The 288,358-nt window shown below is 40.9% G+C and overlaps 1 protein-coding gene across 2 annotated transcripts; it reads left to right on the top strand.

The window, feature by feature from the left end:
- Nucleotides 1-50,010: 50,010 nt before the first annotated feature.
- Nucleotides 50,011-266,944, top strand: EFNA5 (ephrin A5). Of its 2 annotated transcripts, XM_033164279.1 has the most exons (5): nucleotides 50,012-50,458; nucleotides 226,328-226,620; nucleotides 257,660-257,725; nucleotides 258,132-258,212; nucleotides 265,532-266,944. In XM_033164279.1, exons 1-5 carry the CDS (start codon nucleotides 50,334-50,336, stop codon nucleotides 265,651-265,653), a joined length of 687 nt encoding a protein of 228 aa, XP_033020170.1. In that variant the 5' UTR covers nucleotides 50,012-50,333; the 3' UTR covers nucleotides 265,654-266,944. The 2 variants fall into 2 exon arrangements, with proteins under 2 accessions (XP_033020171.1, XP_033020170.1); XM_033164280.1 differs by lacking the exon at nucleotides 258,132-258,212 and having other exon boundaries at nucleotides 50,011-50,458.
- Nucleotides 266,945-288,358: the final 21,414 nt, after the last annotated feature.

Genomic DNA, 288,358 nt, shown 5'->3' with positions numbered 1-288,358 from the left:
GCTAAAAGCCTATCTTGTCTAGCATCCTGTTTTCACAGTGGCCAACCTGATGCCTATGAGAAGCCCACAAGCAGAATCTGAGTCCAACAGCATTCTCCCTACTTGCAGTTTCTAGGAACAACAACTTTTATTATTTATACACAGCCCATCTGACTGGGTTGCCCAAGCCACTCTGGATGGCTCCCAACAAAATATTAAAAACACAGTAAAACATCAACCTTTAAAAGCTTCCCTGAACAAGGTTGCCTTCAGATGTCTTCTAAAAGTAAAATAGTTGTTTATCTGTTTGATATCTGATGGGAGGGCATTCCACAGGAAACACGCCAATACTGAGAATGTCCTCTGCCTGGTTCCCTGTAGCTTCACATCTACCTTGCAGTGAGGGAACCACCAGAAGGCCCTCAGAGATGGACCTCAGTGTCCAGCCTGTATGATGGATACCACAAACGGCTATTCAGAGGCTTACTGCTTCCAACAATATAGGTAGAAGATAGCCAGAGAAGGTCTCTGCATGGAGTTTTCTTCTGTCTCGAGTTCCTCAGTAATTTGTCTGGCATTGGGTTCTATGCACACTTCTTGACTGGATAGGATGCCTTTTGCTGATTTGCCTCAGGCAGTAAATACATTGAGCAGGTCCTGAGGGCCACTGTGATACCAGGTGGTCAGAAAACAGACAAGCTAGATTAACAGAGAATCAAATTGTGAGGCATTTGCTACATTTATCTCATCTACTAGTAGTAGTTCATGAAACAACTGTTAGTAGATCATTGCACTTGGCTTGAGGGGAAGAGTCAAGATTTCTAGGCCTTACAGAGCAGGCATAATTCAGAGTAATTTATACATTTCTATACTGAATTTCCATTTTTTATAAAATAGAGCTACATATACGAGCTCACCATTGGATGTAGGTTATTAATACATGCAAAGTATCTTGAGATACTCGCATGGAAGGTGCGATATAAGTGTAAATTAGTACCCTACGTGTGAAAATTTAAGAAGACAACCAACAGTACTCATAATTATGCATTCACAGGATAAATATCTTACAAAATGGAAGCAGACCTTTTTGTGCTGGAACTCGGTTAAATCCCCTTGCTGCTATGTTTTCTAATAATAGTCCCATATCACTCAGCGGGTGGGATATCAAATGGTGTAACAATGAACTGAGAAGCTTTCCAATAAAGCAAATATTTATATGGAGGGAAAGTGCTTCTTTTTGTTAATATGAAAAAGTATCCCCCAGTGTTTCACAATTCTCTGCTGAGTGAACTTCTCTTTCTGTCAGAAGTATTCGCATTTTTAAGTGCTTTACTGAATTGCAAGTTTCTTGTTCATTTATTAGTCCTTGACAAAGCATCAGGCGATTTGGAGTTTTATTTGGAAAGGAACTGTGGGAGGGGAAGATTAAATGGAAGGCTGGCTGTATTTAGCTTCAACGGCCTGGGAAGATTTTATGCCTTTCTTGATTTTGGTGGTGGTGAGATTAGTGCATTCCACTGCCCGGGCATCAGATTTAGAGCTAATGAAAATAAAGGTCATTGAATTTGACTTCATTTCTCTCTCACTTAAATAGCTGGCCTGCATGTTTGCTGCTTTTTGCTGCAATCCCAGCTTACTTGTCTCTTCTGTATCTAATGTAATCAGCTTTGATTTGTGCTTGGTTATCAGCCCTGGTGTGCTTCCTCAGACAACATTTTCTGCTTTAGACTCCATTCTATCACCTCCACGTGTGCATTATGGGGTGGTGGATAGGTTATACAGCACATCTTTTGTTACCTGTGAACACATGATTAAATCAATTGTATGAAGGATTGATTTCTTTTGGGGGGCTTTCCAGGCTTTCCTGTGTTTCCTTCGTTCTGAATCGATCATCTGTGATCTCTTGGCATAACCGCTGGGTCCTAGTGCGTGATTTTCTGATATCCGGCCCCTGATTCTACTGTACTAACAGCTGCCTACATCTCAGCCCTGGCAACTGTAAATTGAAACTTTGTGCCAAACTTTCGCCACACCTTCCTTACAACTTTTGTGGGCCACAAGAAGCCCACTAAAATGCTAAGAAACCAAGCTTATTATCTGCCAATTATCACTTTGGTATTATACCATGGTGTCACATAATAGCGCATAGATCTAACCTACATTTCTAAGAAGGAAATGTTTCCTACAGCAGAATATATTGCAATATCAACGGAAATGAAACTCAGCTCAGTTAACTGATACCCAATGAAACAAACCCCTAGGCTGATCAAAATGGATCACTCACTAATTATTCTCAATCTAGTGTTGTTGTTTTTCAGACACCAGTTCCCCACCATAACTTTAAAACACATGGCTTTCTGCAAAATATTCTGGGGACTGTAGTTTGCAAAACAAACAAAAACAGAAACAAAACACACACCCCAGGTCTACAATTCCCAGAATTCTTTGGGGGAAGCCATCTGCTTTAAATGTATGGTGTTGTTATGACCAGAATGAAGAGGAAGGCCTCTCACATCTAGGGTCTTACCTAGGGTATTTATGGCTGACTGGAGGCAGAGGTCTGTACTGAAAAATATGTAATTCTTAATGGTTTGGTTTACAGAAAGGCCCCATAGGAATGATACAGATTTTTCGATACTTGAAACTGCTACACAAAGGATTGTGTGGCATATTCTGCACAGGTTCACATGAGATCCTGGCAGACCTGTGAAGTCTCACTGTCACCCTGCGTGAACCAAGAGGGTGCTCCAGAAAACGCTAAATACATTCCTCTGGCCTCACATTGCAGAAGAATGTCAGCAGAGGTGGATGCAAACCATCTTTTGGATATGTTTGTTTGCCATTTCTTGATCTCCTCAATGAGGAACCTTGGTTATATTGTTTGGAGGGGGAGAGCTGATGTGGGGTTGCCATATTTCAAAAAGTAAAAACCAAGACACCCCGAAAGTTGTTGAGCCCCCCCCAAAAAACACATTTTTTTAATGACTTGCCACTTTATGAAAATTCCCCCAGGACATCAATTCCTCCTTTGAAATCCCAGGAAAATCTGGACATATGGTAGCCCTTAAGCTGATATAAAACATGAAAAATAAACCCTGATATAGATGTCATTGGAATTTACCTACAGATTGTCCATAAATCAAATTCTCTACTAGGGAAATCTGCTCATTTAGTATTTTTCTGCGGAGAATGCAAGCCGGTTAACACTGCCTAACATTCATTTCCATTGACTGGCAGCATACTCTATGGAATCTCCATGCTCTTCCAGCCCTTAATCTATCTGTTTAGATCTCCAAACAAATGGTTTGGGATTTTTGTTTTTTTGTCTTTTTGATAATAAAATCCCCAGACAACATGGACTAACAAATCTTAGTAACTACTATTCTGAGCTTGATTTAAGTTAGGGACTTAGACACAAAGAACCCCCTTAATTACCAATTCTCATTCCTCCCAACATACAAAAACTTGTTTTACTTTCATGCACATTTCAATGCCTATTATCTTTCCTTGAAAGTAGATGTGACAGTTGCATCTGAATTGTTTAATGGCATTGCGAAAGGGAGGTGGGGGGGGGAGGCACACACCATTTGGGGATAAATTAGCAGAAAAATTGCATCGATGTTATGGGGAGTAAATAATGCCACTATTCCACGCAATACTGTTTAGGTCTCTGTTGGACCATCATGTTCAGTTCGGTTGACACAAATTAAGAAGCCTTGGAGAGGATTTGGGGGAAATGATGAAGCACTTAGAATGCGAGATACAGTAGAAGAGAACTGGGAGAGTTTATCATAGAGGAGAAAAGTTAAGGGAAATGTCACTGCTTGTGTTCTTAGAACCCCTCAGCATCCTCCTGGTCTAGTGTTAAGCCTGCCAATCTGTACTTGAGCCTTCCATAGCAAGACAAAACATGATTTATTTTAAGGGTGTTAGCCTTTGAAAGCATTCCAATTTACAAGATTAAAACAGATCAAATACATTAAAAAATACTCCATTAAAAACAATAAAAAAACTAGGAGAAACATAAAACAAAAAACCTAGTCAAGGTAAAGCAGATGAGATAGAATGAAAAGGTAGGTGCCAGGAAGCTATTGTGGGAAGCGCATCCTACAATTGGGATGTAACCACTGAGAAGGCTGTTGCTGCAGCAACCAACCTGCTGTACTTTGGGTTCACTTGGAGAACCCAGAAATGGAAGATGCCCACTATGCTTATCTTGAAAAGCACCCTTATCACAATAATCCAGTGATTGGCTATATGCCCCTTTGCTCAGGTGTGTGAACCAGCTGCTGACTGACGCTTTTGCACTTGCTTTACTCATTTGTAACAGCTATTGGATGCCTGTCGACTCAGTGGCGTAGTGTGAGGAGGGAGCACAGGGGAAGTTGCCCCAGTTGCAAAATTGTTAGGGGAGCAAAATTTCAACACATGGTGCTGCCTCAATACAGCTGTGCGCTTCCGTCACTGAGCTCCATTAAAACGGCTTCTCCATGCAATCCAGGAAGTTACCTCTCCAGACAATGGAACAGCTCTTCCTTTCTTATCTCTGTGGCTGCGATCTCCTTGGTGACGTGGACACCATTAGGCAGTTGAATGTGCATGTATACTCTGTCTGTTTCCCTTCCTCTCTCCCACCCCTCTGCGCAGCTCTGGGCATTGGCAACCCATGCTATGCCACTGTGTCCACTGAAACATTTTCTTTGTTATAATGGCCTAGCTCACACATATTAAAGCATAGTTAAAATAAACAATGGTTTAACATGAACGAGCAGAGTGTAGGTATGAAATGCAAAAAATAAATAAAAGAAAAACATGGCTGCCACCAGGAAGCAAGCTATGGATTGGCTTGTTGTGTTGTCCCATATCAGGTTGATGGTTTGGTTCCCCAAACAAGCCATGAGTGGTAACCCAAGAACAAACCTTGACTTCTGCTAAAGTTGAAGTCTGGAAAAAACTTCCGCTCCCTTAGGAGCAGCAGCATTTTCACCCTAGTACCTCACAGGGCTGGGGCCAATGCAGATCATTCCTCCCACTGTTTTTCAACATCGCAATGTATCACAATATTGTAATGTTTGGCTGGTGGTACATTGCGATGTTGAAAAGCTGCTATCTCCCAGCCCTAGCCATGACCTCATAGCTTTCTTGGCAACTGGATCCCCATGCTGAAAAGATTAACAGCTGAAGGGCTATATCCACTTCTTTGTCTACAAATTGGTTGAAAGCATGTTGTCCTTTCTCACACATGCACACACAAAGGAGACAGTGGTAGACACTTTGTGTTCATTCCTTGTTGACTGCTGCATCAAGTAATGACTTGGATGTGTGAGTGAGCCTTCAAAAATTAATCGCCACCGAAAGAACTTACAGTAAAAGCAGCTGCAGAAGTTCTGGTAAAAGTGAAGAAAAAGCTTGACTCATCCTGCTCTGTTTAGTCTCAAATCCCATTTGCTAGCTCCACAGTACCACACATCTAAACATATAAACCCATGGGATGCCATTTAAGGAGAAGTGCATATCCCACCACCACCCCACAATGTTTAAAACTGTATGTTGTTATTCCTCAAGAACACCTACATTTCTGGCTTCTCCACTAGTTCCATACACAATTACTGCAAACAGTGGATTCCAAAAAAAAAACACAAATCCCATTGCCTGCTTTAAAAAAACAACAACCAAGAAAAAAAAAGGCGGGAATGATGGTTAGATATGGAATTACATTGCCAAGGCAGTTATGAGGTATAAACAAGTAAGCATAGCAAATGTTCTTCATAATATTCTGTTTTGTTTCTTCTCTCTATGCAGCAGGAATGCTGAATATTTTCAAGTGCAAGCCAGTGAACTTAGCTGAGAATCGTACCTTCCCCCCTGAAATAAAAAAAGCCCATACCCCACCAATTTCATCTTAGTAGAGAAGCACAAGAGTCGCCACCACAATCTGACTACTAACAGAAAGCTGAAGCAGCGTGGTTTAGGGGTTACAGTCTTGGACTAGGACCTGGGAGACCAGGGTTCACATCCCTGCCCAGCCATGAAACCCACTGGGTCTACTTGGGCTAGTCACAGTCTCTCTCAGTGGAAACTACCTCACAAGGCTGTTGTGAAGATAAAATGGGGAGGAACAGAAGCAGAGCTCTCTGGGGGGAAAGTGGGTTGTGAAAGTGTTAGCAATAGATAACAGCCCAAGGCTAGTGCAGCCACTTAGGCCTTCCAATCTTTAAACATTATATAACAAAGAATTTGGAGAATGGCTGCTTGTTCTTAAATGCCATTGAAGAAAAGGGAACAGAGCCTGCTTTGACTCCATTTGGTGGTTTTATGCATGGTCTGAATGATGCTTTCATAGTTCTGCCCAGTCTGGTTAGCCACAAGAAGTTATCTAGGATTAACAAAGGTATCTCGCTCCCAGGAGCCATTGTTTTTTTCTGTGGCAGGCGGTGATGCTCATAGCTCTCCTGTTGGCTCATATGGAGGGATTTCCTCCACACCCCCACCCCCAAATATCAGTCATTCATTAAGCACCCTGCGATTCCTCTTTGCCATTTCCCATTTGTGCCGATTAATGAGGCTCTACAGCTGTTTGACTTTGATATGCAATTCCGAACAAGCAACACCAAAGCAGCCAGAGAAGGGCAGATATTCTGTGCAATCAGATCTGAAATCCACTGGATTCAGCTAAATCTAATGGGATAACAGCAAAGGGCAAAGCAGCTTGAACTATTTAGACCTCAAAGTTTCCCCCCACCCTCGTTTAATTTCACATTCTAAGCATCTTTGGCCTAATAACTGATTTACTGCGCTTATCATTAAGGTTTCATTTAATCTCTCTCTCTCTCTCACTCACTCACACACACACACACCATTAGCACAGGGGTGTGTGTGTTAAGAGTCTCTCCAGTTGTTGGCTTTGGGATTGTGCCTGTGCTTTCAATGAATAATAAGACCTGATAAATTACAGTAAACTCCACCCTGCCCCACGCTTCCATTCCACAGTGCACCAATGGACTGTTATAACAGGTGTCCCCCACATTCTTATTTTTGCATCCTGACTCCTTGGGTTTTGTACCTGAAATCTGATGCAGTATGAGCATATCTGCTTCTCATTCTGGCCAAGCTGGGTCACGTTCAAAACATGAAATGGTGAATGCTACTTCCATTTTATCAGTATGCTAATGACATTCAATTCTGCCACGTGGTCCCAGGGAAGCAGTAGCGGTGACAAAACAGTGCCTTTGCTTCAGTTCAGGGTTGCATGCAGGTGATCAAATGGAACCTTAATCCAGAGATACTGTGGTTAGGAATTCTAGTGTTCTGAGAGTGGTTATACAGCTTGTTATAGATGGGATTGCAGATGTCATAAAGGAGCAGGTATGTAGTCCGTGGGTGCTCATTGATCAAGTGCTTTTCTTGGATCCTCAAGCAGCAGTTGTGTGAAGTGACTTTTACCAGCTGTGGTTGGTTTGCCAGAGGAGATATTTTCTGGAGAAAACAGGCCAGGCATCAGTTATCCCCTCCCAGTTGCAATGACAGGACACTTCAACTAGTCCAAAAGGTAGCACTCATAATGTCGTCCGGGATCTGAAGATCGGAGCACATCTCTACTTTTTCTCCCATTTTCACGGGATGTAAAATAGTGAAAAGGGGAGCAGGGGGCTAGTTTCTCACAAAAATAAAATAAAAATAGTACCTGCACATTTTGTGTCATATCTCAGGTTCTACAAATGCTAGAAATGTACACATTTTTTTTGTAAATGCAAGCTGAGGAACTTTCATCTGAGGGAGGGAAGAACTGCCCCTTCCCGCCACTTTCACGCACAATCTACTCTCATAAGAGCCTGTTCACAATTTAATCACTGGCTTTAGGGGCCCTTTTCTCTGCCCCATCTTTTGGTGAAATCAAATGCACATGTTACCAAGACTGTGCTAGGCTCCTTCTTTTCAGGCATCTCCAAAATCTCTTACAATTTAGCTCACTTTTCATGTGTGACTCTCAAATCTGCTAATCTGCTGCATTCTGCTGTTTTATTATCTGCTTATACTGCAGCATTTTAAATTTTGCTTTTATGGTATTGTTTAATTTTTAATGCATTTTTAAAAGCAGCTTTTAACAGGTTTTTTTAAATATGACACTTGTGAAAGGAGCTCAAACTGGGAGAAAGATTTGCATTTTCTTCCCGGATACATATATGAGTGTGATATCCAAACAAAGAACATGATATAATAAATAAATAAATGTTTTCATGCACTCAGGAATGCAAGAAGCCAGTATAGGGGGTGGGGGAAATATGGCTATTTTAACTTAATCTGTGGTTGACAGTGGTGCTCACCACAGGATACCGAAGTGTAATCCACACATATTACATTTACCAATAATGAACTGGAAAAGGGAGAAGAATGGCAATACTTGCAACGGACGCAAAATGATTTTGGTCAGGTGAAAAAGAGAATATTGCAAGAAGGAACCAAGTAATGCTAGAAATGCTACTCCTGTAAATGAACTGTCATCACTCAAGAAGGAAGAATCGTGCAAACGAAAACCCAACTTTCTTTTCTCATATTCCCTCAGCTCTCTCAATTTTCCTGCCAGTCTACATTTTGCTTGTTCTCATACGCCTCATTAATAATGTTGTACCCTTTGGCTTCATGATTTTCCAGACACCCTTTGTCCCATTTTATAATGGGTGTTCACATCTTACATTCGACAGGTGTACAGTCTGTGCACACAAAAGCTGAGCTGTGCAAATAAACAAGTGTATATTCTTCCACACAAACACTTGCCCGTGCGCAGAGACGGCTTATACCTGTGTTCAATGCCATGTGTGAATAAGCCTAGGGATATTCCTACATGCAATGCTTTTAAAACCTCTCCCTCACTCTCCCTCACACAAAAACACACACACACTTCTATTTATATGCGCCCCACAATATCCTAAAAGTGATTCTCATAGCTTAGGGGTGGCCAGCTCCCAAGAGACTGCAATCTACTCACAGTAAAAGACTGGCAGTGCTCTAACCCCCCCCTTTGGGGGTTCGGGTCAAAGCTGTTGATTTTTTGGGGAAGGAAAGCCCTGCTTTCTGGGGTTCAGGTCAAAGTTGTTGAGCTTCTTTTAGGGGGGAGGAAAGCCCCATTTTTAAGGGGAGCCAAACTTGTTGAACTTCTTTGGGGGGATCCAGTGATCTACCAGTGAACTACCACAAACGTCCAGTGATCTGTGATCTACTGGTAGATCACAATCTACCTGTTGGATGTGCCTGTCATAGCTTATTTCTGCCCATTCCACACCCTTCCCCATAACACATACATATAACACATAACACATACATATGTGGCACTTTCAGAGTCTTTGAACCTTTGGTGCAAATATTTTTTCACCCAGGGTGAAAAACAGATGACTACATGTTTTAAACTGACCCAGTGTTATAGCCTACGCAGGTTTTACATTTGCATTGCGGACATTAGAAAATGAAAAACAGAATTCAGACTCGCCTGCTAAAAACACCCTAGGCCATCTTTCTCATAGCGCCTATGAGGACATACCAGCGGCGTGTGTCTGTGTGAATCAGCTGTTGACAATGAACAGCTGCTACCTGATGGGAAATGTTGGCTTCCGTAGGCAGAAGGAAGCAGTAGATCTTCCTCTAGCCAGCACCTGTTGCCTCCCCAAACCTTATGAAGCATTAGCATGGGGTATTCCCACAAGGTTGGCAGTGCTTTTTCTCCTGGGCATTGCATGACTTGTCCGATGGCCTCAAGTCATTCCTTCAATATCTATCAAGGAGTTGCTCTGAGTACTGTAAAAGGCCAACTGTCTAGTGATAAAAGTCACAAGTTGTGAAAATACCAGGTCAACGGGCCATTCTTTGAGCTTTTTCACATAGCATATTCTTATAAACTATCGTGGCTGATAGAGCTTTTTTTAAGTAATGGAAAACTCTCTGTCGACAATGTGGCGATACTATCCTGTATTGTGGCGGTGCCTCCTTAGCTGGGGTAGCTCTGGAAGAGCTGAGCTCCAAGAAATGACATTTATCAAGAAGCTTAGTGCAGCCAAGTGATAAATGGGGCAAGCCAGGAACAGATCAAAGAGACCCTCTTAGTCTCCCATTCAAAGAATCAGGCAGGGAATGGCATGCTAAGTAAGTGCATGGCAAGTCGGGTGTGAAAAATGATCTCTCCTACAAGAATTCCATTGGTGACAGATAATCAGAAATTTAAATGGCATTCCCACCTTCAGAAAGTGCCTTAAATAACGGGGGCTGCATGAAACCGCTTGTATTTAAAGGAGAGGCTGAATAATTTATTGCCGAGCAGAATGCACAGCACTAGGCAGATAAATGAGGAAATCCCAGCGCAGTCTATCTTGCGCAGTTGCCACACTAATTACAGATCAATTACTTACCAGTTGTTTGCAACCTTATCAAAGAATAGTAAATTTACTGAGAGGAAAATGTGATAAGATGACTTTTCATTATTACAGTAGATTTGTTGAAACAGCTCTGACACCGAGATTAATAAGAGCTTTCCCAGAGGTAATGCGATCAGTATGCACAGAGCGAGAATGTTAAAAGCTGAAAACTTGAACCTAGGCACTATCATAAAAGTCCTTGCGTGCATTAATCATTTTCACGGGAGTGTCCTTAACACAGAAGGGTGGGGCGTGTGCGCAGTCTGATAAACTGCAATCTTACTACAGGGATTATATATGTATCCCCTTCTGTTTCTTCGAAGAAGAACAGTGGAAGAGGATCTTTTCTTTTCTTTTCTTTTAAGTGTTCGCAGTCAGCTGCCTTGTATCGAGTCAGATCATGGGCCAATCTAGCTCAGTATTGTTTACACTGACTGACAGAGGCCCCTCCAGGGTTTCAGACTGAAGTCTTGCTCAGCTGTACATAGAGATGCTCTGGATTGAACCTGGAGCCAGGGTCCTTCCCTCCACCCCGCCCCATTATGGGCATTAAGGGCAGGTGGAAGCTCCCCACATTTTGTGTTGGGAAGTTTGCTCTAAAACAAGGGGGGAACAGTTTTGGAGAGCAGGATAAAGATATCGCACAGTGTATATTTGTGTGAATGTGTACCAGTGCGCACGAACAGTACTCTTCCTGCATTTGGACGGCGCCATGTTCATAGAATCGTAGAGCGCGTGCGGGGGGGGGAACCATGAGGCTCAACTGGTCCAACACCCTACAATGTAGTAATCTTTTGCCCAATGTGGGCCTCAAACCCACGACCCCGAGATTAAGAGTCTCATGTTCTGCCAACATGGATTATGAAATGCTAGGCGCCAACAATCAGATAGCGCCATCAGCTTCACAGTTTTACCCTAGTTGTGAGTTTCTAAGGAATATCTGTCAAGTTAAGCTTAGAAAATGAAAACTGGATTGCATTGGCTATTGGTCCAATCCAGCAGGACGCTGCCTATGTTAACTAGTCCCCCAAACAGTTACCGGTACATGACTATACTGTACAGGGGATCTGTGCAATTTGTAAGATTGTCAGTCGGCCAGGAAAAAAACAAAAACAAACGACCAGCCTGTCTCGCTTGCTCCTGACAGCTTTTAACAAGTGATTTCCGATCTGCAGGAATCAGCAGGTAGTATGGAGCTAAGCATTATTGTTTTCTACGTCTTCAGATCAGGCTGCTATCGAAGGCAAAGAAGCAGAGACTCGTGAAAAAATTGGCACCCCTAACGATTTTTTCACAGGTGCCGTGCGATTTGCAAGGACTGGTTGTGCTAAATGTCAACCAAGAAGCATACAAAGGCCAGCACAGGATTGTCATAACAGAACAAATGGTGCTTTTTGTAGAACTCTGAAAGTGAAAAGCAGCGTTTTTGAGACAGGCATGTCTTGGCAAGGATACCTTGAAACAGAAAGTGATTGATAGCAACTGGAACATCCTTTCCTGGCTGTATATATAATATATTCATAGTCCAACTCAACCCAAGTGCTTAATTGGGTGAGTTGCCATTTGAGTGAGCACCAAGATCACTGTTCTTTTTCATCCCAAATTGAATCTTTTCCAAAGAGAATATAGAATGACTCTCCCTATAAAAAGGGAGGGGAGGGAATATAGTATGAATAGGAGAAGCCAATACACATTCTCTGAGTGTACTTGAAGAAATAATGTACGGCAAAACTAAGATGTTCATGCGATGGTATTAGGAAAATACAAACTGTGCGCCCACAATAGTCTCACGTGCCGAGGCATTTTGCCACAATAACTGCATTTTAGCTGCTGCCATGATTATCTGATGGAAGGAACATGTTTGCTCCCCTTTCCCCACTCTGGGTAACTTCCAACAAATTAAAACACCAAACACACTAAAACATCAAACATCAAAAAGTTCCTTAAACAGGGATGCCTTCAGATGTCTTCTAAAAGTCAGATCATTGTTTATTTCCTTGAGATCAGACGGGAGGGCATTCCACAGGGCAGGCATGACTACCAAAAAGGTCCTCTGCCTGGTTCCCTGTAACTTCACAATGAAGGAGCTGCTTTGCAGCTGGACCCAAGTGTCTGGGCTGAACAATGGGGGTGGAGATGCTCCTTCAGGATTGAGGCATCTGTGACCCTCCAGGTGACTCCTAATCCCATCGCCCCCGTCCAACAGGACCGATGGTAAGGGATGTTTGGAACTGTAGTTCAGCAACATCTGGATGGCCTCAGCTAACTCTGAGGTAGGAGAACTCATGGTGCAAAGGACTATACTAACCCTTTTCAGAGGTTACTTTCCACACATGGCCATAATATTGGGGGCGGGGGGCGGGCAGTGAGCAGGGACCCAAATCCCCATCCCTGATGGATCCACCCAGACCTTTACACATTTATGCTATGTTTGCTGGATTGTTGATTTCCCCCTTTTTGAAATTGCCAATATTTTGTAACCATTGGGGTTTTTTTGGAATGTGATGTTGAAATTTTGATGATAAGTTGATGTTTATTGCAAGCCGCTTTGGGCACAATCAACTGTGGAAAAGAAGCATGCTAACAAATTATACTACGCCGGACCAAAATGCGTCCACTTGAATGGGTGTAGGTTTCTCCGTGTCACCAGGGATCCTGCATGATTTGGGCTCCTGGTTACATGGAGAAGGCTACACCTGTTCACCTGAACACACATAGCTTCTGTCTTTAGACCTTCTTCCTGAAACACAAACGTCTGGGGGGGTAGAGTGGCAATGGTATTTGGGTGAGTGGAAATGGGGCTGGGTCCAGTGATCGCCCCCCTCATGTTCTTTGGAAGAGGAGCTAGTGGGTCTCGTGATTAAACACATCTCCTCAAAAGAAGTGTAAGTAGGACTATTGCTTGATTAAAGAAACATTCATTGATTAATCCTAAGAGTTTGATTAAATTTGGGGAGGAAAAATAGTTCCCAAGCACAAACAGTAATTAGTTTCTCTCTCTCTCTCTCTCTCTCTCTCTCTCTCTCTCTCACACACACACACACACACACACACACACACACACTGCTGTCCAATTAACTGGGCACCTTTCTAGTCAATTTTTTTTTTTTAAGGAATTATAATTAAACTGGAAATGGGAGTTAGCTTCATTTAAATACAGAATCTGCAGGTTAATGCAGTATTTGATCTCTTCCTTGTCCTCAAACTCCCAATGCCAAATCCTCATTGATTACACTGGGAGATATTTAATCTTGAAATAGGTAAGCAATCCTTAATATTATTTGGTACATATTGGTTTATATATGAATGGCAATTGGCATGATGGCTTCAAATAACCCATTTAATTGTGGCCCTCTCAGATTCCTTCACTGCATGACACAGTGCAGTTGGTCCATAGTTAAAGCTTAAAGAAGGCATTTTAAAAACTTTTTTTTAAAAGCAATATAGGGTTTCGGTTATTGAATGTTACATGATATGGGGGGGGGGAACCACCCTGGTCTCTGCAGAAATTGTTTGTTTTGTTATATTCAATATTTGGCAAACTATGTTGGTAAACTGATGGTTTAAATTGGTTCTCTGGTGTTGAGGGAAACTTTCCTTCATCTTCTATTGTTGCTTTTCTTTTCCCTTTTTTTAATCTGGCTAGATCGCAACCTTTAACCCCTGACACTGAATGTTTCAAGCATGGTACATCGGATCAGAGCTGTTCTCCTTGCCCTTTGCCCTCCAATATGTCCAAAAGGCAAACTTCTCACAGAATCCGAGATAATCACTTCTGAATGCTTTGCACCCCTGGGGTTTCAAGCAGCCAATTTAAAAAACATGGTTCCAACAATCCCTTTTCTGAAGACTTTAGTACTGGCTGCTGCCTAGAGATATTATTATTATTATTATTATTATTATTATTATTATTATTCCTCTATTCCTAATCGTAGATCTTAAAGGAGTTTCTAATCTGCTTCTTTAACTTTCCTTATGTCACTGTGCAGCTAGGAATCTTTAGTTCCGCAGCAGCAGCAGCAGCAGACTTCCTTCTGTAAGAAAATTCAAGTTAAAAGGTGCATAGAAACTTTGACATTATATTCACCTGATGCCATTGTAGAAGATGGCCTTTTTATTTTTGCTTTCCAGTGTCACATTGTCTCTAGTCATTACGGGAGTCTGAAAATTGACTTTGAGTTTCAACTTTTGTTGTTTAGCTCTCCCATTTTCTCCTCTCATTTATGCTTGGAAGGAGACATTAGCTATGAATTCTCTCTCTCTCTCTCTCTCTGTGTGTGTGTGTGTTGTGTGTGTGTTCTGGCAAGACTCTTTCTGTACCTGATAATGCAGATATGGTGCAGGTTAAACATTATCTCTATCCAAGGGAAAGTCAGCCTTCCCCAACCTTGTGCCCCCCAGATGTTGTTGAACTCCAATTTCCATCAGCCCCAGCCAGCATGTGGTGAACTGAGATCTTGCTGTCTTAAAATGATTCAGGTAATGAATGCACATTGTTTCCTGTGTGGTTGTGTTGTTGTTGTTTAGTCGTTTAGTTGTGTCCGACTCTTCGTGACCACATGGACCAGAGCACGCCAGGCACGCCTGTCTTCCACTGCCTCCCGCAGTTTGGTCAGACTCATGTTGGTAGCTTCGAGAACACTGTCCAACCATCTTGTCCTCTGTTGTCCCCTTCTCCTTGTGCCCTCCATCTTTCCCAACATCAAGGTCTTTTCCAGGGAGTCTTCTCTTCTCATGAGGTGGCCAAAGTATTGGAGCCTCAGCTTCAGGATCTGTCCTTCCAGTGAGCACTCAGGGCTGATTTCCTTAAGAATGGATAGGTTTGATCTTCTTGCAGTCCATGGGACTCTCAAGAGTCTCCTCCAGCACCATAATTCAAAAGCATCAATTCTTCGGCGATCAGCCTTCTTTATGGTCCAGCTGTCACTTCCATACATCACTACTGGGAAAACCATAGCTTTAACTATACACCTCTCTGCCATTGTGACTTCCATGACAATCTACTAGCTTGGGAGGTTCCTAGACTGATAGGTAATAGCTAGCTTGTGCTCACTTTAGGAATTTGTCCTTTATTTTCTCCTCACCCACACTATTTGCATGCAAATCCTTATGGCTTGTGCTTTAATTTGACACCTCCTTCATATTTCCATAGCTGTGGTCAGTGCCCTCAAATTTCATCAGCAGAGAAGGCCATGACCTCACAGTGAAAATATAGAAAAGGAAAAATGAACAGGGCTGTTGTTGTCATCCGTCCGTCTCCGTCCCACCGTATTGCTCTGCTTTCCTTTGGACTACATTAGCAAGGCTGAGGAGGGTGAGTCTTGTCATCTGGATAGCCCAGGACCTCCATACACCCTGTCCAGGCTTGCGTCCCAGGGAGGTCACGCCATTACCCTGTTTCTCCTAAAATAAGACATAGCCATAAAATAAGCCATAGCAGGATTTCTATGCATTTGCGAAATATAAGCTGTTCCCCAAAAATAAGCCATACCCCGAAAATAAGCCATAGTGACGTGGTACCTCCCATTAAAACAGCCTGGAGAGGTGTGGCTATGCAGCGTACCGATGCGACACGGTTAAAATAAGACACCCCTGAAAATAAGCCATAATGTGTTTTGTTGAGCGAAAAAAAATATAAGACGGTGTCTTATTTTAGGAGAAACACGGTATCTCTTGAGACAGATGGGTGCCAATGGAGCCTGTCCTTCATCTGATCAACATGATCTGCACAAAATGCAATAATACATCAAAATATAACAATTGGATGAAGGAATAAATACAAATTGTATCTTTGTACAATAGGCTAGAAGTCTTTCTACACACACACACACACACACACACACACACCTGCTTAGGTTCTATCTAGGCAAGCAGGAAGCATTATGAGAGTTGAAGGACACATTCCATTTGGGCAAAAACACCTGGGATCTGAAGCAGGACCAGTGAAGGGTGGGACCTGGGAAGAGAACCAAGGACCAGGAGGGTCCTTGGATTGGCTTTGATCCCTGGACTTGAGGTCCCGCCTCTCTGCTGTAGAGCAAATGTTTCAAGAGCAAATAGGAAAGCAAAGCATACAGTCACTTGTGCAAGAAAGCTGATCCAGCGTGCATTTTCTTTACTTGCACAATTTATCTGCGTGCCTAATTGCCTCCTTCCGATGAGGGCTGCAATTACAAGAAGTGTTTACGACCTCTTTGCAGAGTTGCCCATGACACTGCTATTTGAACAAAATTGCCCAAAGAGGTTTTTAAAATTGGCCATATATTATTCCCCAGATAGGCTTTACAAGCTCTGCATTGTCTGAGCTGGTGCTTTGATTTATTTCCGTTCCACTTTTAACCTGCTTTATCTCTGAAGCCTCGTGGCAGGCGACAGCATTTTAAAACTATTTAGGACAAAATATAGATGGCACTAAAACAAAGCCCTGCACCAATCCAGTCATAGGAAGAGCAATCCCATATTTATATTATGCTGGTGTGGGGATAACATGGTTGCTACACAGGCAGAGCTGCTGCCATATTCAGTGCATGCGAAGCTGGGGAGGTCGGGGGGGGGGGAACACACAAGTAGGGCTGTGTGCATGCCATACATTTAAAGCAACTGTAGTTTGCTTGAAACTGCATCCATTCAAGGGGGTGGGGAGGCACTCCTATAGAGAAAGGTTGCAGAATTCAGGACTTTTTAGAGAAAAGCGGTGGCATGATAGAAGCTTGTGAAATTATACACAGCACAGGGAAAATGGGTAGAGAAAAGTTTTTCTCCCTCTCTCATTACTCTAGAATTTGTGGGCATCCAACGAAGCTGAGGTGTTGCAAGATTCCAGACAGTCAAAAGACAACGCATAGTTAAATTTTGGATCTTGTTCCCACAGGAGGCAGTGATGGCCAAAAATTTTAATTACAGGTGGGTAGCCGTGTTGGACCCCTTCATGGATCACTGCCTTGTCGTGGCGAAGGGGCTTGAATTACTCAGGGAAGCTATGAGCTATGCCGTGCAGGGCCACCCAAGATGGACAGGTCATAGTGGAGAGTTTGGACCAAACGTGATCCACCTGGAGGAGGAACTGGCAACCCACTCCAGTATCCCTGCCAAGAAAACTCCATGGACAAAGACAACAGGCATATAAAAGTTATGACGCTGGAAGATGAGCCCCTCAGGTCGGAAGGCGTCCAACATGCTACTGGGGAAGAGTGGAGGACAAGTACAAGTAGATCCAGAGCTGATGAAGCGGCTGGGCCAAAGCCGAAAGGACGCTTGGTTGCGGATATGCCTGGAAGCGAAAGGAAAGTCCAATGCTGTAAAGAAAAGTATTGCATAGGAACCTGGAATGTAAGAACCATGAACCTTGGTAAGCTGGATGTGGTCAAAAATGAGATGGCAAGAATAAACATTGACATCCTAGGCATCAGTGAACTAAAATGGACAGGAATGGGCGAATTCAGTTCAGATGACTATCATATCTACTACTGCGGGCAGGAATCCCGTAAAAGAAATGGAGTGGCTCTCATAGTCAACAAAAGAGTGGCGAAAGCTGTACTGGGATGCAATTTCAAAAATGATAGATTGATCTCGATACGAATCCAAGGCAGTCCTTTTAACATCACAGTAATCCAAGTTTATGCACCAACTTCCAGTGCTGAAGAAACTGAAATTGACCAATTCTATGAAGACTTACAACACCTTATAGAAATGACACCAAAGAAGGATGTTCTTCTCATTATAGGGGATTGGAATGCTAAAGTAGGGAGTCAAGAGATAAAAGGAACAACTGGCAAGTTTGGCCTTGGAGTTCAAAATGAAGCAGGGCAAAGGCTAATAGAGTTCTGTCAAGAGAACAAGCTGGTCATCACAAACACTCTTTTCCAACAACACAAGAGACGACTCTACACATGGACATCACCAGATGGGCAACATCGAAATCAGATTGATTATATTCTCTGCAGCCAAAGATGGAGAAGCTCTATACACTCAGCAAAAACAAGACCTGGAGCTGACTGTGGCTCTGATCATCAGCTTCTTATAGCAAAATTCCAGCTTAAACTGAAGAAAGTAGGAAAAACCACTGGGCCAGTAAGATACAATCTAAATCAAATTCCTTATGAATACACAGTTGAAGTGAAAAACAGGTTTAAGGACTTAGATTTGGTGGATAGAGTGCCTGAAGAACTGTGGATGGAGGCTCGTAACATTATACAGGAGGCAGCAACGAAAACCATCCCAATGAAAAAGAAATGCAAGAAAGCAAAGTGGCTGTCCAATGAGGCCTTAAAAATAGCGGGGGAGAGAAGGCAAGCAAAATGCGAGGGAGATAGTGAAAGATACAGGAAATTGAATGCAGATTTCCAAAGAATAGCAAGGAGAGACAAGAGGGCCTTTCTAAACGAACAATGCAAAGAAATGGAGGAAAATAACAGAATGGGAAAAACCAGAGATCTGTTCAAGAAAATTGGAGATATGAAAGGAACATTTCGTACAAAGATTACCACAATTAAGGACAAAAGTGGAAAGGACCTAACAGAAGCAGAAGACATCAAGAAGAGGTGGCAAGAATACACAGAGGAACTATACCAGAAAGATATAGAGGTCTCATACACCCCAGGTAGTGTGGTTGCTGACCTTGAGCCAGACATCCTGGAGAGTGAAGTCAAATGGGCCTTAGAAAGCCTTGCTAACAACAAGGCCAGTGGAAGTGATGATATTCCAGCTGAACTATTTAAAATCCTAAAAGATGATGCTGTTAAGGTGCTACACTCAATATGCCAACAAGTTTGGAAAACTCAGCAGTGGCCAGAGGATTGGAGAAGATCAGTTTACATCCCAATCCCAAAGAAGGGCAGTGCCAAAGAATGCTCTAACTACCGCACAATTGCACTCATTTCACACGCTAGCAAGGTTATGCTTAAAATTCTACAAGGCAGGCTTAAGCAGTACGTGGACCGAGAACTCCCAGAAGTGCAAGCTGGATTTCGAAGGGGCAGAGGAACCAGAGACCAAATTGCAAACATGCGCTGGATTATGGAGAAAGCTAGAGAGTTCCAGAAAAACATCTACTTCTGCTTCATTGACTACACAAAAGCATTTGACTGTGTCGACCACAGCAAACTATGGCAAGTTCTTAAAGAAATGGGAGTGCCTGATCACCTCATCCATCTCCTGAGAAATCTGTATGTGGGACAAGAAGCTACAGTTAGAACTCGATGTGGAATAACTGATTGGTTCAAAATTGGGAAAGGAGTACGACAAGGCTGTATATTGTCCCCCTGCTTATTTAACTTATATGCAGAATTCATCATGCGAAAGGCTGGGCTGGATGAATCCCAAACCGGAATTAAGATTGCCGGAAAAAATATCAACAACCTCAGATATGCTGATGATACAACCTTGATGGCAGAAAGTGAGGAGGAATTGAAGAACCTTTTAATGAGGGTGAAAGAGGAAAGCGCAAAATATGGTCTGAAGCTCAACATCAAAAAAACTAAGATCATGGCCACTGGTCCCATCACCTCCTGGCAAATAGAAGGGGAAGAAATGGAGGCAGTGAGAGATTTCACTTTCTTGGGTTCCATGATCACTGCAGATGGTGACAGCAGTCACGAAATTAGAAGACGCCTGCTTCTTGGGAGAAAAGCAATGACAAACCTAGACAGCATCTTAAAAAGCAAAGACATCACCTTGCCGACAAAGGTCCGTATAGTTAAAGCTATGGTTTTTCCAGTAGTAATGTACGGAAGTGAGAGCTGGACCATCAAGAAGGCTGATCGCCGAAGAATTGATGCTTTTGAATTATGGTGCTGGAGGAGACTCTTGAGAGTCCCATGGACTGCAAGAAGATCAAACCTATCCATTCTCAAGGAAATCGGCCCTGAGTGCTCACTAGAAGGACAGATCCTGAAGTTGAGGCTCCAGTACTTTGGCCACCTCATGAGAAGAGAAGACTCCTTAGAAAAGACCCTGATGTTGGGAAAGATTGAGGGCACAAGGAGAAGGGGACGACAGAGGATGAGATGGTTGGACAGTATTCTCGATGCTACTAACATGAGTTTGGCCAAACTGCGGGAGGCAGTGAAGGATAGGCGTGCCTGGCGTGCTCTGGTCCATGGGGTCACGAAGAGTCGGACACGACTGAACGACTGAACAACAACAAAGCCGTGTTGGTCTGCCATAGTCAAAACAAAATCAAAAATTCTTTCCAGTAGCACCTTAGAGACCAACTGAGTTTGTTCCTGGTATGAGCTTTCGTGTGCATGCACACTTCTTCAGATACACAGAAGAAGTGTGCATGCACACGAAAGCTCATACCAGGAACAAACTCAGTTGGTCTCTAAGGTGCTACTGCAAAAATTTTAAGAGAGGGTTAGAGAAAGTCATGGAGGAGAGGGCTATTGATCGCTACTAGCCACAATGGCTGTGCTCTGGCTCCACAGTTGGAGGCAGCGATGCTTCTGAATGCCAGTTGATGGAAAGCACAGGAGGGGTGAGGGATCTTGTGCTTGAAGCCTGCTTGCTGGTTTCAGCCACTGTGAGAACAGAATTCTGGACTTGATGGGCTGTTGGTCTGATCCAGCAGGCTCTTCTTCTGTTCTCTTGGTCTGGAAGGATGTGGGGTGGATTCTGCATTTGTGGAAGAGCCCTGGCTCTTGCCTCAGCTTCTCACCTTCATGGATGAATAAAAGTATATGGGATGCAAGTGGCGCTGTGGTCTAACCCACTGAGCCTCTTGGGCTTGCTGAGAGCCAGTGTGGTGTAGTGGTTAAGAGCAGTGGATTTGTAATCTGGTGAACCGGTTTCATTTCTCCGCTCCTCCGCATGCACCTTGGGCTAGTCACACTTCTTTGAAGTCTCTCAGCCTCACTCACCTCACAGTGTTTGTTGTGGGGGAAGAAGGGAAAGGAGATTGTTAGCTGCTTTGAGACTCCTTAATGGTAAAGGTAAAGGGGCCCCTGACCATTAGGTCCAGTCGTGGACAACTCTGGGGTTGCGGTGCTCATCTCGTGTTACTGGCCAAGGGAGCCGGCGTACAGCTTCTGGGTCATGTGGCCAGCATGACTAAGCCGCTTCTGGCAAACCAGAGCAGTGCACAGAAATGCTGTTTACCTTCCCACCAGAGCAGTACCTATTTATCTACTTGCACTTTCGAACTGCTAGGTGGGCAAGAGCTGGGACGGAGCAACAGGAGCTCACCCCGTTGCAGGGATTTGAACCGCCAACCTTCTGATCAGCAAGCCCTAGACTCTGTGGTTTAACGCACCTCCTTAGGGTAGTGATAAAGCAGGATATCAAATCCAAATTCTTCTTCTTCTTCTTCTTCTTCTTCTTCTTCTTCTTCTTCTTCTTCTTCTTCTTCTTCTTCTTGTCAGCAGTTCGAATCCCCACGATGGGGTGAGCCCCCAATGCTCTGTCCCAGCTCCTGCCAACCTAGCAGTTCAAAAGCATGCCAGTGCAAGTAGATAAATAGGTACCGCTGTGGTAGGAAGGTGAACAGTGTTTCTGTGCGCTCTGGTTTCTGTCACGGTGTTCCATTTCGCCAGAAGTGGTTTGGTCATGCTGGTCACATGACCCGGAAAGCTGTCTGTGGACAAATGCCAGCTCCCTCAGCCTGAAAGCAAGATGAGTGCTGCAACCCCATAGTCACCTTTGACTAGACTTAACCGTCCAGGGGTCTTTACCTTTTTTATATACTGCCCCCTTTCCCCTTGTGAGTTGTTGGGGAACATTGGTCACTTTCAAATGACCTGTTTATTGAGCATTTATCCTGATTTGTTTCAGGGGGTAGATAATGGCTATTTAAGTGAGTGTTTATTCCAATTTGTTTGTGGGCAGCTTATATAACATCATATAATTATTCCATGTAGTATGCATAAGATTGCCACCTAAGGCTTTAAGCCTAGGCACACTTATCTTAGAGGAAGCACCATTTAAAACAGTAGTACTTGCTTCCAAGTAGAGATGCCTAAGTTTGTGCTGTCCGTGTTGCAAAGTATTGGGTGAATTAAAATGAAAAGGGAAAGCAGTGTAAGGTCGTTATATTAAGCTATAGTGAAACCACATTTAGAATCCTGTGAGATGCTTTGTTCCCCACTAAGAAAGATACAGGAAAAGGACAGCTAAAATGATCAGGGCATCTTCCCTAGAAAGAAAAGCTCAAGAGATGAGAAATTTCTCGCTCCCTTCTTTCAAAATACTGGAACTTGAGGTCATCCAATTAAATTGATTGGCAGAAGGTTCAGGATGACAAAAGGAAATAGTTCTCTATATGATACATAATTAACTTCTGGAATTCCCTTCCCCCCAAAAAATTTAATGATATGATGTATCTACGGGGATAGATTGCTTGTAAAAAGAATTACAGTGTCATCATACACATTCCTATTCATCAGTAAGACCCACTGTTTTCAATGGGGCTTACTCTGAGGTAATCGGGTATAGAATTGTAGCTTAGATTTACAGTATAGATTTGTCTATATGATCTCTCTATCCCGAGTCAAAAGCAGACTACCTGATCAATCAGCAGGGGAACACTGTTGTTGTGCGCACCCCAGAAGCATCTGTCTGGCCAAAGAAGAGCTAGAGAAGGTGTCAAGTTAGATCTTTGGTCTGGACCAGTTGGGCAATTATACAGTAGTACCTTGGAAGTCAAACAGAATCTGTTCCGGAAAACCGTTCAACTTCCAAAACCTTCGGAAACCAAGGCGAGGCTTCCAATCAGAAGTTGGGTCAGGCATTCAGAAGCCAAAATATTCAACTCACAAAGCTTTAGGGATCCAAGGTACGACTGTAGTAATCTTTAACAACAACAACAACACGTATGTAATTCTGTTATTGTGCTATTATTGCTGAATGTCATAAAAACATACTAAGAGTGACTCAGGGTTAGACCAAAGGCCTATCCCGCCCAGCAGCCTTTATCCAATAGTAGTCAATGGTCATTTCTCCCACTGTTGTTTCACAGCAACTGCTAATTCAGAGGAATGTTGCCTCTCAATCCATAGGTAGCAGAACATGACTTACAACCATTAATAGACTCATCCTCCATTAGTTTCACAGCCATTTAAGCTAACAGCCATTACAGCTTCTGGCAGAAAATTCCTTAACTACGAGCTGTGTGGTGATGGACTTACTTTTGTCTGTGTTGAATCTCCTGCCAGTCAGCTTCACTCGATGCCCTTTGCTTCCAATGTTATGAGGGAGAAAAATGCTACTCTCTATCCATGGCCTTCACGCTATATATAATTTTTTAAAAAATAAGCTTCTGTGTTCCACCTTACTTATTCCGTCCCCCCTAAACTCAGAAGCTCTAAATGTTGTGGCTCTCCTCTACCCCCCACTTGGCCTTTCAATGGCACATTGGATGCCCTATACCTTCAGCTTCATTGCAATGCAGAGATGCCACCCCGATGAATATCCACGTTCAGATGGCATATATGATTCCAAATCCAGCAAAGGAATCCATGTGCAGAAGCTTCCTCTGCACACATCTCCCTTGCTGGGTGAGCAAGCAAATGTCAAGGCAAACGTTATATAATGAAATTGACATTTGCTTGCAAAACCTAAGTGCGGCAGCCATGTAAAAGTGAGACCCTAAACACAGCACTTCTACAGCCCTAAACCCCTTGTGCCAGAATGATGGGAAACAGACTGAGAGGATAGTGAGATAATATGATACTTCTTTCCTCTTCCAAAGACAAGCAAATGATCTCACACCTGCAGTTTAAATAACCAAATAAATGTCATATCAGCTCTGCAATCTCCAGCTAACGAATCTCTGAGCCAAATAAGTGAAGGGTGCATTGTGTCTGCTTTAAATCTGAGTGTGTTTTTGGCTTTCTGCCTGCTGTGACAGTGAAGAAACTTATTGGAGTAAAGTCTGTGCCCCAAATCCTGAAGCATTACTGACGTAGTCGGCTTAGATAGGACATTACTCTGATTCAGTGTAAATGTAATTCCCAGCCTCAATAAGTGTACAAATAATGAAGACTGTTCAGGCACCTTATACAGTTCTCCTATGGCAAGAGAGCCCACTTGATAACTCTTTTGTTTAGGCGAGCCTACCCAGACCTGTGATTTTATTATGTACATTTGTTAATAATATTTTTGATTTATCTGTATTTTGATAGTTGTATTATGTCTGCTGTTTCTGATGCCTATCACTATTCTTAATGAATGTTTTATACTATTTTATGTAAACCACTTAGTGATTTTTAAAATAAAGTAAACACACACATACACAATTACATTGCTTTATACAGTAGCAATTCTACACTCTAAGTAGCAGTTGAAGAGAATAATTGTAACAGTCTGAACACTTTTAGTGAAGTGCCCAGTGGGAACCAGTTGAGGCTCTTACACAATCTACAAAATGTTACCAAGCTGCAAAAATGTTGGGTGGTTTTTGATGAGTGGGAGACAATGTTTTACTTACATGACATCAACCAGTCCCCCATTTGTGACTCTCTAGCAATCATGCATTTGTGATTTGGCTGCAGATCAGTCCTCCCACTATTTTTTAAAGCCCTGATCAAGGTGGAGAACCTTTTCTTCCCCAAGGGCTGCATGTTCTCATAGACGGCCTTCTGGAGGCCCCATGCCAGAGGTGGCCAAAAAGCACATGAGGCCAGAGGCAAGCGTGGGCAATTGTGACTCTTACCTTGGTACAAGGAGACTACATTCCATGCATGTCAAAGCCAGAAGTTTCTACAAGTTTCTACTCCTACACACCTCTCCATCTTTCATCCTGGCAAGCAAGAAGTGTTATCATAGTTCAAGGACATATTCAGAAGCAGTTGAGGAGGGGGTGGAGTGGGGTCACTGAGGTGGAGTGGCCGGGGGAGAGTCCAGGGGGTTAGGCAGAGCAATCTAGAGTGCTGCGTTCACCCCATAGGCCTGAAGTGTCCTACCCCTGGTTTAGATTATGACAGTAAGGCCAGCTCTGGTCTAAGTGGCGTTTGACTTGCCCCTGAACTTGTTTTCAGCATAATATGATCTAAATTGTTTCCAGCATCAAACATTTTTTTTTAAAAAAAAATTGGCTTAGCAGAGACAAAATGTTACACTGCAGAATCAACCAGACATTCCGTACTGACATTTACTGAAAGTAATTTTCCTCCGCAGACTGTTACAGAGATGCAAGTCAGGTACAGTCTGGAAAATGTGGGCATTTTAAAATGAACGAGGAATATGTAATTGTGGGAGAAAGTATTGTAGTAAGCTTTATGTGAGGAAAGGTGGTGGTGGGGGGGGGTTGGAAACCAAACATCTTGAAGGATATGTTTATCAGGGGCTGAAGTGGGCCAATCTCTTTTGTCCTGCAAAGTTTTGTGTGGCATTGAGTCACCTGACAGGTGATGCCAACAAACTGCCATTTGCCCTTTTGGACAATTTGCACTGTGCCAATCAAGCCTTGTTGTGTCTCTTTCATTTGTGTGCAGAAGAATAAAATGGCAGGGTGCCATCACCTGCAATGTTTAGCTTCGGGATTTAAGTGAGAGGTATTGTGCCTTTTCCCACCATTGTTACAATGCATATTCTGCACAAACAAACCCTCCTATATTAGGAAGGAGGATATGCATGGTAAGATGTTGTCAGATGAAGCCAGTTATAGTGAGGTTATTTTCCATTAAAATGGGTGGTTGATGGATTGCTCCCATCCCATTTACTCCTGAATCACCTAAACTGGGTTATAATTATTATATCCCAAAGCAGAATTTCAGTCTCACTAGCTTCCTGTGAGGTAGGTTCAACCGTAAGATCATGTGAACGTCATGGTTGAGTGGAGATTGAAGGTAGCTTCTTGCTCAACACTTTAGCCACTGTCTGGTATTGAATTTGGTAAATTCAGGATTGATAGGGTTGCTATATTTCAAAACGTAAAAACCAGGACACCCTGAAAGTTGTTGAGCTTTTTAAAGGGAACACCCAAAATATTAACTTGCCTAAGATCTGGCATAAAGCACCACCTTTCAGAAATCCCCCCCCCATGCCAATTTCACCTTTGGAATCCTGGTAATGTCCAGGAAGATCTGGATGTATGGCAGCCCCAGGAGTGGAGAGTTGCCATTTCCTTCTGGGCCAGGCAGCAAATTTGCTGTACCTTGACTGGAAGGCTTGTGAGACTTTTCTGTACTGCCAGATCCCCGTTTTGTACCAGAGTCCCACAACCCTTTAAAAGGATTATGATAGGCTGCCCCTAGACAAGATGAACCAGCTGCCACACCCTAATCTGCCCAGGTCTAGGAAAATACTAAAAGTGAGAGCAGGTTTGGATTTATGTTTCCAAAGCCTAATGGGCACAGACCTTAACAAAACTGTATGAAACATTTGTATAGCAGGAAGAATAGCATTAGTGGGCAAGATTCTAGTGAAAAATGCCAGAAAAATGACTTTTAAGACCAATGAAGCTGAATGTCAAAACTCGAAGAATTTTATTAAGGAAAAGGGAAGGCAACAATTGCACATGGAGCCTTGCAAACAAAATCAATAAAATCAATCTAACGAAGTACAGTATGGGGTTATCTGATCATGTCACATGTGTCTTAGATTGTTTGCTACTGACTGAGTGAGAGAGAACTGATAGCTAACGGTGCAAAAAGGCTCTTTAAGAAGAGCAATTATCATCCCAAATCCACTGCAGGTGTGAGTTAGGATCCAGTCAGAGATATACCTAGGCATTGGTTAGCTGGGCCCCCACCAAGGGTGCAAGCCCAGGGAGTGCAAAAATTGCACCTCTCCACTGTGATCAGGAGCCTGCTAGCCTGTCTGCATCTTCCCCAGGCTGCTGCTCTGCTGCTCTGGGTGGCTGGGTGAGGTGGGCAGGCTCCTCTGGGCGCCACAGTGCAGAAATCCAGCCAATGGCATGGGCCATTGCAACAGCTCTGTGGAGCCCCCTCCCCAGTTGGCCAGCGGCACTATTAGAAGTATGTGGGACACCCAGCGGGGCTCAAAGGGAAGAAAGGTGGGGAGAGCAGGCCAGAGTCGTAGGAGGAGGGGAAAGGGAGGGAGGGAGGGAAGAGGCAGTGGGGGGAGAGAGGCAGGAAGGCAGGCACACAGATGGACTAATGGAGGAGGAGAAGTTGGGGAGGCAAAGCAGTACACAGCTGAGCCAGAGGTGGCAGGTTCCATGCGACATGGGGAGGGGGGGGCTTGTTGCATGGACATGATATCACGTGCAACACATGTGTGTGAAATCACGCGCACAGGGAGGAGGCCGTGAGGCCCATCGCCACCACAGGTAGGCCAGCCGAGCCCCTCCGCTGCTCAGTTAGGCTCTCTGCTGCTGCTGCCCCTCAAGAGTGTGGGAGGGGGCTCAGCCCCATCCCTGCATATTTTGGGGGGACTGAGCTGTCTTATGGAGCTGACCCCAATGGCCACAGAGGAAGTCATTGGTGGAGTGTGAAAAGTGAAAAAAGCAAGCTTTTTGGGTTTCTGGTCCATGGTTTCTCCCAGCTTCAGAGGCACCAATAAATCTCTTTGCCAAGGGTGCAAGTGAGCCTAGGTATCCCTCTTCCATGTTCTGCCAGAGTGGGGTGGCAAGATCTCCAGTGCTGCAGAGGTCCCTGCTGTACCCGAAAAGTTGGTGGAGTGTGTGCTACAGCCAGCAGGAATAAGCCTCAATAAGCCCCCTGATGTTTTGGTGGCGGGGTGCAGGAAGACCAGACCTGGTGATTAACCTGCTGGATCCAGTGCTGATCTGTTTACTAGAGAAGGGCCTGACCCAGGCCGCTGGCAGTACCAGCCTGCAAACTGGCACAGCAAAATAAGTTGTACAACTGCCTTCTCCCTCTCTTTTGCTTTGGGTGACAGCAGCATACTGGATGCCAAGGCTGCAGATGCAGCAGCAGAGAATCTAGCTTATGCTCTGTGCACACTGATCTTTTCCTGCAGAACCCCTCTCTTGGCAAACTTGAAGGTTCAGAATCATCACTTGTGAGAGGTGAAGCTGGAATGTTTCACTTGGTCTAGGTCCTTGACTTCTCTTGCTAGCAAGTTGTGAATGTGAGCATGGAGGGAACAAGGAGTTTAGAGGAGCATTAGGAGCTGGTGAACACACTGCATTCTCGTTTGCAAAAGAGAGGCTGCAATCTTATTAGTACTTACCTAGGAGTAAGCCCTACTGCATATAGTGGGGCTTACTTCTGAGGAAACATGCACAGGATTCTTGCAGAGTAAGGGGAATGTTATGTGAATACCTTCCTTTTATTGCAATTTGTGTGTGCATGATAAGAGTCCCTTCATATGCATGTTGGGAATTATTATACTTTCTAAAAGCTTGCAAGAACTTGGTGTAGTCGTTATATATATTTCTCTCTCTCTCTCTCTCTCTCTCTCTCTCTCTCTCTCTCTCTCTCTCTCTCTTTTAAAAAATGCATCTCTTGGTCCAATTTAAATGGCAAGAGATCCATCTGAAATCGCACACATACACATGAAACTTACCTCTCTTGGTGCTGACTCCCAAATTGGTATCATCTTGTTAGGAACATCTTTTATTTTTAATAGAAAATTTCTGACAGAGACAAAAGGCCAAGAGAGGCAAAGAGAGAGTTAGTGCTTTGCAAAGTGTGTCTCAAGTGAAAACACCAACGGGAAAAAAAATATCCCAACCATCACAAAACACCTCAATTCCTGCAGATGAATCAAGCATTGTTGAAGCGGATAGTAATTTATCCAGCTGTGCATCTACATCTGTTAGTTTAATAGGTGACACAAGGCTGGATTTTGAATTACTTTAAACCTATAACTTGGCTTACACAATAGGCTTCAGGAAGAGGAGAAAGAAGCTTCAATGCTAAGAAACCCTAGCTCAAAGTATCAGTTCCAGCAGCTCCTGCAGCCGACACTAAAGCTTTCTGTCTCCCGGTATAGCTTTTGCTTCTTTTGGTCTATTTCCACCACAATTCCCTTTGGCCTCCCATCAACCCCCACAAACACGCAGGTGCATGCATAATATATGAACAAAGGCACTCTATTGTTCCTGGGATGTATTTCCGACCGAAGTGGCTTACAAAAGATGTATGTCACAGGCGGCCATTTTTTTTTCTTAATCACACCTGAAACTTCAGCACATCATATTTGGTGTCGCAGCTTCTCTTGTTTCAAAGGGGCAGAGGTTAACTAGTTTCTTTTAAGAGCTTGTACACTGAATTGTAGGGATGCGAGTGGCACTGTAGTCTAAACCACAGAGACTAGGGCTTGCCGATCGGAAGGTTGGCGGTTCAAATCCCCGCGACTGGGTGAGCTCCCATTGTTTGGTCCCAGCTCCTGCCAACCTAGCAGTTTGAAAGCACGTCCAAGTGCAAGTAGATAAATAGGTACTGCTCCGATGGGAAGGTAAACAGCATTTCCCTGTGCTGCTCTGGTTTCGCCAGAAGCGGCATAGTCATGCTGGCCACATGACTCGGAAAAACTGTCTGCAGACAAATGTTGACTCAATCGGCCAGTAAAGTGAGATGAGTGCAGCAACCCCAGAGTCATTTGTGACTGGACTTAACTGTCAGGGGTCCTTTACCTTTACCTTTTACACTGAATTGTAGATGGCTATTAGGAAACCAGTCCTTTTGGATTATCCCAGATTTTTACAATATTTGAGATATATATATTTCTCTCTTTGAATTATGGTGCTGGAGGAGACTCTTGTGAGTCCCATGGACTGCAAAAAGATCAAATCCTTAAAGAAATCAGCCCTGGGTGCTCACTGGAAGGACAGATCCTGAAGCTGAGGCTCCAGTACTTTGGCCACCTCATGAGAAGAGAAGACTCCCTGGAAAAGACCCTGATGTTGAGAAAGATGGAGGGCACAAGGAGAAGGGGACGACAGAGGATGAGATGGTTGGACAGTGTTCTCGAAGCGACTAGCATGAGTTTGGCCAAACTATGGGAGGCAGTGAAAGATAGGTGTGCTCTGGTCCTTGGGGTCACGAAGAGTCGGATACAACTGAACGACTGAACAACAACATATTTCTCTCTCCCTACTCTTATTTCTGTTTTGCTTGTAAGCCATTTGGGAGCCTTTTTCCGCTTAACCTTTCAATTCATTATATATTATTCACACTTACATTCCACCTTTCCTCCAAGGAGCTCAAGGTGGGGTACATAGTTTTCCTCCTCCCCATTTTATCCTCACTACAACCCTAGGAGGTGGGTTAGTTTGAGAGACTGGCCCCAAATATCACTCAGTGAGCTTCACAGTCAAGTGGCGATTTGAACCCCAGCCTCCCAAGTCCTAGTTCAACACTCTAACTGCTATGCAGCATTGGCTGAATAATATGTTAAGCTGTAAAAAAGAAGAAGTATCTAAGCAGAATGTATCATGTCTTGAACCCAGTGACTTTGCACTAAGAAAGCTGCACTGCAACCCCATGCCTGTTTTCTCAGAAGTAAATCTGCATAGAGAAATCCAGCCTAAATGTTTCACAAAGACAGTAAGAAATAACTATAGATTAGTTTGTTTAATGGTATGCGGTGTCACAAAATATGGGTAATACATTCAATTATGCTTTGCTTAAAAGTTGACCAGTGGGTCGGATAGTTTCCTCTTTTATTCCCTCCAGTACTTGCCTTCCTGAAACGTCTCCCTAGGGATTTTAAACACTGATGTAGCCCTCTCGCTGGAGGTTTCCTCACATCCCAACCCACAATTTCTTTGCGTTAGAATTTATTTCTGTCCACCTCTGCCATATATCCCTTTCAGTTCCAGCTCAGCTTTCATTTCTGACCTCAATACATGCCTTGGCTTCTTCTTTCTACCCTGACAATATGTTCATCCTTCTTGGTGATTTTCTCTGACCCCAGGGCTGACTCCCCGCCTCAGAGCCATGGGTTCCTTCTTGATCTTAGCTTCTTTGAGAACTGCTCCGCCTCTGACTTCTCTGCTGTGGAATTTCCCCTGTGAAATACCACTGCGTCTCTTCCAGCGCTGCGCCAGTACCCATCCAACCTTGCTCTGCCTCTCGCTTCTTCTGTGACCTTTAAATTGATGTTGTGGCTTTTTCACCAGTGTGTTCCCAAACTCTTCTCATCTGTTGCCTCTGCCCCACTCTATGGCTGCTCCAGTTTCCACCTTCCCTGCTGTCAACTGTTGGCACTTTTCCTTGTTCATCACAAGCCCCAGCTCAGTACTTCCATTTGATATTCCTGTGTATGTTGTTGAGCATCTGAACAGCTCAAGAGAATATTGAAAACGTCAGGAGAGGATACATTTTAAAATTCCTGATCCTTTTCCTCTGTCATTTCCATAAACTAGGAAACTTTGCCACGCATTTTTATCTTCACATTCACCCTTTGTTACAGTGATTTATTCCTTTCTGCACTGCCCCAATTTAGACTGTAAACTGATTTGGGCAGGGACCTGTGCTTTGCTTAATATATTATGTTAAACATACTGACATGGCAATTAACAAAATAATCCATAATTATTAAGAACCTCAATGCTTGGGCTTGATTTTTTTTTTACCCTCTGACAACATTTTCACCCTCAACTTGAAAGTCATTCAGTGTACATCTTTGAAATCCATGCCACAAACTTCACCCTTTCGAACAGATTATGTATAAAATTATCCAGATGTTCAGTTTTCCAATAAAATAAAAATACAGAACTTGTCTTATGAACAATGCAGACTTATCATAAAAAGGATCAATTATAGTGATTCCCTCCATATATTTACCATTGCAAACTTTACCTCCTCTCTGCCCCAGGAAAAAGTAAACTTTTGAAGGGTTGGATTGATTTTGTATAAAGCAAGAACTGATAAAAGCTTTGGTGCAGAATAAAGTATATTTGGTTTGTTTAGAGCTAGAAATTAATTTTCCTCCTTAATCTCCCAGCCTACTCCAATGTCACTAACTCAAGGTTATCTTCACAAATGAGGCAACAGTACACAGAAGTGTGTATGTTTTGGTAAAATGGGGACAAAGTACTGTGAATTATTTTCAGAATAAGAATTTGCTGTGTTTAAATGTGTAAACATGCAGTCATTTTTACACCATTCCTTCTCTAGCGAAAAACAATATAAAATCATCATGCTATTGATATTGTTTTGGAAGCATAAAGCAGCTATTTGAATTGGATTGAATTTAAGCACCAGAAACCAATGCAAACGTGATCATTACTTTAATTGTGTAAGAATACAGTGTAGAAGGAGAGTGGGGGGGGGGAGCCAACAGAGATAATTATCAGACTGACTTTGAGACTACCAACTGCACACAGAATTCCCACATTTTGAGCCCTACAATTACTATATAGCTGTGAAATAAGTACACATTGTTCTGTGTATTTCTGATGGCCTGTCAAGGGCAAGGTCACATTGCCTTGTGGGAATAACCTTAAATGATGAGTTTGTAAACATCCTTATCCATTAGACAAGATCATGCAGAAGATGGTGGTTGTGGCAAATGAATGCTGAGCATTTATCTGATGCTTCACTTCCTTGGAAATTATGACCACCTGGCCACCATGATGCATACCTTCAAACATTACAGTAACATGTTCCACATGAGACTGCCTTTGAAGATCATTTGCAAAATACAGTTAGCTTTAAAATGTTGCTACAACGAGTCATCAGGATCATGGTACACTGGTCCCGGCATAACCCCACGGGCAACCAAATTGGTTTCCAAGTGCAAACCAAAGACCTGGACCTAAGGTATCTAAGAGAACATCTTTCTGAACTCCACTGTGCACTGTGATCTTTAAGGGAAGCACTGCTCAGAATTTCCTCTTTCACCGAGGTCAGGCTTACAACTGCAAGGTTAAGGAGTAGGCCCTTTCAACAGAATTCAGGAATTCTCTCTCCAGGGAAGTTCAGAGTCCACTTCTATTTTCACCATCTGATAACAAGGTAGCATGCTGTTTTTATGTACGTGGGCAATATTTTGTTTGCTGTAATGTGTTTGGTTTCTGCTATGTCAATACACACGGTTGTGTGTATTGACATAGTTGTGGTGTTCAGATTTATTGCAACATTGTGAGTAATTGTATTATGGCTTTAATAATAATAATAATAATAATAATAATAATAATAATAATAATAATAATTTATTACTTATACCCCACCCATCTGGCTGGGCCTCCCCAGCCACTGGGCGGCTTCCAACAGGATATTAAAAACACAATAAAACATCAAACATTAAAAACTTCCCTAACCAGGGCTGCCTTCAGATGTCTTCTAAAAGTCAGATAGTTGTTTATTTCCTTGACATCTGATGGGAGGGCGTTCCACAGGGTGGGTGCCACAACCAAGAAGGCCCTCTGCCTGGTTCCCTGTCCAGCTTTAGGAAGGAGGCAGTAGGGCTCCAGAATCCTGTCAGAGGCCCGGCACCTCCTTCCCAAAGCCCGAGAAGCTTCTGTCTGTCTTAGGGAGACATTAAGCTCTCACACACAATGTCCAGACATTACAACATCATGAGCATGACATCACACACACCCTCAATCGTGCTTGCAAGCTGGCACCTCTGGCCGTAACTGTTTGCCTATGGAAAATTTCACCACACGCCACTGCCCAAAACACATTTAGGGAGCACGTGGAGAGGGAGAGTTATTTTTGCTGTGCAACCAGAAGCCCTTGCACTAATGGATTTACTTTGTTGGACATCCACCTAAATTTCTAATAACGCCAACAGTTATGGAAGTTATGCTGATTTTCCAGCTGGATTGTGGTTCTTCTTCTTCTTCTCCTCCTCCTCCTCTCCTCCTCCTCCTCCTCCTCCTCCTCCTCCTCCTCCTCCTCTTCTTGAATTTAGTAATGGGAGATTTCACATGTCTTCTGAAGTGGTGCAGCTCAGAGTTGGCCATAAAACTGTTTTATGCTTTCATCTATGTGTTTGAATGTGCATACACACTATTTTCCTGCTTATAGTTTCCTTATTTCTGTGTAGTATTTAAACCCATGAGCAGACCAGTGTCATTTTTACTGTTTGCATCAGGTATGCCAATGTCAAAGTCCAGCACTGATGCTAGTTGGCTCAAATATTGACAATGTCTTATCCTCCCACCCCAGAACATCTATCCTTGATATATACCTTGTTCTAAGAGTCTTGCGGCACCTTAAAGACAAACAAATATATCATGGCACAAGCTTTTGTAGACTCTTCCTTGTTTATGCTGCAGTTGACTATCATGGCTCCTCTTTTAGAAAACACGGTGAAAAGAAGCCCAGAAAAGCACGAGGCAAGATGATAATCATCATTGATTATGACAATGACTTGCAGCATGGCAGCTCATTAGATGTGTGTGTAGGCTTAGTTCCTTATTCATCGCTTATTTATGAGGCGTTAAAAGTTTCCAAAGGTGTTCACATCACTTTAGTATTCAACAATCAATGCACATCTCTTATGTGTTAATTTTTTTTAGCCTGAGTTAAATTATACTTCTGAAGAAATTTCCCATTTGGAATGGAATGTTCCTCCCAAGTTCTCATGAACTATTTAACAATTCCTTGAAAGAAAGAAAAGAAAAGAAAAAAAAACCTTGCATGCTGTGAATTCTCATCAATTTTTAATATTAGCATTGCCTGGAGTGTGAGATTGACTTCCCCACCCCCCTTGTGCAAAGAGGAAAAGCATTGTGTACATTGTACCACTCCTTAGCTGGGGTAACCTCTGACGTGCATTGGCTTTACTTCCTTTGTAGCTGTTTACTTTATTTTATAGGCTTCAGTTATTAATGATCTGTCTCAGAGCTAAGCTCCGGGTTTAATCTCCATTCACCTTTGTCTGGGTCTCTGTCAGCATTCATGGTTGAATGTGTGTTTTTAAGATTAATCATAAAACAAATTGCCATGTCGGACTCTTCCAGTCCTTTCATTGCCAGTCTCTGGAAGTGATAATATTCTACCATGTTAATTGCTGTTTCTCCACTTGCCGAAAGAGTTCCAAACTCATGGGTCAGAAGAGGTATCAGTGGATGAGACAGGAGGACCACCAGAGCTTTGCTTGACTGCCTCCTCGCTGGTGAGGCTTGCTTGCACGTTGGACACCCCAGTGTGGTGTAGTGGTTAAGAGCGGTAGACTCGTAATCTGGGGAACCGGGTTCGTGTCTCCGCTCCTCCACATGCAGCTGCTGGGTGACCTTGGGCTAGTCACACTTCTTTGAAGTCTCTCAGCCCCACTCACCTCACAGAGTGTTTGTTGTGGGGAAGGAAGGGAAAGGAGAATGTTAGCCGCTTTGAGACTCCTTCAGGTAGTGAAAAGCGGGATATCAAATCCAAACTCTTCTTCTTCATCATCATCATCATCAACTTCTCTAGTTTAGTTTCCAAGTGGCTGGGATTACATACAAGCCTGCACACCCCAAATGCTCTATAGGTTTTGTGCAGGCTTGTATCACATTCATTTGAAGACTGCACTATAATCCCACCCCCAATTAAAAAAAAAATTTAATTTTCCAAATAATTACAAATCAGACCAAATTAAATAAATTTAATACAATTTCTTAAAATCAGGTTTCCCGCTCCTGTTCCAAGCATATGATCATCATCATTTCCTAAATATGCTGTTGATTTAGCCTTGGTCTCATGCCTTGATTTTCACCCCATTAACAAAATACCTCATCCTATTACCTAATCGTTTTGTTGGTCATGTGTTGGGCTAATAAGGAAGTCTGTAGTAATAGAAGAAGGGGTGCCCAACCTATGGTCCTCCAGGTGTTGGATTATAACTCCCATCATCCCTGACCATTGGCCAATAGCCATGCTGGCTGGAGCTGATGTGAGCTATGGTCCAACAATATCTGGAAGGCAACAGGGTATGTTCTCCATCATAAAAAGGACAGGTTTAGCAGAGATAGTCAAGAAGTTCCTTTGGTGGCAACACTGAGAACCACAGGAAAGGAGCAACAAATAGGGAACTATGTTAGCTGGCTTGCCCCCTTCTCTTCCCTTTCACAGGTATAGTTCATGCCATCACAGACTGTCATGATAAATCTACCCAGAGCAGTTTCCAGCTCAATGAGGAGATGCGGAAAGGACTATACTAATTTTATGATTGCCTGAAGAGTGAGGTGACCATCACCACATCTTACCAGCTTTCCATTTCTCCACTAAGTTTTCACTTTTACAGCAGGGGTGGGAACAACTGGCCCTCCAGATGTTGCCAGACTCCTAGCATCCTTGACCATTAGCCATGTTGGCTGGGGCTGATGGGACACATAGTCCAACAATATCTGGTAGACCACATATTCCTCACCCCAGTTTTACCACTTGGTGGTCTAGAGATATTTATTCAGTTTGAGACCAGGTGAAGACTGAGACCACTGCCTCCATTAATACATCTGAATTGCCTGATTAAAATGTGGATGACACTCAGCTCTACATTTAATTAACTAAGCAATAAGGAGCAGCTGTCTGAGTTCTAAACAAGTGTCCAGAGGCTGTGATTTAGGTGGACAAGGTTAAAGAAGCTGAAGTTTAATTCAGAAAAGATGGAAGTAATGCTGATGGTTAATGCTTGTGCTCTGGAGGAAGATAAACTAGTTGTGATGGATGAGATTATTTCTACATTTCAGCAGGTGTTCCTAGAATTATCTTTCACCTAGAAAAATACTGTATTTAGATGAAAGGACCAGATATGAACTCTTATTCTCTCACTAGGTTTCTTGTTGGTGAAGCCAAGAAATTTGACAGACAAGTACAAACGTTTAAATTATTTTTACACGGTCATATTCCTATACAGTGCAACAGTCTGTGGGCCATTAACTTCTGCCTGTTTTAACTTCTGTTAGATATACTGTCCTTTTGCACAGAGAGAGGATCCTAGTGTAAGGCAGACCAGAACAGGATTTCTAGCATTACTTCTGTGATCCTGCAGAACCAGATATGGAGCACAGGTGTTCAAATCTGCATAGAATTCAGCACCAGGAATCTGCCGGGTTAATTCATATTGGATTATGGATGTGTCAGTTCCTATGGCTGTCTAGCAATTACTTCTGAGTGGAAGCATATATTCAGTAATGAAGACAAGCAGTATTATTGGGTACATTGTACTAGTGAAAGAGATACACATAACAGATAGGGGGGATTAATGTTACTCGCAGATAAATACTGATAATAAGATTCAAAGTTATGTAATCAAAAGACATACTGATGTGGTGAATGCAGTCACTTTGTTGTAATGCTGAAATTAACATGAATCTGTCCTGACCCAAACATTTGATTTAATCAGTTTTCACCCTTAAACAGGAGGGTAGAGAGATATAAATCTGAAAGCAGGCTCCTAAGACTGTGTGTGGAAATAGGACACTACTTTGGCATGTTTTATATGCCAGCAATATTTTAAAAAAATGAATAACTCATTAATATCTCTGATTATAGTTATTCCTCGGTGGCCTTAAAGATGTGCATATATTATGTTGACCAGCATGCATTCTTTTCCTTGATGCAAAGACATTGGATTAAAGGTCACTGTCTACCTTAAAATGTCAAAGTACAGCAGTGCAATTGCAAGTTATTTCTGCATTTGAAAATGTCTTGAAGTGCTTAGAATGCATCAGACTGGCTCCCAGTATATTACACTGCTTCTTTACAAGGCTGCAGTGCCTACATCTCATTGAGTGTAATGGCTCAAGAGAAAATCCCTGGTTAAAATTACACTTCTGCCATAAATGCACTAGATCGTCCTTGGTCAAAATTAGAAATTATATCCATTGCGTGGCAATGACATTAGCAGCAGCCTGACTCCTCCTTGTCCTCATTAGTGGGGTAGGGGAGCTGAAAATTATGCCAATATATTTCACATCTGGCAACCAATGTGCCCCTTTTGTTTCAGATGGGTAGAAGAGTCCAAAAAGCCCGGGGCACAAATTTTCATGGCCCCTCTAGTGGCTATGTTGCCTCATTTACCCAAAGTAATGTATCTAGCATTAACTCTGGAAGTGTAGACTCAATTCTGACCAAACTAAGCCTCCTAGAGCACAATATCCACCAGGAGGCTTATATTGCTCAGAATTGAGTCTACACTTCCAGAGTTAACACTAAATACATTACAGTGGTTACCTCTGGTTACGAACGGGATCCGTTCCAGAGCCCCGTTCGTAACCTGCGATATCCGTATCATGAAGTACTGCATCTGCACATGTGCATGATGCGATTCGGTGCTTCTGTGCATGTGCGTGACATCACAGCACGCTTCTGCGCATGCGCGGCATGGCAAACCCGGAAGTAACCCGTTCCATTACTTCTGGGTCGCTGCGGTGCGTATCCCGAACGTACGCATCCCGTAGCTTATGTAACACGAGGTATGACTGTACTTTGGATAAATGAGCCACCATAGCTGCTACGGGGCCGTGAAAATTTGTGTCTCGGGCTTTTTAGACTCAACTACCCATGTACTATCTGAAACCAAGGGGGCACATTGGTTGCCAGATGTGGTTTCGCCCCAAGCTCTCCTACCCCACTCCATTGTACATAAAGGGTTGCTAAATAAATATAAATATAAATATTTATATACCACCTATTTTGAAAACATCTCAAGGTGCTTCACAATAAAATACAATTGCAGTGGAAGAAATAAACTGAGCAGCATTAACCGTCAGTTCAAAACTGCATCACCACTCACACACAGCTTCTTTCCTTTTGGGGGAGGGTACTTTAAAGGGTGCACACCACCAATTGTGGTAGGCAGGGTGGCATGGGCAGGGCAGCATTGATCGCCTCTCTTCCCATTGTTTCTGGTTTCTGAAAGGGAGAGGGCCTAGGCACAAGGAGCTCAGTGCAGGTGCAGAGATGGGAGGGTACAGTTGGCTCTGCCACTGCACATGGACCACACTGTGTTCCCCACTGGGGAGTTGGGAAGGCAGGTAAGCAATGCTGACCCACCGGCATTGCCATGCTCGCTGACCACTACAGGACACCACAACAGAATTGTTTTGAAGAGCTGAGCTGTAGGGGACTGCAGCACAAACAGGACGGCCTCCATAGACCTTAGTGACTGGGTAGATCTGGCATTCTCTCAGATAGTTTGGTCCCAGGTTGTTTAGGGCTAATGCCTTAAACGTGGCCCAGTAGAAAATTGGCAGCCCATGCAGTGGTGTTCCACGTTTGTCCAATAGTCAGCAGCTCCATTCAGTAACCTAGCGGTAGGATTTTGAACCTCTTGGAGCAATCAGACACATTACAGCAATTGATTCCTGAAGTTACCACTGCCTGGGTCAATGTGGCAGAGCTATCCCTACCCATATCTCCAGAATCAGCCCATGAAAGGGAATGGGGCCAGGGAAACTCTCAAAACAGAAGGACATCATGTCACACATTTTGCCTTGCTAAACGTTAGATTGAAACGGCATGTTGTTGTTTTCGTCAGTGGCCTTGCATAATGTATTATTTCATCTTTATAGGATTTCTTGCCCGCCCTTTACCATAAGATACAACAATCAAACATACCACGATAAAAACAAGCAAAAGCATTACAATTATAAAACACTTAGCAGCATTTGAAATGAAATAGAACAATATAAACTCAACAAAAGAAGTGGGTCCCGCCATTGTTCTCTGCAATAGGAAAATAATTATCTTGGCTTAATTTAAAAACACACAAACAAAATATTTAAAGGGTTTTTACAGATTATGTGAAATGCTTTGAATGCTCAGAAAACAGCATTGTTGTTATTGTGTGTATAAATAATACATTTACATGCATTTTCCAAGCATGAGGCGTTGTGGCTGCAAGAGATGTCTGACCTCAGTTTTTCAGAAAATCATCAGAGTCAGGTCAGAATAATTAGGCTGAATGTGTGTACTCAATAAATTTTTATTTTATTTTTTATTTATTTTTTAAAAAAAACTTTCTTGTTTCCTCAGTGTGGTGTATATGAGAAATGCACTTAATACTATTTCCTTGTTGATGACCTCACCGGTGCATTAGCTGAAGTGCATATAGAGCTTAATATAATTGTTTCTATCCCCCTGTAGGCTAACTACATAATCACCAAGGGCTAGGTCACATCAATAGAGCCTTATGAGATAAGAGACAAAACCACATTTGAGCACTTTGGTTTCGGAGAGTATCTCTGAATAAAATTAAATACAATATTTAAACACCATGGATGAAGATGAATTGCTTTTAGCATTGAGACAAAGAATGAAATGTAATAAGAAAAAGTTTTAAAAAACAAAACAAATTAACATGTGCCAGTAGTCTCTCTCTCTCTCTCTCTCTCTCTCTCTCTCTCTCTCTCTCTCTCACACACACACACACACACACACACACAGCTCACTATTTGGTATATAATACTGTGGAATACATGGGACCCAGGTGGCGCTGTGGGTTAAACCACAGAGTCTAGGGCTTGCTGATCAGAAGGTCGGCGGTTCGAATCCCTGCCACGGGGTGAGCTCCCGTTGCACGGTCCCAGCTCCTTCCTGCCCACCTAGCAGTTCGAAAGCATGTCAAAGTGCAAGTAGATAAATAGGGACCGCTCCGGCGGGAAGGTAAATGGCGTTTCCGTGCGCTGCTCTGGTTTGCCAGAAGCGGCTTTGTCATGCTGGCCACATGACCCGGAAGCTGTCTGCAGACAAACGCCGGCTCCCTTGGCCTATAGAGCGAGATGAGCGCCGCAACCCCAGAGTCGGACACGACTGGACCGGATCAGGGTCCCTTTACCTTTACCTTTACTGTGGAATACTGTACTCTCCTAAAGTCAATGGAATATTTACTATTTGAGGCAGAAGAAGATTGTTCCTGTTGGTAAAAGTTCAACAGTCAACCCCGGGGGGGCGGGGCGGGAGGACCAGAATAATGCTATGCGTAAAAGGCAAAACAATGTTACGAATGGCAAAGGGAAACAGATAAATGTATCAGATAAATGCCTATTGGTAAAATTGCAACTATGAACTGTAGCTTAATAAGCAGCAGATAAATATTGTAATGTTCAGTGTATACATAGAAAGTGTTGATGCAATTATTTTGCTTTAGTTCTTGATCTTAAAAATGGGAGGCAAACAATATTGTGGAAAGGATTGCTCTCCTTTCGTTTTATCAGAAAAAGTGCTAATATTTGCACAGTAGATAACACCCGTTGTTTCTTAAAACAAAAGCCTTTATACTGCAATAGGAGCTGGAAGCTTAGGAAATGTCTGTACGGTGTGGTTATTTGCTACTGACTGCTTCATCCAGATCTCATTCTGATGATGGATTTTGCAAAGGTAAAGCTAAAAATAATATGTACTTGTAAAGAAAAACACTCAACTTTATAAAAAGTTACTGCTTTTACTCCTTTAGATGCCTGCCTTGTGATTTAATTAACCTGTTTTAATTTTTCTGTCATTATGCAGCTTTTGACTGTTGTGCTCTAATGTTCTGAGAAGCCTCACAATGTTCATGCATCTCAGAATTACTCTTTCTGATTCAACACTTCTGTTCTACAAGCTCTGGTGACTGTTTCACTTTGAAATGATGTGTAAAGATCTACTAAAGCACCTCTTTCAAAATTCAAATGAAGAAGATAGAAAGGGATATTTGCTTCTGTTTGGGTGTCCCTACATGCTTCCAAGCAGAATGGATTAACCAGTTATGTTGCTCCACCACCAATGAAACTCACAGAGAGAACTTCAAATCTGCAGCTATTCTGCCTCCGTTGAAAAATAACTTTTGCCATGGTGGCACAACCAGCTCTCCTTCTTCCTCTGACTGCTTTCTTGAGTTTCAGTGGCAATGCAGTATCTGGCAAAACTGAGGCCTATGTATACTTAGACTAAGAATCGGGAACCTGCGGCTCTTCGGATATTGTTGGACTTCACCTACCATTGGCTCCAACCTATGTAGGGATAACGAGAGCTCTAGCCCCTAACATCTGGAGGACTACAAGTCCTACATCTCTGAGTTAGAGGTGCTGAACATGAATCGGGACAATATAGTAAACCGAGGTTTGGTGAACTGCAGAGCTGTGGGTAGGAAATGTGTTATTGGTGTATATTAAGCTTTATCTCCTTATGGATGTGTTATTGATATATACTAGTACCTTTGGGAACCTCTAGCCCCCCACTAAAATTCACAATAAAGTGGTCTGCCAATAAATGTGATGAGGTGGCAAGTCTTCTAGGTTTAGTAACATGCATGCATGGCTTGAAACTGGGCTCATGTCATGTGTCCAACAAGGAGCTAATCTTGAAGCTTATTTATAAGTGTCAGCGAACGATGTGTTGTCAACATCCAGTAGACTTGGCCCTCTGACCAGGCCAAGTGGTCCTTCCATTGACCAGAATTTTTTTAAAGATGCCAGGAGACCAGGAAACACTAGAAGACAGCAGCTGTATCAAGCAATGCCTTCTAGAGGTTCCCTTGGAAATGGATTTATGATTTATATATTACACGTCTCAGCTGTAGTAGCGGTGGCAGACTGCCATTGTTGCATGTCAAGAAGAAAAAGAAATGACGTTATTAAGAGGCAATAGCTAGAGGCAAGGAGGTATCACACAGCTTCAGTCACATACTGGTTCACAAGATAGCTTGGTTAAGAGCAATGCTGAAGTCACTTTGCTGCACATCATAGTTGTTCAGATGGCCAGTTGTGTGATCCTTGGACCTTAGTGTCCAATTACCATGCTTTTCCTCCCAGGTACACACCAAGGAGCTACAGGCAGGCTCTGTTCTCTTGCCCCTGTCCTTAATTTCTCCTCCTGAAGTTCAAATTGGCTCAGACTGAATTCTAGGGACACGAGATCTTCTGAAACCAATCTCCTCCAGCCTTTCATTTCAGTATAGGACTACATTGCGCAAAAAAGAGGTAATTAATGAAATAAAAACTTTTGGCTCACTAATATTTGCAGTCTGCAGTCCGCCCACAAGTACGCTACAAAGAAAGCTCTTGCAATGTTTAGCCCAAAGCGTTTTTCCTAAATACTTTTAAACATGTTTTGTTCTTTAATTACAAGCTATAAGTACAATGTATTAAAAATAAAAGGAGGGAGGATTTATAACTATTAACCGTGCCATGTAATAATTAATTTTCTAAAGGCCTTCTTTAGCAACCGCTTTAGGGACTCAAAACAGGTTTTGAAACACTGGCTGTCCCCATATCTTTAAGGCCATAAAAACAGCCATTTCAGGTGTATATAGAGCTATCAAAATCAATAATCATAAACAGCTGTTTAAAAGAAACCTTCATTAATGTTTTTCAACACAGCTTTAAAACATTTATTTCAAACCACATTATGCATTAAAATCTGAAAAGTAAAAAAACTAAGCTTCTGAAGCTATATTTTAAAATGAATGTTAGCATTAAATATAAAATGTTGAGATGATGGGTATGAAGCATCTAACATACACAAACCACTGTCAAAAAATATTATGGACTGAGTTTAAAAAATGGATCAGTATATAAAAACTTGCAGACTTTTGTAGGCTTGTAAGCATTAAAAATGTACACTGGCCCTTCATGAAACTACACCTACATTTTATTGTGGTTTAAAATATCCCATTAACAGTTTATTCATTTTGTTTATAAAAATATTTATATACTGCTATATCATTAGAGAATCAAAGCATTTAAAACAACTGTATCTATGCTTGAAAGAATGTAAATACCCACAATCTCAAATGAATAATTGTTAAACTTTCTGTATCGGTTCTTCCTAAGTAGGCCACAGCTAAAAGTTTGGGTTTGCCTCAAACTAATATGACTTAATGGCAGTGGTACTTACTTTTAAGTAGGTTCAAGTCAAACCAAAGGACAAAAGTCACATGGCCCTCTAATGTCCTCGGTGAAAACCCCCCCAGAAAGGGCACATCTCTCTCACCCACTGAGTGTTGCCATATTATGTAGCAAAAAAGAGGTTAGAAAACTTTGTCACAATATTCAGCCTCTTGGAGTAGAAAGGAATGGCTAAACCACATCTTTTTTTTAATGTGGATTACGCAGAGTAGTAGAAAAGCAAAGGAACTAGGAACAGTGTGGAAGGGAATTCATATGATATATGCATACATACTGTGTTCCGTACGAAGTTGTAAGTGGGACAGGGAGTGGGGAGGGAAGGGGGTTAAATATGTTCCTGTTTTTGACAATATTCCCCCCCCCCCGTGTCCATTTTTAATGCTTGTGTATGTCTGTTTTTGGAAGTCTCCATCAAGAGAGATGCACTCCACTGTTATTTAAGAGTTGAAATCAATTTTATGTTTACTTTTTTAGACATGTTGGTACATGGCTAGTCTGGGGTAAGCACTAACATGAAACAGGAACTTTCCAGCTTCTGGCTCGACGAATTTCTGGGTAATTGTAATCTTTTGTCTCAAAACATGTCAGGACATTCACAGGACACATGTGGAATTCTCTCTAAATGTCAATTGGCAGTGACTGCTACATAAAAAAAAGATCTATGAATCAATTCTCATCCTGACATTTGTTAATTGAAATAGTCCTTAAAACTGGCCTTTTGGAAGCTCGCTCAGTGGCTTAGGTCATGTAGTTTTGCTTACTTTTGTTTGGTAAAGACCAATAACTCCTGGCAAAACACAAACTACGCATCCCTGTGAGGCACACATCGAAGGTTCGATCTCTGGCATTTCTAGTAAAAAGGATCACAATTAACAGGACTGAGAATATCCCATGCCTGAGATCCTGCAAAAACCTCCACCAGTCGGTGGAGGTTATGGGGGCTAAATGAACCAGTGGTCTGGTTCACTATAAGATTTCACTTGTATTTATTATTCAGAATTTACATTGGCTATATGTAACATGCATTCTATTATCCATTAACAAGCCATAGGTGATGCATTCCAGACTTAAAGGTAATCTCAGTGTCATTCCTGAAATTCCCTGGCAATAACCAGCCTCAAGCAGCTTCTTCTTTTTAATGCTTTATACAGAATCAGAACACTTGTTAACATTCCCTGATGATGATGATAATAATAAGCATTTTGGGGAAAGACTTGTGACTATTGGGTTATATTTGTTTGCATAGTTCAAATTACGTTATATTTGTTTGCATAGTTCAAATTACCGGTACGTAATGGATGCGACTCCTGGAAATAAAATTAAAAAGTCACTTATTCATGGGCTTTTTGATTCCATTAATTACAGACCCAGGTAAAAGGTGTTTATTGGCATGCACAAATAGTCTATAACTTTGACATCAATAATTGTTTAATGTCACCTAGGGAGGGGACACCCAACCCTACAATTCTATGATCAGATGAGCTGACATTGGATTGGATGTTTTAGTCAATACACCCACATGAATTGCTTTTGTTATGACATTTGCTGATCCAATAGTCCCATTAATAACTATTGACTTTTTCTTAAAAAAAACAAAAAAAAATCAAGCTTACTTGATCCATAGTTATTCTGTCTGTACCGTACCTGTACATTATTCAGTGACAAGTGTAAAATAGACCTGGGACACTTTTCTTGCAGTCTGTTTTCTCACTTTAACACCTGTTAGTGAAAACTGAAACATTTACTTTATTATTTATTTGTTCCTTTTATATATGCAGGGCATGTGTTTGTATGTAATGAAAGAACAGCAAGAACAAGCAACAATAACAGAATATTACACCAGAGTCACACTCCCCCTGCTTTAAATCCAGAATGATTGCAAGAACTTTGAGCCCTCCCCCTGAAATACTGTTAACGGTATTTTTGCCCCATGGCACATGTATTCAAAACTTGGATTCAATCCCATTGATGAAAAAAAGGAAAACACTTCTTAATAAGCAACATAATGCCCTTCTGCACTATCAACTATTGTCTTTGTAGCCAAGTTCTGCGGTTGTAGTGTTTGGATCTACAGTACACTGTGTTGGCCTTGGACTACCTTCAATCTGTTTAAAACAGGCAGTGTCTGTTATATAATGTTGAAAGTGGCTGTTGTGGTGCAATGGTGAAGGTTAACTGTTGTGTTCTTATGTGATAAGGCGCAGTGGCCACAGGACATTATTGTGACTACGTAGGGAAATTATCAGTGCCGGTAATATTTTGGAACAAATAATGCAACCTATTTTGATACTTAGTTCCCATATCCCTTCTAACTGCTGACAGGACAGCATGCAACTATTGCGATAGCAATGGACAGCAGTCTAGATGCTTCCACAGACAGACATCTATGTAGTGCTTATGGCTAATTCATAACTTATCCATCCTTAAAGAAATCAGCCCTGAGTGCTCACTGGAAGGGCAGATCCTGAAGTTGAGGCTCCAGTACTTTGGCCACCTCATGAGAAGAGAAGACTCCCTGGAAAAGACCCTGATGTTGGGAAAGATGGAGGGCACAAGGAGAAGGGGACGACAGAGGATGAGATGGTTGGACAGTGTTCTCGAAGTGACTGGCATGAGTTTGGCCAAACTGCGGGAGGCAGTGGAGGATAGGGGTGCCTGGCGTGCTCTGATCCATGGGGTCACGAAGAGTCGGACACGACTCAACAACAACCTGGCTCATTCAAAAACGCTTGCTTTTTTTGAATTTCTTCTTTATCTTTTCCAGCAGCAATTAAGGCAAACACAAAATGCATAGACAAGGTGGTCCTGGGATTTATTTATTTATTTATTATTATTATTATTATTATTATTATTATTATTATTATTATTACACCGTTTGAGGGTGAGTGTGTGAAGCAGGAATAAGAACTTTTTGGATTCCCAGCCCGAGCCTCCAAACAGATTTAAACGGAAGTGATTTTTGTGAGCGTCGCGAAAATTCCTATAGGTTTGAATTAAGAAATGTCCTGCAGATAAAAGTGCGGCTTTAAAATCTGCCACTAGAGGGAGTCTGGGCACTTTCAAACGACTGAAAAGCCCAGAGAAAGCAGAGTAGGGAGCCAAGCGGATGAAAGACGAGAGAGTATGATGAATGATGCTTGGGTGGGTTTTTTTTTTTTTTGTTCATCTGCTGAAGAAACCACAGCAGATATAGCCACATCATGCTTGGAAAACATTTCGCCTCAAATTAAAAGCCAGCCGTTTCAAAGGAAGGAAGGAAACCTCAAAGATTCCGGACACCAGAATGTGCGTCTCTCTTCCAAAGTTTTCCCCCCATCTCTATTCTCACTCTCCCCCCCCCCACTATTTTCAGTTTTAGGAGGATGAAAGGTTAACTCAAAGGGGGCTCAGTGGCGCGCCTTCATCGGAACTACCTGTTTGCGGATTGTTGCAAATCGCCACTGGCGATCACCCCTCAAATGGACATCAACAGGGTGTGGTTTGGTGCGAAGGCTGATTCGTGTGTAAACAGCCCTTTCCTTTGCCTTCTGGAGGAAGGTCACCTGGGCTAGTTTCCCGGTAGCGCAGCGTAAGCAGGGCAGCTGCTGGCGGAGGGCGAGGCGAATGCCCTTTTAAGAATGAAAAATAGCGCTTCTACTTCTCTCGATGCAAATAAATGTGAGATGGGGGGGGGGGGAAGAGGTTTTCAGGTGAATCCCTTTGCCGCATTCAGCTAAACACTTAGCAGAGAGGTCTCTCTCCGGCTGCGTGGATCTTGCTTTCAACTGCGCTACCCAAGCAGGGCAACCCCACCTCTGGCTTATAAGCTCCTTAAATAAACCAATTTAAAGCCGCACCGCCGATTCAGCGGCGCAGAAAAAGCATTGTTGGGGGGGGGGGGGAAGAGAGGATTAAAAGCAGAACAAAGCAGCTCAGAAGTCTGTTTTCCAGACTGCTAAACTTTCAAAATGTTGATTATACACCGTGTGCGAGATTAGACTTGCAGTTTGTGGCGATTCCCCCTGATCTCGCAAACATCCACCCTCCCTCCCTCCCAGCAGCTGATGCCGCAACCCCGTTCACTAGAACTGGGAAGGCGGCTTTCGTAACCACTCGCTCCCCGATCTCGCAGGGAAGGAAAAGGAGGTCCAGCACCAGGGCATCTCTCTCCCAACAAAGATCCTGCGCCGTCTCCCGCGCGGAAACGGTTACCTGCGGCACCGAGGGAACCACTCCTTGTAATTCAATTAGTCAGGTTTTGCAGAAGGCGGGGCTTTGTGCTGGGTGTCGTCTCTTCGGAACGCTGGGCGGGGCGCCGGGTAAAGGCCACGCCCCTTTCCGGGGCACGGAACCCAATCGCGTTGGAGGGAACGCCAGGGAAGAAGGCATCTGTAAGCAAACAGCAGCCTGGGCCGTGACTGGCTGCTCCGGCTCACTCCCCCCCCCCTCCGCCGCCGCCGCCAACCTCGCAAGTAAACTGCATGCAAAAAAAATCCCACATGATCGAGCAGCAGCGCCTTTGCTCCCAGCTAGCCGACTGCGCCTCTTCCGTGCGCGCGCGGGCGCGCACCCCCGAACCTCCACAAACGGAGGATCTCTCTCTCCAGATTCGTCTCCTGACACCCATACGCATGTGGATGTGTATATATATCTCTCTCCGGACACATCCCGTGTAGGCATCGATGCAGCTGTCTGTTGCGCGCAGCAGGCAGCGCCAACCCCGCCGGCCGCCTTGCTTTGCCTAGGCTGCCGCCGCCGGATTTACACGCGAGGAAGAAGCCGGTCGTTGCAAAAAGAAAGAAAGAAAGGGGGCGTGACTATTTAAATATGTTTCCCTCCTCGTAAATTCTCTCTCTCTCCCCCCCCCCCTCCTCTTTGGCAGTGTGTTGACTTCTGCTTCTCCAATCCTCGTTGCGTTTCCCGATCCCTGCTTCTTCTGCGATCGAGTTTTGCTTCCTTCGCTTGCCGGAGTCGCGAGAGAGACATTTGCCCGCTTCTCTTTGCGCTGCTGCTGCTGCTGCAGACGGTTGAGAGCAGCTGCCTGCTGCCGGGCCAGACCCTGAAGGTGCCTCCCGCCCGAATGTAGTCGTCGGCGAGGGAGGCTTCTTCCTTTTCTTCCCTCCTCCTCTCTCTTTTACAAAGTTGACGTTCTAGGGGCGACTTGGACCTTGCTCGGCTCCCCGAGACACTTGGCGAAGCTGAAAGGAAACGAGACTGCCGCCGCCTCGCCTCGCCTGGAGGGGTGGGGAGGGGGCTCGGGCAGCAGCAGCAGCAGCAGCTCCTGCCTTCCGACAGACGAGGCGCCTGCACCGCGAAGCAACAGCGGCGGAGTTGGCGAGGGGCGCGCGCGCTCTCTTCCCTTCTCCCTCAGCCGCCCCCTCCTCCCTTCCAACCCAACGAGGGAAGCCGCTCCTGAGGCGATTCGGCGCTGACCTATCCTGAGGATTAGCCAACTCCTGCACGGCATTCCTCACCCTCCGCCCCCCCCCCACTCCGGTCTGGGTCTTGTGGATTCCTCTCGCTTGTTGGTCGTCCGTCACCCAGGAAGAAGGGGGGGAAAAGAGACGGGAAGGCTCCCTTCCGAGGGCGAGCGAGGCGCCTCAACTCCCCAACTCCAGCTTGGAAAGAGAGAGAGCAAGAGGCGTCTCAGAAGTGGACTTCTCCTCACTCCTCTTCATTCTCTCTCTCTCTCTCTCCCCCACCCCACCCCACCGCCCCGTTTCCTCCGAGGATTTCCTGCCCGCTTCTCCTCAGCCGGCCTCGGAGCGATCCCTTCAGAGCCCCTCGCGCCAAAAGGCGGGAAGAAGGAGGAGGAGGAGGAGAAGAAAGGCGTCTCAGAGAGAGAGAGAGGAGAGAAGGAAAGAAGCGCGAGGGCGGGCGAAAGGAAACCCCTCCGGCAAAAGGAGGCTTGGCCCGCGGGGCCGCCCATCGTGGGCGCTGGACGGGGGCCGGGCTGGTGCATGTCTCGCCCTGGGCTCGCCACAGGACTCGCCGCCTTGAAGGAGCTCCTGCCGCCGTCTGCTGCTGCCCAGCTCGGCGCCCAGCTCCCCCGGCCGGGGCGCGCAGAATCCCCGAGGATCCTTCCGCGGCGCAGGCTTTCCCCCCCGCGGGGGAATCTCCTGGCGGCCCCTCGCCCTTCTCTTTGTGTGCGTTTTTTGTGTGTCTTGTGACTCCGGTGTGGCTTTGTCTCCTTCCTCCCTCGTTTTCTCCTCCTTGTCGCCGTCTGTCTTTTGAGAAAGGAGCGCCTTGTCTGTCTCCTTCGCCTCTCTCTCTCCCCACCCCCCGATTCCCCCCTTGTGCTGCTGCTGCCGCTGCTGTTGTGTGTGTCTCGTTGGCCGGGAGTGATGTTGCACGTGGAGATGTTGACGCTGCTCTTTCTGGTGCTCTGGATGTGCGTCTTCTGCCAGGATCCCAGCTCCAAGACGGTGGCCGACCGCTACGCCGTCTACTGGAACAGCACCAACCCCAGGTAAGGAGGGCGAAGGCGGCTCTCCGGCGCCGCTCGCTGCTGGGCTGTGCCGAGCCCCCCACCGATGCTTCTCAGGGATGCTGGGCTACCCGGGGGCAGCGGCAGCTCCAGGATCGGATGTAGGAAGGGAAGGAGATGGTGGGCTGCCTTCTCCCTTGGAAGCACCAGCCGCTGGGCATCCTCCAGTGGGGGAAACCCTTGTTTGGAAGAAGGGGACAAACTTTTCTTCCCTGGTCTGTAGTTTCGGAGGCATCGCCCTGCGCTTTGTTATTTCTGGGTTGCATCAGCGAGCGCAGCTGACTTCCAATCCTTGGCTGTTGATCGTTCCTAAGGAATGCGCCTCTTATCTTAGGCACGCATCTCTTAACTTGTAATGAATCACTCCTGAGAGCAAATAGGTGAACTCACACACCCAGGAAGCCTGTGATATATATGTGTGTGTGTGTTTCCCTTAGTACCTTCCTATCAGGGTTATTATTATTTTTTTGGTAGATCTTTTTTTAACAGAACAGAGAAATTCTAATCCTTTTACTCTAGCGAACTTTTTTCTGCAAGTGACAGAATACAGGGAGAACCTCAAACTTGTTCAGCGTGTTACGACTTTTGCCAGAGTGGTTCTGTATTCGTTACTGTACATTTAGTTTTTTGTGGATTGTGGTTGCCTGTAGCCACATGTGGCACCTGTTCTGTGTCAGGGTTAGAGTCAGTAAAGGAGAAGTACTTCCCTTGCTTTCCAGCTACTCTTCTTTCCATCTCTTTGCCTGGGGTAAGAGTATATGAATTTTACTTGTAAGCTGACTTGGGTTAATTGAGTAATGATACCCCCCAAGTTTGAAATGTTTCAGTGCAGCCAGATGATCCCTAGACTTGCAGGTTTCTCGTGGAAAAGGGCGTCTCAAGCTGTCAGAGCAAATTCAAGTCCAATGGTTGGTGATGCTCTCACAATGCAGAGGAAATCTGCTGTGAATCTAGACTGCTTTATGCAGAGAGTTAGCATCATCAGGAGATGATACTGAGAGCGTGAGAGAGGATGTTCTCTTATGGGAGACACGTTTAATAATAAAACTAATTCAGGACAAGGTATCCAGTTGAGATTGTGTAAAAACAATTATTTCACTGTGTTCCTTTGTTCTATTTGCATTTCAATAAACACAGTAAGTGCAAATAAAACCTATTTTGTTATTGTTTCTAAACTCTCCCATCAAGATTGTATGGACGGATCTTCTTTGAATTAGGAAGTTTTGTTTGTTGAACTGCTCACATCTCTCCCCCTTTTCAGTAGCAGAAATTACAATCTTTTTCTAGTGCTGCTCCAGTATGAATAAGGCATCTCAGTACTTTAGGAGTTGGTTTTTTGTTTTGTTTTGTTGGGGAGGGGGTTGCGTTGTTAAAGTGGACTTAAGTAATTTTTCTTAGGTCTTCTAAACCTATCTTGCTACTTCAAGTGAGTTTCTGGTCATTTTATTCTATGTTATCTTTGTGCTATACCACTGATTTGGCTGCTTGAATTGAGATTAGCACATTGATTTTTGTCGCAGGTCATGTTTTTTTTTATAGATCTGTGGTGCCTGCCAAAGTCTGTTTTACTCTGTATGTGAGAATGGCCTCAGAATATATTGTGCCAAAGTTAGAAACTGCTTGTTAAGTACCTTGAGTTCAGTAGTCAGTTTGGCGTGTTAATTTTGTGTGTGGTAATTCAAGCAAAACAAAACATTAATGCGGTGGTGTGTGTGGCAATTAATACTGTTCCTTCTACTTAATTTTCTTGGTGACAGTTATTAACAGTTGTGTTTTCAAAACCTGCCACCTTCTCTCCCATCATATCAAAGAGAAAACTGCAGCCACAAGTAAAACTGGTCAACTGTTACAACAGGCAGAAATCTGGAAGCTTTCCCTCCTACCCCAATATGTCTTTTCTTAAGGGTGATTTTCCCCATCTTAGAATAAAAGTTAAAAAATGAAGTGTATTTGCTGAAGATGGTGAAATAATAAACCGAATTCGCCTACTGTAGTTGTGAAACGGAAATGTTTGCTGCTTTGAATTTGACCAAATGACTTGCACATGTTGCTCTTTTGCGAATATCAAAGCATGCTATTAAATGTTTGCTTCTCTGCCTGTTATGGTATTAATTAAAGATGTGATGTAGGTACAATACTTCACTATAAATAATCCATGCAACACTGGGGTCAAAACTGGAGCGTTTAAACCAGTGAACATGGATAACGCCCATTTAAATGTGCCAATAAAATGGTGTGTGTGAGAGAGGAGATAAAAAATAGCAGAGGAGTAGTGAGTTATAGAACTTTGTAAAGGTTGATGTGGGAATAAATTCCTGAAACTAAGGGTTTAGAACACTGTACTATTGAAAGTGTTTTAAGCTATAAGGCTCTTTCACAGTCACTATAAGCTCATATTTAATGCAATATAATTAGTTTCTTTTCCTTTCTAGAATTGTTCACTTATATCTGTATGCTTTATGTTCGCTTTTTGCTCTACTGAACCTGAAAAACCTTGCTTCATAAGATATTAAAAGTTAAGAGAACTTGCCATGTATTTTTATAATTCATGGTTAAGGAGAAGAAGTACTACACCCATAATGGTATTATTTTTTAAAAGGTGCCATCACAGGTTACAAGAATGAGTTTTTAAATTAATAAACTAGGCAACTCTTAAAAATTGCAGAATGATAGATGATGGCTATCACTTGACAAACAAAATACTGTTTTTTAATGTATTGTACTTCAAATTTGCGAAACCACAAAAACTTTTGAGAAGTAATCAGAGTGCAAAATATTTCCGTAAATATTTTGTGCGTAATTTCTGAAGCTTAATGTATATTCCCAAAAAGCTCATTTGTTTAGATTTTATATAATCCAAGCCTCATATATAGCATCAGAGAAAAGACTTCAAATTAAACAGATGAACAGAAAGTGACTTACAGTACCACTAAGTACTTTCAGTAAGAAGCCATTTTGCTACATATAGGGCCTCAATACTGTGCAGAAGTTGGTACACTTAAGTCTTTATATGGTCAGCGTGTACATATGAAAGATGGATATAATTATTTTCAGTAGTATTTGGATATTTTAGTAAAACCCTTCACCATGAAAGAGAAGCAGATCTTGGAATAACTGTAACTAGTTTTCCTTTCTAATGTAAGTTAATTGAATACATACAATTGTAGCTAATATCAGGACAATAATTGTAAGCCATTTTTAAAATGGTTGTGTGATTTTACTTCAAGAAGTATTTGGCAAGTTGTCCTAAAAACTATGATGTACGTAGTTTTGTGACTATAAATGACTATATATGGACATCAGACTTTTAAGCTATATTTATGGCTAAAATGTTTACATTGAAGAATTGTATGTAGAACAGCTGAATGCTGTTTGGAACCCTTGTACAATCACTGGGCAGCTTTGAAGAGGTGAAGTATAGGCTTCTGAAGCAAATGAGTATTATGTTTCCCCAAAATTGCATAAAGAAATCATTTTCTGTTTTAGGGCTTTATCCTTCAAATACTTAGTATATCAAGCAAAGGCTTACATTGCAGATGGTCTACGATCACTAGTGCTGTGTTTTGCACAACTGTCTCCCCATTGCAATATCTAGATTATATCAGGCTGCATAAAGTACAAAAGCTAGTTAACACTGCTTGCTTATATAAATAATTACACTAAAGTCAAACATGCATTAAACCTAGGAATATTTGTATACCTATAAATAAAAAACTTATTATATTTCCACACTGGTGCACGTGCAAGCTTGAGTAAAAAAAATATTACACTTTTAATTATGCATTTTGAGAAATATAAAATTTTGCCAAATGGCGCTTATCTAATGGACAGTGCAGTCCTATGCATGATTACACAGAAGTAAATCCAACTGTATTCAGTAGAGTGTAATGTGTGCATGATTAGTCTTGGGCTGCAATCCCGTGCACACTTGGAAGTAAGTTCTGTTAAACTTAATGGGGTTTACTTCTGAGTTAGACACTTATAAAATTAAATCATCAGATACACTAAGACTGGTTGCCACAAATATTGCTTTATCAGAGTTGTTGTGAACAGGACTGCATAAGTGTAAAATGTGCCATGTATCATTTTGTTGCAATGAAGAGGGCCTGGTCTGACTTGCAAACATTTGGTATGAGTTTTTTCCTGATACAAGTCTCACTGAAATTAATGGACTTAAGTGCATTTTTAAGTTGAACCTTGAACTTAATTGCTTCACTGTGTAACTCAGGCCTTAAAGTAGGTTAGCATTTAGAGATGCTATTGCTGTTGAAAGCTTTCAGCTTTAACTGAATTTGGCAGTTTCTCAGAAATATTCAGCCCAGTGGTTTGCAGAGGGGTTCTACTTTATTTTATGCTTGGCGCTTATAGTTTTATTTACAAATCCTGCATCATTTCTCTGTATTAATAATACCATCATATGAAAAAAATGCCTTTGTGGGCAAATGGGAAGACCTAACTTTGTGTAGTATGATCCTATGAATATTTCCTCTGAAGTCCCACTATCTTAAGTGTTGTAGGGATTGCAGTCTCTATTTGAAGTAGATACATAGGGTTGCAGTTTAGTTTCCTAAGAAAGTCTATTTATGTATAAGGAATATTAATGTTTCAAATGCTAATTTTATTGGCAGCTACAATCTAGAGGGACTGCTATCTCAAAGTCAGTGAATTTCTTGTGATTAAAAGTGCAAAGAAAAAGCATTCAGTAGGTCGCTGAATGCGGTTTACTTGATTGTGTTGCCCTGAAAATTGTGGCCCTGAAAGGCCTTTGGTATTTCAAAATGGACTCCCCATTCAGTTCAGCTTCTCACTTGGAAACCTGTCCAGTGAGCCCTAGCTATATGTGCCTTCCTCTTTAAAAGAGATGGTACTGACTAGAGGGATGAAAAAATATCACCTGCCTAATTATTTTCCCATTATACTCTCTTGCAAGGAAGCATGCTAATTCTTAATGGTGATTATGCTGGGATAAGAAAACAAATGAATGCAGTGAGTCCATCAGGAATCCTGGCCTTTTTGCTTTTGATGACTTAAAGATGAGACATGGCTACACTGTTGTAAGGGGAAATGTACTGTAATGTTAAGAGAGATACTGAACTGAAAAATAAAAAATAAAATAAAATAAAAGAAGCAATAATTCTTCTAATATAAATTGACAAAGCATTCTCGTTTCTTAAGAGCCAAACTTTTTATAGGAATATTTGTTAACTTGGATTTCAAACTGAATAGGCACAGTTCAACAAAAGTTAAATACTGAACATTACATGCCCATTCTGGTCTACCCCAAGTAAACCCTATTGAGTTCAATGAAGCCTACTCATTGTGGGTTTAAGATTGCAGCCTAAATCCCAGCGATTTTCATAGCTCTGTTTCAGTAGAAAAGTTAGTGTTTGAATATTTACCATTGTAATCAACAGGACTTGATTACAATCAAGCTTGGCCTTGGCTGCATCATTACTTTTATTTATTAACTGGGATCCTAAATTGACAGCTGTTCTCTCGTTATTTTGTATCTTGCTGTCATCAGTAAGTGTCTAATATATATGAAACTATCGGCCTCTGTTGGTTGTTAAAATACGACTCAATATAAAATGCATTACATTGCTAAAGTATTGGAACTTTTTATTATTATTGGTATTAGTATTATAAAACCTATACAAGAATAGATTGTGGGGTGATTCTCTTATTACTAGGCGGGAACAGTACTTAGAGATGCTTATGACTATCCAAGATGATAAATTCAGCTCATATTACTACTTATTTTTATTAGGTTGTATTAAAATGCCAAATAAGCAACTCCTTATATGTGAGATATTCGACATATATTTATTAAACTTCTGGAATTGTTTTAACCTAGTTTTTCAGAGGTCGACAGTGATGTATTTACTTTTGAGAACAATTTCCTTTTGTATACATTTCCCTTCCATTTATGTTTAAATGTGTAGTCACTGAGAAATTAGATGCTGAGTTTAGAAGAGAAATATTTTCAAAACCACTTTCTAGTGATATTACAACTGTTGAAATATATAACCTGAGTGTAATACCCATCCTCATACACAAAAAAATAGTATTTCACATTGTTCATATTCCAACATCTGAATAGCATTGGATGAGCTTAGTATACATTGTCATAGAATCAACTAGAGAATAAGTAAGTAAGTAAGTAAGTACTTTTGTCCCCCTCAAAAGCAAAAAGAAAGAGAGAACTAATGTGTGATATTCAAGTAAGTCATACTCGGAATAGATAAACTGAAATCAATTGATTTTGGTGGGTTTACTCCGAGTATGACCTACTTGAAAATAAAATAAATACTATTCTCCTTTTACAGTGACTAATATTGCATTAATAATAAAGACACATTATAATATCTTCTTTCTGTGTTGCCAAAGAGCATCTTTGATATAGTTGACAGTTGACTGATGGGAATGTACTGTCAAATTCTTATTTGTCATTCCAGGGGAAAATAAAATTTAAGTCTAATTTTTGTTCTTAAACCTTTCTAAAAGTTCAGAGTCTAAATTTGAAGTAAAAACCTGCTTGGGTTTTATCTTCTTACTGAAGAGCCTTTGTCTTCTGTAAGTTATTGGGGGGGGCATCCAGTATCTTTCTGAAAAATGCAGTGAATGAAAGAAGTGTTTGGGAATAAATAACTGAACAACAATTACTAAAACTACACTGATAAGTGGGGATCCTTTGGGTGACTTGTATGTACCCAGTTCAATTGCTACCTATATCGATTCCTGAGTTAAAAGCATACATTGATTTGGGGAATTAAGTGCAAAAGTTGATGAAGGAGAAAATACTGCTAGTATGTACCTGCAGCTGCCCGTCCCCGAGTTCACTGTGACTTGCTCTTGCATGTAATCCCCAAACCTCTTTAAAAATAATAATAATAATAATGAGCCTGGAAGTTTAAAGAGAAGTTTGAAGATCTGGACTGGATGGGGCGAGGGGCAGTTTATGACGGGGAAACTGGGGGGGACAAAATCTAAGTTGCCCTGTAGCTCATGGTGCTTAACAGAGAGCCGTATAAAATACTGCGAAGTAATTTATCATCAGTCTAGAAGGAACAGATATTGAGCAACTCCTATACGCGTCTTGTATTATATGACCAATCCCACAGATTTCCAATTTGTGCTTGTGCGTTCATGCCTTTGTGCACACACACAATTCTTAGGCAAGGAGCTGTGTTGCCAAACTGCTGATGCCATTTCCAAGGCTAGTTTTCACTCTCCAATTTAATTCAGTTCGCGTCAAGCTCTTTTTGAAACCTCCATTTTGGATGGCTCTATTCTATTCAGCTCTTGTGAGTAGTGAAATGGGGAATGGAAAGACTACATACACTAAAACATTAGATGTTTGGTGTTCTGAATTATACAGTATATGTATGAGGTCTCTATTTTGCCTTTGAATTCGCTGAAACAACACTGAAATGCTATAGTGTAGCTTTAGCGCTGCATATTAATTGAAAGTCATCTTGTTCTGTGTTTAAAATGCTGTTTTTATCGTCTAGTTAGCTTTTTGTTGGAGTACAAATATTTTTAACAAGTAAAACTGGCTTTAGTTTAACATTGGACATAATTTCTGCATACTCGGCAAATCTCCCCTTTATTCCTATTTCCTATCATGAAGGAAACAACATTTTAATTTTTAAATATATGAATAGCAATATGCTAGAGTACAGCGAATATTAAAGTACAATTTCACACACACACAAATTTGAATGGAATCCTTGCCCTCCACATTGCACTATTCTGTCACAGAAGTACCGGTACTACTACTTTATACCATACAAAATAATACGATGGTTTTGCTTTTAACATCTTATACTTTGCTTTGGGTTTGTTTTGTTATTTCCTATTATTGGAGGGTGTTTAACATCTGGTGGCGAGCTATTTCCTTAGAGGCAGAGGAATATTGAACAAGAGAGTAATAGTCAATATATCAATTATCAAGTTTTCTCATTCCAGATCAGCTTGTTTTGAGAACATAATTAAGTATATGTTTGGGTTGCATTGTTTACTGATTTGTATAGGAGTCAAGCAATGATTGAAGGTTGGTTCACGTTGAAAAATGGAATTGCCTTGGATCCAGATTTCCCATAGGGTGGCACATTGCTCCCACCAGGGTTGGGGGGTGGGGGTGGAGAAGGGGAAGGTGTCTTTTGCATATACCTTCCCACACCTGTGGGAGGTGTTGGAGGTTGTAGGGGGAAGGGGGAATTTCTTTTGTTTTGCAGAAGTTTGATTCTCAATTGGATCTTAGTCCCTTCCAACAACAGAAGGCCCTTTCCATTGGTAGAACAAACCCGTTATTTCTTTACAGTTCTCGAAAGATACATAATATATGCTGCTCATAATAAATAATCACCGAAACAATTGTTCACATTTCATTTCTCAAACATTTTTGAGTTTTAAAAATTACCAACTTGCAGCCATATCCTTTGTCTAGTTTCTTGGTCCAAGCCTTTAAGTTTGCCATTTGTTTCATGAATATGGAGAATTCTGTCAGTACTAAAATTGCAACATTGCAGTATTTTGTGAGGCTAATAACATGTAAACTTAAGCACGATTCATTTCAGTGGATTCACTGTTGAGATAATATAGAAATATATGCTGGTTATCACCGATATGGCATTAGATACATTCCTATAGAGTGAATTTCAGTATTTGCAGAATCCTTCATTGGCATTACTTTGGACTTAAAAAAAAAGATACCCACATATTTAAAATCTTAAAACTATTGCCTGTTTAGCAATAGTGGGCTTAATAAGGCAGGATATATCAGCACTGCATGTGCATGTATTGTTTCATGAAAGAGAGAGAAAGAGATGTTGAAATCTGACACATAAGCACAGCATGGTTGCTGCATTGGCACATAAAGTCCCCTGCAGCCACCAGAATGGCAAACTGCATTTTTTTTTTATGTTTCTGATATGAAAGACAGCTAGATGCTGAACCCAGTATTGATTCCACAGCTATTTGCAAGCTTTCAGCATGATAGTCAACAATACAACTTAATAAACCTACTACTAAGGATTATGCTTGATGTATCTAGGGGATTTGTAAACTGCTGCATAGATTTTCTCCCTCTTGGGTTAGGATTCTGTGGTAATTCTTCCTGGATAAGAATGTGTAGGATAACTTAATGAACATTGTGGGGAAGGTATGAAGGCAAAACTCTTGCAAGAAAAATGCTGTTGCTATTGTAGCCTTTTTTTAAAATAGAAAGAGAGATACATTTTCCAACAAGAAATCAAAACACTTGTCTAAACAGGCTTCTGCCTTCTGCATCAATGTGAGCGTTATTGTTTCCTGGTTGTGCTTCTCTTGATAAACCCATCCAGAAGCAGAGCCCAGAAAAAGTTCTAGGATTCCATGTTATGGCAACAGCCTCCTTTATTTGTTTACTCTTGTTGGTTCAATACATTTTACATCTTTTTACCATTCTTTGGTAGCTTGGCTTATTAAAAATTAGTGATCCATCACTAAGAGGGGTACAGTACAAGCAGTGGTGCTTCTGACAGGGTTTTTGTGCCAAGCAACAGGAAATAATGGGGATGAAAGAGCTGCCAAAAGTGTGTCTCCCAGTTGCTAATTAGGCGAAAAAGTACCGCAACAACTAGAAGAGCTGCCATGGCAGGCAGAGACAATTTCTTCTAAATATTGAATAAATATTACTGAATGGCAAATTAAAGGGATACGATAGCCCAATGTAGTTATCACTGTTTATGGAGCTTCCCTTCCCATCAATTGGTATTTTTGAAATGTAGAATGCTCGGGGGGGGGGGGCGGTTTAGTGGAACAATGTTTATCTTGCTGACTTTATCATCAATTACTTGAAATTTTTAACAAGCACCAACTTTAGTATCACTAAGGAACGTATTAGTGTAATGTTGCTAGTGTGAGGAAGAGATGCAGTTCCTCTCTCCCACTCATTTGGGCAATAATTGACTATGAAAGTAAAACAAGATATATATTTATTTTAATTTCTGGTATCCAAGGCTGCCAATCAGTCCTGGCACAGACCATGCAATGGTTGCAGTGACCATAATTAGCATGCTTCCCCTAACAGTGGGAAAGGCAGGGGGTGCCTGCAGAGCTATAGCTGTCATGGGAACGATTAAAACAACTAATTGCATATTGGGCTGCTACCATTTTCAGACTGGCATTTTAGAAAATCATCAGTGTAGAACACATATTCGTACTATACACACTATTTGACTTGATAAAGCTGTATCATGTTACTGCCTGATTTGCTGTTGCTCGTTTCTACAAAAATTAAAAAAAAACCAGTTAATTTTTGGGTGACTTCAAGATTCCCCACCCAATCCCAATTTACCCTATCCTGTATGGTTGCTGTCTTTCAGATAGTTTTTTTTATAAATAAATAAAAAAACCTAGTAGACTAAGATTTTTTTTAAAAAAACACCTAGTTGACTAAGGGTGCAATCTTATGTGTGCTTCACTTGGAGTTAGTCCCATTGAAACTAGTGGAATTGTGAAGATCATATTTCTTCTTGAATGCATTTGGGGGGGTGGTCTTTAATATTATTTATTTATTTTTATTTCAGCAATTTATATTCCCGTTAAACACAGTAATCTCTAAGCCAGGGGTTGGCAAGATTTACCTCGCCTGGGCCGGTTCACTCCAGCGGAGATCCATCCGTGCGCTGGATTGTGTGCGTGCATGAGCACGTGCGGCTGCGATTTCCGGCATCTGTGCAGATGTGATTTCCAGTGCCGCGGAAGCGAGTCCCCACGCCATGCCGGTTTAGCACAGCGCGCGAGGACTGGCCAAGTGGGTGGCTCGGTTTGGGGGCGACTTGTGGGCCAGTTAAATGACCCCCGTGGGCCGCTTGTGGCTCATGGGTCTTAGGTTGCCTACCCCTGCTCTAAGCGATGTACAAGTAATCCAGTACAGTAAAGATTAAAAACTAAAAGTATTAAATCAGAGTTCTGTCAGAATACCTGCTGGAACAGAAAAAGCTGGAAGTTCAATAGTAAGGGTCTGTCTGACATTAACGGAAAGGCAGTTCCTTAAAATTGGGCCTACAGTTCTGAATCACAGAATCATAGAATTGTAGAGTTGGAAGGAACCCTCAGGATCATCTAGTCCAACCCCTGCAGTGCAGGTATATGCAGCTGTCCCATATGGGCACCAATCAAACCTGCAAGCTTAGCGTGATCAGCAGCATACTCCAACTGACTTGGCTATCCTGAATGCACGGCTCCTGGTGTAAGCTTTTGTATAAAACTGCTGTCTATATGTGTAATCATATAGATCGCTAATGGGGCAAATGTGAAGTATGTTATAGTTGGATTTAAACACAACGTTAAATGCTTATTTTCTCATCCATTGGAATGGGGATATGACAACTCTTGGGTTTCTGTGACTTTCATCAGTAGAAAACAATGTCAAGCCTATTTTTACTTTTTATCTTGTTCCATTTATGTATTTATAGGACTTACTTTTGAGTAGATCTGTATAAGGATCGTACTAAAAGTTTAGGATCTCAAAAGATTTGCTTGCAAAAAAGTGCTTTTGTGCAGAAAGTTCTTTTTCAGTTGTGGCTTTTAGGTAATATCCAATGCCAATACAGATGACACTCGGCTCTTTATGTTTGTGCATTGTATATGTGTCTGTATATGTGCAAGGGGCAATAGTAGGAAAGGTGACTAGAAAAACCTGGAATATGTGTGCAACAGTGTGCATGATCCTTGGATCTCCACCTTAATTTGTAGTGTTCTTACTACAGGAGTATACTATATTTTTGTCCTTGAACTATTGCTAATGTACAAAATACATGCAGCACGGCTGTTGTGTATTGCATCGGTATAAAATTGTTGTTGGGAAAATAAATGCAAACTAGTTACTTTACTAACAAACCTTTCAATCAATACATTTGTGTCCCATTTGTAAAAACATTGTTGTTATCTGAAAGACTACTTTTCCCCCACCGCTACAATATTTCTTTTGTTTCATTTTTCCTGCAACTGAGTAACACAGCTACCTCTTTGGAAATCCACACTTAAAACTACTTTATGTGCGTGTTATATTATTTGAGAACAGAATGCCAAAGTAAAACACCTAAGTGACATTAAATATTTGATCTTTCCAGGCTGTGGAAATTAGTGATAGCTGCTCAGAAGCCTGCAGTGCTTGAAGATGTGCATCTAAGCAACTTGATTCAATCTTAATGTTAATGCTAATGGTGCAATCGTAGTATTTTTATTGGAGCTTACTCTCAAGCAAGTATGTTTATGATTGCAGCCTGAATTTTTAACTGCTTCCATTGAATAAATTGTATCGAAATAATTCCAGGTATTGTTTCCATTTAAATCAATGAAGCTGTTCCTTTGATGTTGGCTGGTATTATAAAAAAAGCCAGCTGTTCAAAAAGGTGCCTATTCTTCCTAATCTAATTGTACTAGATGACGACCATTGTGGTGGATTCTTGCTGAATTTCTACCTTCTCACACCCTTGTAGCTGTGTGCTTACATATATGCTGGTCTTGGGTGTTAGATTCAGAGTTTTATATGTAATAGAATTTTTCGGCTGAGTTCAGTCAGCTATAGGTGTGACAAATGTCCATATCTTTATTTGGATTTTTATTAGATTCTAGATGAAAACATTTCTTTTTCTTGATTCAATAGTGTATTCAATGCTGGAGGATAAGCGAGAAAGTGAATACTCATAGCCTTTACACAGTAACTCAGTGGTGTCCAAACCTTTTCCAAAGAGGGCCAGATTTGATGAAGTGAAGGGCCATGAGGGCCAACCAAAGGGCCAACCAAGGTTGTTGAGCTTTTTTTAGGATTGAAGTTGTTGAGGGTTTTTTAGGAAATAGACTGCCACAGCAGGCCAGGTTAGGCCCCCGTCACAGACGTTGGACATGCCTGCAGTAAGTGCAATAGATAGTGTGATTAAAAAAAAGCCAAAATAGAATGATGGCCTGGTCCTGCATAATTACTGGTACTTTAAAAAACAAAACAATAGGCACCCTATTTTTTCCTCATGTAATGTACCATTGAGAGTTGTAGAGTTTCAAGGCCAGACATTCTTGGCAAGTCTCAATTATAAGACTGCATGTTAATGAGTTGACCCATCTTACATTACTGATTAGTCTGTTTAAGATTTTTAAAAGAGAGGGGCTGATATAAGTAAAATACCAAATGAGGAATTCACAAGCAACCCATCCAAACCAAAGGGATATATGCTTGATCATATCTTGCAACTGCAGGATCAGCCTTTCATTAGAAAATCCTCACAAGTTTTATTACTAGTTGAGATACCTTTAGCCTCAAGTATTTATGCTTCAGTCTTTACCCTAATGTACATAGGGCAGAAGCCATATGTATATAGAATGATGATGATGATGATGATAATTTATTTATACCCAGCCACTCTGGTTTTCCCAGCCACTCTGGGCAGCTTCCAACAATAATCTATTAAACATTAAAAGCCTCCCTAAACAGGGCTGCCTTCAGATGTCTTCTAAAAGTCTGGTAGTTGTTTTCCCCTTTGACATCTGGTGGGAGGGTGTTCCACAGGGCGGGTGCCACTACGGAGAAGGCCCTCTGCCTGGTTCCCTGTAACTTGGCTTCTCGTAGTGAGGGAACCACCAGAAGGCCCGAGGCCGTTTAGGGCTTTAAAGGTCAGCACCAACACTTTGAATTGTGCTCGGAAACGTACTGGGAGCCAATGTAGGTCTTTCAAGACCGGTGTTATGTGGTCTCGGCGGCCACTACCAGACACCAGTCTAGCTTCCACATTCTGGATTAGTTATAGTTTCCGGGTCACCTTCAAAGGTAGCCCCACATAGAGTGCATTGCAGTAATCCAAGCGAGAGATAACTAGAACATGCACCACTCTGGCGAGACAGTCTGCGGGCAGGTAGGGTCTCAGCCTGCGTACCAGATGGAGCTGGTAGACAGCTGCCCTGGATACAGAATTAACCTGCAACTCCAAAATGACTCCCAGGCTGCGTACCTGGTCCTTCAGGGGCATAGTTATCCCATTCAGGACTAGGGAGTCCTCCACACCTGCCCACCTCCTGTCCCCCAAAAACAGTACCCACAAAATGATATGTGGGTGTAGCCCTAGCTGGATGTAGGATCACACACATGACTTCCAAACTTGGATCCAGCAGTTGCAGCTGTGCATGTGTAGTAGTCCCATCAGATGAATGGCATTAGTATCCTCTTCCTTAATGGGCATGATTGTCATTTACCCGATTGGGCCATAAATGTGCTGTGTTGATAGCCGCTTACCTACATACTTTCAGTTTATTAACCAATGTCTTATTTATTTATTTATTTGTACCCCACCCATCTGGCTGGGTTTCCCCAGCCACTCTGCGCGGCTTCCAACAAAGATTAAAAATACATTAAAATGTTTTTTACTGTTGTTTGCAACTTATCAAGTCAATGCTTCTGGGAACAGCTTTGTGATATGATGCAATTACTTTGCTTAATTTGTTTGAATAAAATTTTCTAGCTTACCTTGAAATTTTGCAGCGAAATATAGATCACACACAAAGCCACATGTATAACCCAAAAAATCTCAACAAGATTAGCATTCAAACTAAAATCCCTCAAACTAGCTTAACCTTTATTACTAAAAGGCAGTCCAAGGAAGTTTCAGTAACCTTTCATTGTAGTTGTGCTTGAATTTGTGGCACATCCAAGAGAAAGACACTGTATGAATGTGGTGTGATGATCCTGTACACTTGTATGAAATTGCCATATGCTTCCACAGAATTATAGAGTTGGAACATATTCTGAGGAGCATCTAGTCCAACCCCCTGCAGTGCAGGAATATGCAGCTGTCCCCTATGGGGATTGAACCTGTGACTTTGGTGTTACCAGCACCATATTTTAACCAACTGAGCTATCCAGGAGTAGCCGTGCATGGCAAATATGGCAAGAAGGGCATACGTTATCCATTCTTCGGAACTCCACGGTGGTACATGGGTTATAATTTTGTATTTAAGTTGTGTCTAATACAGTTGTGGCTTTTTTGGTCAAACCAAACATATTGAATTGTGCTTGGACTGCTATAGATTCAGATTAGAAGGGATCTAGAGCAGGCATCCCCAACCTTCGGCCCTCCAGATGTTTTGGACTACAATTCCCACCCTCCCTGACCACTGGTCCTGCTAGCTAGGGATCATGCGAGTTGTAGGCCCTGGAGGGCTGCAGGTTGGGGATGCCTGATCTAGAAGATCACTGGAAAAGCTTCTAGATTTTTAAGTGTTACTGGCATATGGTGTGCGAAATAGTTTTGAATGCCTGCCTTCCACAATTGCATCGTCTTGCAGTAATTTTTATTTATTTCTACAGTAGCCTTGAAGTGCCATATACAGTACCTTAAAACAGAACTTTCTCAAAGAGAAATTGCTTTTCTACTACACCTGTGCATAGGAGTGAGTTGTGATTCTGGGAGTTATGTGTGTTGATGACCTACAAAACTAATTAGGTGATGACATGTATAAATAAATCCCAGTTTCATTTATCTTGCTCAGATACAGTTGTGGGCATATTTGGCCATGCTGATGCATGAGCAGCTGCTATGGAGAAATCAACTTGAAGGGTGAAACATGGAAATCCAATATTAATTAGTTTGCCTCTCATTTAAAATAAATAAATGATTTGTCTTAATTTAACTCAGTTTCCTGAAGGTGTCATGAAGGAACTGTGGGCCCTTCCATATTTCTCAGACATAATACTGCTAAGCTCATGGCAGAATTATTTTCTAAACCTTGGATGCCTTCATACTGATTTGTTATAAAAATTATTAGTTGCCAGGAATTTATTGTGCTTGTGTTTTTCCCATAAATATACAAGAGCGTCTTCGAGGAAATGAATCTGTTATAGAAATCTGCTGGTTTTAAATGAACAGTGATTCAATTACAAACTCTACCCAGAAAGTCAACAAAGATAGAAATAATCTGGGTGCTTATTAAACATATTTGCATGAATATTGTGTTAATGTATGCAGAAGCATGTTGCAGTGGTATTGAGCTGCATGGCCTAATGCACCTGTCCAACCGTCTACCTGTGCTACAGGTTGAAATAGGTTTACTTCATGAGGAAGGGGGAGAATCTCATTTATTTACAGGTGCCAAACCTATTACAGCATCCATTTGTTCAGCAGCTTCCATTTCAGATTATTTTAATCAGTTTCTGGGGCTGATTGGAATAGATTCAATAAATTTCCTGTGGCAGGTTGGCTTTGCAGTGAACTAATCGAAAATGTGGAGCATGATGAAGAGTCGCCCATCTAGGTTTTTAGAAGGCTGGTTGAGACAGCATGCCCATTGCTGGAGGAGAAAGGATTATAGCAATAGAGCTAAATACAGATTTTGCACCATGTTGATACTTTCAATCAACTCACTAGTTTAAAGTTATCTAATATGGTGCCTTCTTGCGTTTCAAGAGATGTTGCTGCTCTCCTTTTCATGTTCATCTTTTAAAAAGAAAAAAGTACAAACACAATAGTTATGTTAATCATTCCCCCCCCCATCCATAAAAGGTAAATACAACAACATGTTTTTGAACTATGTTGTTTGTAACACATGGGTTTGGACCTGGAAATCTGCCAGGTCCCCACCCCCTGCCTCCCAGAAAGGCTTCTCCAAGGGTCAGAGAAGACGGCTGCTTTGGGGTGGACTCTGGAATGGGAGAAGGAACTGAAGGGGAATGTTGTGTATGATCAGGGAAGCTACTGGTAACTTCTTTCTGCCACCTCCCCATTTCCTCTTGGCCTCCTGTTCCATAGCTCACCCCATTCAGCAGGGTACCCTGACCCTTGGGGGGGGTAGCATTGTTGTTGGGCTGCCAAGGAGTTTCTTTGAACTTCAGTTGTGTGCAGCGACTCTCTATGCAATGCAAATCTGAGACGTAGTTTTGTGCTAACACTACATAAGTGAACTGATCCATTTACATGATGCAAATATATACCGGTAAGTTAAGAAACCCCTATATGTAATTGTTAATTGATACAGTAGCTTTTACATTATTGGCATGGGTATCTCAGGGCGTCCTGTCAGGAGCACTATGGCAGATGGAAATACATAGTTCATTTTGTGGTTAAAATGTTGCACGCCTTATTTACATTACTTTTGCTGCCTGTGATGGATTACACGCCACCCACACCCCCAATCTTTGCTGAGCAGCAGCAAAATTCCAGTGGCGTTTCCAGACACTCACCCAGTGTTGTGTTTCCTTGGGGAAAATGAGGCACAACGGAGGCTACTGTCTTTATGAAGTATGGTTTATTCACATGCATTTTGAACTGAGTTTATGGAGAGAGAGAGTTCACAGCATTTACATCCCAAGAGGGGCGTGTCCTTCCCAGCAGTGCAGCAATGGATTCAGAAGCATCCTAAATCCACCCCTCTGTCTCTCTGTAACAGCCTGCTGCAGCCAGCCAGCATGTCTGATGCCCTTCATTCTGCATGGAGTTCTGTCCACTTCCTGCTCCTTTCCCCCAGCAACCCCTGTTCCCAAAGCATCTATTGTCAAAGGGTACCCTTTCTTCCTGTGGTGACATTAGCCCCCCCCCCCGTTACCCTGGCAACCTCCCTTTGTGCCTTACAGAGCCTGGTTGATGACTTCCATTGAGGGGCTAATGGCTGCCCATCAGCACCCTTGCTTCATCTTTCAGTTGAGAAGTTTCATATCATATTTTCAGAATCTTAAACAATTTATATTAAGTGTTTAAGGCTTCAGTCTTATATAAACTTACCTGGAAGCAAGGCCATGAACATGATGCAACTTACTGCTGAGTAAACACACGCATCACTGTCCTGTTCCCTATATATTGTTAAATTATCAGCATCCTTTGGAATAACTTTATAAACACTGTTATCCATGTTAACTGATTTAGTCTAATATAGATGGTTGGCATCCATAATAAATCTATAATTATTTTTTAGTGTGCAGCTTAGTTTATAGCAGGGATATAATTATAACTGATTCACAGAAAATATTATTTTCTAAACAGATATCGGAAATGTTTATGCACACATACCACACGAACATATAAATCCAGTGTTGGAGGAAATTGGTTTACTGCCATTGAAATTTCTATTGCTGAAATTCTTAATTAATAAATTAATTAATTCTCCTTAAATGATATATCTCACTTATTAGACCAAATACCAGCTTCTTTGTCATCAGAAACCTTCTCTCTCTGTTTTCCCCCTTTCTGGTATGTTATCAGTAATGCCTTTTCAGCGGCATGTCTAAATAATTGTCAAAATGGGAGCGTTCCCTTGTTTTGATGACTTACAAAACGCATATACAAAAAACCCTTGCACTTTGAAATGGTTGAATCCTTTCATGAAAGTTAATAGAAGATAAAGGAGTGTAGCCAAGTAGTGTTTGTCCGAGGAATTTGATCCAAGGTGTCTGACTGTCTCTAATGGAGGATGACAAGGAAGGTTTTAAGAAGTCATCTCATACATTGTCTTCAAACACAAAAACCTTCCGCCTGCATCCTTTCAACTTGCTGCACCTCTTTCTGAAGGAGCCACGAGTAAACTGCTGAATTTTTATTAATCAGCTTACCCTAATGAGATGAAAAGACCTTTTCAAAAGAGTGAGGAAAGAGCTGCATACAAAAACAGGGGTGGGTTTTTGTTTTTTGGAGGGGGGGATGTTTTTACATAAACAACTTATAGGAGCTATGATAGTGGTTGAGGGAGAAACGAGATTCAGTTCTGATTTTGGCTTCTTGCTCTGGTCTTTTTCTTGCCTTCTTCACCTAGTTTTGGACTTCCTGCCTCCATATCTAATGAGATCTTTGAAAATAACAAAGAAGATTTAACAAGAGTGTGTGTATTTTGTGTGCTGTGAGGAAAGGGGAAGCAGCAGGAAGAAAAATACCTTTTGGGAACTGAGGCAAGAAAACCTAAGCTGATAAAACATGACTCTTCCTACCCCCCACCTCCCTCCCCAACAGGAGTTGTTTGGATAACTTGCCCTTTTCTAAATTCTTCCTTTCTCTTTCTGCACCCCCTTCCCCCTTTCTCTCTCTTGTCAAGCCTACTTCATAAACGGTAGCAGCTGGAGATCTTTTTAGTGGCATTCAGGGATTACTGCCCTTCAGGATTTTAATAAGCCCTGATGCTTGAAATGCCTGTAAGGGTGCTCTCTGAGACAATTACCATTCAGGACGAGGAACTGAGGGCCCTTCAGCGGCCCAGATGGGTGAGATTCTGCACATGGGCAGATAGTGTTCTATGAACAACAGATCACTGGAGCAAAGAAGGGGAGGGGAAATAAGAAAGGAAAGAAAGGAAGGAAAGAAAGAAAGAAATGGATGGCATGGTGTGTGTGTGTGTGTGTGCGCGCGCGCGCGCACCATACAGCTAATCAAAGATGAATTTGTTAATTCTTTTATAGGTAACTAGATTTAAAACTCAGAACTCTCTAGAAGGATGATAAATTCAGTTACTTGTTTATGCAGTTCACAATATGAGTTTGGGATGTTTTTATTTTTCATTTTAAAATTGCAGTTCTCCTTAATGGGGGTGCCTAGCTGAGTTTTCATCTCTTGCAAGAGAGAAATAATCTCCAGGGGCTCACAATAAAAATGATATTCTTCATGCTACAACTGGGTAACTGCTTTGTGGCCTACTCAGAGTTCATGGAGTAGGAACTGATTATCCTTTTTTCACATGATGAAAAAAGGGAGGATGTTAAAAACCCATTGTTTTTAGTATAGGGCACTCCAAGAAGATAGTTGTTTCTTTGCTGAAGTTAACTAAGTTAGAACTCTGTGCAGTCTCTTTAGTCAGCGTCCTGTTAGCACACACAAGTATCCTTTTAGACGGGATGAGAACATTTGAAAGCTAGCCTAGTAGTTTTGATCATTATCTTATTGCAGTAGTGACTCTGCAATATGAGAGCCACTCATTTTGGCTGCACAGTGCTTCATTATAAAATATAGAGAGTTAACTATTAACTGAACATTTGTTCTCCATCTGGAGGGACATATACTACATTTTTAATCGATGAACTTTCTCTTGCCAGAAGAATCATTTTATGCTACTGTTAATTAAGGTTAATATTTGACATGTTTAGCTGAGAAAGACTAATTTCTTTTGGCTGTTATGATATATCCATTATACTTTTTAAGTAAAAAAATGATTGGAAGTAGTGAATATGTCTGACTGTAGAGTGAGGATTCATAAATAGATGGACATTGGCTTGTTAAGCTTATGTGCCGTTTACCAGATCCAAATAGACTTTCCCAAATTCCCTTCCACTTCATTGGAATATTTGCCCTTCTTCGTGAATGTCCCAATAAGTACCGTAATGCTTCTTTGTAATCCTTATCTTTAAGCATGCCTAAGTAACACTGTATGTATCTAGAATCTACTTCAGAAACATATGAGGCTAAATTGTCTATCCAGGATAAATAGAAACTGCTTACTCCTTTGTAAATGCTTCCAATAGGTGCACAAACCGCTTTTTGTTAACCTGCAACTCTAGTGTTATTTTTTTCACGTAGCAATTTTTAACTTTTAATTTTAAGCTGAATTAAGACTTACACCCAAGCAGGTTTGTATAGTATTGCTTCTTTCATGCTTCTTTTATCCTTGAGATCTTCAAGGATAAAAAGGGTGCATAAATGGAAATAATAATGGCTTCAGAATTGTACATACATTGAAACTATTATTTAAGAATTGATACATTTAGCTATATCTAGTTTTCTTGTTTTACTGCTTGCAATATAATTTAGGAAGCTCAGTAATTATGTCACTCCTTTTGCATTTGGTTATGGTTCCTGCAGTGATCCCTGAGCCTTCATTTGCCTCTAAATGTGCCTTTATTTGACCTTAACTCAGTGCCTAAGAAAACATTTGTTACATAGACAATAATACAGCAAGACAGTTGGTTCAACTACAGATAATGTTTCATTAGGCTCTTTCAAACTGACAGGCGTGATTGTTTGAATGTTGCCTTATGAAACAGAATACCCAGCTTGGTTTTTCTCCATTCTTTTTTGCAGGTTGTTTTCCCATATGCATTGCATCTCATCAAATTTATATAATAATTAGCTAATCAACCTGTACAAAGTTATCAGATATGCAAGGTCCAAGCATGTTGTGCTACCTTTTGCTACAATCTGGCATGAAGTAAAAATTTGACATGTCCCAATTTTTGCTTTGAATTTATATATAAGTACTGCATATACTGCATCCAAACTTCATGTCATATTTGTTATTTTCTTTTTGATGAAACCTCATATTTTGTTCTTGGCTGTAAATTATTACATAATCATTGACAATAGTAATTTAAAATGGGTTGCATATATGCAAACCCAAGTATGTACAAAAAAAAAAAATCAGCGCTGGGACAGTGTTTAATATAGAACATAACAAGTGAAGCACTCAATGATGCAACATTTACAGCATTGAGGCTACAATCCTGTATCCACATAATTGGAAGTAAGCTTCATTGAACTCTGCAGAACTTATTTCTGAGCAGACATGTTATCGGACTAGTAACGCAAATTTGGTACGGGACACATGTTTCGGACAATCTTTTTCTCTTATTTTCAGCAGTTTCCTCAAGCTGATTATTTATAATTTTGGAGCTGACTTGTAGCAAGTTTAGAATTCAATTTGGGAATTGCTAAGGGTGCAGAGGTCCACAAATGTTGGCATGTGTGTGGTGGGTTTTTTTTTTTGGCTAGGCATCATTTGTGGCTGCCACTGATTTTTCCTGGCATATGCTGGCACGCTGCAGATGACTATTAAGAGAGAGGCTCTCTCATTTTTGTAGAGCATGAAAGTAAGCAACTGTGGGATTGATTCTCACTGTTTGGGATTTCTGCTGTGGTGCCCCCCCTTTCATAAACTGCAATGGAAACCAGACCTTATGGGTTAGGAATCTCTGTGTTGCTGGGTGTCTTTGCTGGACAGAAGGCTGGGGGCATTTGCCCCTAGACAGCTGATGAGTGAATTTTGTTCATGCCTAGCTAAGACTCATACTAGTTGGGACAATGGCAGACCTATTTCTTTATACATGTCTAATTATATATAAAGTCCAAATGCTCATTTTGATGCAAAACTCCAACCTTAACTCCTTGTTTTGTATGAAAATGAGTTTTGAATAAAATTGTCTACCAGCTAGAGATGTAAAACATCTGAAAATTTAGAAGAAATGGAAATATAAATGCATTTCTTCTTGGATGTGGTGGTTGTAAAGACAACAAATATGGGAATGGAGGATCAAAATATATTCAACACTTGGGCTGCAATTCTCTACATACATAATCTAAGTGTAAATTCCATTGACCACAATAGCGTGTACTTATCAGTAGACATATTTTGAATTGCATTTTTACTTTATTACTAATTCTAGTCTTGGTTTACTAATTTATGAGCATAAATGTGTATGTATGGTGCACATAAATTGTGCAGTTTTATTATTTGTTTTTAATGTAAAAGTATAAACAGTCTTTTCCCCCCTTTACTTACACAATAAATAGAAATATATGCAGCGATGTAGCTCAAAGTTGCTACATCCTATGATACCCAACTTGTTGGCATCCATCTGTCTTGAGAGACAATGGAGTGTGCCTAGGGGTGAAGTCAAACAACACCTCTCTAGGGTAGAAATCAGGAAAGCATATATGGAGTCCTGGGCTGTCCAGACAACAAGACCCCCATCTTAGCCTTGTGGATATGGTCCAAAGGGAAGCAGAGCAATATGTTTGGCACCAGCTTGGCTGCAGGAATTGCAGGAAGGATGCATACTGGGTGCCATTCAACGGTCTTAGGAACTCTTCTTTGGATTTGGATATCTTCTCCCAAAGATATCCTGCAAGGCAGCGGACATTTAGAATCAGAGTTTTCCTTCTAGATGGGCAACCTTTAATTATGGGAGAATCTGAGGCAAGTGACAAGATGAGAGGGAACATCTTGTACAATGATGGTAGCCTTCCAAGTTTCTACCATGTAGGTGCTCCTCCTAATAACTGGAGATGTTTTGTATTATGGAGTTCCCCTTCCTCCCAGACCATATCCTAACTGTGTTACTTGTTTAGTAATACATTCAAACACCATAGTAATGTAAATCCCCCCGCCCCCAAAAAATGCATTGGTGAAAACTGACTGTAACAATAATATTTTAAATATATTTCATAAGTGATTTTTTTTTTTTACATTCCAAGTCTTTGTAAAGTTCTTACCACTGCTTTCTCATTTTAAAAAATTTTTTTAGTCCTTTCCTTCTCCTTCCACATCATGTCTGGTTTGTCTCTGATTTTCATCAAGCATTTTTCTTACTTATAACACGTCACCAGTTGGTTGTCTTCCTTTTTGCCCCCCTAGCCCTTACAAGTATGAGCAATAAACCCCCCCCCCCTTTTGCTGTCAGTCTTCGAATTGACTTGCATTTTTCTTTGACCTCTCAGTTTCTAAAGCTGTTAATTGCAATAATCTAAAACCAATAAGATGTCTCATTTTATTCTGAAGAGAAATAAGTACTTTCTCTCTCTGTAACATCTTTATGATATCTGAGAATAACTCTGGAAAGTTAGGTGATGTACAAGAAATCTCCCCTTATTTAAACATAAATTTAAGGAGTATTTATTATTTTCCTTCCATCAGAGCTTATTGGATTGTTGTCATTCTGCATTTTCTTTCCCCCATTTCTGTACTGGTGAATTGAGTTTGAGCTGTGATTTGCTTGACAGTATATACCACTGCCAGATGCTAGAAGCTTTAATGTAGTCTGGGAGCTGTGCTACAGTATTTGTCATTCCAGATGCTTTGAGCTGAAAGGACTTTCTATAACCTGAATAGATTCAAAACTTCTCAGACTTGCCACTTCTACCGCTGCCTTCTGTATTTATTAATTGAAGTCCCTTTAAAATTTTTTATCTTGATGGCTTAACTGCTGCCGTTTCATTTTAAGGGGATGTAAAGTAGATTTAATTAGATAATTTATTTTATTGTTTGTTGTTTTTGTTGTATTTTATGACATTTCGTTACACTGCCTTGAAGAGGCAATTGTGCCCTAAAAGGTGTTAATAAATATAGTGTCTTCTTGTTTCATATAAACTCTTTAAGTTTGTAGAGGAACACGGGAGGAGAAATTACACTGTTTTGTTAAAAAACAACAACCAACCAAACCACCCAGTGTAATCATGATATTTATACTTTACTTTGTTTAATAAGATTTATATATTGCTTAATTGTAAGAAAACCTTCAAGTGGTTTAGTTGCTTGAAGAGACTGCTAATAATGTTGACTAGGCAGCACAACAAGTACTGTAGAGGGGGCGGGGGGGGCGGCGGCCATGGTGGGGGATGGATGGAAGAGGAACAGCAAAACCAGATGTCAGTCCTCTCTTATTGCGCACATACAATTGAAGTAGTTCTTTTAAAATCTCAGTATAAAAGAGCAATTGCTTTTATAGTTGTTGAATCTTCTGTCAAAAAGATTTTTTAAAAAAAATAACCACAAAAGAACTGCCAGTTGATTAAGGTTTATTTTAAAAATTAAACTAAAATATTTTTAGGAAATACAATGCTAATGAAGATTGCACAGCTTAAGTAAACCTTTGTTCAAGAGTCTTAAATATTACTCTTAATTTCTTCAGCAACTCTGACTCAAGCAAGGCGTGTTCAGTTTAAAAGAAGAAAATTAACCTTGGGCAATGCTTTCCTTTCAGGTTTTCAATTCAGTTGCCCTTTTGGTATGTTAGAATAGATGTGGATTAGTGGAAAGCACTGTGGATCAGATTTCACTTATATTTCATTTACTTATTTGTTTAGTTATTGGCTAAACTGCAGTAAAAAAATACTTTAAAGCATCTACACGTCATTTCCTCAAAACCTGCCACGATTCCCTCGTGCTTCTGGGTTTGTCAGATTATTAGCCTGTGATGGAGGAGATAAAGCATTTCCTTGTATTGAATTTGAGCACGCTCTGTGCTTTGGGCCGAATTAAATATTAAAGGCTGTTTGCGATCTTACAGACAAGCAGGGCAGGCAGACTTTGGCACGCACATGGAGAATGAAGAAAAAAAAAATCCCAAGCAAGCAAGGTGAAGATATTGGTGGACCCTCAGATCCGGGTGTCTCCTTCGTATTCTTAGGAAATACTCGCCTCCCAATGGAAATACTTTTCTGAAAATGAAATTAACAGTGCAATCCTGTACATGCCAGCCCAGAAGTAAGTTTTGTTGAGTTCAATGAGACTTACTCCTAAGGAAGTGTATGTAGGATTGCAGCCTAACACAACGGGAATAATTAAATTGCCTTAAAAGAATGTGTGCCACTTATTGTTTAGTTTTGGGTAAGTCTAGTGTTTGGAGTTTTTTGTGGAGGTAGTAGGGTCCATATAAACAATTTGCTTATGTGACTCTTGGTCAACAACACATAACGTGGGATCTCTGTGTTTTTAATTTTTAAAAGAGGCTGTAGGATCTTCTGATTTGAATCAGGGTCGATAGTGAAGGATGGTATAACACATCATGGTTGTGGCCCTGATCCAGATTAGCCTTCTGGAGCTGCTGTTGGCCATGGAAGGACAAACTCTGAGACTTCAACAGCCCTAGGAAGAGGCTGTTGCTGTTTGTGAGTCCTCTTGTTGTCTGAACTGCCACCAGTGGCATAGGAAGGGGTGTGTGGTGGATGCAGGCTGCCCTGGGTGTCATCACTGGTGTGTGTGTGTGTGTGTGTGTGTGTGTGTGTGTGTGTGTGTGACAAAATGGCAAAAATATGTGTTTTTAAAATGAGAAATTCCCATCGCGAAAAAGAAAGGTTTTAAGTGCTTACGCTCTCAATGTTAAGTAAATAAACCAGAGAATAACACTTGCAACTGTAGGTATCTTATTTTTCCTTCTTTTAATAATGTCAATGTGTGTGGCAAGAAATTTTTCGCACCGGGTACCACCTGACCTTGCTACGCCACTTACTGCCATCAGAATTATAAACATCCCTAACTCATGAGGCTGTGTGTTGGCTTTTAAAATGCTTGTAAACTGTGTAGCAGTTTGTTTTATCACCACACCGGCCTTTGGGTCACCAGTGTCTGCAGCAATAATAGTTTTGCCCCAACCTCAACCATGTCCCGTGTTGGTATTTTTATTTCAGTCAGCTTGCATGGAAGGAAGGCTAGCATTGGTGTGACCGGACCTATATGCTAAGAAGGCATTTAGGAATATGTTGCTAAAGTGGACACGTGTAACTTTGCAGGCCTTGCTGCGTACAAGTCACCTTGTTCATGGGCTTTCTACTAACTCCCTTCATCCCATGGGTGGCTGGCTTTACAAATTCGGTCTTATCTGTCATTCTCTCTATGTGGAGTTTAGTGGAAATGCATTTATATTACTTAATTAGAAACTTTGCCTTTACTGAACCCTCTCACTATGTGGCTGTCTATTACCTAAGGCTTAAAAACCATGATAATTACTACGTCTATAAAATGCCTCTCATTACAACACATAAAAATGTGTTGGATTAAAGGGACTGCTAAAAGGGGGATTGTTTGCTGTATTCCACTCAGCATAAAATAAAAGGTAGATAAAAAAATTAAGCATTGTTCTGAGAATAATTGTTTGCATACAAGAAGGGCCACCTCAATTTTTCTGTATTTGAAAGGATATTGATAAAGGTCAGTGGATTGCTCTGTAGTGGAAGGGCATTTTTTGCAGATGCCAAATCCATATGTGCAGTCGGCCAGTTTCTTGTCTGTTTTGCAACGGAAATGTCCTTTATGTTGTTTCTCAAAGACTTCATGAAACATGATTGTATTGGGAAATTAAGTATTACTGGCTTCTTTAGATTGAGGCAATATTCTTGGTCGGAGTATATTAGTGCAGATAATTCTGGGATACATGTGAAGCATGTGAAATGGCCTTGAAGAAACACTATAATGGGTTAAGCAAGCCCTAGCATGTACCCAAAAAAGGGGGGGAGGGGCTTTGTCATGTTCATAATGGGAAAAAGGCCTAAATCTCTCTCTGCTTATGAGCTTCTGTACAACCTGTTCTCCTGTTGCATTGAAGATGCCACTCGGAGATATATCTAACAAGAAGAAATGTGAAATCCCTTTTCCTTATTTACAAATAGTTAACCGACAGCAAATAGTGGAAGGGTTTTGTAGAAAAGAGTGCATGATTGTTTATTGACTTTGGCCATGCTGATTGGTGCTGTCATATGGATGCCATTAACATTTTCTTTCTTTCTAAGTAACTACTACTGCTCCATTTGAAATTGGCATGGCCAAACCTCAACTCTTTTCCGGAAGTAATGCTTCATAAACATACCCCCCCGTCTCCCCCACCCCACCCACATACATTCTTTTTGGGGGGTGGGCAGGGGGGGAAACCTAATGTTCTTCAAGTTGTTAGCATTCCTCTTTTCTTTTTTATTCACTCCCCACTCGAACTTCACTTATGAAATAGATCTGTCTGATGGAACTCCATAGCAGCAGGGCTTGCAGCCTCCTTATTCAGAATGAATTTTACTGAAGCGTGAACTGTACTTTTCAAATGGAAACATTCCATTTGCGATGTCATGTTATTAGTGGATTTCAAAAGCAAACAGAAAGTGTAATTTAAATCTATCCCTCTCAACTGCACTTCATTATAAATATCCTCAAGTTGTTTTAAAACAACATGAGCTGCAGCTACCCTGTGCTTCTTGCCATAAGCTGCTCATATTGAAAATGCTGAATCATGAAATTGGTGCGTGTTTCTAATGAAACCATGTGTGTTTCAGAACTAATCCTACATTATTTCAGTCTTGTTCTTCTGTTACCTTTTGTCTGAGCAAGACCCTTATTTTGAGCCTTTTTTAAAAAAAACACAATTTTAGGGTAGTGTTGCACAATGAATCATTGGCATAGCCCAGAATCCTCTGTTAAAAACAAGATTTATTCAGAGTTTGGAAACCATACCTTTTGTACATATTGATATTTCAAGAATGAGCTCTGTATGCAGAATAAGAATGGTTAATGTTAATGCTAAACACTCCCTTGCTCCAAATATGGCTTCTTGGAGAAGCCTTGGTGGTGTTACAGTATATTGGATAGTAGTACATGAGTTGTACTGAAGACTATCACACTTCTTTTGTTTCCCACTTTGAGTTATCCCACAGTTTTGCTTTTGTGGTGCAAGTGTATTGCAGATTTCCCAGATAGCATTTGGCCCCTCTGAGTTCCAAAATAATGGAATTTGCTGTTTGAATAATTTTCTAACACAATTTACATTTTAATTTTTGTCAGGTCAATCATTTGCAGTAGTCTTAAGGGCTAAATTACGTAGTGGTCATATCCACCTTTGAGTTGGGGATCTGTTTGTTCATTAGGAGACTTGAGTCTTCTCTAGCAATGAGTTGCATTCCAATAGCTTCATATCAGTGGTAAAAGGAACATGGCACGCATGTGTTTAAATTATTTACACTCATAATCGGCCTTTATGTTACATTTTACATTGCCGAGCCAGGCCCCAGTTATTCTAGTGCATAATTGATGGTGCTCAGAAGTGGAAAAGTTAGAAAAGCGGAAGTAATTTGATGCGAATGTGCAGTGAGGCAGCTCCAGCTGGTATAGCCTATCGAGGCCGAGAGGTCTGAGACACAACAGGATTGCGTGTGCATGCCCACCAAGGGAAAGGCATCAGAAGTAACAGGTCTTGATTCTAGCATCTTGTTGGGAGTTATATTTAGGGGGTGAAGGAGGGTGAAGGAGTCAGCACTTCTGACTTTTTCTTGCCAAGTCATATGACTAATGGAAAAACTGGGAAGATGTAACAATTGGCTTTAAACTAGTAGTATTAGAAATTGTTTATTCCAGTTATGGCTAGTTTATTCTTAAATTAATTAACAACTGGAAATAATTAATTTATGGCAACTGAATTAATCTAATCCCTTTATGCTTTGGTTGTGAGGACAAGAACATAATGGCCTACTACTAACAACTTTTCAAAAAGGACTTTATACTATTGATGGCATGGCTAGAACCTATGAAAATGTCTCATATGGAACCATTCATTAACTTATTTGTAAATGAAGACATCAGTGCACTGTATCTTGATAGCTGCATGCTGAAATCGTAGGCATATTTACATATCTGGAGCAGAGGGCATGTTAAGGCTTAATATTAATAATTCTTTTAACTATTTTTAATACTATATTTTTATATTGTCACCCACCCTGTGAATTTATGGTCAAGGATGGGTAAGAAATCAATTTAATAATGATAATGATTATGTGAATCTTACTATAATAAAAGACAAAGATTAAGTAGGCAACTCATAAATTTTATCTTCAAGGAGAATCGGCATAATTTTAGGACACATAAACTCCCCCTCCCCGAAATTTTATTCTTTGGGGAAAAAGAAAGAGTACTCCTTGAATATTATTCACCTCTAAACTATTTTGAAGCCTGTACTGAAAACTAAAGTTGAAGTGAATCTCTGTTGTTGACTATGAACGATGTAAACAAATAAAATAAAATCATTCCAGTTGTATTCTGTGCTGTCTCTGCCTAACCAGAACAAGCCCTTGCAATTCCCACTGTGTAGCCTCAAAATCTTCTAGAGTCCCCTCTAGAAGTCCCGTTTCAGGAGTAGAAATCCAGTTTGAGGTGCTTACGCAAAAACATCTTTGTTTTTCAATACTGTACCGAAATAGTAAGTAAATTGAGTGCTTTAATAGAGACAATGAATAAGAAACAGTTGTTTTAGGAATTGACTAGGCTCTTGGTTGTGATTTCCAGCTACCATGTTGCAACCTTGAAATTATTATTTTTCAATGGATTTGTCTTTCACAGCTAAATACCATTTTGATTTTTAAAGACCATCTACTGGAGACCTGGTAATGAATAGAGCCGCTCTCAACTCTTGTGAAAATAAATGCTGATACTTAAATATATTTGATAAGATGGTATCTCCATTTTAATTATGTGGAATACATGATGGGAATAATTAAACAGGCCTTGCTTGCTTTTTGTTTATATTTTTTAATGTAAGCTGATGCATTTGTATAATTTGGTACAATGTGATAACACTAAGAGTTAGCAACTAATCATTATGAATTTATATCCTAAATATGAAGGGGTATGTGTTAAGGAAATCATACTATTCTAAACTCTATGTCTGCTTGGATTACCTTTTTACACAGAGGTAGTATTGATACAGGCATTTGTATGCTAAATGCTCCCTCTGTGACAATTCTTCAGGTGATAAAGTGCCTAATAACTTTTATTATTTCTGTGCTGTGAAAATGAATGCTTTGTTCTCCGTTTGCTAGGAAGAATAGTGTAGAGATCCCAGATCAACTTATCCCCATGCTTTAATAATCTTGCCTCATTAACATTTCCTGTATTAATTCTGCCAAGTAAAACAAGCAAACAAATACCAATGGAGAACAATGAAGGATGAATAAAAGAAACAATACAAAGATTATTACAATACTAAAAATGGCAGGAAAAGGTATATGACATGATATTTCACACAGAAAAGACAGCCTCGTAACATTTAATGAAGCAATACAAATCCTTTCAGCTTCTCTGATGATGGAGCTATAAAATATCTTAATAAGCTTTTATTATTATTATTAAGGCATCTCTGACTTGTTTCAAAATACTGGCTGTTGTAGTATTGCATGAAGGATGAAGTAGTATGAATACTACTTCTTTAGTTGCATGGACTAAAGAAGTAGTATGCTGTGCATTGCACATCAAACTGAGGCTTAGTATTAATAACCAGTAGATGTGTGTTCCACTTGCATTGTAACAATAGCACACAGTGCTCCTATTTCCTGTCTAACGGGCAGCAACCCTCTTTCACCCACAAGGCATTTCCTATTTAAAGTTACCATTACGGGGAAAATACATACTGTATCTCTATACTTATCACAACTGCAACACAGTGTACATAACTGCTGCTTTTTATTCTGTACTTCCACTGTGGCTGGGTGTTGGCCGAGTGCATTGTTAATACTGTCCACTTGATTGCTCTAGGTAACGTCTCATTACTTATTGGCACTTATGAGACCATAGGGATATGTCCTACTTTCTGATCTCTTTCTCCAAAAGGGTTGAGCTGCTGGTTGCAAACAAGGAGATCAAAGCTTTTTGTGTGCCTTTGTTGGGATTGCTTTTACCTTCGCACATGCTTCTTCTCTGGTAGGGGTTATAATTCTGTTCCTGAGACATGTTCTGAGCCTAAATTGTTATCGGCTAACTACATTGTATGTAATGCTGCCTCTTCACCAACGGAAGATGGAGGCGAGGCGCTTTGGAATGTGAGAAAGGCTACTTTTACCTCTTTTCCTTTCCCCTTATAGTCCCGGTCTCCCATTCTGATCTGAAGGGTCCTTTAACCTCTGAAGCAGATGGGGTTTTTTGTGGTGGTGGTGGGGAGGGAGGAGGATGCAGGGAAGAGGGTGAATATAAAAAAATTCTGTTAATTATCTGATCCGCTGATAGAAGCCTCTGCTGGCTCAATTACCCTTCTGTTAGTAGGGGGACGCCATTTGGTAACATCCCGGTTTGATTCTATAGTCCCACTAGAATGGAAAAAAGTATGGTGGCCTCTTCAAAACTACAAAACATTGGGGGATACAAGTTTATGTGGTTACAAGCAATGATTGTGCTCCTAAACATAGATTGATCTCCCTGCAGGAAAGTGCATTATTCTTTATATGCTTTCATGGACATTAAAGTTTGATGGCCTGTTTTAGTGATATCACAGTTTTATTATCTCGTTACCCATTAAAAATGTTCAATAATGTCCCTAGTTTGGTTTAGACTGTCATCTGAACCCAGTTTCATTGTTTAGCTATGTCTATACTAATCATGAGTGGGATTGTCTTATGGTTTGTCCAGGAAAGCTATACAATGAGCCCACTAAACATCACACTATACCAAAATGTGGCACAGTTCAGCACAGTGTGGCAGCAAAACAACCAGAATGGTGTTAAAGCTCCATTCATGGACCTTGCATGTTCTGGTGAAGCTATTGTTTGGCTTAGCGTGTTTTCAAACCAAACCATTGCATGTTCTGCAAACTGCTGAAAGCTATCAGACTCCATGATGTTTAACTTCTCACTCTTTAAATAAGAGCTGATGGCTAAAAATCAGAATTAGTCAAAAATAATAATATTAAAATCAGTATTAATCTTCTGAAATATGTTTGAACATAGATCCAAAAAGCTGTATGTGAAACTAATCATGCCATTCCACAAAACTCCCAAGTACTTCCATGTTTTGAATGTATTACTATACTTCTGTGTCTTGAAAAGGGCACTTGAAAGATGGCCTATGAAGAATTAAAATTTTCAATGACTAGGTTGTTGTGATATGAAAAGCCTTTGTTGTGTAAATTTTCTATAAGGGGCTCCCAGAGGTAGCGTGCTATGGGTGGTTGATGCTCTGATTTAGATTATGCACAACAGCCTGAATGGAGAAGCAGGATCAGAAAAAAGTAGCACAGCTACTGTTGTGTCAGAACAGCTATGCTAGCAATAATCCTCTGCAATAGGAAGTAATTCTTGAAGTGCTTTGTTCTTCAGTGCTGCCATCACTGCTGGGACCTGTTAATCCACACTGGTGGGTTATATTGTTTCCCACGTTTCACTATCTGTGTTCTTCCTAGTGCAAACGATATTATTTAGGAAGGAGTTGGAAGTTTCTCCCTGACATTTTAGAAACATAGTATTCAGTCTTTGTTTCCTGTTATTCCAAACTAGGGATGATAAAAGTCACATATCTCAAAGGCAATTGTGGTGTCAAATGTTGGATTTCCTTATAACAGATGGGCTTTCTATATTCACGTGGAAAATTTCTCAGGAAAATTATTACTAAATTGTATTTCATTCAAAAGTACTTAAAATAATTTGTGCCAAACCTTACCTGTGCTTATGCTTGTTACATCAGTATTGTTGTATTTCTCTTTCATAAATAGGGATATTTAATTTTGAAGTGTGTGCATGAAATAGACCGTGTTATATACTAATAAGCCCATTGTCAAAATGTGCTCATACAGCAAAATACTGAAAATAATATTTCTTGTATGTAAAGCTTATGGGTATTTTTCTGCGCATGAATTATGTTCTTGCATGTTAACATGGAAGCACAGGAGAACTGATTTCAGCCTCTTTAGCTCCTACTTATGGAGTACAATTCATATTAACATTTATTTGGCTGCCATTTCTAATGGATCTGGTATCTGCAAGGGAACTTTTTTTTATAAAAAAAACCTTACATAGTTATCCTCATAATTTTCTTACAATGTCTCACAGGAAATATATAAAACCATTGAGGACTCTACCTTGTTTGGATGAAGTGGACATTCAGGTAACACATATTCGGAGAGGAGGGAAACACTAAGTGACACATTCTGCATCCTGGATGCCAGCAAATATAGAGAGCCTTGTGAAATGCCGCCAAGATGGACCACTGACAAAGCCCAAACCACTTGTGTATCAGCGTGATATTTTTGTAATGGTGTCACCTCCACCCCTTGCCATTTCAACTGTTAGACTCACTCAAGCATCAAATCTTTCCGTGATCTTCAGGCTTGTCTATGCACGCAATCTGTACAGAGTGAATGCACATTGGTTCAGAAAGGTTTTTTTTCCTATATGCAATTACCCATTCAGAAATTAGGCATCTTAAAGTACAACTGGGATTGGAGAGTTTCCAAGTTTCTCTTAATTTCCTAGTTCTGAATAACTTCCATTATTTCATTTGGTCATAATGGAATCTACTTTGTCTAGAAAGAATGTTGCCGGCAGAACTGCGCAACGGAATATTAATGTACTTAGAACCATAGGTTTGTAGAGTTGGAAGGGACCCTAAGGATCATCTAGTTGAGCCTGCTGCAATGCAGGAATATGCAGCTGTTGCATACGGCGACCGAACCTGAAACCTTGGTGTTATCAGCACCATGCTCTAACCAACTGAACTATCTGGTAGAAAGAAAACATTTTCAATAGAGAGCCAGTGTGGTGTAGTGGTTAAGAGCGGTAGACTCGTAATCTGGTGAACCGGGTTTGCGTCTCCACTCCTCCACATGCAGCTGCTGGGTGACCTTGGGCTAGTCACACTTCTTTGAAGTCTCTCAGCCCCACTCACCTCACAGAGTGTTTGTTGTGGGGGAGGAAGGGAAAGGAGAATGTTAGCCGCTTTGAGACTCCTTCGGGTAGTGAAAAGCGGGATATCAAATCCAAACTCCTCCTCCTCCTCCTCTTCTTCTTCTTCTTCTTCTTCTTCTTCTTCTTCTTCTTCTTCTTCTTCTATAATTTGGTTCCACTTAGGTGGGAGCAAAGTGCAGCATACTTTATTCCTTTCACGTTCCATACAGCCTAACATCACATAGAATTTCCTGTTCCCATAATTATTGGAACTTCGTTGTCCTACTTTTGTTCCTATAGAACTGTGATTGTTATTATTAAGTGTTCTTATTGGGCTCATTTACTTTGGTTGTGCATTAAAGGATGCACAGTTTCCAAGAACACATTTATATGGCTGCCAAGGAAAGGGAGAGAGAATGGAAAGGATAATTAAAAAGATTGGGGGGGGGGTTGTGAGAGAAGAGTTGAACATATTTGAACATCTGCCTGGGTAGTGTAGTATAGCATGTTGAAAAAGGCAGCTAAAGTTGACTCCTCATTACTTAGCTTATCTTGTTCTGATGGAGCACAGGAAGAACTAGTTCATCTACCAGAGACAGTGTTATTTTGCCAGAATAATTTATTGTTTTTTTCCATCAGTCAATTTTCTTTCAAAACTGATTTAGAAGTGCTTATAGAAGATTCCAAACTATAAATCTTCATTGTTGCTCATCAGCTTTCCTGCATATAGTGCTTTTTTGAAAAGTTATGTTTAGTGTCACTTAATGAATGCATGTGGCTCAGTTGCATTCATATGTTTCGATAAACTGGTAAACTTACAGATGCCTTTTAGGTATAAATTGCCTCTTAAGATTAGCAAAGAGTTTGCAGTGCCACTGATCTCATATGGTTTATTTAACTTTAGGAGATTTTCCTGGCTGCCTTTAGACCTGTAAGAGGGCAGAAACGTTTAGCAAGCATGGTTGCAATAATATATACAATTGTTAATGCCCAAAGTGTATTTAAATAAAGACTATTTATTCATAATAGTGTTAGGTTTCTGTAAATGAGCACATTAAATATCCTGTTGATGTGTTCGAATTTGAGTAATTTTCTTTGGTAAGATTTCTTTAACATAAAATAAAAACAGAAACAAATAATATTTTTGGTAACCAGGAAATAGAATTGCAGTAACGGAATCTCCCTGCCCCAGGTAAAAGAGCCAAAACCAACTTTTTTCCTTTCCTTTTCCTTTAGTAGCTTAGTTTTCAATGTCTCATCTGAAAGATTCTTCAAACATGACGAGTTCCCAATTCAGAATAATATCATCTTTGTGGAGAAAAGTACATGTATAGTCTTGGACGAAGAATAGCAGACTGTTCATTTTGCTACTATTAAAAAGTGTGTTACAGCCAAATTGTAAAATATTCTTCATGCTTCGTGCCAAGCCAGCATTGCATAACATGAATGCAACTATCTCAATTACTGCAGGCTTTCAGAGATATGGTTTAATTGCAATAGAATTGATATGAGTGTCAATTATTTGCTTCTGTGATGATGCAAAGGACATCCTATTTCTCCTTATGCATTGGCTTTGCTGTTTGTAAGAAGCACAGTCAGCTACTGTAGTTGTTCATGCTTTAGTGTGGAATGGTGTAGTTTAATTTCACCTTCCCCCTGTGTCTCTGAAAAGCTGTTCTGGAGGGTTAGGGAACATTGTGGGAACTGAAGTGAAGGGCTGCATGGAGGATCTCTAAAAATTGTATTCTCCCCCTTTTCTGCTGAGAGCATCTGCTGCTTTGGAGTCTCTTCTATGATCTGAAGAAGCCCTTACATTTGTGGAAGAATGTGTCTGGAGGCAAATTTATAGTATTCTAATGCCCAATCTCCAATATCTTGTTGCAATACTACTGTGATGTTATTGTGTTCAAAATTAGCTGTAGGTTGTATGCAAACTGACATATTCGATCAATCAAAATATATTTTCTACTTAAGAGAGCATTATTAGTTGCATTATTAGTTGCCATAATAAATTGGTTACCGGTATCTTTTTATAGTTTTTGCTGCAAGAGGCTAACACGGCTATGCCTCTGGAACTTAGTGCAAAAATACCTGATTTTTTTTTTTTTTTTTACATAGGCATTATCCAACTGCAACATGCATTCTCTTGACCATTAAACAATGTATTTGTATTAACAAATAATAGCCTACTGTGTGAAATGTTGGGTGATACATTTATTAGGATTACCTCAAATGTCACAAAGAAGTGAGCAATCTTTCCAGTTTGTCAGAACCCTTCTTTGGACTGGATATTAAGCAAAGATATGTTTGGGCTGGAGGACGAACCTGGCTATAATATTGATGCCCCCAAATCTGCTGTTTATAATAGTCTTAAATGGAATGAAGGAAGAGATTGTAGAGTTAATTTGATTGGACTGTGCTAATTGCAAAATAGATTTCAGGTTGTGTTGAGTCCTGCTGGGATAAAGAAACAACCAATAGCTGCCACCCCTCTCATTTAAAATATAAACTTGGATCTGTCTTCAGCACTAGGTGGAAACACACAGCTCCCCCGTGAAACAGAAAACAGAAGTAAAGCGAAATGAGACATATTTTATATTAACAAATCTGTATATTAATTTTAGTTGATGTACCTAGGAAACAGTAGAATCCAAATTCAGTAGTAATACTTTGCGGTTGTTTATGAAGGGCATGTAACTCTCAAAAGTTAATTGCCATTTTTAGGTGTTGAAGGTCTTTTTCCTCTGTTTTTTTGTAATCCCTGGGTAGCTATATTTGGTATTCTCTAAAGCAGGGGTAGGCAACCTAAGGCCCGTCGGCTGGATGCGGCCCATTCGCCTTCTAAATCCGGCCTGCAGATGGTCTGGGAATCAGCATGTTTTTACACAAGTAGGATGTGTGCTTTTATTTAAAATTCATCTCTGGGTTATTTGTGGAGCATAGGAATCCGTTCATTCCCCCCCCCCCCAAATATAATCCGGCCCACCACATGGTCTGAGGGATGGTGGACCGGCCCACGGCTGAAAAAGGTTGCTGACCCCTGCTCTAAAGAATGGGTAGGGTAATATTGCAACCAACCAAAATGTCACAGAAGTGTGGGTAGCTTTCATGTTCTCCAGAAATCTTCTCCAGGCTTGATACAAGATACTTGATAACAAGATACTTGATACAAGATACAAGACCAAGATACTACCCAAATGAAGATACTTGATGTAAAGTTCATATATTTTAATCACCACGATACTCTCATTTTCCAGTGTTGAAACAAGGATTTTCTCCACTGTCGTAAACATTGCCATTGTGCATCATGGAGTGTAGTTCCATGAGTTTAACACGCTGAACATTTTTTGGCGATATTTCTAGTGATGAGTTGCATAAGTTCCCCCCACCCTGACCCCAGCATACAATATTTCACATTTTAAAGTGGCCTTTGCAGGTAAGCACACCTTCAATATGCAGTTCTAATATGGAAGTTTTTTTCCTTAGGGGATATTGGCAAATGCCAGCACACATTTATACTTGACTCCTGGCAGGCACTTCTGAGGAGGGAAGAGACTGGAAAAGCTGCAGAAGCAGTTCTTGAAAATTAGGATCCATTTTGATTAATATTAGTCACTTTCACTGCTATTGCCCATAGTGCAAAAGTAAAAATTATTAAGCTTTTGTCAAAGGGTATTTTTTATTTGTTTTTAAATCAGAAACAAATCAGTTTAGCACCACAGCTAGCAGAGAAATTACCCAGTTCTGGTAACAGAACACTTTCAACAGAAAACCTTGCATGTGGGGTAGGGGTTTTCCATATAATAAATAAACTGAAGAGCAGGTAGCAATTCAAAACTGTTTCCAGATTTCCAGGGATACTGTCAAGAACTTTTGTTGTAGATGATGGCCAGTAAGCAATGTGACGAAGTTCCACCATGCAGCATGAAATGCATTAGGTTTAGCAGTACCTTTCAAAGAATGTAAATGATAAGGTTTTGTTATGTTGAAAGAGAGAGAGTCCACATATTCCTATGTCGCAGAGGCAGATCCAGGTTCTGTAAAGACTTCCATTTTTGTGCAATTGATTGTCAACCCACTAACTAATCGTGGTGAGGTTTGGATTGGATTCTTAATGTCAGTCATTTCTTCACTAAAATTCCTGTTTTGCAAAAGGTTCAACTGTTGGTTATGCAACCTTTCCCCCTTGCGAGGCTTCAATTTTTGTTCTAGTTCAGAAGCTTTTGTGCTTCTCTTCTTCAGCATTGGAAAGTGTCCCCGGCATTTTAAGAAACAGCATTGTTAACGCCACGGATGCAGGTCATTTTCATTGGAGGATGCAATGAAATGGAATGAGGGAATTTTAAGAGTATTCCATAAACCCTAAAATACTATCGTGATCATGTTGAACACGCATGCCATGATTTCCTCGGTAACTGCTGCTACTTGCATGATCACAGCACCTGCATCTAATACCCAACAACAGATAAGGAACTGTTGAGCCTTGAGCCATTTCAGGCTTTTCTTGAACCAGGTTTTATATATTTTGACTGGAATGAAGAGGCAGCTTGATAATGTTGCTGCTAAGGAAATCCCTGTCTTGGGAATTGTCATAATAACAAGAACAAAGAGAATGTTAAGACTTGAAGAATTAAGCCTTAATTTCCATTTAAATTTAATTTATAGTAATTTTAGACATGGTTTGCATTTTAGGAAGGCTCGATCAAGCAAAGAAAGAGAAAAGCAATATAGGATGCTTTTGCTAATTTTGCATATTGAGGAATGTGAGGCTTTCAATGGTGGGCTAAAAAATGTCAGTCTGACCTCTTGTGAATGCACGGTATTAAGTCCAAAAACCCCGTAGCTAATTGGGTTTAATTTATAACTGACACGAATTCCAGATTTCTGGATCAAATTTGAATATTCATTTCCCTTGACATACATACTTTCTATTTTTTTGCTTTCTTTGAGAACTTTGACTTTAAATAATTCACTTTGATTTGTTTGAAATCACTTACATGGATGGAATTAATCACATAATGTCTTGTAGAGATTGTTGTAGATAACCAACTCTAAGATTACAGAATGTAGATTGTGATTTTTATAAACTTTCTTGTGTATTCATGGAAAACTAAGGGGAAAAAATGCAGATTTTGACTAAGTATTTATGCTGTAATCTGTTTTTAATATCTTTATTTTCACATTTCTGGCCATAGGGTGATATCCACTACTGTAAGCTGTTTTCAGTGTAGACCCATTTATTTTGATAGGGCTACTCTGATTGGTGGATATAAATTATAGTAGTTATAAAACAAGCAGCAAATAGAATTTCAATAGTCTGTGTATAAATAATATAGCCAAATAGCTTAATGATGGTGAAGGTCATTAGCCAAGTTTTGAGTATTCATTTCCTACTTTTCAGGAATTTTAAGCAGTGAAGAGCACAGCTTAATACTGGCTAATAATTCTGATATGCTCATTCTTGTGACAATTTTTGTGTTAACATATAACAGAAATAGGACCTGCAGATGTTTATACTGTACATAAGCTTTTAAGCAATAAGATTCATGGACAGGTGCTGGAATGACTGTGGTCTTTTGAGGGGTCAAAGGTTAGACAAACTGCCCCTAGAATTTAAACAGGGCCGTTATTTCATGTCAGTTTAATTATCCTTATGTTTTACGAGACAGTCAGTCAAGTGGTCTGGAAACCTTGAGAAATCGGAGGTTTTCACAGCTCTGAGGGCAAAGTTCTGATTGGGTTCGTTCAGTAATCTTTCACTTTGTGAAGGTCTTAATGTGAGTGATGGGCTGTTAGAACCATAAGGAATACTTAGTGCCAGAACAAGATTTAATCAGTATGGTATCTTTTAGCAGGAAATGCTTTGCAGTCAGATTTCTCCCCCCCCACTCCCTTATATGAATTTACTCTGCGACGCGGTAATCTCTGCTTGGGGTCATTACTTTGATTTTAACTTGGCAATTTAACTCCTGAAGTGTTTTGAATAAAAATGCCCTTGAAGGGAGTAATAAGTTTTTAAATAGTGTAGCTTGGAATCAGCTGAAATAGGATTTTAGTAAAAAAATCTTGCTGCGAGTGCAATCTGGCGAGAACACAAGGAGTTGAAAAAAAGATGAATTGACTTTGTAGCATGCTGTTTTAAAAGGAGAGAGGTGTCTTTTTTATCCTCCACTTGTATAGCACAGTCCTATACGTGTCTACTCAAAATTGTGCTTCATTGAGTTCAGTGTCACTTACTTCCAGGTAAGTAAGTGTAGGACTGCAGCTGTTGTCTATACAGACTTCATCAGAGGCAGTGTATTAAATGGGCTTTACTGCCAGGTTTATATACTGGCATACAAAGCAATATCTAACTGATGTTTTGCTCAATACTTATGAGAATTTCCAGAAGAAATAAAATTGATCTGTTGCATCATAATTAAAAAAAAACACCAAAACCCAGTAGAGTGTGAGTTCATGTGTGAGATGCTCAGCATCTTTGTATAAATAAAAAAGAAATCTCTAATTGTTTCAGCCAGCCCCGGAGCTTTTATCAAGCACTTGAGATTTTATTTTCATTAGTACAGAGGCACTTAGAAATGAGTAAGTAGCAAATAAACAAAATGAGATAATTCAAATTTATACTGGTAAGTTAATAAAACCAATAAAAACTGCATTTCCTAAGGTTTTCCATTATTAGCATTTTTTTATTGCAGAGACAATTTATTATGCTTATATAGTCCAAGTTATCACGGAAAATTTCTTTACTCATATTTTTTATGGTTTGAAGAAAATGAGGCTTGTTGAACTTGTGAACAAGAAAAAGTACCCCCCCTTTTTAACAGTTTCATCCGGGTAATTCTATTTTTCCACTTCACCATTTAGTGCATTACTCATTCCTTAAGTAGTTTTTAGTGCTAATTTTACAGTCTAGTACACAGAAAATGTATTCTTTTTTTCTCCTCCTTTCTCAGCCATTGTGTAAATACACTGCAACCTACTTAATGAAAGAGAAAACACCAAGAGGTGTTCCTTTCTTATAAGGACTTATTGACTCCATTTTTTGTGCTTTGCAGTTTTGTCCACCTGTAATTATTTTGTCAAGTGAAATTCTGCATTAAAAACAAAACAAAAACTATTTTCTTTTCACCCTTGCTCTTTTACCACCGTGCCTTGTTTAGGCTTAGGTGTGCTAGGAAGGTGAAAGGTATGTTAGACACTTCGCCTAAAACCTTTGAACTTATATAGAGCTCATTGTGTTTGCAATATACCGGTACCGTATTTTTCAGTGTACATGACACCTCCCATGTATAAGATGCCCCCTATTTTTGGGGACTCCAAATTAAGAAAACACAACTCAGCACTACCCGTGTATAATACGAGTCCCAATTTTAAACCTAATTCTTTGGTTAAAAAAACAACAACCCCTAGTCTTATACACAGAAAAATGCAGTACTTCCTTCAGTATATATGCACTTATAGCAAGAAATGGCTTCCTAATATATCTGGGACTAGACCAACTGATGTTATAGAATTGTCCGAATAGCTGTTGAGCAATAAGGTACTAAGTCTGGCGATCCATTGATTTGCACTAGGTTGGAATTTCTGCAAGCAGTTATCTTAATTTCTAAGCTATAGTTCCATTGATAAATTTCATACAACCGTCTACAGGTAACCAAAAAAGTGAAAGGAATCCCACTAAAGTTACTGTAAGACCCAGTAAAGGGTGTGTGTGCACAATGCAGTAAATGAAGTCAAAATACTTAATAAGCTTTCCTTTGTCTGTAGTGGTTGGTTGGCTCACTAAAATTATTCTTTGTTTTACTTGAGAAGTTATCAGTTTTAATGTTAATCTCCATCACCTTTCTTGTTTATAACTACAGTATTTTTTAAAAGTAGTTTAGTTTTAGTGTAAATCTGTTGTGATCTTGTATGTAGGCAATTCATATATATTTGCTTTATTTTCATAATGTGATTTAGACTATGTTCAGTGGAGAAAAAAAAACTGCAGCGGAATGAAACAGTTACTATTTTCCAGTAACTGTCTTGCAGAGCAAAACAGATTTCAAAGCAAGTTTGAGCTCATATTTGTTTTGATTTTGGGATATTAATGGCTCTAGTGTATCACAGATCATGTTGTCTTCTAAGAAGATCAGGACTTTAATGGCAGATACTGTTATCAGTGAAATGTCAAGTGGAAACAATCTACACTTGCGTGTATAAATCAGTATATAATAAGATCCCCTACCCAAATATTTCTGTATAGTTTAATATTGTTTCTTTCTGCCCTCCCAAATTACCGACGCGTCGTGCGTTTCAAACTCAGCTGCATATATGGGCGCCTCCTCCCATCTTGCTTTGTGTGGAAATCGTGCAAGTCGATAAAGGGTTAATTTCCAGTGCATATAAGGAGCATTTCTTTGGTATTTCGTGCTAGGTTACGAATCTGTCATTGCCCCTCTTTCATGCTTGTGTGAGTATGGAAATGATTTGAGACAGAATATTGTGGGGAGTGGGCGAATGGGATAAGTGCCTGTGCCTCGTGACCATACATTGCGTCATCATGAAAGTCTCTGTAGAACTCCTCTGGTATTCTTGGCACGCAATGCGCAAGGGGAATGGGACTGAGAGAGTACAGATCGAAATCTGCGCGCTTCTAGAATATTCCTTGCCCCCCCACCCTTCGTCTCTGAAACAATACCCTGCTTCTTTCCTCCTCTCTTAGATGTTTAAAGGTTGCTGTAAAAGGTGTCGGCAATGCAGCAATTTAAACATAACAGAACGTACAGTTAGCTACACAATAATTGTGCTAACTGTTACTGACCTTGGATGTTCATGTCTGAAACATCAAAAGAGTTTCCTTGAAATCTGCTGTTTAGAAATATTTAAAATGGATGAGTATACCAATAGGACAGTGACCTTTATTTTCTTGTTTCAAGGGGAAATATGTTTCAAGGGGAAACCCTGTTTCAAGGGGAAATATGAAATAAATTACAGTAAAGGCTTGTAGCCTCTGTTGGTAAAAAGAATTATGATTCTGAGAGCAAGTAAAAATAACTGGCATTACTCTTTTCTGCAAGATGAGAATTAAAAATAAAATCCTTTCTACTCTATAGATTGTTAAAATAAGTGTAAAATAAGTGGCATGAGCTCTTTCCTAGGGATGATATGAATTGATTTGTGCAACTTTAGCGTTTGTTTTATAAGGGGAAAAGATTGCCTTCCTGACCAGATGTAAGGAGAAATCTGTTACAGGTTTGTATTCTTTTGGTTATGCTTAGAAACCATTGGTATTATCGTGAAACTCTCAGATAGTTGGCTAAAGAAGTATTGCTTCATTTATACTGAATTCTCTCATAATGAGAAAGTTGGAAAGATATTTTTGTCGTGGTAACAAAGTAGCGATTGCCGTCTCTTTCTTTCTTTATCACCAAACGTTAACTTATCATTCTTAAATCAATAGGAAATTCGGGTCTGCCCCTTTTGCAAATCTTTTATTATACGAATGCTTCTGTCATTTTCTAAATTACATTGTGGGTGGAGCAATAATGCTGATACTTTGAAAAGAATACTTTAAATGCGCACTTACCCTATCAGTTAGATGTTCACAATGGATAAGAAAGAACTATGGTAATAGAATTAGTTGACAGAAATACGAAAGGTGTTGCAGTCTTAGGCGTAGCTATGGTTGCCCTGATGCTGACCGGCAGTTCTCTAACGATGCAGTCCACTGACCTCTAGTTATAACCCGAGTAGATTTATTTTCTATTCTTTCAATTTAAGATTTTATTTTTAACGTTGTCCGACGTCTGTCTGCTCGTTGGCTTCAGCCTTCTGCTTAGGAATTATTTACCTTATTTTGACTTGAACTTGCTGCCCCTGCAGCTTCTGTTAATAACAGAGATGGACAGATCAAAGGAGAAAAGCCCTTGGAAAAGGGAAGTGGGGCAGCCCTAGCTGGCATGAACACAATTACTTTTAATTCTTTTTTAAAAAAGCTGTAGTCTCAGTAATAGAAATTTTTAATAAAACGTGGACTATGCAAAGGTTTCGGTCATTATTCGAATTTTTGTTCACGTGTTTGCTTAAGAGCTCGGGGTTGCACAAAACTGTAAGACTTGAGTTTACTACGACAGATTTCTCCATCTGAAAAGTAACAAATAGCACTATATTTTAAAAGAGCACGCTATAAACATAGATTCTGTAAGACCTTCTTACTGACTTTTTGAATTATGATTTGAATTTTTAGCTGCAACTTAATAAAAAAATAATTTAAATAAAATTAGTAGTTAACGTGCAGAATTGTCACTTTTAATTTTTGCTCATCTGTACCCAAAAACAGTGCTTTTATTATAATTAAAGAATCAAACACACACTACATTTCCCAAGAATGTCTTTCATGCCCTTTTTTGAAGGAGATGTATGACATATTTTGTTCTTAACCAGAGCCTAAAAAGAGAGAATTGTTGTTTGCTGCTGGAGGGGTGAGGGAAAGAGATAAAGGATTACTACCAGTTACCTAATGGAGAAGACAAAATTCTAATTATCCTTATTATTTATTCCATATGGAAAAGGATGCATCAGATAAAGTACAGTAAGGAGTATGAAAATGTAAAGTAATTTCCCGCATAACTTTTTGAACTTCAGTTATAGCTTTCCGTTGTGTAATTTCACTTTACTGCCATGAGGTGGAAAAAATAAACCAGACCTTTGGTACAGGAACATATTTTCCCCAGAATGGCAGTAAAACAAAAAGCAAAGTGCTGAAGTTGTAAGGATGATTACTTCCCACTCTGCAATAAGTACAAAAGTTTTTGGATTTTTGCACTGGCAGTCGTTAAACTGCTGCCATCTTCATCCTGCCTCACTTCAGGTTCCCCTGAGATCATGTAGTAGTATTGGCTGCTTCTGGCTCAAGAAATAACTTGAATAACACATCTCTGCAAATTAGTTTTGAGTAAGTTTCAGTTTGTTATGAAAATTCCATAGGCTGATGAATAACTTGCTCATTGCTTTTCTCATACAGATGTTTGTGTTGGTCAAAGCTGTGTTGTTAGATTTTATTTTTCAACACCCTTTTTATTTTTTCAACACCCTTCTGATTTGTCAATTCAAATTCTTCCCCTCATCTTTTTTTTGTTACCACGAAGAAAGTTTAAATATAAACTGTGAATAATATTTTGATAATTTTGATGGTGAAGTATGAATTCATTTCTGGCAAAGAATTCAGCCTCTTGGTTCTCTATTTCTCTATCTGTCTCTGTGTGTATGTGAAATACAATCTGTGGGTTCTTCTTTCTCATCAGCTGAGTATTTAATTAAATATGTTTAATTACTTAGAAATGGCTAGATCCAGAGATGCTTGGCTCCCAGTAATTCCCCAGCTTTTATAGATTGAGTTGTTGGCTGTTATGCTCTCATCATGTTATGCTTTTTATGTTTTGTTTCCTGACGCAAATCACTTTAAGGTGATATCTTTTTAAAAATATATCTGCGTTACATGGGAATAACTGAGGTGTAAAATATTAAATTCAGGTCTGCTCTAGCTATGTGTGAGGGGGGAAAATGCCGAATTCTTTCAGTTAAAATTACTATGAATTTCTTGTTTATGCATATTATTACATCATTGAAAGAGGCACTGGAAATAAAACCTTTTAATTTTGGTGCGAGAGAGATATGGGAATTTGAGTAATAGAGTTTAAAAAAAACACATTTGAAAATATAAAATATTTTATTTTTGCAACAATTTGATAAATAATCTTTCATTTTGGGAGAAAAGAGTTTCTTTTCTCATCTTTTGTGTGAGATATTTCTAAGAACTATGTACCCCCCCCAACAAAAAAACACTTAATAAAATTTATCTGATTTCTAGATAGTCAAATGATTGGTTCCCACATTGCAGGGGGTTGGAGTAGATGACCCTTGGGGTCCCTTCCAACTCTACAATCCTATGATTCTATTAAATGCTTTGCCTATTGTTGAAGCTCCAAGTAGATCTGCAAATGTAGAAACATTCCCTAGAAATGTTGCACATTAGAAATGTTGCACATGTCTTTTAGGTTGCAGTCCTATGCACACTTCCTTGAATGTAAAACCCATTGAATTTGGTGCGTCTTCTGAGTAGGATTCTGTATAGGATTGCAGTGTTAATGTCTGTATTGCTCTCGTGAATATTTTGGTGTAAGGGTTAAGAATCTTATTAAAAAACCTTGCAAACTTTAAGGTGCGGAGTATAGTGATGAATACTATTATTATTTGTCTGCAGCGAACTGAAAGAAGCATGGATGCATTGTGAAGCATATCCAAATCATATATTTGTTCACCCAGCAGGGGAAATCAAACCATCTGAACTGTTAAAGGAAAACCACTTTTGATAGGTTTGTTTCACATGCGTAAAGTCACTGCAGTTTGAACCCGATTTACTTCTTCTTTTTTTTGTTCTTTCTCACCATGGTTGAATTCAATTCTGGAACAAAATAAGTTCACTTTCATTCTTTTCTTTGGGTGGGTTGCTGCAGCATTCTAAACATTACGCTTGCTTGGATATTTGGTTTACATTACTCTTTTATGAGTAGCAGTGGTGGTAATAATAATAATAATAATAATAATAATAATAATAATAATAATAATAATTATTATTATTATTATTATTATTATTATTATTTATACGATCAGATGTGGACAGTATACAAACTGCACTCTAAGTTTTATATCTGTGTTTTTTTCTTCTGCTTCCTTGCTTCCTTGATAGGTAGAAACTTTATTTGCATTAGCCACTAGCCATAGCAATAGGTTTTTCTTCTCTAATAAGAACCATATTCATATGTTCTAATAGGCAGAAGACCTTGGGTGTTTTATAGAAAGGTGTAGGGTCTTTCAAATGGATACTGTTAATCAGCTGTAATATATTTTGAAAGGCACACTCTTCCATTGTCTCTCGTGACAGACGTATGCCAGCAATATGGTGAATAAGTAGTGTTAGTTCTTTCTGAAAGAAGTTGGGAGGAAATACATGAGAAGTCATTGCCCGTCATACAGTATGTTGTGCACAGGGGTGACATCCAGTGCCCCAGAAGCAGATTACCTGTCCTTATTTACTCCCAAAATCTTCCACAGAGTTTCATAATCGAGACTGCAGGGAGAAAGGTAGAATCTTGTCCACCAACGATGTTCATCTGCTGGTGGGTAGATTTTACCCCAGGAATCTAGGAAGCGACTATTTTATATCAAGTTGGACTATTGGTTCATCTAGGCCAGGGTTTCCCAAAATTGGGTCTCCAGCTATTTTTGGACTACAACTCACATCATCCCTGACCACTGGTCCTGCTAACTGGCCTGATCTAGGCCAGTATTGTTAGCAGTGCTCTCTGAACAGGGTTCCTCCCTCTATCGTATCTGAAGTTGACAAGGATTTGAGCTGGGAACTTCTGCATTCAAAGCATTTAGCCTATAAGAGGTATCTTCCTTTCTTCCTTAAAGGCAATTTTAGTTATGTATTATGGTATTTATATCAGAAGATGCGAAGAAGAATAAGGCATATAAAACCTGTTTTGGTTGTGTTTCTTTGCTGGCCGGGCAATTGCCTTTTGTAGGTAAGGTTATGTTCTCATGACTTTATTATGAAGACCGGAGCTGCTCTCCTCATAGGTCAGGCTCACACTTTCTCTCGTAATATCCACAAGGAATTTGGGAGTGGGGTGGAGGCAGATTATAAACATAAAATCCACATCCTGACAGCTGCCTCCAGTTAGCCATGTACCCCACCCCCTTCCATCCTCTGCTCCAGAATCATGCAGCAGCTTCTAATTTGTCCCACATGACTCTTCTCCCAACGGAGTAGTTGTCCATTTCCTTGCTGGTTTCACTTGATCCAAAGCAAACAGTTAATGAAGAATAAACCAATACAGGCAGTTGTCATTTCTCTTTAGGTTTTCAGGTGTCATGAGTAGGAAGAAAAGGGGCAGATTATTCCGTGTTTGGGGTGGAACTACTAGAAGGGAAATGGGAATTGGAATTGGAATGCCTGTACAAAGCAGAAAAAGTATTGCCATGTCAAGTTTTCTTGAGACAATTGCAAGTTTGCCTTTAAGTAACCTGAATACGTTCCTTTTGTTAATGAATCATAATAATATTATAATGTGTGACTATAAATATATATGAACATATGGCTGGCTACCCCTTGAGCTGAAATCATTTCCCGTCAACTCATGGCATTTGCAGTGATTTTATACCTATGGACATTTTCTGTAGCTGTGTTCATCCTGTGGAATGACTTACTAAGCAAGGCACATCAGGCTCCATTGCAATATGATTTCAGGAGGCTGATAAAGATGTGACTGTACAAAAAAAGCTCTTTGGCAGATTACATGTGGTTTTTGTGGTTGGTTTCAACTTCGGAATTGTTTTACATCGAATATATTGTTCTCATGTTTTGACTTCTTAGCTTTCCCGAATTCTTCACAAATTAGGCAGGATACAAGTTTTTTTTGTTTTTTTAAAATAATTGAATACATAAAATAGAAAGCCATCAAATAATTATCTCATGCTTTCCTGGTGAATCTCTTCAAACCTCTGAAAATCATGACATTTTAAACAATAAGCACGGTAATGCAATCCCTGGAAGTGTAGATCATCCTAGTACCTTTTCTATCTTTTAATGAGGCCTGGTTTTGATGTGTGGAATGATGTATTGGGTGAGTAAGCTTGTCAGCGTATATTTACTTCTGCACAACTTTACTATTACTTGTCCCGATGGTGCTGTTTTATCAGCGTGTTTATTTTTATTGTTCTTTTATTTTACTCTCAAGTGTCATTTTGCCTATATGTTGGTGGGTGTGAGACACACACACACACACACACACACACGTGAGATCCACTATTACCTACTGTGATCTCATGCTTCCAGATTTTTTTCTACTTTTACAAAACAACAACAACAAAAAAAAAAAACGGGATTCTTCCCCACCGCCACCAAAAAGGAAGAAATGTGATTTCAAATTCCCTGGTGTTGAATCTCTCTCTCCCCCCCCCCCCCCCCAGGTTACTCAGTTTGCCTTTTAAAGTATAGCTCATCGGTTCTGAGCAGGAAAGCATGACAGAGGGTTTCCATGAATCCCCACGGATATTTTGATGCATGTTCTTAAAAAATAGAGAGAAAATGGGGGGCGGAAACATTCTGCTATTTGGCATTTAGATAGCGGGTTTCTCAAGCTTTGACTTCTGGACACCTGCCTGCCTGTTAATGAGGTGTTTTAATGTTTCCCCTAGTTGTTACTGTAGTTGTGTTGGTTATTAAGCCCACAACTTTAACTTGAGAGCCAGTGTGGTGTAGTGGTTAAGAGTGGTAGACTCATAATCTGGGGAACCGGGTTCGCGTCTCCACTCCCCCACATGCAGCTGCTGGGTGACCTTGGGCTAGTCACACTTCTCTGAAGTCTCTCAGCCCCACTCACCTCACAGAGTGTTTGTTGTGGGGGAGGAAGGGAAAGGATAATGTTAGCCGCTTTGAGACTCCTTCGGGTAGTGAAAAGCGGGATATCAAATCCAAACTCTTCTTCTTCTTCTTCTTGTGTGCATTGAGCTTTATGGGCATGGCAAAAAAGGGGTTCCAGAAAAAAAAGATATTGGTTATCTCACCTGCCATTGAACCCAGTGAGTTTTTACTAGACACAATTTTGGCTTCAGACAAAATCCACTGAACGTAAATTGTGCGGCTTAATGTATTGCATTTCCATGAACATCTCTCACACGGCTGCACTAACATGCAAGGATTCCAACCAAGTTGGTGCAGTCCAATAGCATTAGATTTGGTCATGCAATTGGGAAAAACGTTCAGAATTAGCCCACATTGTTGGTAATTTAGATCTTGCCTCGGCCCCCACTAGAACTGCTAACAGAAAAGTGGCTCCAATATGGCTAGGGTAATGTTTAAAGAGCCCTACAGTCTATCCGATAAACTGCTTCTGCAATTATGGAATGACACGAAGGACCTCCGCTTTCTAAAGTACCATGACTTTTCCTGCTTCTTATGAAGACTAATAATTTTTCTCTTAATTAGGTTCCATCTGCTGTTCTCATCTTGAATTCTAAAGGTTATAGTTATTACTATATTCATAAAATCACCCAACTGTGTAAGAGAACTTAAACAATAGTTTTAAAACCAAGATTCTCCATTATGCTATATCCAATAAACTATCTGTAGCTAATGGGAAGGGAGTTGATTGCCGGGCACAGTGCTGTAAAGTCTTTTCCTGCTGTATCGCCTTGCCATAGTGTGAGAGTGGGCAGTGAAGGGGAATTGCTATGAATTGTAAGCCGATCAGAACTAAGGCTGACTGTTGGGAAATGGAAAAGAAAAATGTCCAAATTTCTGAAATGCCTCTTTGGAAGAAGTGAGGCTCACTGCAAGAAGTGAGGTTACAGGGAATCAGGCAGAGGGCCTTCTCGGTAGTGGCGCCCACCCTGTGGAACACCTTCCTGTCAGATGTCAAGGAAATAAACAACTATCTGACTTTTAGAAGACATCTGAAGGCAGCACTGTTTAGGGAAGTTTTTAATGATTGAAGTTTTATTCTGTTTTTAATGTTCTGTTGAAAGCCGCCCAGAGTGGCTGGGGAAACCCAGCCAGATGGGCGTGGTAGAAATAACAAATTATTATTATTATTATTATTATTATTATTATTATTATTATTATTCGAGGAAAAGCTCAGCCTTGCTTAGTAGAAGCAGGAGTTTTGAATTACTTGCAAACTTAGCTAAATGTATTAGGTTATCAAGATGAGTTTGTAAAGTGAAGGTAAAGATATACATATATATATATAATATAGGATTTCAACATTTGCCATATATTGTTTGAAAAAGAGAGTCTCTGTGTAATAGACTGGTACTTTAAGATGTGCTTATTTGACTGTGTGTTGCCATTTGGTCACCAGTAACCACAAAACTATACTATAATCAATGTATTCATGGGGATAAATGTTAATGCATGTTTGAAACATGCAAACACCAAATCATCTATGGGCTTAAGAAGCACCAACTTCTGATTAGGCAGGTAAGTGTGTGTAAACTTGAAGAAGGTAGATTCCTGTGTTGTTGGTTCACCTGCCACCACCTTGACTTTTCAGGTTGTCTCATCTTTCTTTAACAGATCACATGAGCAGAAAGGCTAGTAATTCTTGTTGAATTGCTCATAAAGTCTTCCAGTTTATTTTATTTCGGCTTTTAAGCCCATAGACATAAGAAACAAGAACAGAGAAAACGCGCACATTCTGATTTACAATTACTAGCAACAGAATAGGTTAAAAGATATACAAATTAAATAAATTATAATGGGAATTAAAAATTTCAAGTTGTGTATAACAATGCGTTGCGTCTCCTGAGTGTCACTACTGAGGTTTAAAATTTTGCCATTTGTAGAGTTACAGTCGTATCAGAATCTTGCAACAAAAGAGCAAGATGAGACTCTTCCAAATACCCCGGCAGTTTTTGAATTAGTGGAAGCAATAAATTCTTTCGGGCAGCACAATATAGAGGGCAGATAAACACTATGTGATGTAGGGTTTCAATCGAGCGGTTATCACAGGCACATAAATCCGAGACTTGGCCCTTAGAAAATCTATGAAAAAAGGACATTTGAGGGGAAGACATTAAAACGTGCTTTGATAAAAGCAAAGCAGTGGCTAGCAATAGAGAGAGATGGTAAATAAGCTGGCACTTGCAATGAGGGAACAATGCCCAAGTGTCGCGGTGAGCATGTCCCCCCCATGCTAAGTTGTGTATTGCAACAGGTAACCAGTGGTGTTTGTGGCTAGATGTTGAGCATAAACTTAGTTATTTGGTTTCTTCAGTGTTTTATTGAAGCCTGGAATTTATTAATGTCTGGAATGGGATTTTAACCAGGATGCCCTTGGTCCAAAGTTTATTCCCTTAACATCACTATATTTAAAATTATATCTCTGTCTCAGACCACATACATAACAATACCAGGACACACCATGTTGTAGGGGTTTCCAAAGACCAGTTGTGTGGTAATGAATTTAATTCAAAAAATTAATTAATTAACATGGAACATTCCCCAGTACCAGGAAAACAGTACAAGGTGACTGCACTGCATTCACCTGCGTACTTGAACACACATACACCACACATATAAAGACCTCAGGTAGATATGCATTTCTCACTCATTCTCTGCTATGTACACACTTAACATTTTAACATTTCCCTGTCTCCTTCCCTTTCTCACACTTCTCTTGCCCTTTGTTTCCCAAGTCCATCCGTTCATCTCACACACAAATGGGTAATTTTTATTTTTTTATTTTGATGGTGTGTGTGTGTAAAACACTGAGAGGATGCAACAGGTTAATGTCTCTTAAAAATGAGGATAATTTTATTTTTTATTTTTACGTTTTGCCTCAAATCTCATCTTCTAAAAATCTTATTAGCAGTAAAGTGTGTGTGTTTTGGTGACTTCATGAGAACTGTTTCAACAGCGCATCTTGTAGTAAAAATAATAATCACACTTAATAGAGATGGGGGGGGGGGTTTGCCATTGACACTGGCCCATAACTTTGTTGTCATCAGCATGGTATCTTAGATTCTCTTTCAACCCCCCCCCCCCCTTTCAAGAATCCCATGCTTCTTGACCAGTGTTTTAAATGTGCTTGAGATGTAAGGAGAGAAATCCATCTTGGAAACAGATTAAGCTCTTGGTTGTTGAACTGAAATATGGGCTTGGGGAGCACCGATAGCATAGCATAAGTTCAGATCAGGGATATATGTCAGCACATCAGCCTGTGTAAGTCATGCCAACGTGTTTGGCAGAACTAAGTGGACTTGATTTCCTACGAACAACTCTGTTTTGATTACCGGTATATGATAACCTTCCTTATTTTTAGAGTTTCTTAACTTTGCCCCCATTACTTTTTTGTCTTGCAGCACTAGTACAGCCTCTGTCACTGTGATGGAAAGGGTTATACAATGCAATACCTTTGGTGCTTGTGCATAGAATATCACATGGGGCCTTGAATTCAGAGACCAGATGGGTGCATGCACAGTTTCTGAATCCCTGGGTGAAACCTGAATGAGTCGATCCAGTTCATTGTGTGGAGCTGGTGTGTCATATCTGACCATCTAAAAAGTAAAGGGACCCCTGACCGTTAGGTCCAGTCACGGACAACTCTGGGGTTGCAGCGCTCTTCTCCACTGGCCGAGGGGGCCAGCATTTGTCTGCAGACAGCTACCAGGTCTTGTGGCCAGCATGACAAAGCTGCTTCTGGCGAACCAGAGCAGTGCATGGAAACGCCGTTTACCTTCCTGCCGGAGCGGTACCTATTTATCTACTTGCACTTTGACGTGCTTTTTAACTGCTAGGTTGGCAAGGAGCAGGGACCGAGCAATGGGAGCTCACCCCATCACGGGGATTCGAACTGCCGACTTTCTGATCGGCAAGCCCTAGGCTCTGTGGTTTAGACCACAGCACAGGAGCAATACACTTTTTTTTTTTTTTTACTTCATAAGATTTATATATCACTTTGATTGTAGAATAAACCTCAAAGCAGTTTACATGTCCATTTGAATGTAAAATACTGTATTTCATCTGGGAACCCAAAGCACAATTTTAGAATTTGTGTATAGGATTTGATACGGAAGCTCTCATATTTACGACTGACACATTTCCATGTGGAACAGCACTCTGCATAATGAGCAGATCGGCCCTGTCCAGTTACTGTCCAAACGTGCCCCATGTCAGTGGAAGTTGGGCATGCACTGTCGGGAATAGAGGGAAGGTTTTGTGTATGGAAATTTGTCTTAAAGATGGGATTGGTTGATGAGTGCCAGCTAGCTCCAGTTTCCTTTCTAGTTGATTCCCCCCACCCCCATTGGTCCTTACCTCTGCACTGGCTGGATTATGTTCTGCTTTGCCACACAATTGTGTGCTGGACTCCTGCTCACTTTGGCATGCCCACATTCATACTTGCCGCTTTGCATTTTAAGCGTGACAGATGATATCCCATCCCATTCTATAATGGAATATAATCTGTACAGTAAATTGTTAGATATGCAAATAGATCTGAAATGAGGGTGGGAACTAAAGCAATACATATATTTCACAGCTGGATAAATCAGTGTTATTTGTTCAGTTCCAAGAGTTACAGGACACTTTGAGGGTTCCATCTAAAGTGAAAGAAGTTCCAGATTCCACATGTCTCTTAGCTTTGAGACTAAGCTGTGGACTCACTTCCATTTACTCTGTGTTCCCACAGCTGGCTTGGGAAGCTTTGTGCACATGACATTAGCCACAATCCATATCTTGTGTCTGTCTAATGGTTTCGTATGAAACACTTCCCCTTAAACCAGCTTTGATGCAAATTGAGAGAGAGAGAAAAAGAACCACCCAGCTGTATTTTAAGCAAGTAATATGTACACAGCCTAAAGCTCTGTACCTCTCACAAGAAAATCTGCTCAGGAAGAGAAGGTGGGCAGGAAGGACTCTCTCAGAGGTATGAGCTAGTTATATAAGCATTTATATTTTGAATTAGAATTCATTTCTTCATGCTTCTCACATAGCTTTAGAACCCGTATTATATTACTTAATCTAGTAATAATAAAAATGGAATGTTTATTCTTGTGCAGGGGGAAGAATGCTGATTCATAGTTGGTTGGTCAAATGATACATGTATCATTAGAAAACAGAGTGGTGTTAAGAATCCCTTCCCTTCTGGCTGGAGCCAAAACACCTGCTCATTTGAAAGGAATAAACTAAACTACCAGGCGTAATTGATTGTGTGAATCCTTTGTTTCTCTACCCTTGTGGTTAATGCTCAGCATAATGTGAACAGACCTTGAGTTCTTTACTCTGTCCTGGTTTACCCACACCTTAGCACCCACGAAGCAAAATGGGGGAAAATATTAAATAGGTACAATGCCAGTTGCTAAATGGCATTTATGGATAATGATGAATTTAGAAAACAATTTCCATACGAGGTTTTCACCACTACCAATCTCTTTCATTGACTTGAGAGAATGGAAAATAGATATAATAGTTATTTTTGCAAGCTAGGGACTCTCTTACAGCATGTGCACATAATATATAGCTTTTAATAATAACCTCTGCCACAAAGCATAGACTGGGTTTGGAGCGAAGACAACCAGATGAAACTTGGCTTTGGCTGGAGCAGAATCAGCCAATTTCAAGGCAGATTAGTGTCAGTACAGTGTAACTGGCTAAGGGGGAAATGAATATTTAAGGAGAGGTTGAACAGATCAAGAACAGGAAAATCTGCATGAGGTCACTTTTATACTGGACACAAAAAATTTATTTGGCTACTAACTTTTCTGATTCTTCCATAATTCTAAGCGTCTTCATGTGCTGAAGACCTGCCTGATTTGCTTTGAATTCCGACAGCATAGATGTGATCTGTGGCTTTTCTGACCACATAAGCAGCAAGTGAGTTTTCTTCCTAAGAGTCTTCTCAGATGATTATTTCAATTTGCTTTTCTACTTTGTAGCTAAGACTATGAGATGGAGGGCCACTGTGTGTTGTTTCCCTTCATTTTGCTCAAATATGTGAAATTACCTAGTCCTCCGAAATTTGTTTGCTTTTGATTAACGTCTTATTTGTTCAGTGGTTTGCCTGCTGGTGTTTGTCATCACACAGCTGGCTGCTGTTAACTTTTAGACTGTCTTGGATCTGACCCATCTTTTCCTTTGTCACAGATTTGACAAAGCAGGCAAGTCTCAAAAGGAACCAACTGGTTAATTCTTGTGACGGATGGGGAACTTGCTCTCACTACTGTCACCCAACTGTAGATATTGGTATCTTCATATACAGTAGCACCAAACCTTCTGATATGTGCAAGGGTGCCTACAAGATTTTCTAGACCTGGTGTGCTGCATGACTCAGACTTTACGATTTGGCTAAAAACACTGAAAGGTGGATAGCATGCTTTTTTCTCCCCAGGCAGTTTATTAGAATGGTTCCTGCATCATCATCATCATCATCATCATCATCATTTTGCATTATGACTCTTGTTCTACAACAGCAAATGACGAAAGTTACTACTTCCTGTATCCACTGATGACAATGCAAATGTGGAAGAGCTGCCTTGCCAGTTTTTAAGAGACGATGGCAGGTTATTGAGCTATAGGACGGGGATGACTAAATATACCATTCAGGGGGTTCATATGCACCCCCTGCAAATTTTCTCGTCCCTCCTCAAAGACCCACCAATTTTAGTGGAAGGTGCAATTTCTTTTTAAATAAATAAGTAAAAATAGAGTAGAAACAGTACTCCCTGACTAACTGATTTTATCTTGTTGAGCAGATAAAGGGTTATAACCATCTCTACTCTGCCAATCTGCCCATTTTGGCATATAAACCATATATACATAAACAATAGGAGGGCACCTTTGTGCCCGTTTGTGTTTATATACTAGTGTACAGTATATTATGTACTAATGTACAGTGTATATAATAATATATAAACTAGATATTATCAATGTCCTTCACTAGGTGCCTACTTAAATTTGTACTGTGTAAGGCAGCTGTTATATCCTTATCTAAGTTCACTTCCCAAATTAGAAACCCAGATGCCAATTACTCTCTTTCTAATTCCACCTCCGTTAGTTTTCCCAGAATGTCTCAAACTTCAAGATTTTAAGTACTCCCTCTGGTCAGGGACACACTGGATGGTACAACCCACGCCTGTTTAAATATCTTGCCTAGGAAAGAATATTAGTAACCAGAATACAGTTCTTATACTATTCTGGGTACAAGGAGTTTTTTTTTTTTAAAAAAAAACTTTTTCACAACTTTGTGAAAGGACAGCTGGGATGGCTCCATAATTTCCACCTCCCAAGCCTATCTGGTCAATCACTCAACTTAGGAGAAGAAGAAGAAGAAGAGTTTGGATTTGATATCCCGCTTTTCACTACCCGAAGGAGTCTCAAAGCGGCTAACATTCTCCTTTTCCCTTCCTCCCCCACAACAAACACTCTGTGAGGTGAGTGGGGCTGAGAGACTTCAGAGAAGTGTGACTAGCCCAAGGTCACCCAGCAGCTGCATGTGGAGGAGTGCAGACACGAACCCGGTTCCCCAGATTACGAGTCTGCCGCTCCTAACCACTACACCAAGATGAACATGGGTTGAACAATACAGTTGGTAGGCCATGCTTGTACAAGAACGTTGTCCACATCCTTAGACTCCAACAACTGAAATTCATCCAGTAACACAAAACACAAGCTCTGGACACAACTTTAAACTGATCTGTTGTAATATTGGCATCTGTTCTGCAGCAGATATAAGCAATTTTATTCTCAAAGGGCTTAGAAAATGTGAAGGAGCTCTCAGGAACACACATATCGGGGTTGGAGAACACCCTCAACCATTTGGATCAGCTCCACTAAAGGCACTCTGTGTAACCAGTGAGGAATTTCTTTGCTGCTGCCACCACCACACAGAGTAGGGCTTGATAATGAAGTTCTAGCTGCGTTTTGTGACAGTCATATTCACAGAAAGGGTTTTGCCGCTTACATGGAAGTTAAAGACTGGAAGATTCCGATGTAAGCAACAAGTTCACAGTGACAGCTGCCAGTGAGTACTCTTACAGCTGGCACACATTTTTATAGCTTTATAAATCCCACTGATGTCAGTTGAGCTCACATTGGTTCTCTAAGGAAGAGGCTGCTGTTTAGATTTGCTATTTTCATTTGCGCCAGCGGAGAGGGTGGCGGTGATGGCAGGAAGAGCTATGAAGCTCTGCTTAATCTTTTTCATTTGGCAAGTCTGATTTTGGATACCAGAAAAACCAACCTCCCTCACCTATCCCTCATGTGAAAATGTTTGGTAATTAGGATTGATCTATACCTGACAGTGGTTAACTTTTACTTCTTAGGAATATTTACTATTACTTATTTCTAAGCAATTGGAACTAAAGGCTGTACACTTCCTCTCATATGTGTCTTGGTCGTATCCAAAGATAAGCGCCCCCCTTCTCTCACTCACTCACACACACACACACAAATGAAAATGGCCACTGGGGAGAGAGTTATTCATGATCTCTTTCATTGCTTTGGATAATGTCTGAAGCAATTCTTTGTATCCTCACAAGAAATAAATAATAAGTTTACATTTATTATGTGATAGCAATGTTACTGAGAAAAAAAATCAGATAAGCTAGTAGGGTGTTCAGCTATCCTCAAAAAGTATTTTCTTTTTAATCTATAAATCTGCAGCTCACAGATTCTGAAATCTAACTTTACAGATTTAACAGCCCATAGCAGTACAGGATTTTAAACAGACTATCTATCTATATTCAATAACTATATATTATATATATATATGAAGGGGTAGATCATCTGTGCATTGTCATCATGAGAGGAGAAAAGACACCAACATTTTCCAAGCAAATTCTGCTTCAGAAGTGAAATTCTTTGCTGTCACATGTTATTACCAATGTTGCTTTAGAACAGAGTGTGCTTGCTTACATGAAAAATGCCTTGATTATTTTTTCTGAGCTTGCAGGATAACAAGAAAGGCATTCAGTTTGAGAACTGAGCTGTGTTCTTAGAAGGCACAATGGGTATGATCCTGTTTCTGTTGACATCTGTAATATTATTCCTATTGACTAGTGGAGCTATGATTTTTTATTTTATTTATTTATTACTTTCTTACAACTTGTTTTTGAAGCTGCCTGATTTGCAGCTTTGAGGTCTCTGGCAGTACTTCAAAAGAGCAAATATCTCTTCAAGTTAAGCAGTGGTTTGTGACATGTATCCATTTGCATTCTTAGTATATTTGATAATTTTTCCCTATGTATTCTTGGCAAATTGTTGCTTTTTTTGTTCTGCATTTCCTGTTTCAGAATTTGAAACACTTTTCTTTTGCCAGGTACACAAACTTTGTTCACCTAGTAATTACAGCAGTCATCAACTAGTGCAGAACAATTTATGGTATAAAACAGTATTAACTTACGTATTGTGTGCCTGATAACTTTTTTTTATCTTTATGCAGTTCTCAAGTATTGTTATGAAGCAGAGAATATTATGATTACTTTACAGTGTAAAACTTAAGGCTTGACACTGTCTACCAGAAGGTTGAAGGAACAAACAGGATTACTTTGGGGACATCAGAAATGGATATAAGCTGATCTTGGTTAAAAATGTTTTGCTTGGAAGCGGTGGGAAAGTTGTGTGATGCTTGTTACTTAGTAAACCATCTTGCAAGTGTCTGTGAGGACTGGCTAGGAGCTTAATATTTTTAGCATGCTGACTTCCTCGCTTATTGGTTATTTCTGATGCAGCATTTTAAAGGAGTGGAGTAGTTTATAATGTCTGCCACTATACCAGAGTGTCCACCTTCCCTGTTTAATCAGATGCAAAGTGACAAGTATAACTTCAATGTCTAAGAAGGAGGCTGAGGTTATTTAGAGCTCCTGGCCAAGAAGATTGCATAATGTTACTGGAAAGGAGAAATCGAGCAGCACTTCTACAGATGTAGTCTGACATAATTTCACCACTGGCAAGTCACAAATCTTTGATGGTAAAAGAGGAACTGTGTGTCTTAAACTACACTGATAGACAAAAAATTGCATGTCAGTTGCACTGAGTTGAGTACTCTGGATTTCCCAAAGAAGTAACTGCACCATTAACAGGGGAAAATCACAAACAGAAAGCTGAATGTTTTAAAATAACGAATAGTCCTTCATCATGACGATTTCTCTGATTCAGTTTTGGAGAGGTGTATGAAATCCTTGGGGAATAACCATAGTTCAGGGCCCCAGGTTCAAGCCCTGGTGTCTTCAGGTAGAATAGGGAAAAGCTTCTGATTAAAATCTTGGAGAGCTGTTTCCAGACAGAGTAGAGACAGCACTGAACTAGATGGACCAACGACATGTTTCAAGATAAGGCAGCTTGCTGAGTTTAATCTAAAAGCCAGGTACATAATAAAGAGTTGACTTTATGAATTTTCTTTTGCTCATAGAAATCCTGAAAACATGTTTGCGCAATTTGTCTCCTGCCAGGCCAGAAACGACTCACCCACACGACATATTCCATCGTGCTAGGTGTTCAATAAAACGAACGTCATGCAGGGTGGGTTAAGCACCTGTTCTCATAAGTGTTCGAACCCCCCTCTTAATTTGCTTATTCTCATGCCATACGTCTGGCAGATGAAGCTGTTTACAGAGTGGATTATCTCCCTGGGTTGTTTTACGCACACAAATATGCATTGCCTTAAGGCCTGAACTCTGTAGCCTAATTTATACGGATAGCCTGCCTTCTGCATTGACACTTGAAACACAATGGTGCGAAACACACAATTGATGTGAAGTGGCATTATACTGTTTTAGTATTTCAAAGTATGTGAATTCAGATGAGGAAAACAATGAGCACGTTTGTTCCTGTTTCTCAGACAGGGACTTGCACCTGACAACTTTTACACCAGATTTTTTTTTTAAAAAAAACTACAATGCCTATTCATTGAAATGAAGAAACTGTTTGACAAGGCCAGACTGGTACTCAGGAGATGCCTCAGAGCCAGAATAAAAAGTGACAAAATATTGTGTGTTGTTGTTTACAGCTCCCAGCCAAAGCCACTCCAATGTATCATCAATGTTCTACAGTCCTAGATAATATTTTTCTCTCATATTGTCAGGCCTTTCGTGGCTTACACCTACTTACATCATCTAACATGAGATACTTAGCTATGGATCACCCAAGAAAGATACAGACACATTGACTAGGTCAGGTTAGTCTCTACACAAAAAAATCAAATGAAAAGATAGCAACATTCAAAATGAATAGAATATAATTTCAGTCTCTCACGAGACTCTGTTCCTGACCTCGTTCGTCATACTTCCAACAAAGGGAGGCTCCAGTGTGAAATTGCTGAGCTGGGATTTGTCAGGAAATTCTGTTCTATTCAAGCTTAATTGGGTCTCTGCATTTCTTTCTCATTACAGCTGTAAAATTAAAATAGTATAACTAGAAAGATGGTATTATTGCAGATATTACGGTTGTGAATGTTGCACCGTTTCTTCATGTATACATGTGGGATCTGCATAGAAAGGTCAAACTGCTAACTAGTGCCTTTCATGTCTTCTGGTATCCACTATTTTTATTTTATTGTATGCATTTATTTTAGGGGAACAGACCTATAGGATGGCTAAACAGGGGGAGGCTGGTTGGCACTATCTTGGGCCCTGCCTGATCTGCTCTTCCATACACAAATGAGTGTTTGTGTTTTGTCTGCATCAATTGGAGAGTTGGGCTGATTGCAGTGTGTGGTATTGTTTGGTTGCTGGCTGAGTGGTTACAGCTGGGATGTGGGTGTGGTCCAGAGCCTGCCTAAGGACAGGCTAAGCGGTAGGCAACACTTTTGGGTCATGATTTGGGTGAGGTGCAAGGGTGCCTTCCCTGTCAGCCAGGATGCAGAATTGTAGCCCAGGCACTGTGGACTTCAGGCCTGTGATTCTTACCCAGGGTGAGAGCCTGGGAGGGTGGAGGTTTGGATTGGTAAGAATTTCTTCTAAGTAAGAGACACTGAGAGGAGTGGTGGCATTAAAATCTTCCGCCTGACAGTGTGGGATGTGCCTACTACAGGGCCTTAGTTTATTTGGCCCAAATTGCTCAATTGTTTGTGGCAATGCCAGATAACAGTCCTCAATTAGGTCTGTGTGGGCAGGTAGCAGAGACTTATAAAGATTTTGTTCTAATATTGACCATTCTAATTACAAATGGGATCTAGGACATAGCTGGTGGGGGGCAGCATCTCTGGCATGGTTGGAGAACCCCAGGACGGTAATTCTGGGTAAATTAAGTATCCATGCAGAGGATGAAAACTGGGTAGCGTATACAGTCATGCCTACCTTGTGTGGCAGGGTGAACTGTGAAGCAGGCTCATTTTGCAGCTTGTGTTGCATCCTCTAGTAGCTGGCCAGCAAAGTTGTTTTGGAAGGTCCAAAGCATGGATAGGCAAACTAAGGACCAGGGGCTGGATCTGACCCAATCGCTGCCTAAATCCAGCCTGCAGACGGTCCGGGAATCAGCGTGTTTTTACATTAGTAGAATGTGTCCTTTTATTTAAAATGTATCTCTGGGTTATTTGTGGGGCATAGGAATTCATTCACCCCCCCCAATATAGTCCGTACCCCCACAAGGTCTGAGGGACAGTGGACCAGCCCCCTGCTGAAAAAGTTTGCTGACCCCTGGCAGAGGTTATTGAATCTGACTGTGTGAGAAGGATCTCCGTTACAACCAGTTGTCTACACACTTTGAGGCTAAAGTTGCTCGACTTCAGAATGATCTACAGTCTGCAGCTGTTGCAATTACAGATGAAGTACCCATTGTCTGTGGGGATGGTTTCAGCTTATACAGTCAGCTGATGTGGGCAAGGTGGCAGTGGCTATATGCCCCAACCATGTACCCTCTTCACCTCATACCTCTTGGCTTATTAATCTTTGAATTCTCCACCCACTCCAAACTCTTCAGCATGGCGGATCAGGGATTAGGATTGCTTTTCCAATAAAAGCAAGACATAAACCTCCAGTTTGTAAATAGTTGATGCTTTCCCCCCTGTACTTCTCAGCCATAGAACATTTCATAGTGAAGGAAAACCCACTCTTCGTTATATTGCTTCCTCTGAAATTCTATTGAGGACATTGCTTCTCTTATCTAATGTGTATTAAACAATAATTGGAATGGTATCTTTTCCTCTTCCTCTTATTGCACGTATTTACAGATAGTTGAAGAAACATTAGGATTTCCCTGTTACTGAATGCTTATTTTGCTGTTGCAGTATATCTTTCCCATTCTGCACTTAAAAAATAGTAATTCATAAATGTAAACAGATAAAGGAATCTTCAACCCTGGAGACGGTTATGATTATAAAAGTTATTTTTTAGTTTATGTAATCAGCCATGATAGTTGGATGGAGAGTGAAGGCTCATTTTGTGAACTGCTATCACTGCAATCTTAGAGGGTTTTTGTTGTTGTTAAAGTCTTTGTTCATGGCAGAAGAAGAAAAAAATGCATGGCAATAAATCACTGAAGACCAGGTGCTCTGTTGGTAGGGGAAATGATTTTCTCCACTTGATCAAAGAGATCAGCTTTATATTGCAGGAAAGGCTTTTCTTGAGTACAAACAAGGGCGTAAATTGCATTAGAGCTACTAGTGGACCCAGTTTAAGGTATTAGTACTACGTTCACACGCCATTTAGAGTTTGTCCTTAAGCTTGCTTGCATCTGCCAAGATCAACCATCTCAAACCCTTTGGTTAGCAGGGGAGGCTTTATTGGTGGTGTCACTGCTGGGTGTTGTATGGCAAGTGCTGACCCATGACTAGGCTGCCTTGGTAGTGTTTCCATATACAGGTACCATATTTTTCGCTCCATAGGGTGCACCTCGTTTTTAGAGGAGGAAACAAGAAAAAATATATTTTTTCTGGTTTTCCTCCTCTAAAAGCCCTGGTTTTTTGAGGATCAGCTAAAGTTTTGCAGCTTTTTTTGCAAATGGGGAAAAGCAAAGAGGAAAAGCCCCGTTTTTATGGAGTTCAACTCACATTTCTGCAGCTTCTAAAGGAAAGGGAGCCTTTTCTAAAGTTTCCAGACAGATAATCTAATCAGCCAGTCACATGTTGCTGGGGAAACAACCTCCCTCCTGCAGCACATTCAACAATGGAGGGCGGGGCTGAAAGGGAGCCGGGACTCTTATCTCTCTCCCGATCTCTTGCTGATCAGCTGCTGAGTGGGGTCCTTTCAACCCCCCCCTTTTCTCTTTGTAAAATAAAAAGCATGATCCTCTTTTGGGCCCTGGGCAATTCAGCTCCAGGACCCACCATTTGCTCCATAAGACGCACAGATATTTCCCCTTACTTTTTAGGAGGAAAAAAGTGCGTCTTATGGAGCAAAAAAGAAGGTATGTACTGCTGTGCTTGTGAGGTGCACTGAGAAACCAGAGAGCGGTATCAGTGTGCAAGTGTAAAGTGGGATTAAGTTAGAGTGGAATGTTGTATCCTGGAAGACAGCGTGGTGGGTTGGCTAGAGCACTGAACAAAACCATTCCACATGCCAACATTTTTTTCAGGTATCACTTAACAGAAATAACAAAGGAACGTCTCTCCCCCCCCCCCTACCAGGACATGGATTTCATAAAAAGTGTTATTGGATTCCTAATTGGGTTACCCCCAGATGTTTGGTGTACCTCTAAATTAATTTGATGAATAAAACTGCAGATTTTGATTGTTTAAAAAGTGATCACTTGACAAAAAAGCACGCTGTATCAATTAAAGGGAAGTCTGGTGCTCTGGTGTACTAGGGTTCATTTCCTTAAACAATTTTCTAAACTGGTTATCTGATTGCCATAACTGTATCAGTTATTAGGTTTTAGAAGAGCACATTTATTGTGTAGGGATTTAGAGTACGCTTATCATTCCTTTTATAAAGCTGGGAATGAAAAATTATCTTTATCTAGAAAGGTTGTTCCAAAGGGTGGAGGTGTATTAAAAGAAGGTAAAATTGACAGTTGTTCTGTTCTTACAGCAAGCTAAATATAGCTAATTTTTGGCTTTCATTCAAGTTACTTAAGGTTGAGTAACTTGTTTGATTAATATTTCAAGATGGTCCTATAATGGCTGGGTCAGTGTGCATTTAATGGGTGATTTTTATTATGAGTATTAAGGGACAAATGTCTCCATGCATTAGAAGTCACAAAACGCACAATCAAACTGTAGAGTTCTTCTGCAAAATTCATATTTGAACATTCTTGCATCTTATGCAGTTGTAATTAATTTCACAGAAGATCCCAATAGAAGGGAGAAATTGCTCTCACTGTGTGTAGGAACTTGGCATGCAGAATTCCCTGTAGATGTCTGGGATTCAGTAATTTCGCTTCCCCTTCTATTGCCATGGTGAAACAGGAGTCAAGCTTTGGAGAACAAGATGAATCTAATGCCTCCTCTGAGACTGGAGCTGAAGAGGAGAAGGAACGAAACTTTCTGTCCCCACAGTCCAACAGGTTGGCTGAAAAGTGAGATTTGTTTTTTTGTAGAGCCATGACAAACCTCTGACCTCCAACTGGAAGCTAGAAAAGGAAGGTGGAGATTTGTGCACCTGCCAGATACTCCACATTCACAATGTCAATTGAGTGTAAAAGCAAAGCAAGCTGATGGACCTGCTTTGCTTTTGCATCCAACGGACATTGGGTCAAAGGAAAGAAGCAGAATTATGTTGCTTTGCCTGTGCTCACAAGAGACACTCAGGGTGCATGTTACTCACAAAGGCAGCTCTGGCCTAGATCGGGAAGGTGAAACTGTCTAGGTTCAGTCCACACCCAGTGATTACCAGTACTCCAGATTGTGTGCAAAGTCAGAGTAGGCTCTGTCCTTCTCTAGCTGCTGTTGGGGGGCAGGGACTTGTTTTCTGCCCTCTTTCCTCCAAGATTTAGTCTTCATTCTGGAGAAAAGAGCAGGAGATTTTCTCCTTAACTTGTGCTTCATTTCTGACACTAATTACAAGGTCAGGGACAAGATCATGTAACTTGGTGATGAGAATTTTTTGCTTGGCTTTGCAGCTGTTTTTGCATAGTGGTGTGGTAAGGATAAATTGTGTGTGTGTGTGTGTGTGTGTGTGTGTGTGTGTAGGTAGGTAGGTAGGTAGTCTGATTAGATGTACTAGTTAGGATTTTTTGCATGCAAGAGATAAGTTATCTGAGAGATGTTTTTCTCTTTGATTAACTACCCATGTCTTCCACTGGACAGACCAATGAAAGACTCTTGTTTCCCATTTTACTGTATTTAAGGATTAATGGGACATGGTGTCATGCTTTGTCAACGGACAATTTTTCATATTAACATTTTCAAAGAAGAGAAAGTGTCCTGTGCTGTGGCTCTTTACCATTTTAAACAGGAATGTCCTTCAAAGTCTTTTCCAGTGATGCTTATAAATCAAAGTGAGAGAAATGGTACATACTGAATTTAAAATTAATGCATTTTTAATATGCAAGTAGGCTTAACTTTTCTCTGCCTTAAGCCCATCAAGATCAAACTCAAGCAGGCGTTCACATCCACAATTGAAACTCGCCAACCTTTTTCTTTAAGTTAACATTGGTCCAAACTCTCCCCACTGCTTTTGTCAATAGAACTTTTAAAGGCAGGCATTAAAGTGGAGATTGCATTAGTCTTTTTCTCCCAACAGCTTCAGGCCCAAGGGCTTCTTTTAATAGGCATTAGTAAGGGACCAGAATTGAGTAGACGTTTGTGAAGGAGACTTGAAGTTTGGAACAGAATTGTCCTTTATAGTTTTTCCATGGGGGGAAAATCTTCTTATGAGAATAAAGGCTTTAGACTAATCTCCTTCCATCTGGAAAATGGAGAAGCCAGAGGTTGTTGGCACCAGGTCACATCCCTTATGTAAACTGTCAAATTCTTTTCATATTAATGGCGTATTAGCTTAAACCCAATGAAGGTGGTTTTCATTTATCAGTCTTATTTTGTGTTTCTTGCAAAATTGGATGATATTGACTGATGATATGTGTTTCGCGGTCCAGTTTGCAAAACAGTTTCTCTTGTTTTATAAATTTGTTGACTAGAAGTCACATTTTCTTGGCGGTTCCCCCCCCTTCCCCCCCCCAACTGACTATTACAGCTAATTAACTTGAAAGGAAGCTTTAGACTGCTATTCCATGCAATGAAATGGTCTGTGACATATGTAATCTTGGCACTGCAAAGTCCTGGAAGTATGCCAGCATTAAAATATGGGAGATGTGAGGAAATTAGGCGACATAGAACCTTAAGCAATCCAACTGATTTAGTAGCATTCCACTCCACACACCCCCTTGCTAATTTTGTCTTGCTGTACTTGGGGAAGTAGGGAGCTGACATTTTCTTGTAACTGGCCATATAAAGAGATACTAATTGTTGATGCATATTGAGTTAGACCTTTTGATAGATAAAGTAAGGTTCAGACAGTACAAGGTATACTAAAGTTTACTTGGTCTTGTTCAAATGCGTGTTCTGCAACAACATTTAATAGTGATAGTGGTCAAATGTGCATGGAATACTTTGTAAGCATAGGGCACAGTTGAACCTCTTTGGCTTCCCTTTTGCTCACTTTCATTATTCATTCTTTAGTGAGAATAAACAATTGTGACTGCTGGCATTTTCAGCTTACATGCTGCTCAGTAATCGCTAGAAGCCGGTATAGCATAAGCCTGTCTTTTTGCAGTCTTCTCCCCTTGCTCAGGAAACTGTAGCAAGAATCCTAAGGCCAGAAGTTTGTTAGTTTTTTGCCCACTCACTTTGTCTCTGCTCATTCCTAGGTTGGATGGAAACCAATATAGTTTTAGGGAGGTTTGTACAGCTTAAGCTTCACTGGTTTGTTTTGCCTCACTGTGACTAACAGGCAGAGAGTTTGCTCAGGAAACTATGGGATGGTTTATCGGTCAATGAGAAGGAAGAATGAATGGTCCCGAAAGATGATCAAAGCTCCTGCCATGAGGTTAAGCGACACATATTTTTACACTGGGTTTTTTTTGTCATCTTAGGGACATTGCTGACTGGAACATTATTGGCGGCAGTTTTCCTTAAGTAAGCGTTTCCAATTGATGATGGTGGGAATGTGCTTTCAAACAATCTCGCTGCTTGTGTTACACCAGATTTTCTGTTAGAGCCCTGAGATACTACGGCAGTGGTGATGAAAAGGGGGGGGGGGAATGCAGTGGTGGGGCAGAAACATGTTGTTATGTAGTATCAATGCAAGTTGTGAAATGGCAGGTTGCTATCAAATTCTTTGGCAGCTGATGGCTAACCTATGGAAATATGGATGTGAATTGGACTTAAAGGTGCCCTAGTCTTATATAGACACTGTACCATTTGAACTTTTATTCTCCAATCCTAAACAAGTGTTCTTAGAAGGCAGCCCCTCTGATTTCAGCAGGTTTTGGTTTTGTGTAAGTGTCCTTAGGATTTCACTTCTAGCATTTCATAGAATTATAGAATTGGCAAGGATCCCGAGGGTACCGGTAATCTAGTCCAGAGTTCTGGAGGTGGAAAGTGTAAAGGAAGTACAGAGTTCTGTATACTGGAAAGCTCTGAGATCTCTGTGTTGAGTGCTTTTTTTTTTTTTTTTTTTTTTTGGAAAAAAAGGAAATCCAGCTTCCTGCCTACTCAGCGTCAGTGCCAGAATACATTTTGCTGGTTTTTATTAGACATTTTGTACTTAAGAAAAAAAATGCATCTATATTAGCAATATGCAATACCGGAGTCAGGTGCTGTGTATATTACAGAGAAACTGTGTTTCAAACTTGCTTACATCCCTTTATATTTTTTTAAAAATTTAGGTTTCAGGCTAAGAATACAAAATCCTATGTGAGAAGCAGCTCTCTCCCTGTGAATCTGGTTCCATTTCTCCACAGCCATTGTGACTTAAACACACACAAAAATAGTTGAGTCAAAACTTGGGTCCCCTTTATGCTTCTATTACCCCTTGGGTTAGATACTGCACTGGTGTCGGAAATTCAGTTTACTCCTGTGCATGTGGTGAGTGCGGATATTTTCTTTCATATGCACGTTGTAGAAAGCCCTATTTTTTGTTGGCAAGAGTGGTTTCCATAGCATTCAGCAAAATGGATGCATCTGTGTCTGTCACATATGATGCTGTGAATGCTGAGTGCACAGGATTGATGGGATACCTGGGAGTTTGGGCTTAGGTGAAGCAGCTTTTGGTGAAGATTTGATGCAAGCAATGATTTGTGACCTGGTAGCTTTGATTCGGCTCGGGCTATATCAGATGCTTGTGGAGCCAGAAACAAAGTGAGGAAGTTCAGAGTTGAAGCCAGCAGGGGGTGCCATTGCTAGTTAAAGCCAGGTATTGTATGAATATAATACCAAGAAAGAACAAGAAACCTCTTACGGTCAATTTGTACTCGTCTACCCTTTTTTGTTAGATCAAACAGCTGCCGGTGAAACATTTTCAGTTACACTTTCCATCTCCAAAAGAAGCAGGTACAGCCCCATTGTTTGATAATCTGTGGCTGTGCAGCAATCGGTAGAGAATGCAGCCCAAATGTGGCAACGCCAGTCAGTCATCTCTCTTTAAAATCCCTTTCAGTGCAGTTCTCTCTGTGGCAGCCTTTCCCACAGAGGTTTCCCTTCTAGATGTTCCAGACATGGGCAGAAAAGGGAAAAAAATATATTCTTCAGGGATCCAGAACAAGTTACCAGATGGGAGTGTATCCGTTACATTATGTAGCTGCAAAAGAATGTCAGATCTTTCATCCCTTGTGAATAAGGTAAACCTCTTACACTTTACGGGAGGAATGCTCTGAGTCCTCTCGTCTATGCTTGAGCTCCACACTGTCTCCCTGTGGATGTGAGGTTACGAAAGGTGTTAGCAATTTGATCAGGAAAGTTCCACTGAATGATTACTCAAGCTTATTTTTGTAGCCTGGGGGATACTGTCTGGTTTACATGCTATTTGTTTAGGTAGAAGATAACTTTACAATTTATTTAATTTTTTACCATCAAAATGAACAAAGCCTTCTTTCATTCCATTTCTCAGAGACTATGCACTCTTCTTCTTCTTCTTCTTCTTCTTCTTCTTCTTCTTCTTCTTCTTCTTCTTCTTCTTCTTCTTCCCTTTGGTAAATGATGTGGGTGTAGGAGGAAATGTTTTACTCTACCAAGACAGAAAGTTATCAGCACAGTGAAAAGTTCACTGCTTATGTGATCAGAGCTTGAAATCACAGTGAGGATTATCAGCAAGAGCCTTGGCTTGAAAGCTTGACCCAGTGAGTTCCAATGCTCTTTGCCCCTTTGCTGGATTAAAAGCAAAGTGAAGGTTGGAGAATTTCACACTCTTGCAGATGTAAACAGAAGCAACTCTGCAGGCTGTAGGTTTTTTTGTTTTTTTTAAATGAAACTTCATGCAGAACTCAACTTGCCATTACATGGCAGCAGCATTTGGTAAGAGCTGCTGCTGCTGCTTTCTTAATTTCTCCTTCTTGGGTGATTACAGAGATCCAAGAAGGAAATTTGTGGAGAGCTGCATATACAGAAAGAGAAGAGAATTTATTGAATTATTCCTCACACACATCTGTGGAACACTTACACAGACTCTTAATTGTAGACATATGGTTTGTCAATAGCTTGCTGTTCAAAAAAAAAATTAGTTTGCCACTGTTTATTATATTTGGATTAATATGTTTATTACACATACTTTTGTGAATTCTGCTACTTTTGTAATAGACACAAAACAGAGCCTAACCTCAATGAGTTCCTAATCTTCCTACTCCTGTTGAATTAAATTATTGCATTTGTACTATTTTAATACTGCTTTTAATGTACTGATAAAATGCATACATTTGGAAAGCCTCATTATTTTAATATTGCCTTGAGTCAAAGAAAAAGGAAGCTGTCTTAATACCAGGTCAGGCTCAAGTTTCTCAGTACAGTGGTACCTCGGGTTAAGAACTTAATTCATTCCAGAGGTCCGTTCTTAACCTGAAACTGTTCTTAACCTGAATCACCACTTTAGCTAATGGGACTTCCCGTTGCCACTGTGCTGCCAGAGCACAATTTCTGTTCTTATCCTGAAGCAAAGTTCTTAACCTGAAGCGTTATTTCTGGGTTAGCGGAGTATGTCACCTGAAGCGTCTGTAACCTGAAGCGTATGTAACCTAAGGTACCACTGTACTGTTGATGCTGATTGGCAAGAGACTTTTCTAGTCATACCTGGAGAAACCAGGGTTAAACCTCTTTTTGCATGCCACTATTTGTATTTCCCTATTTGAGCACAGACAAGGGATGGATTTTAATGGATCAGAAACAAACACAGTGTTACAAACGCTTCAGGTTACAAACTCTGCTAACCTGGAAGAGTTATCTCGAGTTGAGAACTTTGCCCCAGGATGAGAACGGAAATTGTGTGCCGGTGGCACAGCGGCAGAAAGAGGCCCCATTAGCGAAAGCACGCTTCTAGTTACGTAAGAACAGTTTCAGGTTAAGAAAGGACCTCCGGAATGAATTAAGTTCGTAACTAGAGGTTCCACTGTAAATGTTTCCTTGTGATACGGCCAACAAAAGAAACCACAAACCCTGGTTTCTATGTAACACTAAACCTTGGGGCTTGGTTTTGTTCCTTCTGCATGCTAGCGAGGAAGAGCAAAGTGTGCAAATTGGCCCATTCGCTTTATACTACTGACTTGCTTATTGTGACTTGCAGACAGGGCCATAGTGAGTTGCCAGCCTTTTAAGGACGTGAAAAGCATACAGCTCTCTCTAAAGTGTCGTGAGAGGTCAGCTTATTGCAAGAAGTACATTTTGCAGCCCTGTTTTGTGTCCATTTTAAACACAACAGTTAGCAGCCTTATGACATATTCAGTCCAACAGTCAGATCAATATATTTCATTTGAAATAAAATTTAATTATAAAAGCCATCGATCATGACGAAAATATAAAAAAAACTTTAACAGTTGAGAACAATTACTAAAATTACTAAACAATATGTAGATTTAATAAAATAACCCATTTCCGTACCGTTCATCTGGCTTAAAATAATAATAATAATAATAATAATAATAATAATAATAATAATAATAATAATAATAATAATACTAATGCAGTCTTGCTACTGCAGCAGCAGCAAAAGTAGATAACTTTGGTATTACAGACCATCAGCAAGTAAATGCTCTTTCTGTTGATAGAATTCAAGAGTCTGTTGTTTGGGCTAAGTGCTTTATTCTAATGCTTTTGTATATAACAGCTCCGGGGAACCTGTGCCTGTCCAGGTGTTAAAATAAAACCCCCATCATTCCTGAGCACTGGCTTTGCTGCCTGGAGCTGATGAGAGTTGAAGTCTAACAGGATACTGAGAGCCACAGATCACCCATCCCTAGCATATAGGATACCTGTTTAAATAGCACTTTGTTCAGGGCCCTGCTTGTGCAGATTCAAAACCTACAGGATGTGTAACATTTTTGCTAGGGCAGTAACTGAAATAAAAAATGTTGGAGAGAAGATTAGGGATAATCTTGGACTTTCTGTGATCTTGGTTTATTGGGGGCAAGCAAGTTCATTACAGAATTGCTCACAACGGTTTATTCATAGCCATAGATTATATAGGTAAAGGTAAAGGGACCCCTGACCATCAGGTCCAGTCGTGTCCGACTCTGGGGTTGTGGCACTCATCTCGCTCTATAGGCCAAGGGAGCCGGCGTTTGTCCGCAGACAGCTTCCGGGTCATGTGGCCAGCATGACAAAGCCGCTTCTGGCGAACCAGAGCAGCGCACGGAAACGCCGTTTACCTTCCCGCTGGAGCGGTCCCTATTTATCTACTTGCACTTTGATGTGCTTTCAAACTGCTAGGTGGGCAGGAGCTGGGACCGAGCAACGGGAGCTCACCCCGTCACAGGGATTCGAACCGCTGACCTTCTGATCAGCAAGCCCTAGGCTCTGTGGTTTAACCCACAGCGCCACCTGGGTCCCCCATAGATTATATATACTGACGTAAATATTTTTAATGCATATATAACAATAATTAAAGCAAGGAAGGAGGTAGGAACTATAATAAGTAATATTATTTTTTTAAAAAAAACTTTTCTCCCTTTAATATTCTTTGTCAATAGTCTGCTTGGCTTATTGTAAGTAATGCAAGTCATTATATATTGTTCGGTGATTTTTTGGGGGGAAAGTTTAAAAAAATAACAAACCTGCTCACATCAAAATGTCTTACTCTGCATGTTGCAAGAGTGGGGAAGCAGATTGCCTGACCTCCGTTAGGGTGGCATGGCATTGCCTCACACAGTTCAATCGATGAAAGTTGGTAGATCACAGTGAATCCAAATAACTTGGGCCATTGTTGTCTCTGGGGTCTTCCCATGACATGTTCCACAACAGCATCCTAGGCCTATGAAAGACTTTCAGAAGACAATAGGTAAGGGGTATGCTTATTTGCCTAGGCTTGGCCAATTTCATAAGTAAGCCTTGCCCATTTTGTGTGCTGTGGACATGACATGCTGAGCTCTTAAATGAAGTAAAAGTTTCTCTGTATATCCACATTTTAAGGTAAAGGCTTTGATGGTTCTGCTGTATGTTTTCAAAATAGTTCCATATGATAATGCAGCTAGTTATCTATGTGTTTTAGTAATAATTAATGATTAAAAAATAAAGTTAGGTGCCTCTTTTTAGTAATAGCGTTAAAAATAATAGGTCCCTCTTTCTTATTTCCTGTGTTTCCTGATTTTTCCCATAAGCTAGAAATTGCTCTGAAAAACCCCTGTTCTCCTTTAGATCTAAATGTCTCTAGCTAGCATAAATTGCTTGTAGATGGAGTTGAAGCCAGTCTATTTCCATTGTCTGAATAGAAATAGGCACATGAATGCCACAAATTAATCAAATCCACAGCAAGAATAGAAAGCTCGCACCCACTTACACGTCTCTGAAAGCAGCTTTGAATTTGAAGGGAAGAACCTATCAAACGTACTTGAAAAATGGTGAGTTTATGAAGGCAAGTGAATTGAACAGCTTGACTGGACCGGTATGCCACCATGTGTCTGGGAATAGAAGGATAGCTGTGTGGGTAGAAGACAAACATTCTGTGAGATTTTCTCCTGAATGATCTCATTTAATTGATTGATTTCTACTAAGGTCATAAATGAGCTCCTTGCTGAGTCAGGGTTGGAGGTCAAAGTGTAGTGCCAGCTGCCTAGCCAGCCAGAAAACAATAGCAGCTTCCTTCTGTATATAAAAAAGAAGCATTCCAGTGCAATGTTTTATTAGACTTCAGCGTAACCTTTCTTTTTACGTGCCTCGGGATTCTGTTCAATAGAAATTATACAGTGTCACTTATAATTAACCTCTCCCTATCCATTTGCACGTGAGAGTTTCTAAAAAAATTGTCTGTGAATATTTCACAGCAATCACTTCCAGCATTTCTTTCCCTCTCGTATCTTTTGCTAGTGCATCAACTCCTCATTTATTCTTGGAGCTTTGAAAGAAACAAGATGTGTAATAGCCAAAGCACAAACAAGGAAGGCATAGCATTCCTCTTTGCTGCATTGTTTTGCTTCAAGTGTTGATGGTGGTTAACATACACGAACTATTTCAAACTTTCAGCCCAGCTCATGGCTCTGGTAGATTTGAGAATGCATTTTGCATACGAAGCCAAAACAGGATATATAATCAAATAAGACAGGGCATATGTGAAATTTATGTCATCTTTAAATGGATGGACAAGCCTGTTTACTTGGAGGCTATTATAAATGAAACTCAAGATCAGATTTTGGGGGAGAGGAAATGGAAGTTAGATTTAGGATACAATCCCATTCTTTACAGTGAAGAAAAGCTTTGTGTGGTGGGTGCCCTGGTCATCTGAGGTGAGGTTGAGGGCTACGAGAGCAGCCTTTGTGGTGGGACCACGGTTCTAGAACTCTCTTTCCAATGTGGTTTGTCTGACGCCTACTTTATTGTGCTTTCGGTGCCAATGAAAACATTTTTATTTTCCAGAGCTTTTTAGATGCAATGTTAATGTTGCTTTTCTTATTTTGTGGCATTTTTTTTGGTATTATGTATTATGTTGTTTTTGTAAACTGTCCTGGAAGTATGATACAAAAGTATTTAAATTAAATTAATATAAGTTACATGTATAATTTTTTACAACAAGGGGGGTTAGCGTTATGCTTACCTTTACCTTTAGTCTATCCATATGGACCCAATGGAGAGTTGGATTAGGGAAGTCAAATGTTTAATATAATTAGTTCCTTTCTTGTGATCAATAGAATTGCTAAAAAAGAATTGGATAAATGTGTCAATCTTATATTTTTTTTTATCTTTATTTTTTTATCTACGGATATTGCTAAATATCGTAACTTGGTGTTAGTGTCTTTGTTGCTGTTTTGTTTTGTTTGATTGTGTTTGTATGATTGTGCTTGCTGTGTTATTGTTGTAAAAATGAATAAAAATTATTTAAATTTTTTTTAATAGATAGCATCCTGCTTACTGACCTGTTACAATTATATCCTATGCAGACTTTGCAACTATGTTTTGGGGCTGCTGATACACTGCTATTGGCCTCAAAATCTGCTGGAACAGCTTTGCCTTCTAACCTCTAAGTCAAAGGTCATTCTGCAACAAACCCAAGAGGGTAAACCACAAAGCAAGGAGTGTACAGTTTCTCAAAGACGTGACCTTCTTCTGTTTGGGCTCCTGGAGACTCTGATATAATGATGGAGCTTAACAGCTTGTAAAAGCACAAACAGCTTGGGGTTAGCTATGTTAAACAAATGGCTGGCTCACATTACTTTGTCCCGATCATATTTATAACTTGATATCCAAGAGAGAACTGGGGTGGAGAGTGTTGGGGAAGGGTTCATGAGCATATAAGAGCTTCTGCAGGAACATTTAGAAGATCATTACTCTTGAAATGTTTAGAATAAAGCCTAGTTATAGTGACTGAACAGATTCATAGGGGCATGGAAAACCAATGTGTCAGAATAAAAAAAGCAACTCCAAATGGACCTACTGATCCCCTGGAAATTGTTAGCTTTCTTAATTCAATCCGTAATAGAAGCTTACATGGTGTTAAAAGCACATACCTCAACTTACTAGCTTTTTGTATGCAGAAAGCTCTTTGAATTTTTAAAAAATCCCCTGACTTATGAGGAAGCCTTGTCATTTTGGATCCACAGGCTCCATATATGGGGAGGGTTAATTTATTTGCTTGTCACCTGCTACCAGAACCCTAATAACGATCTTTTGATGTGTCTATAGATTAGTAGTGTACCTAAATAGGACCAGATCTCACTCAGTCATTAATGTTCACTCTACTTCATTTGCTACAACTACCAGTGAATAGATGTGGTCTTGGTTTGAACCCAAGCAGGAAATCAGTAATTTTAAATGAGCAGAAATATGTATTAAAAGCCTTTAGTTTCTATTATATGTGATAATGTGTGAATAAGTTAGCTTTATAAAGCAGTTTCAGACCTAGAATTTATAGATAGGTTTCTGTACCAGCATTTATACTGGGTTTTTTTAAAAAAACTTTGGTGTGGTTCCATGCTGTTAGTTATTTTCTAATTCTTTCCAAGAAGTTGCTTTTTCTGTTTTTAGCTGAATTATTTGGAAAGTGGGAGGTTGTGTGAGAGAGTTTGGTGCTGACTAAGGGTCAGGTATGGTGATGCATGCTTTTTGTTGCGTGTGTTAAATTATTTCTGAGTATACTTCTGTTGCAAAAAGGCAATGTGTTGAGAGACTTCTGGAACACGTATCCAAAGGAAAAATACAGTCAGTCTTCACTTTGAAAAATAACAATGATAGATCATGTTTGAGGTTGTAAGAGAGATTGCCAATGTTTATGATGATATTTTGTTTTTACAGACATTTGGCATACTGTGTATCTCCTGTTCTTTATGTGGGAACAAAACATGAAACCTTGACCCCTCTCTGTCCTGCCTTAGTTCCACCTATAAAATGCTTACCGGTATATGGTAAAGTCCTTTTGAAATCTTATTTTTCAGTACAAAATAATAGTTGGAAATAGAGCAGACACATATTGATGCCTTAGATCAACACGATATCTTCCAGCAGTCATCTTCCAATAGTTTCATTGTCTGAATTTACCAAGATTTATTAGATAATAAGTTTGTAATTAAAATACATTCATGGTACTTGTACCTGTTAATTGCTTTTGCATAGTATTAGAATAACATATTAATCCCCCCCACACATCAACTGCACTTACAACAGGGATAGTGTATATGTATTTTCTCATCACTAAATGAATAGTGTAAGTGTTTAGACTGGGGTCAGCAAACATTTTCAGCAGGGGGCTGGTCCACTGTCTCTCAGACCCTGTGGGGGGCCGGACAATATTTTGAAAAAATAATAATGAATGAATTCCTATGCCCTACAAATAACCCAGAGATGCATTTTAAATAAAAGCACACATTCTACTCATTCAAAAACACACTGATTCCCGGACCGTCCGCAAGCCGGTTTTAGAAGGTGATTGGGCCAGATCCGGCCCCCGGGCCTTAGTTTGCCTACCCATGGTTTAGACATACTCATATCACAGACAAAAGATCTTTGCGCTCCACAGTCTTTTGGATTAGAGCTACTGCTTTATTCAAAGGTGCATACTGAAATTAAGTCTTCTTAATTAACTGGGCAGTCCTATACATCTACTCATGTACACGTGTCTACCTAGAAGTAAGTCTCACTGAATTAAATGAGGCTTGCACCACAAGGACCTGAATTCCAGTCTGCCTGAAACACCATTTCCTGAATGCAAAGATTTGGTAAATGAGTTGCACTGAGCTATGCCCATTATTTTCTTTGTGCTGCAAAGCTGAAGAGTGCCGAACAGCTGCTTGTGGCTGTCAATGCAGTAAAGAAACTGTTTAGCAGTTAAACAGCAGGTTAGCACTTTAGCAGGGAAGTGGTGGCTGGCTACTCATCCAACACTTGGCGTATCTGACAGATCCAAGTGTGTCTTAAGCCTAACTAATAGATGATGCTTGACATAGCAGCTTTATTAATAATTATTGGACTGTGGAAGACTTTATCCAAATACATTGCAAGAGGTAGTAATTTATTATGAATATATTGTCTGGATAGATCAGCAGTACTTAAATTCGGAAAATTGTAATACTTTATATTTTTAAATAAAAAATAAGACTTTAAAAAACAGCTCTGCATTTTTCTTAGCTGGTTAAAATAGCCATTACACTTGGCTGGAAATCTGGAGAACAGATTAAGCTGTTACTACAATATATAGGTTTTCCTTTTGTAACAAGTCGCTAAACACAAGTTATGACCAGTTTCCATAAAAATTCAGTGCTTTGTCCAAAAAAGGAAAAAAATAATAAAAAATGCAAAAAACCCACCTTTTTTGAAACTTGATCAGAAACATCACATTAAGATTGCAAGATTAATTTTATCTGCAGAAAAACACATTATTGCTACTTACCACCTCCACCTATAGTGAAAGCAGCTGAAAACTAATGGCAAACGATTCTCTGCTTCAGTGGCTGTACAGTTTTTTTCATATGACATCCAACTGGATGACGAGAAAGAGAATAGCTGTCCTAAGGCTTTATCAAGGAAATGTAATGGTCTTGAAATCAGTCTTGAAATTTCCAGTTAGCTATGAACCAGTGTTGACTAATAAGTCAATGGTATGCTAAGCTTTATCATTAATATGTTTTAGTTTAACTAACTTGAGGCAATGCAGGAGACCTCTGTTTATATTTTCAATTCTGCCGCTTAGATTTGAAATGCTTTTAAAAACGTCCTTATTTCTGAATCGTTTAGTTCCTTACCAATAACAAATCTGCCAGTATAACCATTGCTGTCTTTTTTCAAATATGACTGTGCTGTAAGATTAGGGATTGCAAACCTGTGATCTGCCAGGGGTTGTTGCACTCCTATGCGCTGCACTCCTATGCGCTGCAGCGAGAATGGCCACTGGTCAAGGATGGGGGAAGGTTGGGTCCAACCACATCTGGAGGTTCAGAGGTTAGCCACCTTTGATGTGGATTGAGACTACTTACATTAAAAGCCTATTTGAACAATGTCATGCTTATTTGCATCGTACAGGCCTTGAACATCAATTGCAGAAAATTACTATTACAGAAGTCAGATGCTTGCCTCTCTCTCTGCCGAACAGTAACAAGAGTCCATGGGGGTCCTAGGCACCCGCACAGGGTCTGTGCTCCTTTGGAGAATTGAAGAGGTAGCGGAGACTGTAATTGCTTTAAGAAATATGGGTTATTCACATATTCAAACCTTCAGCTTACATGGAGGGAGTCTAGATCTTACAGCATGGTCCTTTCAAGAGAGGCTTATACCCCACAGCAGTGTTGCCCTAGCTCCCAAGGCATCTCTGCAGCCAGCCTGCCCTAGATGGATCTCAGCTGCTCTTCTTACTCCTTCTCCCTCCCAGCCACCCTTGCTCCCAGAACAGTTACCCTGGCAACCTTCCAAACCCCCAGTCTCTGTTCACACCTTGGGCTAGGCGGGGAAAGGAGTTCTGTTAATGTCCCTCAATTGCTCTCTTGTTCCTCTGTAGTTCAGCCACAGGAATTCCTCTGCAGTTTGCATTCCCCCTTCATGTCACAAATAATTAAAATCCTTGCATTTATTAATTTCTAAGGTTTAGGGGGATTCCCTCCCCACCCCCAAATCTATAACAATACTGTTCACCAGTAGGCTTTTAATGGTTACAGCGTATTTGGTAGCCATTGCAGGAATACTGGCAATAACTGTTCCGTGACCACAACTTACAGAATTTGCTCAGTATGGCAAACCCCGACCACGGCTTGAGCTTAGTGTGGAGAGAGCTTAACCTATGGTTACCAGACGTCCCTGTTTCCCGGGGACAGTCCCCGGATTTACATATCTGTCCCTGGACAAAATCCATCCCTGGAATGTCCCCGGATTTATTTTTTAAGTGTTGTAGATTTATTACTAGGGAATGAACATTGTGTGATTAGTTCAACAGCACAAGACACATCATATGAGGACTTCTGGCGAGGCAAAATGGTGGACACCATGGCAGCGAGCAGCTCCTGAAGCCAGCCAGAGCCAACTGCGCCATTGTTGAAGGGGAACCAGGGACACCTGGCGTGTCAACTGGGGGAACCGCTGACACACACACCCCATGACCCAAATCGAGCCGGGAGCGAGAGCACCCGGCCGACTGCCAAGTGGCGCTCCGGGGCCAGGAAAACCCTGGAGCCAATGCAGCGAGAAGGAGGAGAGGAGAAGGAGAAGGAGAAGGAAGAGAGAGAAAGAGGAAGGAGAAAAAAGGGAGCCCTGAACTTTCCGCACCGCTGCCTCTGAGGAGGCGAGGTAGGAGAGCACTGGGAGGGCAAGGACACATGGCCGAGCCCAGGCCCAACCTGAGCCTGCTCCACAGTGCTAGTGCTCCAGGAGAGCAGGCTGCGCGATAGACCAGACCACAGAAGAGAAGATATTACTTTAAAAAATAAATAAATAATAACCCCCCCTCTCAAAAGGGTGTCCCCAGATTCTTTGAAAAAATCTGGTAACCTTAGCTTAACCACAAGTCTCAGTTTGGCCAACATGCTAAGCCAAGGCTTGTCTTGGCTTAGGTTAGTGTGGCATGGGAATAGAAAGGACCAAGAAATAGCAATGCAGTTGCAAGCTCCCTTCTGGGAACTCACATGTTTTCACAATCTTGCCTAAGACAAGATTTGGTTTATCATGTTGTTGTGAACCATCTCTTTGTGTGAAAAGCCTTTTCAGCTGTTGCTGTGAGGTAGAGGAAGATATTTTTTTTTTCATGAGAGTGCCATGTGGTAAGCTGCTTACATGCATGGCATTTTTTTAAAAAAAATTCTACAGTTCTCGGCCTACTTCTATTGTATATGAAGTGGAGCTGAACTTCAAATACTGTTTTGGCTATATTTGGATTGTGGATGTGTACCATAAAATCACTGTGTGCCTGTTTTGCATGTGAATCCTAAATGTGTAGGCAAGCAGAGTCGTTACATAATCGGGATAGTTTGTTCACGATATTCCAAGAAACCAGAATCATTTGTTTATGCTAGTAGAACTTGTACGTTAGGAGTAAGGAAAGGGGAGTATGTGTACCCCCCCTTCTCCTCTTCTCCTTGGCTGCCAGAGTCCCTAGTGTGGAATCAGGCACTAGATAGGAAAGGAATAGAAGTGGGTGCTAATAGCAGTTTTAAGTGCTCTCCATAGCATGAAAAGTGTTATCAAATCTATAGTTGCAGCAGGCCAAATGAAAAGACTTTGCATAATTGCTTTGAAAGGCTGTATGGTTGACTGGGTGAGATTTGCTTTAGTCATATTAGAAAGCTGAATTCTATTTTCAATTCTGCCTCAAACGATATGGAGTTATTTTTTCATTATTGGTGTGTGTGTGTGTGTGTGTGTTCTTGCAGAAACAATGTAAAAGTCCTTGTCTGATAAGCAGTGCTTTGTGCAAGAAATGGAACTAGGGTTATTGACTCTTAGCCTGGTGACCTAATAGAAGTCAAAAATGCAAACCCTCCTTCTCCTTCTATTCTAATTATTTCCTTTCTTTTTATTTCAGTTTGATAGTTCAAGCTTAAATAACTTTGCAAGGAAAAAAAGTGTTTTAAAGAATTGGGCTGCTTGGTGAAGGGAAAGTGGTTCTGATTTAAATAAACTGGACTTAGGTTTATTTATTTATTATTACATTTCTATACAGCCCTTCTTCTGAAGATCACAGGGCAGTTTAGAAAAAGCGGGAGTAAGGTCTGATTTAGAAAAAGTGTCGGGGGAACAGGTGTGTCCACCCCATATTCGAATGCTGAATAGATCAGCTTGGTAGAGTGTGATACTCTTAGTTTCAGAGTAATAGGCTTGAGCCCCATGTTGGGCAAAAATATTACTTCATTGCAGGGGCTTGGACTAGATCAATGTTTCCCAACCTTTTTCTGACCATGGCCCCCTTTTGACCTTGTTTCCTTTCTGTGCCCCCCATGGGCGTAGCCAAGGGGGAGCAGTTGCCCCCTCCCCAAATAAGTAAAAATCAATACAAATTTGAGGTTCTTCCTTCCCTAAGAAAAGCTTGCCCCCCCCAACAAAAATCCTGGCTATGCCCATGCCTCCCCTCCTACCGGTAGAAAGATAGCTATTAAAATGTTTTGTTTGTAAATAGAACATGTTTTATTTATAATTTTATAATTCATACAAAATACAGTTACATAAAATGATAGGAACATAATTAAAATATTGTTGAAGCAGAAAGCTGGAAGGGACCCCCCCAAGGGTCATCTTCCTAGTGCAACTCCCTGCAATGTAGGAAACTCAGCTAAGGCATCCATGACAGATGGCCATCCAACCTCTGCGTAGAAACCTCCAAGAAGGGAGAGTCCAGAGCCTCCTGAGGGAGATCCATCATCCATGTATTATAAAAAGTAAACAATACTTATTTGACCCCAGTTAATTTGACACAGATGGGACGTGGGTGGCGCTGTGGGTTAAACCACAGAGCCTAGGGCTTGCGGATCAGAAGGTTGGCGGTTCGAATCCCAGCTCCTGCCCACCTAGCAGTTCGAAAGCACGTCAAAGTGCAAGTAGATAAATAGGTACCGCTCCAGAGGGAAGGTAAACAGTGTTTCTGTGCGCTGCTCTGGTTTGCAAGAAGCGGCTTAGTCATGCTGGCCACATGGCCCGGAAGCTGGACGCCGGCTCCCTCGGCCAGTAACGCGAGATGAGTGCCGTAACCCCAGAGTCGGACACGACTGGACCTAATGGTCAGGGGTCCCTTTACCTTTACCTTTAATTTAACACAGAGGGAGAAACCTACAAATATAGTCCAAAAGGCACACAGGGAGTTCTGTATATATGGGAGAATTTTAAAAAGCAAGTGGTCCTCTCTGACCTTGTGCAAAAAGATCTTGCCATCTGGAGGAGCCCTGGCTGCCTAGATAAAACACTATAGCCCCCCACACCCATACCTGGGAGTAAGTTCCACTGAACTCAGTGCTGATTTCTTCTGAGTAGACACTTAGTTATTTACTAGATGCAAGTTAGCACCAGACGACCCTGTTTGGCCAGGCGCTGTGGTGGATTGCACCTTGCACTTTGCAGAGTCAGGCCCAGGCTGCCACTGGGCCCAGCACTGGCGACAGCAACAAGCAGCTCCGGCTCACCCGGCCCTACCCATTGCCACCCCACCACCTCACTCACCTGACATGGGGATTTGGGATCGTGGGCTCTACCGGTCAAAATGGGAGCCTCAGTGATTGCCCTCTCCCACTGGAAACAATCCAGGACTGATCCAAGAAAACACACATGGCAAAAAGGAGTTCTAGGCCCTCTGTGATTGGCCAAGTGGGTAGCCAATTGAAAAAACACGTAAACATAATAGGCTGTATGACCACCAAGTCCAGTATGTACAAAATACAAATCCTATTTGGTCAGTGCCGTAATACATTTATTTCTAATTTCTTCATCTTCTCTTGTATTTTTCAGTCTGACGTATTCCTTACAAGAGTGACATGAAATAATCTTCTAAGTGTCTAATGAAGATGATAAAGTTGGTAGACAAAAGAAACCGGCACTGGTAGATTCTGGCACAGGCAGACAAGACAAGGATTCCTGGATATTCCCCTGTTTCGCCCGAAGGGGCTTCATCAGCTGTGCATAGTTCTAAATCAGGGGTCAGCAACCTTTTTCAGCCATGGGCCAGCCCACCGTCCCTCAGACCATGTGGTGGGCCGGACTATATTTTGGAATAAATAAATAAATAAATGAATTCCTATGCCCCACAAATAGCCCAGAGATGCATTTTAAATGAAAGGACACATTCTACTCATGTAAAAACATGCTGATTCCCGGACCGTCGGCTGGCCGGATTGAGAAGGCGATTAGGCCGCATCTGGCCCCCAGGCCTTAGGTTGCCTACCCCTGTTCTAAATTATATAAACACTTTATAATATAATAGCTACACAAATTCCAAAGAAACATATAAGGATATAATAAATGCACAAACCGGTACTGTATATGACAGCTACATGGAACTTATTCATAATAGGTTCTCAGTCGAGGTAAACCAGTAAGTCTGAGTACGATATAAGGGCGGGGAACACTAAGGCAACAGGTGCAGATAATTCATGTTCATTCATTCTTAAAGGAATATTGCTCAATGACATGCTATACAGTAATCTAATTCAGTGTTTAACCCTGGAGGATGCAGTGTATTCGATAGAAAAATAAACCTAGTTTCTTTTTGTTGTAGAACCCTCCTTGCTTGATCTAGATGTCCCTGGTAAGCCCAAAGAATGAAAAATGTTATATCATCTTCAGTGTGTGCTTCTTGAATAAAGTGTTGTTTTTGTTTTGTTTCTAGAGCGATGCTCTGATATCCTGACCCTGATTGGTCTTATGCTTTGCCCAACATACAGCAAGCCACAAGTGCACTTAATTACATAAACAACCCATGCTGTGGCACACATGACAAATGATTGTATAGTAAAGTTAAGGCCTTCACTATTAGAGAATTCTTTTACTTGTGATGCAAACCTACACGTGGTGCAGTGTCCGCACTTGAAAAAACTTTGTGGTTTTGATTTTCAAGTGGATAGCCAGCCAAATCAAGATTATTATTAGTTAAATAATAAAAAAACCGATTACATGATTTTCACCTATTTCCACTTGGAATATCCTGGGGGCCCCAGTTGGGCCATGAACAAGCAGGGTTTAGAACTAAACGCTCTACAACCGACCATGCGATAGTTCTTTACCATCTTGCACGGAAGTACTCCTCCCCTCCCCGGGGCTACCTCTGTGCCGCCTTCTTAGACTTAAAGGCAGCCTTTGACAGCGTTCCTAGAAATATCCTATGGGAGAAACTTGCGAAACAGGGTATTGATAGAAGACTCTTATGGCTTATAAGTCAGCTCCACGAAGGTACCCTTGCCAGAGTGAGACTTACTCCTGCGGGTGACCTCTCAAATTCGATACCAATAAACAAGGGAGTCCGCCAAGGATGTATATTGGCTCCCTGTCTATTTAACCTATTCATCAGCGACATGCGAACACCTCTAGTTAACTCATCTCCAAGTACACATGCGCCTAGACTAGCGGACTACCGCTGCCCACTCCTTTTATATGCGGATGATGCAGTAATTCTATCTTACTCACGTGTTGGACTAACCAGGGCCTTGAAGATCTTTGCCACGTATTGTAAACTCAACCAATTAACTATTAACCATGTTAAATCCAAGATTCTGATTTTCTCCAGAAGTTGGAGATTATACAAATGGAAGCTTGGCGGAGCAAAAATAGAGCAAGTTCTAAAATTCCAATACCTAGGAGTTATTTTTCAATACAATCTGGGGTGGAAAGCTCAAATTCAACACCTACTTAACAAGGCCAAAACCTTGTCATACGCGCTCCTCCGATTCTTTTTTCGGATGGAGCTTTGCATGTTCCCTCGGCCCTAAAGGTGTTCAAGGCAAAAGTGGTCGCCGTGCTTGCTTATGCTGCCCCGCTTTGGGCTGCGATGACAGATCTTGCCCCTCTTGAGACGCTGCAAAATCTATTTCTACGTCGGCTCCTAATGCTCCCCCTGTGCGTAAGCAATGCAGCCATTCGACTAGAATTGAAGATTGCATCCTTAGAAACTTGCCTGTGGAAGCAAGTCTTCAATTATTGGTTAACATTGTGGCATAGATTACCAAGCCACTACCTCGTCCAATGCCTATGGCGAGATGAATTCTCTAGCCTTTGGACTAGTAGAATTCATGCCAAACTCCTGAGTTATGGAATCTCTCCTTCAGATTCCCTAAAACTAGATCAAATTACTGCTCAAAGACTGATCCGCCAGAGACTGGATGACATCGATCTACAGCGAAATTATATGCTGGGGGGAGGTGTTTGTTCGCCCCAGAACATTGGTATCACCTTAACTTACTGTGTTCCATCATACCTCTCCTCCCTTTCGACTGTTGTCCATAGACTGGCCTTCACCAAAGCGAGGTTCAACGTTTTTCCCTCCAACGTCCTGAGACATAGACTCTCAAAGGGCCAAGCCTCCGCCATGTGCGAATGTGATAAGGAGACACTGGAGTCTCTCCAGCACATTATGTTCGCTTGCCCCTTGTTCAACGTGCCACGGGCAAATTTGTTGGGATCAATCATACAGAAACTAGAGGGCACCCCACCAGAATTCCACCTCGCCCAAATCTTGCAGGATAAGGATACTCATACGACCCTGAAAGTAGCAAGGTTCCTGGTCGCTGTCCTTACCCAAAAGCGATGCCAAGGAGCACTACAAGCTAGCTAAGGCTTAGTATGCCATTTTATTTTATTGTATTTTATTGTTACTGTGGTGTTTTAGCAGCTGTTGTTCCCACTTGCACAAGTTGTTATCTATGTGTTTTTTTTTTTTTTTTACTTGTATGGGCCTATGGCCGTAAATAAAATTCTATTCTATTCTAACCGATTACATGATTTTCACCTATTTCCACTTGGAATATCCTGGGGGCCCCAGTTGGGAAACACTGGACTAGATGACCCTTGTGGTCCCTTCCAACTCTACAATTCCATGATTCTATGAACACTTCCCTCCAGTGGTTTCCAGCAGCTGGTACCCAAGATTTCTCCAATAGCATAGGGTACTGCTCAGTATGTTTTGCTATTAAAATAGTGAAGTTTACTTGAAGTAAGTAGGGCATATGTTTCTGTTTTTCTCCACATTGTACGTTCCTCCTGTTTCCTAACCCAGGAATACTTTTGCCTCCCCGCCCCCCAACTCGACTTCAAAATTTCCAGGAACTTTACACATCTGTTTTAATTAGGTATCAAGAACAAGTTAATTTTGGACTGTCTAGAATATACACTCCTGGAAGTTTCCGAACAACTGTACGAAAGGTTGACTGTTTTTGAAGCAGGAGACTTGACTAAGTCTCTTTTGAATGCTGTGACTCGGAATGCATTCTGTTTTTTCTTTGGAAGGAGGAAATTGTATAATCCATTGGGAAATCTGTTACTTGCTTACTGAATCAGTTTTGTGATAAACATATTTCTTTAGTGAGAAATCCACACATGTCTCGATTTTAAGTTTCTCTTTACAGCTGGGATGGGGAAATCCTCCAGACATTGCTATGCCACAACTCCCATTATCCTTGGTCATTGGTCATGCTTGTTGGGGCTTATGGGAGTTGGAGTCCAGCAACATCTGGAGCTCCACACATTACCACCCTTTCTTGCTTAGACAAATGTAAGAAATACTATGAACATAAAAAATGCACACTTATTTGAAGCAACTGTATCAGAAACTGATACTTGGATAGGGCTCCGTGATACTAACTATGCATTAAATCTACATGACTCTTCAAGTTGCTTGTTATCCTTAATTCCGTATTGTGATGCCTGTCATCTTTGTGGTTTATCAACAGAAACTCTGGACACATTCACCCTTGACACCCAGGCAGAGAGAGAGACTTGGAAGGGCACAAGAGCAACTAGTTTTTTGTTACGGCAGTTGAGGCTCCTGCTGGTCATAGGGCCCACATCTAATTATCAGGAATGCTGGTGTTGGCTTGAAATCTTGTAGTTGAAGGCAGACAGATGACAATATGATGAATTACCTGCTTGGATAGCAGTGTTGTTGTTTTTTTGGAGGGGGAAGCATGCAGATTTCATGTCCCTGGCCACTTCTTCCAAGCAAATGTACACACAGTGAGATATTAAATGTGCATGACCATCACATGTGCATACAATCTGTATGTTTTATTCTGTGTAAAAGTACATTCCATAGAATCTGCAGGAAACATGTAACATTGGAAGCATTCCTGATTCAAACAGAAAATTCCTCCAAGTTGCTTGTTTTTTCAGGTGATTCCTAGTCATCTATTGAGGTCCTCTACTGGACACTAATTACTGGAAAGCTGAAAGATCTGGGTTCCCAGTCAAGAGATCATTGCCACTGGGTGATCCGTGGTATCTGCATGACTGTGCTCAGTTGTTCATTTGAAGTTATGTCTAATGTTTTCCTCCCTGATTCTTTTTCTTTGCCTGGAGTATCACTGAAATAATTCAACTGCTGCCAGGTGCTGTTAAGACATTGGGTGCCTGACTGGTCACTACCAGACTCAAATTTAAGAGGCTTATGATGAAACCGGTGGACTATTGCAGTCCAGGCATCTCCTGGTCTAAGGAAAATCTCATGACCAAATCAAAAAGAATTTCAAAATACCACCTAACAGTGTTTTTGTTTTAAAATAGCATTGGGGTAAGAAGAGGGCACATGAAACCTTTTGTTAAATTATTGCTGTGTTTCATAACTCATACTTAGTTTTTCGGTCTGAAAGAATTGTTCAGAGTAAGAAGCACCAATAAATCCTAAGAACTATTGGTAAGCTGCTTTCCATATAAACAGTCCCTTATTTCAAAAGTGTGCCACTGAATCTTAGGTAACTCTGTGGGTTGAATAAGCTAATCAGAGCAACCGGATGGCTCAAATCCCTCTTAATGTACTGCTTCGGACACAGTGCATATGCTTTGCAAATAAATACCGAATTAGTGGGCTCCTGCTGGAGGCATTCAGTAAGAACAAGTGATTTGTCTTGCTTATGAAAGGCACATATATTTTCCCCCTTGTAGTTGTTTGTCAGCTTGCACGTTACTTTATTTATGAATTCAGAGGGGGCAATTGCCATTTTTCAGCTCCTGAGCAGATGTGCTAGAGGCGGTCAGATTGATCAGCAGAAATAAATGCAGCACCATCACCAGGGTTGGGAGGAAGAATGGCTATTGTATTATCTTCCTCCTCCCCCATTTCCTATTAATGACTGCTTTCAGTAAGGCTTTCTCCAGGTTGCAGGATGAAGAAAAGCTGCAAGTTTTCAATTGCTTTGAGGCAGGTAGTTCCTGAACCAACAGGAGAAGGGCAAAAGCAGCTTTCCGAGAGACACCCCTTTGTTGTAACCTTTTAAAGAGCTATTTAGAAAAGTAGTATTTAATTCTCCGTGTTAGCTGAAAGCCCACAAGTGCAAAACTATTGTTAATTATCATACCTCTTTCCTTGGTAGGTACATGTTAACTTGTTTTCTGTATGAACAGAGGTAAAGGGGGGGGGGAAGAGGAGAGAAACACTTAAGTTGTCAAAATGACAGATTTTGTCAAAATTTTGGATTTGAAGAAAAACAAGATTGGAGGAATATTGATTGCATAAACAGTGTAATCCTATATAGTGCAGGGAAGTCAGTGAATGTGATTCTCAGGTAAGTTGTTGCCTATAAGGTCTACTCTTGCAGAAAGTATATACTGTATGTGGTTCATTTCATTATGGTTTGAAAATTATAGCTTAATTCCAGAGGAATCTCTGGAAAGCTGCATGTTAGTTTATTTCTACAGAATTAATATACATAACTTTTACCCTTGTATGATAGACAGAGGGTGCTTCTAGACACAGGGGAACCCCGCCCCACTTTAAATAAGTCAGAAAACAGATCATTACAGCAAAAGAAAAAATCTCTATGGAAAATTGTGTTTTAATTTTTTTCTGCTCTCTGGAGCCATCTGGTGTTGCATGTTTATAGCACATTCAAATCGCTGTTTCTTTACTAATGTAGCTGAGTGCTAACTCCTGAGTCAGTAAAACTGGGAGCTGAGCAGGAAGATAAAGCAGTCCCTACTACATTGTGCATTTTTGCATTGAGATATCTATAGAGGCGCTCGCACACACACACACACACACACACATACAGTGTGTGTGTGTGTGTGTATATATATATATATATATTCCTATTTGCTTTTATGCTGGAATTCCACACACACACCCCTTAAGTGTAGTTTGGGGAGGAACACGGCATATTTACTCTGTGGGTGGATTTCCCCCCTTGTACATTATTTTTTCTTCTTCATTTTAGCTAGCAGACAAAGCAAACAATTAACACACTTCATATCAGCAGTTTGGAATTGTACAGCTACAAGGCTTCTGAAATTGTAGTTGATGGATTAAGCATGTCTGGCTTGCAGCCAAGATCACAAAATCAACATACCCCTCTCTTGCATGCCAAGACCTGCTATCTTGACAAACAGGTAATACTTGTGAAAAATGTGGATTTGATGCATTAGGTAACATGAGCAACTCAATGAGTAGCTTTTATTTCCCTGTTTACTGAAGACTGAAAGCAAGGCATTAGCAAGCAATCAAGACTGTATGTTCAAAGCTGCTACCTGGAGATGTTAGTTAAGCAAGACATTGTAGTTTAGGAAGGCATGATCGATAAATGCCCTGATGTGTGATCCCAAAGACATAATAGTTATTAGGGTGCATGGGATTATTGAAAATCGGAGGAAATCATAATAAATGGGGCTCTGGATAATTGAATTCACATTTTCAACTGATTGCTTCTGTCACTTAATTTCTGTATTTTGAATGAATGAAATAGTAGCAGAAACCATTCTTCAGAACATAAGGCAAGTTGAGGATAAGTTTATTGTGTGTGCAGGTGTGAGATAATGTTTCTACATTTAATTTTAAATTGCTAAAATGATTTTGTATTTGAAAACACTTTCTTCATATCTTGGAGGCTTAAGTCATAGTTTCAGCATGTTTAGGTAGATATAAATATTCACTCTTCCCAACTGATGCTGTTCTGTGATGCAAACATTTACAAGAGAGCCTGTCTCCTAGGTAATAACTTGTCACTCGGCTGCGTGGGAGCTGTGGTTTGGTACTTAGAGGTATATTCTCCTTGTTCAGATTGGCTGTCAGGTGTTTAGGGTTCCCATGGATGTTGTATTTCAAGAGTTTTGCTCTGCTCAATGTAGTTCTCATAGGAAACACAAAGACTTAAGTACAAGTACTCAACACTCTTTGTTTTTCTTTTGCAAATTCTAGACTTCCTCTGCTTTGTTGAACTGTGTTGATTGAATGCTAGTTAGTCCTCTTCTCTACTTCCTTTCTAGTAAGCACTTCTCTTAGAAGCAAAAGCATTTGTTTTTCAGACTAGCATTAAAAATGAGGTGAATACTGGGTGCTGCAGTGGTGCTTCTGTGTGGCCTGAATAGCCAGCCCTGGCACAGATTATAGTCTGTAGCATCTATTTTTCACTGCCTGCATTTGACTTCATATCATTTTAACAGAACGAAGAACCATTTGTGTGTGTGTGTGTGTGTGTGTGTGTGTGTGTGTAGTAGTAGTAGTAGTAGTAGTAGTTCAATGAACCACTTTTCCATGGCAATGAGTTCTGTAATTTCACCTCTCAATTTCTGTAGGCTTCTCAGTTCAGTCTCTTCCATGGACTACAACTGACTGCCCACAAAAATATTTTATTAGCCCACCATTTCTATATATGTGTTTTGTAATTTATGGCATGATGACAGACTGAAATGGGGGTGGGTGGGGAGGGATACAATCTGAGATTGTTTCTTCACCCTGGAACTGGAAAAGAGGATTGCAACTAGGCACAAAGTTGGAATTGGTGCAGACATTTAATTGGCTTCTGAATGGAATGTTCTCGTAAGTGCCTGAAAGTTCACTTACATTTCATCTCCTCCTCCTCCCTTCTTTATACAAGTTCATATTTATTTGGAAATTGTGCAATGAATATTAGCATGTTGCAATCTTCTTTTTTTCTGGTTGTGCAAATTCTTTTAACTTAGCCCTTTGAAGGCCAGTGAGAAAAAGATGCTGTGGCTGAAAGATCTGATGCTACAAACGAACACTTAGTTCTTTATCATGTTCTTCCCCTAGTTCAGCATAATGACATTGTGAAATAAGCGTTGCCAGGAAATCCTAGCCAAGTTGGCAGATGCATTGGAACGCCTGTAACAACATGGACATAGCAAGTGCATTCCATGGCCTCTCCTTTTTTGTGTACTCCCTTTCCTCTTGCCAGCTCTGCACTGCCTCTCCCCCATCAAAGAGTGATACATTTCCCTGTGATGTTTTCTTGCTTCTCTGAATTTCAACATGCACATTGATAACTACTGTTCTCTGTTTCCAGCTGTTTTTGGCTCAAGCCAGCGGTGCCATCCTTCTGTAATGAAATAAAGCATTCATAGAACGGTGCTAATTTTCAGCATTGGGTCTTCCATTCACTCAGAATTATGTGGTGTTTTCTCTAGTCCACCGTTCTCTTTCAATGATGTCAAACCAGATACTTCAGGATAGCCTATAAACACAGGATAAAGATAGCAAACAAAGGATAAAGCTAAAGTCTTCCCCTGGTGTGTGCCCCCCCCTAACTAGTATTCAAAGGCATAAGGTCTCTAAACTTGGAGATTCCATTGAGACTGTGGCCAATAGCCATTGATATACCTCCAAACACTTGTACAGTCCCCTTTTAATGCTATCTAACCTTGTAGTGCAAGTAGATAAATAGGTACCGCTCTGGTGGGAAGGTGTTCTGCCAAGGGGCAGGGTTCTCCTTTTTTTTGAATCTGGATCCAATAAAACACACAGATGGAAGAAGAACACAAAAAAGTATGCTTTAATTTTCTAGATACAATCAGACAAACGTAGCGTACCTGACCAACGCCCAAACACAAATCTCCTCCTCTTCTGCCGCCCGGGGCTTCAAGAGAGCAGCGGGAGAGATCCCTCACACCAGAAACCCCACAGCACCCAAGACCTAGTCTGTGGCGAAGCCCCCCAATCTGTCCCCTCCATTCCCTTGCTTATATAGCTGACTTAAGTTTGATTGTTTTCACCTGGCTATCAGGCACCATTCCCGAATGGTCAGGGAATCAGGCACCTGAGTGTGGCTTGGCCAAGGTCATTGGCAGCTGAAGGTGTTCTCGACTAATTGCATCCTCCTCACAAGCAACCTTACTTTGCTAATTAGAGGAGGAAAAGGGAATAGGACATGTAACCTGACTCCTCGTGATTACAAAGATCTTCCGCGAGTTTCCACTACACTCCACCCCTTAACATATCCTATTTCCTTTTCATCCTCGGTGTCATTTGATTGAGTATAGCCCACATAGGTTGCACCTTTGCATACAGCTGCTTAATTTTAACAAACAAAAAACAAGTGAAGATCATGGAAATACATATAATCACCAAAACAATGATAACCGGATGCAAGGCCAGGTTCAAAATATTGGTCATGGTGGGACTCCATCCGGAGAATATGTCCCACCAATGATGCACAGTGAGATCCCCAACATCTCGCATCACTCGCACTAACTCTGCTCCCTCATGTTTAATTTTTAACATCATTCCTCTAATCAAATTTACAAAGAAAAAACTATACTCATGACTATCTATATGATCCCCCCTCAATCTGTCCTCTGGAATCTTTATCCCGCCAACTCCCCTGCGTTATCCGTTGTATTCCATGTGATGGACCATGACAGCGTAAAATTATCATATGTCCATGGGATGGAGAAGTACAGTCGTTTGCCAGACATCATCCATGTCCCCTGTCCAGTCACATTCATACATCTGCCATGGATGCCGGGGAGCCATCGCCTTTGAGACAGAGCTGGTTGTTCACACAGCAGCAGCGTAGTCGTGTTCAACTCAGGAGGATTCGATTGATCATAGATGTGCGCACAGAGGCAGACTATTACCCACCACCACCAATTCATGGTGTCCTAGAAGCATATAATAAGAAAATTATTATGGCGTATTACAAAGAAATAGGAGAGTCATTATTCTCGCCGCGTCAGCTTGGCTGCATCTAAATATATGGGTGCAGTAGCATTTGCCAAAAGCACCCAGTAGGTGGCCCCAGGTCCCTTACTAACAATCTCTCCAGGTCTGTTTGGCTGATCGGGGTATACCACCCATACCTTCTGTCCAGAGGTGAGAGTGGTATCTGTAGATCCAAACTCTCCTCTCCTCCTGACAGTAGATGGAGGTGGACCTGGTGCTTCCTGAATATCGGGTACACTGATACGCTCGCAAATGAGTTGCGCTATTCGTTGTCCTGTTAGCAGAGATGCATCTTGAGTGCTAACATTATGGAGGAGCACCTTTATTTCTCCTTGGTAGTCGGCGTCCACCACCCCTCCTAAAACCTGCAAGCCTTTTAAGGCTAGGCTGGATCGAGGTGCGATGCGCCCATAGGTTCCATGGGGAACGGTGACCCCAATCCCCAAGGGTACTAGTACCTGCCCTCCGGCTGGTACCACCACATCCTTAGGGGTTATGAGGTCAGCCCCAGCACTATCGGGCGTCGCTCGGAGGGGTGGCTGGCCATAAGGTTGGAGTTTCCAGACCTTTAGGTGCTCCACTGGTGCTGGCGCTGGCAAACTTATCATTCGTTGCAATGGCGTTTGGCCAGCGCATATTGGACGGCTATTTAGTTCAAATTCCGCCTGATCTAGAACTTTACCCCACCCCTTCAGGGTATGGGTGGGGGTCAACTGTTTAAGCTTTTGCTTTAGTAACCCATTTAGCCGTTCTACCAACCCAGAAGCCTGTGGGTGGTGAGGAATATGATATATCCACTGGATATTCCATTCATTTGCCCAATCTTTTACCTCTCCCCCTGCAAAATGACTCCCATTGTCACTCTGTACCTGAAGGGGCGCTCCATACCTCCGTATTAACATCTCCAACCCCTTTATGGTGTTCTGCTGGTTCGCTCGTGCGCAGGGGTAAGTCAAAAGATACCCTGAAAAGGTGTCTACCATGGTTAATGCATACTGCCAACGTCCACATTTGGGTAAGGGTCCTATATAATCAATCTGCCATATTTGCCCAGGACCACTTCCCCGATGTAATTTTCCCATGGGTGTCTTAGACAGAGGCATCTGTCTCACCTGGGAGCACACTTGACAATTAGCAACCACTGTGGCAGCGGCACTCACTGAACATGGAATGCCTCTCTTGATGGCCCATTCTTTGGTGGCTTTGGCCCCCAGATGCCCTGCCTTGACATGCGCCCAGCGTGCTAATACCAATAACTCCTCTTCTTCGTCTTCTGGAGTAGCTGTCCGTACTCTTGCTAACCGATCAGCAGCCTGATTGTACAGGGCAACAGGTGTCCCTGTTGTATGTCCATCTACATGTCCAATGTGTATTTGTACTTTTGAGAGCATCTGATCCAGTTTTATCCAGAGGTCCTGCCCCCACAATGGTCGGTTGTGGATGCAAAAGCCATCCTGTTTCCACTTTGGAAACCATACAGTCAGCCCTTTAAACACAGCCCAAGAATCAGTATAGATATATACAACATCCCCTCCTTGCTCAATTGCATGTTCCATGACCATTAATACAGCCATTAACTCAGCATATTGGCTGGACTTCCCTTTTCCTCCTCTGGTCAGAGTAATTTGTTTTCGAGGATTTAAAGCGGCGGCACGCCAGACTCGCTCATTTCCCTGGTAACGGGCGGAGCCATCGGTGAACCAGACTTCATCATGAGTAACCTGCTCATACGGGGGAGCTTCCTGTGCTGGGGGATCTTTAAGTTCTAAGCTAGGAATTTCTTGGATTTCTTCCCCTGTAGGAGTCACAGCCAACACTTGCTCCTGCAGTGCGCTCACCCCATGAGAACCAGGTCTAGCTCTTTCTGCAATATACCACTTCCACAAGTTGTACATTTCTGCAGTGGGAATGCCATCTATATCTTCCTTGCGAACCCCTGCTTCCAATAGTTCCAAAAACATCTGCTTCCTCGTCACCTTAGGGGTGGAGGATGTTTTATCTGTCCTGGTGAAGGACTTCTTATCAGTCCCTGATTTTCCCTTCTCCTGTGCTATTCGGGCGCGGGGTTTAGCGACATTTTCTCTCTCTGCCTCCCCTAATTGTCCTATCAAGAGAACAACTTCACCAACAGGTCTCCCTTGGGCGGGGCCCAGCAGCGCTAACAATGGGCCACGCATATGTGAAGGTGCGCCCTTTAACAGCCGCGCCCTCATGCCGGCAGTGAGACGCTGACTCTCTGGTCCCTGGAACCCTTGCTGATAGATCCCAGCCTGCAAAGCCATGCCACGCAGCTGTTCTATGGCTTCCTCAATGGTTTGCCAGGGGCCTGGCTGTTCTTCCCAATCCATTGGGGCGGGGTATCTGGCGTATACAGCCTCTACACACCACTGAAATAGGGAACCTGTTGCACCCAAATTAGGCATGCGCAAAAACTGATTAACCAATGTATCACGAGATAGGGTTCCCAATTTTACCAACTCCTCCCCCGTCAAGTAAAGACTGGTAGTTCCCTGGTCCCACAACCTAACCAGCCATTGGCTCAACCCCTCCCCGGGTTTTTGCCTGTTTGTCTTTGCCATTTCCGCCAACTCCTGCTGAGTGTAATCCCGTACTATCCGGGTGGCCTGGGCCGCCTGTGGGTTACCTGGCGGTCCCTTACTCTTGTTGGTCACTAGAGGACGTGCCTCAGCAACCCATTCCTCTTCATTCCCCTCATCTTCTCCCTCTGTCCATTCTGACTCCTCATCACTAGAATCCCAAATGTCCCCACTCCATGTCTTGGGGTCCCATTCCCGGGAAGCAATGAGGGCTCTAACCTTCCGAGGGTTAGGGATACACTTCTTTCTTACCCGCTTTGGGTGTTTCATTTTAGCGAAGCGAATAGCCATAGTGGCAGCCCGCTCCTTAGCCAGTTCTTCCCTCCCCCGAGCGCTTTCTAGCACCTCCTTAAGAATTGCCTGCTGGTCCTTTAAAGCAGCGATGTCCTCTAATTGCTGCTGTACCTTCCTCTGAGAGGCTTCTAATTGCTCCCAAACACTCCGGAGCGCAGTGAGTAGGACCCATCCAAGCCCCCCCACTGTCTTCTGCCCCGCACCTTTCTCTATCCCCATTAGCTGCAAACACTTAGACACAGCCATAGGGGTAGCACCTCCAAACCCAGCCATCTCAGCATCCCATGACACTGGTGGGGTCAACTGGTTCAAAATTTGAGCCACTGGTGCCCAAGCACTAGTGCTGGGCCAACCAGGGATGTGGCTCTGGCCATCCTCCTGCCTAGGGCTTTTCTTCTTCCACCAGGGCATTGTCTCCAGATCCTGCTCACAGCGCCAAATGTTCTGCCAAGGGGCAGGGTTCTCCTTTTTTTTGAATCTGGATCCAATAAAACACACAGATGGAAGAAGAACACAAAAAAGTATGCTTTAATTTTCTAGATACAATCAGACAAACGTAGCGTACCTGACCAACGCCCAAACACAAATCTCCTCCTCTTCTGCCGCCCGGGGCTTCAAGAGAGCAGCGGGAGAGATCCCTCACACCAGAAACCCCACAGCACCCAAGACCTAGTCTGTGGCGAAGCCCCCCAATCTGTCCCCTCCATTCCCTTGCTTATATAGCTGACTTAAGTTTGATTGTTTTCACCTGGCTATCAGGCACCATTCCCGAATGGTCAGGGAATCAGGCACCTGAGTGTGGCTTGGCCAAGGTCATTGGCAGCTGAAGGTGTTCTCGACTAATTGCATCCTCCTCACAAGCAACCTTACTTTGCTAATTAGAGGAGGAAAAGGGAATAGGACATGTAACCTGACTCCTCGTGATTACAAAGATCTTCCGCGAGTTTCCACTACAGAAGGTAAACGGCGTTTCCGTGCGCTGCTCTGGTTTGCCAGAAGCGGCTTAGTCATGCTGGCCACATGACCTGGAAGCTGTACGCCGGCTTCCTCGGCCAATAAAGCGAGATGAGCGCCGCAACCCCAGAGTCGTCTGGACCGTGACTGGACCTAATGGTCAGGGGTCCCTTTACCTGTACCTTTAACCTTATAGCCACCACTGCTGAGAATTACACATGATATGCATTGTATGTATAAGTACTTTGTGTCTATCTTAAACGGTCTTATTATGGGAGACACTTTGTTTTTTTCTGTTTCCTCGCCTAGTATAATTTGAGAAAACCTTTATTATGTGCCCTCTTAGTTCTCTTAGGTATTTAGCCTCTTGGGGATGTTTATCCTGAAGAAGAGGAGACTGAGAGAAGATATGATAGCCATTTTCAAATACCTAAAGGGCTGTCAAATGAAAGATGGAGCAAGTTTTTTTTTTTCATGCTTTGGAGGGTAGGACTGGAACTAATGGCTTCAAGGTACAAGAAAGGAGATTCCAACTAAACATTGGGAAGAACCTTTGGATGGTAAGAGCTGCAGTGGAATGGACTACCATGAGAGGTGATGAACTCTCCTTCCTTGGATATTTTTAAGCGGAGGTTGGATACCCATCAGTCATGGATGCTTTAGTTGAGATTCCTGCATGGCAGGGGTTGGACTAGATGACCCACAGAGTCCCTCCCAACTCTACAATTTTATGATGCTTTAATCTTCCGCTTTCGTCTTTATTCATAGAGAAGATTCTCCAAGCCTTTGCTCTTGATGTTGGTCACTTTTGTTGCATTTGTGTGGGTTCACCAGAACTTTGTACAGCATTCCAAACATAGTTGCATCATAAAAGGTGGTAATGGTAAAAATTGTGGGGTGGATTAATTAAAAGGTTTCAGTTTTATTCACAGTAAGCCTGCAGTCTTTCACATACTTGATGCCAAGACCCATTAAATACATTGGGATTTATTTCCAAGAAATTAGTAATCTGATTTGGCTGTACAGTTGTAATCCTACACAGTGATTTTAGTGGAGCGTACTGCCAAGTTAGCCAGCCAGTTAAGGTTGTGTCTGAATTTTGCTTTTGTTTACTGCTGCCATTTTAACTTTATGCCAGGTACTAAACCATATATCATTTCATTGTTTGGCTTTACTCAGAAACCTTTGAATAGTGTGCCAGCGTCTGCTGCTTTTTCCAATATGGAGAAAAGAATATGCCTTTCAATGCAGTAGAAAATCAAAATCTTACATAGTCAATGTTTAATATTATCCCAGTGGTATCTTATATAACAAGCTTCTTCCTGCAATAGCATCTAGAGAAGTACTGTTTTAGGCTTTGTATAAAATGTGATCGACACTTCTACTTTAAATTCTTTTTCTAGCTCTTATCATTTGAAATCTTTTGTTTTTTGACACCTGTCTTCAGATGTAGGCCTGATGGATCTCAATTTTCCCACCCCCTTTAGCCTTTAAACATGTGGGTTAATTTAATGCTGATGAAAGTTGGAGCCTGAGAGCACATTTTGTGAATGAGACATATTAACAGCAGGTTTTCAACAGATTTCCTCAAGTGTGTCTATCCATACAGTCAAGTTTTGATCCGAGTCACCTCAGCTTGTCTGGTCCTGCGTTTCACTTGGGCAGATGCTGCTGGTTGTAATTAATCAGCTTGTAGTGAAACAGAAGCTAGGATTTGACTGATAATATATAATTTGTAAATATCTAAGACCTAGACCCCTCAAATGCTTATTAGATCATAGTTTCTATTTTTGTTAAACCGTCAAATGCCTCCCCATAGATATAGATAGTTATCCTTATTCAAATGCTGCATGCACGCAAGTCGTTTGCTTGTTTTGCAATGTTTATAGAATGCTCTTCAAACAATGTTTCCTAAAGCAGTTTGCAAAAATGTACACAGATAACAATGACTATCCCGTATGTACTTCTGTCTAACCATTATTGGGACTATGGTGGCTACATTCAAATATTATGAGCTCTTGTGAACATGCAGGACATAGTAGTAACCTCTGATGGTATGGAGGTAAGGACAATGGCTTATTATTTTTGTTGCATGTTTACGGAGAGTGCACACCACATAAACGAGAACAAGAGGACCATTTCTCTCAGGTGATCTCAGTAGTAATGTATTGAGTTTCCTTTCCATCTCACCTATTTTAGTGAACAATCAAGTTCTATGCTTATTTTAAGGAGCAATATTATATAGCACTTTTGCCACAGTGCATTTAACTATGTTTAGATTTCTGTTACTTGGGAGGCTGGGGAAATCAAAATGAACGATAGCTGCCAGTGCTAGCCCCTGGCTAACCAGACATAAAACTCCATAGCTTATCAGCTATGAATATAGCAATAGTGGCTTTAAGTAGTAAAGCACCTGCATTTCTGGTCCCCCACCCCCTTTTCCTGCCCTCCCCCCAGTTAGAAATAGTTGTTCAATGCTTCAGGAGAAACTTTGGTAAACCTCTATAGGAAGATAATTCTATGGTTGTTCTGCAGGCATCCTTTCTGGTTCAAACAGGAACAGCTTGAATGTATAATCAACTTAAGCAATCACATAGTGCAACAACATGATAGGAACATCAATATGATCTAGGACAGGCATGTCCAACAGGTAGATGGTGATCTACCGGTAGATCACTGGACATCTGTGGTAGATCACTGGTAGATCATTGGCTCCCTCCAAAGAAGCTAAAAAACTTTGGCTCCTCTAAAAAAAGCTCAACATCTTTGCCCTACACCCCTAGAATGACCTGAACCACCAAAAATAGGGCTTTCCTTCCTTAAAAAAAAAAGCTCAACGTCACTTTCCTCTTCCCTAAAGAAGCTCAACAACTTTTATATGAACCCCCCCAAACAGGGCTTTCCTTCCTAAAAAAGGCTCAACAACTTTGACCTGAACCCCCCAAAAGGGGGTAGATCGCTGCCAGTTTTTAACTCTGTGAGTAGATCACAGTCTCTTGGAAGTTGGCCACCCCTGATCTAGGAAATTTGCTTCAGGGTCATCTGGTGCGACATTAGTCTTGAGTTGATAGGAGTTTGGGGATAGAGATTTTGGACCACTGAGTGCACAGCAAAACGTATTGTGTTGGTCTTGCTTGTGGTTCACAGATACTGTAGTGAGGTTTATGAGCACAATCAGGAGAAGGCATTCTTGATATATAGGCTGTAACCTGTCAACAGTAGTGGCCCCATGTAAGGCACATTACAGTAGTCTAGCTTCAAGTTTAGGAAAGCAGGACTAGCAGTCTCTGTATATGAAATGCTGCAGACTTTTTGTCTGATGGACTTTGCAAAAAGTGCTCCTGGCTAGGTCTTACCCTACCATGAGGCAGAGTGAGGCAGCTGCCTTGGATGACAAATGCTCAGGAGTGGGGAGTTGATAGAGCTTTGTGTGCTATGTGGCCTAACCTATGCCTGCTTATTTCAGTTGCAAAGGAGGGCAGTCTGGTTGGCTTTTGTACATGGAATGGGGGAAGGTGCCATTTTGTTCACCTCAGACACCAAGATGTCTCCCAGCGCTCCATCTTGAACCACTACGAAGTTAAAATCAGAGGATAGTATTAAAGCCTCTATTTTTGTTTCTTTCCATTTCCTCCCTTTTGTCTCCTTTCCCTTATGTCTCATTACCTTATTGGTGCTAATTACCTCAGTCTTGTCTGTGTTTTGCTTCAGGCTGCTTGCCAATATCAACTTCTGTACCATAGCCAGGCAGATATAATTAAACCATGCTGAAGAACTAGACCAACAAAAGTTTAATTGTACAAAGTTTGTGACAAAGAACATCCCGGATGCATTCCAATACACACCCCTTTTTTTCTAGATCTTATACAGTTTTACATTGAATATGCTGCCTACGATTTGAATTCTTTTTAAAAAAGTTTTAATTTCACAAACTTTGCAATAAACAACGTGCTGGATGTATTGCAAGACACCATTCTGATTTCCTAGATCCTCTATGTGTTTACAAGATTGAATTAGCTGCTGTGGTTGTTGCTTTGACCTCACACATGTTGTTGCTGATTTCTGGCAGTAGACATGGCACTTTATCTCTCTCTCAACAGTGGGTGGGACAAGCAGCTCAGCAGGCAAGCTTCTCACCAAGTCCTAGAGTTCATCATTCCCGCCTTCACTCAGACACATCCATGAATCTGTCTCTTACCTCTGACACCAAGATTTCCTTTGTTTTTGAACAGCGGGCTCTCATCAAACCAATAGCCAAGCATCAAAAAAGAAGTTTCTCCTTTGCTGCTGCTAGCACATCTTACGCCCAGTTTTTCTTTTTTTCACTCCAGTGTTCTTATAACCTCATGCAGTATTCAAAACAGCAAAGATATAAAAAAAATGGTAAGATGTACACAAGGAGGAGAGAGGGGGAAGTTCTTAGCTATGAAATTTCTCTTGCACAGCCACTTTCATACAATAACTGACAGTTACCATGTTGGCTCGTAACAAATGCCAGAATCCATTTTAGGGCAATAGGTTAGAGCTGGCTTCCTCAAACTCGGCCCTCCAGATGTTTTGAGACTACAGTTCTCATCATCCTTGACCACTGGTCCTGCTAGCTAGGGATCATGGGAGTTGTAGGCCAAAAACATCTGGAGGGCTGAGTTTGAGGAGGCCTGGGTTAGAGTGTCAGTCTAGAACCTGAGAGATGAGGGTTCAAATCCCCACTGGGCCATGAAGCTCACTGGGTGACCTTGGGCCAGTCATTTTTTTTCCCCAGGCTAACCTACCTCACAGGCTTGTTGTGAGGATTAAACTACGAGGAGGAGAATCATGTACACCACCTTGAGCTCTTTGGAGAAGAAGGTGGGATGTAAATGCAGTTTGTAAGTAAGTAAAAAAATAAAAAATACCTTCATTAAGCCATCACAACATAGCGTGTAGGCTTTCAGTTTCAATAGGGTGTAGGCTTTCAGTAACTCTGACGGTTGCACACTATTTTGTGATTTGGTTGGCCTAATAAAGATATTTACACATAGTTGTTAAAAATCCAATATAACCTATGTGTATTTTGTCATTCAGCGTACCATGGTTCCTCCAGCAATAAGCTATGTGAATGGAAAATGTCAGTAGGCTGGATGCCGAAAGCTTAGTAATGAAGGACTGAAAGTTGTATCACTGGTTTAATATTTTGTGAGGTTTTTATGATAGAAGTGCATCTAGTGGTGACTTCTAAGGCTTAAACATGCCTTGAGAACCGTTTTAAAGAGTGAATGTGTAAGCAGGAAATGAGCTACTTTAATTATAGAGTAATGGGGTGAAGATAGAGAATGTTTACACCTGGTAATTTTATTGCAAAATAAAGCTGCAACTGTTCCTCAGTTGTTGCGTGGGAACCTTCCCCCCCCCCTTTTAAAACAGGCTGCTGCCTCTCTGCTGCAACAATAAATTTATCCTAGAGCCCAAGAACAGTTTTTCATGCTAGGAATATGTTTGTTTGTTTGTTTGTTTTACTTATCTCCCTCTCCTCTCCTTGACTTCACCTCCACAATCTATCCTGGAGAGTTCTTCTAACCCTCCAGAACACATTTGGTGTGGGTACGGCACGCATAGAAAAGGAGGGGGGAAGTCCCATTTTGTGCTATTAAAAATGTTGTTGTTTCCCTGATCCTGGTGTGCAGCACTCAAGCAACCCACAGTTGGTTGGGTTAAGTCTAGTGACAATCAAACAGAACACACTTGGGGGACCAGGAAAGAAGGGAGACTCGTTCTTGTAATGCCTTGCCAAGTCATTACACCCTGACACATCCTCTAAAATGATCTGGTGAAAAAAGTAACCCTAACTGAGTAGAGAAATAAAAGAAAGCAAACCTGACTTTCTCCCCTTCCCCAATTAGTGGTACTAGTCTATACTTGCATTAACGTTTGAACATACAGGTGTCTCATGACTACTCTCCCTAACTCTTCCCATTATACTAGCACTGTATGTGTAATGAAGGCAAAAGTCAATAAGAACACGATGGAAGAATTTTCATCCATTGCATTGTGCGAATGTAATTTGCAATATGAAAATTTTCTACACTTTCAACATCCTTTCTACCTGGTACTTTTAGAGGCAGGATTTTTTTTATGGTTTGAAAGCACAGAGAATGGAAATGTTCTTGCTGAGCAAACAATAAATGCAAGTCCCTTCCTACTCCCAAAAAAAAATCATGAATGCAGACTTGCTGCTTGAAAAGAATTATCATTACTGCGTTTAAATTAACTTCTCTACCTAAAGGGGATTTAACTTAAAGGAGGGACTTGTTCCTTCCCCCTGCAAAAACAACACCCCCTCTGTATATATGACGTGCCTGTGGAGCAACTTCACTGTAATAGCACGTGCACCCAGACTTCCAGCTTCCCCCCTTCACTCTTTCTGAAGTTCCTCTGTTTCCATTATTTCATCTCTTTCCACCAGCATATCTTGTAAAGCCATCTGTCTGAGGCCACATACTTTCCTAACCATCCTGCATAGTTTTGGAGCAAAACATTACATAGCTAAAAGGAAGCTGATGCATGCTTAAGTGTAAAAAGCCAAATGACATGCTTAAGTGTAAAAAGCCAAATGACACCGGTAGGTTAGTCCTTGAACTAAATAGACTGAGTAACTCTAGTTAAGCCATGACTGTAAAAACAACAACACATAGTGGTATCCTTGTGCTTTGAATTCAGGACTTTTCTGTAGAAGTACAGAATTGTGCATTCTATTTTACCATAAACATTCTCAGTACAAGGACATCTGAATTTTATACTATATGTGGATTGAATCATCACAGAAAACACAGCTCAGGTGATTTTTTTTTTTCCCTTGAAGGAGGTGGTGGTAAATATTTTCCATTTCTTAGTCATGTGAAAGGTTAAAAAAGGCTAAACATTCATACATTTTCAACAAAAACCTGGTTGAAATAGGGTGCGCATAAAGCAGCTTATATTCTATGATTCTATAATGTTCCATAAAGTGTGCAGAAGTTGGAGAACAGGGCTGGTTTGAACACATGGAAGGATACAGGAAAAGAGGGCTTCTGTGGAATGGATGTGCTTCAAACATGACTGTGGGGTTTACTCTGTGTATTCCTGTTTGATAGTTTCTTCAAGTGTCCTTTCTATAATCCAATCACTTCCTACTTTTATTTCAATCTCTAAATTTCCTGCCTTAGCGAGTTCCACTAGCATTTAAAAGTATCTATTTAATATCCTACCTATCTCTTTCTCTCTGCTGTTTTATTAAGCCTTTGGGAAAGAAGTGCCTTTCTTGAAATGCCTATGGAAATACTGATCCGACCATTGAATTAAGGTTGACTCCGAATGAAAAATAAGTTATCAGGTGTCCACTTCATGTAAAACATGCACTAGGTCTCAGATCTGAATCTCAAACCACGATAATGTCAAATTGCTGTGCGTTTATGTTACTAGGTCTTTAAACCTTACTGTGGGAAGAAACATCTTGCAGCATTTGCTGTTTCCAAGTTTAATTGGTTTTATCTGTTTCCATCATCACCCCCTTATCTCCACAGACAGTTGCACAGATAACATTTGGAGATGAGAATTCAAGTCCAGCCACACAATGTCATCTGACAATTAAATGTTATTTGATAGTTCTGTCTGCACCTCAGGAGCTGCGGCATTTCCATCTCTGGTTGATAGTCTTTATAGCATCATAAAAGTGTTCTCAGGGGAAATCTGGATTTGGATGACTTTCCGAATGGAAATAGGTAGAAAAATCCTGAGTAAAATGCAGGTCAGACTCCAGTAGCAAGTATAATAATTGGCTATTGGCTGATGACTATGCAGTTCAGGTCTGAAAGAAGTTTGTTTATTTCATTGCATTGAATCTTATGTCTTTCTGACATGGAAGGTTATATTTAATATTGTGGGAGGGATATTAAATGTTTCAATATTGCTTTTCTGGTGGCTAATTAAATTTTCCATGGAAAGGCTATATAGAAAGGTACAGTGTGTTTGAAATCGTTGGCTGCTACTATCTCAAGACATAGACCAAATTAATTGCATTTAGTCCTCCCTAAGTGATTTACTAGCTGATTAGGCAGTTCTTCTGTTTTCATGGATGTTTTGGCTTTTTTCCTAATGTAGCACTTGATTGAAGAAAAGCAAGGCATTATTCAAATCTGTGGAGAAAGAATTATGTGACATTTGACTCTCTCGTGTCGTCGTCCCCCCCACCCCCTGTGTGTGTATAAGTGGAAGCTGCTGTATGCATCCTTAGGACTGGCTTGTTTCAGAATTTCACCCAGCTCTGACAGGAAGTTTTCCTAAAGGTTTTTTGTGTGTTTTAAAACAAATTGTGGAACCATCATACTGCATTCTGTTATGCTGTGCCCTTTAAAATTACACAAAGTTCAGTTGTGCTTTGTACATAGATTAAATTAGCCAATAAATTCTCATTTTTGTTTTATGCAAATCAGGGCAGAAACAATAGGATGACAAATGGGATTGCTAAGTGAAGCAGTGATCAATACAGAGTGCTGTCCATTTGGGTAATGGACATCTCTGTCATATTGGCTTCTAAAGGATTCCTCTGAGAGAGTGCCATACTACAAAGTATAAACTATAAAGAAATCTTAGTATAAGTTTCACAAATACAAAGCTCCAGAGGCCAGTTTTTCAGATGGTAGGTTTAAATGCTTCCTCCAAATTTATTGATGGTTTCCACAAATGTCGCCAAAGGAAAAGTGCAAGGTTTAGGATCTTACGTTTCCTTCTCAAATCAAGGTTTTCTTTGCACGATAGCAGACTAATATATTTCCTAAGATATATTTCCTCATGTTGTGACCAGATTTTATAGTATTTCACAATAAGTTATTACCAAGACACATGGCTGCATTCAGATAATCCTCCAGTTTTTATTTGACTCTGTGTTACAGTTCCCCCCACTTGCATAGGTTGCCGTTACATTTGAACTGACATCAGAATGAAACCCCGATAAATTCTGTAAATCAAATTGTAGAAGTGATTTGCCAAGTGATAGACCTTCTCTTTTGAAATTAGTGGCCAAAATGTTATTTATTACATACAAATGCTTAGTTCTAGAATTATTGATTGAATGCAAAGCCTAATGTGACATTTTTAAAGTGCTACAGTTTTCTGAAGTGTGGTTTTCCAAAAAATGGTTTCAGGTACCTTACATAAAGAAGTCCATCATTAATTGATACTAAATTTATTTCATCAGTAGCCACCCACTGATTTTTGATACTCTCGTGTTCCCAACAATCTTTGCCTCATCACTTACTGCTTTCAGACAATTATCCAAGTTTCCTATAAACTTCAAACTTATTACAGCTATCTCAAAACTACACATTGGAATCCCACATCATTCCATTAACCCCTCCCCACCCTCTTCCAGTAATTTGAACAAAAGGAGGAAAACCTGTGACTCAGGTGTGGTGAGTAGGGAGGGACACATCTGTCAGCAAGCATATTAAGTAAAGCTTCCTACTTTGTAGTAAACAGAAATTTTGATTTCAGTGGTAACAAAACAATGCCTTATAAATTAAAGCTCACACCATTAATATATTTAGGAGTGAATGTTTGAGGGCAGGACCTGTTGTTTAACATGTTTCAGCTTACACATTAATGTATTTCTTGGCTAAAAAAAAACACCACTTCATGTTGTATACTCCAATATTTGAAGTGTCTAGGATTGGTTATTTTTAGTAGAAATGCACAGATACATTTCACCATGCTCTTCTTGTTTGCAATTATGGTGTGTGTGTGTGTGTGTGTGTGTGTGTGTATAGTTTGATGAGCAGGAATTTGGAAAAACTCAAGTACCTCTGAAAGAAGGATTATTAAACATGTACATTTTGATTTTGAACTACCGGGTAAGTTATTTCTTTCCCTGTTCCCTTCAGTAAATCTCTCCCCCTCTCACTTGTTCACCTTCATTCCACACTTTGTGTGCAGTATATATTGTTATGTGAGCACTTTCACGTTACATGGGATATATCTGAACTTTGGAAGTTGAACTGAGCTAAAAGAAAACCCTCACACAAACACAGGAGGAAACCTTGTCAATGGGGGGGGGGGACACAGGCTTGATGCAGACGTAGATCAGCTCATACCTTAACTATACTTCAAGGACAGGTGGGGGAGCCTAAATTTGTACACAGTTCCTCTATTGGAAACTTAACTGTATATAGTATGCAAAGCTACCTAATAAACAGTTTTCATTTTGTTTAAAACGCATTGTTAACAGCCCTGGTTTGTGATAGCACTGGGCTCATTCATGTTTTATGCTAGACATAATTTTGTTTAAGAACAGATGTAATTTTTTCCCCAAGTGACAAAGGTTTGTTCTGCACTTACAAGGAATTAATCCTTCAGTGTGGCAGCGTTTAGACTTTGGGACTCCTTGTCCATTTACATTAGGTACGTGGTACTGTTTTTTTTTTTTTGCACCTGCTAAAAGCCTACCCATACATGTAAATTTGCATTTTAATGGGAAATTTTATTTTACCATGTATATATAATTTTTAGGCTAACTTGTTTTTAACATCTGATTTTATTGGTAATTTTAATGTATATTTTATGTAAACCACTTAAAGGCTTTGGTGAATAAGTAGGATATAAATCCTGTTAAATAAATGGGGGGGGGGTGTGTGTGATTCCAAACAGGTGGGGATGGGGAAGGACCACTCATAGGTAAGAGACTGACTGTGCTGCTTATGTATCAGTCTACAATTTTAGATCGTGTAAATTTTATGAAAGAATATACAACCATTTGGTACTTACCAGTGCAGGATATGTAGCTACATCAGGCCTGCGATCTTCATATAGAGGCACGTGTATAAGAATAAGTAGTGCAAGGTGGAAGGTTGTAAGACAAAAGAGTTGAGAAAGTAACAAAACACCTTTCGACTTGCTGGAAATAAAAACAAAATAATTCACTTAATAGCTCTGTCCAGTTATTGCATTTATTTTTAAGGTTAGTATCCCTCCTTTTGACTTGTTAATGAAATGTCTAAAGCAATTAACACTATATATATATTTTAAATGACAATATAACAGTTTGAAAACAGAAAAGCACAACAAGTTTTTAAAAAGTTATTGGGAGGAAAAACCAAATTGCCTAAGGGAGGTCAAAGGGTTGCTGAAACAAGAAAACAAGCATATTTCTGATGGCAATAGTAAACATAGAATGGTCTCTCCCGCTATATGTAGCAGATAGAATTTGTCAGAGCAGTTCAGCTTTGAAGGTGATACCCAGCACTTTGACTTAATCCCAGAAATGTTCTAGCAGCAACAGCAGCTGGTATAAAAGAAGAGATGTTTCAGCGCCCATTAAGGGGTTTTGCTGCTGTGTTTTGAACCAGCAGAAGTTCGTGAACAGTCTTCTTCTAAGGCAGTCCTATGTACATCATGTTCCAGTAAGTTTTGGTTTTGTTAGCCCTCATCTAGCCCATCACCGGTTTTGGACTGTGGTTCAGAATCCCCACTGTTTCTGCATGGAATGAGATATAAAGGGTAAGTAGATCTGCATGTTGTCAGCATACTGATGACAGAAGATTCTGGGTGATGCCCTCTGTTTGTTTCCTGTATATATTGAACAGGACAGAGGGCAAGATGGAATCCTGCTAGACAGCAAGTGGAAGTTTCTTGCACCACAATCTTCTAGGAAGGTTTCTCGGGGTCCCATCTGAAGCAAGCAGCCCAGAAGGATGCTGTGACTGACAGTATTGAAAGCTGCTATGACATCCAACAGAACCAATTGGGGCACACTCTGTCTCATTCCTGGCATAGATAACCTGCCCGGACAACAGACTCCATCTCAGCAATCTGAAACTAAACGAAAAAACAAATAAAAATGCATCCATGTTATCTATTTAATTCGGGGGGGGGGGGAAGTAATTGGGTTTCTACATTCCATAGAACACCTTATGCAAAAAATGGAGTATTATAATCTGTCTGGAAATTATCCAGTATGATGGTCCAGTGAGGATGTTTTTTTACCACAGCTGCTTTAAAATGTTAGTATTTTCCCTTCTCTCAAAAAAACAGATATCGCCACCCCCACTTCCCACTCAGCTACCTCTGTCTGCCTTCAGCAAGGGAGGGTCAAGGGTCAAGCACACAAGTGTTGACCTCATCCTCTAAAAATTCTGTTCACATTCTTAGGCTGTTCAAACGGAACGGTATCCCTAGATACAAGTAGTAGTTAAAGTAACCTTAAGGCGTATTTTGAACAACTGTATTTAATGCAGTATTCAAGTTGCAGTGGACTTGCCTTGCTATAGGTAAGAAATAGGCATTTATATTACTTTGTTTCATTTAACAAAATTTATATAGCACTTCATGGTTTGCAACCCACCACCCCCAACATTAAAATTGTAAATTAAAGATGTTATTCTGTCCTGTAGCAGTATTGACCACACTGCCTTATAAGGAGGAGGAGAGAAATACTGGCTTATTGTGACTTTTTTTTCCCTTGATCAGATTGTTACTATTAATGTTTGATGTTTTATTATTATTTATGTGTTGGAAGCTGCCCAGAGTGACTGAGGCAACCCGTCCAGAAGGGCAGGGTGGGGCATAAAGAATTTATTATTATAAATTCCCAAAATTATTGAGCTTTTTTAATATATAGGAAACCACTGAAATTGAGCTTTTTTGTTTACAAAAATGCAAAAAAAAAAAAAACCAGCGGTTTTTCAACTGCTTTTTGAAATCCTCCCTGCCCGATGTCTATTCCAAATTTGAAATCCTGGCAATGTCTGGGGAAATCCGATGTATGACGTTTTTATTTTTTTATCATTATTATCATTATAATAATAATAATTAGGTGGCATAGAATTCAGGTGGCATAGAATTACTCTGGCAGTAAGGTTTGTTTATTTATTTTTGTAATCCAGACAGTGCATTTAGATTGAAAATAATGTATCTTCTGCCCAACATTTTATTCCATACTACTTCGTTTTATACACAGCTCTGAAATGCACCTTTTGTTCTTTTCATAGTACAAATTTATCTGCATACTGGTGTCTTCCCTTCTAAACTTGTAGAAAAGCTTTTCTGTTTCACATGAATGGAGTGAGATGCATTGGTAGATTACTGGTAGACTCTTTCTCACACAAACCCTATTGAAATGAATTGAGAACACAGAAAACTAGTGTCTGATGAATTATACCCAAAATATGCAGTGGAAAATAAGTGGAAAGGGGAATAAAACATGCATATACAGTGTGATCAAGAGAATGTATGTTGTTTTATGTTCCAACATTTAATTTGACCACAAGCTATTGTTGTTCTTGATGTCTTCTCCTAAAATAATAAATAAATAAATAAATAAATAATATTAGATTTATCATAGAATTGTAAAGGTGGAAGAGACATTGTGTGCCATCTAGTCCAACCCTGTGCAATGCAGGAATCTCAACTAATGCATTCATGACCAACCTCTGATTAAAAACTTCCAAGAAAGAAAAGCCCACCATTTTATGAGGGAGTCTGTTCCACAGTCATACAGCTCTTACCATCTGAAAGTTCTTATTGATGTTTAGTTGGAATCTCCTTTCTTGTAACTTGAAGCCATTACTTCAGGTCCTACCCTCCGGAGCAGAAAAAAACAAGCTTGCTCCATCCTCCATGTGACAGCCCTCTTAATTTCAGGTTCTTGGGTTCAAGCCCCACCATGAGCAAAATATTCCTTCGTTGCAAGGGGTTGGACTCACTAGATGATCCTCGTGGTCCCTTCCAACTCTGATTCTATATCTCATTTCAGTGTCCTCTTGACCAGGCTAAACATATCCAGGTCCCTCAACGGTATCTCCTAAGGCTTTGTTTCTGGACCCTGGATCCATCTTGGTTGCCCTCCTCTACGCATGTTCCAGTTTGTAAATATCCTCCTTCAATTGTCGTGCATAGAAATGGACACAGTACTCCAGCTGTGATCTGACCAATAGAATAGAGCAGTACTTGCTTGGCAAAAGCTTTTCCAGTTCCATACATTTTCTAAGTCAAGCTATATAATTTCTTAAAATAATACTTCAAAATACTATAGGGGAGGGTGGTGATTTTAGGAGCATAAGAAGCTACCATTTATGAGATCATAACTTGAATTCATCTAGCTTAGCATTTATTGTCTTGAGCAGGGATGGGGAACTGGCATGGGGAACCTACGGTTCTCCAGATGTTGTTGAACTCCAACTCTCATCAGCCCAACCAGCATGGCCAATGGCCAAGTGTGTTGTGAGTTGTAGTCCAATAACATTTAGAGGACCACACATTTTGCATCCCTGATCAACTCTGGTCAATAGTGGATCTGCAGGGTTTCAGACTGGAATATTTCCCAGCCCTACTGAAAAATTCCAGGGATTGAACCTGTGGTCTTTTGTATTGCTGAGCTACTGAGTGATTTAAATAGAGGTTGGCTCTATATATACCATTTATGTACTGTGCAAAGGGAGTGTTGAATGTAGAAATCTCAGCATAAACAGATATTCAGCATACATATCTGCACGTATACTATACCTATTTCATTAAAACAGCTGGGCTGAGTAACATGCCAAGCTACTCATTTATAAGCCTTTGGATTTACTCTGCTACTGTTCCCTTCTGAATGTAGAATGTGATCTTTGCTACTTTGTTTTCATAGTTTCCTCTTAACGGGACTGACTGCATGTGATCAGCTATTACAGCTAGCTGTTGGATAGATAGTTGAATGCTAATGTTAAGGATATAGTTTGACCAGACAGTTCAGGTAGATATTATTAATCTTCAGAACTGTAGTTTCACTATTAATAAGGTTGTAGCTTAGGGGCAAACTGGACTTGACTTCTTGTGAGTTTTAGGTCTGACTGACTTAGCTTAAATCTCAAATATAATATTTGATGAATTATACAAATTTAGTGTGTCCAATATAACTGTAGCAGGTGGAAAGTACAGGTTTCTGTTTTAGTGAACAAATGGGATAAGAAAGAATGAGAGTGCGACTCAGTTATATTTGTGTGCACAAAGCTTAGGAAAGTGACGTTTACCAGAGCAGTCTTATCTATCACAGTAGATATCTATTGGTAGATATCCATCTACCACAGTATTGTATGTTTTGAGTGGGATGTGTCTTTCCAGGTCTCAGATATTGACAAGCCTTTCCACTGCTACCTTTTACCTTTAGTATGCAATATCTATCCCAACCTAATACAACTTGCATAGTTCTAGAAGTTCCTCACCCATCTTTGTCACATTTTGCAACCTATTTTGCAACAAATTATTTTTATGCCTAACAACAACAACAACATTCTTAACACCGTTCAGTTTTGCCATCTACCTTGTTCTCCTCTATTCACTTGTTGACCAATTTTCAGTCCGTCTAGTAAAATGGATAAGGTAACTCTCAGCTTTCAGCGACTCTTGTCAATATTGACGCTGCCAGTGAAATTCAATAATCTAGACGGGCTCCCTGCTGTTTCACGTTTTGTATAGTTAAGGCAGGGTACCCAACTGCTTGCTTATTACATTTTGTAAACTGGTTTCGCTCAGACTGGTCTGGAATACTGATATTGTGGTGAATGTATCCATAGGGGGCATATTCTGCACTATGGGCCTTTGTGTCTGACACCTCAGGTCAGACAGTTCAGAATTAACGATCAGGTTTAAAAACTAATAGGCCCCCTTTGAGTGAATTCAGTTCCAGTGAACTAATGTGATCAGTAGAGATGTATGATAAATTCTCTCTAGCCAATTTGCCCCCACCCCACCAGTTTTGGGGGAGTAGGTTCAGAATTGCATCCCCTTGTTTGTGGAGTTACACCAACGCATTAGCAACTTGCCATTCTTCTGTTTGTTTGTTTTTTAATTTGATGCTATATTCAGACTATTGCCCACTTTGCCCAGGTTACAGCAGCACTTATGTATATTCATTAAAATCCTGACAAAAGGGAGTCTTGATATGACCAAGATTCCCTTTTACACGATTTCAGTCAATATATACATACATTGATGGACTTTGAGACAAGAGGAGGAAGTAACTATATCCTGAAAACTATGGCGAACTGTGCTTCTGCCAGTTATAAAATTAATTTTAAAATTCTCAAGAAATAATAACAAAGTGAGAGACACCCAGTCTTCTTTCATCATTCACAACTGATGGCCATCTGGTTTTGGTTTATTTTTGTGCATCTTTTGCATTAAACTCTGCAAATTAGTGCATTATGCTATGTAAGCTCTCTTATCTTCACTTCAGTCTCCTGCCAAAGAAGTTGGGGAAAGCGCAGCTAGGCTCATTTGGTTTTTTTTTTTATCAAACAGGCAGGTCTTTTTTCTCCTCTTTAGAATACTGTGCATTTATCTTTGACTTCTGGTGATTTCTTTCTTGCTCAAATTGGTATTGTATCAAAATGTGAGTGAATGGAAGCCAGAACGTACATTACGGGCTGTGGGCAACTAACGTTAATTTCAGCACTCTAGAATCTTTTGGCAAGAGATTTCAAAGAGTAATATTGTTGCTGTAACAATGCTGTACCATCTTTATCCTATTACAGAACTGAGAGGGACCCCATGCAGTTGAGCAAAGGATACACAGGAGGCATTGTTTTGAAAAGCAACCTTTCTGGCAGCTTGTAGAAAAATACATTTCGGATTGGAGGGAAAGGATGATATAACTCCAAAGATTTGCACACAACTGCAGGGGCAGCTGAATGGAAACTCAGCCGGAAAGAACAAAGAGTGAGAAGAATCGAGCAACAAGGCTTGTTTCACCATAGAATCAATCTCAAAAAGTGTGTGTGTGGGGGGGGGTGGATATCTGTAGCAGTAAAAATAGTCAGGCTGCTATCCTAGCCCCACTTAACCAGGAATAAGCCCTTACAGAATTAAGTAGACATGGTTAGTATTGTAGCCTTAGTCATTGACTCAGTTGGTCAGTGCATCTGGATGTTAACCAGAAGGTTGGTGGTTCGACCCCACGCAGGGATGGCTGTGGGCAGGATTCCTGCATTTTAGGGGGTTGGACTAGATGATGCCCAGGGGACCCTTCCAACTCTACAATTCCATGATTCTATCTGGGCAACCCAACTTTTCATGCAAAACTAAGAATAATGCTAGTGAGCCTTCTGTGATGGTCACATTTCCTGCACAATACCTCCTTGTATTCATGGAAACCGGTGGGTTGCTTATTCTCTGGATTACATAGTTATTTTTTGCAGATGTTGAATTGCTTTCATGTTAACTGGGAATCAGTTAAAACATAGGGTTGTAGCTAACTAAATCTTTGTGAATGTGGGACAACACCTGCAAGGACACGCCCTCACAGATTTGCTCTGAGGTTTCCAAACCAGGTCCGAGATACATATTAGCACAACCCAAATCTATGGATGAAATAAATATCCCAGGCTGCCCAGAAGGATGCAATGCCAGATACAAAGGGAAGCTTGATAACTTTGTCCAGTTGTAATGCTCAGCTGGAATAGTTTGGACAATAACTTACTGTAGTTGCCACCCATCCTAGATACCAGGTGCCTCATTGCTAGAATTGTAGGAAAGATGATACATGTGTTGATGGAGATAAAGAGGAAGGCTCTGCATATCCGTGACAGCTACATACTCATCAAGTCTGCACAGCACTGCCTTAGTGATGAATGGTTTTCCCAGATGTTGTGCCTGGGCTCCGGTTTGACCTGTGTGATTCATTCATTTCCATACAGTAGCTGTCATATGCTGCTGTTTTATGTCGTAGCTTTTAAGGACCTTTGTGCATTGTCCAGAGAATGGAATGAAAGGAGCAGGTGAAAGGTCTGAGGGGAAAGGACACATTTGGGACCTCTGACTTTGGTCGAGGTCAATGTGTTTGGGTTAAGACAAGTAAGGGGGAAAAAAAGAGAGCAAATTATTCACCGTATGTTGTTTTCCAATCCAGACTAATCACTACTACAAATATATATATATATCTTGTGATATGCCTGCTTGGCGCCATCTGTCCCTCTCTGTGGGGAAAGCACAGACTAAGCTGGAAAAATAAGTGGCTGAGGGGATATTGGGGGTTTGTGACCTAGAATCTACAGCTTACAAACCGATTTCTCTGCAGATCCTCAATCTTCACAGGATTAGGTGGTATATACCTTCTGTCCCTCTGTGTGGCTTTAAAAACCAAGAAAAAGTATATCTGGGAGAACTCCCTTTGGCTAAAGATGTGCCTATGCAGCCAAGTTTTACATCTCTTGCCAGAGTCCTATATATAGTTGAGCTCAATGCAACTCACTTCTGAGTGAGCATGAATAGGATCACGCTATAATAACAAAAAATTAATAGCAATACATTAACTCTCATATCTATGTTTTTTTTAATGCAATTCTTTTACAGAAAAGCTTTGTAATGTTTAATTGGAAGAGTGCTACCAGTTCTTATTTTCAGGTAATTCAACTGTGTTTATTTCCATTCAATAGGATCTGAATAACATGCTGCTAGGTAGAACTAAGGATACTGCAATTCAAGGCCACAGTCATTCTGTCATTTATTTTTTTTAATTTTATATTTTAAAGGAGGACGTGTTACTATAGGGTGTTGTTCACCCTGCTCCTCTCCATAGCTATGTGGTAGAGTTCTCACTTAAACAGGTAGATAAAATGCTAAATGAGAGTCCTAAATATGGTGAGGGTGGGAGTATTTAAGTGCCATCTCGTTTGACATTCCATTGACATTCCTTAGTGTGGGAACTTCTGAATTGCATATTGTAGCTCAACAACACTTATTCTTTCACCAGGCTAATAGTAAAGCATAGAACTGAGGAATGCAAATTAATTTATTAAGTAGGTAATTTCTTGCACCATTAAAATTTGATTACATACAATAAATAAGCCTCATTCTTCTTCTTGTAGGAGTAATATAATGATTTTATAATTTTGGTGTAATGCTCTTTGTTTGTTTATGTTGTTGGAAATATGTTCACCTACTACTGATTTGAATTTGCGGAGAAGTGTAGGAATGTAATGCAGTTATATGCTTTGAACAGTCTCTAGATAGCATTTTTTTTTTTAATTAAAGATTTTCTTGGTTTACAAAGTGTGTGTAATGTCTCTCGTATTTTTCCATAAAGCATTTTTACAGATCAATTTTAGTTGTTGAGACATTAGGGAGAGGGGTGGGGAAGGAAGTGGGTGGGAGGGGGGGTGGGGAGATGAACACCCACCCACCCCACTCACACAGGAAACCAAAGACCACCACAGCCAACCACAAATGAACAATCAAACCCCACGCCAATCGCAACCTCTCACCGCCAAAGAAACACAAGCAAACAACAGAGAACCCAACACAAGTGACGCTGATACCAAACCCTACATATTCTAGATAGCATTTTCGAAAAGTCATGTCAGCACACTGAAATGTTATGGTAGCATGAAGGGTATATTGAAATAATGTATACAAACAGACGTATTTTAGAAGCATGACTACTCAGATCTTTCACGCCCAAAATTCTTCTCATCCTTATGAATGTAGAGGTCAGTTCTCAGTCCCCCCCCCCCTTTAGCACTGAAGAGTTCTGCTTTTCGGTGGGAAGGGACTGGGGTTTTAGCCGTGCCTTCAAAACAGTTTTTACTTTTGTCCTGAACAGCTTCCACCCTTAACCCAGGCAGCACCATTTAGAGCAAGGCCTTCACATTACAGATAGGTGGGAAGGGGGATATTCCTTTGGTTTAGGAATGCGGGCAGCCTGAAGATGCATGCAGTCATGACTTCTCACAACAAACCATTACAGTTAACTAAAAGCAATGGTCAGTGCTAAATCTGCCAAAGGAAATTCACAGTTATGACTGAAAATCTAGGTTGATGCAGCAGCCTTAAGTTAAATACACTTAACACATGTCATTTTAATAACTGTGATAAAATAGACTTGCTTTTCTTAACCTGCTCCTTCCTTCCCTGAACCACTACCAAGTAGGGTATTAATCAATTAACACCAAATTATCAAATTTTCTTAAAAAGGGAAAAAATGTTTTAGCCACTTTTGGTTGAATTTCTCATAATATTAAACAGCAGGGGCAAGCAGCTTCTGTTTTCCCAAATCAGGTTTCCCAAGTTATCCCGTCTCTGAATCAATCCAAGCCAAACTGTGCTGTTTTTCCAAGTGCTGAATTAGGGTTTGAACTGGACCTTGTTGTCTGTGCGCACCTCTGATTTTAACACATTCGTGACTATCTGCAATTTCTCCTGGAAGGTTTGGGCCACTTTAGTCCTATTCATGACAGCAAAAGAATTTGTGAGGGCTTAAACTGTGGAGAGAGGAGCATGCATGTACACACAGCCACTGCCTCCAATGTTTCTGCATGCACTGGGCATATGTGCTTCACATAGAGCTGGAAGATACGGAAGGGACTTGTAAGCACGTTCAATTAAATGCACTTCAAAGCTCCCATAGGAACGTCCCTCTGAAGGTCAGGATACTCCTCCTCCTCGATTTAAGTCCTTATATTCTTTGGAATGCATGAATAGGGCTTTTGTGTGGCTTTTCTCCATCTATGGCACTTAGTGAAAAGCCCACAGTGCTATATGCAGACCTTATCACACCTAGCTGGTGTGAAGAAATATAGTTTCAGAACACTGTGAAAACACTTTCTGTTTACTCCAGCATAGCCTTGTGATTTATGAAGCATCGGAGTAACTTGGTTCAGAAGAAACCTGGTATTTGCATGTGTGTTTTGTGATTACGGCTGGGGCATTGCTGACGTTGAAATGGCTTGGCAGTCCCTCTGTGACTAAATAAGGGCTCCTTTTAAAAAGGTTTCCAAAGATGGAAAATGAAGCCACAATTGGAAAAATTCTGTAAAATTTAAGTATCTGTGTTGTGTCATAGCTACACTCTTCATCTCACTTGGTACTGGCAGCAGAACAGCATTTATGGTTCAAAGCAGGGTGGGGAGAAACACACTGTAGGTTTTCTTCCCTTCATTAGTTTAGATTTTAGCGCTGCTGAACCGAAAACGCTTCTAAAGTGTCTTCTCTTCTTTGTAAATACCTAAGTGAAACTACTTTTTCAACCATCTACTCATGAGTTGTTTATAAAGTAACTGACCCTTAAATATATTGGTTGATTTTTGATACCTATAAATGAAATGCATCTTCTTTGCATGCAAAACAACTTAGGTTCAGTCCTCGGCGTCACCAGGTAGGGATGGAAATGTCCCATCTCAGACCCTGGAAAGCCACTGCCAATTAGTGCAAGCCACACTGAATGTGATGGACCAGTTGCCTGGCTCAGTATAAAACAGTTTCCTATGCGCCCTCTGTAACAGCAGTTGTTTTTTAAACGTAGAATAATGCTATTTGCCTTTCACAGTGTCTTTTGTATAAGGCTTTTTCTTGGCGAAGGTATCCCCAAAACATTTTGAACTAATTAATGTATTCTAGAAAGCACTGAGCACTTTTGATTGTTTGAATATGACTGGTGTGAGGTCATTTTGGCTGATAAAAAAGGCAGTGTTTGTGGTATGTGGTTGGTCAAACAGCTTTACACTTTATGATGAAGAAAAGGATACTTGCATCTTTCATTGATGCCTGATGTGCCTATGGTTGCACATGTCAGCCCTGAGATAAATGCATGGACAACAGTTGCCTAGATATGTCCTATATCAGTGTTGTCTAAGCAAGCCTTTTAAGGAGAAACCTTAAAATTTGTGTAGCGCCCACGTGGGCAGAGTGTGTTTATGTCTCATATTGAGAACCATTGTGGTAAGTGTTGCATAACGTGAAGTTAAATTTGTGTATTTATTTATTTCAGCCATTTTTATACCTCTTAGCACCATAATTTCTAAGCGATTCAAAACGGATACTGATTTGCTAAAATTAACCAGAAAATCAGAAAAGATTACTTTAAATGCCTGCTGATTTTTTTTTTTTACAAGTCTTCATCAGGCACCTGAAGTTCAACATGGCAGTTGATGCTGCTACTTGTCTCCAGTTGTGTGTGGGAGTTAAGGATGGAAAAATAGTGTGAAGCAAGTAGGAAGTGATGCTTAACACTTCAGTGCAGTGAGAGTACTTTTTTTTGGTGCAAAATGAAAAGCACAGCCTCTAAGCTATTGTAACAACAAACCAAAGGAGGTAATAGTTTCCTTGGTAAATGTAAAGTCTGCTTAATACAATAGTTTGATGTTATTAGTCAGAAAGACAGAGAAGGAAAGCACGCTCAGATTCTATGAGAGGAGCAAAACTTCCTCTTGCTATGGCATCCTATTAACTTGCAAAGAAAAACTAGTGCCATCCTTATGAAGGGAATATAACCCAGATATTGCAAAATCCAGAGTGCTGGTGCTAGAAATAGCATGCCATCCCATTGCTCTCGCTCTTCGTAGCTATCCTGTTCAAAAGATTGCCTGCTAGGACCGTTGTGCGCTCACAGCATGGGGTTCTGTTGACAATGCTGCTTCTCATTTTATTTAAACTGTGGTTTTTCTCTCAGTTGCACTTTATGAAATCCCAGTCTGAGCGCTTGGGCTGCCATAGGTTATTGAAACTGAAGCCTTTTGCACCCAGCTGCAATTGCCTTTTTAAAGGAACTTTACTGGTGTAGTGACATGTACAACACATTTTCTCTCAGGGGAGCCGAGGCATGTATTCTTGGCCAGTTAAGAGATGCATTCTAGAAAGTGGTTACCAAAGTATAGCTCTGTGAGAGCCAGAGAGCGAGTTGGGGGGAGGCACTTGTTGCTGTCTGCAAGGTTTACAGTACCCTCCTGCTTTTCTAATTGGAACTAATTGGCTGAGGAAGCTATTTGTAATCTTTGAGTCATCCTGCTCGCTGTATTGTTCCAACCACTGCCTCTCCTTCCCCTATTAAATATGGTGAGTAGCACTCAGAGCTCTTGTGTCTCAAGAGATGGTATGTGCATTATCTGCAGTCCCTTGGCTACCAAAGACTTGTCAGTCACTCCGACCTCCAAGGACCTCTGTCAAAGCCAGCAAACAAGGCACTGGGGTCTGAAATGGCTTTTTTTATTTTCCAGTCTGGGTTCCTACCCTTCTTTTTTTGTTGTAGGGAAAGAAGGGGGTGTAAGATTCCCTAATTATTTGGAAGTGTATGCAAACACTAAGAAGCATTAGGAACATCAAGTGGGGCTCTGCTTTTATTAACAAACCCTTTCTTCCCTAAATAGATGTCAAACATATTATTCTCTCTCAGACAGTTAACCTTTCATCTCTCCTGTAAGGGGAAAAAAATCCACTCTGCGCCAGGCTAATTTGCTATTTAAAATAGTTTAAAGTAAGTTCGGGTGGGGGAATGTCATTTACAGTGTCACTCACATTTCTTCTTCTTTTTTATTAAAAAAGTACCTTTCAGCATTGCAATTTGTACTCTGGGTTTTTAGAGTTAGATTTCATAAATGTCACTCCCAATACTGGCCTTTAAGGGTAAAGGGTAAAGGGACCCCTGACCATTAGGTCCAGTCGTGTCCGACTCTGGGGTTGCGGCGCCCATCTCACGTTACTGGCCGAGGGAGCCGGTGTACAGCTTCTGGGTCATGTGGCCAGCATGACAAAGCCACTTCTGGCGAACCAGAGTACCGCACGGAAACGCCATTTACCTTCCCGCTGGAGCGGTACCTATTTATCTACTTGCACTTTGACGTGCTTTCAAACTGCTAGGTAGGCAGGAGCTGGGACCGAGCAACGGGAGCACACCCCGTCGCAGAGATTCGAACCACCGACCTTCTGATCAGCAAACCCTAGGCTCTGTGGTTTAACCCACAGTGCCACCTGCTTCCCTTCCACAAAATACCACAAGAAAATCCAAATGGAGCAAGCAAGGCTGAGCAGGACCTCCATCCTTTCCCCATGCTCACATGAACTGCACATAGATGTAAAGGTCTTCCTGTTTCAATGCATAAGTAACTTTCCCAGTTCTGTTGAAGGCAGAGCACCTCCATTTATCTCTTTTTTCCTGTGCAAAATATCTAATGTGACTTAATTATTAACCCAAAAAAAATTATTTCACGGAGCTGTGGGGAGGGAAAGGACTTGGGGAAGCAGTAAAATTACTTATTTAACACAGACCGCTATTTCATATCAGTTTCCCAAAGTGGTCTTATCTTTTTCCACCTGCCTTTCCCCGGTATTTCTGTTGTCCCTTTTCTGCTGTTTCAGAGCTGTCAGTGATGCGGTGTTAATGGCTACATTGAAATCAATGAGGATAGCACCTGAACCAATAGATTCAAACTACAATTAAAAAGGTTTAGACTGTACAATAGGAAGCAATTCCTGACAGTACAAGTTCAACAGTGGATGAGACTACTTCAGAAGGTGGTGGGCTCTTCTTTAATTAAGGTCTGGGTGACTATGTTTCAGGCTTGTGGTAGGAGTGGATTTCTAGCATCCAGAGGTTAGTCACAGACTGGATGACTTCTGAAGCCCTTCTAAATTTGATTCTCTAATACCGATCATGGTTAGCACAACAGCATTTCTAACCATGCTTGAAACTACTGTTTGATACTAATTGTGTTGATATCTGCAAGCACAATACTGCACCATAGTTTCCTCTAAAATTGAAAGGGGGTGCAAGATAGAAGCAAAGGCCTTAGCTGGCATACCATTTTAAACTAGGGAAAGCTATATACGGTTCTTCTACTAATGGTAACTTGTTTGGACTGAGTTTCAGCTTCTTGTACCACACCTAGTCTTTCAGAACTGTCAAGCAGTGCTTCAGCATTTCAACTGCCTCCCTTCATATAAAAATGAAAGGTAAACATGGGTACCTGATGACTTCAGAAACCAAATTTCCAATTGACCTTCCCCAGCAGCTTAAATAGCACAGTGGGATAAAGTGGAACCTAATGAAACTCCCTTGGTTGACATGCCATAGGGAAGAGGAGCAGTCCCCCAACACTACCTTCTGTGTGGTATGAAATCCCTGGAAAAAACAGATCCATTTCAACACAATGGTCCCAGTTTCCATCACTTCAAGGTGACTCCAAAGGCCAGTGGTTTCAAACCCTGTCAGGACCCTACACACCCTCTTATCCATTTTGTAGATCATCCACTAGGATGACAAAGGCAGTTTCCATGCTGAAACTAGGCTGCTCCAGTCTAGAATGGATTTCAATCGCTACTTTCATCCAAAGCTCTGGAGCTACATTACTAGAACTTATGCACATACCCAATGAGAATATTAAAAACCAAAGTGATCACTACCCAAGTAGATTTCCAATCCCACAAATATTGCTGCCACTTTCCAAATCAAAGGCATGAAACCCTTGGCAAAGGAGATGTTTATTACTGCCACACCCATTAGGCCTGTGCTACTACATCACCAAATATGTCTGTTGGTAGAGCAGACATGTTGAGAAGAGACTGTAGAATGGTAGAAAGATATCCGCTCATAGGGTGGTTTGTATAAAGAACAATTTTATACCTAATGAACCTCGAATTCACCAGACCCACTAATGCAAAGGCTTATTTAACAAGTGGTATTTTTTTAAAAAATCTACTTAAAATATTCAAACCCCCTTTTCTAATAAAAATAATTGCCAGAGTAAAGGTAAAGGTAAAGGGACCCCTGACCATCAGCTCCAGTTGTGTCCGACTCTGGGGTTTCGGCGCTCATCTCGCGTTACTGGCCGAGGGAGCCGGCGTACAGCTTCCGGGTCATGTGGCCAGCATGACAAAGCCACTTCTGGCGAACCAGAGCAGTGCACGGAAACGCCATTTACCTTCCCACCGGAGTGGTGCCTATTTATCTACTTGCACTTTTGATGTGCTTTCGAACTGATAGGTGGGCAGGAGCTGGGACCGAGCAACGGGAGCTCACCCCATCGCGGGGATTCGGACCGCCGACCTTCTGATCAGCAAGCCCTAGGCTCTGTCGTTTAACCCACAGCGCCACCTGCGTCCCTTACCATAAAAACACAATTTAGTACTCTGTGTTGTGCATTAAATTATCAAAACAGTAAACAACAATTAAAATAACAAAAGCCAGTAATACTATAACTTTATCGGAGACATCATAAAACAGCAGGTGAGTTAATGAATTTCCCTTCCAAAAAGGGACTAATGTGAGCCCAGAACTGTAAAGCCCTTAAAGAAGGGCTGTAAGATATTATTTCCAAACCAAACAACTTCTTATGGATACCATTGAGAGTAAGAACAAGCCATATTGGCAACATGACACACACATCCCATTGCTTGTGTTTTCTTTTTCTTTGAGCAGCTGTTTCACTCTACCAGGGGAGAAAGAAAATAGTTCTCAACATTAATTCCATAAGCATGAAAAATAGCTCTGATGGCGTTCCATCAGGATTGCCTAAGAGTGGTTTGCATTAAGTCTAGAACCATTCAAATGCCAAAGCTTGAACTAATAGGAAGTTAATGTCTTTTTGGCAAAAGTTTCAATGGCTGTAATTTAAATTTCTGCCTTTTAAAATAATGGCACCTTTAGGCACAGCTGACTGGATGTCAAAGAATTCTGCAATGCTACCAAAATAGATGTGCCAGAACGCCATCAGATTAAAACAAAACACAACAACCAAGTAGAAGCATCCAACGAAAGCCTGCTTTAGTTTTTTCATGTTTCCTCTGATTAATAGGAGATGAGTAAAGGTGATAAACATTTACAGCTTGTTAATATTGCTTTCATTTTATAGTGCACATGAAAAATTAGTGCTTTATGAATGCAGGATGAGGAAAACACTTTGAAAAGCAGGGATTCCGCCTGTGACACCCAACATGATACTAGCTGCTCTCAGCTGGGGTGAAGGGTGGACCACAGAAGGGATAAATTATACTATCGGATGGACTAGAAGGAATACCACATATATGGGGTAGAAGGCATGCAGGGTTCTCTCTCCCCACATGCCTTCTTCCCCTTTGCAGTTGCCAAAAGTTTGAAAGCAGGAGAGGCTGTGTTTGTGTGGCTTGGGTACCTGTGGAGACATGAAAGGCTTCAGAGGACTACGTGTTGTCCACATGTTGTAAGAGATGAAGCAATGGCCAGCCTCACCAAATCAACAAGTGCAGCTTGCTGAATTTTCAGGTAAGCAATGTATCTACTTCAATTAATGGGTTTACATGAGTAGGTGTGAAAGAGGGAAGCCTTCCCTCCATGCCAACAATGGTTGAGTTGCCTTTAGAAGCATGAGGACTTGAAGTTCACTCTCGAGTTTCGGTATGTGATGTTGTTCTTCACTTCCGAATGTGTCTCTTTCCTTACCTGCTCTTCTGGTGTGATTTGATTTACAAACCTTTTCTTAAATACTTTTTATTTTATGCATAAATAGCTTTTAACGTACTTCTACAAAGTTAGGTTTAAGTTTGAGATCTGCACAGCATTCCAATCATAGTTAAAAAAAGGTGTATGGATCAAAAGTTTATAAACAGACCATTTATTAGAGATCTCTATTGACTCCTTGAAAGGTATATTAATTTCATTGACAATGTTATTTCGCAGATCTTTTTAAATACCGGTAACAATTCAGAAAGCTGAGGAATTTGTGCAAATTCCCATTAGAGAACAATGCAAATTGTTGCCACTTTTTAGATGTATAATCTGACTAAAACATAACTGGGTGTGTACAGTGTTGTTAAAAAAAGGCAAAAGTTTAAACTGGATGTCCACATAATCTACTTCAAACAAACAAACAAAAAACACCTTGGTATTAAGAGAACTTTAGTAAGCACAATTCTGAATTTAAATGTGGTTTTCAAGAAAACGGACACCTTCAAGTTAATGATGCTTTCAGCTGCTAGAAAGCTTCAAATATTACAATATAAGCTACATTATTTTTAAATGCTTATTAGGTTTTAATGGATATTTTACATGGTTTATGAGAGTAGAAGGGTGCAAGGTGCTGTTACTTTTAAACAGCCATAAGGTAAAGGTGATAAAAGTTTAATTATTTATATTAAAATGTACAATGCAGAAGATTCCTAGAGGGGAAAACAGAGGTAGGAGGTAAATGATTTAATTAGCATATGAGTCAAAATCCACCTCATGTAGCATTTATCTCCAAAACATAGATAAATAGAAAATGCCTCACTTACGCTGTGGAAGTGTATGCAGTAACTTTTTTTTTTAAGCTTGTAAATGTATTAGCACCCTAATCTGCTACCCCAGATCTGGATTTTGGATTCAAATGGAAGACAGTAATTCTGCTTATTTGGGGTAAATTAACAAGCTGCTCTTGAGTAATCTGTTAGCCAGGGGCCATCTGTTGATGGTACGGTCCTATATGGTGAACTCTCTTCAGGCGATGAATGGGGGGAGAGAATCAAGGCACTCCATGGGATTAGTAAGCAGATGCATGCTGTCTGAGAACATCCTTCCTGCCTCTCATTCTGCCAGCTCTCTATATTGATGGAGTGTTGTATGCCTATAAGCCATTCCATGCTAGGGCAATGAGAAGTGCTCTCTCAGGGCCCATTCATCAAGTATTTCTACGGTGTTTGTTAGAAAGGAATTCTGAATGTGGTTTTTTTATACAACGAAGGCTGATAGTCTTTCCTCCTTTTTTTATCTGCAGACATATGTGCCCATTGTTCAACAGTAATAGCTATATGCTGTCCAAGGACCCTTGTAAATACAAGATTCAGCTGCTTTTTTGTAATGTGAGCAACTCTTTTGTGTCAAGTTCATATTGCTTTTTATTCTTTTTCATTACTTCCAGTTCTAAACAATATGGAGTAAAGTGTTAGGCTACTGCTAGTAAGCAGTTTGAGACAGACCCCGCCATATTAGAAAACGTAGACTATTGTTGAGATTATTTAATGTGTTGTAATTAAAGCTGTTTGTAGCTAGTCTTGTTGACGACAGCCACCTGTTGCCAAAAGGCTTTTTCAATGTGTTTATTTCCCTGCTTAGCCTAGAACTAGTTCTCAGTACTAGGCTTGGAACTTGTATCCAGGGGACCCAAGAGAGAGTGCCTGTCCTTCATCACTGAACAGTCATGTTGCACCTATCTGGGATTAGGAGGATGAATTGCAGGCCAGAGGGGTAAGACATCTTGGGAGAGTCCTGATTTCTCTTGTTCAATGTAAAGGCTATTTACTGAGACCCAGTGAAGAGTCTGGAAGCATCTGATGCTGCATTATTGCTGATTGGTAAGCAGATCGCTTATTGCAGAGACATTAAAATGTTGTTTCAGTGCACTAGCCAACTTTTGGTCTGTCATGAAAGTCATAGGGATGCAGAAGCAGGTGAAACAAATTGCACTGATCAAGCCGTTATGCTCCTGATATATTTCATAAATTAGTGGGATCCTATCCTTCAGTATGGGACATGGGTGGCCCTGTGGGTTAAACCACAGAGCATAGGGCATGCTGATCGGAAGTTCGGCAGTTCGAATCCCCATGACGGGGTGAGCTCCCATTGCTCGGTCCCTGCTCCTGCCCACCTAGCAGTTCGAAAGCACGCAGTGCAAGTAGATAAATAGGTACCGCTCCAGTGGGAAGGTAAACGGCATTTCCGTGTGCTGCTCTGGTTTGCCAGAAGCAGCTCTGTCATGCTGGCCACATGACCTGGAAGCTGTACGCCAGCTCCCTCGGCCAGTAAAGCAAGATGAGTGCCGCAACCCCAGAGTCATCCGCGACTGGACCTAACGGTCAGGGGTCCCTTTACCTTTACCTTTATCCTTCAGTATGTGTATGAAAGCAGCAGTATTATAAATACTTGTCACAATAGCTCAACCATTTTGCAAAAGGTGTTTTTATTTGTGTGTGTGTGTGTGTGTGTGTGAAACTGATGCTGTTGGTTATGGATGGAATATCACAAAACAGCTTACCAGTAATATTACATTTTAGTCAATGTATTCACTGATAGTATGCAAATAAGATGTAGAGTTAATAAGTAGCTTTGTTTGCCATAAATCCATTCTTCCTTTATACTGCTGTAATGCACTAATAGCAAACACATCTACAAGAACAGTGTTGTGCTGTAAACTGCTGTCATATAAAGTCAGTTTTCAAACTTTTTGTCCATGCCAGGTATCCTGCAGGTAATCTATTAAGGAAAACCTGTGGGTCTGAAACTCCTGTGTAAAAGGAGGCATGAAAGATGCTGGACCTTGTTTTGCAGTCCATAGTCAGTTCATATGAACTACTACAGGTATGCGGTAGAGCGTTTGCTTTGCGTGTAGGAGGTCCCAAGTTTGACCCTCAGCATCTTAAGGTTGGACTTCGAAAGACTTCCTGCCTGAAACACTGGAAAGCCACTGTCAGGGCTTATCCATACTTACCGGTACCTTTCTGAATCGGAGTGAACATCAACCCAATCTGATGTTTGCTCCAACTCAGCTTTAAGTAGCAGGGGAAAGCTCAGGACAAAAAATATATGAAAAAAAATAAAATTGCTCAGACGTGGAGCGTTTTAGCTCAGGCCTCTGCCTGGAAGGAGCAGGGCAAAAGTTAAAGTGTGGGTAAACTGCCCAGTCAGTGTAGATAACGCTGAACTATGTGACACCGTTTAAGTCAGCTTCCAGTGTCCCTTGCTGGCTGCACCTATTGAGCCTTGTTGGAAACTGCAGGAGGATTCAGGTTCTCGGGCCGTGTTTGCAGAATTCCCAAAGGCACCTGGTTGGTCACTGTGAGAAAAGGATGCAGTACCAGGTGAGCCATTGGCCCGATTCAACGGGCTCTTCTTCTTAAGTTCTTATGTGCCTATAAAATGTGTTGAAATATCAGCTGTCACATAGAAGTATGAAATGCATGCCCTGCTCTTAGGTCTTAACGGAAAGGCCTTTGTGATTCTTTAAACAGCTTCATCCTTTCAGTAGGATTAAATGGATCAAACTATTCCTTCATAATTTACATCACTCAATGATTCTTTTCTCTCTTTTTAGTTTATTTGGTTAAATGTTTGAAAATGTTCCCAAAATTATTCAGACCATGAGTGATTTACCACATCACAGAATAATAAGTTTTGTTTTTAAAACATATTACAGTGGTAATATATTAGGTAGAGGGGTAATAAAATGTAGGGAAGAAAGCATGAATTATATTTGTGTAAGTCATAGCTGGAAAATGAAAAGTAAAAGACACAAATTTCAGCATCCATTCTCTCCACTTCTTGTCTGTCCTTGTTCTGGACAACACTTTGCTCTTTCCCAAAGAATCTAAACAAACAAAAGATCTCACAATGTAGGAATACAGTGGTAGCTCTGGTTACGAACTTAATTTGTTCTGGAGGTCCGTTCTTAAGCTGAAACCGTTCTTATTCTGAGGTGCGCTTTCGCTAATGGAGCTTCCTGCTCCGGCACATGATTTCCATTCACATCCTGGGACAAAGTTCACAACCAGGAGCAGCTACTTCCGGGTTAGTGGAGTTCATAACCCAAAGCATTTGTAACCAGAAGCGTTCATAACCAGAGGTACCACTGTACACATTTCTGAGCTGATACAGGCAGTAGATAAAGACAACATGTGCTGATTGTTCTTACAGTGGGTCAGCTGCTCAAGTATGGCATTTTGATTTTTAAAAAAAACCCACAAGTCTCTATCAAATAGACTGCCACAGTGCTGAGTCACTGTATTGTTTAGTGCAATCTCACTGGGGAAAATATCCCTTGCATAATGTCTTCAAACAAGGCAGTACTAAAACACTGACCTTATTTGGTTTGAACAAAATAAAATAAAAAATTCATTCCGGTAGCACCTTAGAGACCAACTAAGTTAGTTCTTGGTATGAGCTTTCGTGTGCATGCACACTTCTTCAGCAACTTATTTGGTTTGCTTAGTCTCCCCAACGTAAAGGTAAAGGGACCCCTGATCATTAGGTCCAGTCGTGTCCGACTCTGGGGTTGCAGCGCTCATCTCATGTTACTGGCTGAGGGAGCTGGCGTACAGCTTCCGGGTCATGTGGCCAGCATGACAAAGCCACTTCTGGCGAACCAGAGCAGCGTATGGAAATGCCGTTTACCTTCCCGCCAGAGCGGTACCTATTTATCTACTTGCACTTTGATGTACTTTCGAACTGCTAGGTGGGCAGGAGCTGGGACCGAGCAATGGGAGCTCACCCTGTTGCGGGGATTCAAACCGCTGACCTTCTGATCAGCAAACCCTAGGCTCTGTGACAGCGCCACCCGCGTCCTCTCCCCAACATACTCTGCTGGAATTACTTGCTTTGTGATCTGCCTGTCGTTCTTTACACAGAAAATTGATGCAGCCAGGTTGGTAATATTACTACCTTAGGGCACCCGTAGTCTTGTTTCCCCCCATGGTTGCAATAAGACTTACAATAAACATGGTTTATTCTGGCACAAGAGGGAAGGAAATTTGCAGGAAAGATAAAAGTGCATTTAGGTTGGGGAGCATTTAGGTTCTGGTTTAGTCATCACTCAATATTCACTCAGCAGAGCTGGATGAAGAGTTCTGCCAAAGAAATTTTAACCAGTCATGCACATCAGTTCTGGGGTTTGTAATTTCTCATCTTCTGTCCATTTCTGTTAGTTACAAAAGAGGACAGCCAGAGCTGTAGGGTGAAAATATGTCAGGGATTGTGCTAGGGATGGCTAAAAACAGGCACATGTGTCGTACTTGTGGAAGAAATTATTTTAAGTAGCAGGCATAGAAAAACAAACTGATAGAATAAGCAATTAAGGTTAATGAAAAATACCTGTAGCAGTTAATTGCCAAGCTGTTATTTCTTTTCATATGCAAATATAACTGAAGGTTGTTGTAGATATCTAAGGAATAAATCTTTTCAATGATCCTGTAAGCAAAGTAACATTTTATGATTGAAGATCAGTCCAACAGCTCCCATGGTTTTCCATGGGATGTAGAGAAATGTCTGCGTGTCTTATGCAGCACACAGAACTGGCCAAACTTAAGTGGGATGGTGCTTTGAATTTTATAGGCCAAGCTCCTGTGCAGGTGGTTTCAAGGAGTAAGCTTTTCACTAGGATTATAAAATGTGTGGAATAGTGTCCACCTTGAAGGATTGACTCGTATTTAACCATTACCAGAGGCTAGCAAGAGGCACCTGAACAACTGATCATACTGAACTGTTCTGTTTTCAGGAGCTTATATCTGGTAAAAAATACCTTGTGCTATCTCCAAGCAGTGACCTAGGTGTGGAGGGACCCTGAGTTTTCTTTGCATAAGTAACCTGTTTGTGATGGTTCCAGCACAGGTTTCATCATACCCTGTTAGAAGGCATAACTAAGCAGCTGCATGCTTTGAGTAATGGAGAAAAGACTAAAGGTATCTGCAGCCCTCAGGGACTGGATCTGAGTGCCACTGGAACAGCATGTCTGGTGCCTAGGCCCTCCCCAACTGCCTTCTGTGGGTCTGCCTTAGCTTTGACCTGGGTCATGTTGTAAAATTACTAGCTTTCATACATAAGCTTGCAAGATTCAGAAGCTTACATGTTTCAAGATTCGTAGTCATGCTGGGAAAGTCTTGAAAATAAAGTAAGTAAATTAGATTGCCAAATACAGACTTGGAGATTATTAGCTCACAAGAAGTAATGCTTAAAATGCTGGGAAATTGTGCAATATTTGACAATGTTTAAATCATGTTCTAAGTAACCGCCACAGCTTAAGAGGCTCCAGAGAGGCCTCCGGGACACTGCTGCTGTTGATGCTCCTGTGAGTGTTTGAGAAGACCGCTCCCTCCTCCGGCCAACTCCATCGGGCCTATACTCACCACCACATCTTAAGAGTTGCCGAGAAGGGCAGCCTCAGCTCTTGCTCTGTAATGTACTAGTGTTTGTATATTTTTACATTGCAATGTAGCCAAAGCAAATTCCAAGTATGTTTGAATATGTACTTGGCCAAAAAAATTACAGTCATAGCTCATGTTGCGTACGCTCCGTGTTGCGTACATTTGGGATACGCACTCCTGCACCCCGGAAGTGTTTTCCGGAGCGTGCATGACCGCCAGATACGCAGAACACTTCTGCGCACTTCGCGCATGCACAGAAGCGCTCAAATCGCGCGACTTTTGGTTTTTTTTACGTGCATTCGAGTTACGCCCGCCCGCATTACGCACAGCAACCCGGAACGGATCGCGTGCATAACCCGGGGTTCCATTGTATTCCTATTCCTATTAAGTATGTGAATGACAAAATGGAGTGCTATGGATAAAATGTGCTATGGATAAAAGCAGGAAAATGAAAGTTGCTGTAGGAGTCAAGACTCCATTTACCCTTTCCTAGTTTGCTGCTGAAACCTTTAATTGTTTTTCTTATCAGTAATTCATCTTACACTACATCTCTGTAGATAAAGTTGACATCAAGGAAAAGGGGGAAAACAACTTTTATAAGCCTTTTTCAGTTTGCAACTGTATTTGGTTGTAAAACAATAATTCTGTCTAAAATAATAAGTTGGTTACAAATTCTTGAGCATATTTTTTGTTCTCTGCTGGTAGGCAGATTTCTAATTTTTGCCCTTCTCTTTATCTATGGTTGCCTTCATCTTTGTAGCAAAGCTGTAGGCATTTGCTAAAGTGAAGCCTTTGTTCCTGTGAAAAGTGAGACTTGAAGGACTGACCTTATTGTAATTTGTATTCACTTGAAATGACACATCTTTCTTCTCGTGGAGTAAAGTCTTGTCTTGGGAGAAGAACGTGTAAAATACTCATTTTAAAAAGCCAAAAGGTTCCTGTGTTGGACCTGAGGTTATAATGATCTTTAAAACAGACAAAGAGTCTGCAGTGCTTTGTGTACATTTATTAAAATTCTCTTCACAAAGATAGCTTCAAGTAAGAGTACTTACCAAGGTGCTTTTTGTTTCTGTTGTTAGCAAATACTGATTATAGTGATCATGAAATCTTCCTTTTTCCATATTGTGAGATGATACTTGTCACAAAGTAGAGGTACTTGGGATGATGAGTGGTGGAAGGATGTAATTAACAAATAGTTAGGTACTTTATTAATTTACCACATGGTGAGCTCTATGCCCTTGTTGCATGGAGTTGTGATATTTTTCTGCTGGGTTTCAAATTCATTTTGGTAGGCTCTGAAAGGATCTCAACAATGATGATTGCATCCTTGTTACACATTTTATATTTGCAGAATGTTTTCATTGGTGAAGATGGGTGACCTCGAAAGAGCACAGCTTGACTTTTAGAAGCCATGCTGAGTTTGCAGAGCTAGTAGTTAGGAAAAGAATATCTTTGTCCTGTAAATGAAGCAAGTTCACTTGGGTAGTCATTGATTTTTCCATATTTATTTTATTTCAAATTTTGCAGTCATTCCTTATAGTGGAAATATAACTAAAGACATTAAGGAATAATATGAATATTTATTTATTTGAGTAAACTGACATAGGGATATAAAACATAGTTTAATTAGGGTATAAATCAGTTTGTTATTTCCCACAGCCAAAAGAAGTTCTGAAGCAACTTACAAAAGAATAAAAATAATAATGCCTGGTAGCTGCATTTACCTGAAATTACCTGAAATTAGAAGCCTTTGTTTAGTTAATAGTACAGTATATTCTATTCCCTCAAGAAAACTTCTATACAAAATGGTTTACAACTAACTGCACCTGAAATTATATATAAAAGATATTTAAAAGAGGGGAATCATTTCATATTTTATCAGAATAAAACCAGAGAAACTATATTGAAGTCCAAGAGGCTAATGGCTGCTTATGTACAGATTTACACGTTGCTCATTTGGACTGTTGTGTGAGCACTACAGTAGTGTCTTATTTTTGCTTGCAACATGCTGAGTGATTGGCTCATTACTGAGTGACTTGTTTGTACTGTGCTGGGGTGGGGTGAGAAGCTCTGCTTTTGAAAGCATCATAAGCAGGCTTGTCTGTGAGATAAGCTGCTATAGCTTTGTGCCATCCAGCTGGGCTGAAAGTTGGCATAATTATTATAGAGGATACTTAATTTGTTTTGATTAGCTTAATAGGGTAATGATACCAATCCACAAGAGTTTAGCACCATTTTAGTCCTAAATACACCATCACCATTATGAAGAAGAATAGGTTCACCCATTGTTACAGAAATGAGCAACTTTCTTGCTTCACAGATTACACAATGTATGGACCTGGCTGCTTTAAAGATTTATGCTGGTTCTGAAGAATGACATGATGATGTGTTAGGACTAGGGATGAACAAATCCATCCAGTTCCATCTCATGCTTGTTTCAGATTATTGTCATAAGAATAGAGTTTCTCATCACTACTTTTTTTTTTTGCTTCTGTAGGAACAATGGTATATTTTGTATTCATGATGTGTTATATTAAGTTGATCAGTCTGACTGAATTTTGTAAAAGTCTCTGAAAATGTATTCTCTTATTTTTCCTTACACACACACAGAGAGAAAGAGAAATAGAAAGAGAGAGAGAGCAATAACATTTGTGTGTATGTGTCTGTTCGCAAAGTGTTGCAAATACATGTGACTGGTTTTTTGTTTTGTTTCATTATGTATTCACAATTTGGAATTTTTTCCCTGTTGTGAACCACCCCGGGATCTTTGGAAGGGCGGCAAGAAAATTTAATTAATTAATTAATTAATTAATGATATAATTGCCTTTCTGATGCAAATTGTGAACAGCAAATGGAAAATCCAAAGGCTTTGTTTTTAGATAAACCTGAAAGAAGAGAAAATGAATTTCTTACAATTAGCTTTGATCATGGTTTCCTTGAGGGGTCTGTCAGGTTATGTCACTTATACAATGGTAAAATGTTTGTGTGACTTCTGTTAGAAAACTGAAAGATTATGTTTCATTTTCGAAGTATACAAAATAGAGTTGGTCGTTCAGCCCCCAAAGGGATCATTCTCTTCAAGGGTAGGCAGTGTATTTGAGGGAAGGCGGTTAAGATGTGGGTTGCACCGTGGTGAGAAGCTGTTCCAAGAATTACTAATAAGCACGGCCTTGGGCATGTCCTAGTGTGTGTGTCTTAGAGCCCATTGATGTTATATTTGCTGTTATCAACATGCATGGTGATAGTGTAAGAATACGTGCTCCATGAAAGGTTGCTGAGCTTGTAAAACTCTATAACATTTTTATTTTTATTTTTGTGGCTTTTGCCTGTATTCACAGGGAGTTGTTGAACATACTATCATTTTAAAGGGCAGCTATACCAACCTTTTTAAAATACCATATTTTTCGCTCCATAAGACACACTTTCCCCCTCCTAAAAAAGAAGGGGAAATGTCAAGCCTGCTTTTGGGATTGGCGGGCGGCGCATGGGGTGGTGGAGGAAGCAGCTGCATCCCCGCTGCTTCCTCCACCAACCTCCGTGCCGCCCGCCGAGGCATCACCTGCCTCCCCCGACACCGGCGAAAGTGGAGGGGGGAAGAAAGGGGAAGCCCAACAGCATCCCTACTGGGTTGCCCCTCCCTCCCCCGCCCCCTTCGCCGGACTGGTCCCTCCACCGCCGCTGCCTCCTCCCGCGCCCCCCTCCCAGCCTTTTAGAGGAGGAAAACCAGAAAAAATATTTTTTTTCTGGTTTTCCCCCTTTAAAAAATAGGTGCACCCTATGGTCCGGTGCGCCCTATGGAGCAAAAAATATGGTACCTGCTAAAACCATAAAAAGTGAAGGTGGTTTTAATCAATTTCTCTCGCAGCCTCTTGTTTCCTACCTGTCGGTGCTTTTTTCTTCTTCTTACTGCTTTGGAAGTTTAAGACACCTTCTGGAACAGTGTGGGAGGTGGCATGGTGGATTGTAAGGGAAAATGGGAACTGGCAATAATTCTATTGGAAACCTCTACTAGATCAAAGCCCCTTCCAGAAGTGGAAGAAGCCCATCTGTGAAAGGACAAATTCAGACCCAACCCCAAAGATGTAGAACTTACCTAAGTGGCATGTTCTTGTTAAAAACTGCAGTGTGTAAAAATTGCTTGCGGAAAGTGGGCCTTTTTTATTGCTTTAGAACAGCTTTAGATCATATTATTTGAGAGATGACCATTTTCTATGGAACAGCCTTGTGTCTTCCAAAATACATCTGTTTGCTAGGCTTCCATATACTGGAGTTGCCATACGTCTGGTTTTCCCTGACAGATCTAGGAATCGGGCTGCAAAAATGGCGTCCAGGCAGAAAATCTGGACGTATGGCAAGCAGGGTGTTTTTTTTTTTTTAAAAAAAAAATACTTCAAAAATCCCAAAAAACCCCACAAGCCCACAACCTTTCTCTGTGCACCTTTTGTAAAGGGGAGGGGGTGTTTTCAGCAAATAGGTTTGTCCAGAAACAACACATTTAACTTAGCCAGGAACCATGATATTCCTTTAGTTTATTTATGCAGAAAAATTGTGTTCCTCTTAGCATTTTTTTGTAAACATCCCTAACTGGCCTATGGAAGTCTTAAAATCAAAAGACAACAAAATAATACAGATGAAGACTGGAACACATTAAACTTCATTGTTAAAGCTCTGTAATTTAAAACAGCAATTCAACAACTGAACAGGGAAACTGTCAAGTCTCCAAACAAGCCTGTTAAACAACTGAGTTTTAGAGAAATGTTGGATGGATTTGAAGGATAAAGTTTCAATCTGTCCACCACCACCCTTAAAACAAAGTTATGCTGTCACTTGACTTGACTGCTTGGCAGGCTTGGCAGTTGATTACATCGGAAATAAGAGCTTGAATGCCCTGACAATAGGTGGAAATGGGCATTCCTAGTAAAAAAAAAAGAAAAAAAGATGGCTGGTCCCATGCAAACATAGTGCCATTCCCATAAACCCTCATTTTCAATTTGCTTGGATTGCTGAACAGTGACTGTTGTTTTATTTGAAATAAAGATGGTGGGATTTGTTGCCATTGGACGTTCTGGGTGCTCCAACATCTCCAGCCAGCATGGCTAATGGCCAGGCATGATGGGAGTTGCAGACCAACAACCTATAGACCTGTAAGTTCCTCATTTATGGGTTAGAATAAAAAGAAAGGAATGGGGATAACCCTTGGCCACACTGCCACCTTGTCGACTATAAATAACCTCTACATGAAAGTCATAACTCTCCTCCACACCCCGTCCCCAACATCCTCCCGCTTTCATGGGAGATGAATGCTCCTGTAAAAGAATGTGTTGTGTTCTGCCCTGGTTAAAGGAATAACAATTTTTAAAATTATAAATAAAGAGAGTAACCATGTCTCCTCTGTTACTAAGCCTGCTTACCATTTTTCTATTAGATAACATTTAAAAACACATCTCTTTAGGATGTCTATTTTAGCCTTCACTAAAACAAATGTTAGAATGTAGTAATTCAATCACTGACATAATTAGTTCTGTAACCTTTCATGCATTCAAAGGCAAGCCTTCTCCACTCACTTCTTAATTCCCTAAGTAGCTGTATGACTTCAGGTATCTTCAGTTACATCGTCTGCATACTTGCTATTATTTTTTGTGTGACGTTACATTCATTAACCTTGGGGGGATAGTAGAAGTGTCACCTGAGCAAGCTAGGTCAGAGATCTCCAAAGTATTTGGGGCTCACAAAGTCACAGCTGTGTTACCTGCTCCGTACTAATTAAGAGTTACCATGAATCTGTCTGACAATTAAGGACAGAATGAACTTTAGTGAAGATAGGCACTGTGGGACAGTAAACAGTTCTAAAGCAAGCAAGAAGTCAGCACAGGAAATACTGCTGACAGCACGGACTTTGTTTTAATGCTGTGCAGAGTAAAATGCCTGAAATAAGTGTCTAAATTGGGTATTCCATCATTATTGCAGGAATAAGTATCCAGAAATGGCATTGTCAAAGCCTTGTATCACCAAGACAAGTTTTCCTCTATAAAGATGCTTATCTCATGCAAAGTAGATGAACAAGAGAGATTATGGGAGAGGGAAGTCCTTGGGCAAGTAGCGATTCCAATCTGTCTTCTGTCGGCCATGGCCTTTATACCATAGTTACTGTATTAACAACTCAGTCTTCATATGATTAATATCTTAGTTAAGCTTCTTATGAATCATTTATTAATATCATTAACTTTATTATTGTTATTATACATAATGATATAAAAGCCTTTGTTTTTTTATTATACATTCTAAACTCTCCCCGCTCCCCTTGAAGCATGTAGTCCTAATACGAGCATTATGTGTGAACTTGTCAGGTTTATCATCTTTTTCTCTCTCCCATGGCTGTAGCAATAGCAGTGAAGAGCCCCCACCCCACCCCATGATAACCCCTCCAGGCGGGAAATTCATTATTTAGTCCTCACCAGTTTCAGCACCATCCCTGTGTGAGTACTTACCAAAGCTTTACATGTTGGCTTCTTGGTGCTTTGGGTAGTGGTTGCAGCAGTGAAGGTATAGAGAAGTATGTGCCATTCTTACATTCGGGCAGAAACCCACAGCTATCGCTAGCACATTAGCTGCCACATTCCTGGTTGTGCAGTTGCTACAGGAAGAGTGTGTGTGTGCATGCGTGTACACACACGAACATGTATTTGTGTCTGTCTAGTAGTCAGGGTTAAGTGAGGGAGTGGGAGGTGTTGCTGCCTGAAGTGGTGGTGGCAGCTATGGCAGGAGACGCATCATTCCAGTGGCGTTGTGCATAGTTTCATATTACCACAGTTGCTGCTGTTGTTGGGTTTTTTTTGGGGGGGGGTAGTGGTGGGGAGGCTTAATAAGTAACTGAGGTGGATTCGTTAACAAGAAAAGAGCTTCAGTACTGTTTGCATGTGTGAGGCCATTTGAAATGCACCAGAATTAATGCTACCTTGTTTATCTTCTGCCCTGGAAAGAAGAAGAAAAAGAGACAGTTTGATGTCTAAATGAAGTAATCTTCAGAAACAAAAAGATTATATTTGTTAAACTGTATTGTGGGGGGGGGGGAGTCAAAAGATAATATGGCTTTGTTCACAGTATTACATAAAGAAGATTAAAGACGGGAAACAAGCTGCTTAAACACTGTAAACTAATTAGTTCGATGAATTGTTTTCCCGAGGTTCATGAGATATGAAACATTGGCACCAGTGCGTGAAATACACTCTGCCTCAGTGCTCTTTTCAATTTATTTTTCTGTTAGTGTCATACCTATATAAAAAGAAAGCAACCAAAAAGAAAGAGGTTACAGAAGGGAGACCAAAGCCTGGCATATGATTGAAGCTGACATTTTGTCATTTTAAGCCTGGTGCGGGAGGCCCTTCCTGTAATACCCTTGTATAAATACCAGCTTCATTTTCTGCCATCACAAGCTATATTGTAAAAATGATGTCATGACAAGACCCAAAGGAATTCCTTTTGTTGCTCGGAGCCACTTTGGCAGCTCTGAGTTAAACTAATCATGAGCGAGCTGACGCATTATTAATTAGTTTGCCCAGTATCAAGGTATTTAGAGAGGAAGGGGAGGGAGAGTCTGCATGGCAAGAAAACAGGGGCAGGTGTTTGGCACAGAAAACTTTGTGTATGTTCTCTTGTTTTCTTCCTTTTAAACTGATGCATTCACCAACTGATGTGGCAACAAGTGGATAGATCCAAGGCTGTTTATCACTGGCTGTGTCTGGGCAATCGTGTCTCATCTTAATAGGCCAAAATATGAATCAGCCAGTTTGCTCCTCATTTGTGCAAGCAAGGAAACAAACCACAGTAACTATATTTTTCCAGTATGTCTGAAGTAGGAAACTATGGTTAATGGTTTACAAACAAGACAGCATAAGAAGCCATGGTTGAAAGTTTATAGATTCTGATGTAACAGCAGGTAATAACCAACTATAAAGGAGAAGCAAAGCAGCTGCATGTGGGTACATGAGACTTGTTCATATCTCTGCTTATCAAGCCAAGATGTGGTGGTCCAGACATGGCCACTGTATGTTAAACGATTGGCCACTGCAACACTACAGCTGAAGGTCCAGTCCCTGTATTTTAGTAGCTCTGCTAAATAATCTAAAAACTTACATTGCATCAGTTTGTTTGCATGCATTATTTCTCTACTGCATGCAGTGTTTATAACTTTGTATAAACATCAGAACCTAAAAGATCCAGTGTTGTCCTCACCAGTTTGAATGAATGATGCTGGCAGTATTACAATAAACTAAATACACGCTCTACCCAAGGCATTTTGTTGGGACAAGATAGAACCCCCCCAACCCCCCGCAAATACACATATAGCATCTGAGCAGACTGGCAGCTGAATCTTACGTCAACAATGGCAACAGGATGGCATCCTTCGCCGCACCTGAAAGCTGCAAGCTACCTTTGGAGGTGCAGGACATGCTAGCTTAGGGAGAACGGGATTGTTGCTAATATCATTGAATGGATGTCCACACCATCTTTAGTGGAACTGAAGGCGTATGAGAGCAACAGGGATAAGAATATGCCAAAGAGAGTTGGGTCAAGAAAACCACTTTTCATACCGGATGAGCCGTCATACTGCAAAGTGCCACACATGTTCTCTTGGAAGGACACATCTTGTGGAGATTAGGTGTGTTTGAGCAGTGTGAAGAGTTCTTTTTGGCTGTTGAGGTCAATGGACTTTGCCAGGTCTGTGAAGGCAACGTACAAGGGGTGTCTGTGTTCTCAGCATTTCTGCTGCAGCTTGACGCGGTGAGAAGATCATGTTGACCGCTGACCTCTGAGCTATAAAGCAGGGTTGGGGCTCAGGATAGACCCTGTCAGTGAGTAACTGTAGTCTGTTGAGAACCACATGGGCAAAGTCTTTCCCCACAATACTCAGCATGGTATTCGTTGAAGTCATGGTGGTCACCTTTGTTCTTGTAGAGGGTCAGAGTGCTGGAGTCATGTATGTCTTCTGGTATAGAATCATAGAATCATAGAGTTGGAAGAGACCACAAGGGCCATCCAGTCCAACTGGATGCAAGAGGATGCCATGGAGGTTTGACTAGAGGGAGGAATATCATGGAAGGAACCCCCCCCCATTTTTTTTAACCTCTTACAAGGCAGCTGAAGAAATCTCATGTGCTAGGGATTCTGTTTCCAGCTACACCTTCATCTCTTCAGGCACATGGGTTCATGACCTTCATCTGTATTAAATGTTTCCTAAAAATGCCAAAAACATTTTAATCTGTTTTAAAATATGTACCAGTATGTGCCAAACATAAATATTTATATTCTACTAATTTGTGTGTATGTACATGTGTGCATATGTGAGGGATAGTTAAAATCATTAATTGGCATGTTACTAATAGTGTATGCTTATAATTTCTCCTGTGGAGCATTCACTTTTTTTTTTTTAAAAAAAGAAACAAACCAATGATTGAAAAAGCCCTAGGATAGAAGGGAAGCCAGGAACACAATAATGAAAGGAACTGCTTTTCAATGTAAATTAATTTGGTATTTCCTAGCATACTAATGTTCCATTCCATTAGGACAATGACAAATATATATATATCTCCTGACTATGGTCTTGAACACCAATGACTCTGACTTCAGTGGCTGCACAGGATCAGTGGAGAGATCCAATAATGTATTAAAATTAGATGTTGTAGAAAGTTTCAGCACAGACTACCCATAAGAGGACTCCATTCCTTGCAATCACCGCCCAAACTTTGCAATTCAAACAAAAGGTGGTGATGAACTATTTACCTCTCCATTTTGTTCCTTCCTGTTTGCCTTGCTATAACTTGTTTTGTTTTTTTGCTGGTGTTCACTGTCTACATTTTGTTTTCTTTCCCAAAGGAGTGCAACTAACTCATTTCCCATTTCGATGTGCCTGCTATTATGGTTAACACATCTGCAATCATACGGGGCAAACTCACCCCAGACCTTATTTGTATTAAATGTTAATAATTTTTTATTTTTATTTTTTTGGTCCTATTTTTGCCTGCTGAAGCCAGCTTGAATTCAAGGGTTGTTTTAGAATTGGCATTTCTTAGTAGTCTGCTCAGTATTACTTACCCAAAACCATGTGATAATTAGCACCAGAATGGGAAGAATCAGCCGATTTCCTGGCCTGTTTTACTGTATTTGCTTGCCTTTATTTCCTATGATTACAGATGGCTTATTTATTTAATTGCCGTACCATAAAAGCAGTTTTCTTCATCTCTGATGTGCAAGATACCAAGTTAAAGAGACCGTTAATGCACTGTTGGCCTGACCATAAAAAGCAATGTACTTTAAATACTAGCGTTAGTAGAATAAATGCCTCCCTTTTATTACCTCTTCTCTGTATATTTTTACTTCCTTCTAATAAAGAATTACATAATCCCGGGTGCTCTTCCTCCATCAGTTAGCTGCTGAGAATTCTGTCTGGTATAATCTTGTACATGGTGTGGAAAGCAGTTCGTCATTTCAAAATATGACAGTGAGCGACTTACATCTGATTACTGAAATCCATAGTATGCAAGTGACATGTCCTGTTTGGTTTTTTTTATCCACAGATATATTTTTTGCAGTTTTATGTCTTATGGGGGTGCATTTAAAGTGTTACAGTTTTCATTTTCTGGCCAGTAAACCTCAAAAGAAAATCTGTTAGTATATAATGTCATTTTAAAATAGTTCTTAGCATGTGAAAATATATGTCCAAGTGTGGTTAACTCTTCTTTAAAAAAATAAATAAATCTCAGGGAGTGTAAGAAGGTATAACTATCTAAATGTGAATATCTCATTTAAAATGCTGACTAATGAAGAATGATTCACAGTAGCACTGACAAAGTTAATGGAGGAATAAAACTCTAGTTCTTTTTCCAAAAATAATTAGATACTAAGGGACCTATGTTGTTTCCAGAAGGAAGCCCATGTGACTCTGCCTATTTATTAAGACTGATGAACTCTTGTTAGCCTGTTTACTCTTTCCCTCTTGTGTTATCCCCACTCCCCACTCCAGATTTACAAGCTGTGTATAAACTACAATTTTTATGTGCGCCCCCCATCTCTCTATATAATATTTTCTATCTTTTTTTAATGACTTTTCCCACAACATTTATTGACAATCTGAATCTAACCAATCCTAAACTACTTAATGGGTTCTGGCTACATCCAGTATGTGGCCTGAATATATTTTTTTCTCCTCAGACATCTGTGAGGATAGCTTCTGAAATTTACAAAACCTTTGTGTGTAATCCCATAGCCGGACCTGCACATTAGAAATCTCAACCAGTATTTGTTTGCTGCTAATTACTCCATGTAAACCTGTGGGAACAGATTCTCTATTAATGAATTTGAGCAAGCAGTTAGAATTCTTTGCATAAATTTTAAGGAAATTACCAGTCTGGTTGTTTAGACTCGCCCCCCCTTCCCCCTCCCCTGTTACAGCCAGGTCTTCATATCCTGCACAGTCATGCTGCTGGTGGTGTTATTTTATTCATCATTAATTAGGGAGAAAAAGGAGCTAAGAAATAAGAAATCTTATTTGGCACCACTGCGTAACAGAAACAGCTGTGTAATGTGGCATCAGTGGGTTATTAAATATGACATAATGAGTAGTATTTCTATCATGGCATTATCTGTCATAGCTTTTGTCAGGCAATTTTTTTAAAGGTTTGAAATCTTTCTCATGTATTTTTCACTGGGTATCATTTAAAATGTCCAGAAATCCCACTGCAACCAATCAGTTTGCCGTCTTCTAAATACCTTCCTTTGATTGATGGCTTGTTAGGCAAAGTTAGGACGCCACAGGGAACTCAATTACTTTACTATGTGATGCAACAGTAGTTTGACCTAGGTAATATTGGTTAGCTGCATTTGTGGCATACTTTGGGGTAGGGGGAACCATATATTTTTACCATAAGCCTAACCTGAAAGAATTTGATGCAAACATTCAGTGCAATCCAGTAGAGCATGTTGGTGTCTAACCATATCTTATTGTGAAGCATCTGGTATATTGTGTATATTCTTGCCATCTGCTACATTGATGCAGTTCATGGCAACATTTTAAACTCTGATCCAGTTGTTGAGTGTTTGCAAAAACTATGAATGTTATAAAAGCAGAAGCTGTGCCAAACTTCTCTCTCTCTCTCTCTCTCTCTCTCTCTCTCTCTGTGTGTGTGTGTGTGAGAGAGAGAGAGAGTGTGTAGAAACACAAGTCTGTTTCTGCACTCATATGGTTCTTTACATTCAGTGCTTTATGGTTCCAATGCATGATTTATAGAATAGTGACTGCAGTCTCTTTTATATGAGAGGAAACAGCATACCAGGACCAGATTAAACTACATTTTGCAGGTCACATTTGGCCAACCTTTGCAACCTCTTTTAATTTCTATCTCGAGTTAGAAAATAATCCAGTGGTACTTTGTTAGTGACAGCTAAGGTTTTATAGGTAACATTTCTGTTAATGCATAGGTGTAGTTGTTGGTTGCTTAATTAACCACATAGAAGTATGTTAGTGTTTAGGTAGTTGTGCTAACTAGTGTGTGATTACTATATTTTATTCAATAGATGTTGTTTGCATTGGTAGCTATTTGTTATCTTGATCTTAGCAATTTTTGTGCTATCTGGCAGCGGTGTCCTGGTTATTTCCACAGTGCTGAAAGCCATGATGACAGAATGAATTATACAAATGAAATATGGCATCAGCTCTGCAAATCCATTGGTCCATAAGCTATATCCAGCATCTGGCAATGTCTGAAGAAGAGTTGCACAAAGCTTATTTAGGAGTCCAGCACTGCCTTTCCAGAATTATCATAGGAAGAAAGCCAACATGTGCTACAAAAAAAAAAAAAAAACAAGGGCTGAATGGACAATGGAAAGGGAAAGATAAGCACAAAAAAGTTCTTGTAAGCCAGTGTAGAATGGACTCCATGAAAAGTGCTGGCAGGTGGCTTAGAACTCCATTTACAGTGTTAAAATTCCAGCATATCAAAGGTGTTTGCTAACAGTGTATTTCACCCCTTTTCATCAGCTCTGCATTCGCATCACTGAATCAAGTAGCTGTATTTCAGAAGTGAATATGCTCAGATAACTGTTCAGGCTCATGTTACTGATCCATATCTGTTGGTGATTCTATTCCTTTTACCTCCCACATGAGTCGGAGCTTTCTAGTGCAAATAAGCTGCCACTAGTGCCTTTGCTTGATCTCCATGCTACAGATGTCTCTAATTAACTTTACCATGACAGGCCACCAGGATACAGTTACGAAGGTTGACAGATCCCAGTGTCCTTGGAGGCTCTACCCTGTCCACCTGACACATTCCTTGTGCTAACATCCTTTTGGCAAGCTCTTTTTAATGACTAAGTCCATCTTGTACCTGTGTGTTTAATATGGGGAGTGTGGAGTGATAGCCACTAAAAGATAACAAAGAATTTCTAGTTGGAGAGCAATTTACAGTATCGACTTTGATTTAGCAACATAAGAGATGTGCCGTTAGATCCCGTTTGAAAAATTCAAAATACAGCACTACACCAAAAACAGTAACTTTGGAACAGTGTTTAGGAGACAGTCTTAGCTCTGTATTTATAGGATTAAATGCAGAAAATGTTATTTTTTCAGAGAGTTGATTGTACTGTGAGCTTCACTGGCCACCTGAGCAGAAACATGTTACTATTAAACACAAAATCTTTCTATCAATAAATGTGAATTAAACCACAGGGCAATCTTACATATATAAATATTAAGCCCCAGTGAATTCAGTGGGGTTTTGCTCCTAGGTAAGTGAGTATAGAATTGCAGCCTCAAAAGTAGCTGTAACAATTCCCAGGTCCAAATTCTGTGATAGCTTCTATACAATTGGAAGAGCTACACAGAAGAAAAACCACAATCAATCGCAACTTTGTTCACTATAGTGTTTAAGTCATGGAAGAAGTCAAACCTTCTGAAATTTCCCTTGTATGCAATTTTTCAATTCTGAATGTGGCAGCAAAGATGGATAGAACTTGAGTAAATTATACTTCCTCAAGATTTAGCATTTCAATAGCTTGAAACTCAAAACAATTGATCTTGAAACTCAAGCTTTTATTTTAAATTCTAGATTTGATTTTTTTTAAAAAAATCAAACACACTGGGGAAGGAAATAGGAAGGTTAAATCAGTTGACAGATGAAAATCAGATGAGAGGGAGGAAACAGCAGCAGTGGAAAAGATTAGAAACCAATGAAGTGTGTTGATACCAGAGGTCGAGCTAGGTGATCTTGCGCCCCTGGCAGAACCGTCCGATTGTGCCCCCTAGCCATGGACAAATTAGCTCTTCTTTCCACTCTCCTCCAACCCCCCACCCACCCATTCAATTCACCCTTTATTTAAAACCTTTCTTATGAGGCAATAATCAATACTTTTATTTATAGACCATATTTATGGACATTTTAAGCCGATTTTGTGCTCCCCTTTGCCTGCGCCCCTGGCAGGGGCCCACCTCACCACCCCCTAGCTATGGCCCTGGTTGATACCCATCACAATTATAGATTAAATGAGGGTAAATGCACCATAATGTATAAAGCCTCTATTAGCTCCCATCAACTCAGGTGAAGTAGAAAAACCAAGGCAGAGTTTCCTCTGTTGGGTAAACCTCCTAAAACTAACTTAGTTGGTAAATAAGCTATCTTAGTTGGTAATGTGATTAGGTGTGACTTGGGTGGCTCAGAGAAACACAGAGTGTTCCTTAGGCATTAAGAGCTGTTAACTAGATGAAGCTTGTTAAGCTTACTTACTTGCAGAAAAATGTACCAAATTGGAAAGGCTTATACTTTCTCATGCAGTAGGAAGACAAAGCATACTATAACGCCCTTTGTAGGCCAGGCTTTCGTCAGACAAAGGTAATATTGCAATTATAAACTGTACTTTCCAAGTTCCTGAATTAAGTATGATTAAGGTGCCCCATTAAGACTATTGAGCTGCATCTGCACAGGATGTCATACATTCCTTTTAAAACATTGTACTTTCACTTGTTAACTTCATGTATTCAACAGAATGGAAGGGTACAGAATTGGGATGGCTACAGCTGCTGGGTGATTCACAATGTATTGAGTTTGATTTTATCATAGAAAGGAAGGATGTAACTATCCAAATATAAGTAAAAGAAAAGTGAATTGCAAAAAAGATACCCAGGCAAAACAGGCTGTTTTTCAACCTTGTTGTTGTTGTTGTTGTTGTTGTTGTTCAGAGTCGTTCAGTCGTGTCTGACTCTTTGTGACCCCATGGACCAGAGCACGCCAGGCACGCCTATCCTCCACTGCCTCTTGCAGTTTGGCCAAACTCATGTTAGTAGCTTCGAGAACACTGTCCAAACCATCTCATCCTCTGTCGTCCCCTTCTCCTTGTGCCCTCCATCTTCCCAACATCAGGGTCTTTTCCAGGGAGTCTTCCCTTCTCATGAGGGGGCCAAAGTACTGGAGCCTCAATTCAGGATCTGTCCTTCTAGTGAGCACTCAGGGCTGATTTTTAAAGAATGGATAGGTTTGATCTTCTTGCAGTCCATGGGACTCCTCAAGAGTTTCCTCCAGCACCATAATTGGTTTTCACCTAGCTTTTAGCAAAGATGAGCTGATAAAATTAGTTGACTAAACTTAATCATAATGATTGTCTTCAACTGTTTGCATCTATTGCAGATTGATCAAGGATGTTAACACTATGAAGTGTGGTCTATGGACTCTTCCCAGCTTCGTAAAAGAAAAGAAAAGAAAAAAGACTGGATCCTGATACTGCAGTGTTTGCTAAAAAAAGTCTTGTTTCCTTTAAAGTAAGGTGCAGTTCTGCACTTGTTAGTGGCTGCCTGACTTATTGGATCATGAACTGGGAGAGTCTGGAATAAGTAATATCTGGTAATCCTAGTTGGCCTTCAGTCATTTGTCAGGCAAGCAGAGGGCTTTACACTCCAATGACTAAGGAAACTATTACTAAAAAAAGACTGTTGCAATCCTAGCCTTGTAATCAGAGTTGCAGAACCTACCTAATGAATTTAAGATTGAGAATCTAATTTTCTTAGAACTATCACTTGAGAATCAGAGTAATTATTTCCTAGCACCCTTTGTGGAATATAGTTATAATTGCATTAGCGTAGGAACATTCACATAAACACTTAATTGTTAACATCCTCCTAATTCAGAGGAAATCATCACCTCTTCATATTTCACTGTCATAAAGGGTTGTTAAATTTTTAAAAAAGGAAGCATCTGGAATGCAGAGTGAGAAACAGAATTTGGAAATATCTGAGATATGCCTCTGAGGGACACAAACACTATTGTGATAAAGAGCTGTTACTTGAAAACTTACACACACACACCTGCAATTTTTTTAAAAAAGGTATTGAGGCTTATTTAAGAACTTTCTCCTATCTGTTAAAGAGTTGCAGTTCTAAAAGGCACACTGAAGAACAGGGACGTCTTAGCCATTGAGGCTACTGGCACAAGGCGCCATGGCCTGAGGAGGGCACCTGCGCTCTCCAGCCCTGCCAGCAGAGCCACTCTCGCCCACCTCTTCTCGGGCTGCAGACGCAGGGAGGCCAACGGCGAGCCTCCCGTTGACGCTGCAGCCAGGGCTCCCTGGACGGCAGCGCTGCGCTGCCGCTTCGGCCAAGCAGGCGGAGGTGGAGCACCGCTGGCAGTGTCCCCACCTGCTCCTCCGCGCCCTCAGCTGCCCGCCGCGCATGGCCCTGCCCGGTGGTGCGCGAGTTTGGCATCCCCGCCCGCCGTGCTGCCTGCTGCACCTGACCCTGCTCAGCGGAGCGTGAGGGTTGCCGGATTTACTTAAGATGGCCCTGCTGAGGAATTAGAAGGAACAGCAACAAAGAAATGATGCACACAGCAGTACTCCTTCTGGTGAAAGAATACTTCTATTGGGGACCAAGTTGGGATTTCCCCTCTACTTTTTGGGTTGTCTAAATACTGTTGAAGCTTTTGTAAGTCTCATCACCTTCACCTTTCTGAACAAAAAGTGTGGAATTGCATATTTTCCAGAGGTAAAGAAAGTTTCCGGAGGAAGGAAATGGGAAAGGATGTGTTTGCAGTCTGGCAGCATCAGTTGCCTACCTCTGAAAGTAGCAGTCACTCCAGCTTGTGGTGTCATGTGGCCTATAGAAGCTAGAAAAACAAGAAATTGATGAGGAGCTATATCAAATATGAAGTGAACAGTGGCTTTTCCTTGTGTTTTAGAGAGGAGAGAAGTCCATGCAAGTCAGAGACGGTGTTTTTGTCATAGGTCTCTGTTAACTAAAAAATATGGCAGTCAGGTAGAACCTTATCCAGACACCAACTTAACATTGATATTTCTTGGGGCTTTCTGCTGATCTTTATACCTCATGAGCCAAGAAGGCCAAAAACTGTAATTATCTATTGTGGGTAGAGTATGAGTAGCTGTTTTTGTCAATAAGAGAATGGGAAAATATGTTGCCCTTCCTATTTTAATTCTTGCTTTGTTTCTGTAGTTTGCTTAGTGTTACTGAATTAGTTAGAGGAGACTGAATATGTATTTTGTTAGACTTCTTTATGTACTCCAGTTTGTCCACTAGCCAAACAGGGCTGCACGTACCGGTATTTTACTGAGCTGGTCATGTAAACTTTAGCTGGAAGGTGAACAGTTAATCTTGTTTGAACCTGTAATTTCATGGGTTTGCCAGAGTTGCTGATTCTGAAGTTGGTGTTAAAAAACAAAAAAGATGTGTGTGAGAGAGAGAGTTTTTAATGGACTTTTTGAAAAACCCTGGGGAACTCCTTATTTTGCGGGACTGTGATAGCTCAATACTGGAATATTTCAAAAACACCTCTAGAAGGGGAGCCCCCTACTCAAAATAACTTTGACTGACATAATTATAGTTTAGAAATGGCCATATAAAGGATTTCTCCTGGCATGAGTTGATTTCTTATCAAACTGTGCAGTGACAAGTGAGAAACAACAAGCTTCATTTTCTCCTGCTCTGTGACTCATTAGTTTTGTCTCATAAACACCTTATTATTCCACCTTGAACTTCTTTAAAGGTACAGAATGAAACTTAAGACCTCCAGCGTTTTCCCCAAGCCAATACGTATCAGAGACAAACAGAAGGATGAAAAGAATTCTGTAAGATTCAGAATGTTTCATAAGATACAGTAGATACAAGTTCTTGCTGGTGTTAAATAAGACTTATCAGATATGTTGACTTACTATAAAGGATAGAATCTGGCTCCCCCCCTCCCTAATTGACTTCCAAAAAACAGCCTTGCCTACATAATATTATCTTCATACTATAGCTTCAAATTATGAGTCTTTGAGCTAGAAGTGCCAGCCTTCCTTTTTTTTCTTTTTGCAATAGGCATTTGAAAGCCCCCCAAAGCTTTTCTCATGAATTATTGCTGCAAGGCAACGGAGATTTAGGATCAGAGTTTTCCTTCTCCTAGATGGGCTACCTTCCAGGTTGATGAATCCCCATCTGTCTCTCATTTCCCTCTACAGCATGTGGCACTAACTGCCTTCTTGACTGTTGGGACAGACTCTTGGTCTTGTCTGCTCACTCCTGCCATAACCTGTCCTTTGCATGCAGGGAAGTCCCAAACGCACTGAGGGATTAAGACCCATTGGCTACCCTCACCTGGTTTTAGCCTGTTACAGGTGGGTAGCCGTGTGGTCCTGCCATAGTCGAACCAAAAATAGAAAATTCTTTCCAGTAGCACCTTAGACCAACTGAGTTTGTTCTTGGTATGAGCTTTTCGTGTGCATGCACACTTCTTCAGATACATTCTTCGCATGCACACGAAAGCTCATACCAAGACAAACTCAGTTGGTCTCTAAGGTGCTACTGGAAAGAATTTTCTATTCTGGTTTTAAGCCTGCCAGTGAAGCCATTTCCCATGCTGACAGCTTCTAGGAACCACAGGTGAGAACTGAATGCAAGGTGGGGGACTAAAGGTGGACAAGCTACCCCAGAAGGAGTGTCCACCACAAGAGAGTATTACCTGTCTCCTAACACCCCATACACCCCATATATTAGTACATGGTTACTGAAACATTAACATTGTTAGAGAGACAAGCTATGGTTTATGATAAGAAGAAAATTGGAATTCGGAACCATACCTTAAAACAGAGTTATGTTCACTTGGAGAGTTCTGTTGGAACTCCATGGCAATGTAGAATTTTCCATGGAAACACTATGGAGCCATTATCTGAATTGAGACAAAGGGTATCCATCTCTTGAGTAAAAACTTTTTGCTGCTTTTTTTTTTAACATACACTGCATCAGCAAGTAAATTGCATTAATATATTGCTTTGAATAACTTCCTTTAATGTAGAAGCCTTCTCTTCCCCCCTCCACACAATTCCTTTTTCTGGATTGGTTGAAAGTGGACCTCATGCAAGAACAATTACAGCTTCAACTAAGGGAGATCTGCCAACAAGGCAGTTTATTCTCAGATATATAGCACAGCACAACTGCATCCTTGCGTCTTAAAGCAAGATCGAGTCATTTAAAATCATAGTTACTTAGGAGTGAAGTGTTGTCTTTCATTTCCCAAGAAAGGAAAAAAGCATGTCAGAGTGGAAATAAACTAAAATAAAGAAAACTTAAAGTTGTGCATGAAAAGTTCAAAATTCACTTTTTTAGAAAATAAGAAAATCACACTCTAAAAACACATTTTTATTTTTTTTAAAGTTACAGTTAAAGTAACCAGGAATGCCAGGAGCTGATATGAATGATCAGGGAAACCCTGGATGAATGTTTTCAGTTGCTGGCAGAAGCACCCAACCCTCAGTGGGTGACCAATGCCTGATATCCACAAGATAAACATTCCTAGGGCAGATTCTTAAAAAAGTTATTTACACTTCAGGTCTAGTTGTATTGGAGACAGTAGGTTGATCCAGAGATCCATGAGCTGAGATCTACTCATGGACAGGGGTGCTCTCAGCTCTCATGAACAGAATAGGGAGATTATTTTGGCATATTTTTCCAGCAGCCTTTTGTGCGAACAGAAATTTATTCAGGGTAGGGAACCTAAGGAACAGTAAGGAAGGAGGGAAAGGGGGGCTGCAAAATGTGAATCCAAGTGTCTTTCACAAACGGAAAGGTCCTGATGGATTCCACCCAGTCTGTTAAAACTTCTGTCAGTCTAGCTATATAGTTGTGTTTGTTTTATTATTTATCTAGTATGAATCAAACACTTTTTTTGTTTGTTGCATATGCTAGGGTACTTCAAGATTGCACACTAATAATTTTTTTGTGCAATTTTTAAAATGACGTTTATCATGTACTTTGGTTTTTCTACATGCAAGTTCACACTTCAGGGCCCCCAATGTAAAGTAGTAGGTGTTCATTTCTCATCTCAAGAAAATAATATATATGTATTGCTCTTCATTTGTTCTATTGTGAATTGTAACATATGAAGCGGTTCTAGGTCCTTATTTGCCTAGAAATAAACAAATGAAAATACCACTTGTAACTTCTTGAGGAAAATCTGGCAAGTAAAATCAAATACTCAAGCACATGAAGAAAAAAATACTGAAGAGCTGACTTTCTGGGATAGGAGACATATTGAAAGGCACTTCCTTTCAATATGTCTCCAGTGTGGTGTAGTGGTTAAGAGCGGTAGACTCGTAATCTGGGGAACCGGGTTCGCGTCTCTGCTCCTCCACATGCAGCTGCTGGGTGACCTTGGGCTAGTCACAATTCTCTGAAGTCTCTCAGCCTCACTCACCTCATAGAGTGTTTGTTGTGGGGAGGAAGGGAAAGGATAATGTTAGCCGCTTTGAGACTCCTTCGGTAGTGAAAAGCAGGATATTATATCCAAACTCCTCCTCCTCCTCCTCTTCTTCTTCTTCTTCTTTCTTCTTTCTTCTTCTTCTTCTCTTCTTCTTCTTCCTTCCTGTGTGCTCTGGAATAAAAATATAACACTGCAGCCAAATAGTGTGAACTTAGCAAAAACAGGCACATTTAACACTTTCATGTTTTTTTTAAAAAAATATATAATCTAACCATGAACGCTCTACTAGAAATTGATCTGATATTGAACATGCAATAAAGAAAACTCATAGCATCATATGGGAAACTCATCAAAATGGTTCCAACAAAATCCCAGCTTCACAGGTGTTGACCTTGTCATTATGGCCTGCAAGCACATTTTTCTTAGAATCTTATCATTGTGGTTTTCAGCGATGTGGGTGGCTGACTGTGGACAAGGCTTTCTGTTGACCTTAAAATAGCGACACCCAGTTGACTGGAGCAGGTGTTTTATTTTCTGTTTATTTGCTATGCATTTTATGAAAGGAAAAAGGAGGGAGAAGGTTAGAACTTGAATCACAGGCCCCTTTTATTCATATATCAACTGCCGTTGTATCATTTTGGTCTTTTAAAAAAAAATTTAGCACCATGCAATATGGCTTCTCATTTCCTTGATACTAAGTGCATGCAGGCTTTCAGAATATTTGACAGGGATTGAATAATCAAGAAATGTAGGTCCTGAAGGACACCCCAAACTTCAGGTGATAGAGGCTTGCCTGAATGTTCTTTTCCTTTTTTAAAAAACAAAAACAAATCAATCATCTGAAATTCTTATTTTGAAATTCTTCTTATTGGATTTAATTTTTTTAAATGCGCTTTTTTCATAAGAATATTATTCTCCTGATGAAACTGAATCATAACTTAATTAACTCTCACTGGTCTAAATCCCATGTACTTTATTCACATAAACAATTCCGGTCTTTCATTTAATGCAGTTAATGCTATCTATGGCACATGTCATAAAGAAAGGTTTGCAGTTTGAGACAAATTTGGTGCTTTGTTTAGATTCCTAAATTTTATTATGAGTTACAGAGCTGGAAATTTTTGATAGGGATGAATGAATCTGTCAGATTTGGTTTCTCTCGATTTCTCATTTTTCCACCTTAAGTTCATTTTCCTCCACATTCTGCATCAGTTTGTGAATCCTCACAAAAATTTTGTCAGCCTTTTAGTGCACATTTCTCCATATATACCCATTTAATACACCATTTTCTCTAATACTACTTTCTGTATCTTACTTTCATCAATACTGTATGTGCATTTTTCTACATTACTTTCATGAATGTGTACAGTTTGGGGCACACTTTTCCCCAATATACACATGTTTGTGTACATCTTTCAGTTAAAGAATGGCATCGGAAAATTCTTAGAAGCATGAATTTCAAAGGATAGCTATATTATTTGTGGAAGTGGAAATTAGGTAGATTTGCATTGACACCTTAACCAAACCAGATTTCTCCCCCATCCCTCATTTCAGGCTGTCCCCACTCAAGTTGTGGGGTGCTGGATCCACATAGTTGGGTTGGGGAATTTCATACAAGATCAAACTTTTGCTGCCTTTAGGGGGAACTTACTGTAGCTTTGTTCTAATAGGCTACATATGTATATTTGAAAATAAGAGTAGAAAGACACTACAGGTTTTCAGTATTTTCTCTCATCCATAAGTAATCAAATCATGTCCATGGACTTAATCATCCCACAGGAAAATTGGGAGAACCCAACATTAGTATAGGAGCATGGTTCAAAATTAGCAGGTTGCCAGGCACATTTTGCACCTAAAGATTCTCCATTTGCGAGTACCTCCAAAAGTCTGGATACCATTTTTTTGTGCCTGGCTGACACTCAAGTATTACTGAAATGTATGTGCTTTGAAGCATTGAAGTCTATGTTAAGGATAGGCGATATGTTAAGGAGTTTAACAGTAAAGAGTAAGAGTGTTTTGAAAGCTGCTGTATGGTACCAATCTTTTTATTGTAAACACCAAATTAAACATGTATTAACAATTTCTGTTAAAATGTGATATTAACAAGGTGCCACTTAGGTGAATTGTGTATTAGTTCATACTTATCGAAATACCCGGTAATAAATAAAAAGTGTTGCTGACCCCCCTCCCCCCATGGCAACTAGACATTTTGTTTTGGCACCCACAACCCAGGTCCAGGATTGTCTCCTAGCTTTCCTAGCCCAGTTTCTAACAGTTCCTAGGAGGAAAAACCAAGGGGTGTGTGTGTGTGTGAATATGCTGTTATCCCATTACTACTCTTCTGGAAGCACCATATGGAAACTGAAATGTCATCTCTGTTTCAATTAATGCATGTGTTCTGCCAGCAAGCACCTATGAAGGAAAAGCATACCAAGACTAGTTTACTTATATACGTTCTTTCTGATGAATTAGATTTTACTCAAGTCAAGTTTTCAATAAATCAGTTAGACCGATATGCTTTCTGTGTGACAGACTGCTACTGAATCTCATTATTCATACATGTCTCTGTGATGTTACTGAATCAATTTGTGCTGTATCCATTTTGCACTCATGGATAGTTCACGCTCCCTCATGAGCACAAATAGTTAGCAGGCAATAATGGGAGATGTGGAGCAAAGAAGGTTGAAGCCTACATTCCTGGGATTTGTAGCCCAAAGTTCTTTTTCACTGAGGAAAAAAGTATATGTTTGCACACACGTACACGCTCACATTGCCTCATCAATATGTACAAAGCGGTAGCTAAGTTAAAACCAGATGCTCTAGCACTTTACAAATCAATCCTTTTACATTGTAACAGGCATAGATTTAAACTGGGGTCTGGGAAAGGTCTTTGCATTGTCTGATTGGCAGAAGAGGGCCATGTCTACATGTAATTGCTTGTTGGATGTAATTCTGTTGAGAGACACTGGCTTGACATGCCTCTCCTGAAAAGGCCTCATCCAGAACAAAATGCTAGCTCAGAGCATCCTTTTAATTGCACCTGCATGGCCTACAGTAATTGTAAACTACGGCTTTATCACATGGTATTCTGCTTCTAAATCAATTTGTACTTTTGCTTTATTCTTTCTAGTTAATGATTTGCTTGTTTAGGCCTTATGTACTGATGCTGCAATTCATCTTGTATTTATATCCTTTGAAACGAGTCATGATTTCTTATCAGCGTAGTAAATGTTGTTTTTTTAAAAAAAAGAATTTTAGACAAATAGACAGAAGACACTATACTAGCAGATCAGTATTCTCTCTAGAGTGCAAAAAGGTTTAATTCTGAAATTCAGTCATTCATGCATCTCATTGTCTTGTCTTTACTGTGCGCTTTGCTTGAACGTTTTCAGAAACATTGCTTTTTCATTTTTGACACACAGTACAACAGTACTCTTTCAAACATAATTCTGGGGGAATCTTATAGTAGCCTTCTTAAGTGTAAATTCAAGAGTCATAAGTGGATGCCATTGCATTCCATATAATTTCCTAATTATCTGTATGCAGCTTCACAGAAATTAATATCATAGGACTCATTCAATTAAGTAGGCAGGTAGCCTGAGAAACACCTTCCTATATAGGCAAAGAGTTTTAGATTAGATCTATCTTTTCTCAACTCTTTACATTTGAGAGAGAGCCTCCAGCATAGTACCCTTCAGATGGACTACAATTAACATCAGTCAGCATGGCTTATTGGGAATGATGGGGGTTGTAGTCTAATAACTCGGAGGGCACCATATATGCTGCCACTGCTTTTGTGTATCTTATGTGATTCACAGGGCACAGTAGCCTTCTTTAGACACCCCAAGCATATGTATTAAATGCAGAATTAAAGAGCAGGAACGTGAAAGGTCCTACATTCATACAGATTCCTGCTCACATGAGAGAAGTTGTACCGGTATATATGCTCCCACACCCTTTCATATTGCTCCTAAATGTGTGGCCAGCCGGCACAACTATATTAGGGATTCAGACAATTGGAATTTCTTCGCTTTCACATCACACATTCACTGAATATGTAAAAGGAATTGCCTAAAGAAGTCTGCCCTTATTATTATTCTGAATGCTGTTGGTTAAAGATAACAAAATTACCGTTGTGTGCTCAAATATTGTAGGGTGTACCCTCTTATCTGATCTTTCCAGAGAATGTATTGCTTCTCAGAAAGTTTAGACACCCACCCATCCAATGAGAGTTTTCTTTTCAATATGCAGTTTACACCAAAAACAAGTTGCATCTGATATTAGGGTGGGTTGGTTTTCAAAGGAAAAAAAATAAATTGCTTAAAATTGTTTACTTCACAGGAAAACACAACTTATCTAACATAGAGGAGCACAAGCAACTTATCTAACAATGTGTTTGTTCCCAATATTATAAATCCTGTATTTTTTTAAGAGCCCAGCTCCAACTCTGTTTATTTTATGAGGAATATAAAATTCATACTTTCTACAGTCAACTCTTGAGAATACTAAAGATACTCCCTAGGTGTTAAGTCACCATAATATATCTTAAGCTAATGCAACAACTTGAACATATCCCTGTTGAAAAAGTTTTCGGTGCACTGCCCCGGCTCATTTACATTTTGACTGCACAAAAATATTGTTTGAAACTTCAGCAGATCTTTGATCAAAAATAATGTTCATCCAGCAACCTGCTTTTAAGTGTACGATTCAAGAGTGAGAAGTGGGTGTCATTGCTTTGGCAAAGGTCCCATTTTGAGGCATTCAAAACATAGGCTGAAATCTAACTTTTGACCTTGCTCTCATGAAAGGGTTATAGAGCCAGCAGATGCCTCTGCTATCAGGAGTAGAAGAGGGAGCATATTTTTCATTGTCCCACGCCAGTCTATAGTCCCCACAACCCTTTAAAATGAGCTTCAGAGAATTTGGTGGAAGTCTGCATAGGAGCAGGCTGCAAGTGAAAAGCTAACTAGACAAAACAACTCCTCCACTCCCCTTTGGTTAGCAGAGAGATCCTCTGGATCAAAAGACTTTCCATGAGTGTTAAGGTAGTGCTGGGAAACATGTGGCCCTGCAGATGTTGGATTCCAGCTCCCAGATGCTGCAGGCAGCAGCTCTAATTGTCAGGCATGACGAGACTTGGAGTCTAATAACATCTCAAGAGCCATAGGTTCTCCAGCCCTGATGCACAGGTACATAATATATTAGTATAGTACTAATGTTATGTAGCTTGAGTAAATCTGTCACAAAAGGAATTGCCTTTACTTGGAAAGTTATTTCACATGGAAATATTTGGACAATGTTTTGCTGAGTGTAGCAAGGTTTGCATGATACAATGTTTTATGGTCTGCTCTTTTCAAAGCATTTCATTTCACAATCTAACAAGTTACTTTAAAAACCAATGTTTGTCTTTGGAAGTTGCATGTTTCTGATTTTACTTTAATACGTGTTACTAAAATTAGTTATTGTTGCTAAAATACCTACGAATCATCTGAAAGGACCCCCCCTTTTTTTTAGAACTTAAGGATTTAAGAAAAATCTAGAATTCTTTTTTCACGTAATGTTTTCATATGGATGTTTTCCATTGGCTTGCTTCTCCTTACCCACAAGTCATTAGAAGCCAAATCTGGGGCAGGACAGCTTTTAAAAATGGTTTAATTAGGTGCAGATATAAATCACCTCTTGTCTTTAGTACATTTCATGCTGGGGGATGGGGAATCTGCAGTATGAATATGCATATGAAAAGAAATGGAACTTCACCTATGTTTGTCAATAGGTTCAGATTTATTCATTAGATATAGTAAAATGTAATGTGCATAGGAGCAATTGGAGGCATTCTTTTCTGTTAAATGGGTGACTTTTTATTTTAAATTTTTTCAAGAATGGACAGTCTGCTTCAATAAATCATTGTGGTCTCTATTATGCTGGTTCTGAATGGATGCAGATGCTAACTGGACCAAAGTGATGGCTTTTACAGTTCATTGGGGATCTTGTGAGGGGGGAAAAGCAATTTGCACTGAGTGAAGTGAAGAAAATTTCCATTACTAAATTGCTCTGAGCTCTAACTGCAAGGAGACACCACTGATTTTCTTAAATCCCTGTATGTCTGTGTGGAGGGAAGAACTGGGGAATAAAACAAGCTTTTGCCTGCATACCATCTTTGAGGCAGGGAAGAAAATTAAGAGCTTTATTTGGGAGAAAACAGGCAGGGCTCCTGACATACTAGGTCTATAACAGAGTCTGAATTACTTTCCCTCCACATATTTATCTATTTCCTTCTCTGTTTCCGGCCATACATTTCGCCAGAGTTTAAACATACATTTCTGCTGATCTTCCTCAGGATAGACGCCCATTTGCACAGTCTTTGCCAATCTTTTTGGGACTGTGGGCATGTTTGAAAAGCAGAGAAATGGTTGTTGTAGCACACACTCAACACAATCATACACTCAGTGTTAAGTCTGGGCAATATCTGGTTTTCAACATTGCTATATATCACCAGCTAAGCATTGCGATATACTGATATATCACAATGTCTGAAATAAGGATGGAGCTATGTAGAGGCATTGGCTGGCTTCATGGTATTTCCCACATTGTGATTTTTGCATAACACACACACACACACACACACACACACACACACACACACACATGCAGACACACACACCATGATTAGCAATATATTGCCAGGTCAAAGATCATGAAACCAATATCATTATATGGATTTGAAACCGGTTTTGGGTGGTATATTGCCTAGCCCTAACACACAACATGATTTGTGATATATTTGCCAGGTCAAAAACTATGAAATCAATATCAGAATATGGACTTCAAACTAGTTTTGGATGATATATATCATGGTACTGTATATATCAACATGTCACCCAGCCCTACTCATTATAACCACGCACATGAGCACACACTCACTGCCCTGCTCCCAAGCTTTATTGAGAGGAGGTGGTTCTCCAGGAGAGTGCAACTGGAGAGGCAAGTTTCAACCATGTCAGTCCTGCTGCAGTCTGAGGAAGATCCCTCCGACATGCCTGCTTCCATTAGCCTTGGAAAAAGCCATCTGTTTGAGCCAGTAGAAGGCTTTTTCCCCAAGCCTCATTGCAGGGGGAGAGGGAATATTGAGGGTGGTGATTACAACAGGGGAAGGGCTACATCAGCATGCTCAGTGTTTGAAACTCCCATTGTTCTAGGCGCATTTTGCAACGGGGGATTTCATTAGCGCGAGCAGCTTCTGAGCTCTGGGTACAGTACTGCACCTACGATTTCAGACTAAAACTGCAGAGTGGAAGGAAAGGAGGACATTTTTCTGCCTCCCCACTTCCAGCTACTCTCTGAAGACTGGAAGAGAGACCCTCTTAAGAATATTAGGGAGGGTGGGTAGGGGAAGGACTAGATCATGTGTAAAATGAACATAATATTTTAACTGCAGTTCATTCATTTTCAGCTTTGTATTCTTGTTGCAAAAAAGAAGTGTGCCTATGCATTCCGTTTTTGTGCTCAAAGCCGAGGTTCAAGGTGCTGTTTAGCTCCGCCTCCTGGCTTTCATATCTCAGTTTCTAACACTGAGCATGCTTCTTCTGAGTTTAATTTCAGCAGGGTAAGGAGTGGGATCCTGTGGGCACTGGGAAAAAGCCTCTGTGAACACATCTATGCCTACAGGCACTGTGTTAGCAATCCATGCATTAGCAGCTGAGTCCAGAAAAACATAGTGATATTCCTTTTGCTTATTGGGGTAAATAAAAAGTTGCTGTTTGAACATTTCCTGTTAGTGGTAGACTAACAACTATGGGTTGGCTTAAAATGGTTCTTCATGTTTGTCTGGTACACTGGAAAGAAGAGAGAAAGTTGGAGGTAGAAACCCCTATTTGTTTCCAAGTACAGTATAGATACTTTGCCATGTTGTTTGCTGGTCAAATTGGGGATTCTTTCAAGGGTGATACCAGAAGTTGGTTATGCTCCTTCCCTTGCTCGTCCTTCACTATTGGTACAAACTAAGAAATGAATCATGGATAACTGGTATTTATTTCAATGCATGGTTTCCCAGGTTCATTTACCAAATTCTGCTTCCAGGGTGTCATATTTGCTTCGAGGTATAGCTGTCTCATGGCCTACTGTGATGTAGTTAGCATTACAGTATCAATTGATCGCAAGGCAGAAGGGTAAAAATTCCCAAGCAGCATGTTAATCTTAATGATCTGAATCTTTAATTATTTATGAAGAAAGGTCATGCATCACCTTTCTCCCAAAACAGATGCAGCATCTGAACTTAAATTGCATTTGGTGCATAAAGATGTTGGGCTGCAAAGGGAAGACAGAATGTTCTCTCCAGTTTGTGTTAGGTCTCTCCCCCCCCCCCCCGTTATGTGTGATCAACTACACATTTCTGGGTAAATATACAAAGAGTAACAAGCTTGCCATGCTGCAGGATAAAATGACAAGATGTGCTTCATGAAATTGCTAGCCTAGAAACCATAATTGTTGTGGCATATTACTTTGCATTCAAAGGAATACTTGTGATTTTCTCCTGTTGAAAACAACTAATGGAAAGATGAAGTCATTATAGCCTGAAAGCAGAAGAGGTAAAGTACAGCAGAAAAATAACAAGCAGGCAAAACTCAAAATATATGCTGTTTTTCTAGTTGGAAGCTTTTCTAGGGATAAGGAATAAAAGCTATAAAGGGTTGAACTGAACTGAGAAGCCACAAACAGCGCCGGAAGTGATTAATTATTATTTTTAAATCACTAATGGGTCTTAATATGTTACCTGTGAAAGATTTTGTTAAGGATTACTTCAAGTTACATGTAACGCATGCCCATTTACAGATGATAACTTACAGCACAATCCTAAACAGGCCAGCTGGCAAGTAAATCCTATTGAATTAAGTGGAGTCTACTTCTTGGTAAAAGGGACGCAGGTGGCGCTGTGTTCTAGGGCTTGCCGATCAGAAGCTCAGCGGTTCAAATCCCCGTGACGGGGTGAGCTCCTGTTGCTCGGTCCCTGCTCCTGCCAACCTAGCAGTTTGAAAGCATGTCAAAGTGCAAATAGATAAATAGGTACAGCTCCGGTGGGAAGGTAAACGGCATTTCTGTGCGCTGCTCTGGTTCTCCAGAAGCGGCTTAGTCATGCTGGCCACATGACCTGGAAGCTGTACGCCGACTCCCTTGGCCAATAAAGCGAGATGAGCGCCGCAACCCCAGAGTCATCCGCAACTGGACCTAACAGTCAGGGGTCTCTTTACCTTTACCTTTACTTCTTGGTAAATGGGGTTAGGTTTGCAGCCCTAGATTTCTATACAATTTCAGCACTACTTGCGGTTTTCTGATTCTTTTTTATATATATATATAAGGTTAAACTCATAAGGAAATTCTGTATTCTCTACCTCGCACACAGACAGATGGATAGATTGCTTTCCTGCTCAGTGATTATTGAACTTCAGCATGGGGAAGGGGTGATCTGAAATCTCTCTGCCAAGCGCAGCTTCACAGTGGGGGACTTCATCATCACTATCACTATCATTATTAATTTAGCTTATATCCACTTTCACTCAGTGGAGCCCAAGGTGGCAACAGCATGTAGTTCCCAATAGTGCTCTGTCCTTTTTTAAATAGGGGGTGCCAAATTTGGTTGGAGAGCTGGTGGGTTGCCAGGAAAGTCTTGGTGGGACACAGCAACCTAGCAACCTAGCTTCTGACCAAGCCCATAATTAGTGTTAACACATAGGCAACCCTCTCTTTGCGCAGGGGTTGCATTCTGGGTCATTGTGCATGACAATGGAATGCACATAGGCCCACTCCACTCTGTTCTACCCCCGCCCCCATTCCACCCCCCTTTCTGGCCACTTCTGGGTCACTGCGATACACAACCAATTGATGTCACATGTCAATTGGTTGCACATAAATCGGTTATGGCCTGTACTGAATATATAATGCTTAAACATCTCTGAAAATGCACATGAGAAAATGTTCCTGATCTTGGAACTGTGGTAGGGTATTCACCCTATGTAGCCATAACATCTTTTTATGTGGGAAGTGTTTTAAATTTTATACCTGCAACTGCTTTAATGTCACACCCTGTGGGAGCACATTTGCACTCCTCATCTAATCCTAAGTAGACACAGATAATAAGCCTCCTTATACTATGATGGGCCTTATCGTGAGAATGACACAAGCATGTTTTGTGACTGTGGAAAGTAGATTGGGTATCAGTATCCAGGCACTATGTCTTTTTTCTGTAGGAAAGCTGTTGCAGAAAAGAAAAATGGGGGGGGGACAAAACCAGGAGCGAAATATTTTAGCTAATTATGAAGGGAATTATTTTCTTTGTTCATATAGAAACTCCTTTAATGTGTTGAAAAAGTGCAGTAATGATGAGATCTGGAATTCATTCTGCTCTGCATCATCATAAAGGGAGGGAAACCCTTGGATGGCATTTTTGCCTACAGGCTGCTGAGAGCTGATTATTCTTCTAATCAGAGCCGTCACAATCAGGGGAGACAATTAGCTAGGTTAGGTCTCTGCTGATTTCTCATATGGCCCTTAGCATCAGATGGCCTTGAGCACTCTTGAATCATGCCAACAAGTATTTCGATAGTCTGTATTCAACTCCACCTGCTGTCATTAGGACTCTCTTTATCCCTTGAAGTGCTTGATTTTGTGCATACTTATTTATATTAAACTCAGACTGCAAGAACTTGCTGTCTTTCAAGAGAAACAGCCTTCAAGACTTGACAATAACAGCTGAGATTAAACACCTGATTGATGCTCTGAAATTCATGAATTGAAATGTGTGATCTGCCTGTATGTCTGGCTTGCCTTTTTCTTTTAAAGTACAATAACATGTATTTAATGGATATAATTTAAAATTTGCTGTGTGCAATAGGGACCAACAGTAGTTGGCCTCGGGATCCTGCAGAGTTCTAGTTTTCCTACAGTAATCAACGTGGGGATGTAGATCAAACTGCGGAACACTTCGGTGGGTGAGATTGCTCCCAATTCTTCCTTTCTAGCCATGAGAGACAGCAGTCACCCATCTCACCTTAATCAAACTGGCCACATCAGGATGGGTAGCATGAGCAATGGAAGTTTTTATAAAATAAAAAGGTCTTCGTGTATAAAATAACAAATGTCCTTTATAAAGTAAAACGTCCTTTTCATAGAAGACAGTTGAGGATATGAAAAGACTTCCATCTGCTGAATATATTGCCTAAAGGTTTGGTGAAGGCCAAAGTCTTGAGTCTTTTGCTTCTGGGAACTTGGAAGACCTAATTGCCTCCCTGTAGTTTTCAAATTGAAGGAGATTTATCATTCAAACAAGACTCTGCAGATCTTTTGTTACCATTGGGTTTTAGTTGAGGAAAGCAGGTGTAAAACAGGTTTGCTTCTGCGTGCTGTGCTGTAAAATTCCCACAGCAGGTGTTAGGCAGCAAAGAGACAACTTCTTGGGGCCTTCAAACTGTGACACTGTGCAAAATTAAGCCGTAAAGGTTGTCATGGTTAAGATCATTGATTGGCCAGCACTTGGAAAGTCTAATGTACATTTACTGTGCAAAGGAGGAAACATAATGGTGGCTGCTCAGGAAACGCTTTACGCTCTAGTTTTTAAGACCCTTTCATGAGTGCTTCAACTAAAACTTCAGGTGAGTGATGGATCCAGACATAATTTCCATTAAAAATATCTTGAATGCATGTCCCTCGTGGCAATCTACTATTCTAATCATGCTCTGGGTGCAACAATTCCTCATTCCTAAGGGGGCAATGATTGAAAGGTATTTTAAAAATAATTATTCAGAGGCTAGGAACCAGCGAGGCCGTATATTCTTTACATTGTATCTACATATGACAATACAATATAAAAATGTGCACATTGCTTGCAGTTTACATAGAGCATTTTGCTACAGATGTGCTTCAGAGGAATTACTGCTGACATTTTTGTTAGTGTGTCACTGAAGTCATGAGGATTCAATAGAATATTTGCATACCCAAAATGAAGTGGTTCAATCAAAGGAGTTTTACTCCTTACTCCATATGGTCTTCCATAAGCCAGCCCCATTCTTGAAAGTGGGCTGGAACTAATATATTTTCTTATGAAAATGGTAAGGCGACATACCTTGGGATTTATGTGCCAGCAGATCTGTCGGAGGAGGCATGGAACTGGATGAATATATTTTTAAGCAGGATTTCAGGTAGAAACATACTAAATTCATCTTTGTTGGTGGATCATTAAGAACAGCTTCATAAACTTGACTTCTTGTTGCAATCAAATGTCTGCTGTCAATGTTTAAGTAAGGTGTGCAATTGTGTAATATTGGAGTTAACCAGTTTTATGCTGTCTGTGGTTTAGGTTTTGGGAGCTGGTTAGTTTTTGTTTTCAAAACTTGTGTACAAGGCTTCTCTAGTCTATAATACATATATGATATAATCTGTTGCACAGATGTATATGTGGACAGTTGCAGTCATTATTTTTTGTGACATACTATGCAATGTTAAAATGAGGACCTGAGTACCTAATTACCGTAAGTTTCTAGAAAAGCATTTTAATAGACTTTTTCCTGTTGGATTTGCTTCATTCTCATTCATCAATAATATTGTATAGAAGAGTAGAAATACAAATTATAAAAGCTATTGGTGTCAGTATCTGTGTAAATTGCTTAGGGAAAGGCAATGTGAATTATGGTTGATGTGAATCAATCGCACTGAAGGTCATTATGAATGTTGTGCAAGTGATTTTCCTTTTGGCTTTTTGAGTGTGAAAAGCAAGACCTTTCTGCAGATGGGCCATTGTTCTCCATAACCATTAATAGATGTCAGCGAATGCCTCGGGGCAGGGTTAACAAATACCAATCATTGTCGCATTCCATCAAATCTGATGGACAGTAGCTCTTAAGTTAGACACATGGTCAACACATGTTATGCAGCTCATGTCTGCATTGTTTAGCACCATACCCATGGGTGCTTTTTCCCTTTTTGCTGTTTTGTGCCTCTCAATTAACTCTTAGAACTGAAGTTTTAATGTAGGAATCAAAGAGTTATAATATCTTAATATAAGTCCACTGGATTTTTTTTATTATGCTATGATATAATTAGTTGTGGAATGTAGGGTTCAGACATGTACTCCTCCCTCTGTGTAATATTCTAATGTGCACATTTATAGGTTTCTCCTAAAAATAGACATCATGATTGCAGCCTTAGAAGTGTGCCTCAGTGGCCAAAATAACAAATTATGTACGTATTTACAGAGACAACTATATACATGCATACCAGTATGTTCTAAAGTGATAGGATGTAATACACTGTCGATTGCTAAATATTGTTATCTAGATTGCATGAACAGAAATTCAACAGCAGGCTTGCCTGTGCCTGCCCTCCATCCCTAATTAGAGCACATGATATCCGGGAAGGCAGAATGTTTTTGAAAAGAACATTTGACTAATACCTTAATCTGGATAAAATATAGTTGGAAAGCAGTAGGAGAAATGTAGAGTGGGACTTAGGGTGGCTTAAAAAAAAGAAACAACTCTACAAAGCTCCTCCTCCCAGCTGTGCAGGAAGGGGGGGAGTATAAGAGCCCCATGGTTGCCTTGGGCTCATTGATGTAGCACTAAGCCGTGGTTTAGACATGCAAACACAGCTAGCATTTGACAGCAAAATGTGTGGTTGTTAATTATGAGCTTCCTTGCTGCTGCCAAAAATAAAGTTGAATAAATGTTGTGAGTCAGACCCCAAGTACTACTGGATAGAACTAATGTGAAGGAAGTAATTAGGAACTGAAATTCATGAGAGCGCATATCTGTAAATCAGCCTGGCAAAGAAGTTGGCATAGACTTGGATGTTGGGTTTCTGTAGTTTGGAAACAGACTGCAAGCAATCCCTGATGGACTTCAGTATCTGCTTGGGTGTGATCCCCTGCAGTTTATGTGACTCGGGCCATCGATACTAAAGTTCAGCTCATAAGTCTAAATGATGCCTTTGAAAGAATAAAAGCTTGTCTTGTACTCTTCCCCCTCCCATCTCTCTCTATCCCCCTCACTAAGCTAAATGCCCACAGCAATGAAAAATCAATAGGCAGGTAGAGGTTGCCATTGCAGGGATTAAAGCTATTGGAGCTGGGAGAATTTGAGGATGAGAGCTTGATCTCCTTGGAATCGATGCTCTGACATGTCACACAGCATGAATGTGCCCCTGATTGCCCTCTTGCTTTATCATCCATCTGCCTTGGCACAACTGTTCTCCTGAAGCCCCGCGGCCTGGACAAGCACACACTTCTTAAGGATGGGACAAGAAGTCCCAAAGATCAAGAGGTGGCTTATGTGTGTTTGCATTGAAGAGCGGTTTCCTTTCTTGTACATTCTTCTGGAAAGTGCCGTTTGATCAAAAGAAGTGAGGAAAGGGAGAGAAGGGATGTTCATGAGAAGATAAGAGTGTTAAGTGCATAAAAGTGTTCCTGTATTTGACCAGTTGGTACTAAAGTGGCTAGATTTATAGATGGGAAGTAAATGTTGACTGTTTTTGTGGTGTGTTATGGAAAGAGTAACTTTTTATGATTACATTATCTCTTTATGTTTATTGCTTTCTGCGGTGTTTGGCTGTGATACAAGATCCAGCTGTACGAAAAGTTATGGGTATGGGATTGAACCACAGATAATTCAACAACAAGCTAGCACTTTTGATAAATAACTACATTAAAAACCATTATACTTAGCTTCATTTAGATACTGTGGTTTTGTTGGTTCCATGTCCTTTCATGCAGTGTAGCTTGGTTTTGATGAGAAAAGAACATAGCATGTCAAAAGGTTTTCCCACCCATGATTATGTCACCACTGTTGATCATTATTGTTCTGTTGAAACCCAAGGCTCTTATTTATGAGTCAACATTTATGAGTTGCTGCTCTTCTTCAATGGCTTCTGTCTTTAAATATAGTGCAAGAAAGGATAATACAGGTGTCTCTTGGTTCGAAATATACAGAGGATGCTCCTGCATTATTGGCATATTTCTTGCAGGCAGAGACATGCATAAATTAAGGCTGCCTAGTAGATAGAGTAGCAGACAATGAAAGGCAACACATAGACCAATAAATAGTAAAGGCACTAATTCTTTAAACGCAACAAACATAACATAATTCGAGGCCAAAATGTACACTCTTGTAAATATGATACAGAACACAAAAGTCTCTGAAAGTAATGTAAGTCTTTAAGTAGCCAGCAAGACAATATTCGTCTGTCGATAAATAAATCAGTCTTTAGATGCACGTAGATACACGTGGAGTGGTGCCAAGGTGGTAGTGTGCAGGACAGGACAGTGATCCGGATAATCACACTGTTTCGAAATAATCTTCCTCAGCATGACTACAAAAAGAATAATAACAACACCGATGACTCGCATATACATAAATATAATACAAACCACATCCATTACAAACCATATCTCATAAGAATAAGAACAAAATACTTACCACAACAATTAAAGGACTGAATTTCTATGGAACAGTGGTCATAAGCATATGTAACCACTGCTGCTGGTTCCAAGAAACCCAAGGTATAAAAAACCAATCAAACCAACAAACCAACCCAGGTGGCACTCATTACTATAATACAAATTTAAGGGGAAAGGATTTAAAGGTACAGTACAATCACAAACATGGTGTTAAACATTAAATGAAACAATTAAGATCAAATTCAGAACTGAGTCCCTCAGACTTTGGTTGACTGCCCAGCATTGGCAGGTTGTTTTTTTTTAATTGTTGAATATGGAGATGAAGCAATCCTTTGTTTTTTGTAGACATTTTGTATTACTGTAGTAGGAATGGTTTCTGGTAGCATTTCCTACGAGCAGTTAGGGGTGGCTTTTAAAATTGGGGCTATTCCTGACCCTACTTTGTGCACTGCAATGTGTATGAGAGGCCCATTATTATGGAAAGGGACAGCTGGTATTGGCACCCCACTTTTGTGCATACTGCTCTGTGCACATTGTTCCATAGAGTGTCCCTTGTGTTTTATATTTCAGTATTCTCAAAAAAAGGAAGAAGCTGGACTGAAGTTTTTGATAAGATGAAGTGGGTTTAAAGTTTAAAGTTTATAGTCTATATTTTAGTATGTATTTTGGATTGTTTTTATGTATATATGTGTGTGCTGGTTGAGAACCGCAACAATAAATCAACAATGTAATCAATCTTTAGACTGTTTTCTATGAGCTGAGATAGAAAGGGATCTTAGTGCTCATTTTTGGCAATAAATCATTACTGTTTACCCGCCCCTCCACCCTTCCATTGTTGCTGATTGCATCCCACTTGTATGATCCAACTAATTTGAAGCATTCAGGTGCCAGTGCAGGGTTACAATAGGAATAAGAGGGTGAGGCTAGATCTTTGACTCGTTGGCACAATGGAAATTGGGTAGTAAGATAGTCTTGGCTGTTCCTGAAAATGTGATAGGTCGTTGCAGTCTATTATAAGGCAGTAATTTCAGGTCTGATGAAGTCTCTCAAGTACAGGGACCTGATTCTGCTCAACTGTGTAATTGTGATGGAAGTGGGCCAATCAGAGACAACAGCTTTGGCGCAACCTTTTGGGAGTTTTGTTCCAGCAGAGCAAAGTGAAAGGGGGGGGGGAAGGGAATGAGAGAAGTTACAAATGATAAGTTGCTCTGCCTGATTTTGTAATGAACAAGTAATAAACGGCCTGGTTTCCCATGGAAGCCTGACGATTACAGAGCAGCCGCAGCTCTATGCCTGTATCCATGTTTTATTTTGATCATTGCAGCACAGCAGAGACAGGTAATTATCATAATCTAACAATTAGCCTGGCATCCTTTCCCAGTGTTTAATTACCCAGATAAATAGTAATTGAATAGAGAGGACTTAATGATAAAAAGAAAAACTTTCCCTCTGTCTCAGTGCTTTCCTGGTCTGAGTGTGACTTGTTAGTACTGTTGTTGTAGAGGTATTATTATTACTTTATATCATGCCTTTAATCCAAGTTGGGATTCAATGTGTGTTAACAAGAAGGTACAAGACATTCTTAACTACAATGGGACACAAAACAGACGATCTAACAATGGTCATCATCCTGGTACTTCACTACCCTAATTTATTTGTTTTGTCCTACTTGATTTTTTTTTAAGTAACAAGATGGAACCTTTCCAATATGCTGCCTTCTGCAACTAGAATAATGCATTGCTTTTTTAAAAAGTGAATAGAACTGAAATTAATACTTCGTCTGATTATTCCATTGTTCTTTGAGTTGGAATCAATGATGTTTTCAGCACTGCCTGTGAACAGTTTATTGGGTGGCATGGCAATTCTGACAAAAAGGGCATGATTTCTTTAAAGGAGTTTGTTTATGGGTATTTCTGAAATAGTGCTTTTGTATAAATCCTCAGCATCCAAATGATAGACGCAAGCACTATTTTTACGATATCTTTAAATAAATTGTTTTATCCTTCAGCAAGCTTAATTACTAACCTCTAGCTTTTTAAATCATTACGTAGGAGAGAGTATTGAGAAAAATGAAAATGAATGTATCGAGCTGTTCAAAAGAATAATGGAGTGATGATTCTTCTGTTGAGAGCTCACATTGGATGGTATTTGGGTATATCTTGAACATTGGCTGACTTATGGGTTTGAATTATATACTCCCCAAGTAATCTATAAACCACTGGCAGTCTGTTAACTAAGCTACGAGATGTGTTGTTTGCAGGGCAATGCTGTACTACCGTGGATTTGGTTGAGGCAGAGATTCCCCAGGCCCAGACAAATAGTGGACAGACATTACTGCCTATGATAGCTAGTGCATTTTGGAGGAAAGGGGTAGGATTGAACCAGGACAGGACCTGCTGGATCCTGTGCAGCCATCACATGCAGGCAACAGGCCCCATCCAAGCCTCTTCATTGGCACAGCAAAGAGGATCCCCCCCCTTTCCTCTGCCCAACCTTCCACCTTGGAAGGTGTGAGCAGTGGTGTTGTGGATGTGGTGGTAGCCACAGAACACTATTAAGCCCATCACTGCCATCCAGGGGTTTGGATTCAGCACTTTATGTAGGTTTATATATCAAATGCATTTCAACATAATCCTAGGAGTGGCGCTGTGGTCTAAACCACAGCCCTAGGGCTTGCCGATCAGAAGGTTGGTGGTTCGAATCCCCATGATGGGGTGAGCTCCCGTTGCTCAGTCCCAGCTCCTGCCCACCTAGCAGTTCGAAAGCATGTCAAAGTGCAAGTAGATAAATAGGTGCCGCTCCGGTGGGAAGGTAAACGGTGTTTCCGTGCGCTGCTCTGGTTCGCCAGAAGCGGCTTAGTCATGCTGGCCACATGACCTGGAAGCTGTACGCTGGCTCCCTCTGCCAGTAAAGCAAGATGAGCGCCGCAACCCCAGAGTCGTTTGCAACTGGACCTAACAGTCAGGGGTCCCTTTACTTTTAGAAGTAACTTTTTCACACGGCGAATGTTAATTAAATTAACAATGTTAGGACGAGACATAGGAGCCAACTCCCAGGGGCCAAGGTCCCTTTGCCCTCCTACAAAATATTTGAGGGGGTCCCCCCCTAAAAATTAATGGGCATTGCTATTCAAATGGATTTGTGTGTTTTTGTGTGTGTGCGCGCGCCATGTCATGTGATCACTTATTTGGGGGAGGGGGCCTTACCTGGGCTCCCCCAATATTTTATTCAAGCTGACACCCCCGGGTGGAAGCATTGTTACCCAATTCATATGTGAATAATCACATACCTGATTTGTTAGTCTGAACCTTCTGAGATCTGAGCTAGAATGCCATCCTAATACTTATAATGTGCTTGTTTTTAAACAGGAGGTTTTTCCCTTCTCTGTAAAGAAAACTCTCTTCCATGATATCTGAAAATAGAGAGCAGTTTGAAACAGAGGTGCTGCTGCTAGCATATGCACCTTAAAACACAGAATATGACTAATATATATGCTTTGTATGGGACAAGCCACAAGCAGAAGCTATTGCCGTTCTTTATCCATCTATATGATAATGGGCAATTAGTGTCAGTGGTGCTATTTTTTATGGCAGAATTTTATACTGTTTATTTTTTTTAACGGAGGGAAGTGGAAGAGAGAGCAACATGCAAAAAAAAATGCTACTGCATTCTAAATATCTAGTTAAGCAGACCTCTTATAGCCATAGCCAACAAAGTTTATTAGATTCAAGACAAGACTCGCATATGCTTCAGAATTACAATTATGAAAAAATGCACATGGTACGAGACATGCCTGCATTTTGTAATGATGGATAAACACCAGAATTCCAAAACATTTTGTCAGTCTTGAATATTTATTTGGTTGAAAGTGTCAGGCCCCCCATATTCAGCATTCCTGCAGCTGAAACAAATAGGAGATGTCTGAGAAGCAAGTATCCTTACATCTGATGATCTGAACCAATCTGTGCTGGCCTGGAATCAATATGAATTCTTATTTGCTTGCTGCAGAGGTGCCTTGGCTGAGGAGCTACTTAACTGTCTCAGGCTTTGCCATGCCTTTTTAGAGCTTTACTGCCTATTATCTAACTCAGTAGCGTGCAAGTTTCCATGACACTGTATGAACGTCACCTGACTGAATGTAAAGGTTAATTGTGGTTGAAGAACAGCAGTGTGTTTTGTTGTATGTAACTGATAATGTAAGGAGGAAAAATGCATTATTGGGGGGGGGAAACACTTGTGGTTCAGGAATTTTATTTTAGCTCTCTAGCCTATTCATTTTGAAGAAAAGACGGACTTATTCCTTCCTTACATTATAGTCTCAGCTAGCTTTGAGTAGGTGTGTGTATTCTGAGCTTTCTACATGGAGTAAATGTGTAAGAAGTTAGTTGCCCAAACTAGTGGCATTTGTGGACTCGTTTGCATGCTATTTAGGGGAATCTACAAGATTGGGGCTTAAATGTCAAAACCAGGAAAATCTGTAGCCTCTGTGAATACTGTAGAGGAGCATACGGTTTGCATTCTGGCAAAATGTGAGGAAGGAGCTGTACAGCCTGCTTTTTTATCATCTTCTCAAACATGTTTGTAAACTAATTTCTTCTTCCCTACACTGTTGCACTTCTCAGTCTTGGTTTAGAGCAGGTAAATTAGTTTTGAACTGAAACATTTATCTCATTCTGATAGATCGGGTTCTCCTCAGGGAGAGCACGTGTTGTGGTGGGGACTGGCAAGCCACCTCCCTTGCAGCTGGGCGGGATAGGTGGCTGGCCACAGCTTTGATAGGACCCTGGGGTGTTGCTGGGGAGAGTTATATGTTGCAATTTGTGATGGACATCCCAGCGTCCTTTATATTATCTTGCACGCAGAGTGATCCTTCTCTTGGCTGCGTGCTTCGGATCACCCATCCTCCCTCCCTCTTTCTTAGGCCTCTGCGTTGACCTTGCAACTGCCTGTCATGGGGTCGTCTGCTTTTGGGGCAGGGGCCTGGTAGGAATTTTCCATTTGGCTGATTGGGTGTTGCCATTTGGTTTTCGCCTACTGCAGTAGCAACTAGTCACAACTTGTAAGGTTGGCGGTTAGGCATTGGTTATTGTGTTTGTTACTGGAGGGGTGGTCGCCCCTCCAAATGATGATGGTGTGTAGGGAATTCCGTTAAAGGAATCCAGGGGCTCAACATACTTTTGTCCAAACCCCCGGTAGGGGGACAAGGCCACGCAAGAACCCCTGGGAACCTCCAGGGAGAGGGAGAGCTCCGCCCCCAGCCTCCATATCTCTCCCCAGATAGGATCTCCCATTGCTGACCGGTGGTCAGCTCTGTCCCATCAGACAGCTAGTCAGAACCAATGCCTGCGCAACCACTCACATAATTTGTTTTTAATAAAATTGTGGCCTAAATTATTGCCAAAAACCCAAACAAAAATTATGTCTGAAGTGTGAATTTATTGGGGGGGGGGTGGCTTGGGGACCTCGACACGCAACTGGCTATTTTTCTTATACTATACCTTAAATGTAGTCTCCGAAAGTTAAACATGCTTCCTTTGAATTCAGGATGGGATTTCTGAGGAGGAAATAATGACTCTTAGCTTTGATCCAGTAAGCTAGGCTTTCTGTTTGCTAATCAATATATTCAAGTTTCAGATATGATTTAAATAGTCTGGGGTTTTGGCAAGAATTTAAAATTGCCTGATACTAATAAAATGAAATATAAAACGTACAAGCAAATAGCTTTAATTAGTAGCCATCCACTTTAGTACTTACACACACCTAATACAAATATCCAAATAAAGATGGGAATAAGTTGCCTCTTTCTTCTCAGCCTTGAGTAGCTACTTTGCCCCTTCTAAATATTGCTTCGATTAACTCATCATATGAGAGGTCCTGATCTTCTTTCTGAAATTTGTCGTTCCTCCAACAAACCTGCTGTAAATCCCCATTGGCAAAATTTAAGGAAACACAGAGGGCAAATAGCTCCAGGGATTAGAATTTTCAGTGGGGTGAAATCACAGGTTTAAAATTCCTTCTCTGTTATACGGCAGCCCTATCCAGTATCAGGGGTCTTCATTGCTAATTTTTGTCAAAGAAAAAGGCCACAGGAATTCCAGTCATGGAAACCCCTCGTCTACTTTGCCTTAGTGGTTATGGCAGATATGAGTTCTGAAATAAAGTCCCTTTACTGGGTTTCAAGAGAAAACCATGTGGTGATGTGCACTGGCCAGAATTAGATTTAGCAGGCTTTTGTTCGTACGCCTAAACACAATTTCTTCTTTGTTAAAAACCTATTTTATGGTAGCTAAATGATTGTAGGAGATGAATAGATTTGCTCTGAATATATCCTTTGAGAAGACCCAATGATCATTGCTTCCCCCGCCTCCACTGCCCTAAATTGGATGGAAGTATCTAGCTGGCAGATTTCAGGTCCATCAGGTGCTTAAAATATGTGCCTCGGGTGAAAAGGGACATTATAGTTAAATATGTCACGGTATCTTTATTACTATCTCTGCGCTTTACAGTGGCTGCTGTCAAGGAATAGAAGCCATAGGTAGTGATAATGTGGTGGTAAGAATAAGTACAGAGTGGAAAGAATAGCTGGTAGAAGTCGATGCTTGTCTCTGTGGAACTATAAGGTAGAAGTAAAAGGGTAAAGGACCCCTGGATGGTTAAGTTGGCAGAAGCTGGGACAGAGTAATGGGATCTCACACCGTTACATGGATTCGAACTGCTGACCTTCCGATCAGCAAGCCCAAGAGGCTCAGTGGTTTAGACCACAGCGCCACCCACGTCCCTATGGAAGTATATATGCTGCAGGTGTACAGTGTGGTCTAAAACACGAGACAGCTTGCGTTAACTTTATATTCCTACTAACAGATGAGAAATGCTATGGGGAAAAACATGGAAACATACCTCTGAACCACTAAGGCACTCTAAATTTAGAAGGGAATAACTTGGAGGGCTTTAGGTGAAATGTGGGAAGTATCATGCAACCATGACTAGTTCACTGGAAAGTTATGCATACTTTTGAAATGTCCACAGTGGCTTTTGGAATGTCCACAGTGGCTTATGCGATGCCTGTGAAAATAAAGCTTTCACTGATGATATCACTACTACTACTACTACTACCACCACTACTAATTTATTCAAACCTTGCCCATCTGGCTGGGTTGCCTAAGCCATTCTGGGCGGTTTCCAACAGAATAAAATATCAAATATCAAAAACTTCCTGATACAGGGCTGCCTTCAGATGTCTTCTAAAAGTTATTTAGTTATTTATCTCCTTGGCATCTGACAGGAGTGTGTTCCACAGGGTGGGCACCACTACCAATAAGGCCCTCTGCCTGGTTGCCTGTAAGTTCACTTCTCACAGTGAGGGAACTGTCAGAAAGCCTTCAGAGCTGGACCTCAGTGTCTGGGCCGAATGATAGGGGTGGAGACACACCTTCAGATATACAGGACTGAGGCCATTTAGGGCTTTAAAGGTCAGCACCAACACTTTGAATTGTGCTCGGAAATGTACTAGGAGCCAGTGTAGATCATTTAGGACCAGTGTTATATGGTCCTGGTGGCTGTCACCAGCCCACCTGTCGCATTCTGGATTAGTTGTAGTTTCCATGTCACCTTCAAAGGTAGTCCCACATAGAGCGCATTGCAGTGGCCCAAGCAGGAAATAACCAGAGCACTCTGGCGAGACAGTGCACAAGCAGGTAGGGTGTCAGCCGGCATACCAGATGGAGCTGGTCAACAGCTGCCCTGAACACAGAATTGACCTCCATGGACATCTGTGAATCCAAAATGACTCTCAGGCTGCACACATGGTCCTTCAGGAACACAGTTACCCCATGGACCATCTCTAACCTTTGCAATGAATGTATGTTTGATTCATGTTCCAAGAGTGTTTCGCTGTTAAGATGCACTCCTGTGAGTAGAGAGTAGTAGGTAGAGAGGACTCAGTGGGACTAAATTGCTGCGTCTGGGCTGTGTGTGAAAGTGAGTCTCTCAGGTGACTGGCAAGTTTCCGTATGCAGTGCATACTACTCACACCTGCCGTATGCAGCTGAGAGTTGGATGAGAAATAGGTTTGCCCTACTTGGCACTAAGCTCCTGCATTTCTGTTACAATGACAGCAAAAACAGCCTCACTACTGCTGCAGCTAATACTGCTTACTACTTCTGATAATAAAAGCGCATCAGTGAAAGTGCCTTGTACTACCTTTCTCATCTGGCTCTCATTCCAAACTGTCAGGTGAGTGCTGATAATTCATAGTCTAGAATTCTTTTATCTGAGCAGCAGTATCTCTTCTATGTACTTTGGCAGTGGAGTTACATTGCTTTTCAAAAATATTTCAAAGGTATACTGGGCTTTCTTGGATCTTGACTAAACGATGCTAGCAGCAAAGAGAAAGCAAAGATGAATGAGTATTTGTAGAAAATAAATGTATGTGCCTGTAATGAGATTTGGTTGTGGTACAGAAGTGATATCTCCCATTTGGTGTTTGTGCTGTATGAAAGTATGTATAGCATTTCTGGTTTCTCTCTTTAATAAAGAGAGAGATGAAACGGAGTTTCTCTCACAGTCCCCCTCCCCCCATATAGAATATATTGATCCGGAGGCAATTGTAGGGCAAAGGACACTGACAGAACTGGTTGTGGCCCTTCAGTTAAAGGGCACTGAGTGCAAAGTTATGGCTTGAAATATTTCTTGAGCTATTTCCCATGCTTTTGACAAAGGAAATACCCCAAAGGTAGTATTCAACATTGCACTATTACAAAGGTTCCATCTGCGCAGACATAACAGGTTGCCTGATGAAACAATTCTCCCCTCCCCTTGTGTGCTGTCCTGGGGCTTCTCATGACACACAAACATAGAGTCAATAAGGGCAATGGGGAAAGCCCCATTGCACAAGTGGAAGTCCTTGTGAAGGGCTTTTCTGAGAGTGTGAATCCTGATCAAGATGTTAATTTTTTGTGACTTTAAGTAATTTTTTGTCGTGAAGATTTCCTGAGCTGATTTTGTTTCGTTTTTCCTTTTAGATTCCAGCGGGGTGACTACCATATTGATGTCTGCATCAATGACTATTTGGATGTATTCTGTCCTCATTATGAAGATTCAGTGTCAGAAGACAAGACTGAGCGCTACATCCTTTACATGGTGAACTTTGATGGCTACAGTTCCTGTGATCACACTTCCAAAGGATTCAAGAGGTGGGAGTGCAATCGGCCTCACTCTCCGAATGGACCATTGAAGTTCTCAGAAAAATTCCAACTCTTCACTCCCTTCTCATTAGGATTTGAGTTCAGGCCAGGCCGGGAATATTTCTACATCTGTGAGTATTTGGAGATTTATACAATGTTGTATAGCAGCTGGAGGAAACCATGGCAGTTTTTCACTTATGCAAAAGGCCAGTCTGTATGTGCTACAGATGTGTCTTTGAATATATACTTGTAGATCTTGGGATCCCTAGATAAAATCACTGGAGTATGGGAATAAAAATGAGATATAAAATATGTCTGCCTTTCCCCACATGAAACTGCATATCCAGCTGCATTCATGTGAAATAAAGCAACGCCATTGAGGTTATTCAAGAAAACTTCTCTTACTCCCACAAACACCCTGGTTCACAGGCATTTAAATAACAATATCATTGTAGTAATGTTTTTCATTTATGAGCTTTGCATTCAGGTGCAAATAGGTGTTCCCCAAACGTTGATTCTGTAGAATAGTAGCTACATTCATTTTGATGGATTGATGAAGAGCGAACTCTATGCTTGTAACAGTGAAGAGATGCCAGTATGACTCCCCTTTGATGGTTCTTTACCTCATATTATTCTTTGTGAACGGCGCAGGAGATGCTGCTAAAAGTACAGAGTACATTTGTAAACTTAAGTATTAATGTTCTTGTGAACGCAACCTCATTATGTTCATTTGAACTGCTTCTCAGAGACGTGCAAAGTGTCATTGCAGAAAGTGTATAGTAACAGAGTATGCACTCCAGATATGCAAGATTCTTTCATTTTTTTTTCAAAGAAGCTGTTGCAATGTCCTTGGCGATACAAAAATGGTTATCAGTGAAGAAATGTTCCAAATGCTATATCTGCAAATACCACAGTCCAGCATTATTGAATATGATAATGTCTCAGGATAAATGGCAATCTTCACCAAGTCAAGGAGACTTTTTACTCAGAACAGCTGTTTCTTTGAGCATGAAGGGGGATGCAAAATGCATTGGGAGCAGGTTTTCAAGCAAATTGTTATAAAGGAGTTCTCACACCTGCATCCTTTAAACAAGCACACACTCCCTCATTATCAAGGCATCCCCCCCCCCCAGGAGATTTGAATCCTGCTATGGCCTTTAGGTGAGGCAGTGGGAGAAACAAATCCTAGAAAATAATACAAAAGTGATGAAATGAGCTCTTCTTTAGCAAAGAGCTCCTACACACCTAGAGTCCAATAGTTTACAATTAGTTTCAGCATTGCAGTAGCCATTTTTTTTCCAGCTGTTATTTCCTCTGTGAAACCATTATCTCACTAAACTGGTAGCATCTATTCTTTTACTTTATGCTTTCAGCCTCACGTTTCTTAAAAATAAATAGGGAAATTCATTCTCGCTGAAATACATGGATGCTTCTTCTACTTAAGCAACCAGGCATCACAGGAAAACGTACCTCTTTGTACTTTTGTGTGCTCGCTCTCAATCTTACACTCTCTCCACGTGCCAAAGCGTAATGAAAATAAATTGGAACAGTAACAGTTGAATTGTTTCACTGCTTACTTTCGGAGATGTGTCATGTGAAAACATGTCAGAACTAAACTCTGGTTCATATCCTGTTAGTAAATACGAAAGGAATCCCAGTCAAGTGGAGATGGTTGTGAAATGAATTAATTTACATCATATGGTACTGATCTCACTTATGCAAACACCCCCCTTGACTTTGGAGAGTTTGTGCCTCTAAAGGGATGCAGAACTATATCTCACTGCAGTGAGCAATAGTTTAGGTATTATTGTGAACTTTGCTGCTTGAAAGTTCTAACGAACAATTAAACTAGCCAAGGAAATTTAAAGTGAGGTACCGGTATAACTGGGTGTGCGCAGCAACCACAAAACTCGTCTTGTACTGTATATGTAGCGTCTGGAAGCAGCCTCATCTGTTTAAGATCTGCTCTGTATCATTCTGATTTGATTCATTATTTGGGTCCAATTCTGCTCTGTTAAATTCAAAGCTCAATTCTACCTCTATTGACCATAATTAGAAATCTAAAGATGGATATAGGGTTTTCCTCCCCTGCCTTTTCACTCAAGTGTTTGAAATTTGCAGGGAAATTTATTGAGCAGGTTAAGCCTGTCAAATCCATTAAGGTTTTTTTTTAAAAAATATATTACTTGATGCTCCATCTCTGAGGGCAGATTTCTCTCCACCCTCACAGAGAAAAATGTGCTCTGTCCTATGGGCTCTGGGACTCCCTCCCAAAAACCATAGGATTGCAGCATGCATGTACAAACTGTTTAATCGAAACCACTATTTGATTTTTGATTTTTAATATTTGTATTCTGTTTTCCAACAACAAAAGTTCAGCTAACAGCAGCTCGCAATAATAACAATTAGCAAACATTCCAATCACTGAATGAATATTATAAAGTAGCATGTAAAGAATGCAAAAAATGAACCCATTCATTTAAACAATTAATGCAATTCAGTAGAAACTCAAGTGATTCAAAATATCAGGAATAGCTGTTGAGCACCAGCCCTGTCCCAGTTGACGTTCTCTCTCTGGGAAAGGGTTTCTTTACCCAGTGTGGCAGCAGTGCACTTCCAGGCAGCAGCAAGACCTTTCATAGGGAAGTAGGATTAAAAAATCTCCTTGTGGTTTTGCTACATACTAACTTGCTTATTAGAAAATACAGAATCCATTGAACTATATAAGCAGCACTTCGCTGCTGTTTGAATTAATAGTAAAAATGCACCTCAGTGCTTGTAACACATTTTTTTTCTAATTTGTGGTTAAATTCAATATTTTTCTTTTTAAAAGAGTCATTGTGTTTTCTGTAACATTCATTTAGCAGAATCATTTAACTGTCAATGGTTCCCATTAACATAATTGTTCAACAGTATTTTGAAATATCAAGAGTTTTATGCTCTTCATCTAAGCTGCTGCTACTTTTTTTAATGAAAGGTAAAACAGCACAAAATTAGGAATGCAATGGTATATTTTTAACAGCTGCATTTGGGCATTCCAATTGGTGAGATTAAATTTTTAGCCATATTTCAGAGTCTTAAAAAAATGTTTTCCCCGCACCGCAAAATATCACTGGATCACATCTTCTACAGCATAACTGTGTAATTCTTGTACATGGCTGAACTACATCTTTGTAGTATGAACTATTTGGTGGTTTCCACTAAACATTCCCCCAAAGAAAGATTTTTAAAGGATGAAACAAACATTAGGTTATTTGTTGCAAATAAATTTGAACTTGTACCTATCATTGGAAACTTATTGACTGTTAAATTCACAGCATTATCTAACAGTTAAATGTAAAGAACCTCAAGGAAGTTGTGATGGATTTTTTCTTGCCTTCTTATCACATTTATTTGAATGTACAAGATTATGAATTGGTTCGTACTTTTTCGAGTTACTGGCATGTCTTTTCAAGACGCAGAACTCTTTGGTAAGCAGTGGTTTGTTTCAGAGGTTATAGACTCTTAATTTGGTTCTAGATTGCCAACTTGTTGAACTAAACACGAAACTAAAAGGCTGGATGAGGTGCCATCGGTTCTATTTGGGTTGCTGGTGTGTGCATAATCTTAAACAATGATGTTCCATTTTTGTGTCATTGACCGTTGCTGTTGTTTTCATCCTTGGGATACATGTTTCTTCCTTTGATCAGTGATAGCACTGGGCATATTCCCAGTCAAACAGTCCTAGAAAGCCATCCAGGCCCATGTAGAGCTTTTCTGAGGCCCGGAGCAGGAGTCTTGTTAGAATAAAGTTATAAGCTCAAGCACAAAAGCAGCCATCCCTGGTGGGGAGGCCTCAGCCAGCTTAGCCCACTGATGCCTGGGACAGCTGTCCCCCACTACGAACGGGCCTGAGGCCATGGATTAGGCAACTGCAAAATGGCATCTAAATAGCAGGTGCTCCTCTGTGAGTCATACTACATGTGACAAGTCAAAAGAGTTGCATTCCTGTGGAAAACTGAATCCTCTCCTCCCACTTCCATCTTACTGAAATATAAACACACTGTTATGGCCAGCACTTTCTCCCTCCCTACCTGTAATACCGTAAGTGATAGGTGAAAGATACTTGAAGCGTGGGAAAGTGCTCAATAAACTCTACTTCCCCCCCCCTCCCCAGTATAAATGAATGGGACAGACATATGGCTGTTGCATCCGCAACAAATTTGACCTTGAGTCATGTGTGTTAACAATTTATTTGCTGGCTGTGATCCAAGTAAGGGAACCTCAAATGCAACTGGACCTATTCTGTTGTTATCTTTTGGGATAATATAAATTTCCTCTGGATTTGTGGAACACTTTCCCCCTCCGGGGGCCTCATGCCACTGATCTGAGAGAACTGCGTTTACCATTTTATTCACATATAGGCCCTAGGAACATCTGAATTGACCTTTAGGAATGAAAACTAACTAAGGAAATTTATTTAGATTCAGAGCTTTTTAATGTCCCAATAATACTTCAGGGTACTGTATTGTTTTTTATTGCTAGGTGCCCTTTTAACTTTTCAGTGGAGATCTGATCAGCATAAACAGGGATGCTGTCCTGACAGCTGTTGAGCTGCTCAAGTGACTCAAGGAATCCTGGCTTTGATAGCTGGTTCGCCCAAATTGCTTTCGACATTCTGAGTGAAATCAGAGTAATTGGAAGAGTTTGATAGATGTGTGTTTTTATTTTATTATTGGTATTTTTTGTTCATGAAACATTAAACAGACAGACAAGGTAACTTTTAAAAGGGAATTTTGCTTAATCTAGTGTGCAGATTAAAGGACTGGTTGCTATTAGAAGAATTAAGTGTTAGTCTTGTAAAAGAAAAGCTGGAACAATCACCACTGTCTAATAGATTTTGATGTCAGTAGTGTTTTTAAAACCCTCAAAGGGAGTGTTAAAAGCTGTTGCATAATTTGGGACTGAATAAATATCTGTGTAAGAGAGTGGAGATATGAACCAAAGCAGTGCTAGCATTAGTTTTTGCAGGTCCTCTCCCTCCCACCCCACTCCCAAGCCTGTCAGATAACAAATTGAAAAAAAGATTATTTGGATTCCTGCTGTTAAAAATTCAAGTGTCATTAACGCAATGGAACAGGGTGTATAGAAAGGAGATGGGCTTTGCTTGTAATGTGCATCTTTGAGAATTGTCTCATATGTATATTGTAAGAGGTCTTGGCCTTTGTGGCTGAATCAATGAATGGTTTTCTTTCCACGGTTAATAAAAAAGACAAAGGAGAAAGAGTTTTTATTCCTCTTCCTGAACATTAGATTTAAGTTGTGAGAACCAAAAAAATGCAACAGGAGTTTTGAGGCGAGATATAAAGATGTGCCTATTTTAGATATGCCGGTAAGAAAATCAAGACCTTGACCACAAAATTAATCAGCCAAGTTTCATCCAAAGTGGAGTGATAGGCACATATATGAACATTTCATCATACTAAACTAAGCTTACTGGTGCATGTTCTGTGCAAACATGTAAACCTCCCTTATTCATTAGATGTATATTAATTAGTGTATTTGCTGAATTTCATCTTGTAATCAGCCTGGCTAAATACGTACTACAAATTAGTTATAATGTTTTATCATTTCATAGCTAGAACTGGTTAGTATTACTATACTGTTGGAGTCCTTTGCTTTATCATAATAGAATTGGCAGGATATGAAATGTGAGTACAGGTATTTTACTACAGTGGTACCTCAGGTTACGTACGCTTCAGGTTACATACGCTTCAGGTTACATACTCCGCTAACCCAGAAATAATGCTTCAGGTTAAGAACTTTGCTTCAGAACAGAAATTGTGCTCTGGTGGCACAGCGGCAGTGGGAGGTCCTATTAGCTAAAGTGGTGCTTCAGGTTAAGAACAGTTTCAGGTTAAGAACAGACCTCCAGAACGAATTAAGTTCTTAACCCGAGGTACCACTGTATATATACCCTGCAAGAATTTAGTGAGGGCTTGCCAAACCAGACATTCTTTTAATGAAACCAGTTTTGGGAAATGATAGTGCTGTTACACTCTTGTTGCAGAGATGAGAAGTGTTTTCGCTAGGTAATTCAGTTTCTGAGATAACACACTAATTGAATGAACTGCTGCAGTGCTTGTATGCATCGTGTAATATGGAATAGATGCCGGCTGAAATGATATCAACAATATGCATAAAGTGATTTGTTCCAGACCTACACCCATGACCAATCCACTGGAATCACTTAAAAATAACCCATGCAATTTTGCTCTGATTGGTGTCCCTGGCCTGGACCAAGAAAATGAGTTATTTTTGTACAATGCAGTGCAGGAAAGCTCCTCTCTCTCTCTCTCTCTCCCAACCCAACCCACCCCAACCCAACCCAACCCAACCTAGTATAGCTCCTTTAGCCTAGCTCCCACCCCTTAGCCTCACTATTTCTCCCCTCACTCCTAGCCTTGCTTTCATTCCCCTCAACCTCTCCCCTTCTGCTCCCTCCAAGGCCCTAACCTTGCTGTTTCTCTCTCCCCCCACTACCACCACTTAAACACTAAGGGTTGGATCCAGCTAAATTATTGCATGCATGCAATGACGTCCCTGAGCACAGCACTCTCCCCTCTCATCCCCCCAGTGCCCCCCAAAGGTTCTCCCAAGACTCCTGAGCACATTTGGGTGTAGTTCAGGGGCTGGTGGGGGACTGGAGTGAGAGAACTACCATTGTGCTGGTGAAAGTTGTCCCACATGCACAGTGACTTAGCTGGATCCACACCACAGTCGATTTGCCTGTGCTCTGCCATTTGTTCTAGCTTTTGTGGCTTCTGTCTCCTCTTACACCCAGCACTCCCTGCTGTTAGCTGCCATGTTCTTTTGCCCTGTGCTTTGCTCCACCCGCCCTAGTGGGCAATTGCTGCCACTGCATTTAAACATGTTGGCAAGTTTGTTTAAGAAAGCATAAACACCATACTCTCAGGGCATTCACCTGTTCCTTGGAATCACATATAAGCAAGACTCAGCGGTGCTGGCTTGCCCCTGTGATCACAGGTGCCCGGTGCGGTGCGCAATCACCAGGGCAAGCACACACACCATGGAGCATGTGCTAAGTCATCATGCCCTCTGGCATGCACACACTACATCATCATGCCTTCTGGTGATGCATGTAGCAGGGTGCAGTGGTGTAGTGTGTGCATGCCCCGCGGTGTGCATGTGTGGCCATGCCACACTGAGAGCCAGTGTGGTGTAGTGGTTAAGAGTGGTGGACTCGTAATCTGGTGAACCGGGTTCGTGTCTCCGCTCCTCCACATGCAGCTGCTGGGTGACCTTGGACTAGTCACACTTCTTTTAAGTCTCTCAGCCCCACTCACCTCACAGAGTGTTTGTTGTGGGGGAGGAAGGGAAAGGAGAATGTTAGCCGCTTTGAGACTCCTTCGGGTAGTGAAAAGCGGGATATCAAATCCAAACTCCTCTTCTTCTTCAAACATTGTGGGTGACAGGCCCTCTCATTAAAATGTCATGGGAGCCTGGGGACTGGGGACTGCTGGTACCCATAACATCAGCACTCTAGTAGCGGTCTGCTGATATGCTAAGGTTGCATGCACAGGGAAGCACCAGTTGCCCAGTTTACAAAATAATATGTATATGCCTCATAAGTAATGTTGTTTTTAAGTTGCACCCACACCCACCCACAATTGCACATGTAAATTGTTAACAGAACTGTGCAGGATTGAGATAGCACAATGTTAACCCTCCCACTTTGAAATACACAGTGGTAGCTCAAGCGAAGCTGTATGAATTAGTCCCTGTCACACACAGATATAAAAGTGGGATTCGTAATTTATATTAATCACAAATGCTTCTCCAAGTTTTATTAACATGCATATTGGCTGCTAAAGTGCTTTCTGGAATACGCCCACCCACCCTTCTACAGGAAACAAAACAGTAATTATTGGTGCTCTTATAGAGATTAACAGTTTCAACAATTCACCTGATGGTAAATGTAGTTTACTATACATTTATTTTAACTCAGTTGCAGTTTATCACTATGGGAGTGATCAGTCAATTGTTTGACAGAAATGAAATGGACACGCAAGATGGCTTAATTCCTTCTGAGCAGAGAAGCAGGCAGAAGAAGAGAAGAGTTTGGATTTGATATCCCGCTTTATCACTACCCGAAGGAGTCTCAAAGTGGCTAACATTCTCCTTTCCCTTCCTTCCCCACAACAAACACTCTGTGAGGTGAGTGGGGCTGAGAGACTTCAAAGAAGTGTGACTAGCCCAAGCTCACCCAGTAGCTGTATGGGGAGGAGCGGAGACACAAACCCGGTTCCCCAGATTACGAGTCTACCACTCTTAACCACTACACCACACTGGCAGATTATGAAAGCAGAGCAAGGCTGAACCAAAACCACAAGTATGTGCCAGGTGAGGCTCCCTGGGGAGAACATTCCAAAAGTGAGGCACCACAGCTGAGAGGCCTCTCCCCCACATTGCCACCCACCTCAATTCAGACTGCAAAAGTACCTGGTGGAGGAATCTGCAAAGATTGAACAGATTGAATTTACCTCCATGGACAGACTAGCCTCCACTAGCAGTGCTTCCATTTTGTCTAGATTAAGTGCCTCTGTATTGGCTTCCAGGATGCAATTCAGCATATATATAACCGATTCCTGTTTGCAGTTGGCTGTGTATTGGTTTCAGCACTGGCTCAGGGTTTTCTCTCTGATTACTCCAGTAGCATCGATCGCACTCACTATTGGGGGGAGGATGTGCAAAGTTCCAGCTGAATCAAACTCTGTAACAAACCCCAGAACTCTTTGATTTTAGAAATTAATCAGTTGGGTTTCCTGTTGGCCTGCATGCTCTAAACTGAAAGCAGTGTGGAGAAATGGAATAGTTAAAGGAAAGGTGGCAGCAGGATTAGAAATGGGAATATAGGAGAAAAGGGAGGATAGAAACAATGGGGGGGGGTAAAGGGCAAAGAGGCGGCAGGGAAGGATGGAGAAAATTAACACAGACCTAAGAATCAGATGAGCTGTATAAGATTAGTAGGAAGAAGGAGAAGAAGAAATAGAGACAAGTGAGCAGGACAAAATTGAGCGGGGCTGTGAGTTGGGTAGTTTAGGGAGAAAGGAGATCAAGGAAACAAGAGAGCCTTAATTTAAAAACAGATGTGAACTCACCCGCCACCTTTGGCTGCAGGTCTAGAGCAGTGTTTTTCAACCTTTTTTGGGCAAAGGCACACTTGTTTCATGAAAAAAATCACGAGGCACACCACCATTAGAAAATGTTAAAAAAATTAACTCTGTGCCTATATTGACTATATATAAAGTAATTTTCCCACGGCACACCAGGCAACATCTCGCGGCACACTAGTGTGCCGCGGAACAGTGGTTGAAAAACACTGGTCTAGAGTGCTAGATTTCAACATGGTATCCTCCAGGTGTTCTAGAGCTTGTATCAAGCCCTAACCAAGCATGGCCAGTGGCCAGGGACAAGTGAAATGATGGTCCCAGCAACATCAGGAGGGCACCAGATTTGCTACCCCTGACAGAGCTTCACTTTCTCCCTTCCCCCGGAGCTTTCATTCTTGAGCATGTTTTAGAGACCTACTTTACAGCCCCTAGGAAAAACTATCAGAAGACATTTAATATTCTGTACCTCTGCAACCAATTCTGTATGAGCAATCCATGAATAATGGGACAGAATGTGTGGAGCTGATGGGAATGATAAGAAAGAAGTTAGAATGAATACAGCTGGCCCTAAGAGCAATGCAGGGCAGGCTGTCAATATGACCTTCACACTTTCCATGTACTCTACAGGCAGAAATCAATCTCCCCACATACAAACTCCAGAGGTTTATTTCTATTGTTCCGTTGGATTAAAGAACAGACATTACTAGTGTATGCTTAATTCTATTAGGGCAAATTCACACTACCCTCCTCCTCCTGCTGCTCTCAAACATGTTTTCTGTTTTTAAGACAATGGAAAAGTTTTGAAAGGGAGAAAGAAGATGATCAAAACAAACCATAAAGATAAAATTGCTTGCTACAGAAGATACAAACAAGAGGTGGGAGGTAGGAAGAAGCTCATTATGAAGAGATTAGAAAATTAATTGATCCGTGTCTTTGACAGTTCCCACTGGACATCTGAAGATTCTGCAAAATGAAAATGCGGTCTCAAACATGACATTCTTCAGTATTATTTCATTTTCCCCCCTTGTCTAGCGACTCCTCTGAAGGATCATTACGTTCCAATTATTTTCAGCGAAATATTTCAGAAGAAAAGGGCATGATAAAAATCTGCCATGGTGGTGTAGTTCCCTAGAGAAGCCTGCTAAGTCTGTTATCAGGACTGAAAAAGAGAAGAATCCTATTCAGCATAAAACGTAGAAGCCCTGCAATGGGGAGGTTTCTCTTTCACAGAGCACTTCAAAATCCAGGGACAAGCTGTAGGTTCTCGATTGCTATCAGGCAATTGATGAATTCAGTGATAGGAAAGTAAGGTCTGTTGAACTGTCTAATGTGTGCCTATTTTTAAGCACTCTTCCGGGAGAAAGTGTAGGAATATAAACTTCAGTTTTAAATGCCACAGCATCATTTTTAGAAACTGTGAAACAGAGCAAACCTGTTCCTCTAAAGATTTTGGTGGACAGCTCAATAAATGGGTTCTAGGTTTTTGTTCTGCAAAGGAGAGATACATAAATATCCAATTTTCAGATCCTCCCCTCCATTATAGTGACTTGAGATATCTTTGTACCACATTATAATATCCTGGTTAAGGATCTTAACTTGTCTTGGGTGAACTGCAGACCCTCCAAATGTCCCTATTTTCCAGGGACAGCCCCAAATTTACAGAAGCCGTCCCAGTTTTTGATTTGATCCTGAAATGCCCCACTTTTCCTTAGGATGTCCCTTTTTTCATTGGAGGGTATGGAGTTATCTGACCCCCCGAGCCATCTGAAGGCATCCCTTTCTATGGAAGATTTTTAATGTTTAATGTTCTGTTGTTATTTTTTATATGTTGGCAGCCACCCAGAGTGGCTGGGGCAACTCCGTCAGATGGGTGAGGTATAATTATTATTATGGAATAGGACGTCCCTATTTTCATTGGAGAAATGTTGGAGGGTATGGAACTGTTTTGAAGAATACTGTAGGTGTGCACTAATGCTTCCATGAAGACTTTCAAGTAATTGAAGTGTTTCAAAATGCACGTGTATCACTTTTCAGCTCTCTGGGTCACCCGGAAATGTTATTTTACAATTTTCATATGCCAATGAAATGAATTAGTAAGTGTGTCCTAAGTTTCTTTACTAGTAAAGAAATGTTGAATTCTCCAAGTATAATCCTTGGCTGCTTTAACAGGCAGTGGAACACCCACAATTGTCAATTTTGCCTGCTGAAATGCATGTTTCTATTTCAGTGCAAGCTTCATCTGCTGTTTAGGAACAAAAAGCAATCCATTTTGAGATTTTGATAGTAGCATTTGTATATTTGGCAGTGTTTTTTTTTTTAAGAAGTTGAAATTTCTTAAATAACATTCCCTAACTAACTATAGATATAATATGGTCCTGCTCTTCTATTATATTCTAGCACAGCAGTAGCTACCATGGCACCTTCCAGATGTTGGTGGAATCCAAAGGCCATCAGCCCCACTCAGCATACCCAATGCTGATAGATGATGAGAGTTGCAGTCTACACCATCTCTGTAAGGCAGCTATCCCTGTTCTAGCATGATTTAAAAAAATAAAAAAGATTATTTAGATGAAGGGTAGGGGTTATCCAGATAGGAACTGCTTTTGAAATTTTATTTTCAGCAGCTCACAATGAGTTATATAGGACTGAGTAAATTGGTTTTAATATGGAACAGGGTCAAGGCTTGCTGCTTTCCCCAGGATCCAGAGTCAGGAGGCTCTGGTGGATGGTTAGCGGCCATCTAAATGGTGTTCCCAAAAGCACTCCTTTTTTTTAACTCAACAGAAGTGAATTGATGCCGTGTGCTCATATGGGGAGAAATGAAATTTTGCCTCTGGGTATGCAGTACAACAGTGCAAGTGAAAACACATTTAGGCTGCATTCACACATGTCGTTGAAAAGAGGATTAGTGTTGCAAGAACAAGCCACCGCAAGCTTTGTTCTCACATGCCTCCCACTTCCTCCAGCACAGCCATAATGAGGAGTTTTGGGAGCTTTTGCTTCTATTTCAGATTAACTGAAGCTTGTTGTGATGTCTGAATCCAGACAAACGGTGGCTTAGATATGGTTTGTTGATGCAAACCAGCTTCAAACCATGAGAACCGAAGCTGATTTATTTCAACAAAATGTCGTTAAGATTAACCACATGTTAGGATTTGGATACAATGCTAAACTGCAGTTAATCTGAAAAAGGAAGTGAAAGCTTCAGTCTCTTCCTCATGGACACACTGGAGGAGAAGTGGGGATGGAGATGGCACACAAGCCTAAGACATGGCATTAAGTGCAAATGAGACTTCTGGAAGTCTTGCCGCTCCACCAAGAATGTGTTCTGGTAGGTAGAGCATACAGAGAAACATAGCATGGCCCTTAGCAGTTCCTGCAATAATTGGGCCCTCCTTCCACACACACAGCCTTCGTAGTGTTGGGCAGTTTGCTAGTAATATTTCAGGCCCTTGTAGATGTGTTAGATATGGTTACCAATGCAATTGACACCCATTCTAATAACCCCATTAGAAAATATGCTGTACTAGTTCACCAGCACAGGGAGGTCAGCGTCATTCCAGATGAAGGTGATGGTGTTCCCCAGCCGGCATTGTGCAATGGTAAGGAATTATCAGAGTTTCAGCTGGAAAACATATTGAAGAGGTTCAGGGCTTGGATTAAGTGTTAGTTGCAGAATGTGCATACCATTGTACCTTGGAGCTGTGTGATCATTGCCTGTGCATTATTCTTTTATTAACTGCTTTGGCATACTTGCCTTTTATGTAAGATTAAGGCCCCCATGTGTGGAAAAGATTTTGAGAATCAATTATGTACAGCCTTGTACAAGCTAATTGAAATACAACACACATACATCAATAACTAAAAATACCTTCTGCCTTAAATAGATTCTGGGTGTACATTATGATCACTACTTCTGGAAACAGGAATCATATGGCAAATGATCCCTGCCAGGGCAATGATGGTTAGAAGTACTGGAAGATCATAATTTACAATATCTGTGATAAGTGCTTGCATATGTTTCTTGAAGGGTGGGAACATCACTTACCACAGGGAGGCTATTTTCCATTGTCTCCATATGGTGCCCACTGTGGCCCCAAGTCCTTCATTCCTGCATGCCCTCTTTACTTGACTTTTCCCTAGATGACCTCGCACAGGTACTCTGATGCTGCCGGTTTTTACGGCATGGAACGGATGGATGTTTTTAGCTCACTATAACACTATAGTCTATCTTTGCTCGGTGCAAGTATGTATCACGCTGTGGTCCAATGAACTCCCATCCCTACTATTTGCTCACAGGATTGGCTCCACTAAACAGAAAAACTGGCCAACCACCCCGTGTTGAAGTGGCACCTGCTGGGTTGTATGTACTCTGACAATAAAATAAAAGTTGGGTTGTATCCCTTCTCTCTTCAGTCTGGTATAGGTTTCCATGAACAGAAAGGGAGGGAAGCAATTTTTGAAGACTCGTTCTTCTCTCTGGGGCTCTTTGTGCACCCTCTTCCCCCCCCCCCCAAAAAAAAATTGCTTCAGGGGACTGGGGAATAATTCAGACCAGCATGAGAGGTAGTATAAGGGGTGCAGAAGAAAGGGAGAATTTGAACCCCCCTCCCCCCAAATAATCTACCTATTACTGGAAACAAGGAGTTTCCAGTGTTCATGTGCTTGGGTCCTGCTTGTGGTTCCTAGAGGCATTTGGTTGGCCCCCTTGAGAACAGGATGATGGACTAGATCAGTGTTTTTCAACCACTGTTCCGCGGCACACTAGTGTGCCGCGAGATGTTGCCTGGTGTGCCGTGATGAAAACATGGGCTGGCGGTTGCGGCACTGGCGGGAGGTGGCGACGCTGCTGCTAGCGGCAGGTGGGCTGGGCGCGTCTCCCCCTCGGCCCACGGCGGCTGCGGGCGCCTTCCTGCCCAGTGCTCACGTCTTCGCGGGCGGCGTGGCGGACGCGGCCGACTTCTTGTCCGACTGGCTGCAGCTGCTGCCAGGCGGGCCGCGCTGCGGACTGGGCTCGGTGCGGGGCGGGGCGAGTGCCCGAGGGCGGCGCTCTTCACCGCCGAGCGCCCGGAGCTGGGCTCGCCACTGCCGGGAGACGTGGCCTTCCGCCTCTGCGCCATCCGCGAGGCCTTCAAAGAAGCCGGAGTCCTCTTGGTACTGCCCGGCCCGGTGGCTGATGCCGCCGCCGCTACCACCGCGGGCCCGCCCGCCTGCTGCCAGCCGAGCGCCTCCCGCCGTCCTCGGAACTGGCTGAGTGGCGGCTGCGGGTGCCCAACATCTGGGCACTGCGCGAGTGGAGCAACTGGCTGACCCCCGTGGGCCGTGCGGGGCGAGGCAGCCGCCGCTACGACACCACCTTCTATCTCTGCTGCCTCGGGCAGGCTCCGCCGGTCGCCTTGCACGACGACAGGGAGGTGACGGCCTGCCAGGTGAGCAGGACAGGGACGAAGCGCCGCCACCGCCGCCTGCAGGGCTGGCAGAGCCGAGGGTCCCGCCGCCGGGGGAGCGGGAGAAAAGGCGCGCTCTCCTCACACGCTCGCTTCAGACACGCTCGCTTCAGCGATTTGTTGTCATCATTATTATTACTACTGCTACTACTACTGTACTACCAATGCTATTTTTCTAGAAAAAGAGGTGCTGGAGCCTGGAACTCATCACGGACGCCTTCCCTCGTTCTCTTATAATGGCGAAGGCGCCCACCTGAGAGGTGCCAGAACTGAGTTCCTGTGGCTGGGGGGAGAGTCCTGACTAGTACTATAGTTGTTATTTATTATTATTAGCCTGGTGGGGGCGGGGCAAGGTGCGCCATCTTCACATGCTCAATTCAGACATGAGAAGAATTATCATTTTTATTACTACTACTACTGCTATTATTGTTATCTAATGGTGGTGTGCCTCGTGATTTTTTTCATGAAACAAGTGTGCCTTTGCCCAAAAAAGGTTGAAAAACACTGGACTAGATGGTCCACTGGCTTGATCCTGCAGGCTCTTCTTGCATTCTTATCTATACCTACTTCCTTTGACAGAAGCTTCCTCAGAGGCACAGTGCCTTCTCTGAACAGAGGGGCACAACTGGATATAACCCAGAATTCTGTGCCCGTGCAGTCCAAACTGTGGGCTGAAAAACTCTCAGTTGTGTTAAGTGAGTATGAGTTGACTGATTCCTATACAGTAAGTCAGACCTAAAAAAAAACCAACCCATACTTTACTGTACTACACAATTCAACCTCCATGTAGTGGTCATTTTGTATTAAAACTTTTTGACTAGTCATCAGCCAGTATATGATCTATAGAACTCGGAGAAATATATGATATTAAAGTGAGGAATATACGTATCAGAATTTTTGAGAGCACTTTTCTTTTCCCGGTGACTTTTTTTTTTTACTTCCAATTAAAACTTTGGTAGAACTGGTGGGGCTGGATAAAATTGTTCGGTGGGTTGAATCCAACATACATACTACAACTGTTCCATCTTTGATTTAACAGATTTGCATATGAGTAAGTAGAACTAGCCAGGTTATAGAATGCAGCTTTCCAAGAATCACTCTGCACTTCATTTAGCAATGATATGTGTTGTGAGTAATACCAGTGTTACAACTAGGTCTCCTGCAGTGAATACATAATATCCTTAAACACCCATCTGCATGCACCTAGGAGCCCTGATTTGGCTTTGGTTCTCCAGTGCACATACATAAATGCTCTTATTCACACAAAATGCTTGCTGTGGAATGCACCAAACATGATTGCCTGTAGTAAGTGCAGGGCCAAATTTGGCATCTTGGAAAGTAAAGGTTAAGCCAATTTTATTACACTTTTTCTTTATCATCTTTGCTTCTCAGTGCAGGATTGTAGTTACTACTCAGGAGGCAGAGGCAGGCAAGTGGGAAAGAATGAGACAGGGCACATGACATGTAATATTTCTGTTTGTATATTCTTACCCTGCAAAACCCTTCCTCCTGTGTTCCAGAATAGAATTCCTGAATAATGTTCTGCGCCAGAGAGATTTCTTTCTCTGCTAAGCAACTTCACCCAATATTTGTGTGTTTATTTAGTTATTGAACATTCTGAACTGTCATTTATCAAAATAAGATCACAGGGCATTTATAAGCAATCAGTAAAACACAATTACAATTGTAAAATGTTGTACAATAAAACAATCAGAATTTCCTAAAACGCTCATGAACATTAGAGCAGCAGCTCCCACACATCTGGATGAGAGGAATTGCTTCCAAGGTTAAATATACAAATCCCAAGATTAATTGATTTTCTCATTTTAGAAAATAAATAATGAGGCTCAGCCATTACATTAAGTTAGGTGTGGGATTTGCATCCCCATGATTCACTGTATCAAAATAGGTCAATGTTAGGAAATGGCACTTTATTATTTTGCACTGCCAGATAGTTTGGGCCAGGCAATAGATAAAAGTCTTTGGTTAGATTAATGACCAAAGTCCTTAATCTAAAAGTTTAGTTTAAAACCTGTTTCCTGGCGCTCATCCGTTATTAGATGCCAGTAGCAATCCTTCTCAACTTCCATAGGCAGGATAACTGCATTGTCTTATGACTGAATCTACGGCTGTAAAGCAGGATGATGAAAATGTTGCAAAATATATGGAATTTTCTGGTCTTTGGCTCAGCTGTGTCAGTCGCTCTGCTCGCTGCGTTGCATAGCACACTGGCCATTTGTTGGCGAGTTCATATTTCACATGGCAGGGAATTGGGAAGACTAAGCAGACAGGAGAAGAGTTTTATTTGCAATAGTCTATGTATCCCTAGACTCTGATTTGACATTAAACATCTGCTTCGTGATCTGTTTCAAGGCCACTTCCCTTCCGCCAACAAAGGTTACGACTTCAGGCAAGCTGTGCTTTCCCTGGCAGGGGGAAATTTGCCTGAAGTCTTGATCTAGTCAGAATTAAAGCACCCTGCCTTCAAATCCTTTTTCAGTTATTTTCAGGAGACTGACAGTAAATGTATCAATACAGTACATTTAATCAGTAAACAAGGTCACTGCTTTGCTTAATCCATTGCTAAAACTTTTGTGACGAATGTACAGTGCTGTCGGGGAGTTTATGAATGTAGTTCTTAATTACAAACACTCTGAAATATTTAGGCAATTGGACTGATATCCATTCTGGTCTCTCAGGGCCTTTTGACATTACAGATGAAAACAAAATAAGCATGTGTATTGGTTCTCAGCTGCTTACTTCCAGTTTGTTAATTTAATAAATGTAGACTTGTATTCAGATGTTAGTCAACACACATGCTCAAAGGTGAAAGATCCAGCTTTTTGAAGTAATCCAATACAGCATCTTTTTGTGTATGCATGATGGGAGCCTAATTGCACATTTCACTTGCATTATACTAAATGCACTTTGAGAGTTTGATAAGGTTTCGTCTGAAGGACTGTCATCTTGTTTCATCCTGACATACACAAATTAAATCCTGGTTTCCTGACTTTCAACAATGGAGCTATGCTTGACCTTTTTAGTAATGTGGGCTGTATGTTATCACCCACATGATTTACTGTTTTGGTACAAAGTCTGTAGCGCATATGGATATTCCTTTTCGTTTTAGAATCTTTCCTCCAGCTTAAAAAAAGAAGAAGAGAGAAAGTAATTGAATATTTGCATATCTCCAAGGAGCCATGCGGGTTAAACTCCTGTATTCGTCTTCTGCGGTTCTTAGGCCACTTTGGTTTAAGAATAAGAGCTATTGCTTTTATGAAGTCCCCTTTTCTATAAAGTCAAAACCTCACAGCGGTGCACAGAAAGCTAGTGGTATAAAGGAGCTAAGTAGAGTCTTTAATAGAGAGAGCTAGGTTGTAAGTGTTTTTGTTCCTACAGAGCAGATAGATTTAGCTCCATCTGTTCCATATTCATAACAAAGGAGATCGCTTACAGGAGGGCTGACTTCCCAAAGTAGCATAGTAATAATCTTTCCCCCTTTTTTTCACTTCAGAATGAAAGGGTATGGTCACTTGAGTTCTGCAGAAAGAAGTGAGCACTTCAGACGGGCTCTTTTCCTGCAACTCAGTTTTAGGACAAACATTATTCCTGACATGTTTAAAATAAAAAAAAGCCCTGTATTCTCCCTGTAGGAATTCATTTGCAGAATTGCTTGAAAAATGTAGGCACATTAGAAGGAAACTAAAAGTGAGTTTGGAGAGTTATATAGGAATGTGTGCAAGCAGTTCCTGGGTGATGCCTCTTCTAGTTCTAATAGTGTGGGTGTGCGCACTTTTACAAAGAATACACTTTTTAAAAAATCAGATAAAATACTGAAGTGGAAATCTGAGGTTCATTGAAATCTGCCAGCCTTTAACACTCTTAAAAAAAGGAGAAGAAGCTATATTTGACCTTACAATTATGGATGCTCAGATAAGTTGTTTAATTGGTCTATAAAACCTAAGGGATGCCTTTTTGAATGGGAAAGTTCTAAAAATTGTTTAAATATTCAAACATTGCATTTCGTTGTCATGAGTGATCTTCCTTTTCAGCATCTGCTTTTGAATGCTAAGTGTAAAGACAATTAACACAGCAATTCTAACCCTCTGATATATTCTGCTGGAGGGGTTAGAATATGGAGGGAGGAGGTATCTGTGCACTGGGCTCTGCTGTTGGAAAGGTCCAAGCTTAGCTTGCTCAAAGTGTAGTCATTGAGAAGCTACTGCCGGTGGTAGCAATTGTAGAGGTGCAATATAAGGTGTTGTGGAGCCAGGGTGGAGCAGAGCCAAACATGAATCCACTATATCCTAGGATGCTCCATCCCTGTGAGGGGCCCAATCTAGGACTCTTAGCTGCACCTGCCAGAGGCTGACACAGCAACATAAAAATAAAAATTGCTCCCATCTTCTGCCTTGGCTGGTGCAAGCAGCAGGGTTTGGGATGTAGTATCCAACCCACTGTTCCTCTATGCTCTTTCCTGGACTGAGTTAAATCTTCACTTTAAGGCTGCCGTTCCATTGAACTCAGTTGAATTACTTCTGGGTAGACATACGGGACGCGGGTGGCGCTGTGGGTTAAACCACAGAGCCTAGGGCTTGCCGATCAGAAGGTTGGCGGTTTGAATCCCCGCGACGGGGTGAGCTCCTGTTGTTCGGTCCCTGCTCCTGCCAACCTAGCAGTTCAAAAGCACGTCAAAGTGCAAGTAGATAAATAGGTACCACTCCGGCAGGAAGGTAAACGTCATTTCCGTGCGCTGCTCTGGTTCACCAGAAGCGGCTTAGTTATGCTGGCCACATGACCCGGAAGCTGTACGCCGGCTCCCTCGGCCAATAAAGCGAGATGTGCGCTGCAACCCCAGAGTCATCCACAACTGGACCTAATGGTCAGGGGTACCTTTACCTTTACCTTACTTTAGCTTAAGCACGGAAATACACTCCAAAATGAAGCTAATGTGAGTAAACAGAACAGTCAAGGAAACTAGGAATTGTGTCTTTTATGAAGTGAATGTACAAATGAAAAAAGAAAGAAAGAAAACCATTGGCATTTGTATTGCAAATTCATATAAGGCAAGCCAAGCAGGAATGTGAAGACCAAATTGCTGAGAATTGGACAATTTATTTTTCTTCCCCAAATACGTTAGAAGCAGGAAGCCAACGAGACAAGCAGTGGACAGTAATGACAAAGGTGTAAGAGGAACATTGACGAAGACAAGGACATTACACTGAAGCTAAATACCGGTACATCATCTGAATTGGCCTTCACTGATCAAGAGATAAGAGCATATTTAGAAGTTTAGAACCAGTTCGCAAGTTAAGATTTTAAAAAACTGCTAAAGCCAGTGGGCATGCAATAGAGTTCTTAAAGAGTTTTTCAAACTAAATTTTATTAGATAGATAGATAGACAGACAGACATACGATTACCTCTAAATTTTCTGTTGGATCACAGGATTGGAGCACCTTCACTACAAGGGAAGTCTGAACTGTTTGTTACCTTTTAGTCTATAAAGACAGTGACCAGAGGAAAAGGTTCCTTCTCTTATAATGCTAGAACTTGGGTCACCCAGTGACATTGATTGGCTGTACATTCAGGCAGACAGTAAAAGTACTTCACACAAATACATAATTTATGGAATTTGCTGCCACAAGAAGTAAGTATGTTCATTAGCTTAGATGGCTTTAAAGCAGGATTTTGACAAATGCATGAACAATATTTATTGGGCTATTAGCTATTATGATTAAGTACCATCATAGACTACTGAATATGAGTTGTGAAGGCATAACAGTGATAAGAGGTATTGGCTTCATTCCCTTCTAGTGAGCTTCCTCAAGACGTATGGCTTGCCGCTAAGAAAAGGGATTCTGGACTAGATTGCTCTGATCCAGCTGAACTTGCACTTACCATTTCAAGAACTGTTTTGGAGATAGTGCTGTTTAAATTATTCAGGGTTGGAAGAAGTTAAGCTTGCAAATTATACCAAATAAATCAACTAGATATAAGTAGCCTATGAAATTCCAGAAGAACCTAACCAAATTGGGTTCCCTTTTGTGAGCTCAAGGTGTGCACAACATGGGAAAGAGAGAAGGAGAGATCACCGCCACATACCCTATCGTCTGAGTTGTAGTCTCCCTATGTGAAGTATATTGGGTGCTGGGTTGAAATGTATCCTATTGTTAGGGCCTGGACAGAGGAGGAATGGTGGAGACCCCCTCCTCCCCAGCTGGAACCTTCCAGGGAAGTGAAAGACAGTACAGATTTACAACAGTGGTTTGCAGGAGGTCACAGCTCAGAGGCAGATGAGGTGAGAAGTTGGGAAATATTGAGAGATGATGAGGAGGAAGAGGCAGAGCTGGAGCAGCTGGCTGACACATAATCACTAGAAAGCATTCCAGACACCCCTCTTCTCCCAGAACCTGGCGAGCATTGAAAGTAGAAGAGCAAAGGGCTCAAAGACAAATGTCCCTAAGCGGCCACCGTAAGGTGGGTGGTGCTGTTGACGATTGAGGAGAGATGGGGGGGTGGAGATTACACAGAGCAATGCCATTACTCCAAGAGGCTGCATTTCTAAGCCTCTCTGTGTGAATATTGAATAAAAGACCTTGGTAAGAACTTTCGCTGTCTTATCTATTCCCGGCAGTCTACCTTGGGGGAATCGGATTCCCTGAACGCCTATGATCTGTCATGGTATTGAGGGTCAGCAGTGCAGGAGTAGAATTGTGCCAGATTCAAGCTTGTATAAAGTTGTATTGTCAATTGGGTGTAAGTTTATACAGCTCCTGTACAGTGAGTATAGTGGAAGTGTACATCCTACTCATGACTTCATCTTGTTTTAGCCACTCCATTGGGAAGTCTGGGCAACACTCCTGATATATTTGTCATGGTGGTGCATCTTCTGTTCCATCAGCAAAGTGTTGCCAAGTCCTACAACCTGTAAACTGGCATAACACAGCAGTAAGATTGCTGTTAACTGCTCTGCTGTAACTGATTGTGCACTTGGTAGTTGTAGATAAAGGCAAAATGTTATCAGAATTCACCTTGTGAACTAAAAAAAATGGTTTCTGAGTTGCTTACAGTTTTAATCTATGAAAGTGAAAGTTTATAATGGTGGGGATGCCAATGGTCATTATTATAATCAAACAATCAACAGATTGGGTTAAACAGAAACAATTGATTTATCAAGTACAGAAATATAATCTAACCCTAGCAAATTGCATGATAGCACACATAGCTCTAAAGGGATTTGCTGTTACTAATGTGACAATGATATGTCCATCAGTTGATTTAGTCCTATCTTGTCTAGAGATGAAATTAATTAAAATTGAGTTATTATTCCTTTGGATTAGCATTTCATTTTTAAAATGAAAAAAAGAAGTATACTTATATGCACCGTTAATAGATTGAAATAACTTGACAGTTATCTAACTACGTTTCTGATTCTGGGACATTATAAGTCACACTGTCATTGAAATGTTCCAGTGGAAGTGTAAAATTAGAGACCCACGTCATATTTCCCCATGGCATTTAATTCCTGTAGTAGATCAACTCAGTTCTTCCAGTACACTGATAATGTTGTGTGTGAACCAGCCCTTGGAGCTGAGCAAGCCCTCATCTCCAAGGGCCACTCACTGAAGTGGGAGCTCAGGAACCTTTAACACACGTTCACAGAAATACAGTCAACACACACACACACACACACACACACACACACAATTTCCAAAGCAAAGAGTTGCTGTATGCCCTGTATACCAACTGAAACCAAACCCACTGTTTGCCCTGTATACCAACCATGGAAACCAAACCCACTGTTTGGTGGGCTGGGAAGGAGTGAGGATGTCCCTCCCCAGCACCTACTCACCCACAATAATTGCAGTAATGTCCTGCCTGCCAACCACTTGAGAGGATTCATCTCTCTCTCTACACATGCAAATCACAGCCCCTCAAGTGGACTGAGATAGTGCAGTTGTGTTGGGAAATATAGCTATGTCCTTCCCCAGTGCATTCTTTCCAACAGAATGAGGGGTTTCCCAAGGGATGGGAATGCAGTGTTAGGAGACAGCTTAGGCACCAATGATGGGCTACACAAAAGGCATCCGAGGGCTGCATGCAAGCCGTGAGTTGCGCACATGTGCACTAGACAGTCTACCATTTGTGGGAAATGGGAACATCTTAAAGGAGGGTCTTGGTTGCGGGCAGGCCCACAACACATTTCCCCCCCCCTGGTGTGGGGGGAGTGATGCCATTTACACCAGGGTGGCGCCACAATCGCCCCAGGCCTCTTTTGGCCAATCGCGATTGAGTGGGGTGATTGTGGGAGGTATAAAAGGCATGTGCTGAGCACCTGCTTTGCGCTGCCACCCGCTCACCCTCCCTTTTGTTTTAGGTGTCCTCTGGCCTTGCTTTGGACTTTGGTTGGGCGCCTGTCTTGGGCCGGGGGCCAGGTAGGAATTTTTCCATTTGGCAGATTGGCACTGGCCACTTGGTTTTCACCTACCTCTTAGCAATCGTCATAACTTTGTAAGGTTTGGTGGTTAGGCATTGGCTTATTGATGTGTGGGGTATTCTGATAAAGGAATCCGGGACCTGGATCCTGTCTGAAGTCCACTTGAGGCTCTAGGGCCATGCCAGGCCTCTGGGAACACCGAGGAGAGCTGCAGGCGGGTTCCCCTGATGTGGCTCCCTCATTGGTGGTTTACCCTTCCTGACTCCTTGCAAGGTGGGCAGGAGTCCGATATAGTCTATTGCCAATGCCTAAGCAAATACCGCTCACATTTGCTGTAATCAATAAAGTTGTGGCCTAAAATTTGCCCATTAACCTTAAACCAAAATCTGTGTCTGTGTGAATTTATTTCTTCTGGGGGGCTGGCTTGGGGGCCTTGACACACAATACTCAATTCATGCTATTGATGTAGTAGGGGGGAGGGGATTGCTCCTCTGCCATGTGAATTAAGCACCTACTACCCCATGGGATGTGTGAGCTGGGGTATTTGCTGTCTTTATGCTCCGCCCTTAAGGCATGTGAGTTCTGTTTTGTGTTTCATTCTATGTTCGTGTTGAATAACCAACAAATGTATCTTAGGGGACTTTCACTACACCCCTCTTTCAGGAGAGAGAACACTGCAGTGGAACATAGTTGCATGGCACATTCAGTAACTCTGTATCAAAGCTGACGAAGGAAGATAAAACAGTTTCCCATGTGCATGTGAGTGTTGTTTGTGGGAAGGGTGTTACTGGTTGGTTGGTTTCATTTCATTATGTATTTTGTGTTCTCACTTTGTATTTTTATGTTGTGTAGACCACCCTGTGATTTTTGGATGAAAGGCAGTACATCATCATCATCATCATCATCATCATCACCATCATCATCATTAGTAGTAAATGCATTACTTATTAAAACTTTTTTTTCAATTAACATTGTCAGGCAGATGTTCTACCAATGCTTTTGCATTTTTCTCAGTAGTTGTTAAAGCAGTATCATCTGCAGCTGGCATCCTCCTGTCTTTTGCTTCAAGACATTCAAAATCTTCTGCTTTGTCAGTAGCCTGACCCTGTTGATGATTAAATGTAGAGATGTGGCAGACTAGGTGAGATCAAATGTTGCCAACAAGTTGAGTCACCTCCTACGGCTATGTAGGAAAGCAATTTACTCAGGATGCATGCTTGATAAAGGAAATTTCAAGAATGAGCAAGTAATGAATGTACAAGACTTAAGTCTCTATGAGCAGTCAGATTTAGAGACAACTGGACAATTAATTTTTGGTTTGGAAATGGGAATCAATATATAGCGATCCAGATAAATCTTTAAAGCGTGCAGATTTCTGAGGGATGGAGCTCTCTTTGTGGGTAGAAATGCTCTGCATTATGATTTTCAATTTTGTAAAAAATAGTTTCAATGTACAGAATTCCTTTTGTAAGTGTATCATACTCATGTTTACTTTTTGTTGGTTCATTAAATTTCAGTAGACCTTTTCAATAGTGTCTATGCAAATGTGAAACTTTTTTCCAGTTTGCATTGTGAGAAGAATATTAATGCTTAATACTGCATTTACCTGGCTAATCTACATACATTTGTGTTGTACTGTAAATCACACTAAATCCTACAGGGGAAAGGCTCAGCTCTGCTAACAACTAATAGGCTCTCTTTTCTTTTGACTCCCGCAAATTGAGAAATATTGCCCATGGCAAACATAATGGGAAACTGCATTTTTAATGCTCCCACACAAACTCATTTCTTTACAAAGGAGGAAGCAGATGGCGCTTCTTAAAAATGAAACTTCCCAAATCTCTGGGGCTGACACAGAGTATTGGATATTTTGGTGCTTCTGGCTATCAGAATCAAGATTTGAGGGTTATATAAGGTTATGTGGATCTTGGATTTGACTAATGTCAATGGTATTGTGCTTGAAATGGCTAAAGGCAAATCATTGCTATAAATACACTTTTTCACACACCCCAAAGAGCTTGTCGTTATAACTTAGGCAGAAAACTGCCTGAACATCCTTTTTCAAACTTGCTTGTGGTGGGATAGAGTTGGCTCTGTTCTTGTGTTTGTGACTTCAAAGTTTGCAGACTGAGTAGGACCGCTTGGCTGGTTTTTGTGACTTCTGGGTATCTATTCCAGTCTTGTAGACAGCTATTTTTTTTAGAATGACAAGAGAGAGAGAAAAACCTCATGGTTCAAATTTCACTCTCCCAGCATGGAATGACATCCTAATGGAGCTAATAATTCTGCTTGGTTATTTTAAGATGAAGCAGGTGCTTCTAGGTCAGTTTCACCATTCAACATGTTGGGTTTACATCTGGCCTGTGACACTACACCAAACAGGGAATAATAGGGAGCCCTTAAGATTAGCTGTTCAGTAGTGCAAATTGTTTGCAGCAGATATACAAAGAAAATACAAAAGCAGAATTCAGTAAGGAATATACAGTAGTGATTAACAACTCAATGAACAAATTGAATTGTCTGTGCCAGTGTTTCACAGAAGAGTAACTTAGTATGATCTCTCTTCATGAAACATTCTTACAATAGGACCTGGGTATACAAAAGAGTAAGAAAGTGTTGCTCAAAGTTTCTTGAAAGCAAGTTAACTTGGAATGAGGAAACTGCTTAAGCAAATACAGTACAGGTATGTGCTGTTTAAGAGCAGGTGCTGTGCTTATTCTCTTCTAAGCAGATGCAAGTTATACAGAGGGGCAGAAAAGTATCCCTGTCTATCCCTTGACATCCACTTATCTTCATCACCAGCTTTGTTAGTGCTTTAAAGGCCAGAAAGATACTACTGCTATTTTGTACCTATGCTAGTTTAACAGAGTTTCCATAGACTCTGATTCCCCCCCCCCCCATCCAACTTAGACAAAAGAAAGTCTCCGTTATTACTGATTAGGCTTGTCAAATATAGCGACTGATAAGTTAATGTTTTCAGTTGGAGATAGGCCTGCTGAACTGGATGATTCTCTGGGCCCCTTCCAGGTCTACAATTTATTATTCTGTATGAACTAGGGAAGATTTAAAAAGTAGCTTCAGAATGAACCAGATAGCCCTTTTCCAGACAATGGGAAAGGAAATCTTGATTCACCCTAAAGTTCTTTTTCTTGTTTTCCCTTGTAGAAAAATAATTGTTGTCCGGAAAAAAAGAGTTGAGAAATCAGGATTTTAGTGTGACTGGGTGTATCCAGCCCAAAGCAAAAGGTATCAACAAGAGAAGGAATTCATGAAAGGAATTGAATGCCATGCTAAGGTGATTGATCCATTGATGCAAACATGCTGGCTTGCCAGATGGATCAATCCTTCCCTCCTTCCCCCCACATGTTGTTCCAGGGGTTCTCCTGAGCCCTTGCAAAATCAATTGAGAGGGCGACCCAGGGAGAAGGGAGGGGGAAAGCCCCGTTGAAAGGGGAAGTTTTTGCACTGCTGCTGCTGCTGAAACTCATTAGTTGAATCCCCCTGTGTGTTCTTTCTAACTCCAATTTAATTTCATGCAAGAAGTGTATTCCCCCCCTCCCCTTTGTAAACAATAAACATTTTTCTTGCCATTGCAAATGTAAATAAAGTGCACCATTAATATACCCGTATTGTGGGTGTGTGCAACATTGTACTTGAGAGACTGTGATTCAGGAAGCACAATGGGGAAAGAATGTGGTGCGATTAATTGCTTTCTTGCCTATTGAGGAATTGAGGAATTGGGGGACTTAAATAGGTATATCCATGTCAAAGAGTCAAATTATTGTTATTTCAGAAAGAAAGAAAAAGAAAGAAAGAAAGAAAGAAAGAAAGAAAGAAAGAAAGAAAGAAAGAAAGAAAGAAAAAGACTGTTTGCTATAGTATTAGCTGCTTGCCTTTAAACTGTTTATCAATGCATGGGCATTTGAGCCTTGACTGAACATCTTAAATCAGCTTTGACTCTGACCAGCTCCACCCTACCTGAAATATCATGTCTGATACCATATTGAATGTAGGTTGTTAGCCTAAGATCAATTTGATGGAAGCTGTTCAGTAATACAGTATAACTGGTTTGCAATTAACAAAATCTCAGTTCTTTGCATGATTTAGGGTTGGCATTGTGGGAGAGCAGGGCTCTTGTGTGATAACAGCTGTGTGGCAGGCAGGAGTTCAACAGATTAAGGCTTTTTAGCATGGAAAGACAATTATGGTGAAAGCTTCCATTGATGGCATTCTGTCTTTTAAGACATCTGATTGCTTGTCTGCAGCCACTTTGTATTTCATTGTTTCTAAATTTGCATATGTCTTTAAATTAGCATATGCCCATTTGTACTTGATTTTGAGGGTGAGGTGTATGGCTAAATTGACATGCAGAAAACCCATGTTAGCTCCCCTGATTGGGGATGCACCTTGAATTCACTAATCAATAAGGGTTCATAGACGAAATCAGTGCTTGCTCGGATTTTGAATACTTATTAAAGGTTAATTTATCAGTTAATTTGTCAAGATACTATTTTTCAGATTAGAAAGGTTTAGCATCTGCTAGCATTTTGGAATGTGAATTAGCAATGCCTGGTAGTGGTTTAATTTTTGTGGATTGCTTAATGCATTTTAAATGCAATTATTGTAGCTTTGTTTCAAAGTAAAAGAAGAACAAAGCAAGCAAGAAACTAAAAAAAAAAACCTTGCTCAAGTTACTAAAGTGATATCAGTCTTATTCTTGGTACCTGGCATAATTCAGAGTGGAAGGGGTCTGCATTTATTTTTGGGGAAAAGTAGTAACAAACAAACAAACAAACAAACAAACAAACAGAGCTCGTCAGGAGTGTGTGAATCCATGCAAAACTAGTATTTGGGCTTGAAAGATTAGAAGTGTCTCATGATATGCAGGGGCAAAACTACCATATAAGCACTAATCTGTCAGCAGTTTGTGCATTTTCTCCCTTTAGTTGTGGTAAAACTGGTTATAATCATAAAGAGAGCAGATGGAAATGATTACCTTTCTGTTTTATTAGAGGAAAAAATACACCAGGTACCGGTAGTTTATATAGGATAGCAAAATCCATGCTGCCTTTATTTTGCAAAGGCAAATAATAGCTTCCAAAGTAAGAGCATAAAACTGACATCCTGCCTTTGAGTATGTAGGCTGTCATTTGTAAAAATCAATTAAAAGTCTGGATGGAGCAGGAAATAATCAAATACTCATTTTTGCTTAGGCTAACAGGGCAAGCAAATTTACTTGTTAGGTAAGGAATACAGTATTCCGATTTTGTTAAGCATCCTGTCCTGTCTTGAGAAGGATTTGTATATTCATCAGGGGCCATAGGAAGGACACAGTTTCCTGGATGCCCCTACAGAGTGCAATGCAGTGCCCTGTAACACATCAGTTACTGTAAATGTCAGTAGAGAGAGGGTTGCTTTTTTTTTTTTTACCAACTTTGATTTAGTGAGAGCCTACGGCCAAGCCAGCTGTTAGCACTTCTTAACTGCTTGTCAGTGAGTACCAGGCAGAGCAGGAAAGCATAGTTGCTGTTCAGTTTTGTTTTGTGATTAAAAGAGGCAGGCAGGCACTTCTAACAAGTGCTGCCTTACTCTGTTTGAACTGCCACCCCCTCTTTCTCTTGTGTTCCTCCCTTCCCTCCTTGAACTTGTCGTTTCCCCCCAGAAAATATGCCTTGGAAACAATGAATCAAAGTGTGAAGGAGCCGGTTCATAATTATTTTACCGTCTACATCTGCATATATCAACAATAAAGATGCAGTAAATGAATGTCTACCTATAATCAACCATACAAAGGAACAGCAAATTGAATAACTATTTGGAAAGGGCATCATGCATGCTCAATAAAAACAAAATTATCAAAGTTAGCATCGTGGAAGCACTTGGAATATGCTCTGGAACAAGAACACTTGCTTAATAAAGCCACACATATTTTTTTAAGCAAGTCTTCCCAAAGTCCCTATAAGCCCCACTTACCTTGAGGCTTAGTGTGTTGGTTATTGGCTGGCTGTATACACAAACCACTAATCTCTTTTTGTCATCGAGCTCCAGTTCAAGTCTGTCACAAATACTATCCCTCAGTGCCTTTTACCAGCGCCTTATCACAAAGGCCTTTTTTTAGCACAAGTCTCGTGGGCGCTGTCTGCCGAACACTCTCCAAGCCAACTGTCTAGTACAGGGCAGTTGGATTCTTTGCAGCATCCATAATCAAACGAATGGTTTGTTTTCATAATACCCACCACCAAGCTCTTCACTCACCTGGGCTTTTCTCCTCTCATTTACTGCATTTCTTTGCAGCATTATAGAATCAACAGCAGCAGTTAATTATGTAGCACAATCAGTACGACACTTATCTTCATCCAGTGTTATATCCCCAAATAATAATATACCTGTTGGTGGACAGACTGGCATCTGGATGTGCTACAAACCATGATTCCATTTTCCTGCAGTGCATGGTCATATGATTTAAAATATGCACATTTTGGACCACCTAGTGAGTCGTACGATCTACCACATGCGTTAATTTAGAGGCAAACCAATTTCCACATCAATGCATATAATTATTAAAAGTTCACGATTCCTGAAAGCAGATTCGTGATTTGCTTAAAGCAGGAATTTCATAAATGTAGCAGAGTTTCCAGTGTTTCAACGGCATCGCATGACCCGGTAATGAAGAAATGAAACACTTTTATTGAGGTGAAGAAGGACCACAATTTTAGTAACTTTATAATCATAATCTTCAACAGTTAACTGGCTTTTCTTAATACAGGTGACTCCCCACTTATGCGGGGGTTATGTCCCGGCCCCCACCCCACATAAGCAAAATGAGAGTAAGTGGGGAGCCTACTGCAGTACATACAGATTCCCACCCAACAGCTGTTGAGCAGGGTAGCACAGCAGCAGCAGTGAGAGCTCCCATGTGCCATTTTGGAGCCTGGACTTTTAGCTTACTGGCATCCTCTTCTGACTCTGGGGAGAGTCTCCTTGTGAGCCACAAGGACTTTCCAGCCCTCTAGCCATTTCAGCTTAGGATTGATTGATTGATTGATTGATTGATTTGACTGATTGATTTCCTGGCGCAACACGTATATGCAGTCATTTGCGCATGAGAGTCAATTGCGCACAAGTTGGGCCAGATGTCTGTACAGTACTACATCCCCAGCCCCAGTGGAAGTAACTATTTGCTCTGTAGCAATTCACACCTTTTTACTGCAAGCCTCAGCCCAAAGTTCAGGGCAAGTTCATCCTGGCTTCTGCATCTCTTTGCCACAATGCCGACATATTTTACACTTATTTGGATCATTGTGTTTCTTGGATACGGAGCTCCTGTGACCCGAACTCCAATCTCAGCGTGTTCCTGTTGTGTGAGGAGGGATACTTTGTCAAGGTTTCCTTCCCACTGTGGTTCCTCTCTCTGGAGTGTCGGAGAACTCCTTGTAACAGTGTGGGAGAGAGCACGGGGTGGGGGTGGGGGACTCTGGCGGAAAAGGGAATGTATTAAAATCAGCCAGGAAGAGGATCCACTGGAATAGATTGCAGTCCCTTCTGTGAATGGAATGAGTTCTTCCATTCATCCAGTCCCATACCAGTAGTTCTTGAAAAAATATACTCAGTAGCAGCAGGGGGGGGGAACCATTCCCATTAGAATTTTTAAGTCACCGCAGCTTTCAGGTAGTTATTATTTAGTATGTTAGCATGTGAAAATGATTTTCTGCACCCACCTTACTACATCAAAAGTGGCCATGCAGACTGGCCCTTAGAACCAATTTGTAGAAGCAAGCTGGTTGTTGTTGTTGTTGTTGTTGTTGTTGTTGTTGTGGCTGTGGTTGTTGTTGTTGTTGGCCTGAGTCTTATTGGGGTTCAAGGGTAGAGTCTGGTGGGTGGGTTCTGCGGCTTCTTACTTTGCACAGTTGTTGTGCCACTATTCCTTTTGCAAAAAGAGCAGTGGCGTGACCTTGAAGCTTCAGTTTATTGCTATTCAGACTGCCCCATATCATCTACTTTCTTCCTTTTTTTAATGTGCTGCAGATGTGTTATCTTAGGAAAAGAAGAATGTACTACATTATGTCCGTAGGACAAAGAGTAACTATGCTTCCTCCCCCTTCTCTTCAACAGCATCTGCAATCCCTGATAATGGGAGGAGGTCCTGTCTAAAGCTGAAAGTCTTTGTACGGCCTGCAAGTAAGTTATTTAGATTTTGCTTAGAGGGTGGCTTTATAGCACATGCTTTGTTTGGTCTGGTAAACAGCAGTAAAAACTTCTTTTTTTTACTCTTAAATCCTGTGTGGTATCTGTTCTCTATAGCGGCTTTTTTGTTTTTTGTTTTCACCATATCTTTTTTATCATTTTTCACAAAGCTTTTACTCTTATTTGTTTCAAGTACACAGCAGTTGCTAACTTGTTGTTTCTTAGACTGTTGTACAAAAAGACAATTATTGTGGCGTTTGGAAGCTTGCCACAACTAAGAGATACATACATATAATAGAAATAGAAATCACATAGAGCAACAACAACAACAAAAAGGAAAATGGGGGATTTAAGGGTGTCTCACTAACATATTTGGCTGTTATCTCTATTTTTGTTATAGACAACTGTATGAAAACTATAGGTGTTCATGACCGTGTTTTCGATGTTAACGACAAAGTAGAAAATTCATTAGAACCAGCAGGTTAGTATGCTTAGAGAATCTCTTTTAACAAATGCCTCTATCCTCTGGTGCGTCTGCTTCTCTTCCCTTCTTTCTCTCTGCATAGTTTGCATGGTAAAAATGACTCTGCTTTTACTCATTTCTCGCAATGCTAATATTGCTTATGGTGTTTCTCATTTGCTAGCGCTAGTATTCTTGTCCAAATGGATGGGAGGCGAAGTATGCTTTTTCCATGACAAATTATTTACTCAAACATGGCATCCCAATTTTTTTAAAAAATTGCAGTTCCTCTGTCCCCATTCCCTCCCCATTTTTGCAGTAAGTTGCCGCAGCACCACCACAGTATCCATTCAGGACATAAATAATTAAGAGAGGAAATGTGTGTATGTGTGTGTGTGTGTGTTTATATACTTTCGATATTCTTTATATGTTTACATTTCTATGTATTTAGAAGCATTTAAGCAGTGGTTTCCCTGCCCACAACAAGCAGTTGACCATAACGTCATTGATAGGTCAGTTGTCCAATGGGTGGACAGAATCTTATAAATTTAATAAAGCTACCTTTCCAAAAGTGTCACGTTTTGATCTATGTGGTAGAACAAGTATACAGTAAGTTCTTCAGGTTAAAATCAAAATTATTTCAGGCTTTAAAATGAGGACAATGGCTGAATATCATTCTGTACCTTTAAACTGACAGCATATGTGAAAGAGTTGTCTACAAGTGTTCATAAAGATCCTTGTGCAAATGAGTATTACTATTCAGGCTGATCTCGATGGGAATATGTCTGTGTGCTTTAAAAGACTGCCTGCAGTACAAATGCTTTCATAAATATGAATAAGATATACATACACTTGGATGTTTTGCTCTGTAAATATAGAGTGCAATCTTGTTAATTAAATGCTTTTAAATTTCTTTTATTCAATGGGATTGAGTTAAGCCTATACAGAACTGTCCCCATTGAAACCAAGGTACATAATTATAGCTGGAGCTCATTAAAACATGTATCTCTATAGATGTTTTATGTGTGCATGGATTTTTATATGCACTCTGCCAACTAAATATATGTAAACTTTCCCCCCCAAATAATTACTTGCAAACACATTTTTTTTTTGCAATCCCATCTGTAATGAGCTCCCCCGCCCCTTTTCAGTTACCTCAACACTATTTTTTTCAGTTCTGATTTTATAGTGAAAATATTAAAGAACTTTTGAAAGCTAAACTGTCTACTGAACATGCCTGTGGACATTGCTTTTACATGAGATATTTTAATCATTATCTATTAAATACAGAATCTTAGAGTGAGCCTATATGGCTATTTGATAATGGTATTTGTATTCTAGGCTGTGGGGTGGAAAATTTATTCTACTATACTTAAGTATACTCTTGCCCTGTAAAAGAAACATAGTCTTCTCCTATGGAACTAGGAAGTTTTATTTGTCCCTATCACAGAGAGTTAATTAAGAGATTAGAAGTGGCCCATGGAATCACACATTTCTCCTTCCAGCCATTGCTCCCTACATGTGCATTCTCTGTTGTTGTTTTACCACAGTTGATGCTAACTAGGATATCTCTTCAAATCTCTGCATCAGGGTGAGCTCCCGTTGTTCAGTCCCTGCTCCTGCCAACCTAGCAGTTTGAAAGCAAAGTGCAGGTAGATAAATAGGTACCACTCCGGTGGAAAAGTAAACGGCATTTCCGTGTGCTGCTCTGGTTCGCCAGAAACGAATTAGTCATGCTGGCCACATGACCTAGAGGTTGTCTGCTGACAAACGCTGGCTCCCTTGGCCAATAAAGCAAAATGAGTGCCACAACCCCAGAGTCGTCCGTGACTGGACCTAATGGTCAGGGGTCCCTTTACCTTTACTTTTAGGATATCTCTTAACCATGGTCTGCTAAGCAGCTTCTCCATGTTTAAATCTGATGCTGAAGTCAGCTTTAACCGTGATTAAAGAAGAAAATGGATTTTAAACACAAGAAGAAACTTGGAAAGGCTTATGTCTGCATTGACTCAAGTGCACAAACAGCTCTATAGTGACACCTAGTAGCAGAGCACAAACATTGCAACAGAACTTATCAAAAACCACATTCTTTTGAAATATGGCTTTATATATTTCCAAAAAACCTCAAAGGGGAAAAAATAATATAATACCCCCCCCACCACTGTGTCACATTCCTAAATTATTTTAGTAGCTGAAAAGCATATTTGCTGATGCCCTGCAGTTTTGTTAAATTTGCTTTTGAGCTCTGCCCCCTCAAATTACAACGTACTGAGCTATGTTCAGTCTGATCAACATATCTGCAAATTTGTACAAGCTACCACAAGCCTTGATTGGTAGCAAGCATTAGGTTCTACAAACCATGTCCTACTACGACACCACGGTAATGTACACACACATTTATCAGTATCGAAACACTTTAAAGCTCCAAATTATTCATTGACTGCTGGATAGCTAAGCACAACTCTGGCAAGTGGACATGGGTTAGGGAAAACAGCCTCACAGGCCAAATTGGGGCACATGACAGACCTAATTTGGCCTGGAGGCCAATGGTTCTCTACCCCTGTGCTAGCAGAGAGTAGAAATCCATTTGGCGGGGAGGGGGGGGCTTTTCAGTTGTCTCAATGACTACAGAGAGAAGAATGAGAGAATCAAGTTCCACCTTCCATTATCTGAGACTTGTTTTTAATCTGAGTTCTCTACACTTTCCATTTTTTCTTAACAGTTTTAAAGTAGCTGAACATGCATTTATCTATCCCTACAACTTTTGAATATGAGCTAATCTGTTATGAACAATAGGTAGAACCTGAAAGCTTCATTATCACCTCATTCACTCACCAGAGGAGAAAGGACCCCTTGCCATCATTAGCCTGAGTTTATCAATGCAGAGTAATTATAGTGCATTTAACTCCTGACACAGGACACAGGTGCCATTGGTTTTCATCACCCTGGTATATCAGGGTGTTGCTGTTGTTTCGCTCTTACAGCTAAAACCTTTGTTGGCCAGCTACTGTCCACCTTATATTTAAAACATTATTTTAAAAGACTACTAATTGCACTCACAAATGATAATTTAAATAATTTTTAAAATGCATTTATCCTGTTTAAGATGTCATTTTTCCATAATGGAAGTGCCTTGGGCTAGAATTTATCAACTGTTTGAAACTTAAGCACATAGGCGGCCCCAGATGTACTATGGCCGCTGCTCAATTGCAAAGCATTCTGATTAAGATACTACGTTAGACACAAATGTGATGTAACGAAGCAAAATCAAACCAGTTCCAACACACACTTCTCAGTACAGTATCAATAAAGGCAAAATACTTATGCAAAAAGTTCAGTTTCCATGAAAGTCTAGAGCAGTTGCATATCATTGTCGGCTTTATCAGTGAGAATGTTCCTCTTCTGAGCATGAAGATCCTAAAATGAATCTGTTTTGCAGAAGAGCAGCAGAACCATGCTAATGAGTCATTAGAGTGTGGTATCTAAACACAATGCAAAATGTTGGTAGAGTGAAGGAAAGTAGGTGGTGCAGGGAGATGCCTAAATGAAAAGCACATTTACGCTGACGCAGAGGCTTCTTTTGCATGAGAAAGTTTTCATACAATCAAAGCCTTCCTCCCACCTTTGATGACAAGGCAGCTTCACCTCTGCATCCCTGTTGCCGGTACAGGGCAACAACAACTTTGAAGTTAATGGAGAAGCCACATTGCAGCATGTACAGAGATCTGGAGCAGGGCCAGCTCCCATCCACAGAGCATTTTCACAAGATTGCCTGAGAAAATATTTGATAGTAATTCCCAGCTCACTAACAGTTTGATATTAACATGCTGCTTCATTAACAGGGACAGTCCCACTGAGTTTCGTTGCATGCTGTCTAAACTGTTTACTAACATGCTAGTATTGTAGTGTACATGTTTGTGTGCTCTCCTCTTGTCTTTTATGTGTGGGGTGGGGACAAAGGCAGTTGCCCAGCAGTCAAATTTGTTCTCTCCCCCCCCCCCACCTTTCCTCCAAAGTAACGTAAACAAAAATTAGTTAAAATCAACCCATTCCAATTAAAATAAGAATTAAAATGAATAAATAAAAATAAGAGCAGCCGCCAATTTAATAACATCAACCAGTAATTGTATATAGGAATCTTCCAGGAATTTCATGCCAACTGAAACTTTGGCAACTGAAATTTTATTGCACCAAAAAAAACAAAACATTGTATGGGTTTGAAATGAGCCTAAAAAGCTGGCAGCCACCCATCTTACTTCCAAAGTTGGTTGTTCCCACAGTAATAGATGTTACTTGGGCATCTACCTTGTTTACCTACCTATCATTGCTTAATAATTGGAAGTATATCTAATTTATGGTTCCATACATTTTGTACAATATCAAAAATAAGGAGGAAACTGAATACAGTAGTTGAAACTCATAATTCACAAAGTAAACATTTTAGATTTTATTTCTAGGGCAGTAATTTCAGAGAGGGTCTACACCAGCACAGTTTAATCAACAATAACATGCTACCATTGTGTTTAAATTCATGGTTTATCTCTGTTTAGCTCTCTAATAAACCATTAGGGCAAGATGGGCAACTTGACTTCATTCTGCCTCCTAAAGTGTAGGATGTGGCAGTACATTGAAGAAGACGTCATCAGCTCTCATTCTCTAATGTGAATTATTATTTCTGGGTGCTAGGGGTTTTTTTTTGGAGAAGCTTTGAAGCAGAGAATCTTGTGGGTCCATACAATATTAAAAATGTGAGGGCTCCAATAAGACCCCATAAAAGAACACGAGGACTAAGATATTTAAAAGTGATTCCACATGAGTCTGCCCATTCATTAAGGTTACCTGGAGAAAAACGATTCCCCATCCAACCCAAATCTATGTTGCATTTAGAGAGAACCTTCAAGATGGCATCTCTGAGGTTCTGATACTCTCTAGCAGGAGTGAGTCTGCCTCTTTTCTGCTACCAGTGGGCAAAGACCCCTCTCTTGTAGCTGTCATTTGACCCACTAAGTTTTTAGTTGTGTGTTTTTTTTAATATTCCCATTGTGGTCTTTGTAAATTGTTCTTAATCTTCCCATTGTGGTTATTTGTAAATTGTTTCATCTGCCATTCTTATCTTTGTCTTTTACCTGCCGTTAATTTTGTATTTTATTATGTTTCTATTGTCTTGTTTTCATCCTTTTTAAAACAGAAAAGCAGGGCTTAAATGTTCGTAATACATCAATAAATAAACTCATGCATTCAGGGTCTGTTTTATGACCAAAGTGAGATTTTAAGCATTGGAGTTGAAACCAGTGCCTTGCTTTTGCTAGCTTAATTCAGATGAATCAACAAATGAAGGCTCTTTGAGTTTTTAAGTAACTTATGGGCCAGTGCAGAATGTGTTAAGTATTTGGAAACTTTTTAAAAAAGTTCTTCTACCATACTGGGGATTTTATTCAGGGATGCAAGTTCATAAAACTTGCTTTAAAAATTTAGCCTGAAGTATCATATATAGAGAGTGTTTCGAATCTGAGCATTTTTCTGACACCTTAAACTGATCCAACTAGTAAGTCTGACATATTCAATAAAAAATAACATGGCTAATATTTTCTCTGTTAAGAATAGCTGATAGGTACTCTGAAATTGCATTTGACTTTTTGTGATATCATTGAGATGGGTTCAAAAGAGAAATAGAATATTCTGCTCTTCCTGTTTCACAACTAATAGGTATTGGCTTTCTCAAAGTTTTAATGTTGGTTATTTTCCATTAGCTGTAATTCACCAAAAATCAGTGGTGAATATTTTTATCAGCCCTTTAACATTTTCCATTGCATATAGTGACCCTGATAATGTTTTTTTTTAGACCCACTGAGCCTCTTCTTCTTCTTCTTCTTCTTCTTCTTCTTCTTCTTCTTCTTCTTCTTCTTCTTCTTCTTCTTCTTCTTCTTCTTCTTCTTCTTTTATTTATACGCCCATCTGGCTGGGTTTCCCCAGCCACTCTGGGCAGCTCCCAGCAAAATAGTAAAAACACAATAAAACATCAAACTTCACTAACCAGGGCTGCCTTCAGGTGCTGAGCAACTTAAAGACTGTGTTGTTAATCTAAAGCTTTCAAATAGGCATGCTATGATTCTGGAAAAACAAATTTGCTCATAACTATTTAGCATCCGTTTCTATTTAGCGTTTCCATGCGCTGCTCTGGTTCACCAGAAGCAGCTTAGTCATGCTGGCCACATGACCCGGAAGCTGTACACCGGCTCCCTTGGCCAGTAACGTGAAATGAGTGCCGCAACCCCAGAGTCGGACACGACTGGACCTAATGGTCAGGGGTCCCTTTACCTTTACCTTTTATTTAGCATCAATAGTTTTAGAATTAGAATCACAATTCCATTAGAGCTAATATTACAAACCACAAATTCAGTACACTTAAAAGTCACACACACAACTGCATCCTTTACAGGCCTTTTCTGTTTTTAAGTTCTTTTCTATATGAATACTTACAGGGTTGAAAGTTTCAGTGCAAAGAGAAGCTAACTTAGTATAAGTCAGTCTTGCTCACTATCATCTACACCAGCTTTTCCCAACCTTGGCTCCCCAGTCCTTGGTCCTGCTAGCTATGGATGATGGAAGTTTAAGTCCAACAATATCTGGGGACCCAAGGTTGGAAGAGGCTGGTCTACAACAATTGGCAACAACTGTCCAGGGTTTTAGATAGAAGTCTTTTTCTAGTCCTCCCTGGATTGAACCTGGGACGTAACCCATGCAAAGCCACAAGCTCAGCCACTGAGCGAGCTATGTCACGTGGATACTTTCACATAGGCCACCTGACTTGTTCCACTATTGTGGTACTTAGGATTTCTCTAACATGCACCAGTAGTTATGCACTTCCCATCTCCTGAGCTTTTTAAAAGGTAAAGCAAACAGGATTGTCATCTCCACACAATAAGCCTAGCCTTCCAATAAAATGCAGTCTACTAATTGTGCCGTGGAGAACAAGTGTTGTATGAATGGTAACATACAGCTGAAGCACATGCTGATTTGGGGGTAATGCGACTAGGACAGAGATATTAATGCACAAGACTATGCCAGGAATTGAACACATGCCCGGTATTTCAGCTAGCAGCTTTTTGCTCACATTGAGATTATATATATATATATAGAGAGAGAGAGGGGGGGGGGTGTATGCTGAATGTGCATCATGTGTGTATAAATGATGGGGTGTTGTGGTTTTTAAAGCCCGACACAGTACAAAATCTGATTTTCTGTATTGTACTGAAATACTGGAGCTGTAATCTTGAGGCTCATTAAAGATGCAATGCTTCATTAGAATGTGTGTGTTCTCCCCCCCCCCATTTGAACAGATGATACCGTACATGAGTCTGCTGAGCCGTCCCGTGGTGAGAACGCAGCACAGAGACCGAGGATATCCAGTCGGCTTTTGGCAACTCTCCTGTTCCTCCTGGCAATGCTTTTGACGTTATAGCACATATTATAGTAATCTGTCACAGACAACGTCAGGGTCTTGGAACATCAAAGATCCGCTTACTTGCTCATCCCAAGAACGGGACATTATATTGGTTTTTGCTGATGTTGGTTTGTTTCCCTTCCCCAATCTCCTCCCCTTCTTCCTCTGCAACCTGAACTGTGAGCAAAAATTGAAGAGGCATAACTAGCCCTCTTGCCACTCCCAATCTTCCCCTTGGCTTTCCTTGACCCCTTCTAAAATAAAAGGACTCCAAATGAAAATGCCAAATTTCAATATTGACACTAGTGATTCTTACGTTCTCTGCAGCCTCTCTTAAGATAACACCTCGGTTAGCTCTCTGGGCCCACCTGTATGTGAGAAGGAAGAATAGTAGCAGGTGCAGTCAGTTGGAAGATAAGGAACTTGTTTGGAAAACCAAGAGGAGTCTTTACTCACTCCAATACAATATTTATGTCTCCTCGTTCAGCGCTGTAAGACGATCATGCAAGGCACTGTATCACCGTGTCAGGACTGGAGGGGAGATACTGAGAACAGATATAGTGTAACGCTATTCCCTCCAGGAATTTATCAATGAACAGGCTTTTTCATAGGGAAGAGATACTGTTTTGTATGCAACTGCCTTGAAAGATCATTCACAGTAGAACTTATGCTCCACAACAGACACTCTTGTCATCAGGGGAGAAGAAAGTGGCTACTGAAGAATGCTAGCACACAAGCAAGGTCAGATAGAGGAAGCTTCGCTGGGGTGTGAGTGCCTCTGGTATCTCTCTAAGTGGATAGTGCACACCAGATTATTTTTCTTTTGAAACAGATCACCATGGTGCTACAATATTTTTTCTTCAAATGCAAAGAGGCATTTTCTGTTCCTTTTTCTTCTTCTTTGTGTGAATAAAGTGACCTTTCCCAAGGCTGACTTACTAGCCATTAGCCTTCGATACCACTCTTTTAAGTGATGATACATGCTAGGATGAGAGCAGCACCGGGTGGAGATAACTTGGTCAGAGATGCAAAATCTCCAGGGTGCTCCTGATTTGCCTCCCTTTGAAAGTTTGGCAACCACTGGAGTAAACTCCCGCCAGAAAGGGACCAGGATACTTGTCATAGAGGGCTGTGGGTTAGGGAGAAGGAAAGGGTTAGGAAGAGCATGTTGAACTCTGGAGTGAACGTTGAAAGCATTGGTTTTGTAGCTCTCTTCCTTTCCAACACAGTTGAAAAGTGGAAGAAATACCTTTATCAGCAGGAGGATATGTAGGTGGACTCCCAAAGACCTTGAACTAAATATTTTTTTGAAAACCCACTAGAATAGAAATGCATTATTTAGATATACCAAGTAATTATATATGCTTGTCCTATTTAAAGATGATAAAAGTGGTAAGAGGGTTATGGGGTGCTGTCTTGTTTGGTTGGAATCAGGGCTGAACCCTTAGGCACCTGAAAACTACTTTGTTAGGGACTAATAAAAACCATTTACCAGGAAATGCCTTCCTTGTGGGTTTCCATTGGCTCAGGCAGGCGTTGACTTGCAAGAGATTGAGTAGACATCATGGAAGTGATTGTTTTGGAAAGTTGACTTTTACCGCAAACTTTTGAGAACAAAGCCTTACAAGAATGCGCTAGATTCCGCAGGACAACAAAAAGTGTAATTTAATACTAAATCATGATGCAAATGGACAGCATTTTGTGAATGTTTTTTGTTTGTTTGTTTGTTTAAGAGAGGAAAGCAGGTTTTTTTAAGAAAAAGAAAAGAAAAAAAGTTGAAGGATTTCACGATCCAAAAATAGCAGAAAGTAAATTTAGAGCACTCTGGGCTTGCCTGATACCATACAGTATGGGCTGCATTTGAAAGCACAGAGACATCTAATACCGCACACTAACAGCCTACGTTGAGAAATGGCACTGTCCTTACATTAAATAAATCTTCTCTCTTCAGTATAATGGACTTGGTGCACATATAGCTCAGAAATGGCAGTGCACAGGTAGCTAGCTAGGTTCCTTGGAGATAGTGAAAAAAAAAGTCATGGCTGTGGAGCACACCAGATAATGTCCCTGAGATGGTTCCATGCCAATTGCAAACATGAGTAGTACTGATTTGATGTCCTAACGATGACTATAGCTGTTTTCCATAATTCATCTATAAATAATGAAAAACTGGACTCACTTTTGTCTTGAGAGCACGCTTTTTTTTTTTTAGCAACACGAAGTTTTCACCACAGTGAATTCAGCCCTTTGCTTTGCCACAGTGCACTGCTAACCTAACAAATAAAGGCGGCACTGCCTTACAGCGAAAGTTGTTGACAGCTGCTCAACATCCAGCGCAATCTTTGTGGGCAGTAATTTTGCAGGACCTCTGCTTTGGATACTTAATGGCATCAGGCAATCTCAATCATGCCAAACAAGCAATGTCTAAAGGTTGTTTTTTTGAATCTCTCTGGTGTGTGTGTGCGTGTCGTTTCGACATCTTGGAAAAGATGCCAGTGTGGAAGTTTACAGCAGCCTTTGTCCCCTGGCGTGAAGTCCGAAGAGCCAAATTCCACTACGGCAGCCCCTGAGCCCAGGCAAGTGTTTCCTGCACCACCCCCTCCCAGTTTGCCCGAGGGCTTTGCAAAGGGTAGCGGGGAAATAAGGATTGATCTGTTTGGTGGATACTGTGTATCCTTTAATAGACGACAAGGTAACATTTCGTGTTAGTTTAGAAATAATTGTTTTGTACTGTACTTTCTTGGATGGCAAAGGAAAGACGAGTTAAAACAAACAAAATGCTTTGTTCTTTAAATTCTGTATTATTAGCAGCCTCTGTTGTATATAGTGTTTGATAATAAAGTATTAATTTGATTCTTATGTCTTTTGTAAGTGAGAAAATAAATAGACTTTCATGATATTAAAAATTAAATAAAAGAAACGCACCCACTGATCATATGACAGAAGCATTCACTGTGGCGACTGAGAACCAAATGCCAAGTAGTCGCAACAAGTCACCATTCAGAACTCACACATGAAACCCATGCACCCAGACGCTCAAGATTTCACGATGTCAAGACTTGGAGCCGTGCGACATTTGATGCTTGATATTTTGTCCTCAGTGTTAATGTCCTGACGTTGGAGCCCTTTGATGTTTAGGCTTAACCTTCCCCTTTGGGGTTGAGTTAGCATGTTGGTTCTCAATGGCTTTGGGATTCTTATTCTTATTTCTCATGAGGATGGTTTTCCTTCTGATTCTTTGTCTTTTTTTTTTTAAAAAAAAATCTTTTCATGGATGGTTTGTTTCAAAAGGGGCCTTGCCAGCATCACCTGTGACGTTTTACAGTGACTGGAGTGCCCTCACACACACAAAAAGCCAACAAATTTGAGAGGGGCCATATGTAAATAATTTTCTTTCCTGTATAACCACTGCTGAGGGAAAGAAACAGTAGCTGTTGAGGGAATGTGTTTGGTTGTTTTTTCGGTTGTTTTTTTTTTTTTAACTGATATTTATCAATTGCTTTATCAAAGCAGCGGCTGTGTCAGTTTTGAAAAATATGGAACTCATTCATACTGCCGGCAGATTATATGTATTCATCAGTCTTTCTTCTCAAATGCACTGCATCAGATGTGTTCTTTTTCCTCCCCATTCTGTAACCCTGGCAAGTTTCTTTTTTATATATATCCCCCACCCATCCACCCACCCTGTTTAAAATTTGGAGCAGTGAATGGGCAGATCTGTTTCTGATTTGGCATTACCAAGTTTTTCCCATGCATTCACCCCTGAGTTTTTCAGATGTGAGACAAATCTCCCTACAATAGACTTGCTGCCATTGTCTGTACAGTTTAATAGATGCTGGCATGTTGGAGGTTACCCATGAGTCTACAAAATCCGCTTTCCATACTTACTCTTGACACCCTATTGAAGCCACTCATTGTGTGTCCTTCTGGGTATGAAAGTCCAGCTCAGTGTGGTCCTGTGCTTGTACTGCCCTGCTTTTGCAGTTTCTTTGCACTTATTCATTGAGTGCTGTTCTTGAAATGCTTACATTATATGAACTTAACAGAAATTGTAAAAACGAAACAAACAAACCCATAAGATCTGTATTTGTATATACACGTGTCCGTACAATTATATCTGAATAAAAAAATTAAAGATTTTCATCATTTTAATGGATTCTTTCAGGCTATATTTTTGTTTGCTGAGTGACATCTTTGTTTCAGGGCCAGCTGTCCTCCATCCTATAAATGTTTGTGGGCAGCGGAAAGCTGCAAGGAATACAGTACTTCACAGCTGCAAAACAGTTGCAATGCAATTTCTGCTTGGCTGGAGCCATAACTGCCAGGATCCAGCCAGATCTGCACCTTGGCTACTGTCACATTATCTGCTCTTCCCTCCCACTTCCAATCCAGTCATCTGTTTAATTATAAACTTTCTGGTGTGGCAATGCATACTATTGTCTAGGTCATGGGTGAGGCTCACCAGATGTTGCTGGACTACAACTCCCATCAACTCAGACCACTGGCCATCCTGGCTGGAACTGATGGGGCAGACCAACAACATCTGGAAAATCATAGGTTCCCCATTCCTGTCCTAGATGCTGGTGGTAAAAATCCATCTAGATGTTCTCTGTCCAGTTTTCCTCCCCCACCCCCATGTTGAGCCCTTGGTATAAAGCACCATATTCTTCATAGCATGGAATTGTGTGGTCTAAGGGACTGCAAACAGGGCAGACAATGCATGGCTCCCCTTTACCCATAGTGTCCATCCAGTTAACAAATAAATGGGTTCTGCAAGCTTCAAAAGTGGTCTTGGGGAAAATTCCCAGCGCAACTGCAGACATGGTCTCTGTATTCTCTTCAACTCATCCTCCAGGTGAGTTCTGAATGCTGAACTATCCCTCAAAGATCAGCTATCAGTGGGTAGCTGTGTGCATCTCCACAACATGCAAGTACACAACATGCTAGTGCAGAGTTGTACCTTTTCACAACCATTTTAAATCAAAATAAGTTTTGGAATGTTTGGCATTTAAAAAAACAAACAGACCTTGAGGAGTAAAACCTGACTGGAGGCTCATGGAAAACGAGAACTGACACAAGGGTTCCTGTACCAGTTGTGACGAAGATGAAGGAATTGCCTCCCATCATTCACCACTCCACCAGCAATTGTTACATATCCTTCACCACCGCTAGGGCGAGTTCCTGAAGACCTTGATATGCTGGCATTGGCAAATGGATTGCGAAAGAACTGAATGGTGTGTAAGAACTTCACCTGAAAAATAAGGTTGAAGGGGTGACACACAGAAAAGGCAGCTGATATGCACACCGTGCATTTCAAAATACAAGGTTTAATTACACCCATGTTGGCGTTAACCGCCATGAAAGCTTTTTATTACATTTAATTGGTTGACAGGGCAGCAAGTACTAATTATAACTTGCTGCGACTTCTCTTTACAAATTAGGAGTGACAGCTTAGTGAGAAGAGGAAGAGAGGCGTATGCATGTTTAACACAAAAGTACTGGTGTGCTGAACCTTTGTCTCTGGAAGTGTGAATGTAAGATTATAAATGACACATGTTTGGTTTGTCTTAACATAATAGCCCCAAATTATACTGCGAGTTTCACAATTACTGGGCATTGCTCTGTAGGCACTGCCTGGATGGAGAATGGACTTTGAATTCTGGATGGAGAATGGCGTTAGTAGTTTTCCCTCTCATCTTTTCCTTTCCTCTGTCTCCAGTGAGACCTCCAACATTTCTGTTCCCACATGGTTAAAAGAGGCCTTGTAGGATCTAGCACAATCCTAAGCATCATTTGCTTGGAAGTAAGCTGAGCTCCCTTTTTTTATTGAACTTGCTTCCAACCAAGAGTGCTTAGAATTGCAGTCCAAGGATTGAAAGTTGAGATGGGGTGGAGGAACTATGTTGCTTGGTTGATATAGAAGAATCAAGCAAACTAAAAGAACATGTGCAGTATTGAACCTTTTTGTCAATGGCAATCACAGATGTTCATATTGTGTGGACTTAATATAAAATGAGGGGCTCAGAATTGTGTCAGGCCCCACTCCCTGGTATATGTACATTTACTCTCCTGAATGTCTGCATAGCTCCCTATGAACCCATGTTTATCATATTCAGATATTCAACTGAATGCACGTAGGTCCCTCATGCAATCTGAATTTCTGCATAGGGCTATTACTGTGAGTACATCTGCAGAAAACAAAACCATTTGTCTGCTCTTCCCCCTGCAGCACTCATGTTTTCTATGTGTATAACTCTTTTTTGCCAAGTGTGAAGGAGCAGTCAAATGATCTTCCAGCTGCAGTTTGAAATCCTCCTCCTAACTGTTATTTTTCTCCTAGGGTGTTATTGACTGCAAATAGTGGCTTTGCAGGGCAAATACCAGCTTTGGTTTGGGTGCTTTTTTTTTTTTTAGTGGGAAGCTGGTGTCGCTTTTTCCTCAGAATATAAGTGGTCAGTTTAAGATCACTTAAGGAGGAAGAATGATGATGCCATGTGTAGCTCACCCTTTTGGACTGGTGTTTGCAAGAGCTAGTGCTTAATGGATGATAAAGATTGTGCTGGAACCAGAATCCTAGGTAATATAGGCCTTTAAAAAAATAGAGCTACAGATGACAAAACCACAACTTGCCTTGCAAGGAGAAAAGGAGATGGTGTAGAGAGTACTATTGTGAGGTACTTCCAATGATACGTCCCTAATCAAAGCACTGGCAGAAACCAATCTTCCAGTTATGCATGCAGATGTCTGGACATTTTGATTACTGCAACTATTGGTTATGATAATATGCACAGTGTATTTCAGTGTTTAGCGCTTAATGCACTAGGACTGTAGTTTCATTTAGGATTTGGTAAGAAAAATCAAAGCTTCATTGGCATTTCACGAAAAGAAGCTCGATGTGTTTTCTTCTCCTTTGAAAGTACCGTCTCTAATTCTGTCACTCATAATCTTTGCAGAGGAATACTGTACGCCAGGCGACTTCTGCAGTCAATAATGCACTTTATAACATCCTGTTTTTCCTGTGATGATTATCCAAGTGAGTTCTGGTTGTCACCAGCTTGCACAAGAATGCCTGTCAATTTTGACAAGAAAACAAGAGGAAAAACAAGAAACAAGCTAGGTACATTATTGCAGTAATCAAAAGGCTACACTGGCTACTTTTACGCACCCCCTTCTAAGGATGATGATGAAGACTTCATTCTGTTTACAATTATAGATCTCCAGTTTCTTTCATGTTATTCAGCTAAAAGAAAAAAGGTGAGTTTTAAAGTAATAATACGCTTGAGTAAATAATTTTCCATGCTTTGTTTGTATTTTACTTTATGTATTCTGCATATCCATTTTGTACACATTCATAAAACTACCTTGGGGTGAGCATTCTTCCCTATGTGCTCTATTGTGCAGATATTAAACTGCTTACTGTGTGTGTTTGTGTGTAAATAATTTTATCAACGTCCAGCCTAATTTTTTTTTAATAATCACACTGTGCAGTGCAGCAAAGAGCAACACTGCACATGTTTTTACATGGTTATGAATTTTAAAATAACAGGAAGGTCCAAATGTAGACCAGAGTAAAGTACTGTGATTTAAAAGAATATTATGTGTAAATGAACATATCTGTGGGTCTATGTACAGTATGTGTGTGTGTACGCAGCAAACACAAAGTATAGAAAAAGGCCTACATGCACACACACCTGTAGACATCCATGTAAGTATGTTAAGAATCTTGATTGACTCAGGTTTCTGAGAAATGTATGGTGCATGGGTATTTTAAAATGTGTGTTACCATATGTATCATGTCTGCCACTTTCATAGTTGGTATGATAATCTCTGAAATAGTTGAGAGACTGCCTCCTTCCCTACAGACCTTCTTGACTTAAGCTCAACTGATAGCGCTCTCTTGGTAGCTATTCCAAGAGATTTGTGGGGTGGCAGACCAAAAAAGGGCATTCAATATGGCAGCCCCTAAGCCAGGTGTCTGGAACCTTTGGTCCTCCAGATGTTGCTGAATTGCAACTCCCATCATCCTTTGCCATTGGCCATGCATGCTGGGGCTGATGGGAGCTGTTGTTCAGCATCATCTGGAGGACCAAAGTTTCCACAAACCTGCTGTAAGCTGTGGAATTCGCTGCCCACATATGTGTGTCCGGCACTTTCATTGTGTAGTTTACACTGTGATGAAGATACACCTCTTTACCACGGCCTTTGACACCTGATACATGCATACAGAAATATTTTAGGACCCACCCTATTCTCTTGACTGTAATTTGTTTTATCTAATTTTAATATTGCATTTCTAAATAGTAAGCAGCCCTGGGACTTCATGGTGAAGGTAAAAAAACCAAATAAGTAAATAAACTGCTAATACTAAGAAATAGTAAGAATTATAATACATGGGAGTTTTTTTTCAAAGTAAATGAAAAAAGCCATCTGTACATTGCTATCAGAAGTCTTGCTATGGCTCCTTTAAATACTATTATGTCGGCTTGATACCTAGTATTTCTCAAGTACTCTTTAAAAAAAATCAGTTATATTTGACACAGTGTAAGCCCTTCAAATCATGCTTCAGTATAATGGAAGCAAAGTCAAAGTACATAAGAACCACTCCTTTTGTACAGTTGTGAATGAGAGAAATGCATCTAAATTATTTAAACCAGTTGCAGCACCAGCATTATTATAATTAAACAGTCACTCATTTTTACAAACTAAAACAAAAGGCAACATTAAATTACGTTTTTTGGTCAATTAAGCTGTTGCTTTGATCTACTTTTTATTTCACTTTGCACATAGTCACTTTTTTATTTTTTAAAAAGCCTTATTTAAACATATTTAAGCAATTCAATTTTTTTAATCAAGTAGTGGTTTAGGACTCAGTTGAGACCAAAATGTTTGTTTGATTGCACTACTACGTATGTTAAATTGGCAAAGCAACAGTGATCAATCATTTTAGTGCAGGTTATTTCTGTGCAGTGGTTACTCAAATAAATTTGAGTTTTGATTAGAAGTATGACAGACTTGGCTCCCAAGTTTAATGCACCCACCCCCCAACACACATCCCACTTTAGGATTTTACCTCATGTATCTAAGGAAATCCCAAATGCTTATGCAAGAATCAAGTTTTTAAGGTGCCACATACACTGTTGGCTACCCCTCTCAAACTTGTTTAAACAGTTCCTGTACCTCAAATAGTATTTTGAGAAAAAGAACTAGATCAATGAAAATAAAGCTGTCCCCAAACTCAAGAGTGCTGGGAAGAGCCATGAGTCAGTAGCAGCACATCCACCCTGCACAGAGAATATTCCAGCCTAGGTCCCTGGCATCTCCCAGTGGGGCTGGGAAAGACCCCGAACTGAAATTCTGGATAGGTTCTTCCAGTCAGTATGAATAGCAAGACCGATGACCTAAAGTTCTGACAGCTTCGTGTGCTCCTAACTCAAGTGGCAAAAGCCCCCAACCAATAATAAAATGCCGAATGAACCCTAAAATGATTTCTCCCCTTGTTCTGTACTAAAATACATGAAATGAGGACTGCAAAATAGTTTGGTCCATCTCCCCAGCTAGAGGGACTAAATCTGAAGATGAAGATGGGGCTCAAGTACCTTTTATGGTGGCTGGAGAACTTTGGGAAGGTACCTAGGTAAGGAAAGCTTCAGCAGATGGAAGCTGCTCCTCTGTGTACTATATAGTAGAATATTCTCATCCTTCTTTGCATCCTGTCCCCAAATGTGCAGCTAACTTCTCCTTTGACTGTGGAAGAACTTAGCCTGCTGGGATATCCCTGGGGCAATTAAGTTCATGGCATTGTCAAGTCACTCATTGTACCCCAGTCTTTTCGTCAGCTACTATGAAGGACAAAAGATGGGCCTCATTCAATCAGAAATGCCGTCTTTAATACCAAGGAAACATGCCGCATTGCAAGATGACTGTACATTGGTATAATTGTTCTCCCCAGAGACTCTTTTAAGTCCCCTACGAATAAGGGTAACACCCACTCCATTTAAATAAGAGGCTAGGAGGAAAACATTCTGTGTGGGATTGGCAGAAGTGTTCAGATCCCTTCTGCAGCCTGATTTTTAAACGTTGTGTTGATTAAGTGAGAAACTGACTTGTTTGTGGCAGCATAAGACTGCTTTGCAGAGGCATCTTCATTCACTGGTAATGTCAACTACTGAATTGCATGTGTGAATGAGAGATCCCAGATTTTTTTAAAAAAATGACAGGGAACACTTATATTGTCAACTCCAACATATTAGATCCCAGCTTCCAAGAAGCATCTCCTGAGGACCAGGGAGTCCCATTAAAGACCTCAGATGTGGGGCTGAGGGCCTCTGCAATGTAATCCTTTTGCTGTTAAAGAAAACAAGGAAAAAAATAACTTCTCTATAGGCTCAAGGAAGATCCAGGTTTCAAAATGCAGATTTGCTAGTGTCGTGACTACTTTGCTTCCAGGCTACCTCTGCAGCTCCTTTGCCTTTTGCTGCAGTTTCATGTGACTCTTGTTACCATTATCTCATTCTCATGAAGACCTAAATCATATGCAGGCATTTTGCTCTCATGCAAACATTACCTGCAAGCAGAGGTGTGCATCGCCCAACAGCATCTGGGTATCAAGGTCTGAGACTCATGTAGTTCGGCCCCCTGTGGGTTTGAGAAGCCTGGTTTTTCCGGGGCTCTGAAACACACTGCAACCTCCATCAGTGCAGAAAGCTACACACTTCAGACCAGAAGTAGCCAAGGTGCTGCCCTCCAAATAATGTGGCCTACAACTCCCATCATCACATCCCATCCTGACTGGGGCTGATGGAAATAGTACGCAAGACATCTTCAGGGCATTATATTGGCTTTAGACCTTCATCTTACGTTAGTGGTAAGGCAATGGGGATGGCAGTGAGGTGGAGCTTAGCAAGCTATTCCCACATAAGGCTAAAGAGGCAGAGCAAATGAGTGTCTAGATGTTCCTTGTGCTTGTGGTTGCACTTCCCTTCCTCCACTTCTTTTTTATTTATTAAAACAGCTTATCTGGCATTGTTTTCAGTGGGGCAGCCTGACTGCATTTCCTGTGTGCCGTTCTCATTAGCCAAATTTCCTCCAAACCTTTGTCCTTTCAAAAGAACTTTTGCCAAAAGGTTAAATGGAAATGCCCACAGTTGCGTAGCATTATGAATATTTATGATGGTGTAATGGTGAGGGGTTTGGGGTGGGTTTTGTTTTTTGCATCCATGAATACTAAAGGTATTTTTCTCAAGAACAGATAACGAGATCGGGACAAAACAGTGATGTCACTGAGTGTGGAAACCCCACCGGGAACAGCAGGGGTGGCTCCGTCCTTCCCGCCCCCCGCCCTTTCCTCCTCCTGCTGCAATCGACAAGTAAGACAGGATATACACAGCTTCATAGAAAAGCAGGAGCTTTAGCTGCTCTGTATTTCATCATCACCTCCTGCACACTTCATTTGGGGAGGCTCAAGGGTTTCAACAATAAAGTGACCTTCAACTTTGGAAAACAAGGGTTCAATCCCGAAATTCTCAGGGCAGCTTTCGCGTCTTAAGCAGAGTTGGGAGCTGCTGTTTTGCATTCTCTTCAGGAGCAACTGACTGGAAAGTCCTTACAATAGCTTGAAGTTTTAAGTTTTGCACTGTCTTTCAAGTAGGCCACTTGTGAAAGGGAATAGAAAGCCGGCACAAACGCCGTCACGTTGAGAACGCAGTGGAAGCTTTTAAAGAAGAAAACAATTTATTAGGGATTGCAACGAAGACAAGTTTCAGTTTAGATCCCCTTTAGGCCATTTTTAACACAGGCTGATCAGACTTTTTGTGGTGTTATATTTCCAGTATATATACACGGAGCAGAAGATGACAGCAGTAGAGGCTGGTCCACTAGGGCAAATGAGGGACTGCCCCACAAATCCCAGTCTACCTCAGACAGCGCCCACCTGCCTGCCTTCTTACTGACCAGTCCAGGCAGCATCCTTGGCTGTCAGCTTCCTCCTCCTCCTTCTCAGCGTTGTGCTTGTAGGACTCAGTATGGAGGAAGATGGGGGTAAAACTAAAATCAGTTCATTCTGCCTGCTTCTGGCCCCCCTGTCTTTCAACCCACCAGTCTTACTGGGGAAAAGCCACCATTGTAAATGATAATGCTTCCTCCTCTCCCACCACATTCTTTAACCAGGAAATACCAAACAGGTGTCTTGCTTTTATCTCCCTCTGGTCCGTGAGGATGTCATGCATATGGGCATATTGTGAAACTGAATTTCTGGTTTTTCGGCCCTATACCTGCTCATTTCAGGACACCTCCTCTCTTGCTCCCTGGCTCTCATTCACTGAGAGGCCAAGGAAGAAAAGGGGGCATGTTTTAGCCACCCTGCTAGCAGATTTGGGCTGCATACCTCTCGAGACATTCTGCATCATAGCTAGGGAAGATTGGCAAGCAAAAGGCAGGAGGGTACTGCTCCCAGTAGCTTCGAGGGATGGCCTCCAAGTGCTAGAGTACTTGTGGTTTAAAAAAAACAAAAATAAAGTGGAATTCATTGACCTCTCACTATAAATGTTTATCCAGTGTGATTTCCATCAGATGGACACTGACCTTGTTTTCGTCTCCAGTCCGTTCTGTAATTGCGGTTTCAACTTAATACTGTGCTGTCACATCATATGCATCTGTCGAGGAGCACAGCTGGGAGGCTGAAACCACTCGTGCCGTGCAGCACTCCAGAAACACTCATCTCAACGCAGGCCTCTTTTAAAACAATCTGTCAAACAGCATATTTGTAAATCTCTTCATGGGATGTCACAGTAAAAGGACACAAGCCCGGAAACCTCATACATTGGCTGAAATGCCACCATTCCATTGGAGGGCCGTGAGATGTAAAGTAGCTAAACTATTTAGCTGTTGTGCTTACTAGGCTATTGCAAGGGCAAGGGTGCTGTAAGGGCACAATCCTGTAGACAGTTTGTGTTTATAACAGGCTGCGACTGCGGTAGATCCAGCGTCAGATTAACTCATAAATTACCCAAGCTGGTTTTTCCTGAGCCAGCCCAAGCTCTCAGAAGAACTGCACCCACCTGTGTAGTTAGTCACTGGCACTTTAGCTGTATACTGCTGTTCCACATTACACTCAAAGTTGTTCATGCCAAAGCATGACCAAGAACCCAAGAGCAAATACATCACTGTCTAAAATGCTGATACAGAACAAAATGATTTCATAATAACAGCTGCATAGTTTCTGGCACCTGCTAAAAAGTGCTATGGTTAGGCATGCTTACCAAAGTTTGTGACATGCATCTTAACATGCAATTTTATTTGATTATGTGTATATTTGTAACACTAGTGATTTTACTTATATTTTGAAAGTTTTAGGTCAATTTCTTTTAACAGCTGGTTTTATCAATAGGTTTAAGGTATATTTTATATAAACTGATTGGACATTTTGATGATTAAGCAGCATATAAATCCTATGAGCAGTTTGCATCTGCACAACAGGGTGAGCTCCCATTGCTCTGTCCCAGCTGCTGTCAACCCAGCAGTTTGAAAGCATGCCAGTGCAAGTAGATAGGTAGGTACCGCTGTGGCGGGAAGGTAAATGGCATTTCCTTGTGCTCTGGTTTCCGCCATGGTGTTCAGTTGCACCAGAAATGCTTTAGTCATGCTGGCCACATGACCCGGAAAGCTGTCTGTGGACAAACACCAGCTCCCTCGGCCTGAAGCAAGATGAGCACTGCACCCTGTAGTTGCCTTTGACTAGACTTAACCATCAGGGGGTCTTTTACCTTTACTGTACTTATTACCTATCAAAATAAAATAAATAAATAAATAAATAATAACACAGCATCAGTATCAAACATATCAGAATTGTTGGATAAAACTTATCTGTAAGAACAAAATGAAGTAGACTCTGTCCTTGGTGATAGCAGCAGGGCCCCTTTAAAGGGGTTGATGAAGGTGGCAGAAGCAGTCCTCAGGCTCAGGTGTTGGCTGGAAGAACAGGGAAGAGCATCTTCTGGCTTAGCTGATAAGTCTCAGGTAGCAACGCTCTCCCCTTGGGTGGAGGTAGTGCAATTGGTAACTCAATGAGCTCTTTTGAAGCACTGCAGAGGGAGGCAGGGCCAGTGATAGAAAGAAAACCTACTCCAGCCCATTAGGTAAGGCACAGGTAGCAAAACTTTCATCTCTGGTGGTGGTCTCTGCAATACTGATATGCTGTCAGACGTAGTATGTTTCTGGATATTCAGTATTGGGAATCACACATGGGCAGAGTGCTCTTGTGCTAAGGTTGTGCTAGTGGGCTTCCCATCAGCACCTGGTTAGCCACTGAGAGAACAGGATGCTGGGCTAGATGGGGCATTCTGATATTCTTATGTATACAAAGTGGGTGAACAGATTGCATGGAGAAATTCAGTAGGTAAGGAGCCCACCACTTACAGGGTCCACGTGATGGTGCACCTGACTTTCCACCCCCTCCTACTGTATTTCATTTTGCAGCCTTTTTACTCTCCTGGTCATGGAGCAGTGTAGCTCCCCTAGGTCAGGAATGGGCAAAATGTAGCCTGGGATCTACTGATAAATGTCTGGGTGATCTGCAGTAGAATGGCAAAGCTTTCTGATAGCCAACTGTTCAACAGCTGGATGTTGTTTATGCAGCATCCAGTAAAAAGGCACATTACAGTTCCGTCTTGTAACATCTAGCACAGGCATGTCCAAGAGGTAGATTGTGATCTACCAGTAGATCACTGGACATCTGCAGTAGATCACTGGTAGATCATTGGCTTCCCCCCAAAGAGGCTGAACAACTGTGGCCCCCCTAAAAAAAGCTCAACATTTTAACTCCTCCCTGAAAACTCAACAACTTTGACCTGAACCCTCCAAAAAGGGGTAGCTCACTGCTAGTTTTTAACTGTGAGTAGATCACAGTCTCTTGGGAGTGGGCAACCCCTGATCTAGCATAAGCACACAGTTCAACTAGTGACGATAGAAGAAAGCATCAGGGCAACACATACTGGTACTTAGGTAATTTCATTCATTTGGATAATTTTGCATTACAATACTAAGTAGCAGTTAGGTTCTGCCATCATATGTAGGATGCAAAATTCATTCCTCCAATAAATTATCCTCCCATATACCCCCCCCCAGCTTAACACAGCTGGTTTTGCTAACTGGGAGAAGTCTCCCCCTTAGCTTGGTCTTCTGCTAAATATTGCCCTATGCATTCCATAAGCTCACGCCTGGCCAAACTGTCCAGCTATACTCTTACGCTTTCATATGTCTCGGTGGCAGCAAAAGCCTAAAGCTAACAGAAAATTCTAGTCTGCTAGTCCAGCTCCCCCCCCCCCCTTGAAAGTGAGGCATCAGCTCTGTCTCCATTAGTTTATAACTGACACACCTATCTGCCAGGGATCTGTAATTATTTAACATGTCCATGCCAAATACTGACCATGTCCTTATTATCTTTTATAACTGTATTTCATGAGCACAAGTATTCACAAGATCTGTGGCACCATTCGCCCATCTTTCATCTGCCCTGTGATTGCTTCAGCTCTCTTGTCAGGAATGGATGAAATGTCTACACCCTGGCTGCAGGCAATGGGTTTTTGTTAACTGCTGAGAAATTTTGGAAAAAAAAACAGGAACCCACAACCTTTGATCTAGCACCTCGGGGAGAAAGTATAGTGGACAAAAAGTCACCTACTAGCCGGCAATTTGACTCAGGGTTTTTTGTTTTTGTTTTGCTTTTTAGAAAAACAAAACAAAAACAAAAACCAGTGTGTTGTGCTTAGGCATTTCCGCATTCAGTATCTATGCAAACTGTTTCACTTGGGTGTTATCTAGATGGTTCAGTTCTTGGACTGAAAAGTTTTTCTTAAAAGAAAAGCCAAGGAATTTGACTAGACTCCAGTAGCTTAAATACTATTGCTAATGTACAGCTCTTTTAGAGGTCACAGAGGCATGGGGGAGAGTCTATTCACACAAACTTGTTAGGTGGTGATTTCAACAACCACTTGGTGATTAGATACTATCAACAGTCAGCTGTCTACAAGGGTTTATGTGAATTTTCTCACTCGGTTTATCACAGGTGGGCCAATGACTTGGTTGCATGGCAGAGATTATGGGCGGTGCTTTGCTGAAGCTTCTGCAGCCATCACATGTCAATTGGCACAAACGTATAAGTTCTGTGAAAATATTTTATGCTATATGCACATATGCACAGACGCATACGTGCACCACTTGTCACAATGATCCTTTAAAACTGCAAAGATGATAAGAGCGTTCACATATGGCACCCTAGAAACTATTTGATATAGATATATTGTACATCAGCAGCATAGCGACTGTGAAAAATAGGTGTGGGGCTTGTTTGTACCTGTATGGGAAATTGTGGTAATACAATCCATTTTTTTTTTTCAGAACAATGCTCCATGGCAGAGCTTCTTATTTTCCCTGGGTATATTGTCTTTCTTTGCCTGAACTGCCATGTTTCACAGGGAAATCATGAAGGAACGCTGATGGGGGTGGGGGGGATACAGTGGTACCTCAGGTTACAGACGCTTCAGGTTCAGACACTACTAACCCAGAAATAACGCTTCAGGTTAAGAACTTTGCTTCCGGATAAGAGCAGAAATTGTGCTCTGGCAGCAGCAGCGGGAGGCCCCATTAGCTAAAGTGGTGCTTCAGGTTAAGAACAGTTTCAGGTTAAGAACGGACCTCCAGAATGAATTAAGTTCTTAACCCGAGGTACCATTGTACTGAGAAGTAGAAAATGGTAATATTCAAAAAATTAAAATAAAGGTGTGTTTGGTTTTTTTTTAAAAAAAATATCAGTATACTTTATCACTACAACTGGCAAAGCCATTCTGTACAAGTAGCAAAATTATACACTACAGATGTGGAAAGGGTGTACAGAAGGAAGACTCATTGTCTAATACAGTGTTTTTCAACCACTGTTCCGTGGCACACTAGTGTGCCGCGAGATGTTGCCTGGTGTGCCGTGGGAAAAATTGAAAAATTCAAGAGAATTACTTTATATATAGTCAATATAGGCACAGAGTTAAATTTTTTAACATTTTCTAATGGTGGTGTGCCTCGTGATTTTTTTCATGAAACAAGTGTGCCTTTGCCCAAAAAAGGTTGAAAAACACTGGTCTAATATACATATCTCAGTAGCAGCTGTACTTACATGCTTTTGGACAGGAATACTGACTCAACTATGGCTTTCAATTATAGTCAGGGTGAATCCTGGTCATTAGTGGAACAAACAGGTCAGTCCTGCACATGCCTAATCAGAAGTAAGACCCACTGAACTTCAATGGAGCTTTCCCCCAGATACATGTAGACAGCACAGCATTGCACCCTAATTCAGTTCAAAATTAGGGGCAGGAAATCTGTGGCCGTCCAGATGTTGTTGGGACACCAAGTCCCATTCTTCTTCTTCTTTGGTGATCACTCATAGCCAAGTAAGATTGTCTTCCACCAAACCCCATTACCCTCAGCCAACACTGTCAATGGTCAGGAACGAGGGGAGATGGTCCAACTACATCTGCAGAGTCACAGGTTCCCCATTCCTGGTCTAGATAAAACCTACTACCCAAACTGCATTCAAAAATATGCACATAAACTGGGATAGAACCCTTTGTTGTTTGTTATTAAAACCTTGAGCACACTGGGTGAGCTTTGTGGGCATTATATAGGGCACACAGAACAATGCAAGGAGCTGGTGCTTAAAAATAGAATAATAAAATGAGTTCAGCGCTGTTTGCCCTGAGGGCCTGACATGACCTGACTTGATGAAGTTCCTCACAGAGAATGGCTTTTATTTTTAGGGCACTCTATCTTGGGCCAGCAAAGACTCTGCTGATAGCGCAGCAGTGGGGATAGTTTGTCTTGACGGCTGGCACTTATGCCTGAAAAGAATGGAAGAGCATATTTAAACTGTCAGACCTTAATTGTTTCATTAGGCGATGGTACCTCCCTCAGAAAAGAAGCAAGCGAGCCGCTGAAAGAATGAGTGATGAACGGCAATTCTGAGAGGGCACAGAAGCACTGCGTGCCTTACCTCTCTCCCTCTCTCTTTGTTTCTTCCCAGTTCATCTCTGTCAGCAGGCAGAGGATTCAGGGTTGTTGAGCTGTTGGTGGCTTTAGCAAGGATACATCATAACAGCTATTAAAAAATTTATGTGCTTGGTTGCTGCAGATCTAGTCTATGTTAAATAGAAATGATCCACTACAAATTTCCTATAGCTCAACTGAGCCCAGAATTGAAAAGGCTATCGTGTACTCTCATCATAAGACATGAGAGGTCCCTGATTTTGCTGTCTGCATAACTAAGGTGGTCCCTTGTGAAATGTCTCAAATTGTTCTATGAATTTGGTTTTGAAAGTTGTCTGTTCTCATCTGCTGGTTAAATCTCTGCGTTAGAGAGTCACAGAAACACAGGAGCACAGTTTAGGCTCCAAAAGGTTTAGAACACAAGTGAGTCCTCCCCCCCAATTCATCCTCCAAAAAGTATTGCACACTTGACCTTGAAAGTTCAGCTCCTAGGTGGCATTTCCAAGAGCTGGCATTTGAAAGAAGAGTGTCTAAATTCAGCCCCAGCGATCGATTTATCAATACCTACACATTTACGAAGGAGTATGATTTCTTACTCTTTGGAACAGACCAACCAACCTTCTAAAGAACCTGCCTCCCTCTGGATGACAGCTCCTATCAGTTCCACCCAACATGGCCAATGGTCAGGCATGGTGACCAAAACATCTGGAGGACTTTAGATTGGGAAAGCTGCTCCAGAATCTCTATTCATTTTCATTTATGTTTGAAGTCATCATAATGAGAGAAATTGCACCACCAGACTCTCATGCTCAGCACCTTCCCTAGCAGCCATCCCACTCTAAACTATGTGCCCAATGATTGCAAGTTAAAGTATGGTTACCAGACGTCCCTGTTTCCTGGGGACAGTCCCTGGATTTACAAATCTGTCCCCAGACAAAATCCGTCCCCAGAATGTCCCCAGATTTCATATTTTAAGTGTTGTAGATTTATTAGTAGGGAATGAATGTTGCGTGGTTGGTTCAACGGCACAAGACTCATCATATGGGGACTTCTGGCGAGGCAAAATGGTGGATGCCACGGCAGCGAGCAGCTCCTGAAGCCAGCCATAGCCAACTGCGCTACGAGGCTGGCCAAGGGCTGCTGAGACTACCGCTGCCACTGCCACTGCCACTGCCACTGCCAAAGGGGAACCAGGGACACCCAGTGTGTCAACTGGGGGAATCGCTGCCCCCTGTGAGCCGACCGACTGCCCAGCGGAGCTCCAGGGACAGGAAAACCCCAGAAAAGACCCAGGGAGAAGGATAATGAAGAGAGAGAAAGAGGAAGGAGAAAAAAGAGGGGAGCTCCGACCTTTCCACTCTGCTGCCACCACTGAGGAAAAGTGGTAGGAGAGAACAGGGAGGGCAAGGATACATGGCCAAGCCCAGGACCGACCCGAGTCTACTCCACAGCGGCTAGCACTCCAAGACAGCAGGCTGGGGCCCAGAGGAAGACTGCGAGACAGAGGAGACCACAGAAGATATTACTTCTTTTTTAAAAAAATAACTTTTTAATAACTTTTTATTTCTCTTTTTAAAAAAAGATCTGGTAACCTTAAGTTAAAGTCATGTTTCATTTAGAGAACACACTATATTTGTAACTATTACAGTGATGTTTGAAGTATGCAAGTGTCAACAATAATTTGCTTTAGGACATGCTTCGGATGTCTACGGTGGGTGAAATGGTTTTTCCATTGGATTTGCATCTTTTGATGAGATAATCTGTACTCTTCCCTTTCAGCACAGCCTATCTATTGGGGTTTCAGGAGAGAAGATGAGGTGATGCGGGGGATCTTTTCTGATTTATTTCCTGCTACCGTGTGGAATAAAGATCAACAGCATGATTCCCACTTACATACATTTAGGGACTTAACAACTCTTTATGGCAAAAGCTTAAGCCCTGGTGATATTTCGTCAAGAAACAAAACAGAAAGCTTTCTCTTAGTTTAAGCTTAAAATCAGGTGTGTTTTTTCTTCAGCTATATTCATTCTCTATCTGGGAATATTCTACCTCCCCACCCCCCACCCAACCAGTACAAAGAACTGAGTGTGATTAATGGCTTTTTCAAGAGAGAAAATCTGCTCTTGTGGGCAGCAACCAAAGGGAGGATTCCTTTTAAAAGTCTCGAGTGGGAGGAAGTCTGCCAGCAGTTGGTTGGTTACTGGCGGCAGCTGTGTGGGCTACAGATCTTTGCTGCTTTTGTAGATGGGGCTGCTGATTTATTTTAGTTTCCACAATTTAACGGAGCTTTGTTTAAGCGGGTTAATGCAGTTCATCTTCTACCTCATGATCAAACTATATGCGAGTAGACTTTCAGCCAAGTTAACATGGGTTTTCTATATATGTATACAGCTCCAGTGAGAGTTCATGAATCACACTAACATATATTTCCATTGTTCTGGTATAAGTGGGTAGCATATTTTTTTATGAATATTCAGGATGAATTGTGTGCATGTTTCAGGAGTCCCATGCACATGAAATGCCATTTCCCTTTTCACACAAATCCATACAACCAAACTTTCAAAGGACCTATGTACCTACAACACATTTAGGAAACCTATTGCTTCATCTGTTTGTTATGTATTTGGACACCTCATCAAGATACCGTCAATATAATTTGATGGTTCCTGAGATCAAGGGGAAGGGATTTTTTTGTGTCAATGTTTGGATACAATTAAATGTCACTATGAATCAAGATGGGGACTGAACCTTTCACAACGGCACTGATCTTTTGCTTCCTGAGATATCCCAAGCAATACCACTGCTAGTTTCCAATAAAGTACATATACCTGTACACCAACAAGAGCTGGTCTGTGAGGCACAGCTGTATGCTGTCAAAACATATAAAAATGCTCTGGTGAAGACTTGGAAAGTCTGCCTCTATGACATCCTATGTGCCTTTGAGGCCTATCGAAACTATAGAGGCTATCATAAACAAATTCTGTTCACATCTTGCAAGAAGGGGTGTTTCCTAGCAATGCCCTGGGCAGACGGACACTGCCATCAATTACTTATTGGCTGTCATGGCATCAATCACCTCTTGTAGCGCTACTGCTATGTTAGATTCATGGGGCTGAGCTGCCCGAAAGTAGCTCTAAGATTTGTTGACTAGTCTCTGTAATCTTCTAATTTATCTTGTGGCTACAGATGTGCAGCATTGCCTATATAATTTCTTCTGAAGGAAGCAAGTGCCCCCCCCCCCGCACAATACATTTAAAGCAGTATCAGACCACTTTAAACAGCCATGGCTGTCCCCAAAGTATCATGGGAACTGTAGTTTGCTAAGGGTGCTGAGAGTCCTATTTCACCCACAGAGCTACAGTTCAAAGAGTTACTTAACTGTCAATCATCAGAGAACTCTGGAAATTGTAACTGTGAGGGCGATATGGGTCTCTTAATGACTCTCAGCACCAAAGGACAAATAATAATAATAATAACAATAATAATAATAATAATAATAATAATAATAATAATAATAATAATAATAATACAGCCCCCAGGATTCTTTGGGGAAGCCATGACTCTTTAAAGTGGTATCATACTGCTTTAAATGTATGGTGCAGATGGGTTCTGAGTAGAACCTTGTGTGAGCTATGAGCCAGAAAGTCCAACTTCAAATCTCTTCCTAGATCTCCTTAGCTGGGCCTTAACCAAGTCCATATTTTCTCAGCTTTAGCTGTCTCATCTGTAATATGGCAATAATGATACTGTTTTGCCTTACAGGGCTTATGGAAAAATTGATGGCATAAGTAAAAGGTAAAGGTAGGGGACCCCTGGACAGTTAAGTCCAGTCAAAGTCAACTATGGGGTTGCGGTGCTCATCTCGCTTTCAGGCCGAGGGAGCTGGCGTTTGTCCACAGACAGCTTTCTAGGTCATGTGGCCAGCATTATTAAACTGCTTCTGGCACACGGAGGAATGTGATGAGTGCCAGAGTGCACGGAAATGCCATTTACCTTCCCGCCGCAGCGGTACCTATTTATCTACTTGCACTGGCATGCTTTCGAATTGCTAGGTTCAGAGCAACGGGAGCTCACCCTGTCATGGGGATTCGAACCGCCGACATTCCGATCAGCAAGCCCAAGAGGCTCAGTGGTTCAGACCACAGTGCCACCCACATCACATGTCATAATGATTGATGGCATACTGTATGTTGGGAGAGGCTAAGTTGTAGACCTTCCAGTTGGTTGGTTTGCATATTATCACGACACCGTTGTGCTGTCAGTGCAGAAGTCTAGGGCAACACTCAGCAGAATAAGCAGGCGCCCACACCCACCCCTGCCAATGGCAGCAATTGCTTACCCCATTTTGAAGGAATACACCATCTAATATAACCCAAGATCTCCACTACTACCAAGTGGACAAATGCATGTTATTTCAGGGTGGTCTCCTTCCAAGGGTCACAATACATTTATAGTTTCATTGCAGAGTTGGTAGCAGCCTTTGCTGAGAGATTCGTAATGACTCAAGATTTCCTATACTAACAAGATAGCAACTTAGAGCTTTTAAAATCTTTATGGCCTTGTATATTCATTTCTCTTAGAGTCTGGTGAGCTCCAGTTGTACATGGCTTAGGCATCTGTCACAGTGGGTGTGAGCCACCCTTGGTGAACTAAATGGTCCTTGTTGTGCTACAAAGATTCATAAATGGCATTG

Source organism: Lacerta agilis, chromosome 11 (genome assembly GCF_009819535.1).
Source record: "Lacerta agilis isolate rLacAgi1 chromosome 11, rLacAgi1.pri, whole genome shotgun sequence".
Lineage (NCBI taxonomy): Eukaryota > Metazoa > Chordata > Lepidosauria > Squamata > Lacertidae > Lacerta > Lacerta agilis.
Note: the sequence above shows the minus strand (reverse complement) of the source record. Positions and strands in the feature narration are given on the sequence as shown.

Coding starts and splice junctions, on each gene's coding strand:
- EFNA5 (XM_033164279.1), top strand. CDS start 50,334: ATGTTGCACGTGGAGATGTTGACGCTGCTCTTTCTGGTGCTCTGGATG. Junction 226,621..257,659: donor CCGGGAATATTTCTACATCT/GTGAGTATTTGG, acceptor TCTCTTCAACAG/CATCTGCAATCCCTGATAAT. Junction 258,213..265,531: donor AAATTCATTAGAACCAGCAG/GTTAGTATGCTT, acceptor CCATTTGAACAG/ATGATACCGTACATGAGTCT.